Source organism: Dasypus novemcinctus, chromosome 12 (assembly GCF_030445035.2).
Source record: "Dasypus novemcinctus isolate mDasNov1 chromosome 12, mDasNov1.1.hap2, whole genome shotgun sequence".
Lineage (NCBI taxonomy): Eukaryota > Metazoa > Chordata > Mammalia > Cingulata > Dasypodidae > Dasypus > Dasypus novemcinctus.
In genome coordinates, this window is record NC_080684.1 from 53423076 (window position 1) to 53711433 (window position 288358).

Sequence of the window (288358 nt, forward strand, 5' to 3'; positions counted from 1 at the left end):
AATGAGATTGTCTATACAGAATGCTTACCAGAGGAACTGTGGCATAGACTACGTGCTCAATAAATATTATCCATTATTATCATTATTATTAATACCACTATCATCATTATCATTATTTGTTTGGTCACAGTTCTACTCTTTCAAGGCAAAAACACCAGGAAACCTGCCAAATTCAATACTTTTTCAAACACAAATGATAGATTCCTCAAACTACCCTCTCTCCTTTCATTTCTCAGAAAACTTGGACTGGCCTGTATTAGGCTGCCCGAACAAACAAAACGGGATAGCTCTCGAATAAAATCTTTTTGACCCCCATTTAGCACCAAGCATCCCTTGACTATTGAGGACTACATTAAAGGGCCTGAAACTATGTGTTTCACACCTTTGGTGTTGCTATTCTATCACTGTTTTAGCATAATATCTACCTTGATCATTTTGGCTGACTTAGGTCCATTATATGTGAGGCCACGAGGTAGAGGGAGTTTTTACAAAAATCTTTATTTCTTCAGGGAGGTGAAACTAAACCTTACCCCAAAAGCAGCAGCATCTATTTAAAGACAATCTGATTTTGTAGGAATTTAGATGGAAAACAATGAAAACAGGAACTGTCTGCTATTAAATATGTTTCCTGTAACCCAAGCTCAGTAAATTGAATCTCTTGATTTTGCTGTTGTTTCACCTCTGGGAGTCCTGTTTAAATCAACATGGGTTTGTGAGTATGGATCAATGGTAGGATTTTAGGTTTCTCAGAGAAACAAAGCTTTCCAGGAGAAAGAATCAGCCAGTGCACAGCAAGTACACAGTCTTAATTGCAAAGACACTTGAGCCCGTTAAAGAATTAAGGGAGTTCACTGAATCTGGGATTCGTTTCTCCACAATGAAAATGAAGTGCACAATTTAACATACTTGGCCTTTGCTTTTCAAGGGTGATCCAAACTTTAAAACGCCTCTTCCATTACTGGTCCAGAGAACTCGCTCAGAAAAATTTAAATTTTAGGTTATCTTTTTCACAGTGGCAGATTGGAGTTGCAGTTTATAACTTTTTATTTCCCAAGAGTCAATTTAACATATTTAGCCATTTAAAAAGTTCCAATTTCTAAACAGCCAGACAACTCTTCCAATCAACTCTCATACTGAGATTGGTCTTTGTGATTTAGAATTAAAAGGTTCCTTTTAAAGTATGAGAGAAAGAGTGAAAAACTAAAACTTGACCATATCTCTGGATTAAGACACTAGATAGTGAGTTCAACTAGAGCTGTAGGAATAATAGGACTCAACATAAACACTGGGCTGAGAATGGGAGATATGGGAAGATAACAAGGATTGAGCAGTAATAAAGGAGGAGGGTGAAACAGACAGAAAATCTTAATGTATCATCCTCATTTTTTAACATCTATGTAAGCATGAAAGCATGCCTGATCTGCATGCCTGATCTCAACCTATATTGCAAGTTATATAGTTTAAAGGACTCCTCAACAAAGAAGCAATGAACCTCAAAGCACTAGGTTATCTCCACCTACAGAGGGTCTGGCAGAACTCAAAGATGTAAGAGTAGATTTGAGACTCTTTGCAAATCTCAAGGGGCTCCTGGAAACCTCAGGTGAGACCAAGAGTTGCCCCACAGGGCTGCCTACCTGTCCATTCCAACATGGGGGAAAGGCCATCACATCTCCATTCTATTCTCTTACCTCCGCAGTACAAAATACTTAAGGTTTTCAGAAGCACAAACCCAGTGGCCTCATAGTTGACCTCAAAGATTTTTTTCCAAAGACTTATTTTGTTTATTTATTGCTCCCCATCCCCTCATTGTTTGTACTTCCTGTGTCTGCCTTCCTTGTTCCTGTTGGAGGCACCAGGAACTGAACCCAGGACTTCTGATGTGAGAGGGAGTCACTTAATCACTTGAGCCACCTCTGTTCCTTGCTTTGTTGCATATCTCATTATGTTTTTCTTCTTGCGTCTCTTGTTGCATCATCTTGTTGTGTGAGCTTGCCACAACTGCCCATTGCGCCAGCTCTCTGTCTTCTTTAGGAGGCACCAGGAACCAAGCCACAGACCTCCCATGGGGTAGGCAGGAGTTCAATTGCTTGAGCCACATCTACTTCCTGACCTCAAAGGTTCTTACATATGTGGAAACTATGGCCCTGTTCTCTGAATATCATTTTATATCTTTGTTATGTCAAGAATTTAAAATTCATGCTTTCTTCCCCTAAATTCGGTGAGTAAAGCTTTTTTTGCTTGTGCGAAAAAAAGTCATAAAGAAGCTAATGAGTTGGTCATTTTAATGGTGCAAGCACAATGATTTACATGCATTTTTTCACATTTTCTAAGAGGAATGAGAATAAATTTTTAAAGTGAAATCAAAGAATTTCAGAATGCCTGAGGGGTGTTTACATCAATGAACAATTCCTCATGTCTAATGCAGTGCTTTTAAAACTGAGCCCATGGACTCCTAGGGTCTCCAGTGCGTCAATACCTGACTATCCTAGAAGTAAACGCAAACTGTCAATGTATACACTTTTGAGGATTTTATGTAGACAGGCCCATTACTTCTATAACATTTTAAATAGGATGAATGACCTGAAAAATGATTTGGGGGGAATTAAACTAATAAGAAGTTCAAAATCTTTTTCATCTTATTTTTCAACCTTTTAGTACCATAAAAATTATGCCAGGATTGAGATGCTTTGCTTCAGAAGATAAAGATATAGATACGACATGGCATTCTTTTCACCTTCCTGCTTTCTTTTTTTTTTAAGATTTATTTCTTTATTTCTCTCCCCTTCCCCCCCCCCCCCCCCACCCCAGTTGTCGGTTCTCTGTGTCTATTTGCTGTGTCTTCTGTCTTCTTTTTCCACTTCTGTTGTTGTCAGAGGCATGGGAATCTGTGTTTCTTTTTGTTGCGTCATCTTGTTGTGTCAGCTCTTCCTGTGTGCAGAGCCATTCCTGGGCAGGCTGCACTTTCTTTCATGCTGAGCATCTCTCCTAATGGGGTGCACTCCCTGCGCATGGGGCTCCCCTACACCAGAGACACCCCTGTGTGACACGGCACTCCTTGCGTGCATCAGCACTGCGCATGGGCCAGCGCCACACGTTCAAGGAGGCCCAGGGTTTGAACTGCGGACCTCCCATGTGGTAGGTGGACGCCCTAACCACTGGGCCAAGTCCACTTCCTCCTTCCTGCTTTCTAAAGAAGCCCCTAGGAGAGCAGATGTGGCTCACATGGTTGAGCACCTGCATCCTACATGGGAGGTCCCGGGTTGGGTCCCCGGTGCCTCTATTTAAAAAAAAACAAGCAAACAAACCAAAAAAACAACTCAGGGGAGCCAATGTGGCTCAATGACTGAGCACCGGCTTCCCACATATGAGGTCCAGGGTTCAATCTCTGGCCCTGGTACACAAAAAAAGAAGCCCTAGGTAAATGAAAAACCCACCCTCATCCAGGAGCTACAACTATGGAGCTATTCACTGCCAGGTTCAGAGAGCTAAGAAAGAATGATGTGGACTCAAAATAACAGCCAGCACTTACTGAGAGATCCCTGTGTGTATCCCTGGCTCTGTGTGAAGCTTTTTGCCTCGTACAGTCCCATAACAATCCTATTAGATTACTGTTATCGTTGTTCCCATGTCGCCCACGAGACTTAAGAAATTAAGTCCTTACCCAGGATTAGGCAGTGAGGACTACCATGGATCTAAACCAGGTAGACTAAACATGCTAAACTGCCGTATGCACTTCTTCGGGAGCTCTGCAGCACTCCACTGGGGAAGCTAGCAATCAAGACAATGTTTTGGTTTTTAAATAGGGCCTAATAATTTTTAAGCAAGTGGGAGCTTGAACATCATCTCTCCATCTTTTGCAAGGAAGAAAACTAAGAAGACCTCACGGTGTTAATGGAGAAGAAGAGATAGAGTGAGACCAAAAAAAAGCAAACTGGGCCGAATAAAAGTGCATGAGTAAAATGAAAGAATAAGTGATAAAGAGCATTTATTAAATTAAGTTCTTTTTCTTAAATGCTACTTTTAAAATATGTCCAAAAGAGCATGTGTGTAAGAACACAATACACCCACTTTGGGAAACAGTTTGGCAGTTCCTCAAGATGTTAAACATAGATATGACCCAGCAATTCCACTCCTTACATATCTATGCAAGAAAATTGAAAACATGTGTCCACATAAAAACTTGTACACTAATGTTCATAAAAGCATTATTCATAATAGCTAAAAAGTGGAAACAACCCTCCCTCCATCACCTGAGGAACAGACAAACAAAATATGGTATATCCATAAAATGGAATAATATTTAGCAATAGAAAGGGATGAAGGATTGACACACACGACAACGTGGATTAAACTTCAAACACACTGTGCTAAGTGAAATAAGCCAGTCACAAAATACCACATATTGCATGATCTCGTTTATATGAAACGACCAAAGTAGATAAATCTATAAACACAGAAAGTATATTAGTGATGGCCAAGAGCTAGAAAGAAAGGGGGCAGGGAAAGAAATGGGGAGAGACAGCTAATGAATAGAAGATGTCTTTGGGGGTTGGAGAAAATGTTCTAAAATTAGATTATGTTGATGATGGCACAACACACTAAAAACCACTGAATTGCACGCCTTATGACATGAAAATGAAATTTCAGTAAGTCTATTAAAATTATTTTTGAAAGAGCATGTGTGCTTCCTACATTTAACATGGGGAATGTAGTAGAATGGTAAATACATTTCATCCTTACCGTTGAGCAATAATTGCACTCTTCACCTGTCTTTGGCTGAAAATATTACTCACCGCCAGCAGAGGGAGCTAAAATGATGATTTTTAACCAATCTCTGCTCCCTATAAAGATACCTCAGCAAAGAGAGAAAATGAATGTTTTCATATTTAGTGAAAATAAAGGATGGTTGGGTTTCCCTCTTACTTATTGCTACCAAAAAGATTGAAAAGTTGATTGGAAACTCAGCTCTTGGAAAAAAACCCAACTGATCCACTTTAAAATCTCAGCTTTTTTGATTGCATGATGTTTTCCATATCATAAGAATATCTAGATTTAAGATGATGTTTGACCCACTCCTTTGTGCTCTTTTCATCTCATTTCCTTTTAAGTTAACCAGTGAAATCCAACAGAAACACCCCTGGTTTTATCTACCACATACATGTGACTCCCTTCTTTGCTTCATCTACAGGACCATCCAATTTGAGGCCTCATCCCAGTGTTTAGCATATAAGCGCTCAGTAAATATTACCTACTGCTGTTGTTGTATTCCAGGCTGACAGAACAGCTTGTGGAGGTCATTTGTTTAACCAAGAATTTTTTTGATCTACTACTAGGCAGTGATGAAAAAAAATGCAGGTATAGAAAATGCTTCATGGAGCTTATATTCTGGTGGGGGAAAAGTGATATTAAACAGACAAATAAAATATAAGTACTTGGAAGGAAAAACACAAGGTAATTCAAGAAATAGTAATGGGGAGGGCTACTTTTAGATCTGGTGGTCAGGTAAGTAACACTTAAACTGAGAATGAAGGAGAGACTGTTCTAGGCAGAGGAAATATAATCTGAGCCTTGGGTCAGGAAAATGATTGTTGGATGGACCTGCAAGAAGGCTGGAGAATGAGGGAAAATGGTCCTAGCTGAGGTTGGAGAGCATGGAGGGCCAGGTCACATAGGGCCTTGTAGACCATGTTAAGGGATTTGTATTTTATTTTAAATGCAATGAGGAGCCACTGAAGGATTTTTTTTTAATTATCTTTTTTTAAAGTTAGTAGATCACACAAAATGTTACATTAAAAAACATAAGAGGTTCCATACACCCCAGGGAAGGATTTTAAGCTCAGGAATGAATGATTTGAGTTGCATTTTTTTGTTGCTGTGTTGTTGTTGTTGTTGTTGTTGTTGCTGTTGTTGTTTAAGGTACTGGGACCAGGAAATGAACCCAGGATCTCATATGTAGAAGGTTGATGCTCAACCACTGAGCCACATCAGCTCTCCTGACTTGTCTCCCTTGCCTGTTTGCTCTTGTTTCATCATTGTCTGTTCATTGTTTTTGCTTGTTTTGCTTCGTTTTGTTTTTGCTCATTGTTTGTTTTTTTTTAGAAGGCATTTGGAACCGAACCCAGGACCTTCTGTGTGGGAAGCCAGTGCTCAATTGCTTGAGCCACATCCTGTCCCCCAATTTTTGCATTTTTAAAGGACCATTCTGGCCATAGATTGGAAACCTGATTTAAGAGGTTCAAAAGCATATATGTAGGAAGGGCATGCTAGTTTAAGAAAACAAAAAAAAATTTGCTGTGAATAGAATGTGAGGAAAAAAGCAAAACAAAACAAAGAATGTGAGGTAATGGGAAGTTGTAGGACTCATTCTCCAGAAATAGGGACATACTCCCTGGCCCACTTCATGGCAGACTTCAGAAGTAGAGTGGTCCAAAGAGCTGTATTCACCCCAAATCTCTACCAAAACCAATCCTAGCAACATCTTCAAAAAGGATCAGCAACTGTGAAAAGCATATCCAAGCAAACCATAATGTGGCTTTTCCTTCTATGGGATTATGTAGAATCGATCCAGTTAGAAGAAGAAAAAAAATTAACCCACTTATATGCTTCCCAGAGAAAACATGTCTAATTAAAAATGTATACATGCTTCCTAAAATGGTGGGACCCTGCTGCACCAGCTGTTCGAGTTATAATGGTGCATCACTTGAAAGTAATCGATTTTACACAGATGAGCAAAAATATAATATTTCAAGCTGAGCTTTGGAATTAACTAAATTTACACGCATGTTGTACTGGGAAGAGCATGAAATGTAATTTCAGAGGATGCAGGGTCAGTCTTTACTCCACTCTTAAAAAACTGTGTGACTTTGGACTATTTACTCAGCATCTATAAGCCTCTGGTTTCTGTGTTTAAAATATAGATGATAAAAATGTCCCCTCGCAGAGAGATGAACACGAAATGAGCATGTAAAATGTTCTATGATTATTCAATATCATAATACTTAGAAAGTATGTTCAAAATGTAATCAAGGTGTTCAAAATAAACCTCTATAATACAACAGAAATAATTCTAGAAAAAGACTTCTGTTTAATAACATTTTAATATGACTGAATATATTAATCTAAGTTTTACCCAAAAAATCCAAACAACTATTAAAGGAACTGGTTATAACTTTTCAATACCGTGCCAGTATTCAATATTGGGAGGAAAAAAAACACATGAAATAAATGAAATGGACGAAATACGACCTTAGTTTCTAAAGAATGAGACTCTGAATTTCTAAAAGCAATTGATATACCTTAAACAAAGTAATTGTCCAGCTTAAGAATACTATGAAAATACTTTCAACTCCTCAGTTTTACCACATCCTAATGATGTGACTTTAGTAAACTCAAGCTTCAATTCTTTACTTATAAAAGGGGAATAATACTATGCAAGTCATAGATTTATTGTGAAGAATGAAATAAAATTGTGTATGTAAAGAATTTTAGCATAGAGCCTGGCACAGTTGCTAAAAAGGGGTGGGGGGGGGGAGTAGCTGTTATGTTGCTATGTTATCTCAATATCTGAATGTCTGTTTAAGCCTGTTGCTTAGAGACTATTTTTGGATGTTTTAATTATCACCGATATTTTCAAAAAGTTTAAATGAATCCACTCCAATTAACCTTCCTCCCATAGCTCCATTAAACTTGCTCTTGTTAACGGCATTTCCAGTGCTAAACCCTATTCATCTAAGTTCTCCCTATTCATCTTCGTCTATAAGAAGCATATTTTACTGTTGCTCTCTCCTCCTTGTTTGAATTTTTTTTTTCGGTAGCCTCCAGAATAACACTTTCTCCTGATCTTCTTCTCTCTCACTGTCCACTCCTTCAAAATCTTCATAGTGAATGCTCCAGGGCCCCAGCCTCTACAGCTGAATAAGTTTATAAGCTAAATTTCAGAGCGTTTTGTGCTCAATCCTTGGATCTCTTCTCTTTTCTAGTCACACTCACTTCCTTATGATCTCAAAAAGTGTTGTGGATAACTATCATCAAATTTAAATGTCCAACCTGGAGTTTTCCTCTGAACGCCAGACACCTATATTCAGCTGCATATTCAGTATTTCCATTTAGACATATAATGTGCTCTCAGAATGAATATGTCCAACTCCAAATTTCTTTTCTTTGCCTCCACAGCTTTTCTTCCCACAGTTCTCCCCATCTCAGCTAATGGCAACTTCACCCTTTCAGTGGCTCAGAACAAAAACCTTAAATTCTTCTCAACTCCTTCTTCTCTCTCATCATCCTCCCTGCCCCCACCACCACCATTTCATGCATCAGCAAATCCTGTCAGCTCTGTTTTCAGAACATATCCAAAAGCCAACCCCTTAAACCACCCGCTTGTCACCTCCACTGCTGCCATCCTGGCCCAAGCCATCATCTCTCACCTGGATTACAACAGCTTCATGCCATTGCCCCTACCCCTGTCCAAAAATCATCTGTTCCTCACCCACTACAGTAATCCCTTTAAACGTAAGTAGGATTAAGTCACTCCACTGCTCAGACCACTCGAACAACTGTCCATCTCACTCAGAGGCAAATCCAAAGTCCTTCCACCCTCTTCTCTCCTGCCTCCCATCCTCAGTGCATTCCAGGCACAATGGCCTCCCTGCTCTCCCTCAGCTTGTAGGGCCTGCTCCTGTCTGCCTGGGGCCTGAGCTTTTGCTGTTTCTTTGCCTGGAAAGTTCCTCCTACAGATACCTGTGTGCCTCCCTCTCCCACATCCTTTGGGTCTTCACTCGAATGTCACCTTCTCAGTATGCCCGTCCCTGACCATTCTACTTAAAATTGCAATTCACTCCTTACCCTCACTCTCCTTATCTCTCTATCCTAGCTTATTCCCACCTGAAATTCTATATATTTTAGTTATTTGATTGTTAATTATCTGCCTTTCTAGAATGTACTCTTTCTGGAAAGTAAAGAGCAGGGATTTGGTTCTGTTCTCTTTGCTTGCTGTGCCTCCAGAATCTAGAACAGTGTCTTACCATAGGAGGCATCCAATTACTATTTGTCAAATAAGTGAAAATGATAAAGGAATAGCTTACCTAGGCCAAGATAGATGTTAATTAGCCTCCTAGGTACAATTTAAGGATTCTGGTTCTTGAGTATATTGATTTTTAAAATTACCCACATCAAAGTACAATTTAAACTAAGAGTTAAACAGCAATGTACTGCTTTTTTTTCTTCTGAGGATTTCCATTCTTGCTTCTGTTTGGGGGCAACATCATAAGACATATTTTACAAAGTGGCACTTCTTTGGAATAAAAGTTAATACATATGGAAATTTAAATTAGCATGAGAACAGCTCCACCTTCCTTCATAAAAGTTTTCAATAGAATTAAAACAATCCATTTCTTCAACCTAGAATTTAGGACTTAGACTATATAGCCAATAGGGGAGAAAAATACAGGGCATGTGACTTTCACTCTTTTTCCTTTTTTTTTTTTTTTATTGTTGCTCTTTGTTTTTGTTTTGTTTCTTTTTCATCCCTTTATATTAACCATGATTTTTTTCATGGTTGCTTTTTTTTTTTTTTTACCATCCCTTACTACTTCAAGAGATTCTAATTGTTATGAAAAGTCACCCTAGTGTTCTGATCAGCAAATTAATTGGTTTAGGAACATATGTTCTACTCACCAGAGACATTAACTAAATATTATTAGACTAACTATAAGAATCTTCCTTTACAATTCTATATGTACCACCTAAGGAACTGCTCTTTTAAATACTCTTCCACCCAAGACTTTTTAAGTTATTTTCTTTGTGTTACCCAAATTATGTAAAATGAACAAAAAATTTACATTTTAAATGGTCTTTACTGAAAAAGTTACTTATGTCAGTTTCTAAAGAAAGAAAATAATTTCAGAAATTGTATTACATAAATCCTCCAATTATATACCTCAGAATAAACTAAGTTACATATTTTTTTCTTTTCAAAATAGTCTCTTCTTTCAAATTTCTCTCCATTTCCAAAACCTGTGATATCCACCTTCTCTTTTTCCATGATTAATACAAACTGTTCCTCCAAAAATGACCTTCTTGCCAAATTCTTGTCACATGTTCTATCTCGGGCTATGAGCACTGGCTCTCAATATGAAAGATGAAAAGCATTTGGAAATAAAATGAAAAGCATGTTTGTCAAACACTTTGAATTTCATGGAAAAATACCACCTCTTCTGACATTTCCTATATAAACAAACAAACATATAAACCATTAAATGCCAGCGTTAGTGTTGATTAACAATTGAATGTCCACAGTGGCTTGACACTGGAATTCTCACATTTCAAGAGATGTTAACACTCTGTAGAAAACATTGATCATGCTCTTAGAGATTTCAACTTAATAAGTATCTAAGGAAGTTCAACCTCTTAATATAGCCACTTATCCCTATGATGGAGATGACATATACATATTTTACACCACTCAAAGCAGCCTTGAAATTGAGGGTTTAAAACCCTGCTTGCCAAAAATCTCTTCTTGCTGCAAAAACTGATCCCACTTCCATTTATTAATATGATTCTTAGCTCCATTTTCTTCATCAGCCAACAAGCTCCTGTCACAGTCACACAAGCAAAGGAAAACTAAAGAGAGAAAATGAGAAATGCCTAAAGAAAAAAGGCAGATAAAGAAGAAAACTGTATCTCTCTGATTGAGGATGGATAATAATTTTATTAGTGTTTCAAATAATATTTACTACATCTATATATAAAAAGAGGGATTGCTAAACAGATTAATGGTAGAAAAAAACATTCTAAAAACAATAGCTCATTTTTTTATGCTATTTTATTTTATTTTCCCATTGGTAAATCTTGTTTCCCAAATAGATCATTCATAACACTCATTGCTGTTTTACAGTCCTAAGGCATAGCTATAATCAAGTTCCTTTCCTACTCGTTCATCTACAAGGCATCTGAACTTCAGTTCAAGCTTCTCCCAACCTTCAATTTTATACACTTATCCCTTAATTAAATTCATCACTATTTCCCAAACAGGTTTTACACTTTTCTGCCATCATTCCTTTGCTCACTGTCTCTGGTTCCAAATGCCTTCTTTCAATGTTAAATTGCTGCCCATCCTTTAAGATTCAGTTCAGATGCAACCTCCTCCTGCCTCCAAACTCTTTTAGCCCTTTGAACTTGTCCTAACTAATTCCCCATGTGCTACACTCTAGTATGGTTATTTGCCTAAATTTTAAATCTTCCTTGCTGAATCCACATCTTGTATAGGACAAATTTGCCACATACTTAGCGAAATCTTTCCACTTCTTTGACCATCAATTTCTTCATCTCCAGGATTAGGAGAATAAACTATAATGAAGACATAAAAACTGGTATTTACAAAGAAATTTAATAATGAGGGAAAATATTTTTGCTATTATAAATAGAAATTTCTCACAATAGGCAAAAATCTATGCAAAAGGACTGAAAGAAAATAGATAAAGTGTTAACAGCAATTATCTTCAAGTCGTGGGATTATGGATGATTTTAATTTTGTTCTATACATGTTTATTTTCCAATTTTTCTATAATGAGCTTGTACACTCTTTAAAATTCATTTACCAAATAAAATTTTATAGAATACCTTCTGAAACTATATTAGCAACTGATGATTCCAAAAGGATTATGAAAAAGCATTATATAAAAGGAAATGTGGGAAAAAATTATGAAGGTAGTACATAAAGTTCAGTACCATTGAGAAAAAAAAAAAAGAAACACATATATGCCTTCAAAATGAATTAAATTTCAGCCATAATGTAACTGAAAAAAGTTCAGGCAGAATAGGTACTCCTAAAAATTCATTTGCCAAAATTATTTGCCGTCATAACTGGTAAGGATACTGACAGAGCTCCTGAGTTTTGGTTTTTTAGAGCTTGCATTTGGTCTACCACAGGCAGAGAGCAACACTAACTCAAAAGTCATTGCATCAGGTCAATGATCAAGAATTTATGTCTGACTCAGTCAGAGAATCCACACCAAGGAAAATACTCAAAGCTGTGATAATATATGTTATAGTCAGCACCCTTCATGATTTTGGAAAACTTCCTCAACAGCCAACTCACCCTGTCCTTCTCTTCTCCCAGTTCTTAAAAGGATGGGTTTGGAGTCAGATTCATTGTCAATACTACCACTTACTGGCATAGTGACTTTGGAAAATTGTTTAATTTTTGTGGGCCTCATTTCCTTATTTATTAAAAGAAGATACATTCACCCAACAAGTTTGTTGAGAGACATAAATGGGGGGAAATGTATTTGTCACTTATTACAGTGCCTGGTACAAAGAAGCACCCAAAAAGGGTAAATAAAATTATGCAGTAAATAAGTCTCATCCATCCAATCTCCCTCCCAGGTTAGAAACAACAGAGACATGCAGACTCTCTGTCCCCCATCAGTGCCACAGTCACCAAGTCCTGCCAATTCTGACCCCAAAACATCTCTAGAATCTAACTCCTTCCTCCTCCCCATGTCTAAGGCTACTCACTGATTCCAACATTCCTCACCTCTCACTCAAATCAATGCATGTTCCTACAGCTCATCTCTGACTTTTCCAACAGTTTCTATGCTGACAGCAGAGTTCTCTTTCCCAGAGATGAATATGATTGTCACTCCCCTGCTTAGAGATGCCCTGACTCCTGTTGCACCATAATTGAGTCCACACTTAATGCCATGGCATACAACACCCTTTTTTCTACCATTCCTTTGCCTGTGTGAAGCTTTCCAGCTTTACCTTAGGTCAGTCTCTCAAGCCTCACACATGTTCACACATGGCTACAGCCATACTAATCATTCTTTCAAATGTACACAACATTTTGTCCTCATCCAACCTCCAGGAATGTTCTTCCCACTCCTTCTCACTTAACAAATTCTTGTGGATCCCTCAAGAATTCGTTCCAAACTTCACATTTTCTTTGAAGCCTTTCTTTGAGAAAGGGTTAGTTGCTCCCTCCTTTTTACTATTATACTGCATCTTAGTTACGTAGTTTCCATGTCTGCCTCTGAACCGTGAATTACTGAAAGCAGGTGATAATTTTATTTATCTTCCCCGTGCTTAGCAGCTACTAGATGTATAATCAATGTCTTTGGAATAAATTCATTCTGGTTAAAATTGGGAATTGAGGCTTTACTCGATTCATGCATGCTGACAGTTTCCACACTGAGCCTACTAAATGTAACCCAGTGAGACTGTTGCCCTACTAAATGCTCCCAACTGAAGTGGCCCCAAAATTCTGTGCAACACTGCTTTCATATGAAACCATGGTAAACATTCAAATTAATCATGTCATTAGCAACGAAAAGAAAGTGAAAGGTCCTTTCACCTGTTTCAATCCTCCCATGGCCGCAGAGTTGAACAAACTTTCTTAAGGACAAAACTTTTAGAAAAGAATAAAAGTTCCTCATTGCTACCATACATTAAGTGCCTACTGCATGCCAAGCCCTGTATAAATGAGCTCTCATTCTACAACAGCTCTGCAGACTTGATACAATTATCCTCATCTTGTAGATGAAGAAACTGGACCTCAGAGATGAAGTTGCTCCAGGGGCTTATAAATGACAGAGCAGAGATTTGAACCCTGGTCTGTGAAAATCCAAGACCTGTGTTTGTGCGGCTATATCCATGCTACCTTTCTAAAACATAAATGAGTCAACAATTGTTATGCCATCTCAGCTAGTCCCAGCAATCCTGGTGGGAAGTTAGGGAGAAAATGGGAACAACAACAACAAAAAAAAACAGAATGTAAACAATTGGGAGTAAAAGTCAGTGAGGAAATGAAAGGGATCGTTTCTATGAAAATATATTATATTTTTTGAAACCCCAATAAGGTTTTTTTCTGCCAATTGCCAATCTATGCAGAAGAAAAATCTATGGAATTTAAAATCAAAATTTTGTTCCTTGTTAAAGAAAAATTAAAACAGACTCATTTTATTAATCCACAAATGTAACAACACCCAACAAAAGGTTTCTGTAAATTTTAATTGCAGTAATCTGGACGATGTTATACTATGACTCATTGACTTGAGCCACAATGTTTGTGCAGTATATTTTGCCCTGCTTTATGGGATTGTAATAGTCATAAAATGCTACTATACCTACTCAATTAAAATACACCAGACTGATGAAAATAAAGCACTTGGGGAAATAACGTATTCTATATTTGTCTATTTTACTTTATAAATCTTCCATGTCCTCAGAATAAAATCCATACATTTGTTCTCCTGGGTAAAGTCTATAATTTTTTCTCCCTACTTTTTAACTATTTCTGCTTAACACCTCTGTCTCTTTCTTTTTCTGGGATATGCTTACCAATTTTATTCTCCAGTATTTGAGAGAGTTAACTTCTAATATATAGACTGGAGAAACTTCTACTAACCATTCCACAAATATGTACCCAGATCAAGAGAACAGGAGGCTCTGCCTTTTGCCATCTCCAGTGCTTCAGTAATGCACACTCATCTCATGTCCTTTTTCTTCTCTCTGGGTTTTGCTCTTGATGGTACTTTCCACCCTTTCCTCATCGAGTAAGTTTTAGTTCTTCTTTTCTCTCTTTCTTGCTTCTCTTTCATCTGAAAATTGTTTATAAGATAGATATTTCAAGGTATGCTCATGTTTACAGGTCCATTTCCCTTAGCCCAAAACCTCAGGGTCACAGATGTTTCAGAATACAGAATTTTGTGCAGAATTTTAAGAATTGAATATATTGAGAATGATAGCTAACGTATTATATAAAATCTCCAGTGTAATCTGAAGGAGCACCCTACAATCAAACAGGTTAATATTTCAGCAGCATACTGATTGACTATTAATACAAAATGAGAGAAATAAAGATTATAAATAGCCTCACATAAGTTCAGTTCAAACTGCCACCATTGTGTTTTTAAAAAACCCTTTCCCTTTTTCCCTGAATTTTCTTAGAAATTCAGAATTGCCAATGAGGGATTGTGGGTCTATATATACTCTAGCAACAGGCTTTGTGGGAAACAATTCTGCAAAGGGGAACTTGTTAGCACCTCATTGTTTTGGATTTTGGTTCAAAACTCTACCTGAGCCTTGCCATTTTAAATATGAGCATGTACACATAGCAGATAGTTAGAAATTCTAACTATAAATCTAAAGAGACCAAAGAAAGATCAGCCACTTCAAGCTTCTGTTGAAGAGTTTGTCTACGTATGAGGTGGTATTTGACAAAATTTAATGAAGCATGTGTACATGCAGGAAGATCACTTAATTTTGAGTACTTTGTTTCTCATTAGTTTTATTCTTAGTTTGAAAAGAAAAATTACCGCTGGTTTACATGTAAATTTAGACTGCAAACTGTAGGCTGCAGAACCGTGTTTGTTACCAAGCAAGAAATTAGACAAGGAGATAAAAAATGAGGTTAATAACTGATAATACTATATACCACTGTCCTTTCTTTTAGCACATTGTGAGCATGTGGCCATATTTAAAGGTCACATTCATTTTGGATAAAATCAAAGACAGATCCGATTGATATTACATAATAGGTTATTTCAAAGTAATGAATTAGCTGAGTTAATGCTTTCTCACAAAATAAATAATTCTGAAAGAAAATAGGTCTCTATTCTGAAATCCTCCTCCTCCCTTCTCAATTAATTAGACTGTTGGTGAAAGGAAGTTAAGAAATTCAGCATAAGCCTGATTATATCATGAATGTAAAATGAGCAGGGCAAATAATGGACTCTATACTCTTTCAAACAAGTTAAATAAGTCCATAATAGCCCACCAGTTGTGTAAACACTATTTCACTATACTCGTAAAAGAAATATTGACTTACTGTTAACTAAAATTATCCTGGCATGCTTCAACTAAGCTTATTAGTAATTCTTGTGGTGTACGTGAATGTTTTTAGTTGTGGACTTTTATCAAAGATTAAAGAATTAGGAAAACATCCGTTTAGCAACCCCAAAAAGTAGATACGTACCAAACTGAACTTCACCAGAATCAGTTTTAGGAACTTACCATCCAAGAGACTAAGAAGTAAAGAGTGATTTCCATTTTGGCATGAGATAGTCTAGAACACAGAAGTTCATTACACTGAGATACTTTTCAAAATCATAAATAAGAACATCTCAGCCAGACAAAATACTAAATGAATCTAACTTTAGCCTACTAAGCTACTATCACATGGAAGGGTATTTTTGTTTTTGTCTGTATCTCATCAGTATGTATTCCTGATTGTTGAAAAAAAGCAGAAAAAAAATTGTTTAAAAAGGTTGAAAATGCACATGTCCCTACTATTCACATTGAAAAATAATAAAAATATAAAACACCATTCTCTGCTTCATCTAGTTTCACTGCAGTCCTAAAAAGACTTCACTTTTCTTTACAAAAAAAATCTACATTTTTTCTCAATAAAATGATAGTAAATCCAGGGTCTTATCCAGTTTAAGTCTATTTGTGCCTAGAATTCGCAACAGTTTTGTTGAATTTGGGAAAGGGTACGAGATTTAAAGTCTGAAGGATCAGCTTAGAATTTTGGTGCCGTCACTGACTTGCTAGTCACTATTAGGAAAGCCACGTGCATTCCCCATCTCCAAATGTGGGGTAAGACTATCTACATGGGTCCAGTGAGAACACGTGAATGTAAGGGCTGTGGCAATTCTGATGGTCATTGTTATGCAATTTGACAGTCTGAACTTATAAATTAAATGGTATTTGCCATGAAGTGGAAAAACCACTGCTCAGCAGCTTTTCTGGAGATTTTTTTCTCATGTGCAAGGGCTCTAGCTTGCTGTATTTTCATGTTATTTTGGTAAGATAAAATGATTAATATTAATCCATTTGACAATAACATCTCCACTAGCATAACCTTTCTTATTTTCAATCCATTGATTGAAATATATGTATATTTCATAATAGTTATATAATCTACAAGACCCTGAGGATTCATCAGGCCATCCTCAATATTCAAGTTGCCTTTGCTTTATTGAAGATTCTTGACTGCAAGTGATCACAGCTAAATCCTTATTCATTAGCTCAAACAACAAAACAAAATGAAACTGATCAGCTCAGCCAACTGGGATGTGAAGGAATAGAAATGGCATTAGATCCAGGTGTTTAGAAGAGGACCTTAGGATTCAACTTCTCTCCCTCCTAGTGCTGATGTTCAGTTCTCAATGGGCTTCCTCTCCAAGGCAGAGCAGCTGCTCCCAAGAACTCCAGGCTTCCTTGTCCTAAGAGCTCCTGAAACCAGAGAAGAGAAGACCCTCATCCCCGGGTCTGTGACAATCCTCTCAAAGTATTCTGATTGCTCTGCTTGAGTCATGTAAATACCCACTCCAGGTGGGGCAGGAAGATGCACCACATGGCTGACAGCCCCACCAGAATCTAAGGTTTGAAAGTGCAGTTTCCCAAAGGAAAAGTGTGGAGTCTCTTAGGAAAAGGAGAGGGGAGAAATCTTGGAATATGCCCCAAAAATTTAGATTTCCATCACCTGCCCTCATCCAACATAGCTATCTTTCCTATTTAATTGAATCTGAAATTCCTCTGCTTTACATGAATTTAGCAGGCTTTAATTCCTGAAGAAAAGGAGGAGTTGATAAGGGTAGAACATCTACTCTGTTTTAGGTCAAGTTCCAAACATTTTAACATTGAAGGCAGTGTGGCTCAGTGGCTGAGCACCTGCTTCCAATATAGAAATCCCAGGTTCAATCCATAGTATCTTCTTTTTAAAAAAAGCAAATATTTTAACATTTAATCCTCAGAACAATGTGGGAGGGAAAGTTATGGAGAAGGCAACTCATCCTGAAACTGGCAGAATTTCAATTCAAATCCAGTTCTGTTTAGTTCATTCCACAACCAAAGTGCCACATTTCTTTAGCAATCCCAAAGAGGAAGAGAGTGTTGCCTGAAGTCCTTAGACAGATGGTGGACACACCATATTTGGTTACCTTTGTTGATGGATATGTCATTCCATAAATACTTGTTAAGTACTTGCGATGACTGTAAGTCCATTGTTTGTATTATACAGGTAAAGAAGAAACAAGTAGAGAGTTGGATGTGGCTCAAGCAGCTGGGTACCCACCTCCCACATGGGAGGTACCAGATTTGGTTCCTGGTACCTACCAAAGAAGACAAGCAGATGCAACAAGCAGATGCAACAGGCTGATGAACAAACAAACACAACGAGCAAAGAGTGGATGTGGCTCAAGTGGTTGGGCACCCACCTCCCACGTGGGAGGTCCCAGGTTTGGTTACCAGTACCTCCCAAAGAAGGCACGTGAACACAAGGATCAGACACAATAAGGAAACACAACAAGCAGAGACTATGAGCAGACAGGCAAGGGAGCTATTGGGTTGGGGGCGGAAAGAAGAAACAAGTGTCCTGGTCCTTGACTCCATGTGGTCACAATAAAGCTGGCAAAACAAAACAAATAAACATTCAAGAAAATGTTAGTGCGAAACTGTGTGGTGTTATAACACACTGTTCATCTTATCACCCTTGAGATTCCTGCTCAGGACCTGTCATCCCCTTTAGACTGCAATCTCCATGCAAAGAGGTTTCTGGCCTTTCTTGCTCACTGCTGCATCCTGTTTGTACTTGTTCTACAAATATTTGCTGATTGATGGCTAATGCAGACTATGATCATGGGAGGTTTCCCAGAAAGAATAACTCCAGTTGTGCTTATAAAATAGATACTTTGAAGACTGATCAAAAAGAAAAAACAAGAAAGATGGGCAATAAATAGGCATTCTATAAATGTGTGAGGACTGGCCTAGAAAAGGAAAGATAATGTGAGAATAGCAGAGGTGGGAGTGTGCATAGGGACAAGCAAGAGAATGGGCTAGAATAGGAGGCTGCACCGATATCCAGAAACCTGGGTTAGCTCACTATTCCAGTCGCCACTGTCAAGCTTTCCAAAACCTCTGGGCCACAGTTCCTTTATTTGCAAAATGAAGAGAATGGTGTCTATGACCTTAACCACTCTCTTTCCCACCATCTAATCCAGAGAATCACACACTTGCTAATGGTCAGGCTCATCCAAGGCGAGAGCTTATTAAGACAGATGTAGGTACTGGAATCTCCCTGTTGTTTAAAGTTCCACAGGTGATCTGATAGGTATGGGGATCACTGGATAAATGTAGGACAGTAAATACACCAGAGACCCAAAGAAAAATTCTTCCCAAGTGTATAAAGTTTGGAAATTTATGTGGGGAAACTAGGCTGGCCAGACTAAGTGGAAGAAGGTTAAGAGGGGCCGTGAAAGCCAGAATGGTTCCCCGCCTTCATGAAACAAGGAGGCTTTGTGGGCCCGAGTGAAAACTGTGGGTTTTTAGTTGGGGTATCAGCTCCGGCTCTCTCAGGTATGCAGAGAGAGAGAGAGACTCTCACCCACTGCGGTCTGCCCTCCGAGGACGCCCTGAGTCCCTTCCCCTTTTTATCCTGTAGGTCCACAGTAGGACCCTTTTCGAAGTAGGGGAGGCTGCATTTGCCACGGGCACTCGGCAGCGGTTCCCGGAGCTCAGGGTCTGTCTCACTTTGGGTGAGACCGCGCTTCCTTCAGAGAACCCTGAAAAGGTCCCGGAACAAAGGAAAACAGCCGTCTGTCTGTCTGACCTCGCTTTACTAAAGACAAACCGCATTTATAAAATAACTAGTCACTTCGACTTCCTCACCCTGGGCGAGTTAGGAAGGCGAGGCGGCGTAGGAGTGATCACTCCGGGGCTGTATTTATTTAGCGTTCAGTCCAGTACTTTGATTTCAGGGCAAAAGCGAGCCAGACAGGTCAGCGTGAGGTAAGGCTCCAAAACTCCACTCATCTTTCGCCGAGGGACTCCTGCTTCCTGACCCTGATAATTGGGGGACCGGATCTCAGTATTCGTGCATGTTTGTTTGCTTAACACCCCCCAGCTATCCCATCCCTTAGTCGAAACGGGCTCAGAGAAGCGTGCCGCATCCTTCGGTCGCTGCGCGTCCGTCTGAGTCCCTCGGAAGCAGGTCCCTGTCGGCCCCCGCATCTGGGTCGCCAGGGCGCGGGGGAGGTTGAGGGGTGAGGGGTCCCCTGCCCGGCGCCGAGCGCTGGATTGTGCCCGGCGAGGACTCGCGCCTGCCGCCTCCCAGCCCCCGACTCTGGGAAAGGAGGGAGGGGACGCGAGCCGGGCGAGTGGGGCCGGCCGTGGGGTGCCTGGGAAGCCGGGCTGCGCTGACGTCACTGGGCGCGCAATTCGGGCTGGAGCGCTTTAAAAACCAAGCGTGCGAGTGGCGATGCGGCTGCAGACAGCGCCGGCCGCCCGCCGCAGCAGCGAGCGCCGCCCCCGCCGCGGCTGCACCAGAGCCGTGCCCCGCGCCCGCGCGGCCGCGGCCGCCGCCTCCGCGCCCCGCCGCGCCGCTCCTCCGCGCCCCCGCCGGGGGCCAGGAGCGCTGCGCCCCGCGCCGCGGGCGCCCGCGGAGCCGCCGGAGCCCGCCGAGCGCCGCCCGGCGCGCCACTGTCCGCAGCAGCCGCGACTCTGCCCTCAGCCCGCGTCCCGCTCGCGCGCCCCGTCCGCGGGCACCATGGACACCTCCCGGGTCGGCGTGCTCCTGTCCCTGCCCGTCCTGCTGCAGCTGGTGGCCGGGGGCGGCTCGGCGAGGCCCGGCGCGCAGCCGCGGGGGTGCCCGGCGCCCTGTCAGTGCGAGCCCGACGGCAGGATGCTGCTCAGGGTGGACTGCTCCGACCTGGGGCTCTCCCAGATGCCCTCCAACCTCAGCGCCTTCACCTCCTACCTGTAAGTGCGCCCCTGCGCGCCCCGGGAGCGGGCAGGGAGGGAAAGGGGGCGCCAGCCCAAGACCGGGCTGGGGGCTCCTCGGCTCTGGGGCGCGGGAGAGTTTGCGAAGGGCATCTGGGCCAGCACTGCTGGGGCTCCAGGGAAGTGCTCGCGTCTCTGAGGGTGGTACGCCTGCACTTTTGGGGCCCCGAGAGAAACGGTTTCAAGGGCAACTGTCCGAACGCGTGGCGACTTCCCAGCCCAGATCGACGCATGTCGCAGGGTGAATTCCTCCGAGGGCAGGCATCTGTTACCGCCCCCACGCCCGGCCCCCGAGCCTGGAACCCAAGCGCGGGCTGCCCCGCTGGCCGGGGCCAACCTCCCCTCCGCGTCCAGCCGGGATCCGCTGAAGAGCGGCACGAGTTTCCCCAGAGGAGAACCTCAACCTGCCCAGCCCCAGAGGGGCTTATCCTACACGCCCTGCACCGCCGCCTGATGGAACCCCTTTCTTTTCTTCCTTCCTTTTTCTCTTTCTTTCTTTCTTTTTTTTTTTTTAGCCAAGCGATTAAAATGTAGCAGCCACAAGTCCCGATTAGAGCTGCCAGAACTGTTATCTTTACCTTTGGCTGCCCGAGCCGCCCTTTGAAGTGGCCGCGGCCGCGGTGTAATCTTTAACCATCTCCTCCTGCAGGGGAGGAAAAGGGAAGCGGGTTGAAGGCGGCTGGGCGGGTAAACACGGTGCCGACTTCCAAGCGGCGACCTGAAGCTCTGGCATCCCCGAGTGATCGCCGGCCCCTTCTTCCCCCACCACGACCCCCTAACGGCGGAGATGAGGCGGCGGCGCGTTTCAGAACGTCGTCTCGGGAAAAGCCAGGCCCAAGGGTAACAGGTGGTTGGGCGGACGTGGCCAACCGGGAGGAAACCGACTCTCCGGGACCGCGGGTTCTAGTCCTGGAGGAGAATCTGGGTCTTGGTTCCTGCGGGCCCAGACCACTGTCCCGCCAATCCTAGGAAACCGGCGCTCGCGACCACAAGGTGACAACGTTGAGATTTAAATTCGAGGCACTGCCGTGAGCCCACCCCAGGCCCACGCAATCCCAGTTTCGGCTTCTCTGGCATACCTTGGCTGGAGCGAGTTGAGATGTTTTCAGACCTGGTTTTTTTCCTCCTGTTTAGTTGTTTTCTGGAGGGAAGAAACATGAAGAGGCTTGCAGGTCTTCTTCTAGGCAGTGAACCTTTTTCTAGAGGCAGCGCGAGGAAGAAAAAAATGTTTTTTTAAACTTGCTTTAATATCGACTTTTCAAGAAAGGGGCTGTCCTGTTAGATTTTAGTCCCATCCTCATCTACCATAAAAGCTATTTTGGCTGCTCTTCTTTACCTGAAAGTTATAAAATTATCTATTCTCTCCATCGGTTTCCCTACAATCGCAGTCATTGCCTATGGTAGTGATATTTTTACAATGATGGGAATGCGCCCTCCTAAATGATTATTCTTTCAATTCCCATTTCCTCCCCCTGAATAGCTGTCTCTATTACAAACTGAAACACTCATCCCCACCCTCTCCCTTTAATTGCTAAGGTCAGTGTCCCAAGGATCATGGGTTCTCTTGCATAGAGAATTTCTAAAACTAGTTTGTCAGTTCCACATAAAAGCCTATAACTGCTCTTCTCCATCACCCTGAAGAAGTGTGACTAAATGAAAGGGAGGCGTGCAAGCTCCCAAATGTTTACCTGCTATTTTCATCATTCACTTACCTAATAAAGTGTGATTATAAATTCAGAAAATAAATTTATGGACAGTGGTGTCAGATGCCTTTTTGTCCCACTTGAAAGAATTAACATTTATTAGACTTCTATTCCTAAAAGCTGGCATAAAATGCTGCTTTAAACCGTTTCTCACATACCTTAAATGCATTTAGCTGCGTCCTCCAAATGCTCAGGAAATCTCTTGGCCACTGTTCCCTATTTCTTGTATTTATTATTATAGGTAACACCTTGGAGTTAAGATACCATTAGGAAGTTAATTGTCATATTTTTCCCTTGCAACTTGATGTCAGCCTAAATCCTGGCCTAAGAGGAAGTTAGAGTCTTAAGAAAAGTGACACAGTGAATGCTAAATGCTATTTGCTTTTAACATTAACAATTCAGTGAATATGTGTGCTGAAGGTAGAAATCAGTCCAGGGGCCATGGGGTGCCATTCCTTTGTGGTTGAGGGATGTTTGTTTTTGTTTGTTTGTGATAAGCACAGGAAGTCTGCTTACTTTAAGGGTAGATGATGCCCTCTTTTGGTTACACCTAGTATTAATCTGGCCGTTTTTGCCTTCACTTGTACAAGCATAACCCAAAGGAGGAAGTTTTATTTACCCACCTAAATGAGCATGTGTTTTTATATATTTTCTTATTTTAAGAAATACCTTCTCTTTGCCCTTGAAAGCCCTACTCCACTGGTGCCCAGTGGTAAACTTTGATGAGAAATTTAAGTTTACACACTGATGTGGGTGAAGGGCCAGGACTACTATCTTTTACTATTTGTAGTAGGTTATCACCATTTATTTGAGTCAAAATGTTATCTCCTAAACATCCCCTCCCCCCCCCCAAAAAAGAGCAAGCATTTCACTTTCTTCAAACAAATTGATGATGGCAAGTTCCAGCTGTACTTTTGCCACTGATAGCTGGCTAATGAGACTTGTAGGTAAAGAAAGCTTCCTAAATCTCTTCATTGAAAGCAAGAACTGTTTATGTGCAGTTTTATAATCTTTATTCTTCAGAAAAGTCAAATCTTAAGCCAGTTTAAACAGTAACATTAACTCTCTTCTTATTGAACTTCATTCCCTGGTAGAGCTGTAATTTGGCCATTGAACATGGTAAAAACACAGGAAGAATCTCAATTTTAATTCTCCCTCTCCATGTCCCTCTTTGTCTCTCCCCCCTTCTGTTTCTCCCAATGGTTTCGGCCTCTGATTTTACTAATAGGGGCTAATAAAGTCCACTCACCAGAAAAGGAGGATCAAACCAAGGCTGTGATATAAAAGCAAACAATAAGCTTATAATGTATTGATACATTTCAATCTATCAATAATGAGCTTTCAGAAATTAAATAGCTCTAGCATTTAATATTACAGGTAAGTTATTTTAATGCATGAAACATGGACATTTTTGCAACAGAGGCTTAAAAGTAAGCTCCCCTATGCTGTGTCTTAGTATGATATCCAGGTAGAAAATTAAATCTTAATGAACATTCTAATATAGTAAGTATACTTTTCTTTATTGGTCTAGAATAGTTATTTTATTTTTAAATGAAAACTGATTTTATCCCTGCTGTTGCTTAGAGACACGAACATTTCATCCACAAGCAAATTTATGTTGTAAAACCAAAGAAACCCAGAGAAAAGTTTATGTAGTTTGATTGCTTTCCATTTTTAACTCTGGAACAAAATTTAATTTTACATCTCATTAGTAAAACTGATATTAATAAGAACTGATCCAAATCTTCAAGTAGTTGAATTAAGCATGGCCATGGCATCACATGTAAATATGTTTTGTGTATTTAAGATGCCATTTTAGGATGAAATAACAGTTTTAGAACCATTTCTGAAAGGGGTCGAATATAGTTCTGCTTCCTTTCAAACAAAGTATTTTAAATAACAGTAAAAATTCTACTTTAGAAATGGTTCCAAAAGCCTTAACAGTTGTAACAATCAAAATTTAGATCAATTGCAAAATGTATACTTTTGTTCTATAACTTACCTTTAAAATTTTGTTTAAAACATAATGATGCCAATGACTTTTCTGGATTTCGATAAAGTTCTTTATTTTTTCCAGGATTTCAGATTTTTTCAGTAATTTTTTTAATGCGGGCAATTATCGAAATTAATTGACCAAATTAGTCCGAGTGTTTTTTTAAGGAACTTTCAAAATGCAATTTTGTGCCACAAATTTAGAATAAATGTGAAAATAGATGCATGATATATTTTACTAAATGTGTTCAACGTGTGTGGCTAAATTTGTGTGACAAGAATGAATTTTTACATATAATAAACATGATCTTAAGTCAGTTTTTTCTTCCCTCCTTATGTAATTTCTTCAAAGTAAAGGAGTTCGGAATAAAGAACAAAAGATAGCAATCACAAGTTAGTTAGAAGAATTGAATAAAAAATAACCTTTGTAAATTAATAAAATTATGTTTTGATACTGAAACCATTCATGCTTGAATATATTTAATGATGTGGGGAAACACAGAATCAGTCTATGATTTCTCATAGCTAAATTATTTATCTGAAATATTTGTTTTTAATTCCCAAAGCATAGAACTGTCAAAGGCATATAAATAATATCTGACTTAGCTGTTAACCCAAAAGAGCTATCATAAAATTAAAGACATTGTGGAATAGTCATGGTTTTATAACCAATACCTAAATTCTACCTACCTTAGTAAAGCTTTTTTATATATCTGCCATCAAATTCATAAATTCAAGTCATTTTAGCTATAAATTTAAGTGTTTCCAATTAATCCAAATCATATGCCATAACAGAAATGAAAACAGTAGTCAATTCTGCATCAAGCAATTTTGTGAAGCATTTTTTTTTGTTTCGTTCAGTTATTTATATAAATTTAGAATAATTCTAAATGGCACATTACCTTGTAAACAGCCCCCAAGTGGGTATTTCTGGTAAATTGAACTCTTCATGAGAAGGGAAATTCCTTCCTATGAGATTCAATCGCCTCGCTCCTGTGGCAATATTTTCATTTAAAAGACTCATTTTGTAGTAGAGAGATGAATTAGACTAACATTAAAGCCACAATTGGTATATTTCATACCAAACAAAATGGAATCTCTAGCCCTGTTGCTATTTTTAATGACTCTTACTAGAATTTCATTTGTTAAATCTGCCCATGAGTTCCAACCAACTACCACTCTTCTAATCCCAGAACTGGCAGCTTCAGTCCGCATTTTATTCAGCCATTACAGAAGCCAACTACATGCTCAGTTTCACCTGTGAAAATCATTACCTATGGGAAGAGGAAACATTTCATAGGCTATAAGGAGGGATTTTTCACAAACATCTCATAAATCGGAATTAATTTTATCCTCCGTAAGTTACATGGTAGGAAGCAGACCCATTCTTAAAAGCTATGGCATTTTCTTAGATCTCTTCCAGTTAATATTTCTGTTACATTGATTGAACCCGATAGCAATGCCTCATTTGAAATTGACAGGTAGAACTTCAATCGCTTGATTTCAAGAAGTGGGATAATATTATCTCGTGGTAATACTAAAAGATGGTTAACCCTGTGTTAGCATTAGTGGGGAAACAGTTTAAAAGATGTTCCAAAGCCGGAGCACTTTCTAATAAATTATATATTTCTTCTCAGTGTTCAAGTTTGGAACTAGTGATGCTGAAATTTACTTTCTGAGAGTATGCAGAAGAAATGACATAAAGCCTTTTTCCTTAAAGTTAGTTGGACAAATACTCCAGGATGGATGACGATGGGCTGTCTCTGCTTCACTAGGTTGTCTTTGCCTAGTGAAGACCCTCCGCACTAGGCTGTGAGCTTCTCCAGGGGAGGAACATTTCCACTTTATATTCCAAGTGCCCACACCAGTGCCTGGCACTTAAGGGATGTTCAGTAAATATTTTGTAATGTTGAATAGAATTACCTGACCCAGCTGCTGAAATTCCAGCAGCTAAAGAGAGTCAGAGAAAGATTGATCAGAACGTGTAGTTTTCAAGTAACAGAACAACACAAGGCTACTGGTACCCCACAATTATGGCCTGGCCCCATTTGAAGTATAGTTGAATTGTGTTCAGCTTAAATGATGGGATGAGTTCTTTATTTTAGCAAAGACAGCAGAATTTATATATCCAAATTAGTTTATTACTTCAATAATAATAGTAGCAACAGCAGACCTTTATAGTATACTTGCTGTGTACCAGGCACTATGCTAAATGTGGGACAAAAACCTTATGATGTAGGTACTATAATCATCCCTAATTAGAGAGCCTGAAAGCTTATTCAAGATTCCATTACTCAAATGATTTTGGACCTCCTAGAAGTTATCTTCTGGGCCAGTTTATCAGCAACACAAGAAAGTCAGCCTTCTCATTTAGAGTTATGCTTCATAACAGTTGTAATTGGTGCCGAAGTATTTTAGCACATTTTTTTCTTTTCAGGAACACACTTTATGAAGCTCTAATATAAGAAATATTGCTTCAGGGAATTCTGGAGCAAAACACAGTTTTTAATGTTCAATAAAATGAATATTAAAGTTTAGGGACAGTATTTTAGGGTTAGTAGATAGCTTTACGTATATCTTCTATTTTCTTACTACTGCAGAAAGAATTTTTCCTGTCTCCAAGTCAGAGAAAAAAATGTGGTAGCTGCCACAGTATTATAAAGAGTAGTCAATAGATTAGTAAGGCAAGAATAAAACTTTTTTATCCCTATGACCAGATCTACATGTCGAATAGACTAGCTGCATTCTTTTGAATTATTTCTCAGTTCAGAGAGAGAGGAACTTTCTTAACAAACTAGTTTTATTTGAGTTTGTATTTATGTTTAAAATTGATGACATGATATGAATTGGTGTCACAAAAGTTATAAAAAATGTCATTTAGTTGATTCCAAATGAAGAGTTATTTCATAGTTTTATCAAATTCTCCCTCTCCCTCTCTAGAAAGAGATGTGTGGTTTAATAAATAGGCCAGTGATACGAATTTCTGTGTAAATTAGAAATCTTGGCCCTATCTGGATAATTCAGAGAAAAGTTCCCTCCTTCAAACAAATAAGAATCATTCTTGTTTGAACCATTTAATTCTTTCAGTTCTCCAATCCATTTGCTACTGTAAACTTGACATACATTAGTCATTTTATTGTATTACAAAGTCAACATGAAAAATGAATAGGTGAGCAATGAATTACAAATCAATTCAGTAGAAAGAACCCCTCATCAAATGAGAACAGACGTTTAAAAAGTTCAGGATACATGAGTAAATCTCTAAAACCTCTTAAAACAATACACTCACACTCTTGCATTTCATTAACATTAAAAATTTTAAAGTATTAAGTAATCCTAATTTTCAAATATCACATATTTTTACCTGTGCCCAGGTTTTTTCATATTCCTTTATCCTTCTTGCCTTTAGAAGGGGTTTTGTTTCATGTTCTAGCAAGGATTGTGGTAGTCAAGGGGAAAGAAAGCAATCTGATGTGCACACTAGCACACACACACACAAACGCATCAATAAGAAACAATTCCCTTTGTGCCACCTGCTTGGTAGAAATGATACGTACATTGACAGAGCTCGGCAGTGGAGATCCAACCCTTTTAAGGGGAGAGACTGAGGAGCTGGCTGTATGAAGGCACCTTCAGTTGAGTTCAGAAGCTGAAATGCAGAAGACAATCATCCTGGCAGAGGGAGCCCAATTCCAGCTGAGAACGCGTGCACCGAGCTGACCTTCCTCATTGGCCTGCCAGCCCAGATTAAGCTTTCCTGAAGTGGTCCCTTGTTAGCCCAGGCTTTTCCACAGTGTTGCTCATCTTTCACAACTGGAAGCCAAGTGTTTCAAACTGTTACTCAATTTTGCAGCCAAATTCCTTTATTTCCTCTTTCCACCCCCTTTTCTCCCTCACATAACACCACACTCTCTGTGGTGACTAAAGCCTTTCTTGCATGCCTTTCTTTCCAAAGTCTACAGGAAGAAGAGAACCAAAAAAATTTCTATTTCACTAAAAAATAACTGGTAAATACGTTTTGTTTTGTTTTAAAAACTTCATTAATTAGAGAAAGGACCTCTACAAAAGATGTCTATTTGCAAGAATAACCTTCCTTTGATCAAAAAAGCCACAAAAGTATACTTCTCAGGAAAGTAGAAAACCACACATGATCTCAAGTGGAAAAAATATAAAGAATTTGCTGAATTTTTAACCTTATTACATAACAAAGATATTATTTTTAAGTGGGTTGGTTAATGTGGGCTGTGTCATAACTTTCATTGTGTTGTGTTTGGGTTTACCCAGTGTTGTTTTAATGAGTTTATTGGTTCAATGCACAAAACACACCGCATGGCACTTGAAGTTTGTAGGTTATAAATTTTCTTGTGAGGCCCATACTTGAAGGAACTTTGTTACATAATCAGTTTGTGTTTAAATATATCAGCACAAGAAGACAGAGGCAATACTTTATTTTCTCTTCGTACTTCCTGTCCTGAAGGTGTTCTTAGCAGACATGTCTGCATTTGGCAGTAGGCCTCTTCTATGTTTGTTAAAAGTACTGAATGCTCAAAAGAGTGAGCTCTAGGGAAAGCATAGTAAAAGAGGAGGAAAGGCTACAGAGGAACCTTGTTACCCAAGAGGCAGTGCAGGGAGAACTGAGAGTTGGTGAGAGATTGGTACCTACACTAGGCACCCTGTCCCAAGAAGGTATACTTTTCTTGTGTCTTTCTTTATCCTCTTCCATCTCTTGCTTCTAGATATATCAGAAGAGGCCTGGAAGGGTGCATTTTCCTTATCTCAGATGCTTTCCCCCCAGGGCTTCAAACTACTAGACAAAGAGAGGCATAAAAAGAAAATTCCTTGGGATGAAAGTATCCACTCTAACTATGAGAGTTGGGGTTTGAACTTGGAGAAGCTGCTTCACTATCTCCGTGGTAGGAGATCTTAGTTTACCTGCAGCCACTATTCCCCTAGCAGCTGTTGTTCTCTGGGACTCAGTGCCACAGAGTACAGGAAGAAGTGCAAGATCTTTTTTCATTGAGTCTTCAAGTTTGGGTAGTAAAAGGAAATCCTAGTTAAACCAGATTCTCCCAGGGTGTAAGCATATATCATTTGAAGATCTCAAAGGCTTTAGCAGCATGAATCACTGACAGCAAATATCCACCTTCCACCCCACAGCAGCTGGCCTTCCTGCAAAACGTCCACTTCCCCAGAGTCATACAATCATGAGAACTATTAGGTGGATGTGGCCTGGTCCTAAATGACCGTTACATGGTAATTTGAAGCCCCCTTTCCCTTCGCAGTAGAAACTTCTGAGAATGCAGTTAATTGATAGTGGGAAGGGAAGGCTGATGTTGGTAACTTTATATTAATTATAAGAAAAAATAATTCAGAGCTTGCATTAATAACTACATTTAGAGTAAGTTCTCCTGTAAAGAACATGGATAATCTTTTATCCACAAATTACCAGAATGACTCAACTGGATACCTAGAGTCATATTACACAGTAAGACTGAAATTTAATCATGAGTACAAGAGTATTACCCGAATTACCCAAATGAACAGAATTAATTAAAATCACTTAGATATGTTGCAGAGGTCTTCAAAGAGTCAAAGACTATGCCTACCCATGGAATTTAGGAAGGGAAGGATCTTAGAGGTCACTTAATCCAACACCTTCATTTCACAGATGATGAAATGCTCCTAAGAGGTAAATGGCATTCTCAAAATCACATAGCTGGCAGAAATGGAATTGGAATCCAGGTCTTTTGAAACTCCAGCCCAGAGCTTCTTCTTGTCACCTTGTTATTCCAATGCCAGATAATTAAATTAATTCTAAAACTCCTAGTTACTTTTCTAGTTGCTGCCAAATATCCTGCAGCATATGCATGTTGTGTATGTTTGTGTCTAGTGATGTGCCTAAATTTTAACCTTACCATCTTTTGTTGGCCCATTGTAGATATAAAATGTCTCTACAACAGTGAAGATCTGCAGAACAAAGATAACAATCAGATTGAGTTTAGGGAGTGAATAATTAGTTTCCCAAACTTCCATTCACAGAAGTTAAATGTGTTTATGGTAATCTCAAATTTTATTTGTGACCTTAATTTAATCAAGTGTAGGTCACCTTATATCTCTTGTATCTGTCCCCTCTCTCATCTGTCCCTGAAATTACCTGAGTTCAGTCTACCTCACTTTTTGTCTGGATAGCTGTGACATTCTCCTGTCTTTGATCTGCAGAGACACCCTCCCCCCAACACACTCCCTACCACCCCTCCACCCCAGTTTGTCCAAGATGCACCTCTGATCATGCCTCTCTTTCATTGGTTTGCTGTGACTTCCATAATGAAGTTTAAGGCCTCAGTTTAGCCCACAAAGCTAACTTCTCTTGCCTCAAGTCCCACCTGCAACCCCGGCTGTTACCTTCCCCTCCCTAACAGCCCATTGCTCTCTTTTCTCCAACCATATCAAACTACATTCTATAGTTTCCCTATTTCATGCCTCCAGGTGTTCCCATGTGTTGGTCTCTGCGTGGAATGCCTTTCTTCTTTTTCATCTTGCTAACTCATATGAGTCCTTCCACACTCAGTTCAAATATCATCTCCTCTGGGGAGCCTTCTCTGACCCATTTTAGAAACCTGTCTTTGATGGTCCCACCTCATGACGAGCCCACTCTCTCATAACATTTACCTCACTTTTTATCACCATACTTGGTTGGTCTCTTTATCTACATCCACTGCTGGACTACATACCCTTTGAATTGAAGATTTTCTTAGACTACAAAAGAAAGGAGGACAGGAGTTTGCCCAGGATTTGGATCAGAACACAGAATCCCTGTGCCCATGCTTGCCTATGCCTGGGCATCTTCAAAAGGTGATATGACCAGGACATGCTTGAAGGAGAGTCAGCACCATTCTCTCTCTCCGGAGTGCTGGCTACTTTTCCTCTAACCTCTAAAAGGTCTCAGACTTTGTCCACACCTAAGATAAAAGGTACCATTTTTCTTGCCACCAAACATATAACAGAGAATGAGACCAGCTGTTACAATCCCTGATATAATTTTATAATGTAGGTGACAGAGAGGTTCTTTCCTCTAAACTTGAATGACTGTGTTGTTTGTGAACTCCCAAAATCAAAGAAAGAAAAATTCAAAAATTGCTTTTAACACTTCTTATGCCCAGGTCCTCATCTGACTCTCATATAAACTCACACACACACACACATAAACCACAATAAAATAGTCATTATTATCCCCACTTTAAGACATGAGAACCCATCTTGCCAAAGATCACAAACCCTATTTTAAGTAACCATGGCAGGTTTCTCTATACCTCAATTTCCTCATCTGTAAAATGGCAGTAATAATAACATCATTGGGTTGTCATGAAGATCGGTAAGATAATACACAGAAAGCCTATGTATAGCACCTGATATGTGAAAAGCAGGCAATAAATGTTAGGTGTTTGGTTTTTTTTTTTTTGGTTGATAATGTTAAAGTTATCACACTAACCCCATGCTCTTTCAAATATACCATATTTTCATGCTTTACAAGTGTAAATATAATTTTCCTTAAACAACATTTTTTGAAAATATTTAAAACAATAGAGAACAGAGAGGTATCTACTAAGAGGAATAGAGGAAGCAAGAAGGAATCGCTTCAAATGAGTAGTGCATCACCTTGCACCTGTTGTAAATTAAAATATTCCACTTTCCATCTCTGATGCTTTCCATCTCAGCTAGACAAAAGATTCTGTGCTTGGGCGAATGTGTCACACTGTGTAGACACTGTATGAATTCCCAGAGGAAAAAAAAGCTTAGCGAAAGCTTAGTCACAGAGAGGAGGGTAATGGCCTAATGTTAAGAGTCTACACCTTGGACATAATTTAATGAATGATCCACCATTTGTATCCTGGGCTTGAACTGTTTTCAACTTCTCGTTCTCTTTTTCATCCAACCCACACCCACAATTTTTCCTACTTATGTAGAAAATATTCACTTGGTAATAATTTCTTGGGCTCTTAGAAGCTCGGTCTCTTCATTTACACTTGGAAGAAGTAAAAAAGAACATCAATGTTGGAAACAACTTCAAAATAAATGTATCTAGTTACTGTAGGACGATAAGGCAACTGGCACATTCTTAGGAGCTACAAAATAATTTAATCACCATGGTGCAGAAGAAATATCAGGACAGCAGTGATCTAGATAAGAAGTCTAGATCCGTGTAGTTCTCAAACTCATCTCCACATGAGCTCCACATAGGAGCAAATGCAAAACAGCCCGAAGTCCAGATCACACACCAAACCAACTAAATCAGAATCTCTGGGGAAGGCACTAGGTATCAGAATGGTTTAAAAAAAAAATTGGCTTTTTTAAAAAGCCCTTCTGGGCAATTTCAATGGACAGCCAAGTTTGAGAACCATGGATCTCAATTGAGTTATCCCACTAATCAGCCACAGAATCCCTGGCAAGATGACATCCCTGGCATCCTCCCTGTCTCGATTTTCGCCTCTGTAAAATGAGAGAGGTGAGCACTGAGGGCTCTCCTAATTCAATCGTTCTATGAATCTATCAGTTTGACATTTGCAGGTAGTGTAATAGGGCAGGTGTAGCTGTATTGTAGAAACCCACCTCCATCCCGATTTTGTGCAGCAAATCTGGGAGCGTTGTTTACTCTCCTGCAGTGAACATTACTTAAAATGACTTTATTTGTTTTGCAGTTTAGAGAACCTCTGTAGGTAGCCTCAGGAGCCCATTCATTCCATTAACATTAAATCAACAAGCAGATCTTCTTTCTGCCTCTCTCTAGCAGGATTAATGGATTTTGGCATGATTTGTGCATCTAGCAGCAAAACCTCGTGCTGAGAAAGCTAGCAGGCTTGACTAATTCCCAGCAGTGCTAACTTCATAACTTACTTTAAGCTTTTAACTTTGACTGAAGATTAAAGGTAATGACTTCATGCTGTTAAGTTTGAATGCATGATCCCAAGATGCACAGAAAACTATGCAAAAATGATAAACTGATAAATTAAGATTATATATATAAGATTTCTATATTTATATTAGCTCATGAAAATAATCCATTCTGTGTAGGTTAAAAGAATCCTTTAAAGGACTGAGAGACCTACATAAATAGAATCATTACAATAAATAGAGTATTGACCAACTCATATGTGAAATGTAAGCATGAGAACCTGGGGTTAGGGGATCGTAAATATGCTAATAGATGGCCTGGTTTTGTGTGAAGCAGTAACATGATGGAATGTTGAATATGAATAATTTTCTAAGAAGCAAAATTATCTTCTATGAGACCAGTTATCACTTATAAAGGATCCCACAAATGACTACGTTTACACTTTTTTCTTCCAGTCTTAAATTCAGAATTCAGAGAGGTCTAGATTAAGAAGGGGAGAAAAGAAAAAAAAAATTGCAATATTTCCAGCCCATCTGACAAGTCTACATAAAAAGCTTTTGATCAAAGGATCTTAAGTACACTTTACTGGTGTGACAAACAACATTTTTATCCCTTTATTAGATTTATTTTTCTTCTGAAAACTGCAGTGACCAGGGTATGGTTTGTGAAAGAAAGCTGGCAGGGTTGTGTTCTTTGATTCCTAATTAACACCTTCAGTCTCAGAAGAGAACCAACAGAAATACCATAAAATGTTGCAGCTGCATTGTGATTCCGCTTGGTTGGTTTGTTAAAAGTCGGCTGGGCATTGGCAGCTGCAATAAAGGGAAAGCTCAATGGATGTTTTGTATTGTGCCCACTGAAGTGAAAGAAGGCAACCATTTTATTTTTCAAATGGGCAGCTGCAGTGTGAGGTTTAAATGGAGCTAAATGCAAGATTTACTGTTAATCGATAGTAAATAAATGAAAAAAATAAAACCTATCTTTCAAGTCTTTACAGTCACATAACAGAAATTGTAGTGAGAAATTACTAAGAACAATGAAATCGTTTTGGAGCTTTTAAGCAACTGAGTTGGGGAATTCGGCAACAAGGAATAGCATTCATTATTAAAATCAAAATAGGCCTTTTTGAAAGAACTGAGCAAGTCAAGGCTTTAGAAATTGACATTTCCACTTTGAAAGGTAAAGGTATATCTTTCCTGGCTTTGGTAACATAACTCCCTCGCCCCACTTTATTGAAACCCTAAAATTTGTTCAGATCTGAACTGAATAAGATTCCATACACCTCCCACCTCACAGTTTTTTTAAGAGCGTGGAGTTGAGTTTTGTCTTGGGGAAAGGAATAAAGGAGGCATTTAACTCTGGTCAGATAAATCTCACTCACATTCAAAAATGCAATTAAGGAAATATGTAAATCTAGATGTTTCATCAAATGCTAGCTAAGGGGTTACTAGTTCTTTTCAAATACAATGACTGAACTAAAGAACTTTAGTGTCTGTGTAAGAACCATTGTCCCAGCCACAGTCCCTGTTGGAAACAGAGTCCGGCCTGGCCGTGGGAAATACCTACATATTTGACACTGGCCCTATTTCTGAGAGAAAAGGGGATGGAAGAGAAAGTATGGAGATTTTACTGTTGCATTCTAATCAACCATGATCTGCTTAATTTGCTTTGATCAGGAAGATAAACTAATTTTTCTATGGGCTGGATAAAAGTAATTAGCAAGCCAAAGCTTTCATGTTATTTCAAAAGAGCTAAAGTAAAGGGGATCAGAAATTGTAATGGTGGGAGCTAAATACATCTTTTCGGCTCATCTGAGAGTATTGTTAGTTCAATAGGATACTGACACAGAAGAGGAACTTCGGCTAAAGATAGTTTCAAGGACACCACAGCCGTTGTAAATCCAGGAACTGACAAAGCTACGTAACTAAACAGAATTACCAGAGGGTGATTTATAATTGGTGTCTGTGTCATATAACCCTGCTCTTTTGTGACACTTTTGCCTTCGTGCGGAAAGGTACAATTATTGCCCAGTCCTAAAGCATTGTTGTTTTTTCCTGAAGCTCAGCCTTTTACATGGAGGGTGTTGGAGCTTTTGGACGCACTTATTTGAACTATTAATCTCTGCTCCTCTTATGCGCACGGACCCAGCCAGCTTGGGACGCCACAATTCTGGATACTAGAGTTAGAGCTGAGATCAGACTGCAAAAACTAATCAGGAATCTGACTCCATAGATGCTTAAATTTCGCAGTCTGGTTCACCGTCTTCATGCCAGTTATTAACTTCAATAATGCCGCTTCCTCTTCTCTTGTTTTTTTCTAAACACCCAAACACATGTAGTTATTAGATGAGAAGGAAAGATTATGGAATATGAGATTTTGTTTCTTTAAAAACTCCACCATTTAGTGTTACTTTTCTTCTTGTTGGTATGACCTCTGCATTATTTAGGTTTGCAAACTGTTGTACTTGATATCGTATCTATAGCCCTATTGTAAACTTAATTGCTTTTTTGGCCACTAATCTCCTTTGCTAGGGTTCTGAGATACCAAAGTGTGTGTTTCATGTCAGAATCAATGTGTCTTATAAAATAAGTGGATCTTTTTAAAAAAGTTTCTCTGCAAGGTTGGTGCTCACCAAGTTGCAAAGTTACATAAAGCTATGATTACAGAATAAGTCCAAAAGAAACTAGAAAGTACTATTTTAAGAACTCTCCCTTGTTTTTAAAATTATTGAAATTATTTGATTTACTTTTTCCAGTGTTCGTCTCATCTTTTTGGAAAGCTGCAGTCAACAAACATTTTAACTCTTTTTATCTTTGTTATAAAAGTTCTTAGTAATGGCAGCTTTAAATTGCAGTTTTTACTAAAAAATGCAAGTAAGTTTGTTTCTACCTTCTTGCTAGCTTTTGTATGGCCTGGAAAAGACGGCAACTATTAAGAATAAGAACTCATTACCTATGGCCGTGGACATCCTTAATAGGGTCAACTTCACGTCCCCACGTATTCATTCATTTGTTCACTCTTACATCCACAATTTATTGACTGCCTATGCTGTGCTAGATGCTGAGGATATAGCAGAGCACAGGCAGGCACTGTCACTGACTTCATAGGGGAGACGGACATTAAGCAAATGCTTGTATAAATTTAAATTATTGAGATTGTGAAAGGCTTCTGATGGAGAAGAGCAGTACGCTAAGAGAGGACCTGCCTGATCTTGATGGTCAGGGAAGACTCCCCTTAGGAACAAACGTTCAATTTGAAATTTGAAGGAAGAATTCAAATTGGGTAGAAAAGAAGGAAAGAGTCTTCTAGAAAGACTTTCCCATTTGTGTCTTAACACTGGCCAAATTCTCCTCTGTTCTATGCATTCTTCAACTATAACATACAGCATGATGCCAACCACCAGTGAATACCTGAACCAGGGGAGGTTCTTAGAACAGTTATTGTCAGGGGTTGGGATCTCCTCTGAGACTGACCTATCGTTAGAAGGAATCCTGTTATAGGAATAGATTACTGAGATCTGTATAGCATAGGGACTTTGCAGTTGTTTTCTGACCTTATAAATATACTTTCTGCTTTACTAACTTATCGTTTTTTGGGGCATACTGCAATCGTATTTATCCCTTTTGAAACATAATTCTGAACTCATTTATTGGCACTCTGAGTAAGAACCTGAAAACAGGAGTGGTGATCATGTTGTGTGGGCCTTTGCCTGTAACCTGGATTAGATGGGGAAGCCCAGAACTGAAGGCCAGACACACCCTGAGCCTTGCTCCCCCAGGGCCGAGCATTATGACTGTAGTAGAAGGCAAGATTTTCCCTCTATCCTTCTCTCATTACAGTAAACTACACCAATTTTTGTTTACAAGGGGGAACTGGTCAGATCTAAGAGTGCACATCTATTCATTCGTTCAATCTTTCACCCAACATTTACTCAGCACCCACCACTAGGCAGATACAAGACCGGACCCAAGGAACAGCCTCTGCTCTACAGAATTCTCAATTTTGTTGAGGAAGACAGACAAGTAAATAGTAACAGTCCTATATATTGGCTAGGAGTACTCACTCTGGAGTTCTTAACAAAAGGTCTGTGAGCTTGAATTGAAATTTTTAAAAAACTTTATTCTTGTGGGGATGTGTTAATGCAGGTGTGATGTATTTATTAAATAACGCACAGTATAATGTGGACTTCATAAGGGGTCTGTAGCTTTCACCTGACTGGCAACGGTGTCCATGGCACAAAAAAGGTTAAGAACACCTGCTCTGGAGTCAAATACCCTGTGTTAAAATCTTAGCATTGCCACATATTAGCTTGGGCAAATGATTTCATTACTCTGTGGCTTTCAGATTCCTCATCAGTTAAAGAGGGTTGTTCATGAGGGTTAGTAAATGCAAGGTAAGATTAACTACTATTATTAATAGAGGGCAGTATACAGTCGTATGAGGAGCACAAAGAAAATAAACCATTCACTCCACCTGGAGTAGAAAATCCTTCACAGAGAGGGTCATGTTTGCCCTGGCCCTTGAAGGGTGGGTAGGATTTCACCATGTGGATGTGTGTTTGCTCCTCAGAAGGCAGAAACCACACAGGCAGAGGCACAGAGTAGGAAAGCATGTGGAAGGAAATCTTCAGATTTCCTTGAACATGAGGCACCAGTGACTAGAAATGAGAACTCCCTGAAGAAAGACAATACAGAAGACATCCAAATGGCTGCAAGGACTCATGGGAAGAAACTGAGAGTTTTGTGTGGAGAAAATAACTGAATTTGCAAAAGCACGGTTCTAATCATGACTGCCACTTGCCAAATAAAGGCTCAGGTCCTTGTTCAGGGTTTCCCTCAAATGACAGGAACTTCCACAGTAGAATTAGCCTCTGAAGCCCAAGATTTTAACCTTACCCTACCATTGATTAATTATATCACGAGGGGGAACCATTTACCCTTCCTGGTCTGTCTTGGCATCTGCTAAATGGGAGAGTTCGTTTTAGTGTTAACATTGTTTTGTATTAACATTAAAACACACCAAGGAAAGCAAAAATTGCAATTTAATGCTGCCAGCCACGTTTTACCCACAGGCATTGCATGTCTATAAACTACTGAAAGTAGAAGTGGAATAAGATTTCCCCATTACCCACTTCTTTTCCCAGGAGTCAGCCAGTTCCAAATCTTCCTCTCCGCTTACATAGTGGCTTCCATTCTATCTTGTCTTAACTCTGCTTCCATTTCCAATTGGAAAACAGAGTTCATTTTCTTTCTTTTCCACATTCTCCCCCAACCCAAAAAAATAAGTGAATGAATGAGTGGATTTTGGATGGCGCTCTCAACTCTGCTGTGTCTTGAATCTCAATCACATTTACTTTTTTTTATCCCCCACCCCCACCTTGCAGCTTCCTTGCTTGCTGTCTGCTCTCTGTGTCCGTTCGCTGAGGGTTCTTCTGTGTCTCTATTTTATTTTTATTTATTTATCCCCCCTCCCCCTTGCGGCTTGCTTGCTGTCTGCCCTCTGTGTCCATTTGCTTTGTGTTCTTCTGCCCTTTTTTTTTTTTTTTTTGCTTGTCTCCCTTTTTTTGTTGCATCACCTTGCTGAGTCGGCTCTCTGCAGCACTTGCAGGTCGCTGGCTCTCCGTGGTGCTTGAGGACTGGTGGCTCTCCGCAACGTGCGGGCAAGCCTTGTCTTCACAAGGAGGCCCCTGCCCGACTGATTGAGCCACAGCTGCTTCCCAATCACACTCACTTTTAAAGGCCTTTGGCTTATCATTGTCACTGCTAAGCAGCATCATGACAGATCTTCTTCAGGAATGGCTCTTTTTCATTCTCGTTGCCAGAGCATCTCCCATGTGGAGTCCTTAATGTCAGCTCTTGCACCTTTTCCAATGATAAGCCCCACAGCGGAACCCACAGTTTAGTGTTTTCTAGACTTCCAGGCTTCTGATGACCTCTGAGAGCCAACCCTTCCATCATGTCCCAGAAAAGTCATGCCCTGCCTCTTTCCAAAGCTGCCCCCTCTTGGATTTGTCATCCCATTCACTTTTATCTCCTGGGACCTATGGTTTATTCATTCAGCAAGTTTTTTTTTGAGTATGTGCTATGTAAGGTGCTATGGAAGATATAAAGGTGAAGGCAATATCAGTTCATTCTCTTCTAGAAGTTGGAACTCAAATGGTTGGTACTATTTTATAGTCTATTAAACTTGGTAAGTTGGTATGTTACCTTATAAAGGTATTTTTATTTAAAGATGTCATCACTATAGTATCCTCTCTTTGCCCCTCTTTACTCTATTTATCATCATGTTCCTTGATACTTTGCATAGTACCTGAACATGTATAAATGCTATATAAATATTTTCTCTTGGTGGAATGAAGGAGTCCTCAATTTTAAGAAACAAAATACTTTCCCTCTGCTCTGTGATTCTCTCAAACTTTTGTCCCTTCTTTCCCTGTCCTTTCACTGCCAAAATTCTTGAAAGAGTAGGCTAGATTCACTGCCACCATTTCATTACCACCCACTCACTCTTTTATCCCTTTCAAATCAGCCTGCCACCCCCACCATTCAACTGAAATCACTCTCTCTTAAACACCACCAATGACCTCCTATTGCCAAATCCAAATGGTCTTTTCTCAGCCCTCAATTTTCCTGGACCATTCTGCGGCATTGGATTCTGCCAACCATTCCCTCCTCCCGCTCTAAATAGAGTGACTGTTCCAATGTTCCAGCCTCAAAAGGCGTAAGTTTTGGAATCTGTCAGGCCTGGGTTTGACCACAGTTTAAAGCTCAGTTTCCTTATCTGTAAAACGGGACTAAGAAATCTTATCACCGTGGGCTACAGTTAGTAATCATATTTTGAGAATGCTCTTTCATAGTTTGTAACAAATGTTTCACAACAATGTAAGGTGTTGGTATGGCGGTGATATATGGGAGCCATGTATGATAACATGCATATTTGTTTTGTAGGTTCATAAGTTTTACTATATACTTAATGTTTGTGTGTGTTCATACATGAATGATATAATTCAATTAAAAACTATTTTAATTAAAAGAAAATAAATCCTATTATGTATACATCCTGACACTCTGTCTGGCATATGCATGGTCGGCCTCCTAATTGCCTTCCTTACTTCCCTCTCATCTCCCACTTGCACTGCTGACAAATTAATCTCCCTATGCTTGAGGATGCTCGTGTCACTTCCCTACTCTAAAAGCTTTAGCAATATCCAGGAACTGAAAAGTTCCATATCCGTAGCCATGCACATAAGGTCTCTACAGAAAGCTGAATTCGTACACAGCCGTGGTCCAACAACAGCAGAAACCAACAACAGCAGAGAACCTGGAGCTCTGTTGTTGGTTTGGCCTCTGACCAACTGTCATCTAATATCACTTACTCTCTAGTGCCTTAAGTAGCAAATTGAAAAATTAGATTAATTTGAAGCTAGTTTGAAATTAGCTCAAAGTTCTCAAATTCTATAATTCTACCTTTCTGGCCTTATTTTTCTATCTTTTCCCTTCAAGTTTCCTGATCTTCAAGCAAATTGATCTATGTCCCATTTCCCTAACATGCTCCTTACTCTCCTCCTTCTGTGCCAGTCTGTCTGTCTGCTCTACCTCCTCTCCCATCTGGGTGTATAAAAACTCTTCCTTCAGCCTCTTCTCAAGTGCCCTCTCCTCATCCCTGGCGAGGAGTAACTGACCTCTGAATGCCAATCATACTCTTTTATGGTGCATTTACATCAGACAAGTCTCATTTGGACCACCACAATTTTCTCCTGGCTCTTCCCCTTGCCTCAAATGATAGCCCCACTGGTTTAACCTTTGTGCTTTGGCCAGTTTTGTCTTCCTCTTGCCAGCTTTGCTATGCCACCCCTCACATAAAGATCCATCATGCCTTAACATTGTCCAGTGCCTCAAACCAACAGCTTTAACCAAGGTGTCAAAATCCTTTAAATGTCCCAGATAACTTTACTTCTCTCATCTGTCAATTATTCTTCAGGGCGAACTTAAGCCAATGTAGCTGAGGTCATATGTTGAGACCAATGGGCAATAAGGGACTTGAATTTTCAATTATACTGATTTCAATGATATTAACTCAGTCATATTTAACCATATAATAAATAAGTAAAATAACCTGGTCATTGACTAGATTAATGCATTTACAAATTACTATAAAATCAGCAAATAAGCAAAATTGTAATGTGAGAGACTTCAATCACAGTTGTATTTTATTAAAAATCTGGTTATACTTAGACATATCTTTGAAGGTCAAACTCCACCATCCAAGTGTTTTCGAGGCTTACACAGACAGGATGAAATTTATCTTCTCCAACCACATATTCCTACCACATAGAGACAAGATTGAGATACTTTTCCTGAGTCATAGGGCAGACACCTGGCTGAAGGCCTTCAGCCTGCCAGGCAAGCACTCTGTCCAGGACCGGTGCCCTCTTTCAAGTGGATTTGCCTTTTTTCATTTTTATTGAGCTATCCATCATTCAGAGATGATCCAGAATGTTTCAGAACATGCTTTGGAATATTGAGCCCTTATAATTCATGCCCCCTCAGTGCTGCCTTCTCTTTCCTTGCCATGTGGACTTCCATCAAAGCAGAAGCTCATTTAGAGCTTGGTCTACATCAGTGTGGTATCTGTGGTCCCACTGTCCTATTTCTCTTCTCTAGCTAGATTGGGCAAAAAAGCAAAATAGTGTTGCTAGGGACTAGAAAGCTTTCCTTAAGCTTCCTGCCTCCCAATTTTTCTGCCTTCTATGCTCCTGTTATACACTATCAGTAACTCTGTTCCTGAACTTTACACATAATGTAATAGTGATCATTTTAAATGTCTGGCTTCCCCACTGGACTGAGTCCTCCTCTAGGGATATTTTTGGAGTTATGAAAATGTTCTAAAACTAGATTGTGGTGATGTGTGCACAACTCTGTGTCTTTATGAAAAATCATTGAATTGTTCAGTTAAATTGTACAGGTGAATTTTATGTTATGTACATTATACTTCAATAAAGCTTTTATAAAGTCTGGTCACAATATTATGGTTCTAGCACACTTAGACACTTAAAAATAGGTTAGGCAAAATTCTGTAAATACTTGAGTGCATTTATATTCAACTTCCGTAGTTCAAAACCAGGGCAAAAATCACTCATGGAGATTTTTTAAAGATTCACATCCCCAGAATTCTGAGGATGAACCTGGGCATCCGTTTTTGAACAGGTCCCAGGTGATCAAGATCACTGGATCACATAACTCTAGGAATTGGGCAGTGCACAAGTTGCACAACTGCACAGATATGCAACAACCCACAGTAGACTCTGACTACACATTCCCTCAGTCAAGAGCTTTATACAGATTTTGGGGGGAAACATTTAGCTTAGGATCTTAGCTTTATTGCTTAACAGATGTGTGACATTGAGCAAATTACTTAATTTCTCTAAGCCTCAGTTTCCACATCTGTGAAATGGAAGAATGATAGTACCTTAGAATAGGATAGATAAAATGAGATCAGCTCGGGTCCCATCCTGATCAAGATGGTGGAGTGAGATATTTCTGGGTTCCATCCGCCCATGGAAGCTTTAAACAATCAGCAAGAACTAACAGAAACATCTTTCTCAAACCTCCAGAAAATAGTTACAGGATTGCAGTAACAGGACAAAAGCCAAATCAAGAAAAAGGCAACTTAAAAGTAGTAGGGGGGAAACGGACTTTGGCCCAGTGGTTAGGGCGTCCGTCTACCATATGGGAGGTCCGCGGTTCAAACCCTGGGCCTCCTTGACCCGTGTGGAGCTGGCCATGCGCAGCGCTGATGCGTGCAAGGAGTGCTGTGCCATGCAAGGGTGTCCCCCGCGTGGGGGAGCCCCACGCGCAAGGAGTGCGCCCGTGAGGAAAGCCACCCAGCGTGAAAAGAAAGAGCAGCCTGCCCAGGAATGGCACCGCCCACACTTCCCATGCCGCTGACGACAACAGAAGTGGACAAAGAAACAAGACGCAGCAAATAGACACCAAGAACAGACAACCAGGGGAGGAGGGGAAATTAAATAAATAAATAAATCTTTTAAAAAAAAAAAAAAAGTAGTAGGGGGAAGCGGACTTGGCCCAATGGATGGGGTGTCCACCTACCACATGGGAGGTCTGCTGTTCAAACCCCAGGCCTCCTGGACCCGTGTGGAGCTGGCCCATGCGCAGTGCTGATGCACGCAAGGAGTGCCCTGCCACGCAGGGGTGTCCCCCATATAGGGGAGCCCCACACGCAAGGAGTGTGCCCCATAAGGAGAGCTGCCCAGTGCGAAAGAAAACCCAGGCTACCCAAGAATGGCACCACACACAGAGAGAGCTGACACAACAGGATAATGCAACAAGAAGAAACACAGATTCCTGGTGCTGCTGATAAGGATAGAAGCAGTCACAGAAGAACATACAGTGAATGGACACAAAGAGCAGACAACTGGGGGGGGGGGAAAGGGGAGAGAAATAAATAAAAAATAAATCTTTTTTTTAAAAAAAGCAATAGGATTTCATGGTGCCCTGGTTGGTCCCTTCCCCACCACTCACTGGCTTTGCGCAAAGCTGGCCCACATACCAGTGAGGACCCCAGAAAAGTAAACCTTGTGTACATACTGGGAGACGGAGTGTCTCACTGAATCTATTTGGTGTTGGCCTAAAGGACTCACAGTCAAAGAATTTACCCTGTTTTTAGAAGGCTGCTCTTGGAATTCTCAGACAGAACACTGTGGGAGAGCAGTTGAGTGGCTGCCTGGGATTGCTAAATGGAAAAATTCATAGGGCCAAACATACATGCTCAAGACAAGCTGCACATGCAGAAAGAATCAGGGAGGCCCCCTGTTTTGGCCTGGAACTACTCTCTAAACTCATTGTATGGATAAGCTTACACAGCTCAATCTTCAAAGACTAGGAGGGGTGTTTTCTGTTTTCCTTTTTTTTTGTTTGTTTGTTTGTTAGCTCCTAGCATTCAAGTAAAGCTCTATCATAACACTAGCTGAATACAAGCTTAAGGAACAGATGACTCAGAGTCTAAATTCCAGGGGGGAGGGAGGGAGGGAGGGAGGAAGGAAGGAAATATTACAAAAAATGTTGGCTCAAAAGTTCCCAAATTTAACCAAAGATATGAATGTACGCATCCGAGACACTCAATGAACTCCAAGCAGGATAAACCTAAATTGATCCACACTGTGACATGTTATAATCAAACTGTCCAATGCCAGAAATAAAGGATTCTAAAAGCTATAAGAATGAAGCAATGTGTCACATACAAGGGAACTCAGAAGATTAAGTTGTCAATTTCTTATTGGAAACTCTGGAGGCAAGAAGGCAGCAGGAGTATATATTATTAAGTGCTGAAAGCAAAAAAAAAATTTTTTTAATAAAAATAAATCAAGCCAACCAAGAATTCTATTATCCAGCAAAACTCGTTTTCAAAAATGAGAGAGAATGGGAAGCGGACTTGACCCAGTGGATAGGGCATCTGTCTACCACATGGGAGGTCCATGGTTCAAACCCCAGGCCTCCTTGACCCGTATGGAGCTGGCCCATGTGCATTGCTGATGCACGCAAGGAGTGCCGTGCCACGCAGGGGTGCCCCCCGCGTAGAGGAGCCCCACACGCAGAGTGCGCCCCATTAGGAGAGCCGCCCAGTGCGAAAGAAAGTGCAGCCTGCCCAGGAGTGGCACCACACACATGGAAGCAGACAAAAACAAGAACACGCAGCAAATGGACCCAGAGAACAGACAACTGGGGCGGGGGCGTAGCAGGGAAGGGGAGAAAAATAATAAATAAAAATAAATCTTAAAAAAAAAGAATTATTAAAAAAAATGAGTGAGAGGGAAGCAGATATAGGTAAAGTGGTTGAGCACCTGCTTTCTATGTTCCTGGGTTCAATCCCTGGTACCTCCTAAAAACAAACAAACGAGAAAGCCAACTCTTATAGGAGCATGGATGTAGTTCAGTGGTTGTGTGCCTGCTTCCCATGTACAAGATCCTAGGTTCATTCCCTGGTACCTCCTAAAAGAAAAAAGAAGAAAATGAGGACGAGATTAAGACAGTCCCAGATAAACTGAGGGAGTTTGTCACCACTATACTGGGCCTACAAGATATACTAAAGAGAGTCCTGCAGATTGAAAGGAAAGGATAATAGACAATAACTGAAGCTGCATGAAGAAATAAAGGTCTCTGGTAAGGATAATGACATGAATTGTAAATGCCAGTATGATTGTATTTTTTATTTATAACTCCTCTTTTCACTTCCTATAAGATCTAAAGGCAAATGCATAAAATGTAATGATAAATCAGTGGTTTTGGCTCTTAATGTATAAACATGCAGTTGTGACAAGAACTGCATAAAGGTGGGGGGATGGAGGGGTATAGAACAGTTTGTGTATAGTTTTTAAATGAAATTGGTATCAAATTAAACAAGATTGTTATAGATTTAGGATGTAAATTTAATGTCTGAGCATATTAGAGAATATACAAGTTTATAGAGACAGAAATTAGAATACAAGTTGCCAGAGGCAACTTAATATCATAACTGATCAATATTTTGTAAAGATTATTATCTAAGCAACAAATACCTTTCTTTTAAGATTTTTCTGCAAGTTAATGGAATAAGTTTTAGTGTATACAAATTATTATAATTGTATAATAATTGTATATAATTGAATTATTATAATTGTATGTATATGAAATATACACATATTTGTGTGTGATTAAAATATACAAATGATCATATGAAAGTTCTTGACCCTATTTGGCTTTTAAACAAGAGTATTTAGGGCCTTTGTCAGCATAGGCAAAAAAAAAAAAAAAAAAGCACTCTCTGGGTAGTTGATAGCCCTTTGATGTGTCAAATTTTGGCCAAAGATAGACATCCGTGCCAGAATATATTATTATATTGTGGACTTAAAAGCTAGTTTAATGGGGAAGAGTGTAAACTACAATGTAAACCCTATCCATGTGGTGCAGCAGTGCTCCAAAATGTATTCACCAAATGCAATGAATATCCCACGATGATGGAAGAGGTTGTTGATGTGGGAGAGTGGGATGAGGGGGGTGGGGGATATATGGGTACCTCATATTTTTTTAATGTAACATTTAAAAAAAAATAAAGAGGGGGGAAGTAAAAGCTAGTTTAAAATAGATTCTTTAAACCATTTTTCTGTATCAAAATACTTTATTTTCCTTCACCACTCTTAAAATTGAAACTGAATAATTATTTGCATTGCATCAGTTTAATGTCTTTCCATGACAAATGTCTCAGTATAAGACGCTAGAAAGACAGTAATGGTGTCTGTCTTGCTCACTCTTGAATCCCCTGAAACTACCTCAGTGTCTGCCACATAATAAGAACAAAGTTTATATTTTTTGAGTGGAAAGAAGGAAGGGAGGGATGGAGGAAGGGAGAATCTCTTACCCTCCCATATTTTTCACAGAACCAGACACAGTGGTAGGAATAGAATAAATCTTTGAACTGCATGTGAAGTATACAAAATGCCTAAAACAACCTTGACCTACCCTAACTTACCATATAGCTGGGGAAGCTCTGACATATTCAGAAATATCTATCATGCAGTATATTTAATAAATATTTTAGGGTGATGATGGCTGGCCAGAGTGTTTAACATTAATAGAGGAGTGATAAGGCCCCAGACTGATCCAGAAGATGGATTGAAAGAGACAGATTGATCAACTAAGGAAATCAGAATTGTCACATAAGCTTCATTTACAGTCCTGGAGCAGGCAGAAGGAAAATGGTCTCAGGTACATGCTAAAATGATTTCAACAGGGTAGGGCTTAAGAGGATATGTACGTTGTTTGAATAAGTACATTCAATACCATAATTGTTGTGATTTATTTCCATAGTAATACTTAATTTGAAATTTCTTTGAACATTAAAGGTTGACATGAGATTTTTATGTTCAGAAAACCAGGATGTAGGTTGGAAAAGAAAAGATATCCTAGGAAGCAGACCCCGAGATAAAGGTTTGAGTACAGAAAGTTTACTGGGGCATGTCCTAAGGATCAGACTTGTGGGGAAGGGGACTGTGAAAGAGGCAGAATTGGGCAGAAATAGAAGTTAGTCTGAGATGCAGTCAAAAAAAAAAAAAAAAAGGTCCTCAGCCAGTCCTCCAGGGAGATTTGACTTCAGGGTGGCCCTTCAGAAAAAACCCTCATTGGGGCAAGGACACCCAGGAGAGTGCTTGGGCAAAAAGACTCGGATCTTTGAGTGGAGAACTTGGAGCTGTCAACACTTGCAACAGCTGTGGGTATGAGAGACTCAGTCCTGAAGGGGGAATATCTGGGTGGAACATCATAACCTCCCTTACAACTGGTCAGGAAGGATCTATTCTGGAAAGGGGAGAGAACAGGCAAGCCTGCCAAGATTCTTAGAAAAATAATCAGAGGTGACTTACTGCAATGAGTCACTGCTATTGTGAAAATGGTCAACCCTCAGTAGGTTCCTGAAAATTATTTCAGACGCTAATCCTCCTCCTCCCTCTTCTTTCTCTTTCTGTTCCATGGGAACTAGCCAATTCCTTTCTTGGTACATGATAAAATATGTTGTATATACATCTGTGCATTTCTACTGTCCCAAAGCATGCTCATGCTCCTTGGATTTCTTCCCCCTGCCTTTTAAATAAAACTCTCTTTCTCTTACAGTAAAGCCTCAGGATACTGCCATACTAGCTCAATTCCCAAGCACACTCCCAACCACATCTCCCAACCAGCTGCATAAACTAGCTCTCTTCCTTCATTTATAGTCTCCTGGTCCATTTGGGTAAGCCTCCTACCATTTAACACCTGGCAAAAGTATATTTCACAATGCTTCCATTTGAAATTTACCTCAAAACTCCCTTTGCAGGTAACATAAACTGATTATCTGGAAATGAAAAACAAGCCCTTCTGGTAATCCATAACAAAGAGATTATCAAACAGCTACTTCCTAACCACTCAAAAAATATATAAATAAAAATAATTCATTGAAACAGCAGCAAAGATGTTTTGTTGGTCTTCAACTATGAACTCTTAAAAGACAACAGTTGCACCTGTTCTGTGCTCCTTTCCATTGCACAATGTCTAGCACACTGTTAGAATTCAATAGAATAAGATTTTTTTTAATCCAGCACTGCACCTGGGAAGATTGGCAGATTGCCACCAACTATATGGCTGGCATACTTGAGTGATTCCTGGGCCTTTATGTAGAAGTAGAAAGTCATGAATTACAACATCTTTACAGGCTGCTATTAGGATTATCCTTTGACTAAAATAGTTTTTTGTTTGTATTTTTTAATGAGGACAAAATATATTGGTATGATATTTCTTTATGAATCAGAAGGGGAATTGAAGGAGCAAGGAAGATTATGAAATTATGATACTTTTGAATCATCAGCTCTGAAAGTGCTTTAAATTCCTTCATTTCATTTTAACAATGACTTTTTTTTAAGTTAAAAAGAGTTCAAAAACTTTAGGTGCTCTTACTAAACTTAAAGTAGTTCGTTCAAGACTTCTCACTTGGTAAAATATTGGATGACATGAAACTGAGAGTATTGTGCAGAGAACAATCATCTTGCCTGGATACCTTTAAATTGAATGGGAACTGATGAAGAAATGAAAAGTAAATGCAGCAGATCAAATATAAAATCATCTATTTTAGGAGGGGGATAAAAAGAAAACAATACAGAAATTTTCTGCATCTATGATTTTTCTTAATCATACTATTTTTAAGTTAGGTTCCCTGCAAAAAAAAATAGTGGATTCTACCCATGATTAATAATTTCCTGTCTGCCCTGACCTTTTATGAGCAATATCTAAGGATGATCTGGCAAATTATAAATATTTGGAAAACTAAAAGGCTTTCTTTGGTCTATAAGGATGTCATTTTCAGGTTTTCTAAATTTAAGGAAACTGAGGAGATAGGACCATAACTATAGCTCTTCCGGGTGCTATTTAGTGAAACTGGCAACATGCCCTCCTTGGAGATAAGGAGAAAACAATTGATTATAAAGTTGCAGTGAATTTTTAGTGATAATGAGAATTACCAAAATAGTTATTTGAGACAGAGTCTGAATACTTGGAGGATGAGGAAGGCAAAGAGGAAACTAAAGTGGGTCAGGCTTTTTCTTTTTTTAACAAAATAACCACCATTTATAATGTGCCAGACTTTCCACATGTTATCTTATTTACTCCTGCCATCAAACCAGTGAGGTTTATTGTCTCTATTTCATATATAAAAAAATCAGAGTAAAGAATTTTCCAAGTCCACAAATCTAATAAATAGTAGTGAGAGAGAATTTGAAAGGATGTCTGATTCCAAAACCTATGCTTTCCCCAGAATTCCAGGAAAATTCCCAAACCCAAATTTGCTGCTGTGATGATCATTTAAACTTGCTCTCAAAAGACTGAAGTTCTAATTTTTAAAAAGTTATTTTTAAAGGTCACTAATTGCCCCTTTGAGAAAGGATTTTTCATAATTTCATTGGTATGGAAGTACTTTTGGAGTGAATTTAATTGGAAAAACTGGAGGCTCAATAAGTGCCAGGAGCTCAATACTGAAGAATCTAGACACTCCCCATTTGTTGTCAGTTTTAACATCTGCATCCGGAATGGCTGGTTGTCATATCAACTGTCTCTGATTACCATGATCTTTCTTGGAGTAATAGATGCTTATTTCTTTTTTTTTTTTTTTTTGTTACCATTTAATAGTGTTCTTTGTTAAAGAGATCATTATCTGCATGTGACTTCAGTGGTAATTAGTAACATCAAAAAACATCTTAGAATGATAGTAGAGATCAAAGCTGATATTTTCAGTAGAACTAAAAGACTAGAACAATCTAACCCAGCTTGGCAGGTTTCATGTAGATGACACAGACTTACTTTAATTTCCATAACTCCCAATATTATGCCTAGAAACTAGTTCTGTTCATGTCATTTCCAAGGAATGCTCTATGTTCTGCTTATGATCTTCGGGTAAAATCCTTAAATGGGTATACTTTAAGCCCTTGAAAATCCAAAGAAGTATTTTACTGTTTAAAATTTTATAGCACTACTGCATCCAAAGATTTGCCTGAGCCCTATTTGAATTCTACGTAATTCTCACAATATTTCCTTAAGTTGAAAGACTTTTTAAAAATACTACATAGACCATTGACCAATATGTAATACTAATGTGTGACAGAGTAGTTTTCACTAAACATTGTTAAAAATGACAATAAATGATACTTTTAATGCTTTACCCTTCCTCTATTTTAATTTGCTTCTATTTTTTTATTGCCAGAAGCTGTGCTATAAATGATAAACTGGCATGCATGACAGTACCCAAGGCAGGTACATGTAGTTTGCACGAGACTGCTGGTGAACTCGGAAAAATAAAATAAAATGTCTGTTTTAAATAGTAACAATTTTAAGGTTGTCAATCGAAAGCTCCTATTTGAACTGATTACACTTGATAAAAAATAACAAGCTGTGACAAATAGAAGGGCAAGGTTTCAGTAATTCACTAAAGAATGTCTCTACTCAAGGCTTTGTGGCAAAAATGTCTTGTTTGGGGCACAATTGCAGAGTTGAAATAACAGCTCATGAATACCCTGGAGAAATGACTATGTACCCAAGGTGAATGCTAAAGCCTTCCCTCTTGAATGAGCCTTTTAATCGAGGCATTATCTAGGTTCTGAAAAAGTCTTAGTGGTCCTACCTAGAGATTAATGGGAAAAGCCGAAACTCTGAGTTGGCCTATTTGCAGAAACAATTTTAAAGATTTACTGATGGTTGACAAATGCCATTTAAGCTTTCAAAGCCAGCCATATGCTTTTGAAAAGGATTTAAAGGAAATCCTCCCCCTATAGAAGACAACTTTGAAGGATCTCTGTGGTAGCCTCTGGTTTTTAGGTGTGTGAACGTGTTATTGAGTTTTCTCTTTCCTGCCTTTTTCTCTTTTTCCACATCTTTGCTGAATTCTGTAAATGTGTGGCTTAGTCAAAGATGGTAAGGTTTTCCCCAATATATTTATATGTTCAGAAGGTATCAATATACTTTCATGTATTTCTCTCCCAGAAAATTGTGCATATAAAGAGCACCTTTCTTAATTACCTTTCCACTAATGTAGGAGCTATAAATACCCACCACCACCCCCGACTGAAAGTTTAGTATAACAATATTTTTTTTTTAGGTCCTGGGGGCTGGGCATAGAACCTGGGACCTCATACGTGGGAAGCTGACATTCAACCACTGAGCCACATCAGCTTTCCTGAGTTGGTTTTTCTGTTTGTTTTGCTTGTACTTTGTTTTTGGTTTTTAGGAGGCTCCAGGAACCTGGGACCTCCCATGTGGAAGGCAGGCACTTAACTGCTTGGGCCACATCCACTGTCTAGTGTAACATTTAAAAATAAGGAATTAATGCTTTTTAAAGATGTTTGGGGTTATTTTAAGTTTTTATGTCACTAAAAAGATTATTTTAGACTTCTGCAATGTCATAACCATTCACCTTATAAATCAGGTTTTAATGAATATAGGCATCATTTTCTGTCCACATTCATTCTCTGGTGCATTTTGCAGTTGGTTTTTAGCCCAGGTAAAATTTATACAGCCGTAAGTGTGTAACACATTTCCAAAGAGCTTAAATTAAAAATTTTTTCACAGGGTGAAAATATGAATGCAATTTAAAAATATTATCCATTCATAATGTGGATTAGAATTGCATCCACTTTATACTTTGCCATCACCTTCCCCTCCTCACTTCAGTGAAATCTCAAGTTGATTTCTTGAAGCAGGATGGCTCCTTGTATGTTCTTGAATCACCCGCAGAGAGGTGTCAGATGAGCTGCTTGTGCTGGGCCCTGCCTGGAAGGCTCCAGGCGCCCTGTTGCTGCCCTGGGCACCAGCAGGGAGCCAGTGCAGCCTGGGAGCCTTGTTGACCCATTTCTCTGGGCCGCTGACAGTGATCTGACAGAGAGAGTCAATGACACAGAAGCTGAGATAGGCAGGAGTTGGGGTGAGGTCAAAGCAGAAAAACTGAGAAAATCCAGTGAAGTGGAAGCTGAAAGGATAAGTCCGCGAAGGCTTAGAGCCAGTTTCCCCGCTTACTTCAGGAGGCCACACCTCCCCCAAGCTCAGCCTAGAAGAGGAAGAAATGCTCCCATGTCACTGCCTTGGTAACAGTTAAATGCCCAGGGCTGTGAAAAGGGAAAGAATTTTTACACATCTGCCTCAATACCCGCCCTCCAACAGCTAAAAAGCCTACTAGTCACATTCCCACAGTTTGTTTTAAAAGCTGGGTCCTAATAAAAGCTCCTGGGTGATGAGAGTACTGTCTCCCTGCTCACAGGCTGGCAAAGCCGGCTAAGCACTGTTCCTCCTTTCTCACTGGATTATTGGAATGGCCACCCTATGGGCCGGCTGCCCTCCAATTCATTCTCCAGCATGATCTGCAAATGTGATTCTACTACCGCCCACGCTTCTGCTGAAAAACCTTCTGTGTCCCCGGGGACCCATGCGACCAGCAGTAGCCAAAGTGATCTCAGGTGGTACTTGGGCATGGAGCTGAACACGTCTCATCACAGAGCAGGAGAGCACTCCCTTTCCAATTCTCTTTCAACCCCTTCTAACTTCATCAATGAGAAAGTCTCAGTGAGAGCTGGTTTGTCTTCAACATCTCTCTTACAGCTACTAAACTCCTGTTTATCAAGGGGAGACAGACCTTAGGCCCAATCCAACTTGCCAGGCAATGGAAACTAACTAGAATTTAGTAACATCATTTGACTTTTGCCATGTATGATTTAACAGTTTTCTTCTATTTAGGTCAGGTGGTTCTGGTTTTCTACTTATAGATAATGGTATTTTCTATTTTTAATAAATTTACCTAAGGCAGTGTGAGCCAATTAAAAAAACATATATATGTGTGTATATAATAGCTCAGCTACTGTCCATGTGAGATAAAATAGATAAGTAAAGTTAGGGAAACACCAAATCTATGAGATAAAGTCCTAACTCCTTACATAACCTATAAATCTCTTCATAATCTTGCTTCCATCCCTGTCTCCAGGCAGCCTGAGCTCCCCGCCCTGCCCCATGTACACACTGTGCTATAGACTTAACAGACATGCCTACTTCCCAACACAAACCGGGCTCCCTCAGAGAGCAGGTACCGACCTTGCTGCCTAGACTGGCTTCCTCCTCTTCTCCACTTAGGTAATTCCTATTCATCCCTCAAGATTCAGCCTTAGCCCCTCCTCCAGCTTTCCTACCCCATTTCTTCTCCCACCCTCCCCTTACTCCCCTGAACTGAATTAGGATGCCCTCTGCTGAGCTCCCACAGCATCCTCTTTACATCCCTATTAGAGCACTTGGCACTTCAGTAACCGTTGATCTGTTCATGTTTCCTCCTACTCCACGAACCCCAGAAGGACAGGAATTTTGTTTCTGTATCTGATATACCTATATGGTTTAAGAAGTTCTTTTCTTCTGGAAGGCAAACAATTAGAGATATTTAATAACCAGAACTTTATAAATAATGCAGTCTACCTTAATGGTTAAGAGTGAAGGCTTCACCGAAAAGTAGAGAAACACAAATATTCATCAGTTGAAGAAAGGATAAATATAAGCTGGTACAGCCCTGCAATGGAAGATTATTTGGCAATGAAAAGGAGTGAAGCAGTGATGCATGATACAAGAATGAACCTTATGTATGAGTCCATTTATAGGAAATGTTCAGCATGGCAAATCTATAGACAGAAAGAAGATGAGCAGCTGCCTAGAGTTGGGGCGGGGGGGTGAATATTGGTTAGTGACTGCTAATAGCATGGAATTTCTTTTGGGAGTGCTGAAAATGTTCTAAAATTAGATTGTGGTGATAGTTTCAGAACTCTGTGAATATACTAAGAATCATTGAATTGTATACTTTAAATGGGTGAATTGTATGGTATGGGAATTATATCTCAATAATGCTGATGAAAAAAAAAAAGTGAGAGCTCTAAGTCAGATTGCTGGTTTCAGATCCTCCACAGCTTACTAGCTAGTGATCATGGGCAAGGTGTTTAGCCTCTCTGTGACAGTTTTCCCTTCTGTAAAAATAGGGATAATATTAGCACCCATCACAAAGGGTCCTTGTGAAGACTAACTTGACTAGCACAATGCCTGTGACACAGTAACACTCAATCACTATTAGCTATTGTTATTGTTAGAAGATGATGTAGTATATCCTGAATCAGGAAGAAGTAAGATGACATATTTTATTATACCTGCAAAAATAATAATATTCTTGGTTAGTAAGCCATCCTGTATATACTATGTACAATTCATAATCAAGGGCATGTATATACACGCTTTATGATGCCATTTGATCCTCAGAACAGCCCCGTGAATCAGTATTATTATCCCCATTTTACAGTCAAAGAAACTGATGCACAGAGAGGGTAACTTGCTCAACTTTGCTTGTAAGTGGCAGAATGAAAGCCATCTGACCCCAAGGTCAGTGCCCTTCCCAGCACACGAGGCTCTCTGCATGTGTACCTAACAATTAGGGACTGCCACCCATGGCGAGAACTCCTAAAAGGTTATGACAGTTTCCACAGTGTGCTCCTTTTTAAGCACATCTCCCACATCAGCCTACTACAACAGGCCCTCCCATCTTAGATTTTACAATAAGAAATATTCTTTTGAAGTGGAAAATAGGCAGAACTTTTGTCTCAAGAATGCTGTTAAACAAACCTAGCCAAGAAAGGATAGGTCTGGGAGGTCTGTAGCACTAGGGTGTGATCCTTGTCTCTCAACACCAGCTTCTAACAATATTAAGAATACTGGCTAAGCAAGCTGTTATAACATTTGACTTCAATCATTGTAGCAATGTAGTTGGTAGCAAAAAATGGATTACACATGGCATATGCATACCACAGCAAGAGTTGATTGTAAGAAGCACATCCTATGATCAAAAAGGACAATGCAAAGCTAATCCTAAATGAAGAACACAATCCACTTGGAACATCCGGGAGTAAAGTTTATGGCTTAAGATTAAATTTTCTTTCCTCAAGAGTATTCAGTGAATTCATAGATTGATGCATCAGCCCATATACAGTATTATAAATAATTCATGATATGAACATAATCACATTTTAGTATTTCATTCTCACCAAACCTCTGCCCTCAAGAAGACTGCAATGTAGTAGGAAAGATTTTAACAAAGTCCATATTTTATTGGATTTTGTATTCCCAGCACTATCCACGGGCCTGGCACATAGAAGGTTCTCCATAAATGCTTATTGAATGACTAAATGACTGAATTAATGAGTGAGTTATGAATTGGGAGAAATGGCATTACATATTTATAAATTAACATTTGTTCCACACTTTTAAAAATGTTCATTATTAATTCACTGAATGGTGAATGAATGGACCTAAAATGAATGAACATGACAAGCTGACTTTCTGGAAACATATTGAAATAATAAATAATTTAATTTCCACTGTTCTATTTTATTTACTTAAAATTTTTTAAAAAAGATTTGTTTCAAAAAGAAAGGTAGGGAAGTGGATTTGACTCAACGGATAGGTCATCCACCTACCACATGGGAGGTCCAAGGTTCAAGCCCCGGGCCTCTTGACCCATGTGATGAGCTGGCCCATGCACAGTGCTGATGTGCGCAAGGAGTGCCATGCCACGCAGGGGTGTTCCCTGCATAGGGAAGCCCCGCACGCAAGGAGTGCACCCCGTAAGGATAGCCACTCAGCGCGATAAAAGCGCAGCCTGCCCAGGAGTGGCGCCGCACACACGGAGAGCTAACACAGCAAGATGATGTAACAGAAAGAGACAGAGATTTCTGGTGCCGCTGACACAGAAGAACACAGCGAATGGACATAGAGAGCAGACAACTAGGGTGGGAGGAAGGGGAGAGAAATAAATAAAAAATAAATCTTTAAGGAAGTGGACTTGGCCCAGTGGTTAGGGCATCCGTCTACCACATGGGAGGTCCACGGTTCAAACCCTGGGCCTTCTTGACCCGTGTGGAACTGGCCCACGAGCAGTGCTGTTGCATGCAAGGAGTGCCATGCCACACAGGGGTGTTCCCGCATAGGGGAGCCCCACACTCAAGGAGTGCACCCCCTAAGGAGAGCTGCCCAGAGCGAAAGAAAGTGCAGCCTGCCCAGGAATGGCGCCGCACACACAGAGAGCTGACACAACAAGATGACGCAACAAAAAGAAACACAGATTCCTGTGCCGCTGACAACAACAGAAGTGGACAAAGAAGCACACGCAGCAAATGAACACAGAGAACAGACAACTGGGACGGGGCGGGGGTGGGGGATGGGGAGAGAAATAAATAAAAATAAATAAAATAAAAAATAAATCTTTAAGAAAAAAAAAGAAAGGTAAATTAGGGTGAATAAACTTAAGCCATCCTTTAATTTTCAGGACATGGTTATTCAATTTACTAGATGACTGGAATGTTTCTTATTACATGTGAAATAGAAATGAAATTATAAGACAATCATCTCTGTCTTCAGACCCAGAAGTGTTGAGCTTTGTGTACATCGGCAATCATTAAAAACCTGAAGTCAGTTTACCATATCACTTCCCAGAGGTCAATCTTCTAGCAACTTCAGTTCCTTAAATCAGAGCCAGGAAATGAAATAGGATTCGGAGTGTCAAATGTAATTATACAAATACCATACACTAAAGCCTCTTCAAAAAGACCTGTTGGCTCTCTTTTACATCCTATTTGTTTTCTTTTACATATAATCCGAACAAGCTTGGTTATTTGGCTTCTGAATGCATGTTGAGTATAAACTACAATTATATAAAAGTTAAACACCAAAAATCTTTCACTTTTCATTGATAACTATAATATTTATCAAGTGGCAACCCAATCAATAGCAGAGGAGAAAGAATTCCTACATTAGACCCGAAAAATAAAATAAAGCCATCTGCCATCATTTGACTCAGGGACAAGAAATCTTACAGATATCCTTTGGTAGTTTCAAAAGACATTCCATAGAAGGTACTGATGGTTTTATGTTAAGGTTTATAAATGGGTGGTTTACTTTCAAAATGTTTTAAAATACTAGCATTTGCAAAAATATTTAAGCAACATTTATTAATTTGTTTCTGGATTATGTCCCTGCCTACAGTCTGTCTCATATTGACAATATATGGCAAAATAAATTTCCTTAACTTTAAGCTTGTAAAGTTTCTTTTAGATGATGTTAAAAACTATGAATGATGTCGCAACAAGAATGAAACTGACAAAATGTAGATTATATAATGCTTGAACTTGGAAAAGGAGGAAAAATACATCATAGCATAGAGTTACTTTAAACCTTTAATGTGGCCAAGAGAGATTAAATTTCCTTTGGGTTGTACAGATGCAGAAGATTCTGTTGGTGTGCTTTTCAAAGCTAAGACAGATGATATTAGGAAGTAAAGCATGAGAGCTTCTGCTTCAATCTATCCACATTAATGTTTTGATCTATGACAAATCAGAATTGTAAGGAGGATTCAAGAAAATTCTCAGCCAGTCTGAAGATAGCAGATATGTAAGACTCCTAAGTATATATGCACCTAAAAGGTTGCTTGAGCATGAAAGAAAATGTGACTAATTTTTCAAATTTAAGCCTGTTAATGAGTCTAATTCAAAATTAATATTGGACAGATACAGAAATGGTAAAAATATCAATGTTCACCATCAAGAAAGAGGGAAAATTAATAATTATACTTCACAATCTCTGAAATTAAAACACTACTGCTGGGAAGCAGATGTGGCTCAACCATTTGGGCACCCACCTACCACATGGGAAGTCCTGGGTTCCGGTCCCGGTGCCTCCTAATACCCACAAGCGATGCCCGCACCCCGCTTCAACAAGAGCTACACACCCAAACCCACCACAACAAGAGCTTGATGTTGCACCCCACAGCAACAAGCAGATGCCTAAACGAGAAGATGCCACAAGCCAGCAGACTCTGCAGCCCACAGGGAGCAAAGGTGGCTCAAGCCGTTGGGCATTCCAGGTTAGGTTCCCAGTGTCTCCTGGAGAGGTGAGCAAACAATGAGCAGACAGATAAGAGAACCATGGGGGCAAGGGGGATAAATTAAAATAAATAAATAAAGTAAAAATTTTTTAAATTACTGCTTTTTGAAGGCTTTATTTAAAAAAGAAAAGAAAAAGAACTACCACCCAGGAGATTTACTAAATGCAAAGATGTCATCCTTGCTTAAAACCTACATGATCTTCCAGAGCCTCCAAGATAGTTTGAACTCCTCAAATGACATTTGAGGCTATTCTTGATCTGGTCTGGCCCTTCATGCGATTCAGGCTTCATAATGGACACTGTTGACATTCAACTATGCCAATCTATTTGTAGTTTCTAGAAAACAGCCGGCTCTCTTATGCCTCAGTGCTTTTGTGTATTCTGTTCTCTTTCCAGAAATGCTCTCCCCTCTTTCAGCCCTCTCTTTATCTTAGCCAAGACTTCTCCCTTTTTTAAAGATTTGTGTTTTATTTATCTCTCCCCCCGCCCCCCCAGTTGTCTGCTCTCTGTGTCCATTCGCTGTGTGTTCTTCTGAACCTCTTCTATCCTTTATCAGCAGCACCAGGAATCTGTGCTTCCTTTTGTTGTGTCATCTTGTTGTGTCAGCTCTCTGTTTGTGTGGTGCCATTCTTGGGCAGGCTGCACTTTCTTTCACACTGGGCGGCTCTCCTTATGGGGCGCACTCCTTGCACGTGGGGCTCCCCTACACGGGGGACACCCCTGCATGGCACAGCACTCCTTGCGCGCATCAGTGCTGCACATGGGCCAGCTCCACACGGGTCAAGGAGGCCCAGGGTTTGAACCGCGGACCTCCCATGTGGTAGACTGACACCCTAACCACTGGGCCAAGTCTGCTTCCCACAATACTTCTTTTAAGACTCAGTTTAAGTGCTGGTGCCTCTTAGAATGCTAATATTAAAGAGTTTGTGATTAACTGTTTAATATAAGTAACTGTTTAATATAAGTAAAAAGAAAGTTCTTTGAGAGTTTTGTGGAGAAAGAGATTAATTCCCAACCAATTAAAATGTGTGAAGGATTTTATGGGGAGATTGGTTTTGAATTAGATCTGATAGAACTGGAAACTTTTACTATTTACTTTTCTTACAATATGAAGATTTTTATTCTGTATATCTCATTTCTTCCTCTGACATTTTACTCCCAAAAAAATGGACAGATCTTGAATTTTAGCTTGGGAATTCTAATAGAGTAGAAAAATCAATGATACGTCAATGCCTAATACACAGGGTTCCTCTATTCAGGAAGGCTGTCTTCTTGAGCAGGTCAGATGGGAATCATAGATTACTTAGGGAAGAATATGATACCGTTCAGCTCGCTATGTTAGTAGGTAGACAGTGAAGGTATCATCCCCACCTTTAGAACTCCATCTACTCATTCTAAACACCCACCTGACCATACTATTCTTCTTTGGACATTTAAAAAAAAAAAAAAAGCACATCTTAAATCCCATCTCCTTCTATAATAGAAGCCTTCCCCAAATGCTGGAAAATGTGTTGGCAGTTTTCTGGACATCCACTAAAGACATGATCTTTGGAGTCCTACACATTTGCTTCAAACCCTGGCCCTGCCATTTATGAGTAGGATTGCTCTGGGTAAATTGCTTAACTTGAACTCCAGCTGCCTCTACTCTGGGATTCTAGCATGACTGAAGAAAGGTCTTTTTATGTAGAGGCTGAGGATTCTTCTAGGAAATATCTGAAGGTAATTGTGCCAAAATCCAGAAGTTTGGGTCAAGAGCAGTCAGTGGCATTAGCAATGATGGGACATTGGTGATGGGGTTACTAATAGAACTCTAAATACCTTTTGGTCTTGGGTGGACAATACCTGTGTTGAGCATGTTAATTAGTGGGTCAATGATAGCATCTTTTTTATTTTTTTTAATTAATGATAGCATCTTACCACATCACCACAGCAAGTCAGGGCAAGAGAAAGGGTAAACAGCAGACACTGCACTATGGTCAAAACAATTAGTTCTTGGTATGCATATGAGTCATCCCAGCAGCCGCTGGATCTTCCAGAATGACTGGGAAGGAAATTTTTGGGAACGGTCTTAGTTTTCCAGGCTGTTGCGACAAATACCACAAAAAGGGTTGGCTTAAACAACAGGAATTTATTGGCTTATATCCCTGCCTCATGTCACATGGCAATGACCTCTCCTTTCTTTTCCGGGTCCCTTGACTTCCAGCTCCTGGCTCCTTCCTTTGGCTTTCTCTATGTCTGACTCTCTTCTGCTTATAAAGTACTCCAGAAATCTGGATTAAGACCCACCTTCATCTAGTATGTCCACACCATAACTAAAAACAACGTCTTCAAGAGGTCCTATTTACAAAGTGTTCACCCCCACAGGAGGGTGGATTAAGATTAAGAACATGTCTAAATTGGGGTACATAATTAAATCTACCATAGGGACTAAAGTTCCTGAGTATGACTAAGGGGAAGACATGGAATTACTATATTGTGGCTTTTTTTTTGAGGTACCAGGGCTGGGGATTAAACTCAGGACCTTGAATGTGGGAAGCCAGCGCTCAACCACTGAGCTACATTGGTTCCCCCAAGTTGATTTTTTGTTTGTTGTTTGTTTTGCTTTTAGGAGTTACCAGGGATCTAACCTGGGATCTTGTATGTGGGAAACAACATTCAACCGCTTGAGCTACATCCACTCCCTATGGCTATTTTTAAATTTGGCTGGTATGGATGGGAAAAATAAAATATTATATGTAAAAGAAATAGACAGTTGAATAACAGTTCAGGAAAAGTCTTCATTTAACATTGCATATTAAACACATTTATCTCAAGTGACAGAAAAGTAATTTTAAAAGAATAAACCTACAAAAACAGATATCGACAGAAAATTAGAATAGGCAAGACATGTTAACAAATTTTTGAAGTGAAATAACTTATCAGAGAAAATGACATGAGGCAAATCAAGAATCAAGGCAATTACTGCCCTCAAACTCTAGAAAAGGGTACTTTTGAAGGTCAGAATATTGTTAAAAATAGGAAAACCCATGTAAAATCTTCATAGCAAGAAGTTAAACATCTCCCTTAACCCATACATCCAGGCAACTGTCCTCTCATTTCTCCACCCCCACCACAAATAATAACCGGCAGACTAGAGATTTACAGCCTGAAGAAAGTAAGGCCAAGAGACTCTGAACTCTGAGTAAATGGTTGTACTCTGCACAGCTAAATGCGGGGGTGAAAATAGCACTAAAAACAAGGAAAATAATGAAAACCCGCTACTGAGTAGCAATACCTCCTACTATAGGGTTCCCAGAAAAGACTACATACAGATAGTGACATTTGGGAGACTTCCCAATTAAAAATCCTGTTTCTCACTTGTTTACCAATCCTAGGTAAAGCCCATCAGTCGACATCCAGAAGCACAGAACTTCCACTTAGCAATTTAGGGCCTCAATTTGAAATATAAACAGGATGCCAAAAATCCCATACATTTGAGCAAATCCTTAATGACATTAAAACATTAAAAATAAGACAGGGAAGCAGATTTGGCTCAATGGATAGAGCAGACAGAGTCTACCACATGGGAGGTCCAGGGTTCAAACCCAGGGCCTCCTGACCCATGTGATGAACTGGCGCATTGGCAGTACTGATGCACACGAGGAGTGCCTTGCCACGCAGTGGTGCTCCCGCATAGGGGAGCCCCATGCACAAGGAATGCGCCCCATAAGGAGAGCCGCCCAGCACAAAAAAATGTGCAGCCTGCCCAGGAGTGGTGCCACATACATGGAGAGCTGACACAGCAAGATGACACAACAAAAAGAGACATAGATTCCCAGTGCCACTGACAAGAATATAAGCAGACACAGAAGAACACACAGTGAATGGACACAGAAAGCAGACAACTTGGTGGAGGGGGAAGGGGAGAGAAATAAAATTAAAATAAATAAATCTTTTTTTAAAAAAAGAAAAGAAAAACAAAAAAGTGCTCAAGAAAGCAGAGTCAATGCAGGGAACAGAAGAGAATCCCCTACTTCCCTCAAAAAAGAAGATTATTAATATCCTCTAAGACATAAGGGAAGATTTTCCAGTCATGATATAAATAAGAGAGTATATTTTAAAGAAAAAAAAATTTCAAAGACAAAAAGGAACTTTTAGAAAATTTAAATATGATTGAGTATATTTAAAAATTCAATAAAAAGTTTGGAAGAAATCTCCCAGAATATAGCACAAAAAAAGACAAAGATGGAAATGGGAGAGAAATAACAAGAAAATTAAAGAATGTATCCAGGAGGTCCAACATCCTACCAATTTGAGTTTTTATAAAAAGGAATAGAGGCGGCGGACTTGGCCCAGGGGTTAGGGTGTCCGTCTACCACATGGGAGGTCCGCGGTTCAAACCCCAGGCCTCCTTGACCTGTGTGGAGCTGGCCCGTGCGCGGTGCTGATGCGCCCAAGGAGTGCCGTGCCACGCAGGGGCGTCCCCTGCGTAGGGGAGCCCCATGCATAGCACTGCACACATGGAGAGCTGACACAACAAGATGACGCAACAAAAAGAAACACAGATTCCCGTGCCGCTGACAACAACAGAAGCAGACAAAGAAAGAAGACACAGCAAATAGACATAGAGAACAAACAACCGGGGTGGGGGGGAAGGGGAGAGAAATAAATAAATAAATAAACTTTTTTAAAAATTTTTAAAAAGGGAATAGAGAAACCAAAGAAGAGGAAAGTGTCAAATAAATAATATAGGAGCATTTCCCAAAAATGAAAGCCATGTATTTGCAGTCTGGAGGAGCCCACTAAGTGTCCTGCTCAGTGAATGAATAAAAACCCACATCAAGGAACACTTTTGTAAGCTTTCAGAATACCGCTGAAAAAGAGAATATTCTCAAGCCACTATGGGAGAACGGGTCATGTAAAATTGAATCAGGAATCAGGATTGCATCAGTCATTTCTGCAACAAACCTGGAAGCTAGAAAGCAATAGACTGATGCTTTTAGAATTCTAAGGAAATATTGTTTTGAAAGAAATTCTATGTCAGCAAAAATATCAGTCGATTATAAAAGTAAAACTTTGCAAATATTTCCTCACATTTTCCCTTTGCTAAGAAGTTGCTGAAAATGTCAACTATGAAAGAGTATCCAATACAGTATAGAGAATAAGAAAATTCCTAGGATGATAATGAAGAGCAGCATCAGGCCTGGAGAACAATAGTGCAGATGGAGGAAGATGGAAGACTCCAGGTAGTTGATGCCAAGAGGAAAATGAGACTGACCAATTACCTGCTGTGTAACATAATTTATAGAGATTTGGAGTTCTGTCTGAGATTTAAGAGCAAATTAGCGATAGACTCAATTAAAAATAAATAGGTAATCATTTTAGGGTAAGTAAAAATTTGAACAAATAGGAATGAGCGTACAACATCCCTTGGTTGTGAATAACACATTCATGGAAAAAAAATTTTGATTTGAATAACCACCAAGTTGTGAAATAACCACATTGGGAGGACAGAGGGTGGGAGGCAAGGGCTTTTGGAAGGGACATATAAGAAAGTAAGGCCTGGTTTCCTGTGGTAGTAGGGCAATAAAATGCTATCTAAAATGAAAAATAAAACAACAGCGTAAGAATGTTATTTAAAATTATGGAAGTAAATACTGGGAGTAACGCTCAGAGGTACAAATGGTTGCTTTGGAGGAAGGGGTTTGGCAGGGACCTGGTAGCTTTGGTTTTCTTTTTTTTTTTAATTACAAAGTTTGTAATTCCTTGAACATATACATGTACATATATATGTGCATATAAATATAAATAGAATCACTGAATCAAAATAAAATTTTAATTTAAAGAAGTAAAGTAGAATAAAAATTTCATATATTATTGAAAACATATTTCAGATGGGAAAAATTACACACCATTGTATTAGTAGATAAAAATCCTTATCTTGTCACTGATAATGTATTCCACTACCTGCACTGGGGATTTTTCTTTTTAATAATGGCCTCCTTTCAAGACACTCAACTGCAAGGGACATAGTAAGGAGGGTGGACACATACAGCCACTCAACCTGCATATGCCCCAAATCGAGGGGAACTTGAGCTGGCAATGTGGTGACTAATGGTAAGTTTCCATGAGGTGTTAGCTATCCACTTCTTACTATTCAATTTGCAGTAAGATGTGTAAGCTCACTTTCTCAGGGCTGACACAATCCCTTGCCTTTGTTGCTCTTTCAGCTTATTCATCAAATTGTGCTTGTTGAGCTTCTGCACATGACTCAGTTCCTCTCATTGTAGGATACAAGCATGGGCCTCCTTTTTGAGGCTCCTGCTTTTTTTTTCTCTTCCATATTTCTCAATTAACAATTTTACATTTGGCATAACTTATGTTGACATTTTGAATCTCTGATTATTTATAGCTATAGTCAGACTTGTTCTAAAAGACTCCAAACTTTATACTTATTTTTATGTTTTGTTAAGCCTTGTAATTTATTAACCAATAACAATGAATCACTGTGCCTTTGGTTGTTTTTAAAACTGTATCAGTGACTTATTGGCTCACTAGGCACTTGTAGTATAAAAATGGATATCCTGTAACAGATGGCTTCCTTTGTGATAGCAATACTGTGGAGGGGAAATAAATAAGCCATGTTATTGGTATCGAAAATGAAGTATTACATTTTCTCACATTAATTCAGCATTTCATCTTTTCACTGAGTATCTGAGTTTTTAAATGTTTTCTTCTCTAATTGTTAACTCTGCTCCCTCTACTGGAATCCTTGTTAAACTGAATGGAAAAAACAGTTAATCTTAAATAGTGTCTCTTCAGAATTAGTCAATCAGTCCCAGCCTGAAACAAAGATAAACATTAAGCTAGAAAATTATTTTCATAGCCTAATTGAAATGTGCCACTGAAATATGGGGAGATTTTTTTTGTCCCTCATCTTTCTAATGCAAGCCAGTGTTCATAGGATTATTTTAGTTGTAAAGAAAGGAATGTTTAAATCAAACTCTAGGTAGTTGAATTCAATTCAGGGTCCATCTTGTAGCCTTTTGTTCTTTTGGAGAATTACATTTCTGTCTTTACTGCTTTGTTTTGAGTTTAAAATGTTTATAAGTATTGCAAAAATAGTAAGAGCTGATTAAGAATATTGTGGGTACTTCAAAAGATCTCAGAATATGCTTTATAAATATTGTATTCACATTACCTATAATGCTGAGACAAGAGCAATAAATATTCTTCCATTTTATGAGGGAAATTTTCAGTTTTGGGAGAAATGTTTGTGTCTATTCAGGATCATGTATTATTCAATAGCAAAACAAAGAATAGAATCTATGCCCTCTGTATTTGATTTTGAAATATAATAGTATTTCTACGTTTTCCATATTCAACTAGAAACTAACTCAAAAGTAGCCAGTGACATTTATTGGGTGCCTTGTATTTTGTTCTATCAGTTGTTCACTGCTATCTTTTTGTTAAATACATTAGCACATGCTAGAGCCCGCCCCCCCACCATGGCTCCCTTATCTCTGCTCCTTGTTTTTGCTCATTGTTTTTGCTCATTGCCTGCTTGCTGGTTTTGGCTCATTGTCTGCTTGTTGTCTGATTTTCTTTAGGAGGCACCAGGAACTGAACCTAGGACCACCCATGTGGGAGGCGGGCGCTCAACTACTTGAGCCACATCTGCTCCCTGCTCAGTTTTTGGTTTTTTTTTTTGCTCATTGTCTGCTGTTTGTTTTTTGCTTGTTGTCTGCTCATTGTTTGTTTATCTTCTTTAGGAGGCAATGGGAACCAAACCTGGGACCTCCCACATGGGAGGTAGGTGCTCAACATCTACTCCCCTATAATAGAGTTTTTTAAAAGTGTATTTCAGGGAGCAGTTGTAGTACTATAGCTCAGTGATAGTATTCTTTATCCTGCTTGCTACTATCCTTCCCATCCATAAAAACACAAGTATTAAAAATAATCTTAAAAATAAGAGAGGGGAAATGCCAGAGAATGTGGCATTCATTCAGCCAGTCATTCAATGAATATTTATTGAGGACCAACCATGTGCCAGACACTATGCCAACAGCTGATGATTTAGCAGCCCTCACCCTCAGGGCATTTAGAAAAGAAAGGCAGGTAAATAAGTACAGATGTAATCATGGACTATTCTAAATGAAAAGAATGGGAAGCAGGCAGAAAGAAGAGGAAGGAAAGGTGGGGAAAGACCTATTCTAGATTGGAGGGTCAAGAGGACCTATCATTAAACTGATAGTTAAAAATGAAGAGGAACCAGCCATTGGGAGGGAGATCGGGGTGCAGACAAGTGTGTGGGAATAGGGAGACACACAGCAAAGGCCCTGAGGAGGGAAAGGACCTGGTGTGAAGGAAGAACTGCAAGGTAGCAGGTATAACCCCAGTGCAGAGCAAGGGGACAGTGACCCACAATGCAGATGGTGAGCTCAGAAGGACCCAGATCATTCCAGCTCTTGTCTCCATGCTAGGGTATTTGGATTTTATCATAGAACAAACAGGAAACCTTTGAAGGATTTTAAGGAGTCCTGGGGAATTATCTAATTCTGTTTCTAAAAGCAAAGATTGGCTGCTGTATGGAGAATCTGTGGAGGAGGCAAGAGTGGAAGCAGAGAGTGGAAGAGCTTAAAAATGAGGGAGGAGGGAAGCAGATATAGCTCAAGTGGTTGAGTGCTGGCTTCCCATGTATGAGGTCCCAGGATTGATCTGCTTTACCTCCTAAAAAAACAAACAAACAAACAAACAAAAACATTGCTCACTGGAGAGTGGGTGTAGGTCAGTGGTTGAGCGCCTGCTTTCCATTAATAAGGTCCTGAGTTCAATCCCCAGTACCTCCTAAAATATATGTATCTGTGATTTGGCCAAAAATACAGATAGAAGTAATGGTGGTACTAGTGTTCATAGTAAAAGTAGAAGAAGCAAGCCTGTATTGAATGCTTACAATGTACTAAATGACTCAGGATTAAGAATAAAGGAAAAATGGGATTTAGACAGGCAGATGTTCCTAGAAGGAGATGGCAAGTGCCTCTTCTCGGCCAGGCCTTGTGCCAGGCTCTTGACTTGCAGTTTCTGTAGTCTACACAAGTCCACCAAAGCATGGAGGAAGGAAACCACTAGACAAGGATCTTCGCGATGAAAAGTTCACTGGAAATCTTCTGTCAGTCTGAAGGGTAAGACCTCAGGACACATTGGGAGAAAAAAAGGCATCTGGTTTGACTGGAATATTAACAATTTGAAAGACTTGGAGTGGGTAAAACTAATCCAGGGGATTAGGACTAAACCATGGAGATTTCAACTAAGGGCCAATGAGCGCCTTTTAAATACCAGACTGTGTGCTAAGGGCTTTCACAATCATTTATCTCTTTTAACCCTCCCCATGGCATGAAATGGGTTTCAGAATTACAACATTAGAAATCTAAGGTCATGAAAGCATAATAGTGAGCAAGGTCTTGTAGCTAGTAGGTGGAAGAACTGGCATTTGAGACCTTGGTCTCTTTCCCAAGTCTGTAACCCATTTCCCTTTCCTCTTACCATATATCTAGATACATGCAGGCTCCATTCTTGTGGGTGATGGGCAACCAGCAAGGGCTTTTTGAATCTATGGGATGGCATGAGATGACAGGATCAGATCTGCTTTTTAAATAAGGATAACTCAGGTCCTTTGCATGTGCCTTGGGACATCAGATGGAATGTAGCTGAGAGAGGACAACTTCATCCCATCTGCACTGAAGGATTCCATAGTTACAAACATATTAACTGCAAGATATTTCAGCTTCTTGTCCTTTGGACAAGATAGAGAAGACAATGGACATTTCTGCCTGAGTGAAATAAAATAGAGCTACTTTATAAATAAAAGTTTTTAGGAGATTTTCTTTGAAATGTTGCCTCAGGGGGTCCTTCCTGTGTGATTGTTATGGAACAATTAGGCTCAGCCATAGCCCCAAAGTTATTCAACAGAGAATTAATGATGCAATCTCAGAAATATTCCCTGGATTAAGTGTGCTCGATACCTTTCTAACCTTTTGGTCTGCTTTTTATTTTATATTATCATGGTCCAATAGTGAAAGTAATGAAATTATCTGCTAAAAGGGACTTATGGCGTGAAAGAAGAGTGGGGAAGGAAGGTTCTTCTCAAGTACCTCTTCTGAAGAAAAAATATTATTGGCAGCTTACTTTTTCTGTCATCTCAAAGCACAAAATTAATATTTTCCTGTGTGTAATTCATGGGTGCCAATTCAGCAGTTTGCAACCAGGGGTGACTGTGACCCCATGGGGACATTTATTTGGCACTATCTGGAGAAATGCTTGGTTGTCACAACTAGGAAAGTCTACTGGCCTGGAGTGGTAAAGGTCAAGGACGCTGCTGTCCCTACAATCACAGGATAGCCCCTACAACAAAGAAGGATCTAGCACCAAATGGCAATGGTGCCGAGGCTGAGACTCCTGCCCCAGTTCCAAAGCCAGTTTTTTTAAGCATAAGGAAAAACAGAATATATTAGTCAAGTGAACATTAGTATTGTGAATTACAGCACAGTTAGGACTCTGCAAATATCCATGTTCAAATATTGCACACTGAGATGATTTTTTTCACCAACTTTTAAAGCAGTTTCTTTGGAATACAGTGTAAGGTAGGTTCTGACTTTGCTGTATCTCTAAGACAAATTTAGAAAAATGTGTGGGAATGAAAGTGCTTTGTAAACTGTGATATCTAGACAATAAATGGAGTCATTATTACAGGAGGAGAGAAGCAGAATGCAAAATATTAGTTCTTTCATCCTTCAGGAAAAAATTAAGATAACTCCAGGTGGGCAAAGAAAGGGGGAAAAAGAAGGTACTGAGGACCATTAAGAAGCCATTGCAATTGCTTGAACTCATACTCCCAGACAAGTGGAAAACCCAGGAATCTTTCAGGAGTTTCAGGATCTAGGGGTAGGAGTGGACCAAGGGCTGCAGTTTATGGACCAAGGAAGACCTGAAAGGCAAAGTGGAAGCAGAATAGAAGATGGCCCAGAGAGGTGGTCTGAATGAAGAGTCACTACAAAGGGAATGGCAAGAGGTAAGAGCAACCAGAGATGCCACAGGATGTGAACAGGTTCAGAAAAGTGGAGAGGAGAGTTTACCTGGGGCATCGCCTTAGACACACAGTACTTTTTTAGAGTGAAAAATGTCAAGCATGTATGAGAACCTGAATCTAAGCAAGGCAGTAAAAAATGGAAAAGCGTGGATTCCAGTGTTCAGTGTAACAGCAAAATGGTTGATCACATAAGCTTTGAAGCCAGTCAGACTCGGTTCAGACCCTGGCATTGCCACTTCCTGCTTCTATCACCCTCCGAAATATCTCTGTGTCTCTGTTTCTTCATCTTTGAAATGGGTTGTTGACTAAAGAGTAATAATGGGTGTGTGTGTGTGCGCGCATGTGTATGAAGTGCTTGGCACAAATAAATGCTAATTATCATTATTCCAGAAACTTTTCACCCTTATACAGATATTCAGTGGAGCCAATGATTACCACCTGTGTAAGAGTAAACGGCAAGGTGATGTAGAAATTGAACCTGAGTCAGCTTGGCTGACTGAGAGGATGGTCATGTCCATGATCAAGATGAGGAAGCACAAAGGGAAAAACTGGTTTGGGAAATGAGAGGATGTGATGAGTTCCATATGAGATGTGTTGAGTTTTAGGTAATTGGCAGGTCAACCACGTGGAGAAGTTTGGGAAGCTGTTGGAAATAAAGATCTGTAGCTCAGGCTAAATTGCAAGGCTCGAGATTTTTCACAATGTTGACTCCATGTTATCCAATGAGATTCCCAGGAAGAATGTACACAGAGAAGAGAGAAAGACAGAAGAGGTAGAATGTTAAAGTATTTCTAGATACTTAGACTTTTTTTTATAATTTTGATGATTGTACAGTTCTTAAAAGAGCACACTATCTTGCGGAGAAAAATGGTTTCCCTTGACAACTTTGAGAAATCTAGAACTGTTACACTAAATGACCCAAGACCTGTACGTTTAATATTATTATTAATATTATTTTAGTACTTTATCTTCTTCCTACATCATTTACAGTCTTGCGGAATCTGCCTCACATGGGTGATTTGCTACTATCAATTTAAAAAAAAAAAAAAGCCGCCATTGTTAGACCTGCCCGAAAAAAGGAAACTTATCTTCGTGGGGCCTTTTCCTCTGAGGAAGGTGTATAAACATAAGTACATGGAACCGTGGATTTCTGATTTTGGTTGTTCAGCAGGGTTTGGTTTGCCATTATTGTCATTTGCTTTTAATTTGGTTAGTTGGTTGGTTTTGGTATGGTTTGGTTTGGTTTGGTTTGGTTTGTGGCTTGCTATTTTGGGATGTGTTTTCAGTATGTGAAGTTTCTAGGTAAGTGATATTTCACACAAATAATTACAACTATCTCTTCTCATGTTACTGACAACAAATATTTCCATAATCTGTTGAGCTGCCTTGTTCTATTATTTTATTTTTTTGAATTTGAAATAAAGTTATTTTTAAAAAGGATCCAAAAGATAAATAAATAGCAAAGCCAAAACTCGAACTAAGACAGGATGGCTCCAAACTATATACTCTTAAATATTACGCTATGATTTAAAGTGGTCAAGATTACCCACTTATATGTATATATGCTTTGATATGGGTAAGTGTATGTGTCTATTTTCCAAAGAGAGAAGTATGGAAGACTATCTTTGAACCCCAGGAGAAGTAAGATTATAAGAAGAGTGAGGAAATTATTAATCTTTTCCTTACCTATCAATGTATAGTTTCACTTGTTACAAGTATGTTGCATGCTCAGCTCCATTAGTCATGAGAGAAATGCAAATTAAAGTCACATGGTAAGAGGGAAGTAGTTGTGCCTCAAGTATAGAGCTTCCGTCTACCATATGGGAGGATCTGGGTTTGATCTCCTGGTGAAAAAGAAGAAGAAAAAGCATGCCCGCATGGCAAGCCAGTGCCCACGTGGCTAGCCAATGCCCCACAAAAGTGAGTGATGCTGTAAGACGATGACACATCAAAAAAGAGACAAGGGGAAAGTCAAGGTGAAGCACAGCAGAAACCAAGAACTGAGGTGGCACAATTGACAGGGAACCTCTCTCCACATCAGAGGACTCCAGGATTGAATCCCGGTGAATCCTAGAGAAGAGAAAATGAGAAGACAACAGACAGCAAAAACAGCAGGACAGGAGGAGGGGAAGGGGGAGAAATAAATAAATAAATCTTTTTTTAAAAAATCGCAATGAAATACCATTGTATACTCACCAAAATAACTAAAACAAAGAGAAATAATACCAACTTTAGTAAGGATATGAAACAACTGGAATTCTCAAACACTACTGGTGAAAGTAAGAAGTGATATAACCATCTTAGAAAATTATTTGTCATCATCTCTTAAAGCTGAACATATGCATACACCAAGACCCAGCAATTCTGGTCCTAGCTATACAACCAACAGGGATGCATATATGTATATGTTGAATGAAAGACATGATTAAGAATGTTTATAGCAGTACTATTCATAACAACCACAGAATGAAAGCAACCCAAATATCCACCAACAGTTTAATGGATAAATGAATTGTGGTATGAAAATAAAATGAAATATTCTGTTGCACTGAGAAGGAATAAACTATTACTACAAGCAGCAACACGGATAAATCTCATAATGAATGAAAGAAGCCAGACACATAAACACACACACACACACCAAGCTATGCATTGTATATATATTTTTTTTATTTTTATTAATATAAAATTAAAAACAAGCTAACTAATATAGTGGTAGAAGTTAGGAGTTTGGCTACTTTTGTGAAGAGTAGTGAATGGAAGGGAAGATGAGGGGACTTCTGAGGCAATGGTGATGTTCTATTTATTGATTTGTGCTGGTTATGAGAGTGAGTTTACATTATAAAAACTCGTTGGCTGAACACTTGGGATTCATGCATTTTCCTGTATGTTATCTATTTAGTTAAAATATGTTCAAAGGATAAATTGTTCTGGAGTAAAAACAATAACATGAAAAAGTACCTAGAAATAACATCATGCATACTATCATAAAGTCCCGCTCAAACCTGTACCTTTCCTTTTGAAGTCCACAGAAGGGCTTATCTCTAGAAGCATATTTGAAAAGTAATCAATTAAAAAGTGCTGGAATGGCTCCAGCCTGGATCCATTGTTCACAAAGGATATCTTGCAAAAATTTTTCTTAGAGAACTAAATGCTACTGAATATCCCAAGTCAAGTTTAAAGTGACTGTACTTAGAAGAAATAGTAATTGCACTGTGTTGCAAGGAAGAAAATATTTGTCTAACTATGGCAGATTAAAGAAAGAACTACTTTTTTTTTTTCTTGATTCGTTTATTAGTACCACTGTAAGGAAGGGCCTCCTTGTTCATTGAATCAGAATATCAAGTCTCAAATACACATAGCATGGCTGGGTTTTGAGATAATAGACTAAGTACCTTCTGCAGTTACCCCTCCCAAAACAAATTTTAGAAGTGACAGGAAAAATACTTTAGAAGGAAGAGGAGGAAAAAAGGAAAAGACGAAGAAAAGGAGAAGGGAGTGGAGGATGAGGAGGAAGATGAAGAGGAAGAAGAACAGGCATATTGGTACTTCAGGGTGAAGGTAGAAAGGGAATTCTCAATGGCAGAGAGAACGTTTGAGGAATCCCTAGGACAGGGAGTGTCTGTTTCCCTAAAGAGGAAAACCACAACCTTAATTGTGAGAACAAAAAAAACATTGTGGAAAGTAGGCACAACACAAAAGCGATTTTTGCTCCCCAAAGTACTTTATTCCAGAAGTGTTATACACCTCACTCTCTTAGGGCCAGTCTATCTATTTGATGAGAAACATGATTGCATTAAATGGATTGGGTAAGATCTTCTGTTCAAGTCACAGGAAGGCTGCAGTAGAAAAGGGTTCAGTTCAAAATTCACGGAGTATCTCTGGCATGGCAAGCACTGTGCTAGGCATTAGAAGTACTATGATGAAAAAAGAAACAACATACAAACAACAACAAAAAAAGACACACCTGACCTTGAGGAGTTTACAGCCTATTGTGGGAGACAGATGCATAACATAGCATTTCAATATGATGTCATTGCATGGGGTGATATTGGAGGGCAGAGAACAAATTACTTAGACTAACTTTAGGATTTGGAGGCAGCTTCCTGGAGGGGCTGATACTCAAAATGAGTCTTGAGGATGAATTAGAGTCACTATACCAGGGTCGTAAAGAGTTTATATACTACACTAAGGAGCTTGTATGCAATACTAAGAAATACAGATTTCTTCCAGCAGCTTGTGAAGAGTTATTGAAGGATTTTAAGTAGGGTGATGTAAGTTAGCTAGCTCTGCAATTTTGGATAGATGTCTCTAGCTGCCATTTATGGGTGGGTCTAAAGGGGTAAGGCTGGAAACAGGCAGCTGCAGTGTTAGGAGGCAATTCCAGGTGACCAGGTGAGAGATGATGAGGACTTGCAACAAGGCATTGGTTAGCAAAAAGACAGAAAAGGGGACAGATAGGGAGGATGAAAAAAAAGGAAGAGGCCTTGGCTAGTATCCAAGCTTTGGATGTTGTTGACAGGAAGATGATGGTGACATTCACTAAAAACTCCACAGAAAAAGAAAAGTTTAGAATAGAAAATAATTACTTCCTATTTGGACATGGTAAATTGCTGTAAGATTGCTAAGTAGCTCTATCCAGAATTAATGTGGCTATATGATTCTGAAATTTAGAGGAAAGGTTTGGTTAGGCATATAGATTTGAGGGTTCATAGGCATCTAAGTGCCTCCAATATGAGGGTAGAGCTTGAAGAGTGCTAAACCAAAGGCAGAACTCCAGAAAATATTAACATTTAAGGGGTGGACAGAAGAAGAAAATTGCACAAAAGTGTCCATGAAGTGGATAGTTTGGAAAAGTATGGAAAGAATCCTGAGAGAATGATGATTTGAAATCCAAGAAAATATAGAATTTCCAGAAACAGTGAATCTAATGCAGTAAAAAGGCCTAGTGATTCAAACATTCATTAGAGTTGGCAATATGGAGGTTGCTCTTTCTTTGGTATGAGTAGTTTCATTCCAGTGGGAGATGGAGCCCTATTTGAGGTAAGCTGAAGAAGGAATGGGAAGTGAGGAAGTGGAGACTGCAAATGTAGACTAGAAACAGCCACAAAGGGAATAAGAAAGCTCGGGTACCATCAAAAGGAAAACACAGGATCCAAGGAGGTTTTCTGCATGCTTTAATGGTGAAAAAGATTGGATCATGCTTAGACATTGAAAGGAAAGAGGAAGAGGTCAAAAATATAGGAAATAGTGTAAGTTATGCAGGAAGTAATACATTGTAGGCTACTACAGGGATGGGGCTAATGGGCAAAACATAGGAAAAGGAAGTATGGGTGTAATAGTAAGTAGGGGACAATGGAGAACAGAAATTGGTTTATTTCATATTTGGTGGCCCTAAGAATTACAGTTATTTTCCATAAAGTAAGAGGGAAGGTGTCCTGTGAGCATAATGGGAGTAGTTGTTGATGAAGAGTTTTAAGGCCAGTGGTTAAGGTTGGCAACACTTCCTGTGGGGGTGGGAAGGAAAGCTGAGCAATAACAAATAAAAGGATTGTGCACAAAGACCATGAATGTATGGTACTAATCTGTACATTTGTGAGTTTTTCTTTTCTAGAAGCACACAATATCCCAGGACAGTAACAGATGAATTACAGTGTTTTCCCAGAGCTGAGGTTTTCCCAGGAGAATAAACAAAAGATAGGGTGCTAGGGAGTTTGGGGGTTGATGAGACAGAGATCCAGATGATCAACACATGATCTGAGCTAAGGTTTTAGGCTAAGACAAGGCTCATCCACAGGGAGAAAAACAGAAGTGCCGAAAGAATAGAAATGAAGTACAATCAAGCTGGAAAGATAGAAGCTCAGTCAAAAACACAGGCATCAGTTAAGCTAGATCTTGAATGTGGAATGGGGATGGGAGTAGTAATTTGGAAACAGAGGGGATAATGCATTCAGGGAAAGAGAATCACACCTATGAAGACAGATGCAAAAGAGAATGGCAAGAATTTCAGTGAAAACTGGAGCACCCAACACAGAGAGGAAACTGGCATAAGATCAAGCTAGAAAATGTACATTAGGCCAGATTGAACTAAGGAGTCTGGACATCGTCTCCTCTAAGAGGCCAGGAACCAGCTGAAATTCTCAGACAGCAGAGTCAGAACTGCCCCACAGGGCTATGATTGTGCAGGTTGTGTCCTGCCAAGGGCCCCTCCCTGGGGGCCGAACTCCAGGCCAGGCAAGCTCTGCTCACCTAGCCATTCACCCTACTCTGCAGTTGCATCACCATGCAAGAGCCTTCCTGTAATTCAATTCCCCCCTCCCCAGAAGGAACGCCCTGTCATAAATCATCCGAGGGTCATCTTTCTTAGTGGCTAGCAGTGGCTCTGAATGGAGTGACATGACCAGGTCAACTTTTCAAGGTGACCTCTTTGGCCATGGAGTAGAAGGTGACCTAGCACAGGAGAAACAATAACCACAGTGAGCAGAACAGTTATCAGCATGACAAGGACCTGACCAAAGGCAGCAGCCAAGAAGAAAGAAGAGGGGCCAGATCCGGAAGGGAGCTGCCTAGTAGAATTCGCACTGGGTGACTTATAGACATAAGGGCTGTGGGAGAGGGGAAAGTTAAGAAGACAGACTGAGTCTCCACTGTGTTCCTAGACTAAGACCTGCCCACAGTCAATGCTCAGTTAGTATTTGTCAAATGGAATAATAATAATAGACCAGCCAACAACAAAACATTTTCAAAGGCAAGATATTTTCACTGTAATGAAACCCTTTACTCTCAGGAAACAGTACATCTCAAGTCTTTTAAAACATCTCAATCTCCTAAATTTTGAGATGTAGCACTCAAAGAACTCAACCAGAAATTTACAGAGTTATTCTTGTGCAGTGAGTGGTTCTCAGTCTTGGTTGAACTTTCAAATCACCTGAGACACATTTTAAAATCCCAATGTCCGGACTGGACCAAGTAACTCAGCAGGCATCAATATTCTTTAAAGCTCCTCAGGTGATTCTAATATGTAGCCAACTGCTCCCATACAACTTTGCAATGCACGTTCTAGAGTTCTAGACATGGCCACGGTCACAGTTTTGACCATGTTTAGAAAGAGTTTAAAAATAATTTAAGATGGGAAGCGGACTTGGCCCAGTGGTTAGGGCGTCCGTCTACCACATGGGAGGTCCGCGGTTCAAACCCCGGGCCTCCTTGACACGTGTGGAGCTGGCCCACATGCAGTGCTGATGTGCGCAAGGAGTGCCGTGCCACGCAGGGGTGTCCCTCACGTAGGGAAGCCCCACACGCAAGGAGTGCGCCCCGTAAGGAGAGCCGCCCAGCGCAAAAGAAAGTGCAGCCTGCCCAGGAATGGCGCTGCACACACGGAGATCTGACACAACAAGATGACGCAACAAAAGGAAACACAGATTCCCGTGCCACTGACAACAACAGAAGCAGACAAAGAACACTCAGCAAATAGACACAGAGAACAGACAACTGGGGCGGAGGGGGGGGGGGGTTGGGGAGGGGAATGGAGAAGGGGAGAGAAATAAATAAATAAATCTTTAAAATAAGAATAATAATAATTTAAAAGTGAGAATGAGGGTATTTCATGAAGAGCAAAAAGGCCGTTTAAAAAAAGAAAAGTTAAAGCAAAACCATCTAAGACAGCAGGGTCTAGGTTTTAGCCCTTGGGCTTTCCCACAAAATCCTGTGCTGTCACTCTGAGTTTATCTCCAAACTCACCATCTTCATCTATAAGGCACCCTTGGTGTTGGTGAGTGCCACTCGTCTCTCACAGTCAGATATTCTCAGGTTCTATTATTTCTAACTCCAAAATTGAGCAAACTAAAAGTAATTTAAGTCTTACCCTTCTTGACATGAAGGCAGAAGAGCACTGGTACTCAAACAGTGAAGTGAGCCTCCATCCTGGGCCATGGCTGATTTTTACCAATCCACAAACATAATATTTTAAGCCAAATAAAATACTGAGGTTTGTACTTTGTATACCTTTGCACTCTTGGTTCACTTTTCTAGTAATTAATTTTTTATTATATTTTATAAAAATGTAAGTACATACCAAATTAGAAATTCTTTTTTTGAATTGGTCTTTCACAACAATTTGGAAGACACTGAGCTGGAGGACCACTGCTACATTTGAAAAAATGCAAAAGGTACACACAGGAAGGAAACAGTCAGTGCAGGCAAATTAATTTTTACCTGAGATTCGCCTAGGAATGCATTAAACGATTTAAAAAACCATATTGAATTTACATTTTATTTTAAGTTCTGTTTTATCTTAGATTGTCATTGTTTCAAGTTATTTTCTCTCTTTCCGCCATCTTGGAGCCTTTGGAGGCCTGCTGGGAACAGGACTCCTAAAATGGCAAATAGGTCTGGAAGGCTGTGATCCAAGATCACTTTTGCTAGCCATAAGCGGGGGCTCCGGAACCAGAGGGAGCACACACCCCTTCTTAAAATTGAAGGCATTTATGCCCGAGATGAAACTGAATTCTATTTGGTCAAGAGATGTGCTTATGTGTACAAAGCAAAAAACAATGCCGTGTCTCCTGGTGGCAAACCCAACAAAGCCAGAGTCATTTGGGGAAAGGTAACTCATGCCCATGGAAAGAGTGGCATAGTTCATGCTAAATTCCGAAGCAACCTTCCAGCTGAGGCCATTGAACACTGAATCCATGTGATGCTGTACCCCTCAGATTTATTGAGAAGTAAATAAATAAAATTGTGGCTTTCTTTCTTGTTAAAAAAAAAAAAAAAACTTACTTTCTGCCATAGACTTATATATGCGTTGCTGGAAACTCTTTAAAAGAAAACAGTCCATATTGGAAAGCAGGCAGTTAAGAGTTACAAAAAGTAAAGAAGCCCATCTTCTAAGAAGAAGCATAACATAAAATGTCAGGTAGCACCAAGAAGTTATTAATTTTCGTTGGGAAAAGTAGGTACTCTCCCTTTTAAAAAGAGAATCAAAAGTTACTCCCTTGGGAGCAGGTATAGCTCAGTGATTGAGTGCTGGCTTCCCATGTACAAGGTCCCAGGCTCAATCCCCATACCACATAAAAAAAGAAAGAAAAAAAAAGGTTAAAAAAAGTAATTCCCTTCTGATTAGAAACAGCTAATTGATCACAGGGTTTCAAACTAGTAATGTAGACACACTTGTTTGAAAATTAAAGCTTGCACAGGCAGGTTCGTTTCCCAAGATCATGCAGCTAGTAGGTCAGAGTTCAGATGTGAGGCATAGTAATCTAGCAGTCCTGTTCTCGGATCTTCCACCATAAAATGTGTTCCAGTAGGATCCCTGAGAATGGATACTTACAGAAGTTTCACTTCCATTTGCCTAAAATAGGGTAACATTAAAATAATGCAAAATATTTATGAATCTTTTAATATATAAATGTACCAATTCTAGTCAGAGCTGTCTGTACATAGACAAGATCAATATTTGTCCCAAACTGATTTGTCTGTCACACAGGAAAAAATATAAGAGAGGGAAGTCAATATCATCCATACCAACTGGCTTATCTAAACCATAACATGTTCCTGAAGAATGCCATCTTGATCCTTTTGGAAAATAAGTGGGATATATAACCCTAAGAAATAATAAATCTTTGCAGATATTATGTAGTCACTGAGACGAATCCAAAAAATATATTCATCAGGATAGTACATGTCTGTTTCAGTGGACTAAACAACTTTGCTTCTTCAGAGAAATCTCAGCATGAAAAAAAATAATTTTTAGTCAATAATTTGGTTCTTGCCAGAAAATCCATTTACTTTTAATATGGATAATACAACTTTTATTGTAGTCTATATATTCAGCATTGTTTAGTTTTAGATTGAGCATATAGTATTTTACTTGACTACTGTTAATTAAAATTAACAGTAATTCTGTTACTTTTTTTTTTACCATACTGTAGCAGTTTGATATTGTTTATGAATTCCAAAAGAAGATATTGAATTATGTTTGTTAACTGGTCTGTTCCTCTGGGTATATTAGATGGTATTGGATTCAGAAGTTTCACTTTTATTTGATTAAATTATGAATAAGGCTTTGATTGAGTCATGTCAGTAAGATGTTGAGTCCCCACCCACTAAAGGCAGGGACTCACAGAGAAAACTACACAGCAGAGGAGAGAGTAGAGGGGTTTTTTTTTTCTTTATTTCTCTCCTCTTCTCTCCCCCCCGCCCCCAGTTGTCTGCTCTCTGTGTCCATTCGCTTTGTGTTCTTCTGTGACCGCTTCTATCCTTATCAGCAGCACTGAGAATCTGTGTTTCTTTTTCTTGCGTCATCTTGTTGTGTCAGCTCTCCGTGGGTTCTGCGCCATTCCTGGGCAGGCTGCACTTTCTTTTGCACTGGGCAGCTCTCCTTACAGGGTGCACTCCTTGCGTGTGGGGCTCCCCTACACGGGGGACACCCCTGCGTGGCACAGCACTCCTTGCACGCATCAGCGCTGCGCATGGGCCAGCTCCACATGGGTCAAGGAGGCCCGGGGTTTGAACCACGGGCCTTCCATGTGGTAGGTGGACCCCCTATCCATTGGGCCAAGTCTGCTTCCTGAGAGTAGAGTTTTTGATGCTGGAGCTCCAGGAAGTAAATACACAGAAGAACATAGAGGAATAGAGACAGTTCATAGACACAGCAGAGGCCCCAGGAAGAGAGAGAGCCTGATAGTCTACAGCTGACCTTGTGGAGAGAAGAGAGCAGCTGAACCCGGGGAGAAACAAGCCCCAGGAGAGAGACGAGACTTATCCCAGCCTATAGCTGATACTGGAAGAAGCTGGGACCACTGTGCCTTAAGAGGAAGGGGAAGGCTGAACCCTTGTAGATGTCCTCAGCCATCTTGTTCCAACACATGGTAACAAATTTTGGGTGAGAAAGTATCTCTTATGGTACCCTGAGTTGGACTCTTTAGGGCCTTGTGACTGTAAGCTTTTATCCCAAATAAATATTCTTTCTAAAAAGCAACCGATTGCTGGTACTTTGCATCAGCACCCCTTTGCCTGACTAATACACATACTCTAAAACATTTGACAAAATATATTTTCCTTGCATATACTGTGACTTTTTTTTAGACTTAGTTTTTAAAATTTATTTATCCCTGCCCCCCCGCCCTCATTGTTTTGCACTCACTGTCTATTCTCTGTGTCTGTTCATTGGTTGCTCTCTGTGTCTGCTCATCTTCTTTTTAGGAGGTGTTGGGAACTGAACCCAGGACCTCCCATGTTGGAAGGAGGTGACCAATTTGGGCCACCTCCACTCCTGCTTGTGCTTCTCATTGTGTTTCCTCATTGTTTCTCTTCTTCCTCATTGGGTCTGTTCATTGTGTCATCTCGTTGTGTCATCTTCTTGCAGCAGCTCACTGTCTTGCTTGTCTTCTTTAGGAAGCACTAGGAACCAAACCCTCAAGTGGGTGTCCAACTGCTCAAGCCACATCCGCGTCCCTATTCTGACTTTTTAAAGGCCAAGTGGATGATCCCTCGATTCTTAGCATCCCTGACTAAAAGTTAATATTTCGTAAAGGAACCAAGATATCAATACTGAATCAGCCAGCTGGGTGCAATGAGGGTGCCCTCTTGAATAACAGGAACAATTCAGATCAATAGGAAGCTCATTGTCTTATCTCAAGACAAATTTTAAGTGTGTAGGCCTGGTCTGAGGTTATAATGGCATTAGTTCTGAATATTTAGTTTCAGCACCAATGATTTTTTAAAAAATCATTCTTTGGTTGACAATATAAAGTCTGAATGAGTCTTGATGAGCATCTATCCAGCAGTCTGTCTTTTTGCCTCTGGGATGCAGATGGCATATAGCAGCAATGCTATGGGACTGTGTGAGAGACAGTAAAGAAACAGCAAAGTCAAAATAGAATAAAATCTAATTACATGGAGTTTCACCTAAAACAAAAATTGATTGAGTTCTGCCCAAAGTGGCTTGTTGTTTCCTGTGCCAGGAACTACTGTGCAAGCCCAGCAGGAAGTGTGCTACAGAGCAGGATCCCATTACATCCTTGTTTTATGGTTCATTTCACTTATTTAATGCAATCCGAGAACCTGCAAAAGGAACATGTTAGAAGGAGGGGATAGGTTTTTTGTCTTTTGTTTTGTTTTAAATTTCTTTGAATCAAAACATTTATTTTTACAAGGTGCTTAAAGTCTCAGAGAAACACAACATCCAGGGTTGCATGGTGAAGACATTTCCCCTTTGTCACAAAATTTAAGACACAGTTGAGTTATGTCTAGAGTTGAGTTATGTCTGCTTCCTTTGCTGTCCTACTCCCATAATTTTAAACATGAAGAATTACAACCATGTCCATGAGTGGTCTAAATCATTGTGAATTCCCCATAAGCTCCTCCTAGGGCCACTAATTTGATAGAGAACCGTGAGGTTGGGGGTGGGAGGGAGTAGGGTGGGGGCAAAGGAACACAGGTAAGACACAGAATAGAGATTCATTTGTCAAGCAAAGGAATGTGTTCATTCGACTGCATGGCTTGCAAATGTGGATTAAACCGCTGGGTTTCCCTGTGGAGGCATCCGCTGCTCCTCACACACTGTGTTTTCCTCTCCAGAGACCTCAGTATGAACAACATCAGTCAGCTGCTCCCGAATCCCCTGCACAACCTCCGCTTCCTAGAAGAGTTGTAAGTATCTGTATTCTCAATGCATCTGGTCAACACTGGACACATTCTTGTGTTTGTCTCTCATCCTGTGGGAACCAGATAAAACACAGCAGAAAAGCTGTCATCACCAACCGTTTTGGCACATGAGGAAGCACTTAGTTGGGGGGATGGGGGGAGGGGTCGTGTGCTGCTTATGATTCTGGAAATCAACTTATAAAAGAGTTTACCATGAGGCTACAACTTTCTAAGGTGAGACTGAGCCAAACAAATTAAAATTTTAAAACAAAGGTTGTTTAAAAGAGCGAGATAGTTCTTTGGAAATAGCTAAGCAGCAGGATATTAAAAGTTTGAATACTGGTTCATGTTTATTAAAATAGCAAGGAAAGCTATAATCAAAACCAAAAACTGCTGCTTGGTTCGGCTTGTGACAAGGAGAATTGAGCCCACATTTCATAGCACCAAATAGTCTTGTCCTAATCACTTTTAATTACTATTTCCCTACTTTTAAATTCTGCTTCCCTCCAGGCTTGAGCAGGAAAACATGAAATTCACGAGGAACTTAAAACTGGGCTCTCCCAAACTCACAGTAAAAATAACTAACTAACTAAATAAATAAATAACGAAAAAGGAGGATGCTAAAAATTATTTAATGATATGCAAAGAAATCTTGATGAGGTCTAGTAACCACTTTCCAGAAGATGAAAAACAACTATTATAAATGAAAAATCTGCATTTAAAACTTCATTTGCTCCTCTTATCCTTTTGGGAGATGGCATCTAAGGAAGTATGCATCATCTTAGTCCTTGTGAAGAAAGTTCGGCGCCATCAGTTGAATAAGTCCCCTGACTCTTGATTAAAGGAATTGTTTAGGCAATGATTGCTTTTGAAAATACTTGTTTTATAAATCGTAAAGTCAGGATCCAATCTTGGGAGTAATTTGAATTGTTGATGCACCACAAGATCCATCATGGGAGGTGGAAAGAAAGTTTCATCCTATTGCGTTACATTGATCGTTTTTTCAAAAAGATAATGTTCTCAAAGTTCTCTTCTCCAGAGTTTTATCTATATTTTTATGGCATTATATTTTTAAGAAATACTTTTGTTTTACCACTGAACTCAAATATGCCTAAATTGTTTTTTTTTGTTTTGTTTTTTGTGTTTTTTTTTAAGATTTATTTATTTATTTTAATCCCCACCACCACCACCACCGGTTGTCTGTTCTCTGTGTCTATTTGCTGCGTGTTCTTTGTCCGCTTCTGTTGTCGTCAGCGGCACGGGAAGTGTGGGCGGCGCCATTCCTGGGCAGGCTGCACTTTCTTTCGCTCTGGGCGGCTCTCCTTGCGTGTGGGGCTCCCCTATGCCAGGACACCCCTGCGTGGCGCAGCACTCCTTGCGCGCATCAGCACTGCACGTGGGCCACCTCCACACGGGTCAAGGAGGCCCAGGGTTTGAACCGCGGACCTCACATGTGGTAGACGGACGCCCTAACCACTGGGCCAAGTCCGTTTCCCCCTAAATTGTTTTGACAAAATCTTAAATGGCTATTTTGTCCAGTAAGTTTTCATCATTCAAGGAATAGATTTTCACTTTGGGTTGTCCAGTACCCTCATTTTCTCTGTTTTCTTTTCTCTATGGCCATTTCTATTGCTAGAACTTAAGCTTTATAAGGGCTGGGACCATGGGTCTGGCTTATTCACAGCTTATACATATTAAATAATCAGCTTTTATTTAAATGAAGTTTTGATTAATTAATTAAGGAGAAAGCAAAACATGTAAAAGGACCTTCTTATACATGTTGACAACTTTAGGGAAAAAACAAGAGTCAATATTTAAATTAATAATTAATTAATTATTAATATTAAAAATATGAGTCAATATTTTTAAAGATTATTTTCAGTAAATTTCAGACTCAGGGTTTTTCTTCTTATTTACATCCTTCTCACCTCCCTTTCTCTACGACAACTAATAAAGAATACTTAGTCCTGCTTCCCCTATATTTCTAAGCTATGCATTTCCTATTGTTTTCTCTTTAATTTCCTTATAATATCCTAAGATGAAAACTCTCCCCTCCTCCCCAACATACACCTTAACTTTAGAATTCAAATTGAATCAATAAATAATTCATTTCCCTAAGGACTTTAATACAGTTCCTCCCTCAGTACCCAACTCATTCATAGTAACCCCTCTTTCTTCATAAAGTGAATGCTAATTCTGTTCAAAGGCCAGTTTTTCAAACAATAATTAAGAAAAATCAGGAAAATTGTGGAGGGGGACTATTATTCTTAAATGCTATTTTTATATATCATCTTATTTTTATCTCTCTGGAAACCCCAGGAAGTATGTTGACCATGGAATCACAGAATTTCCGAAAGAGAGAGAACTTTAAAGGCTATTCATTTTGTTTTTTCATTCTGTTTTGGACTCCTGGCTGACTTACTGAATTTAAAAGCAAGACCTCTTCCCCATATGTAATTCTGTGTTACAAGCAATTGATATTTTGAAGACATCATTGGCCATTTAGAGACACAAAGGGATAGTATTCCTAGAACCTGGAAGACTGACCAACTCTGTTTGATTTATTCATTTTTTTTCAGGCTAACTTTTTTAAGCCCCTTTAGCATAGCATTTTGATTGTACCTTTATTATGTCACTGATTTGCTTTTTATTAAACTTACCTATGTTTAAGTTTATAGTCTCTTCTAGAGTATAAGCTCTTTGGAATATCAATGTTATTATAATTATAACAGCAACAATAGTAACTTACCCTGTGCCAAGTACTCTTCAAAGTATTTTACACCCATTAGTTCACTGAATCCTCTGAACAACCCCATAAAAGGTAGACATTATTATTATTCCCAGTTCACAGATAATAAACTAACATACATAAAAAATAAGAAACTTACCCAAGATAATCAAGTTGATAAGTGTTAGAGCTAAGATTCAAACCCAGGCCAAAATAAGATTCAAATCACATTTAAAGCCACACTTTGAATTGTGCATGGTTCTTTGGTGTTTTTTTTTTCACCACAGTACCTCAAGAAAAACAGCAGCTTGCACAGGCTGAGCACTTGAAAATGCTGTTTAAACTGATAGCTTTATAGGTATGTGTGTGTGTTTATGTGTGTGTGTACGTGTATGTGTATGTATATGTGAATAAAGAGATAGCACAAGAGAGTGAGAAAGGACTATCTACTGAAGAGGGGACATAGATTGAGTATGCAAGTTTTTATTTCCTACCTTCATATGTTCTCTGTGAAAAAATTATCCTCAGAATTCTCAGGTATAGAACTTCACCAATCTAGCATTTCTCAATAAGTACTAATCTTTGGTTGTTATTTTCACATATAAATATATATATTTAAGTACCCTGTTTTATATACTGTTTTACTTGAACTAACAAATGACCATCCATACAACTAGATATAGATGTTTAGATATCTGTCATTATATACGTTTGGATATATAATTTATAATGACAATTAGGGCACTCTTCTGGAAGTTTGGTTGTTCATTCAGTTCATTCAGATCATCTCTACACTTTATCTCTTTATTCATTAAATAGGAAACTCCTGCTGATACTGTGACTAAAACAACAACCACAAAACTCAACCCTAAAAAGTCTCTATTAATAAGGTCAAATTACCTTTTAGCTCTAGTTATCCGATTGATTGTTTTCCTAGTTTATTCCCTTTAACTGTGTTGTAAACCACATGGACAGTCATGGTTCATCCCTCATACATCCTTGGGGCTAACAAAGGTGACATAGTTCAAAATTGTGCAAGAATCAATAATACCTTAGAGATATTATTCACTGATTTAACGTTCAAAAAATTGTAACTCTGGATAAAATAACTTTCTGGAGCCCATATTTAAGAAGAAGAAAAACCATCATGATCAACGGTCTTTCTCCCTCCTGGGATTCTGGAATACTTACTACCTATGTGCCACATGCTTGGACACATTCAGGGCTCATTCATTATTCATTAGTTTTTATGGTCCTCCAAGTTCACCAGACAGGCACAGGCCAAACATCCTATGAGGAGAAGAAGAGCAATTTTCCTTCACAAAAACAAAAACCGGTCAGAGTGTCATGAGACTGTGCTATGTAAAGAGCAGAGCACAGTATCCAGAGCCAGAAGCCCTAGGCTCAAGCCCTGGCTCTACCATTGAACCAGCTGATAGTTCACTTACCCTCTGGGCCCCAGGGCATAGCAGTGAGAGTGGCTCTGCTTGTCTTTTGAGATGTTTCTGAAGAAAAATGAAATGATGGAAGAAGTGTAAATGATAATTCATATATTGGGCTATATTAGTAAACTGGACACTCCCTCCAGAATATTCCAACCCCCTTCTTGCCTATTTCCTGAGCTTGATTTTACACTAGTCCCAAGTATACAGAATTTGTGAAGAAAAAGCTGTTGCCATCTCAGCTTTAATGGATATAGGCAACCATTGCAGATAGTTCTTCACCAAATGTTAACATCCTGAGCAATCATTGCATTTGTCTCCGTTAGTACGTGGGGTCCTCCCCCCACTATTTATTTAGTTCTACTGGGGACTTCATGTAAATTCTTGTTATGTGGACAAATAAAATATCCTACATTTGGCCTGTCAGAGAGTGTGGTTCAAATGTTAGGAGCTAGTGGCAGGTGATGCCCATTGCTGACATCTACAAGACACATAAACGTAGACTGATAGCCTGATTAACCAGAGAAAAACAGACTGTTACCATTTTGAACTGTGTAAGTTAAAGGCCTTTATGTCAGAGTAGCATTTAAAAATCTTCCCAGATTCTAGCACTATTGGAATCAAATACTCAGTTTAGGAAGGAAACATGAGAAGCTCTGGGGAGGTCTGTTTTTAAGTTTCTATTGTTCCCAGGAACCATTTGCTCATATTATGGTTGGCCTTGAAAATTTTCTATATAAATAGCAGATATCTATTATTGCAGATGAAATTTGTAAAGAGTGATACCACCAAACATCCTGAAAGCAGTCTACACTTACTGCTTCTCTGCTTCTTCACCATGTTACTGAAAATGGTGAGCTCTGTCCTGCCTGTCTTTTGAGATTTTTCTGAAGATCAGATGAAATGACAATGAAAGAACTTTGATTAATGATAATTCACACCTTGGGCTGTGATAATGAAATGAGAACCCGTTATGCACTTGCATATTCTTCATGCTCGTTGCCCTCATTGTAGTGCTCAGCCTCCTGTCTCCACAGATCTGGCACTTGGTTATCTGTGCTACCCCCTTGAAACTCTTTCCATGGTGTTTTTTTTTTCATGGCAGTTATTTTGGTTCTCTTCCTACCTCTCTGCCTCCTCTTCTTTTTCTTCCTTAGCATTTCTTTATCCCCTATCCCTAACACCTATAAATACAGTTAAATACATTTCTATTCTTAACTTTATCCTCTCTTTTCTTGTTACTCTCCCACTTATTTATTCAACACATATTAATGGATGTAAATTGGGACCCAGACATCATTTTTAAAGCCGTATAGGTGGACTGGGACCCACTAGAATATGAGGAATCATCACCTCCAAGACAGACAGGCAGGAACTCATCAGTTGGTTGAATGTAGGGACTGAAGAGAGCTCTGAAGGTATGACTATGAGTAAAGTTCTAAGGTTAGGTGCCAGGAGCCTGGTATAGACAGTTAACAGAAGGGATTCAAGGGAAACAACTGATTTTGGAGGCACAAGGATGCTTGGTTCTGATTATACTGTATGTAAGGTGCCAGCAGGTCTCCACATGGAAATGTCAATAGCACAGCTGAAATTTGAGTCTAAAGCATGAGTCTGTTCTTGAGATAACTGTTTGGGAGTTGTTTACAAAGAGATTTTGGTTGAAGATGCTGGGGAGGATAAGGGTGTATGCTTCCCAGTGTGGTTCTCTGCCTACATCACAGTCACCTGGGCTGCTTACTTGAAAATGCAGATTCCCAAATCCTGCCACCAGAAATTCTGATTTAATAGGCCTAGGTTGGATCTGGGGATCTGAATTATTTATGGCTGTTAGGGTGATGGCAGTACACACTAAAGTTTGAGCACCACTTCAGAAAAGAAAGGTGTGAGGGTAGAAATTTGAGGTATATCCATGTTTGGAGGATGAGAATTAAAAGAGGGGCTAACAAGGGGAAGAAAGAGAAAACCATTCAGAACAGTAAGAGTGATAAGCTTGATCTGGAAGGCAATGGGAGAGTTTAATAAGAAGCAGTGGGCAACAGTTTTCTTACGGCCACTGACTCAAGTGATACAGCCATTTGTGTCCTTGTGCTTTTTCTATTTCAGGTTAGGTGCTCATGACCAACCTAGTTTTAACTAAAGAAATGGTTAAAAACCCAAGTTTTGGAGCCAAAATGTTATGCGTGGTTCAAAATTGCCTTATGTAAACTTTCTACTTAAGCATAAGCAAATAATCTCTTATAAGCTCATTTCCCCATCTATAAAAGAGGGATAGTAATGTCACTTGTTTAATGTGGTTTTTGTAAGAACTAAATAACACATGTATATAAAGTGCTTAACATAAAGACCCAGAATTTACAATTTGTTTGAAAAGCTGGTAGCTACTGGTTGTATGCCCAAAAGCTCAGTACGTGGCATATTGAAAGTACTCAAAGAAAGATTTTACTGAATTTAAATTCAATGTGTAATAAAGAAGGAATACTCTTCAGATGTTTCTGATCTGTTATATAATATTATAATCTGTTATATAATGACTAGCCGGTCATCTTTGAATAGTTAAGCCAGATCTGAAGCAACTGTAGTCCTATGCCCAGCAGTCTTTGGAAACAAGATCATATGATCAATCAATAAATATCAACTGAGCTCCCTGCTCTGTGCAGGCAATAGAATTTCTGCCTTTAGCAGCCTATCATCTAAACAGGAGGATTACATATGAAAGAGTAGAAAATGAACCTTTGTAGGCAACTCTGTATAAAATATATCCTCTAGGAGAGCTGACTATGGACTGAGATAACTAAGGAAAACGTCACAAAGAAGCTGAAAATTGAATGTATTAAAGAAATCATAGGGCTTCGTGCCCTTAAAGGAGGACCCCATTGACCTGAAAGCATTCATTTATTCAATCCTATGCTATCTGAATATTTTTTATCCTACCTAACGATGAAAACAAGATGCACCGCCAATGAATACACAGTTTAAGAAAGAAAGGAATGCGGCTGGATTTGACCAATTGAATGTGCATAATTTTTGGGGGAATAGATAACTATAGTTTTTTAAAAATAGCTACTACTTGAGGTATTTTAAGAAAGACCTTTTTTTTCTCCGATGGAAAGAAAAACATTTGAGAGACTGTCATGATCCCTGAATCTAAGCCTACTGACCTGGCTTTCGCAACCATTACCAAAGAGGTAGGCCATCAGGTTAAACTCTAGTTTCCCCTTCCAGCTTGTATGGGCATGTTACTCAAGTTACACGTAAATGGCCAGGCTTGAGCAAGTAAAATGATGATACATTTCTGCCAGCTGACACAAGATTGATAGATTACATCCGACCAGAAGTCTCATCCCGTATGTGTCCAACTCCTCGTATGACCCAGACACTTGACTCCTGCATCCATAAACCCAAAGCCAAACCTGTACGTTCAGAAGCCCCCAAGCAACCAGGGAAAATTAATCAGCTGACCTGAATTAGGAAGTCGATTTGAATTGACTATTATAGTAGTTTTCATCACCTCATTTGTCTTTTGAGAGTCACTAATTATAATATCATTATATTTTTGCTAACTTTAGAACAAGTTTTTTTGCAAATAAGAATATTTTGATACTTCAAGTGAGTAATTTTCAGAAAGTTTACAGTTAAGTACTAGTTTAACTAGAATTATTCAGAGGAATTTTAACTCAGAAGAGTGAACATTTTTCGGAAATAATATTAGTGAAATCACCCTTGGAAGATCACAGAGAGGAAAATAGTACCAGAAAACAGGAAGTAGTCAAGTGTCATCCAGATCTTCAGAATGAGGCTAAGGGGAAACTACTACCATTAAGCCTGATATTAGCTCTTATCAGATTTTTAGAACACATTAATTTAGCATTTATAGACTGTGGGCTCTCTAGTTGTCATGTGCTTTGTAAAAGTTGGAAAATAAAGTAATTTCTAGGAACCAGAACGAATTCACTACGAAGTCTGAAATGTCTTCCTTTAAATCACAAGGATTATTATAGCCAAGTTCACTCGGCTCTCATTATCTAAGTAACACTGTTGTTAGCCAGCTTTCTTGCCCCATAAGAAGATTACATTGAAATGAAATCAGGAAAGTGACAATGTCATTTACTTTACACAAAAACTTCCTGAGCCTCAGTGTCTTCATCTATAAAATGGAGACAATAATAATCCTTGACCTATTGCCCAGGCACAAAGCATTGGAAAGTGCTTTTAAATATTAGAGATACGTTGTAAAAAAACAAAACAAAACAAAACCTTACGATAAACAAGAGGAACTTTTGTTTTTATTTTTGTTTTTTTTAATATAGAAGAAAAAGGGAGTGGTCAGGAAATGGAAGTATAATATAAAAAACAAATTTGGGGCAAAAAAGATGTTAGTCAAAGAATTCTATCATTCAAAAAATTAAGTGAAATGAGGGCCTAGGGCAGTTAAGGAACTTGTGTTAAGTCTCATAGCTAGTTAATGGTGGGAAGCAAGAAAACCAAAATCAGGAAAAAAACTGAAAACTAGAGGACCAGGGTTCACCCAGCAAGTGACCTGGGAGATCTGATAGAACTAGCCAGGCCCCTCTCTTTTCACTGAAAATGCTAGTTTGACCTTGGGATTGGGCTGGGCCCACACATGTACTTTGGTTCCCTGACCGCAGTTTCCCCCGGGGTCCCAAACAGGGACAAGCACCCCTACCGACTCTCCGTGCTCATGCCATTTTATCCACACACCTCTCCCTCTCCAGGCCACAGCCCAAAGAGGAGAAATCAGGACCAAATCTGACCATTTTGCCCTCATCCCTCCATTTAACAAAATGAAGCTATAAAAAAAACTCCAAATAGACACCAAGAACAGACAACCAGGGGAGGGGGGGAAATTAAATAAATAAAAATAAATCTTTAAAAAAAAAAAAAACTCCAAATCAAGTAAAAGTAATGACTATATATCATATTACTTTAGAGATTCAAAGAAATACATTCCCCAAAATATTTTAGCTGGTTACTACAGAAGCAAAACATCTCTTGATCTGTTTTATTTGAAGGAGAATGTGTCTATTGTTAGTTAGCATTTTTTTCTCTTTTTATGGCAATTAAATTAGTGAAAGTAACAATGGTGGGACATTGAGAGTCATTTATGGAGCAGTGTCTTTAAGTATAAAAAAAAAAGTCACCTGTCACAGATAATAATGAAGAGGTACTTCTATGAAATAATAATTTTAGATATAGAGAAAACAAACAAACTCTAAGCCAAATGATATATGGGTCTCTAGGATTGTAAAATAGCTGCCCAGAGATCTGTTAGTTCAAACCATCACTGGAAGGATTTGTGTGCAGCTCTTACTATTTGTGTATTTATTTAAATGTCCTTTTTTCCTATCATTTTTATACATTTAATTTTTTTAAGAAATTACTAAAATCATCTCATGTGGTAAAGAAATAAGAGGAGAAATATGCAGTGATTTTCTTGATTTGATGTGTTTGTCAATAAAATAGCTTTGCCACCAGCCAAACAAACAGCAAATAGTATAGCATAAATTCTTAGGCTTGAAAAGCGGATGTGGCTCAACTGATAGAGCGTCCATCTACCATATGGAAGGTCCAAGTTTTGATACCCAGGGCCTCCTGGCCCATGTGATGAGCTGGCCCATGCGCAGTGCTGCCACGCACAAGTACCGTGCCAAGCAGGGCTGCCCCCTGCATAGGGATGCCCCACGCACAAGAAGTGCTCCCCATGAGGAAAGCCACCCCACGGGAAGAAAGCACAACCCACCCAGGAGTAGCACTGCACACACAGAGAGCTGATGCAGCAAGATGACGCAACAGAAAGAGACACAGAATCCTGGTGCTGCCTGACAAGAACACAAGCGGACACAGAAGAACACATAACGAATGGACACAGAAAGCAGACAACCGGGGGAAAGGGAGAGAAATAAATAAAATGAATCTTTAAAAATAAATAAAATTCTTAGGCTTTAAAAAACAGACCCCCCTGATAACACAAGTCAATGGTCCCACAGATTGTCTCTTGGTACAGACTCAGGGGCACTGAAAGTCCTTACCTAGAAAAGAAAAACAAGCCATGTGATGTGATCTGTTTCAGGAAATGTAACAGAAAGGTGTTTATTTTAACAACAACTTAAACTAATTAAGATAAATTAGCTTTTACTTTCTCCTTTTTGTTTCTGTCAATGACTTAGAAACAATCAGGCTTATAAATGATCCTATAGCAACAGCTATTATTTGATAAACACCTATTTTAAGGCTATGTCCTAGAGCTCAAAAACATACTTTTGAAGCCATGGCTCAGCATTTCAAAGACTGGAATGGCTTTGCAAATATGATTTCCTGAGGCCAGTGTCTGGGCAGGTGTGATACAACCTTCTGTTTTCTCCAGAAATGAAGGCTTGACTAGACATGCCAGCTAAATAATCCTTCAATCATTGACTTGTTTGCAGAGGATGGCACAGAGGTCCATATTGATTCCGTTTTTCATTCAAACCAATCTCAGGTCTACAAGGTCATCCAGGGGCTCAGGTTCCTTCTTTCTTTTCGACAATCTAGTTTGACCTTCTGTGGAGTGTTCTCCACATAAGAATCATTGGAACTGTCACACAAGCACCACTTCTGCAGGAAGAGGGAAGGAAGGAAATGGAGAACAAGCCACTTCCTTTTAAGGAGGTGACAAAGTAGTTTTACATGTCACTTTTGATCACAGTCCATTGGCCAAATTTAGTCACATGTTTAGATGTAGGGAAGACTGAAAAGTATAGTCTCTAGCTGGTGGCCATAGTCTCTGAAACTCCAGGAAGGAGGGATTATTCTAGAAGAAGAATAGATACTGGAGGATGGTTAAAAGTCTCTACTAAAATGTTTTGGACTCTGAGCAAAGCCCTATAATGCACAGGAAGGGAATCCCCAAGTTCAAGGAATTTCCCGTCTTTTACGTGTGCTAGAACAGGTAGACACTATGCAACCAGGTAGACTATAAAATCCATAAGAGAGGTACAAAGTCTGTCAAAGTGATGAAAAGTAGAAGGTTTGTCCATCACTTTGGAAGGCTCAGAAATGAGTTGATTTTGAGAGAGAAGGGAGACAGGAGTGGAAGAAGAGTTTTTTAGATGGGAAAGTGGAGCGCTTGTCTAAGAAAAGTAGGCATCGTGGTCAGGATTAGCTATAGCATAGAGTGTGGATCAGGGAATTATAGAGCTTATTTTCTTTTCAGCCTAGCATGGAAACTGATGGAGGGTTTTTTAAAAAGGCAGTGATATGATCATGGCTGGCTTTAAGAAGACCATCAGGGAAGCGGACTTGGCCCAATGGATAGGGTGTCCGTCTACCACATGGGAGATCTGCGGTTCAAACCCTGGGCCTCCTTGACCCGTGTGGAGCTGGCCCATGCGCAGTGCTGATGAGCACAAGGAGTGCCCTGCCACGCAGGGGTGTCCCCCGTGTGGGGGAGCCCCACGTTCAAGGAGTGCGCCCCGTAAGGAGAGCCTCCCAGAGCGAAAGAAAGTGCAGCCTGTCCAAGAACAGCACCGCACACTCGGAAAGCTGACACAACAAGATGACGCAATAAAAAGAGACACAGATTCCCGGTGCCGCTGATATGGATAGAAGCAGTCACAGAAGAACACACAGTGAATGGACACAGAGAGCAGACAACTGCGGGGGGGGGGGGGGGGGGGGAGGGGAAGGGGGAAGGGAGAAGGGGGAGGAGGGAAGGAGAGGGGGAGGGAGGAGAGGGGGAGGGGGAGAAATAAAAATAATAATAATAATGAAAAGAAGACCATCAGTTGTGTACAATAAACAAGTAGGAGAAGGGAAAGACTGAATGTGAGGAGGTCAGCTGGAAGGCTGATGGAATAGTCTAACAAGGATTTTCTGGTAAGAGAACTTTGTAGGAAATCTAGAGATAAAACAGCTCTGAAATCACCCTGGCCAAATATTTAGCTGGATTGCATGATATTAGCACATATTTATTGAATGCCTACTATGCTCTAGACTGGTGGCTTTCAAATTTTTCTGACCACGTACAGGAAGAAAGTTATTTTCTCCCCCAACCCAGTTCTCCCAATATATTTGGAAACAAAAGTTTCATAAAAACAGTTCTTCAGCCAATGCATTCTGCTATTTTTCTATTCTTTTTTTTTTTTCCTAATTCTATCCAGAGCCACAAAATTTATTTATAGTTTGAAAAAACTCTGCTTTAGGCACTATAAGGAAGGAGGAGTACAGTACATGAGCTTATCCTAGTCATAAAAAAGATTATATCTGTTAAGGGAAGGAAAAACAGGCACAAATACTAGACAAGGCAGGAAAATCAAGGAGTTGAGGAGTTGGAAGGGACTTAAGAATCCATCTTAACCATTTTGTGCAATAACTGAGGAAATGAAGCTCAGAAATATCAAGTAACTTACTTAACAGTACACAGCAAGCTAGTGGCAGACCTAAGCAGCAGAGCCTCTTGGAGAGTTCTGAATCTCCTCTTGGAACACTTTAAAGTAGGAAGAGCAGGATTGCAAAAATTGTGCTATATTTTAATTTTAATTAAAGTTAATTTGGATTGAGTAAATAATGCTTTTAATACACATACACACAAATGCTATTCAGAAGTTCAATTCATAAGATAAATGCAGTATCCATTTTTAAATATTCATTTACGGCATACTATAGGTGGTATGGACTGGCAGTGGGATACAGATTTGAAGTTGTATCAAAAACATCTTTCAGTCCCTGTCAGTGTATATCTGACTGAAATCTCTCTCATTTGGAGATATCAAGTATAAATTTGAAGCTGTTAGACCCTGTGTGAATAAACACTGGCCCATTGGATCAACTCCACCTTGATCCCCAAATCCCCCTCTCCATCAAGAAAACCCTGGGGTGTCTTGACGCCCAGCCCTACCCAGCATTCTTAGATATGATCAGCTCATTAAAAGGTTCTGTGCTCTTCTGAGTCACCCAGTTGTTCTTGGGTTTTCTGTTTTATGGAACCATCTAACATCCGAGGTTATGGCTTTGATATGGCTGCTGAAAAAGTACTGAACCACTTGTTTCAGGTGCCACACCTTGTTGTTGATCTTTTTCCATATGTTCTCAGCTGGACTTTTCCCACTTAGAAAAATATCATAAAGTGAACTTTGTTAATTTTACCAGGTAATGATGTCAAAATGTTCCATTTAATAACCCATGTTAATGTCTTCAATACTAAACTCTCTAATAATTGTGTTTAATTTTTTAAGGCCTTGCTCAATTAAAATGTGTTTAATTAAGCTACTCCACTCTTTTCTAGTAGAGTTTAGAAAAGATTGATTGTGCTTGTCCCCATTCTTATTTGCCAAATTTAATAAGAAAGTTGGGTATTTCATGGTATAATTGCAGAAGTATTTTTATGTTTGATTATCCAATTTATTTGTGCTTGTAAAAGATTATGATTTTGCAAATTATTATGTTTCTAGCTTTTGTTTAAAATTTTTTAAAAGGACAGTTTATGTGTGTTTATATATACTATATATATATATACCAGTATAGGCTATTAGATCATTTATTGCAAAACAGGTAATTTACTGTACTTTTCTTAGGCACGTCTTCTGCCAGCATTTTGGTTAGAAATTTATAGAAATTTTTCATAAAATTTTATAACAAAACAAAGTTCTTTACAGTTGCTTCTGGCAGTTGTGGTTTGAATATAATTGTATAGCAATTTTTAGCAGCTAAATGAATTCCACATGAAGAGAGATATGCTCACTCTTTCTCCTCTCTCTCTAACCCCACAGACGTCTTGCTGGAAATGCTTTGACATACATTCCCAAGGGAGCTTTTGCTGGCCTTTACAGTCTTAAAGTTCTGTAAGTAAACCCAAGGTTATTGGATGTATTTCTGTTTTTAGAGTCAAGTGGATGCTAATTAGCTTGTAAAGACTGAATCCCTCTAATAAACTATTTAGATCAATGGGGTAATTCTTCTAAACTCAAGTCCACCTTCCCTGGCACCATCGAACTATATTACACTTGGCTGCATTTATGTGAAAAAAACCTCATCTATACTTTTCTAATTTTAATATCTAAAATTGTTTGCCTCAAATAACTAACTTATCAACTCAAACTTTTAAAAAAGTATTTCTCTTTCCCTTTGTGTTGTGAAACGGGGGAGAGTGTCTTGAAACATTCTGGTTACTGGGTAAATCACCACGATGTTAACATAATGAGATCACAAATTCAAACCATTTTTGAAGTTTGTTTCCCTATGATAGATGCTGTGATAGTTTGAATTTTGTGACTCCCCGAAAAAGATTATGTTCTTAAACTAATCCATTCCTGTAGGTGTAGGGCCCTTTGATTGAATTAAATTCATTTAAGGGGCTTTTGATCAGATTACTTGATAAGATCACTTCAGGGCTTTTGGAGTAAGTTGGTGAGGTGTGAGCCAGCTTGGGTCTCTGCCCTGTGGCTGGGTCTGATATAAATGGAGACACAGAGAAAGATACAGAAAGAGGAAGCCACCATTTTGATCCTGCCATGGAAGAGAGGCCTGTAGGAAAACAGACGAGTCCCAAGAGGCTGAGAGGTCCCAGAGTCTGGAATCAGCAGAGCACAGAGGCATGGAAAGAATCCCCCGAGGAGCTGGGTCCACAGAGCAGCTCAAAGCTGAGGAGATGAGCCCTGCCACGTGTAGCTGAACTACAGATGATGGTGGGCCTTGAGAGGAAGGTAGGGACCTCAGCATAAATCACCTGCCATCTTGCTTCCCCATGTGACAGGACACTAGGATCACCAGCAGCTGACTTTGGTGAGAAAGCATCTCTGATGATGCCATGATTTGGACATTTCATGGTCTCAGAACTGTAACCTTTTACCCTAATAAATTTCCCATTACAAAAGCCAACATATTTTTGGTACTTTGTATCAGCAGTCCTTCTGCAAACTAAAACAGATGCACTGAATAAGGATCAGTGCATATATGTGGAGAAACCTAGTAGAGAGTAGATATTTGTGTAGTTGCTTAATAAGGAAATATTGATTCATTGAGAATTGTAGAAGTAGATTTCGTATTACTTAATGACCAACTTCCCTATTTGTTTATCAGAAAATTCATTATTTTTTAATACCTCCTTCTTCTAGTATTGATGGCTTAGTTTTCTTTGGGTTTATTCTATGTAGGAAGAAAAAAGATACCCAGATAGAGAAAACAGATAATGCAAGTTGAAAGTCATACTTTCAGTGAAAATTTTATCCCAGAGAAAATGTCTTGATATTATTTCTTTTCTTGAAGATAAAAGTAATTAACTCTAAAAAGGCATTTGATATATTTCTGCTTAATGAAAATTGCATTTCAGTGACCTTAAGGAAGTATAGGCTGTAAAAAAGCATTTAATTAAATGTAATATTTTGTTAATAGTTAAATTCAGTAGCAGAACCACTTGTCCGGTCTACTTAGGCAATTGGGTTTGGTGTGTTCTCCTTTGGGTTATTTTTGCTGTTGGTTAGACATATTTTTAAGTTGTCCTGTTGCCAAATATTCATTCACTATGTGGCACAATTCTGATTTGTAGCACCACCTCCAAAACACCTATATCTCCATGAACCCAACAAAAATATTGGAACCCCTCAGAAATACATCATGTAAATCAGCTTAGATCAGAGAATTAAGATAATGCTTTCCCTATGTTGAACTATGTACCACTAAGTATTTTGGATACTTACTAAATAAATTATACTGAAATCAATTTTTTATTTCACTTAACAAAATATATATTGGATATATACTTTGAGCTAGAATGAGTGTAAGTATGTGCATATATGCATGTATCTGTGTCTGAGTGCAAGGATATCTTAAGTTATAATTATATATGAATTATGAATATATAATATGGATACATATATGATATAGAATCTGAATACATATGATTACATATAAACTATCAATATAAACATATAAACAATAACATTGTTATTCTAATTGTTTTAAATCCTTTAATACTTATACTTGATTTACTCAAGTTTTGTATGAATTTTTCTATCATAACATTCTGAAAATGTCTCATTATACCATTATACATTTCTAATTGTATCATATTACTATTGGTTGTTTCCCACAATATACTAAATCTACATGAAATTAGAGATGTCTCTCTAGGTCACTGGTCTATCCCCAGCTCCTAGAAAAGTACATGACCCATGGTAGACATGTATCAAATATTTGTTGAATGATTGATCCAGACGGATGACACAGAGAAAACAAAGGCTTGTCAACTTTTTCCTCATTTTGTCTATTGCAGACTTACTACTGTATGTTTACTAATGAATTTTTTATTTTACGCTAAACAAAAAATTGAGCCTTCATATCTGATATGGGCTTCTCCCCATATGCAAGTTTTATTTACCCAGAATGGTTCTTCTCATACATGCTTTGCTGCTTCCCATGGTGCGTTTTGCCTGAACATTTCAGAAAGCATTGGATTAATATGACTTAAAAATGAAAATCATAGACTTCTCTGTTGCTTACCATTTCAATGTACCCTTTCTACCAGAAAAAAAAAAAAAAAAGAAATGCAGTATTTAGACAGAAGGGTTCTAAAAGCAATGTGTTTCCTATATTCTGTATAGGCTGAAGTTGAGCAAAAGTTTGATAATGGTAACGCTCAAAGGGGACTTTAAACAAATAATTGCTGGAGATACACAGACCAGTGAACATGGCCCATGCCAGTGTAGCTTATAATCTAGTAGTCGATAAACAGATCACCTCTGAATCCTGTGGGAAATGTGTCTTAGAAATGTGTGGATGGCACTGTGAAACTTTAGAGGATAGCAGTATTCATTCCAGTCTGTTGGTTCAGAATTGATTTCCAAGGAGAGATGTTTTCCCAAAGAGCTGAATCTTGAGACAACTACGAATTGGCCAGCCAAATAAAGTGGCTGAGAATGCTGCAGACCTAGGGGTAAAATGCAGAGACACAGAGGCAGGAAATACCTGGATCCAGTGCAACCCCTATCAAGTTGATACAACAGTACTCAGGAGGAGGTGGCCTGAAGAGAGGGTGTGGGTCCTGGTCTCAGGGATCATGTGCGCCATGACAAGATACTTTAGTTGTGATGTTCCAGGCACAAAAAGGTGACAAGTAAGGGATGCAAGCCAGGGAATGGCATGTTAAGATTTTCCAGTTAAGTCAGATCACTGTCAATATCTGGAGTTCAAGAGGGGCAAACCAGGAAACGGACTTTGGCCCAGTGGTTAGGGCGTCCGTCTACCACACGGGAGGTCCGCGGTTCAAGCCCCGGGCCTCCTTGACTGGCCCATGCGCAGCGCTAATGCGCGCAAGGAGTGCCTTGCCATGCAGGGGTGTCCCCGCCGTAGGGGAGCCCCACACGCAAGGAGTGCACCCATAAGGAGAGGCGCCCAGCGCGAAGGAGGGAGCAGCCTGCCGAGGAATGGCGCCGCCCACACTTCCCGTGCCACTGACAACAGAAGCGGACAGAGAAACAAGACGCAGCAAAAAGACACAGAAAACAGACAACCGGGGGAGGGGAGGGGAATTAAATAAAATAAAAAATAAATCTTTAAAAAAAAAAAAAGTACTTTAAAAAAAAAAAAAAAAAAGGAGGGGCAAACCCCTGCCAGATATCATGTTCTCTCTTTCCTTGACGACATAAATGTTAAATGTTCCCTTGACTTAAACGTTAAAGACTAGCATTCAACAAGTGGACACAATTTTCAAATATTTTGAAAGTATTTTGGTATTAGAGCAATGGTTCTCAACCACAGTGGTTCTGGCCTCTATGGAGTGTTTTGGACAACTTATGGGGACATCTCTGGTTGCAGTCACTTGTCCTCTGATGTGCTGCACAGCCCTGCAGAAGGAAAATTGTCCTGCTTCCACTTGACTTCTGACTAGCCTACCACACAAAATATATATCAATAATACTTTAACACATAATAATACTGAAAGATTTTACCAGATGTTCTATAAGGATCTAATCATTTAAACAGGAAAAATTAAATGAAATTAATATATTCTCTCAAAACAATTGAATAATTATTTCAATTTGAACACCCTGTCTAGTCGAAGTATTATAAGATTTCTAACTACCTATTTAGTTGAAAATGGTGTTAATGAAGTAGAGGAATTACTACAAAAGCCCACCAAAAAAAACTCAAGTTACATAACTGAAGATATCTGAAACTTTAAAAAAAAAATAGCTATCATTAAATTAACAGAGAAACATGAAACACAAGGAGTCCATTAAATTTCATTAATAATAATTTGTAAATATTTTGCATTATTGCCTTTTTTTATTTTTGGAGCACAAGCATATGAAATCTTTGTGGTGACAATTACATAATGATTTCTTTATTTGGGGGTGACTTGTTGCTTTTTCAATCTTACACTATCCAGCAGGGTCTTACCACCCAAATTCTCTGGAGATTTTGTGACTGTTTTTTGTTTTTGTTTTTTTCCAATCTAGCCTTCATTCCCTGTTTTCTGTGGAGGGATATGTTCTCTAGGGCCTCTCAAAGTACTATAATATGAGTAATGTTGCCTCAGCATGTGATAGAATTTTAAGATAGGAGAGATTACTTCTGTGATATTTCAACACTATACTGTTCTATATCAAACACAGGGAATTATTTTAGCACTCCTCTTAAATATAAGGAACACTCACTTGTGAGAATGTTCATTTTTGTGAATGTCACACTTCCTCATTTTTCTATCACAACATTTGGAACGTATCTTGATGCACTATTTTAATAAAGGTTATTTCCTTCTCTCCCTTATAATATTCAAAAACTACAGTCTAGTATTACATTTCTTAACTCTAGTTTTCATTCTAGTATCCATGGAAACCTCTACTCCATTTCCCTGTTCTTGAACAGGATGGCTTTGACCATATTACTTTCCTCACACCCAACTGTATTCATTATAAGTAGAGGCAAGCATCTGACTTGTTCATAAAAATATCTCCTAGCGTAGTCACGCCTCTGTATTATGTATATAATGATACCTATTTTATTGCAAATTACTTCTTCTTTTTCTCCTGTATGATACAGGTTTATTTCTTTGAAATGATGTGTGAAGATATGCTATATTTTTAAAAATTTCATTTATGTGTAAAAGGCATTAAGAATTTATTATGAAAAGGAGCACTGGGTCTAATAGGGTTGAGAACCACTGTGCCAGAGGTAAAATGCTGAACAAGACAGGCCCGTCTCAACCTTCATGGAAACTCTCTTCAACGTTTTGTAAATTCCAAGAGGTTAGGAGAAAGAAATAACAGATTATATTGTAGCATGATGAGAAAGATAATATAAAAGTAATATTCAGCTTGCCCATACCTGCATAAGAAGAGTAAGGAAGGCAGATCATCAAGGAAGATAAAAATAACAGTGGTTTAGTCCATTAAGATGAAGAATGCAGATGGCCACAGCCACCCTTGGCTAGGACTGTTTTGAACCTGAAACCTTGTTACTCTGTGCTCTGGAAGATCACTAATATTTAAGATTATTATCCATATAAATTTTGGCCTTCATTGAAAAATAGATTATTGGTTCTATGTTGCAAAAGACCTAGTCAAGTGTAATTCTGAACCTAGCTATCCTCAACGAGGGTTCATTTTCTGGTATAGGCCATTCAGTCAAGGATTGGCTCATCCCCTTGCCACCCACCAGCAAGACCAAAGCCACAGGGAGGTGATGGATAGAAAGGGAGGAAAGTCACAGGTAACCAAAATTTCCCCATTCTATGTAGAAATCAATAGTTATCTGATAATAAAAGAAGCAAGGACCATCTCTAAATCCCTGTCTTAATTTGCCACGGTTGCTGTGACAAAGTAGCACAGACTAGTTGACTTAAACAACAGTAATTTACAGTCTCACAGTTTTGGAAACTGGAAGTCCAAAATGAAGGCGTTGTGAGGGCCATGCTTTCTCTGAAGTCTGTAGTGTTCTGATGGTGGCTTGCCAGCCAGCCATAACTTGACCTCTCCTCCGCCACGTGGCCGTCTCTCCCCCGTCTGTCTCCTCCTCCTGTGTCCAAACTTCCTCTGCTTATAAAGACTTCAGCCATATTGGATTAAGCACCCCCCCAACCTGATTCAGTTTAGCTCACCTTAACGAATAATAACATCTTCAAAGATCCTCTTTACAAATGAGTTCACAGCCCTAGGACCTGGAGTTAGGACTTGAGCATATCTTTGTGGGAGGCATGATTCAATCTGGAACTGTCTCTTTCAACAAATTATTTCATCTCTTTCTGCTTCTTTACTTATTTTTATTAGTTCTGTTGGCAAAAAGATAACCCAAAATATGTATAAAATAGCATGGGGGGAGCGGATGTGGCTCAGGCGGTTGAGTGCCCGCCTCCTGCACAGGAGGTCCTGGGATTGGTTCCCAGTGCCTCCTGAAAAAAAAAAAATGGGAAAACCAACTCAGGAAGCTGTTGTGGTGCAGGGGAAGAGTGCCAGCTTCCCACATACAAGACCCCCAATACCTCAAAAAAAAAAAAAAAGAAAAACTAGCATCGAGGTGCTATATGAAAAAAGTAAATATTTTAAATCTCCTCTGGGAAAGAAATTAATAAATATGAAGTCATCTTTGTCTCTAGAGATTGTGTTTCATTTTCTTTTCTTACCCTTATGTGAAAGATAAAAATAAAGTTATAAGTGCCTGGACCCATACTCAGTTCCTGGTACTTTCTGCTTATATTCAATGCATTTGGTCCTTTAGAAAGTATGTGCAGAAAAAATCAACAACCATATTGTGAATGTTTTCTATTTTAATTGCACTCGATAGTGCTATAAACTCTTTAATTGTTTTGTCTCCCAGTTTAAACAGAAACAGAATTTTCTAATTAACTCAGTGGAGACTTATAAGGATATAATGGAGATAGCTTGTTCTTGTTTTGTCTTTTGAAAGTAATTAAACAAGTGTTCTTCATTTAAGGAGTGAACAGAACTTAAAATTTTTTAAATTTATTTTTCGTGTTTTTTGATGGAAGTGGAGGAAAAATGAAATTGCTGGGAGGTTGCTTATGGGTAGCTTTAAAAGTAATCATCGTTGGGAGTGGATGTGGCTCAAGGGGTTGAGCTCCTGCTTCCCACATGAGAGGTGCCAGGTTCGGTTCCCAGTGCCTCTGAAAACAACAAAAATGATTAGCAAACTAGAAATCCAACTCAGGGAAGCCAATATGACTCAGTGGCTGAGCACTGGCTTCCTATATACAAGGTCCTGGGTTCAAGCCCTGGCCCCTAGTACCTACAAAAAAAAAAGTTACCATACTCAAAGCTCTTTTAAGCCTTATTTTCTGAAACAAGATAGATAAAACTACTGAGGAAGATTTGCAATTATTCAATAAAGAAAAGCTATCCAAACAACTCACACAATCCCTTCCAATCTTCCAGACATTTTTGAAACACCATACTTTAAGGGTTTTACTGTTTGGTTAGCAAAGGCTAGAAGTACAATTCAACACATACTTTGTACCAGTAATATATCACCTACGAAGTTTGGACATCAGTACCTGTATCTTATCATCATTTAAACGTATTACAACTAAAGAGTGACTCAGAAAACATTTTTGTGAAGTTAAAATTAAATAATGGCATTAAACTGCTCAGGAAAGTGTAAAGTAACATAAATACGTAAACCTGTAATAGGTAATTGTGTAAATATGGAATTCAAGTTATAAATCTCCCAATTCATTGGTAAGTGGTGTGAAATCTCCCTAAAACTTGACTCTGTTCATAAGGAACCAATTCATTTTGAGATTTGATTTATGAAATTTTAGTATAATACACTTTAACATAATGAAATTGATCACTTGAGTAAAACTATAGGAATACAAATAGAATTATATTATTCCTTAGAAAACAGAATCTCAGCAATGGAGACAAAAGCATAAATTATGATCTCCAAATATTTTTCATGTTACAATAATAGTTCATATTTATACATGAGCTAATATTTGTATCTAATTAAAATATTTTCATATTTTAATACTCAAACACCTTTTCAATCAGATATTATTCCTGTTAGGTTGTTTTGTTTTGTGTTGTTTTTATTTCTCTCCACCACCCCCCTCCCCCACAGTTGTCTGCTCTCTGTATCCATTCACTGTGTGTTCTTCTGTGACCGCTTCTATCCTTATCAGCGGCACCGGGAATCTGTGTTTCTTTTTGTTGCATCATCTTGTGTCAGCTCTCCGTGTGGGTGGCGCCATTCCTGGGCAGGCTGCACTTTCTTTTGTGCTGGGCCACTTTCCTTACGAGGCGCACTCCTTGTGCGTGGCACGGCACTCCTTGTGCGCATCAGCACGGCACTCCTTGCGCGCATCAGCACTGCGCATGGGTCAGCTCCACACTGGTCAAGGAGGTCCGGGGTTTGGACTGCGGACCTCCCATGTGATAGGTGGACGCCCTATCCATTGGGCCAAGTCTGCTTCCCTCCCATTAGGTTTTTAAACTAAGATTCAGAGAAGTTAAATCGTCCCAAATTCACCAAAATTCAAACTTAGGTCTATCTCCAAGCCCATTGCAGCCTGCAGTTCAGGTAAAAATGTTCTGTTAAAAATATTCAGCAGGGAAGTAGATATGTTTCAACCAGTTGGGCACCCACCTACCATATGGGAGGTCCCAGGTTTGGGTGTTCTTTTGCCTCCTAAAAGAAGACGAGCAGATGCCACCCCAGCCTCAACAAGCTACCTGTGTGTGCCCCCAGCACCACTGCAATGAGCAGAGGCCACAAGCCATCACATGACTCTGCCCAAGGGAACAGTTGTGGCTCAGGCCATTAGTCACTAGCCTCTCATGTAGGAGGTCCTAGGTTCAATTCCCGATTTCTCCTAGAGAGGGCGAGCAAACAAGGAGCAGACAGACAAGAGAACCATCTCAGGCAGAGGGGAGTAAATAAAGAAAAATAAAGTAGGAAGCAGATTTGGCTCAACTGATAGAGCATCTGCCTACCATATGGGAGGTCCAGGGTTCAAACCCAGGGCCTCCTGACCCGTGTGGAGCTGGCCCACGCACAGTGCTAATGCACGCAAGGAGTGCCGTGCCATGCAGGGGTGTCCCCCGCATAAGGGAGTTCCATACACAAGGAGTGCACCCCCACAAGGAGTGCTGCCCCGTGTGAAAAAGCACAGCCTGCCCAGGAGTGTCACCACACACATGGAGAGCTGACACAACAAGATGACGCAACAAAAAGAAACACTGATTTCCGGTGCCACTGACGAAAATACAAGCAGACACAGAAGAACACACAGCAAATGGACACAGAGAGCAGACATGGGGGGGGGGGGCGTGAAGGGGAGAGAAATAAATAAAATAAATCTTTAAAAAGAAAAAAAGTAAAATAATTCAGCATAGAAGAGATGGGTGGTTCGCAGCAGGCGGTGCCCTGCCCAGCGGCATTGCCCTCACCTGGGAACTTGTTAGAAATGCAAATTCTCTGGCACTTCCCCATACCTACTGAACCAGAACTTTGAGGTGGGGCCCAGCAATCTGCCTTAACAAACCCTCCAGTAGATTCTGAGGAGCCCTAAAGTTTGAGAACCAGGGGCATAGATTATTTCTTTTACTTCAGCTCACTAATTACAAAGTCACATTGAGTGCAATCTTACTATATTGCTATTTTGAGGAAGGAATTTATTAATTAACACAATAATGGCCAACCTTTTTGAATGCTTACCTTGTAGCAGTTATTTTCTATGTACTTTCCCTCGCTGACTCATCACAATAAGTCCCGTGCAGTAGGTATTATTATTAGCCACTGAGGCATGGAGAGATTGAGTGATTTCCCTGAGGCCACACAAGTAGTGCAGAGAAAAGATAGTCTGATAAGCCTTAACCGTCACGTCCACCATACAACCTGTGGTTTTGTACATTCAGCAAATATTCCCTAAGAAAATCCTGCAAGGAGCTGTGGAAATTACATCAAGCTTTGGAGTTTAAACATTCGTGGTTGAATCCCAGCTAGCCAACTAATGAAAAGAAACTTCGATTGTGGAGCTGAGAGACCCAGACATTTTGTTTTTGATCTCCAAATATAAGTTTCTGATCTCATAAGTACAGATATTTCCCCAAAATTTCTGCTTTCCTGAAACAGTCTTCTGCCTTGGGCTTATGTGGACCATGAAGTACTGAAAAAATGTGCTGCAAAATTATTGCATTATAAACATTTATGAATAAGGTAGCAAAATGTAAGGAATCTAAAGGAAAATTTTTTCCATGCCATTTCCCCACTAACAGCGATATATTTTTTTTCATTGCTGCCAGGTGTTTCCATTTTGTAGTCTCCATGTTCTGAAAAATAAACTGTTCAAACTAGAAAAGCAATAGCACAAATGCTTCACAAAAGGAATTTATTTTATATCAAAATGCAGCCATGCACAAGGATGGAGAATATTTGTAATAGCCTTGTCTACAGTTGCCCTTGTTTCCATTTTCCCCAATCTATAAAGCCACCAGAGTGATCCTTTAAAAATCATAAGATCATAACATTCCCCTACTTAAACCCTCCAGCTGGAATTTCTCATCACACTTAAAGTAAAGCCTCATGGTCTTATCGTAGCCCCCATGCGATGGCCTCTAGTTCTCTCTCCCAAACTTTTGCTTTCACTTATTCCACCTCAGCCATGGTGAACCCTTGGCTGCTCCTTTAATGAGTCATGTCTTAGTTTGTCAGAGATACCAGGACCAATACCAGATGATGAGTTGACTTAAACAACAAGAATTTATTGGCTCATGGTTTTAGAGGGCAGATGTTCCAAGTCAAGGCATTGGCAAAGCCAGGCTTTCTCCTGAGTCTGTCGTGGTCTGGGGATGACTCACCCCAGTCCCCTAGGGTCCTTGACTTGCACCTCTGTCTCTGATGGCCATCCTCATTACATGGCCTTGGCCTCCTCATGTGGCTTATTCTGACTTCCAGGTTCTCTGCAAAAGGCCTCCAGGAATATGGATTAAGGCCCACCCTGATTCAGTCTAGCCACATCTAAATGGGATCTAGGGTATCCTATTCACAAATGAGTTCACCCCTTCACTGATAATTTATCTTCAAAGTGTCCTAATACCAAATGGGTTCACACTCACAGGAATGCAGACTAAGAACATGTCTTTTGTAGAGGCCATACCAAGCAAGCTCTGGCCTCAGGGTCTTTGTACTTGCTCTTCTCTCCTCCTTGGGACCTCTTCCCAGATACTCACTTCACTCACTCCCTGACTGTCATCTGGTCTCTGCTCAAGTATCATCTCCGAGAGGCCATCCTTGACTACCTTTTAAAAATAAAATGTCACTCTCTCTTACCATCTTATCTGAAATCCATATTTTCTTTTTCGTTCATAGTATTTATCACTTGTCTTGTGTGATTTTCATTTGTTTATTTTTAATTATCTGTCAATCCTAAAAGGAATTTAAGCTTCCCAAGGGCCACAGCTTTGTCTGGTAACAGGCTGTTTCCCTGACACCTAGAACAGTTCAATTAAAGGGTCAATTATTGTTAATTTTCCTTAACACTTTTCCTTCTTTGTTTGTTTTAATATGCAGTATGCTGCAGAATAATCAGCTAAGACAGGTACCCACAGAAGCCCTCCAGAATTTGAGAAGCCTTCAATCCCTGTAAGTATAGTTGAAATTGCAAAATGTATTTAGGATCATTTAGAAAGGGACATTTACGTGTCCAATTGGCCATTTTAGTTAATTCCTTTGTTTGGGGTGGAGGGGGGGTGTTGGGGTCAGATCTAAATAAACGGTGAGAATTTCCATTAGAGCCATAGTTCTTCACACCCTTATTAAACCTGTGTGGGAGGGACCAGCATTGGAGTCCAGAGTTTCAGGGCAGAGACTTAATTACAGTGCCGGCAGTCAAAAAACCTCTTATCATATATGCTGGAATCACCGGTATCTCAGGGCAAAACATCCACTTCTAGGATTTTGTCCCAGATTCCCCCACCGTATTTTAGTTCCTAAATTCAAATCAGAAACAATGTTTTTCTTTTACCTAGAAAAATGGATGTCACTCACAGTCTAGACATCATGGCATCTTCAATTTATTCTCTTTTTGGACGATCTAAGTGGCCTCGTAGTCCAGTTTTGCTGAGTCAAATAAAGGTTAAATTTTTAAGTTCTGAATATTCATCAGGAATCCTCAAATCAGTGGGGTGAGATCTACTAGTATATCTTGAAGGCTTGCTGCCCCAGTCTACAAACCAACGGTTTCCTCATCAACACAGAGACATAGAAATATACTCAAAAACTATCCCTCAGCTGCACACACATATACCAGATTCACACCAAACACATACCACACAGACACACAAACACACCCCACATGGGTATTGGTGCTCCCTTCTCTGAATCCACAACTCTTCCATCAGGACTATCCACCCCACACTGATTTAAAACCTCAATAAATAAAAATTAAAGAACATTCTTACCAGCTAGTTGTTTTGAAACTTGGCTTGTTAGCAATTGTTTACACAATTACTTGTTAAGACTATACAGTGACTACTTTCTCAGTAAATCTTCATCTTGTCTGAATGTATAATAAGTTTTTATTGGGTGTATGGTTTCTGATATACATGTGTAATATATGCTCTTATTTTGTTGACACTGGAGATTCTTATTGTCAAACAAAATACTGCCTTCTGGTCTCCAGTGATGAGGGAGATAAATGCATTAACATGGCAATTAAATATCTCCAGTTGAAAATCATTGTAAAGAATCCATTGGTTAACAATTACATATAGTTTGCTTAATGTCTTTTACTGAGGTGACACAAGAGAAGAAGAAACCTGAGATTTGGAGATTTTACTTTCTTCCTTTGATCTTTTTTTTTTTTAACGAAAGAAAATCTGCATTTGAGATCATTTTAAGCTTTTTACTCCAGTCAAACAAAGTGACTTCCTAGGTTTTCACCAGCTTATAGAAAAACAAGCTTACAAGGGCTCTTTGTGATATGGGAGGGCCCGTTGCAATTTCAGGAGCTTCTTAATGACATGACAGCATCCCTCCTTTGTTGGACATGACTTTTCCTGAAGGAAAGACACAGCAGCCGGAAGCAAAACAACCTTCAGTTGGCTTGCCTGCAGAAGGGCTTGGGGATCTAGTGGCAGAACTGAAATTGAGATAATGGCGGTGGCCAATGGGAACTTAAACAGCTGTGAGGCAGGCCGAAGATAGAATGATAAGAGTCTGTAACTCAAAGCCACTATATCTGAAAGAAGATCACAAACAGGACACAAACAGAGGTGAACTCTTTGAGAAAAAGAAACCCATGAATCTTTTGTTCACTCAAACTGAGTAGTGCCTCTCTGATAAAGGTGTTCAGATTTCGTTTCTTAAGGTCCAGATATCTACAGCTCACCAGGTGTCTTTTGCCTTTGGTTTCTGGTTCACAAAAACAATTATGTTTGGAAACCTTATAAATACGTGTTCCCCCGAGAAAAGGCCAAGAGTTAACTTTCTCGTATGACACTTACATCCAAACTGGGGCGTTTAGATGGACATTGGGCCCCAGATGCAGGCTGAATTGCATCAGCAGAGCGATATGGTGTTTGTAAGGGGCCTCTTTGCCCAGAGCCCAGATAGGCCCTCGCGAGGTCTTGAATTTTGGTAGGGTATGCCACGACACCACCTTCTCTCACTTATATCTTTCGTGCTGCTTTGAGATAAAAATTAAAACTTGACAAAAGGATTATAAACAGGCTTAGCCACCAACCATGCAGACACTGTACTGTATTCACTGAAGGAATCCCTTGCCCTAGGGTACATATCCAAGCCAGTTTGGAATGTCTGTGGCCCAGTGAGCCCCTTTAAGTTTTTACTGTTGTCCCGGGTTTCAAGCATCTCATAGTAGTTCTCCTGCTTCCTTTTAAGCAGTTCCAAAAATTAAAAATTAGTTTTGAGTGAAATGGATCATTAAAAACAGGCATTCCTTATGCATTCTCCATTCATTTTCCCTGCCATACCTTAGCCATCGTGCTACTCCCGTATCATATGAGTAATGACGAGGGCGAGGCTGTCTCATTCCTGTTGCCAACACCCAGGAGCCCTCCGCTCTGTTAACCAACTCTTATTGCCCTGGATTGTAGATCTCTAGTTTGCCCTTCTTCTATTGGTTCCTTTTTTCTTTCTTTTTTTTTTCACTCTTTTAAATTCACTCAATTTTTCTTCACTTTATGGATCTTCCTTTTTCATACGTTCACTCTCTAAGAAGCACTGTGCACTCCATAGGGGCTGCATGTGTATCGTTCCTACACATGGGACTTCTAAAGCGAGGCCTCTCAACCTTGGGTGCAAATAAGAATCACCTGGAGAGTCCTGAAACCCAGCCTGCACCCCAGGCCAATTAAAATCATAATCTCTGAGATGGGACCAAAATATCAGTATTTTCTAACTGGTTTAACTATATAGCTAAGTGTTTCTTAAAGTGATGCTTAGGAAAAAACTGGTCTCCTGCAGCATTCCTTAGATGGTCTGCGAAATGTTCTCCAGAACTCTTTTCAGATCTGAGATAACATCCATACTTTGCATTCCAGTATGAGCTAATAATATACTTAGAATATAAAATAAAAGTCAGTTATAGCCTTGTTTTTGTTTAATTGCCAGCAGCTCCCACCTGCCTATTAATTCTACAGACAACTTGGGGCAGATAAAGTTAGGAAGCCACTTGCTGAATTACTTTGCTACTCAAAATGTGGTCTGTGGACCACCAGCTTTGGCACTTCCTGAGATAATATGGAATCTCTGGCCTCATTTTGGACTTATTTAATCCGAATCTTCACTTTAACAAAAGCCTCAGGTGATTTGTATGCACATTACATTTGAGAATTTAAAACTTTTATTACTTGATTACACTGATAAAATGGTCTACAGACCAAAAATGGTTAAGAACTACTGAAGGAGAAAATTTGTACTCTTTGCTCCACCCATATAGACTTTGTTTCATTGAATAAAGTTAAAGAAGTTGGTAAGGTTGCCATGAGGAAAAAACAAATATTACTTATGTTTCAAGGAATGTAATTTTCTACCTATTCCACATAAGCAAAAGATATTTTGGTTTGGTCATAATGAAAACGTATAGCTACATTTGTGTTCTTTTAACTCTGTTCTGATGCTTGCAATTTGCTCAGCTGTAAAGAGGGCAGGTCCATGTGCCAGACCCCAGCAGTCTAGTGCCTGACCCTGCACAATACATACATTTGGCTTCTTACATGGTAATGGCTGCCCAGACACCAATTGGATTTTTGTAATGTAATCAAATATAACTTAATTTCCTTTCTGCTTTTCGGAAGGGAATAGGAAATGTAATCAAAATTTCCAGTGAGTTGTATTTCACCAAGAACCTTTTGGCATTATAGTTATTTGAAGACTAGGATCAGATTACAGTGATTTGGCAGAAATTCAAAACTTAACCTCTCCCATACCCTCACACCTTTGTATCAATAATTTAAAAAATCAATCTACAAAAAGCCGTTGCTTTGTTAGTTGGTAGGCATTAGTAGAGTTCAGGCATCTCACTGTCATTAGTTGAATTCAAGATGATCAAAGAGAATTACATATTCATCTTGTACACTTAACCAAAGAATTATTTGATACATGTTGGTTTTCACTCCAAGTCTGCACTAGCAAAGCTAATTGTGGAATATGCACAATCAAAATGATAGTTGGTTGGCAAATAGGAAATGAAAGGAAAATTAGACAAATCCTTATTATTGTCTATATTCTCTAATCTTGAATTAGTTAATAGAGATTCATCTTCAGAGTAGTACACTATATTTTAAAACCCAAGAAAAATGAATAATTCATGCCTGGAACATGATCTGCCCTTGCATCTCATTGTGACATCAACTTTGGAGCTTTAGATCCCACCCCTAGACCCTATCAAATGTCAATGACTTCACCCAGATGATGCAAAATAGGGTTTTGCTGATGATAGTCAATAGTCAAAAAGAGAGGAGGGAAGTGGATGTGGCTCAAACGATTGAGCTCCCACCTACCACATGGGAGGTCACGAGTTTGGTTCCCATAGCCTCCTGGAGAAGGCAAGCTAGCGTGATGCGCAGGTATAGCAAGCTGACGCAACAAGAGGACAACAAAGAAACACAATGAGGAAAGACAATGAGAGAGACACAGCAAATCAGGGAGCTGAGGTGTCTCAAATGATTGAGCACCTCTCTCCCACATGGGAGGTCCCAGGTTCAGTTCCTGGTGCCTCCTAAAAAGAAGATGAATAGACAGCAAGTGCAAACAATGGGGGTGGGGTGGGAATGAATAAATAAAATAAATCTTTGAAAAAACAAAGAGACTGAGCAAGAGGAATAAAGGAAGAGGAAGAGGTGGGGCTCAGAGTACTGAGCAGAAAGTAAGACAAGCCTAGAACCAGGAGCAGTTTTCTCCTATTAATATCCAGGAATAACTTAGGTTACAGACCCAGGATGTAGAACAGGAAGGAAGTAACGAAAGACAAGGGGAAGTAAACAGACAAAAAGAAAGGAAAGTAAGGTAACAAAGAGGATAAGATTAAAGGATTAAAGGAGGTTAAAAATACACTGCTTTTAGTATTGGTGACATTCTTCCTTCCACTAAAATAGTCTCCAGAGAAAAAAGGAAGACACGGGTCTACACAAAAAATAAACATGTGCCCCCCAACACACAAAAAAGTATATTGGATACATTTTGGATACATCTTGGAATGGACGTGGACCTAGAAGTTCTAGAGGACAAAAATTTTTCTATTTCACTGGTAAGACTTTGTCTTATGGAATCATATGCAAATCAGCACCCAGTGAACTTGTATAAAGAGAAGGAGTTTTGCCCTGTCCACCCTCCTCCCTAGTTTAAACATTAGGGGGAAATTGCTTTTAGAGGTAAGGCTTTTCTAAAAATACTTATGAGAAGAGAGAGCTAAAATTGGAGCATGGTCCTCAGAACCATATATGAAGGGCAAAAAATAGTAAATACTTTATGCAATATGCTATATATGAAAGGTTCTTAAAGCAGGTTATCTGCCAGGGTTATAATAAATCTCATATATGACAGTTATATCAGATAGATAAGTATCTAAAAGAGAACACTGATGTTATGAAGTGAAAAGTAAAATAAATTTTTTAATGTGATGTAAGTAAAATGAAGGCTAACTTTGGAAATAGATCAAACTCACTGGAGAAGCTAAAGAGACATCAGGGGAAGGTACATTTTGAGTGGAGCAGTATTTTTCCCTTTACAGATGGGACCTGTGATGACTTGTCATATGACACATAAAGAAAGCAATAGAGGGAAGCAGATTTGGCCCAATGGTTAGGGCATCTGTCTACCACATGGGAGGTCTGCGATTTCAAACCCTGGGCATCCCTGACCCATGTGGAGCTGGCCCATGCGCAGTGCTGATGTGCACAAGGAGTGCCCTGACACACGCAGGGGTGTCTCCACATAGGGGAGCCCCACAGGCAAGGAGTGCATCCCGTAAGGAGAGCCATTCAGTGCGAAAGAAAGTTTAGCCTGCCCAGGAATGGCGCCGCACACACAGAGAGCTGACACAGCAAGATGATGCAACAAAAAGAAACAGATTCCCGTGCCGCTGACAACAACAGAAGCGGACAAAGAAGAACACGCAGCAAATAGACACAGAGAACAGACAACGGGGGTGGGGGGGGAAGGGAAGAGAAATTTTAAAAATAAATAAATAAATCTTAAAAATAAAAAAGAAAGCAATAGAAAATAGGGATGTTGCACAGACAGAATCAAAATATGAAACTGATTAAATCCCCATGGCTATGAAAAGAGTACCTTTATCTGCATCATTCCACACAATCCTCATAGCAGCTTCATGAGGTAGGTGCTGAGATTATCCCTTCCTTAGTGACTAGGAAGCAAAACTCTCAGGAAGGTTCTTTGACTTTCCCAAGTTTACATGGCTAGTAATGAAGCCAGCTCCAGAAGAGTCTGAGATCAGACCTCTGGTCTGTCTGACACCAAAATCTGCTCATTTACCAGCACACTAACTTTCCTCCCTCAGAGAATGACCTGCAGAGAATGGACACACAACAGAGAGCACTAAAGAGGGAGAAGGGAAGGTTTAACAGAAATGTCTGTTACCTCTAGACCTATAACCTTGAAGGTTTGAAGAAGAAAAGGAAAAAGGAAGGAAAGCTGTAAGGCTGTAGAACAGAAAAAATATTTTAATTGAACAAAGAAAGGAAACAATATCTACTATAGTGTGTCCTGCCACTTTTTTTGTTGTGTTTTGCTTTTCTGGGGTTTTTGTTTTTTTTTTTTTTTTTGGTTTTGGTTTTGGTTTTTGTTTGGGTTTTTTTTTTTTTTGGTATTTCCCTATGCATTTGACCATCTGAACCTCATTATCTCTGAGGGAGAAATTGTCTCCATTTTCTTGATGAGGAAAATATGGGTGAGAGAAGTCAGGGTATCTTGTCCCTATTGCAAAGTTAAGAGTTGACTAGACAAAGAAGAGGGAAGAACATTCCAGGCAGAAGGAACTACCTGTGCATAGACCCTCAGTGGGGTGGAGTCGGGAGGAGGAACCTGTTACATCAAGGAACAAAAAGAAGGTCACTATGGCTGGAACAGGTTGAGTGTGAGAGCGTGGTGGAATGAAGTACAAGACCCCTTGAAAGTCATCTGGTATTCTATTCATGAACTATGGTGATTAGTAATCGAAGAAAATGTGGCATTGGTGTGGAGAGGGTGGCCATGGTGGCTGCTGGGGGTGGGGAGTGGGAGGGAGAGATGTGATGTGGGGGCATTTTCGGGGATTGGAGTTGTCCTGGGTGGTGCTGCAGGAACAGTTACCGGACATTGTATGTCCTCCCATGGCCCACTGGGTGGACTGTGGGAGATTGTGGGCTATGGTGTAGACCATTGGCCATGAGGTGCAGCGGTGCTCAGAGATGTATTCACCAAGGGCAGTGACTGTCTCATGATGATGGAGGAGGTTGTTGTTGTGGGGGGAGGGGGCTGGAGGGTATGTCGGGACCTCATATTTTTTTAATGTAACATTGGAAAAATGGATAGACACACACCAAAAAAAAGAAAAAAAAAGACGTTCATGAATAAATTGATAGATTTAGCAAAAAAAAGAAAGAAAGTCATCTGGGACATGTCAAAAATTTGTAACAACAGTGGGAATCCATTGAGTTTTTTTAAGCAAGAGAGGGCATAATCAGATCTGTGTTACTGATGTAGTTCAGGAGAGAAAGGAGAACTTTGTCAGAATGGCTGCAGTGAGGTGGAGAAAGGGAGATAGATTTCAGAAAGGAGACGAAGTTATCAGTAATTGTCAGTATTTGGTAATAAATTGACTGTGAAAGATGAGAGAAAGATATTGCAGATGATTCCTAAGTCTCTGGTTCATACAAATGTGCAGCTAATGAAGCCATTCACTGAGATAAGAAACGCTTGGAGAGGATTACATTTGGAGAGAGGGATAGTGAGAGATCATGACTTTTGGTCTTGAACATTTGTGTTTGGGAGCTTTGGGAATGAATAGGTAAAGATGTCACATAGACAACTACAAATCCAGATCAGGATCTTAAGGAAAAGTAACATCTATGTTACACCTCCGTACCTTGTATCTCTCTTCACGAAACTCTTCGTTATAATGATTTGTTTCATTATCTGAGTACCCCTTAGAAAACATGCTCCATAAGGGACCATGTCTGGCTGGTTTGCTGCTTTTCTCCAGCAGCAGGTGCATTACCTACTACATAGAATACACTCAAGACATACTTGAACTGAAGCCTCAAACTGTAAGTGATAATCCAAGCCACCGCTCACAACCAGCTACTCCCCCCCCCCCCCCCCCCCCCCCGTTTGACTGTGACCTGCATTTGCTCATCTCCCTGGCCCCAAACCCTTGTCTCTGTACCCTGGCTCTGCCCACACTGATCTTTCCAGGGATGAAAATTGGACCCCACCAGTTCCTGCACTGTTTTTGAATTTTATCTGCTAGGATGAGATTTCCCATTGTTTTAGCTCAAGGTGTCCTTTTTCCGGAGTAGGGTTCAGGGAAGAATCATGATATTAGATCTCAGAGGGTTAATGAGATTTGAATGGACTGAGGCTAGGGAATGTTCATGCAGACGAGGTCCAGAAGCACTGTGGGAAAGAGCAAAGAAAGCGACGGAGAAATAAGAGACAAATTTGGCCAGATGAGGTACTATCAGAATGGGAGGTTTGCATTTGAAAGAAATGGTAATGTGGAGGAAATGTAGATTCCTAACAGCAGAATGATTTAAAGCAGATTAATCTGGCAGCAGCCTACAGGATTAATTGAAGAGATAAGAGATCAAAGGCAAAAGGAACTGCTAAGAGGCTGTTACAGTAATGCAGGTGTGAAGAGATAAGAGACTTACCCAGACAGCGGTAAACAGAGAATCTTGAAGATGAAGATAAAACAGAGAGAACCTGGTGAATGATTGGCTGGAAGGCAAGGGAAGATTCAAACCTGACCCCCAGATTTCAAACCTCGGTGGTTCCTGGGAGACTAATGGTGCCCCTGAGGAAAAGAGGGTTTTTGTTTTCTAACAAGAAAAATGAAACTAAAGAAGTTAATCCTCATGTTACTTTGTCTTTAGATCATCTCCCTGCTTGAAAATTCACAACAGTGGTGACCTCTGAAAAACAAAGTAACTTAGTATAAGTTGACTTTACCGTGAATTATTCATTGGCGTGCTGTACTCCAACCAACGCCGGAGAGATACCACTGAGGATTTAGTTCCTTGAGACACGTTTTGTCCAGCTGCTAGTCCAACCAAGTGACTAGTCGCTAATTATTGCACTTCAGTTAACCCGTAGCCTTTATCTCTGCCCAACCTAGAGGGTAGAGAGGTATAATTTCTTTTCTTTTTTTTTACCTTTTCTGAGGTAAGTCAAAAGCAATGATTTTTCTTCCTGGTAGCCATATTATTTACCAATAAATAAGATGGAGAATAGAAAGACAAAAGTAGAAATTTCCCATACAACCCATCCATGTGTTTACCTGACTTCAGATGCTTAATATCTTCCTAGGATGTGAGATATTTCACTAAAGCATGGAATATTCCCGTTGTGGTCACTCCACAAATACTTTTTTAAAAAGAAAAGGACGATATTGATATTATTGTGAAGAATCCATATGAATCCTTATGGATTAAATCTGCAAGAATTCACATAGATCAAATTCAATCCTGATAGTATCATTATAATGATCTTCTTACAAGGTCAATTCCAGTGATTCATCAATTTTAGTGGAATAAAATTCCAAAGCATTAAAATTTCACCGTAACAAAGAATTTAAGTTCCTTGTCGAAATATATTACAGACATGCTTGGACCTATAAAGTTTTCCTTTCAAAGCAAAGCAAACTAATTGAGAATGCTTGTGTTTCTTAAATTTTTCTAAATGAACTAAATCTCTGTGGTCCTTCCACTATCCATGAATTGTTCAAAATGACCTCACAAAATATACAAATGTACAAGGAAGTTGGTCATTTCTTTAAAACTTTATGAAGGAAAAGTGCTCATTCAAATATAAAATAGCAATGTCAGTCATGAAAATGCCATGCCTCATAATTTTGTTTATTGAAAGAATCTCCATAAATGGTATTATACCTGCAGCTGCAACATTCTTCACACTTTGGGTTTTTTTTTTCCTTTGAGTCATTCGTGTTAATAATTGACATTATTACGGTCATCTCAGATATAGAATTAGCCAAGATCAGTGGCTTATCTTTTGACCAACTCTTTCTTCCTTGTAGTTAATGGCTCATCAAAGAGATTCTCAAACAAATATTTGAATTTATGTGATACATTGGGAAGGTATCATAAACAACATAGACATAAAGGGTCATTTGCTGGAACAACAATAGCAACAGTGATCTCATAGATAGATTCTCTAATCTCTATGATAATGCCATTTATGAATTGAAAATTTCTTTGAGAAGTATGGGACAGATTGACAAAACTTCTTTTAAAAAAGAAAATTTACACAACTCTTTATTCATTACAACATTAGGGGAAAATCTTTAAACAGAAGGTAAGAAAAGAAGGCAAAGCAGATGTGGCTCAAGCAGTTGAGTGTCCACTTTCCACATGAGAGGTCCTGGGTTTAGTTCCCTATGCCTCCTAAAGAAGACAAGCAAGACAGCGAGCTGATGCAACAGACTGTCACGGCAAGCTGACAAAACAAAATAATATAAGGAAGAGACACAACGAGGAAACACAATGAGAGACACAACAAGCAGGGAGCAGTGGTGTTCAAGCAATTGGGTGCCTTTCTCCACATGGGAGGTCCTGGGTTCAGTTCCCCATGGCTCCTAAAAAAAAGGAGAAGATGAGCACACAACCAACAGATGCAGAGAGCAGACAGCAAGCACAATCAATGAGGGAGGGGGAGGATAAATATATAAATAATATAAACCTTAAATAGAAAAGAAGCTTTTTCTTTTTTCTAACTTGCCTTAATGTAAAAATTTAATTTTCAGACATGTTACCTCTGCTCTTCTCCATGTAGAAAGAATTGTTATTATAGAACTTCATTCACAGTTCTGTTTTATTTTTCTTTTACCAATATTGGATAACATTCATCCCTGTTCTGGCATGGTCTCCAGCCACCCAGTCACCCAAGCCCAAATGCTGAGTCACCATAGCCCTCTTGCCTTCTTCTCTATCAACATCTGATGAGTCAACATATTCTCTCAAGCCCACTTCCTTAACCTCTCTTATATTTGGCTCCTCCTCTCCATTTCCCTACTTTTTTCCATGACTCAGCTTTTTCACCTGGATGACTGCATCTGCCCTGGTCGCTCACTTTCCCATCAATCCAGCCTCACACTGCTATCTGAATGACCTTTCTAAAGCACATCTATTATTAGGGTGGCCTTTTAGGATACAGTACTTCACCCCCATACCAGAGAGACATTTTTATGCTGATCCAGAACACTGCTTGAGAGGAGGTAGGACTTTTTCTTTGGTAGGTAGCCCAGAAACCCTCTTGGAGGAAAGTTCTCCAGGCTCCAATTAGTTAACTTGGATGTTCAAAGTTATTGAAGGCTGTCAGGGTAAACTGGATGGTCCTAGTCAGGTCCCAGGGGTGAGCGAAGGCAACCTAAGACCCATGAGAGATAGTCACCCTTAGCCAGCTGGGAGTGAATCCCTTTAGCAATTGTAGAGTCTTCCAACCTCAAGTGTGTCTTCAGAAAAGGAGTTATTTCAACATATGGGCCCAAAGTTGTAACAAAACCATTTTTCATCAGTCATAGCCCTCTAACAATGTGTGTTTTCTTGTATGGCGTATTGATGTTTTTATGACCCCTCACTGCTTAAATATTGCATTTTCCAAGCATATGAATAGAGAATATCCAGCTGTCTGAAAAGATTGACATAATGAACCCATTGTTTACTCACTAAATAGGTATAACTTGTGCCCTGCCAGCTGCTTTGTCCACATTCTTAACCTTGTTCTGTAAGAACCACCTGTATGTGTGACTGTATACTTAATTCCATACTCTGGATTAGCTTTGGGATCTTCTGTTAAGATTAAATCAGATAATAATGGCTTTGAGTGTGAATAATATACCATTCTCTGAATTATGTTTGGACCACTGAAGCTAGGTGGACATGGGTTCTAAAACACTGCAATTAGAAGGAGTGTAATTTAGTGGTAGTTTCTTGTATGAAGAAACTGTTTAAGCAGAGAGGCATTTTCATGCTGCACTCAGGACAGACAAAAGAAGGGCTATGCTGTTAACATAAGGCCTGTAACTACTGGTATAGTGAGTCTTAGGATTGTGAAGAACAGAAAATAGCAAATCAGATAGCAAACTGCTACAAGATAACAATATGCTGAATAGATTGCATCTTTTTTTCTGGGGAAAAAAGGTAATATATAAAAGAGGTCTGTCCAGAGAATTGGCCTTATTAACATTGGGAATTGATACCAGGTTGCCTCAAGAAATAGCTGAGACTTTGTAATTTGAAATATCAAGAAATATCAAAGAAGGCATACTGGGAAGCGGTTGTGGCTCAAGTGATAAGGCCTCAGCCTACCATATGGGAGAACCTGGATTCAATCCCGAGGGCTTCCTGGTAAAAAAAGAAGAAAAGAAAGCATGCCTGTGCGGCAAGCCAGTGCCCTCATGGCAAACCGAGTGCCTGCGCGGTGAGCCAAGTGCCCACATGGTGAGCCGAGTGCCCGCATGGCAAGCCAGTGCCCGTGTGGCAAGCCCAGTGCCCGCACAGTGAGCCAGTGCCGGCATAGCGAGCCAGTGCCCACACAAGTGAGTTAGGCCACAAGATGATGACGCAACAAAAGAAAGACAAAGGGGAGAGTCAAGGTGGAGCGCAGCAGAGACCAGGAACTGAGGTGGTGCAAGTGACAGGGAATCTTTCTCCACATCAGAGGTCCCCAGGATCCAACCCTGGTGAATCCTAGAGGAGATGAGAAGATAAAAAGAGAAATAGATACCGAAGATCACACAGGGAATGGACACAGACAGCAAAAACAGCAGGGTCAGGGAGCAGGAGGGGAAAAAAAAAAGACATACCTATGACTCAATGCTGAGAGAGCATTTTCTATAAATGCATCCCCAACATTTGCACTGAATTTTAAGGTTAGTTGTTGTATTAGTTTCCTAGGCTGCTCAAAGTAAATACCACGAAATGGGGGATTCACTCATGGTTTTAAGGCTGGGGAAATGTCCAAACTAAGGCATTTCATCAAGAGGATGCTTTCTTTTGAAGGACAGGCCAAGCCTTGGCTCCTCTGTCACATGGCAAGGCACATGGCAGTATCTGCTGGTCTCCCCTTTCTCTTCCTTTCTCTTCCGGGTTTCATTTAATTTCAGCTTCTTGGTTCAGAGGCTTTTTCCTCATCTAAATTCATTTCCATTATATAAAGGACTCCAGTAATAGGATTAAGACCCATCTTGATTAAGGTGGGACACACCGTAACTGAAGTAACTTCATCCAAAGGTCCCACTTACAATGGGTTCACACCTACAGGAATGGATTTGATTTAAAAACATGTTTTTCTGGGGTACATACAGCTGGAAACCACGACAATTATTTTCAGGACTTTTAGAAGCCACTTGTAGTTTTAATGCATAAACAACTGGCAATGATCAGGCAATAGATCAACTAAAATGTGGACACTTATATAATTTAAATAAAGTCTCCATTCTTTAATCAGTGTAATAATTATGGAGAGTTTACATATGCACTCTACTTCTAGTCAAACAAAAACAATTACCTCACATCCCTGATGAAATCGTACCTTATTTGAACATTGGCTGACCACGTTGTTGCTGGAAAAAGGGGGCAACCAATATTGAGTTTTTCCTAAACATTTCCAGCTCCATTTGTCGACAGGAGTTTGGGATATTTAGAAGCTGTATTTCTGCTGCTTGCAATGTTAGTTGTTCTACTGGAAATTTAATTGTGTGTGGGCTATGACACTGAACTCTTAAATTTGTTTCAAGTGACCTTATCTCAGTTATTATCAAAACTTGGCCCTGGACCTTTACAGCATCACTTGGTCCCATTTAGCTGGTAGAAGTAGGAGCCAAAGGACAAGTGGGGTGACAAACGTGGCGAAAAGTGAGGAAGCTACTTTCCAAAGAGATTAGCTCCCTACCATAGAACATCTTCTCTATTTCCAAATTGTTTAAATTTGGTTTCCAGAGGACTATTTTGTGATCCTGGTGTGCTTCCTGCATGTGTTTAGTCTTAAATGCTTCTGAAAGTATTTTTCAAAATCTACTTGGGGTGTTCTAATCCTTCCTAAAACGTAGACTGCTTAAAACACAGCTCCTTGTGATCCTACCTTTGAAAATGCAAACAAACGTGTGTGCCTTCAGAACAAATTGGAGAAATGAGCGAGGGCCGTGGGAAGCGGAGAGCAGCAGTGGAGGTGTTGCTGTCTGTGCACTTGGCTGGGAACGTCACTCTGCCTGAGTCACCCTGCCTGAGCTACATCACTTCAGTGGGAGAAGTGAAGGCATTTGGATTACTGGGACAGTTTATACTGGATTGGATTGGGACAAAATAAATGTATTGCACTCCCTCTGCTGGCTCTGCAGCTGCAACAGCTCATAAACGCAACCTATTTTTTAGATGTATTTCCCCGTTAAAAAAATTAAATGGTGGGTGGAAAAGGAAGCAAAGCTGGAAAAGCTGTCAATTTTATTATTCGTTTAAAATGTCAGAAAAATTTCTGCCCACCGCAAGTGTTTATGGTGAGCAAGAAAGCAAGCAGTTTTTCGACTTTTCAAAGCATACTAAATTCAGCAATATACTAAAAAGAAAAAGAAAAAGGGAGCCACCAGCTCCTCCCTCTTCCTGAGGCATTCCGCTACCAACCGTTAAAAATTACTCAGTTCCTTTCAGGTGTCAAAGTAAACCTTTCCCAGAGCTTAATGAACATGTGTCAATATGTTTAGTATGTTCAAAACAGTCCAGGAAAGCAAAGGCTTTCATCTGGCTTTGGTGTGAGAAGGAGGAAAGAAGAGGGTCTATCTCCTGGGACCAGAAAAAAAGTGCTAAAAGATCTTCATACTGAATCTTTATACCTCAGGGCAGGGTGGGGGGTCATGTTCCTGCATGAAAACAAGTCACCCACAAACCTAGACGGGAATCAAAGCACCATGGCATCTGGAAGCCAGAAGAAGCAATAGTTCCACCTTTGAGTAAGAAGGACAGCCTACCAGGAGAGGAAAAGGCCGCAGTTTGCAGGGGCCCCTGAGGGCCTCAAGCCGTTTCCCCCTTGTTAATCAACATATTGAGGGTGTTCCTACAGGGCTGATCTCCCCTGCCTGGGCTCCACTCTCTTTTCTATTCTTGCTTTCTCCCCTCCGCAGGCGTCTGGATGCCAACCACATCAGCTACGTGCCCCCCAGCTGTTTCAGGGGCCTGCATGCCCTGAGGCACCTATGGCTAGATGACAATGCTTTGACGGAAATCCCTGTCCAGGCTTTCAGAAGTTTATCAGCATTGCAGGCCATGACCTTGGCCCTGAACAAAATACACCACATACCAGACTATGCCTTTGGAAATCTCTCCAGCTTGGTAGTTCTGTAAGTTTTATCGCTCTCTCCCTTTCTTTCTTTAGTTTCTAGATTCACTATAAGGCCTTGGCCTTAAGATGCTGGCTCTTCCAATCTTAAATGGGGACATTTTAAGGGAGGAAAATTCCTTGGACCCCTTCCCAAAAAGAGTGATTCATCAGTGTTCTAACTGTGTATGTGAATTAAACAACCTTTATGGAGCACCTGTTAAGTCATGTGCTGGGAATACAAAGATAATAAAATGTGACCTCTGCCTTAGGGGGGCCCATTGTATATTGTGCAAGTAATGACCACACTGCACAATTAGAACAGTAGAGAAATTAAGAAAAAAAAATCATTCTTTCTGATAAGAATTTATAATTTAGGTGAAATTGAAATATGCCCTTTAATTAATTAGTAAGTATTTATTGAAAGCCTACCAAAAAAAGAGAAGAAAGAACTGACCTTTGATAGTGAGTTATGCATTTGTACTACTTGTTTTCCTGCTGTGTCTAGATTTCATATTTTAAGTTAAAATGATTCTATAAGCAATAGTTTGAAAAATAATCTGTCTTAAGATTGTAGCAACATATCCCACATGTATAATATAACAATCAGTCAATGCTGACATTGGAAAATAATAGCTACTTTAAAGACTGTCAGATCAGTTTGCTTAGGAACTTTGAGGAAGTCTTCTTCTGCCATGAGTATTTCTCCCTTGGCTCCATGCTCTTCAACCAACCCACTGCTGCCTTCAGCCAGTCCACTTTATTTGATGGCATGTCTGTCTCCTGTACTGTAGCATATACTTCTTTGAAGGCTGGGCAGCATCTTATGTAGAAGATCCTCAATAAATGTCCCATAAATCTTATATGAAGCAAAGCATATGTAATTAGAAGAAAATCCTTAGTCAGAAAGGATAAATCATTTCTGGTGATATTAACAAATTTCTATACTGAATTTCATATACAAAGATGATGCTACTGACTCATCAGAAGTTGGCTATGTGCTTTCATTTTTTTTCCTGCACTGAAGGAAATGGATTTACAGAGGTTCAACTCTTCTTTGTCACCCTGTCCTCCTTGAGCCTATTTTCCAAAATCCCTTTGGAAGTTGGTCCAGTTTTTGTTCACATAGCTGTTCTGCCTGGCCCTATCTGACCTATCTGACTTTCCAATTGAGCCAAAGATAATTATATACCTTAATACTGTGTATAATAAGATAATTAATCTCCTTGGGGAGCCAGAAATTCTGATCATCATTCCCTGTGGCTGAAACCCTTACTTTCTCTTGACCTGTGCCCCACCCTAGGAATGTAGGCATTATAAGCCTCAGCTTTAATCTAAAAAAAAAGAAAGAAAAAAACCTGCTCAGAAGACCTAGGACCTTCACTCTGTCCTCCACTTGTCAATTTCATTTGGTATCTCTGCTTAACATCCTACATCCCAAAGCCATACTGAACATCTTACACTGTAGCACATGTTCAACAACCATGCTGAGTCTACTTACATCAATCATGGTGCTTATATCATACACTTTCTGAATGCCTCAAACCTGAAAAGTAAAGCTAAGACTTAAATTCTGTGGTATAGAATCAGCTATTGTAAGAGTGAATGGGGTATAGAGCATATATATATATATATATATATGTATATATATATATATATCCTTTTTAAAAATTTTTAAACAATGCGTTCCTTGTATATAATTAGTGTAGTCTGCTGTATAAATTTCTTTGCGTTTAACCAATCAAAATATTGTGCCTAAATCTGCTGTGTAGTGTGCCTTCCTGACTGTGTTCCTACCGTTCTCCTGCAGGCATCTCCATAACAATAGAATCCACTCCATGGGAAAGAAAAGCTTTGATGGGCTCCACAGCCTAGAGACTTTGTGAGTTGACCTTTTATTTGTTTCCCTTTTTGCAGTGCTTTCATGAATAATCTGAAAGACTCAAAACAGACTTAAAGTCAAACTTGCTGTTTGGTTTGGTTAATTGCCTGAGCCTTAAACAGATATTTCAAGTGGCTTTAATTTACACACACACACACACACACACACACATTGCAGCACTAAACAATAAAACTGCGATTTTATTTTAATCTAATAAGACTGATAAATTAATTAGAATCATTGTAGGCTAAATGAGATGTTCTCTACCAAGTGGTGACCGTTTTCTTAGGAATGTGTATTTGCTGTCAAGGATCAGTTCTAAGTTGCCACCCAGACTCACTATTCATGGGTCTCCCTGCTGAATGACAGGATATGGACTAAGCCAATGCCTGAGCGTCCAATGTGAGACAAACAATTGGCTCATTAGAAAGCAGCAAGGGTCTATATTAAAGCAATTTGAAAGACTGAAAAGTGACAATAGCTACATTTATTGAGTATTTCTATCATCAAGTACCACACTGCATAATCTCAATTAAGCCTTATGACCATCCTAGGAGAAGAGGTACTACTATCCCATTTTAGGCTCTAGAGAGGTTAAGTTATTTGACCAATACTACACATCTGATCATAGCATAACTGGGATTTGCTTCCTTCTCTAGTCTGACTCTGATATTCATGCTTAACCACCATACATTACCTCTGAAGAATAGGCCAAAAATTCAACTCTGACTTGGTACCTGTGATAAAAATTGAGTCAACCAGCTGACCATACATAGGACCTCTCCCAGAGCCCAAATAAGAAAAGTACTTGTGGACCACACCAGAGCCGCATCCTTTTCCTAGGGGAGGAGTAACAAGGGCGAGTGACAGGCCAGGAAGGTCCTGTGTGTGCTCCGAGAGGATGATACTGGTAGCTCCAGGCCCCTTCCCCGCCCCCCCCCCAACCCATGTTTTTAATACCCAAGTGCAATGAACCACACTGAGCCACCCAATCTTCAATAGTGGCCCTGACCAGGACTACAGAAGGAGATGGCCAAAGACCACCTCTCCTGCCACCTTGGAGTCCATTATTCATTTGCAGACAGAGCTCAACTCTAAAGATAAGAAGGTCTGGGTCCACTAATTCCCAGATGGACCATCTGTTGTTGGTGGCCTTCTTGTGGCTGATAAGCCCTAATAGCTCTCCTTCCAGGGTTATTTAAATCACTTAGTGTTTCCGCTCAGGTTCCAAATGTCAGCTTAATGGCATTGCCAAGCAGTTCCCATCAGATGCTAGGAAAATTTAGAACTTCTCCCTTATCTACACAGGGCTGAAGTAGGCATCTTAGCAATGGAAAATCACCTTCCAGTCCCTTTCAACACAACAACAGCAACAAAAAACAAGGTGGGCTTTGATGAGTATTTCCATAATTAGTCCTTTTCCCCCATATTTGGGGTGAGACCCAGGACTGAATATAAATACCATGAAGTAAAATATTTCATGTGAGTTTCCTTGTCCTCCTTCCCCCCTACCTTGCCCAGGGCTACAAAGGATCAGTAAATTGGTTGTTCCCAACCTCTTCCTTCCCCCCACTAGAAATCCAAGTAATTTATAAGGACCCAATTCCCGTTTAATCAGAACAGAGCATCTGGAGAGATTTACAAACAGGAAGAATATTTATGTCCACAAAAGACACACATTTCCTGCCTGCAGTATAGCTTAAGAATGGTTTGTGCCAGACAGTAGGAATCTTGATTCATGTTTAACTCAGTCAAATTATCTCTTAAAATTAAATTGAGATTCTTCTCCACAGAGAAAGATCTAACCACATCTGATTGCCTAACCAAAAGGTTTTCCTGCATCATCTGGGAAATCTGCCATTCCCAAAGACTAGGAGGCAATTACTTTTTCGTACAAAGATGTAGGTATAAGATGGAATGAGACTATAAAGTGCTTGCGAGTCAGGGGATTGAAAAGTCATTTGTATCATAACTGATAGAGAAATAAATGATTTGAGATAGTCTGGCCCTTCTTTCTCCATGCTTGAGGGATAATATAGAGCTTTTCCCCACGGACCATGGGAAACATCATACTTCTCATTGGAATCATTATGTGTGACCCTGAGGAAATTCTCCATCTGATGTCCTTATTGAGAGTGCCCTGCATCATATAAACCTCTCTCCAGAAGCAGGCTGTCATCCTGGAACCTGGAGATGCTGGCACCTACAGGAATTAGGGATAAAGCAGCCATCAGAGTTGTCCTCCTGGGCAGGACTCTGAAAAGCAGAGAAAAAAAGTCAGAGAGTGTAGGAGGGAGCAAGAAGGGGTGTGGGATTCAGGAACCTGGAGAAGTGAAGACACAAGCTGGCAACTTAGTGAGCCAGGTACAAGTAAAGTGCTACATCAGCAACCCCTGGCTTGGAAATTAACATTGCTGCATGTCTCTTCCTTTATTTAAATGTCCCAGTGCCACTGAGTCTTGACTCTCTGAAATTTCCCATGATTATTCCAATGGTCTTTTTAATGCAGATACTTGCAGATCCTGTGGAATGATGGTGGTCAGCAAACCAAGAAAATCTCTCTCCATAAAAGGAGCAAGAATTTTCCTCAATGGCATTGGTCCATTGGAATATCATATTAACTTTTCTTGTAATCACTAAAAATAATATATATGAGTGTTTAAATGAAAAACTGAAAATACTCTTTATTTATTTTCAGAGATTTAAATTACAATCACCTTGATGAATTCCCCACTGCCATCAGGACACTCTCTAATCTTAAAGAATTGTAAGTATTTAGGGCAAATTTAATGGGGGCAATTTATTCTTTGTGAATTAATTTCTAAAATATGTGTAATTTTTATGCATTATACGACTTGCTAGAAAATTTAATAAGTTCATATAATCATTAGTTACACTTGAAATAGATTTTAATTGACCTCTATCATCAAGCACCTGATAATATTTTTTGATTAATAATGAGCTTTCTCTGATACATAGACATTTTGTTTCTTTTCCTAAGCCATACTCCCCCAACATTTATGTACTTTAGACATTTGTAGCAGAACTATAATGGAATTCAGTTACTTGCTGAGGACTTCCACAAAGAAACTTTCCTAGGTTGCATAAGTCTAGGACTAGATGAATGAGTCTGCATGTGCTTAGCATAGCCTAGATGATTTCATTCTCTAAATTCTTCATGAATCTTATTTCATAATAAAACACACACACACACAAAACAGAAAACGTTTTACTAAAATGAAGTACCTTTCAGCCATTAGGTTGCATAGAATGTCTTATATATGCTCAAATTTAATTCACTTTTCTTTGTATTTGAAAATGAGAATAACCTATGGGAGGAATGTTCTAACTCGGAAAGGAAAAATAAACATAGATCCTTATTCTCCTGGCAGAGAGAATTAAGACCCACAGTCAAAGGAGGTAGACAGTAGAGCTTGTTTTAAAGAAAAGCCTTCAAGAGGTTGTGCCTGAAGAAACCCCATGTGTGGCTTGACTTGTATATGCTCAGACAGCCCCAAACTGACACGCACATCACATAGTCACAGCCCCACAGAGGACCCAAAGATCACTGACTCTGCTCCTCTGCCATTCGGACAACGTTAGCGCCAAGAGATGAGAATCAATTTGGTATTACAGGCTCACTGAACCAGGGGGCATTCCTTCCACGCCCATTCCTCTGGGTCAGGAAATTTCTTCCTCATGACTAGATAAATCAAGTCTTTGCTTTTCTTCAGCTTAAGTCAATTCTCTCTTCTCCTAACTTTAAACAGGAGCAAAAGGAGCTGATCAAAATCCTCCCTCCAAAGATGGTCCATACTCTACACAGTGGTGCTCTGTTGGCTATTAGCACATTGGTTTTCTTTTTATAACATTAGATTGTATATTTCCACAAAGCACAGTTATTATTTTGATTCCTTATTCTTCTTTCAAGATGACAGCTTGTGACTCTTTTTCTCCTAGAGAGTAAGTGAGGACCCATAAATTTTAAGATGCCCAAAAGTATTTAACCTGGTCCTCTGGTTAGTAACGGTTACTGAGTATTGCCACAGGAGAAAAACTACTAAATAATTTTATTCCACATGTTATTTTCTATAAATTGTTTTTTCTCTCTCTCTCTTTTTAGAGGATTTCATAGCAACAATATCAAGTCCATACCTGAGAAAGCATTTGTAGGCAACCCTTCTCTTATTACAATGTAAGTGATTGTAGTACTTTTTGTTTTTTCCATCCTGAAATATTCCTTGTATGCTTTTAAATATAATACAATGAAGGTTCTATATTTGCCCGTATGTGTGTTAGGCAGTGTAAGAAACTATATGGAGAAGTGTATATGGAAGCATTTTGCCAAATTTTAACTGAATGCTGATTATTCATCATTCTGACAGCTTTTATTTTATTTTATTTTTAGAATCTACTATAATGCAGTACATTATGCTAGGTATCTTCAGATACCTTGTCTCACTTCATAATAATCCTGTGAAATACTTTTGATTATCTCCATTTCCTAAGGGATAAAACTGATTATTAGAGAATCAACGTTAAAGTCCCACAGTCAGAACATGAACCCAAGTATACTAGAATAATAAATTATTATTATATACAAACAAGGGTTCTTTAAAGTTACAGATTTCAAATATATTAGACATGAGAGTGACAACAGTGTTTTATGCAATTTCCTATATCTGTTAATTATCAAGCCCAAGGATTGAGTCACATGTATACAAACTAAGATATAATTCTAGACAGTCGCATATCTTGAAAGGTGTAAACGAGGATTTGTACACCAATAAAAGCTTAAAATAGTCTATAACTACAAGGTATAATTCTGTGTTTCACATTTAACACTGAAGATGGATCATATGTAGATATGGGAAGATGAAAATAAATAAATATTTGGCTGGCTGTTATTTAAAAGGCACTTGTCAGAGGGAGGTGTGCACCAGATACCGGCGTGGGTTATGGGTGAGGGATCTCAGATATGGAGGGGGAGAGTATGAACAACTGTTGAACATGACTCTAGGGGCCCTTCTTGGCAAATGTTCGTCCCATGCCAACTTGATTGAGAGGCTTTCTGGAATCGTGTAGCATTAGTCACAAATGAGCTGGAGCCCCTATTTGCCCTGACAACTGAAAACAAAACCATTCATCATCTCTGAAATGTTCTGGCAGTATGTTGGCAAACTAAGAGTTTATAAAGTTTATTGACCAATTCACATTAGTGCTCATTAGAGAGTATTTACATATTAAGAGGTTGGAAAATTGCATTGCCTTTGCTCCTTTTACCTTGCAGCCCCAGGCCTGGTTTTTAATCACTCTTTTGATATGCTAATATCCCCTGGCCCTAATATCTTTGGAGCTTCTATCCAGCATTAGACAAAGTTGATCCCGTTCTCCCTGAAACTCTCTCCTTGTTCCCACGTCTGTTCCATCTCTTGTCATTGCCACACCCCCCTTTCTGACTCCCCATTTCTGTGAACTTCCCATATCCCATTGGCTACCCAGTCCTCATTTCTACCTTGAAAGTCTGTATCCTAGTCACACTTCCTTTTCATCCCCACCCACTTTACTAGCCATTACCACTAAAGTTTTACCAGTTTAGACTATTAAACTAGTCTCCCTGCCACCACCCCTGACAGTCATTTCCCTTGAAGCACAGCCTCTACCTTGTCCCTCTCCTGCTGTGAAACACTCAACTCCTTACCCTGACATTCGCAGCCATCCTTAACATGGCTCAGGCCAACCCTCCTGTCCAGCTCCCCAAAGCTAAACCATAACAAGTTATATTCATAGAACAAAGCTCTTTCCTTATTTCTTTTGCTCCTACCATTTGACACCCTCATTATGCTTGAAGTTCTGTCTTCCAAGTCCCATTTCAAATGCCGTACCCATGAAGTTTTTTCTCTTTCCTTAACACACAAGCGCTTGCTCCCAGGAACTGCATAGCTGCTTGTTTGTATTTGCAACATTTCTGCCAGATAGACACAAGCATGCATCTCCTATCTGCCCAGCACACATACAGCTGCACATGTTTATGAACACATACTTACCTGTATATAGTGTAGATGGGGAACAATGTAATTTTATGAGGACAACTTCATTTTTTAAATCATAAAGCCTACATTCCAGCTCTAGCTCTTTCTCTTACTAATTATCCAATCCCAAGAGAAAACATGAGATTTGAGGGTAGGAGGACAGAAGGACACTTAGGTTTGCTGGACAACAGCTATCCCCCCAGGCACTATCCCAGATGCCACACAAGCATTAGCTCTTTGAATTCTTACAGAAACCCTGCAACTCTGCATTATAATCTCAGTTTAACAAATCTAAAAATTGAGGTTCTAGGAGGTTAATGTACTTAATCCTCAGTTTCTACCTCCAAAAATTAGGAAAATATTATCCACCCAAAGGATCTATAAAGTTGCTGTACCGATCAATTGTGCTATATATGTGAAAATGCTTTGTCACCTAGAAAGTGAAATGTTGTTGTTTTATTTCTTTGTTTTATCCCAACTAATCCCAAGCTCCTTTAGAGCGGTGATATTTTATCATTCCCCTTTATAGCCCAGCATCTAGCATAATGCAAACTTTTAGTAGACACTCAAAGACAGCTTCTTGAATGAATCAGTCTTTAAATCCCTGCAGTGCCCACACTCATACTTCGAGCGTAATAGACACTAATAAATATTTGTTGAATTAAATTGGACTAGAAGGTCATCTCAGCTAAAAACTATGTGTGGGGTTCTATTAACCAGGTAGTTTCAAATACCATTACATTAAAAACATCTGTAAGACAAAAATATTTTTGTTTTAATAGTGTCGCACCTTTTAGAGCAATAAATAATTCAAGAAAATTCTAATGTTACAAAAACCCTGAAAGAGCTCTTTTCCTCTCAAATAGTCAGAAAAGTCCCTGGGGATGTTAAGATTAGAATTCACCAGAAGGTATAACCTTTATGTAGACATATAGAACTTCATCTTTCTTTTAATTAATGGTATGATTACTGGCACCTTGAATTCGTTTTCTGCCACTCAGTGGATATTCCACAGAAGCTGGAAGCAGGGGAAGATTTTTAAGCATAACTTCAGTCAGTTCATTTGCCAAATCGGTAATATCCACCTTGCTGTCAGAAATTTTCAATTTTATATAGGGTGAGTTTCTTACTAAAAGTGTTATAATGTAAATCAAAACACATTTGAGGTTTGCCTAAAACCAAGTAATCAGAAATGTTATGTGATTTGGTAAAATCAAAATTAAATAAATACATTTAGTATATTTATCGAAGTTTTGAACAGGTATTTATTTGTCATTCAAGTTTTAAACTAAGACATTAGTGTTTGAATATTTTTCAGACATTTCTATGACAACCCCATCCAGCTTGTTGGAAGATCTGCTTTTCAGCATTTACCTGAACTAAGAACACTGTAAGTTTCTATTTCTCTTACAAATCAACTTCCCCTTGCAAATTTGTTGTGAAGACAAAGTGAATAATATAGATTGAAGTGCTTTAAAAATAGCTGTAAAAATGACCCCTTTCTAGAATCTTCTCCCAATAGAACTCATGTACATTTCCTTCTAGGACTTTGAATGGTGCCTCACAAATAACTATGTTTCCTGATCTAACTGGAACTGCAAGCTTGGAGAGTCTGTAAGTACTTGAGTGGGCTCTCGACCTTGCCCCGAGCACTGCCCCTAGAGTCTGACCAGTCTTAACGATGGTGAATCAAAACATGTCACTGTGTGATACCTGAGTAAAAGAATTATGTCTGTTTTGTGTTTCAACAGGACTTTAACAGGAGCACAGATCTCTTCTCTTCCCCAAACTGTCTGTGATCAGTTACCTAATCTCCAAGTACTGTAAGTATCAGTAAGGCAATAAGCTGCCTGAGGGATGAAATGGCAGACATGTCAACAGTCCTTTAAACTGGAGAAAGTTCTTTCCTTACAGGTCTCCAGCAGGTCCCACCTCCTTTTCTCCCTTGGGGCCAGGGGAGTGGCTCTCACACATGACCCTGGTAACGATGGCACGATGGCACAATGGCACATACTGGCACGTACACCCTTTGTTTCTAAGTCCCAAACACTCTCCAATACTATTTCCATTGGCACATATTTCCTTTCAGAAAATGGACACGAAGATACCAAAATAACTTCATTTCCTCCTCTAGAGGTTTTACAGAGCAGAACAAAATAACATAATGAATCAACAACCCAATAAGGATGCCAAAATAAAGATTTAAATTATCAACCCACACAAACCTTGATAAAGGCAACCAAACATTCTTCCTGTATAATTGTGAGTGCTGTGTTCTAATGTTTCAAGACAGCTTGCATATAGTATTTCTATTGGCTTGGACCTTTTTTTTTTCACCTTTTCCTTGGCTTGCAAAAAGTAGTTTATGAAGAGCCTTTTCCATTTTCAGCACTCTCTTTAAACTCCTACTTAATCCTATTATCCTCTCAAGCACTGTCATGACTTGGAGGTCAGGGTACAGAAATGCATCCTCTTCTTCATCCCACACTGCCTGAGGTATAGACACAGATGAGGAAACTGAGAGACAGGGAAATTAAGTACAATTGCCAAAGCCACCCTGTGAGAAAATAGTAGAGTCTGAATTCAAACACAGGCAGTTTGAATGCCTCAGGAGAAGTCTGTGTACACCAGGTGGTAGAAATATGTGGCCGTCTTAAAATTCAACCTATCACATCCAGAATATGTACTATTATTCCCATTTCTTGAGGAAAGTGGCCCACTAACATGATTAGTATTTCACATACTGTAATTAATAAGAAGGGAGCCAGTATTTATACTGTTTCTGTCTCCACCATGTCACACAATGAGCAGTAAACAACTCAGGGATAAAACTGCGTGAATGGAGGCAGCCTGGCAAACTGGCAGGAACAAAGACCCCAGACCCTCTTCCTTCCTAAAATTTAGGTTCCCTTTATATACCAGCATGGTATCTTGAGCAAGTCATATCTCCATCTATATATAGATATGTAGCTATTTTCTTCAGAGGTTTATCAGAGTACCAAATGATTTACTATGTGCCAAACATTTTAAACAGCACCTGGGACATTGTAGACTTTCAGGCACTGTTAGCTCTGCTTTCTCACTTCCTTCACCCCATTATTCTGTCCTCAAGTTATTCCTTCCTCAAGTTGGACCTTGAAAGACCTGAAAGAACACAATACATTAACAGCGTATTTTGGCACTTTCAAAGCCCTTGAACCTGTAATATTCATTTGGTCTTCACAGCAACCCTGCAGGATCAGCAAAACAGGTGTTAATATCCTCATTTATGGGAGAAATGAGAAAGACATCAATATGTGGCCAGTATATCGACCAAGTCGAATTAGGGTTCTGACCTCTACTGTAGTCTGCTTTATGGGAGTCTAAGTCTGAGTCACCCACTGAGTACCTGTTACATGAGCAAAGTGCCACTGTACGTGATTGGTGTTGCCCCATGTTTCTCCACCTGCATGGGAATTACTTGGCCCCCAACTCAGGCTGTATATGGCTTTCCCCACTTATTTGCTGTTGATCTCAGGCACATCTTTTTACTGATCTATAAAAATAATCATTGTGTCTCCCCATAAGGTGACCACAAGGACTAAATGAGACAATTCAGGTAAAGCTGTCAACATGGTGCCTATACATAGGAAGTAGTTACTCAGTGTTAGCTATGTTAATCATTAGGTGGAAGGCAACACTGTTTCCTCACATAGATTTTTTATACACCCTCTACTAAGAGGTGTATGGAAGGATTTGTCACCTCACAGCCTGTGGAGATGAGTGAATTAAATTATCTGTTTCATAATATGTTTGTCTATTTTATTATATTCACTGCTTCTCAAAAATATATGCCATATCTTTAATCAGATGTGTGTGTAGGTGTGAGGTGCTTGTTTGCTTTTATATATATATATAAACTTTACATATAAAGTTTAGTGTAAACTACAACTTTGCATCAGCAAGCAGCTTCATTTGAACATTTATTTGTAATGAATGAACTCTATTCCTATACAAATTCAATAGATCTGTAAATGTAGGAAAAAGTGATCAATTTCAAGGATAAAATAATTTAAAACTCTTAGAATACAATATGGATATTTTAGTTGCATAGTGGTGATCTGGTTTTAAGAATTAGATTCAGGCATGAAAATATGTTCGCTGATTAGCAGATAACTTTTAAAAATGAGACAAGATTTTTTTATATCTATGTTACTTTATCTACCAGCTTTCTTTTTTTAGGCTTTCTGCAAATTACCATGGCTTGTTTCAGATTAGTTATATTATACTCTAAATACATCCAGATGTTTTTGTTATTCTGTAATTTGTTGAGATTTGGCTGAAGATTTTCTTAAATTTTTTTCCTCCTTGTAGTGATTGATTTCAAAGTTACTGCTATGTTTTGAATTGCTGTTGGCTTTTTTTAGTTGATTAGAAAAGAACCAACAATGATTTCTCTTAGCTGTAGAGATTCAGCAGCTCTTAGAGACAGAGACACAATTATTTAATTTAATGTGCACTCATTTTAGTAAGATAATAACTAGAATATTGTAGATCATCACTAACAAAATATAAATAAATTCATTAAGTAAGTTAAGTCAATTAAAGAAGTATAACAGTTACATTTCAGTAAACATTTTAATCTACTCCTTAATCCAATAATGCCTTTGACTACCTGCTCTATGTCAGTGCTGTGGAAACATTTAGAGTCTGCCTTTGGGAGATATGTCATCTTGGAGGGAAAAGGAGAGTAAACTATGTTTCCTTATGACTAATATATAACAGATTTTCCGGTTTTGCACCTTCTGTTTTTCAGAGATCTGTCTTACAACCTGCTAGAAGATTTACCCAGTTTTTCAGTCTGCCAAAAACTTCAGAAAATGTAAGTTTGCAAGAGCCTCTAAGCACCTGGCAAAAAAACAAAGCACTAGCCAAAACTCATACTTCACAGGGGTTTGCTTACCTTGTGCTTCACTGAGGAGCCATTTGATTGATGCTTTTCCTTTTTACACACACAAGGAGTGACTGGATAGTGTAGATATAAAGTTGGAAAACATATATAATATTATTTTATCTTGCATTGTACTGTAATATAAGTAAAGAATGTATTACACATTCGTACTTTCTTCTGCCCTAATTGTAATAATGAACTGGGTTTGTTTGGGCTTTGAAATTTTCTTCTAAAAGTACAACCAAACTTACATATTTAATGAGTGGCATTATTTTTTAATGCAGAGTGGACTTGGATTTGTTGGTAGGATTGTTTCACAATAGTTGTCTTCAGAGGAGTTGCTATATTTATCTCTTAGATGCTACTTATGCATGAAATATTTTAGAATTCCTCTGTTAAAATTATCTGCACCACAAAACATTAACCTTATAGCTTTATACTCCTTTGGTTTTGAGCAAAACAATATTCATCCTCTATCCTTTCAGGCTTGATTTTTCAATGAATGTCTTTGGGCCATTAAGGAAAAAAAAAAGCAAATCATTCTTCAAAAAGTAAAAAAAAAAATCGACATTCCTAAACATTCTTAAAGGATATGAGAAAGGCCCGGAAGGCAGAGCCAGGAGGGGAGTTCTCAAAATGTTTTGAGAGATGATGACATATCTGGAATATGGTTTTATATCCCTCCAATGGAACTAACTGCTTCGAGAGACAATGCATTTGCAAGTGTATCAGTTGTAATGTTCTCTTTTAAACAAAATAAATATTTGAAAACAATTACTTGGTAGATAGGGTAGGTAATCCCTCTTTCAACCTTATCTGAAGACTGCACTCTTTGAAACCATTAACTTTGTAGTCTGTCTTTGAATCTCTGTCATTTCAGTGACCTGCGACATAACAGAATCCCTGACATTAGAGTTGACACTTTCCAGCAGTTGCTTAGCCTCCGATCTCTGTGAGTATGGCCTCATAGTGCCTTCCCCAACCCAGAGCAGTTTCTTTTTCTTGTTTTCTATATCTTGTTTTCACTGTAAACTCATATTGTTGAGCAAAACTTCACATGTGTTCTATATACTATTAAAAGGCAAGTATTGGAAACGGACTTTGGCCCAGTGGTTAGGGCGTCCGTCTACCACATGGGAGGTCCGTGGTTCAAGCCCCTGGCCTCCTTGACCCGTGTGGAGCTGGCCCATGCGCAGTGCTGATGCGCGCAAGGAGTGCTGTGCTACACAGGGGTGTCCCCCGCGTAGGGGAGCCCCACGCGCAAGGAGTGCACCCATAAGGAGAGGCGCCCAGCGCGAAGGAGGGAGCAGCCTGCAGAGGAATGGCGCCACCCACACTTCCCGTGCCGCTAATGACAACAGAAGCGGACAAAGAAACAAGACGCAGCAAAAAGACACAGAGAACAGACAACTGGGGGAGGGGAGGGGAATTAAATAAATAAAAATAAATCTTTAAAAAGAAAAAAGGCAAGTATTTTGCTCTTGATAATTTCCAAGAATAAATTTGCAATTATGCTCTCTACCAGTCAGCAGATGTGAAACTTTGATGAGAAAGAAGGAAGCCAAGTTATTGAACGACCTACGAAACATTTTTCTGCCTGCAGCCTAGAATTGGCAAAGATATTTTACCTACAAAAATGGGGTGCTCACACAATTCTTCCCACCCACTTTTCCTTCTTGGTTAAGCAGTTTTCCAACGTGTTTCTCAAAGTGCTTAAGAATCATCTGGTGGCAATAATGAAAAATACAGATTCCCAGTCCATACCTGCCTCAGGTAACTCTCTGGGAGGAAGGCCTAAGAATCCTCATTTTAATAAATACACTCAAGTTGGAACACACCTGCCCCCAAAACATGCTTTTGTAGCTCAGACAACTAAGATTTTTAAATATTTAATTGCATTTTTATGACGGAAAATACCATATGTTAACCGCAAATGGAAAAGAAACTTGCTAACAGATTTTTTTGAGATGTAACTGTTAAAACTTTTCAATTCTGAAACTGGATTTCAATATGATTTTGATGAATGCTCATCATATGTAATGTTTAAACTATGGTATATTTGTTTAAAATCTTTTTCTTTTGCTAACTTCTAAAGTTTTTCTTAATACTTAAGAGACTACACCCCTGGTAAAATAATACCATTCCTCAAATCATTTTAAATTTACCTTTAAGAATCACCTTCCCCTCCTGCTCCCCCAAATCACCTTGAGAACCATATTGTTCTGAATTTAGTTGTGTTACCCTTTCCCTACTTTTGGTTTAAATCTGCCTGTGTGGTTCTTTCACATATATACACACACACACACACGTAAATGTAAAAAATAAAATAAAATTTGAAAAAGTCTACTCTTATTACCTGCCTTATTCACCAGGTTTGAGTTCTCTCATTCCCAAAAGTTGGTTCTGTTTTAAAAGATATCAAAAGAAAGTGGCATAGACTCTGAAGACTAACAGTTTTAGTCCTTCTGAATTTCTCCTCCCCCTTATGCCTCATGCCCAAACCCTGCCAACTTCAATTCGTCTGCCACACTTTTCTACCAAAGGTCCATATAAATCACTTGCCTGGGTCACTGGCATCATTTTCAATCCAATTCTCCTACCATCAGTCTCAGCCCAGTTGTCCCATTCTTAAAGAAACAGGAAAACAGTCTTTTAAAAATAGGAATCTAATCTTGTTCCTCCTCTGCTCAAAATTTTTGTTATTCCCCTATTTTCTCCAAGATCAAAACCAAACTTTCCAGCACTACACTTCAAAGTCTTCAAAACCCAACTTCCTGACACAGCCTCATCTCTCACCTACACATTTCTAGTCCCTGGACACCTGGCCACATTCTCGTGTTCCCATTGCCTATAAAATTCCATCCCTCCTTGACTTGTCCCACTGTCTATCCCATAAGAACAAGATCTCCTGTCTGAACTCACTCCACTCTGAGGCACTTTGCATATTCCCTGCAATGAGACTTAACTCTCAGCACTGTCATCGACTGTGCCCTATCCCAAAATGAGGAGGACTTTTTCATTTTTCTATCATCGGGGTCTAGTGCAGTTGCCCTCTCATGATTTATTTAAGAATTCCAAACCGTTCTGCAAAAATGATCAGGGACTCTGAAGTCAGTCTGCCTGGTTTGAATTCCAGCTCCTGACATTAGTCTGTGGCTTAGACTGTCATGTGGCACACTGTGTCTTAGTTTCCTCATCAGGATAGTGGGACTAAGATAATACCTACCTTCTAGAGTTGTGTTGAGGGTTATAAAACCATACATGAAAAAAGTCATAACTGTGTGCTTGGCACATAATAAGTATGTAACATTACTCTTACATTTTTCTATAGCAATAATATCAATGTGGGGCCTGGCAGGAAATAGAATTCACCTCCAAATTATTCAAATATATAAGGGACACTTAACTTAGGTGTGGGCAGGAGGCAAGCAAGGGATGGGGTGGCAGGACATACAGAACCACCAGCAGCCCGAAGCCTGAGGCTGAAGGGAAGGGTGGAGGGAATGACATTTCCAGAGTCAGGAAGAGCTGAGACACGGTGATAGGATGCCGTGGTTGAGTAGGTGGCGCTGCCGCCAGAAACAAGGCTCCTTGTCAGGGATAGAGCAGACCACCAGTGCCTGGGCCTCTCTCTCCTCCCAGGACTTCCACAATAGAAGGCAGACCCCTCACACAATTGCCCAAAGCACAATTGCCTTTTGTGCCTTCCTCACCTCTCCCTCTCCCATACCTTCTCTTCCCCTTGTTCCCTGGAGTTTTCTTCTGTTCTGGGATGATGAAAGGGGCAAAATGAAAAGCCTTCCAGGTTCTTCCTCTAAGGGACCCATTCAAATGGGAATATGAATAATCTTTGAACACCATTTATTCACAGTAACTCAGAGTCCCAGTATCATAAATAAGTGACTTACATGCGTTGGAGAAAAACTGATTGTGATCACTTTACATTTACTTTAATGCCTACACTTCGGATACTCTTATTTATTAGGTATTTTTAAAATGCACACCTTAAATTCATAGTTTCTTATATAAAATGTTAAAGTTCTTATTGCTGCTAAATTACCTACAGAAGTTCTTGCAGAAATTTTTATTCTGGACAAATTATCTACATTTCATTATGAGAGAGAGAGAGGCAAGTGCATTTTATTTTCCATAAATTGTACTTTATTCTCAAAGAATTTTGTTTCCAACAAATGTTAGCCTGTCTTTTATTCATATCACAGTTGAGAGTTTACAAGTTGCCTTCTTTACTGGGAAATTTCTTAAAAGTGTCTCTGTTTCTTTCTCATGACCTGATACATATGGGTAATGTCAATAGATCTTTGTTGAGTAAGTTCCTTAGACATCCAGGGACATTTTGTCATTTAAAACTAACTGCTGGGGAAATATTGTGATTAGTAAGGGAAGTAATTGTAGCAGTGATGTGGAGAGGGTGGCCGCAGTGGCTGCTGATGGTCAGGAGAGGGAAGAAGAGATATGGTGTGGGGGCATTTTCAGGATTTGGAGTTGTCCTAGGTGGTGCTACAGGGATGGATGCTGGATGTTGTGTGTCCTGCTGTGGCCCACTGGGTGGACTGGGGAAGAGAGTGGACTACAATGTGGACCACTGTCCATGTGCTGCAGTGTTTCTCCAGAATGTATTCGCTGGGTGCAGTGGATGTGCCACAAGGATGGAAGAGTTTGTTGATGTGGGAGGGGTGGCGTGGGTGGAGTGGGGTGGGGATTATATGGGAACCTCATATTTTTTTAATGTAACATTTGAAAGCAAATAAAGGAAAAAAATTTAAAAATTAAAAAATATAGAAATAAATAAATAAAACTGACTTGATGACATAACTTTATAAATATTTTTAAAAGATATCGTTTTATAAATATTTAATATTCTGCTAATTTGATTTTGAATTGTAAATGTCAAGTATTCTGGTTTTGGGGTTTTTATGTTTTATTATACTTTGTTAAAAAGGAAAAATTGTTCATTTTTAGAATGTTTTTACAAGTAAATTTAATGTACTGAAAATAAAAAATTTTTTTAAACTAACTTGCTTTTCAGAAGAGCCTCAGAAGTTCCTGTCTTTTCCCACTCTCCTACCCCACTCACCTTAGAAATGTCCTAATAAAAGTTAACAACCATGTTAATATCAATTTTTAGAAAAAAAAGAGCAAACACTAAAATATCCATCTGAATGATGATTTCTCCTTGATTTTTTTTAAACAAAGTTGATTTAAAGTTCTCTCTTTAGTCATTTTATACCATCAATATCTTTATCTGAAAGACAATTTGATGAGCTAATTGTTTCTGTTTTGAATAGAAATTAAAGTTTGATAGAAGAATATATGCATATGGTAAAACTTCATATATTCTTTTTATTATTATTATTATTATTATTATTACCCTCTCATTTGCCTTTTTTTTTTTTAATAGGAATTTAGCTTGGAACAAAATTGCCACTATTCACCCCAATGCATTTTCTACTCTGGCATCTTTAATAAAGCTGTGAGTATTTCATTGCAAGTTGATGGCATGCCTTTTAATAATTGAGGACCATCTAGTTAAGAAAAATGTTAGATTTGCCCCAGAAGCCTGTAATGAATATCGCCAGGCTTCCAGTGCCCTCCACACCGTGAGCTTCGTCAGAGCCAGGAGGACTCCCCTGTCTCCTCTGAGGCCACTTGAGCCCTTCAGTGGATAATTGAAGATCCGGGAGACAGTTGGTTCTGGTTATTTGGGTGAAAGTCTCCATTTTTGCTAAGTAATCAGGTGGAATGGAATATGTCAATTCGGTTCTAGAGAGCTTTTGTTTTATTCTGTGCCATCCTGACTAACAGAAAACCCTCTTGTCCCTTTTCCTGCCTCCCTGCTCTTTCTATCTTTTGTTTCTTTCTCTCCCTCACTCCCTCACCTAGTGAGGTTAGATGGGGAGAAGTTAGGGGGAGAAAGAAGAGAATAAACCCCCTTCCCTTTTCTCCCTCTCCCCCAACCTAATCCAGTCAGCACCACTTTTCAAATTAAATGTAGCACCTCCCACTTGATTCTAGATGTCCCTACCTGGGAAAATGAAGCTGAATATAGAAATGACAATCTGGGTGCGATTCGGATCGTAAATAAAAAAGTTATCAGGAACTAAAACTAAAATGATTACTTTTACCATTAAGAGTAAGGACCCTGCTTAGAAGTTTTTATTGAGCCTAATCATCTTTAGGGTACTTTTTAAACATAAATGTTTTATGCTAACACAAACTAAAAGCCAATTGTTGTTTGATGTTTTGCAGGGACCTATCGTCCAACCGCCTGTCATCCTTTCCTGTAACCGGGTTACATGGTTTAACTCACTTAAAATTAACAGGAAATCATGCCTTGCAGAGCTTGATATCATCGGAAAACTTTCCAGATCTCAAGTGAGTTTGTCATTAAAGCTAATAAGATACATTTGTGGTCATGTGAAATAATAGATGTGTTATAGTGGTTTCTAAATTTATGAGGTCATGGGACTCTTTTGTATTGCATTTCATGCCCGCCAGCCCCCACCCCTGGGGCATTGTTGGACAAACCCTGAAGTGGGAGACTGTGTCTTCCTGACCATATTTCCTTTCCTTCTCAAAGATGCCTCTTGGAATCACAGAGTTCATAACAAGAGCTTGAAAACTATTGAACCATGGGATATAAACTAGAACATGTGATTAAGTACCATTATAAACTTATTGTATTCCTGCATACAATTTTTCATTCATCTAGCTTGTGTGTATGTATGTGCTAGTAAAATGCAGTAAATTAATATTTGTTTGAGGAAGTAATGCTCTTTAAAACCTGCTATGCTTATTATCAACAATAAAGAAGTCCCTTGAAAGGAATATTTTTTTAAAAAAACACAAAACCACAGTACTTTTTACATTTTTAAAACCATGAAAATAATATAACTCCAAAAGAGAGTTTAGAAAGTAGAAGAGAAAAAAAAAAAATCTAGAACTGTCTTCCTAAACAACTTTCTTTAGGTTTCCTTTCCAGACTTTGTTTCCAACATATTTTCAATTGTTAGAATCACCACGTATATATAAATTTACATTATGTTTTAGTCTCTTGATGTTATGTCATATGTACTTTCTATTCTGCTACATTTTCCTAGCAATCAATTTTTTTAACTTTTTTATTATGAAAATTTTCAAACATATAAAAAAGTAGAGAAAATAATATACCCATCCCTCAACTTCAACAATTATCAACATTTCCTAGAAATCATTTTTAGTAACTCCATTGTTATAGATAGCATTGTAATGAACATCTTTATGAATATACTTATTTTTGAATTGTTTATTTAGGCTAAAATCCAGTTAGGATTATTGAGTCAACGAAGATGAACTATATCTAATGACTCATTTCTTTGTGTGTGTTTCTTGTTTTGTTTTTGTTCCTTTAAAGAGTGATAGAAATGCCTTATGCTTACCAGTGCTGTGCTTTTGGAGTGTGTGAGAATGTCTATAAAATTTCTAATCAGTGGACTAAAGGTGACAACAGCAGTGCAGATGACCTTTATAAGAAAGATGCTGGAATGTTTCATGTTCATGGTAAGACCTATTATGTCATAATGATGGAATTGTGACTGGGAGGGTCTTGAAAAGTCATCCAACAGATCATCTGAACTCTAGACAAGACCCTATGTAACCACTCCAGCAAGTTGAGAATCAATCTCACTTTTTAGACTCCCAAGAGAAAGATTTTTTGTGATCTATGTATCTTCAAAAAAAAGAAACAATACAAAAAATTTAAAAAAAGAAAAAGAAAGCTCCTTCAGGATTCATTCTAAAATCTCAAACTCTTCTATAAGTGAATTCTTACTATTTAGATTTTGATTTATATCTCAGGGTGATTACCAATACTGATATCAGTGTTTCCATAAAACGTCTAAGGACGCATCCCTGTAGATACCTTTTTCAAATATACTTCTGAACCTTTTTCTCTAGACGATATAAGCCATTGCTATTCTTATGGCCTGTGGGTGTGGGTGTGGGTGCAGGAAGGATACAGGCATTTTAGATGTCTCTGTATTTCAGCAGAAGGGCTCAAGAATCCAACTTTATATCCAAGCAATTAAAAAACATTCTCCCCTCCCATCCTCCACAGGGGCGTCTGTCAGGAAGGTAAAATGAGATAATGTCTGTAAAGCACTTGGCTTTCCTTGAAGTAAGACATTACTTAACTAGATGGCAATGCACCTCAAACCACACCTGTGCTAACAAGGAGGTGCTCTAGGCAGCCCCTGATCTCCTCTCCTTGCCAGCCTTTCAAGTTCACACAGAGTCTGAGCAGACTGGATTTTCATCCTTTGAACCTTAATGATTTGTTTATTACCAAGCAAGTATGACTCAGACTGTCTGCAGATTACCTTGATACTTTGTGCTGTGCACACATCTGCTTAATGAGTTGACATTTCGGTCCTTGGCTTTTTTGTTTTAGGCCACAGTGCGTGTCTTGCCCTTGTTCTTACTTCAGTTTTGCTCCTCCTGCCTCACTCACCCAACTTTCTCCTATATTTATTCACTAAAAAAAAAAAAAAGAAAAAAAAACAGTGCCTACTCTATGTCAGACACTGTTCTAGGTGCTAGAGACACAGAAGGTCCTTCATGAAGCTTATATTCAAGGGCAGTGATTCTCAACCCTGAGCCACAATTAGAATCACAGGGAAGCTTTAATAAAATACTGATGCCCAAGCTCCACACCAATTAAATAAATCAGAGTCTTTGGGATGGTGTTAGTTCACGAAACTCCTTTTTCATGGATTGCTAAACCAAGCACCAGTTTCTTGAGCTGTTCTCTGTTATGCTGAATTTCCCAGAAAAAACTAATACATACCTGGTTCTCCCTCTTGCGCTCGGAGAACACAAGGCAGAACATCTGTGCTATAGCTGTGTCAGTAAACTGGATAAACTGCTGCCTTCACTGAGTGGAGAGGCTCACAGCTCTCTAATTTAGCTCATTGCGATTTGGGTCCACTGTGAGCTCCAGGGAGTCTCTTTCCCCCACCCCTAGTTCTGCTGCAATGTTGTGTCATAAGGAAGCTTGAGGGGAGCAGCCAAAGACAACGGTCATAAAATAGACTCGGGAGAAAGCGCAGGGAGAAGCGAGATGCCTGGCCTTCATTTCCCTTTGTGAGGGTTCGTGTCTCGAGGGCAATCCAAGCCTGTCCTCCCAGGGACTTGGCCCTCGGAAAGGAGAGAGCTAATCCCTCCAGGACTTCTCATTCCTGCAGATGAGCATGACCTTGAAGATTTCCTGTTTGACTTTGAGGAAGACCTGAAAGTCCTTCACTCGGTGCAGTGTTCGCCTTCCCCAGGTAAGAAAGGCATCCACTCTGCCTCAGCAGCGTCCCCATCACTGACTCCAGGCTCAGCAATGACATTACGGCTATACCTTTAGATAAAATCGGAGCCATGCTTGTGGCTCATCAGCATCCTTCCCCATGGGGAGCTGTAAAATACAAATGTTTCTTCCCTGGGGTTGTTCTCCATTCATAAATAGGATTTTTGTGGAAGACTTCTGTGGTTAATTATTTTATTTTATTTTTTAACAAGCCTGGTGTTGACTTTCAATAGATGACAGCGAAGAAGCCGCTCTGCTACATATGAAACCCCATGTGGGAGACTTTTGATTGGCATTATGTAGTTAGAAGCATATGTGTGTTTGTGGTTTTTTTTTTAATAGAGTAGCACAATCACTGATTTTTTAAAGTAATTTAAGTCTTCCATATAAATAGCCATTTGCTGAAAATAAATAATGGTTTGTACAGATAAACTTTTTAAAAATGATATTGGATATTCACTTAATGGTTTGTCCCTTCTCCAGAAAAAGGATGAGCCAGTTTTAAAAAAGACATCTGGGAGGAGTTGATATTAATTTCAATAATCAGTTTATTATTCCTTGCTCCCACTCATCAGATGTCAATCTTGGGAACAGATGTGGCTCAAGCAGTTGAGCTCCTGCTTCCCACGTGAGAGGTCTGGGTTTGGTCCCCGGTGCCTCCTAAAAACAAACAACAAGCAAACAGCCAACAGACCAACTGGGGGAGCAGATGTGGCTCAGTGGTTGAGCACCAGCTTCCCACATAGAAGGGTCCAATGTTCAATCCCCAGTCAATCTAAAATCAAGACGAGATTTTCATGAATGTAGCTTCACACTGCCCATACTTCTTTTTCTAATATTATGGAGCCTTTCCCTAGGATTCTCCTTCTCTGCCTGTGGGTCCTTTCTGAAGGATTCACAAAGTTGTAATGAAACATTCAAGAGACCTGGCTTTTTAAGTGGCCCCAACACTGCAGTAGTTTGGGGGCCACACCCAAACAATTCAAATCCCCATCTCCATTTCTCGGCATATCACCTGGGGCCACAGCACCTGGTCTGCTCACCCCGTCAGGGCTGCAGAAGATCCGAGTCACGAGAAAGTGGTTTAAGAGAGTGGGGAAGGCCCCCTGGGCGTGGTGTTGCAACAGCTGTTATCCGCCTCCATCTCTTCCTGTCCTAATACAAGAAACAAGAAGGTGATTTGGCAAAAGTTGCAAACCCTCACTTGATACACAGTTTTTTTCTTCCTTGGACTTCTAGGTCCCTTCAAACCGTGTGAACACCTATTCGGTAGCTGGCTGATCAGAATCGGAGTGTGGAGCATAGCAGTTCTGGCGCTTATTTGTAATGCCTTGGTGACTTCAACTGTGTTCAGATCCCCTCTGTACCTTTCCCCCATAAAACTGCTAATCGGGTTGATGGCCGCGGCGAACATGCTCACGGGCCTCTGCAGTGCTGTGCTGGCGGGCGTGGATGCCTTCACCTCCGGCCGCTTTGCGCGGCACGGGGCGAGGTGGGAGAAGGGGGTCGGTTGCCAAGTCATTGGCTTTCTGTCCATTTTTGCTTCGGAGTCATCAGTTTTCCTGCTTACACTGGCAGCCCTGGAGCGTGGTTTTTCTGTGAAATGTTCTGCAAAATTTGAAACAAAATATCCTTTTTCCAGTCTGAAAGCAATTATTTTGCTTTGCGCGGCGCTGGCGCTGACGGTCGCCGCAGTTCCCCTGCTGGGCGGCAGTGGGTACGGCGCCTCCCCGCTCTGCCTGCCCCTGCCCTTTGGGGAGCCCAGCACCACTGGCTTCGTGGTTGCTCTCGTCTTGCTTAACTCCCTTTGCTTCCTCGTGATGACGGTTGCCTACACCAAGCTCTACTGCAATTTGGAAAAGGGAGACCTGGAGAGTATTTGGGACTGTTCTATGGTGAAGCACATTGCTCTGTTGCTTTTCACCAACTGTATCCTTTACTGCCCCATGGCCTTCTTGTCCTTCTCCTCTTTACTAAACCTCGCATTTATCAGTCCGGAGGTAATTAAGTTTATCCTTCTGGTGATTGTCCCACTTCCCGCTTGTCTCAATCCCCTTCTCTACATCCTCTTCAATCCCCATTTTAAGGAGGATCTGGGGAGCCTGGGAAAGCAAAGTCACTTCTGGACTAGGTCGAAACACCCAAGTCTGATGTCCATTAACTCTGATGATATCGAGAAACAGTCCTGTGACTCAACCCAAGCCTTGGTGACCTTCACCAGTACCGGCATGGCTTACGACCTACCTTCCAATTCTGTACCAACAGCTTATCCAGGGACCGAAACCTGTCACCTTTCATCTGTGGCATTTGTCCCATGTCTCTAAGGAAAATGAGAAAAGGTTTTCAGAAATTGAAAACCCTTTAATGTGAGATTGAGCATATCAGGAGAAGTAGCTGAGAAGAGCTGAATTGAAACTTGACAAAAAAAATTTCACAGGTAGTGTGAAAATGCTGAAAACCTATTAAACCTATTGATACTTGAGAGTGAAAAATAAGTGTAAATGCTGCTCATATAACTAAGAAATCACACAATTTTGGTGAGCTGAGATCAAAAAAGCAGATTGAAAAGGTCCACAAAAAAAGATTCTCCATGATTTTAATTGAAGTTTCTTTAAACTCACCAATCTAGTGATTGGGGATGGGGGTGGGGTAGGGACTTGCTCACAAATTAGGTTTATTTAAACCTGAAAATTCCTTAGAAGATGGTTGGAGATACTTGGAAAATACAGGTTTTAAATGGCCTACGTTAATGAGTAAAGGTCGAGATCACAAAGATTTCTTTTAATGACCACATGGAGATGTTTTAGTCCGCTTTGCCCTTTCTCCACCAGGATCCTTTCAGGTCACCCATCCCTCTAGATGGATAATGTAAGGCATGATTAACTCACTCATATTCAGATCATATTTAAAGATACTGGGTTTTATGTGCCAGCACTAGGTAATTCTACCCTCAGAAGGATAAAACTGCTTACAAATATTATAAAAGGAAAACGTACTTAAAGTCTTAAATTGCCTCTAAGGCAATCATGTACAGATGAATTTTGCCTTGCCTAATTCATTTTTAACTTCTTGGTGCCCAGAGCTCAGAAGAAAGTCCATTGCTGGCAATGGACAAACCCAGAAAAGCTGGTGAGTAAGGTGGGATTTTTTTTCCTTCTGGACGAGTGCACATTTTTTGCAGGAGGTTTTATCAGTTGACTCGAACTGATGTGTATCTTAAGATAATGATCAAATGCAGAAACACCATAAGTTAAATCCACTGATATGACTTCTCACAAATATCTTTGGTAGCTCTAGCAGCACTAACACCACTTCAGACTCAGCAGAGACTCAGTAACATATTATCCTGTTTATTAAGCTTGGTTTTAGCTGTATTCTCTCTGAATCAACCCACTTGTCAGGAACATTACTTCTCTGCTTTTTCCATATTTAGATACTTTAAGAGGCAAAATTATTAAATATTAAAGTTGAAGGATTAATTTGTAGCTTATATTATCCTACATTAGCTCCAATACATCCAAACCAAAAGGCTGTTGGGTAGATTTATTTTTATATAAGCATGTTCGTTTTGATCAGATGTTTTAACTTGAAATTGAAAAAATACATTTATGAGATATTTTATAAGATTTGTAAATATAGAACTGTATTTATTACTATATAAAGATTCAATAACGTTAAGAACCATGATATTAAACCATGTACAGTGGCATATTCTTCCATATATATTGTTTCTCTGTCCATTTTCTTTAAAGTCATTAATTGTATATATGTAAATATATAGTACCTGTAAATAGATTTCAAACTTGCTTTTCTATTGGTTACAAAATAAAAGAAATTTGTAATAAAATGTGTGACTATAAAACAAAATATTTTCAAGCCTATTATTGAGCCCACAAGCAGATATATAGACTTCTAAATGTTTTTAATTTTTGATATATATGTGCATTTGCTATGGAAGTACTTGTCCTCAATATTTTAGGTATTCGTGAAATAAATTTTCAACAAAAGCAAATCAAAATATCCCCAAAACTCCTGGATTGTTTTTAATTATGATTGACAAGCCATTTTGTCCATGACATTTTTGCAGTTTAATGTCCCCAGTGAAACTTCTTGATTTTGTAGCCAGATCCTACTTTGGCCCCAAAATTCTTTGGACATGTAAGAAGGAAAATGCACAATTGAGAAGAAATGTATAAATAACAAATCAATCTTAAAAATTAATTATTCAGCATGAACCTGCATCTTCCATGAAATCTTCCTCTAAAGTAAACACATTTCATGACCATGGCTAGGCCAAAACATGAGGACTTGTGATTCCCAGGGCACTAAGGAACTTACTGTTTCTCCTTGACATCCTATCCTCCAAACCATAAGAAGTAAAATGACTTACAGACATCTGGTCTATGGTACAAGTCCAAATCTAGTTACTGAGCCAGGCAATTTTAGTGGTGACTCTTGCCCTCCCCGTGTGTGTTGCAAATGAAACCATCGAGTACTAGTAGGAGGCCCAGCATTATTTCTAAGACCAACTCATATTTACAGAGCACCTGCAGGATACATGGCACAGAGTTTCCCACCTATGCATCAGACCTGAACCACATGCATCCACCTAAACGCAGTTAATAGTGATCCATTGTGAGCTTACTGTGTAGTCTGAACTTGGTTTGTCTGAAATAAGGGCTATAACATAATCTCAATCTTCTTAGCTCAGGCAGCAGATACAAGAATTGTCTCTAGAGCAATGAATCTCAGTCTCCACCTAAACGCAGTTAATAGTGATCCATTGTGAGCTTACTGTGTAGTCTGAACTTGGTTTGTCTGAAATAAGGGCTATAACATAATCTCAATCTTCTTAGCTCAGGCAGCAGATACAAGAGTTGTCTCTAGAGCAATGAATCTCAGTCTCTCTTCTCAACATACTCAACATACCCAAAGTTTGAAGCAAGTCCTGGCAGCACATCCTTTTCTCTTTCACTCAAGAAAACACAAGTTAGTGATGAATTAAAAAGCCATACAAAAACAAAAAACAAAAAACCCAAGCCTTAAATCCATTCTAATTTGTTTCTTTAAATATAAATCCACAAGCTTTATTAGCAAAACACCAGCTATAATACATCTCATCCAAAAGAGTATTCTATTAAGTATCTGATAAATGCCCTCCACTATAATACATTAGAGTTAGGAAGCAATGGAACTACATCCCCAGGCAAATAAATCTACAGGGAGAGGGGAAAAGATGTATTAAAGGTTGACAGTCTGAACAATAGCAAAATAAAAATTGACACAGACTAAAAGAAAATAATTAGTGGGCTAGCCTAAAGTAAACAGTTAATTTTAAGTTTCCAAAAATGCATTCATTTATTCAAGAAATATTGTGTGCCTACTATATGCAGTGTTCTATGCACTGGAGATAATCAAAGCAATTCTGAAATTTGCATTCCAGTGCAGGGAAAATATAAAATAAGCAAATATAAACAAGGAAAATATCTGATAGAAATACAAATGAAGCAGAGTAGCATGATGGAGAATGATTGGTGCACTACTTTGATGTGGAGCTGAAGACCCAACTCTCATGGAAAGCACCAATTAAACTGAGACCTTACTTAGAATTGACCAATTACATCAATAAAAATTTATATCTATACATATCTGTCACCTATATCAGACTACTTTGAATGACATTTTAATTTTAAAAACATATCAGATGGCTATTATTGCACGCAATTTTTTTCTCAGAACTGTTTCCAAGAAAGAGATAATCTTTCTTGGAAAAACAAGGTATAAAAGGAAATAAAATTAGCAATGCCTGTTCATTTAGAACCAGAAAAATTCTAACCTCTGAAAAATAATGCCCTGCTTCTTTGGTTAATTTGATCATTACGGGAAGCAAACTTGGCCCAGTGGTTAGGGCGTCTGTCTACCACATAGGAGGTCCGCGGTTCAAACCCCAGTCCTCCTTGACCCGTGTGGAGCTGGCCATGCACGGTGCTGATGTGTGCAAGGAGTGCCCTGCCACGCAGGGGTGTCCCCCACATAGGGGAGCCCCACGTGCAAGGAGCGTGCCCCATAAGGAGAGCCGCCCAGCACGAAAGAAAGTGCAGCCTGCCCAGGAATGGCACCGCACACATGGAGAGCTGACACAACAAGATGATGCAACAAAAGGAAACACAGATTCCCGTGCCGCTGACAACAACAGAAGCGGACAAAGAAGAACACGCAGCAAATAGACACAGAGAACAGACAACCGGGGGGGAGGGGGGAGATAAATAAATAAATAAATCTTTTTAAAAAAATTTTAATCATTACATTGAACTGTGAGAGCATAAACTACAAGAGAATAAGACCTAGATAAACAGATGGGGCTCATTGGAGCATGCCAGCTCCTTTCATGCTCTTCAGCATTTGTAAATTTTATTTTACATTGCAACTAGGCAGATAATAGAAGCCATCTTCCAGCCCACCAAACCCTGACAATCTTCTCTGGCAGGCTGTAGAGGGCCTAAAATACAGTTAGGTTATAATAACTTTTCTTTGCAAGTGAAGTGGCCAGGGACTCTGTTATCATACCTCCATTTCAGTGTCCTCCATATGAAATGTTTAAGATGTTGAACTCTGATTCTACATTGCTTCATTAATGTCAAATACAAGTTTCAACAAATCTGACTTCTTAAGTCTATTGGGTAGGATAATAACAAACTTTGGCTTGTCTGGATTAGAAGAAACTGGTAGAAATACCCAAGAATGTGACAGGCTGGAGTGTTGAGGAATACACATTTTCCAACTCTAGCCACATTAGGACATGACTTTCTGCTCTGGTTACTATACTGTGAGGGACACTGAAAACATGCTAACCCATAAGGACAGTGACCTGAATAATATTATAGGGAAATAATATCTCCTCAAAAACTGGTTGGAGAAATTGAGATACTTCACCTGGACAAAAGAAGGCTGGGGAAAACATTTGAAATATTTGAATAACTGAAATTTACAAAGTGCTTTTTAAGTACCAGCTAAAAGCAGGCAGATCAGAAAAATGGTTAAACCCAGGGGCTTGCTGACAGTCTTGAGTTCCAATCTTAGTTCTATTTTAATAGCTGTGTAACGTTTGGACAAAATATTTAATTTTTCTCAGCTTGAACTTTATCCTCAATGAAGTGGAAATACTACCATCAGCCTCAAGAGGTTGTAAGTTTTAATAACTCAGTCTGAATAAGTTTTCGTTTTGTTTCGTTTTGCTGTTGTTGGTTTTTGTTTTCATTTTGTTTTGTTTCGAGGTACTGGAGCTGGGGATTGAACCTGGGACCTTGTATATGGGAAGCCGGCACTCAACCACTGAGCTACACTGGCTCCCCTGAGTTGTTGTGGTTTGTTTGTTTCTTTGTTTTGTTTTTAAGAGGCACTCAACCACTTGAGCTATATCCACTTCCCTGTATAAAGTTCTTAACTTATTTCCTATAAGGTAGTGAATATTTAATAAATGTTAACTGTTTTCCCCCTTCCCACCAACCCTATGGAATGAGAAAAGTGTGGACTTGCCATTTTGCAGATGAAAAAAGTGAGAGTCAGAGGGAAATGTGACTGCCCAAGGTCAAAGATGAGGATGTAGGACTAAAACATAGGTTTTTTGTTTCATTTTGTTTTGTTTTAAACAGCACATGAAAGGCAGCCATAGAGCAAAGAGAAACTCTTTTCGAGAACTAGAACCAATTTGAGAACAATTTAGGGAGACAGAGAGCTGAGCTCAACTTTTGTAAGATTCAGTCATCAGGTACCTTGGAAAGCGAAGAAAATCTATTACAGTGAGTGAGAAAATAGATCAGATAACTGCTAACTTCCCAATTCCCAATGTGTTATTCTTCTTGGGAAGAATTTCAAGACTCAGGAGATTGCTGGGAAGACAAATTGACATCCTGAAAACTGGGGCTCTGTGCCTAGGTGGGCATTCTGTCAGTCCATTTAATGATGGTGAAGGATAAAGATTTAGGATTCAACCCCCCTTTTTAAAGACTTGTTACAGCACTGCAGGCAAGTCCCTTAATTTCTCCAGCTCTTGACTGTCTCTGACATTTTCCTTCAAACTACGGATGAAACAATATCACCTCTTTAAGGTTTTAGTATTTCTGAAGGTAGTGGGAAGAGTAGGCAAAGTCAAATAAGCTAGAGAGTCACAGCACCTAGTCACAGAAAGTACCAGCACCAAGGAGCATGGGTAGCAATGTTGACACACCACACATTTTTCTCTTCAGCTATTTAAAATCCTTGTATGTTGGTCTCTCACTTCACTTTCTGCCTGTCTGTCTAAATCCCTTTCCCCATTTTACTCACAGGATGTAGATATTGAGAAGCTGAGGTGAAATATGAAAGAACTGTGGTTAATTAGGCTCTTTCAAAATCACAAGTAATGAGGGAGAGTGGAGAGTTACTGGGAGTGAAGCAGGATAGAATAGGGACCTCAGGAGAAAGGTCCAGAAAACCTAATAAGCCACACTAACACCCCTAGTAAGAGCAGCTGGAGCTATGACCTGCTGACTTACACTGGGTGAGGCAACGGCCTGCTGACTTACCTCAGCCTGCTGACGCACACACGCAGGTTAGAAAGGGGCAACTTACAGCACACACCCGGCACACACTCGACAGCTGCCTTACCAGAAAGCGGCCAGCAACACCATTACACAGTGGGAAAGAGGGAAGGGGCAGGAAAGGCACCATTATCACCATATACCACTTGCATATTTTATTTCACACCCTGTGGACGGTGACCAGAGGCCAAACACCACCGGACAGCAGCTCCCTCGCCCCTAAGCAAATCAAACTACCCAATAGATTTCCCTTGCTTAGTCTCAAATATGTCCATCAGTGCAGACCCTGGAGTCCTGTAGCCCATAAAATGGGGGAAGTCAGGGCAGGACTCACATTTCTCTCCCATGAGAATGCCTGCCCTCGTGTCTGTGGGTGTACTTTTGTTCTCTTGCTTTGCCTCCCAATAAATTCTCTGCTTGTTTGATTGATTTTTGAATTCTTTCTTGTAAGGAAGCCAAGAACCTAGGTACCAACTCCACCAATAGGAGGAAACACAAGGCAATAAGAAAACTAGCAATCTCTTGGGAATCCAGGACCATAAAAGTGGGCCTCAGGGCCTTGGCATGGTTTTGGAGAAATGGAAGACTTCAATCAGCTCTAGGGATGGAAGGTCCTTATTGCTCCCCTATGTTTGGGGATTGCTCATCATTACAATGACCCTGTTTTTCTTTGTCTTTGCTTCAATCATCTATGTTCTGTAACTTTTATCTGACTCAGAGCTTTATTTATTTATAAAATTAGTTTATTCATGTCATTGGCCCACTGTTCCTCCTCTCCCTTTTCCCCCTCAGGATTCCCTTTAGAATCTGCACTTACTACTAATTATCTCACCCTGTATCCACCACCCTATGCTAGAAGGATAAGAATCTGGTGGATCCCATTGTTCCTGTGGGCAGAGCTTTGGGGACTGGGCCATCTCAGGGGTCTTTGTCCAGACTATGGAAAGGTTGCCTCTGAGTCACATGACCTCTTCTGGTCCAATTAGTCATGGTGCTGATAGGGAGAAGTCTGAGTCACAAGACCAACAGGAATAGAAACAGCCCCTTAGACATGGCAGAAACTTGGGGAGAGACAGAGCCATTCACCTAATAGTCTACAGCTGACCTTGCAGAGAGAGGCAAAGCCTAGAGAGCCTCATAGTCTACAGCTGACCTTGTGGCGAAAACAGGACCTGAGCCCAGAGAAAAGTAAGACCTGGGAAGACAGGAACCCAGGAACCTGAACCCTGGCAGCCATCTTGTTCAAACACATGGAGATAGATTTGATGAGGGAAGTAACTTATGCATTATGGCCTGGTAACTGTAAGCTTCTACCCAAATAAATTCACTTTGTAAAAACCAACAGAGTTCTGGTATTTTGCATCAGCACCCCTTTGGTTGATGAATACAATTACCATGAAATTAATTACAGTGTCCAGTACTCAGAATGAGGTTTGTTTTAGTTCGCTAAGCTGCCGAAAGCAGATACTATAAAATGTGTTGACTTTAACTATGGGAATTTATTAGCTTACAAGCTTACAGTTTTGAAGCTGCGAAAATGTTGAAATCAGAGCATTATCAATACAATGCATTCTTCCTGAAGATCAACTGCTGACATTCTGGATTCCTCTGTCACATGGCAAGGCACACGGCAGTGCTTGCTGGCCTCTCCTTCTCTTTTGGATTTGTTGCTTTCAGCTTCTTACTTCTCTGGCTTCCCCTCACCCCCTTTTTCTCTCTGTATTTGTCTTGTTTATAAAGGACTCTAGAAAGATTAAGACCCACCCTGGGCAATGTCTTAACTGAAGTAATGTATTCAAAAGGTCCTATTTACAATCCACAGGAATGGATTCGCTTTAAGAATATGATTTTCTGAGATACATAGAATTGCAAACCACTACACTCCACCCTCTGGTCTGCAAAAAGATATGCCCTTTCCATATGCAAAATATATTCATTCCATCACAATATCCCAAAAGCCTTATATTATTTTGGAAACAATGTTTAGTACAAAGTCTCATCAAAAACCAAGGGGAGGGAAGCTGATGTGGCTCAAGTGATAAGGCCTCTGCCTACCATATGGGAGGACCTGGGTTGGATCCCCTGGAGCCTCCTGGTGAAAAAGAAGAAGAGAAAGCGTGCCTGCATGGTGATTCAGTGCCCACATGACGAGCCGAGTGCCTGTGTGGTGAGCCAGTACCCACGCAAAGAGTCATGCAGCAGGATGATGATGCAACAAAAGAGAGAGAAAAGGGAGAGTCAAGGTGAAGCACAGTAGAGACCAGGAACTGAGGTGGCACAATTGACAGGGAACCTCTCTCCACATCAGAGGTCCTGAGGATTGAATCCAGGAGAATCCTAGAGGAACAAGACAAGAAGAGAAGACAAAAGGAGAAATAGATACAGAAGATCACACAGTGAATGAACACAGACAGCAAAAACAGCAGGGCAGGGGAGGGGGAGGGGAGGAAAAAAATAAAGTATCAATCTTAATTTAAAAATTTAGGGAAGCAGACTTGGCCCTGTGGTTAGAGTGTCCATCTACCACATGGGAGATCTGCAGTTCAAACCTCGGGCCTCCTTGACCCGTGTGGAGCTGGCCCATGCTCAGTGCTGATGCACGCAAGGAGTGTGGTGTCACACAGGGGTGTCCCCCGTGTAGGGGAGCCTCACATGCAAGGAGTGCACCCTGTAAGGAGAGCTGCCCAGCATGAAAGAAAGTTCAGCCTGCCCAAGAATGGCACCGCACACATGGTGAGCTGACAGAGCAAGATGATGCAACAAAAAAAGAGACACAGATTCCCATACCGCTGACAACAACAGAAGCGGACAAAAAGAAGAATGCCCAGCAAAATGGACACAGAGAACAGACAACTGGGGCAGGGGGGAGGGAAGGGGAGAGAAACAAAATAAAAAAATAAAATAAAATAAAATAAATAAAAAATAAAAATAAAAAAAAGAGCACCTACAAGATAATAAAAACATTGTAAAAATTAAAAAAAAAAAAGACCAAGGGGAGCCAAAGTGGCTCAGTGGCTGAGTTCTGGCTTCCCACATATGAGGTCCTGGATTCAATCTCTGGTCCTGGTCCCCCCCCCCCCAAAAAAAAAGAAAGAAAGAAAAAAAGAAAAGAAAAATCAGTTGTGGGAACCAGATGTGGCTCAAGCAGTTGGGTGCCTGCCTACCACATCAGAAGTCCCCAGTTTGGTTCCTGGTGCTTCCTAAAAAGATGATCAGACACAGAGAACATACCACAGACACAGAGAGCAGACAGTAAGTGCAAACATTGGGGAGGGGGGGAGGGAGGGAATAAATGAAATAAATCTTTTTTTAAAAATCAGGTGTAAGCAGAGTGGTTATAGCTCAGTGACTGAGCCCTTGCTTCACATGTATGAGATCCTGGGTTCAATTCCTATTGAACCTCCTAAAAAGTTAAAGGTGTGGTCTATCCTGGTGGACAATTCCTCTCCATGTGTGTACTTGTGAAACCTAGAGAACAAGTTATCTGCTACCAAAATACAAAGAAGGGACAGTCATAGGATAAACATTCCCATTTCCATAGGGAGAAATTAGAAAGAAAACAGATGTCCCAGGATCCAAACAATTCTGAAACCCTGCAGGCCATACTCCATTAGATTTCAAGGTCTGGGAATCGTCTATGGAATGATGGCTTGTCATATGGGCCTAATGGGGTGGTAGTCCCACCTCTTCCAAGTGTTTGTGCAGTGACTATGCTCTCCCTAACACTGAGGTAAAGGCTCTAACCTCTTCAAGCATCTGGGTGGTGGCCATGCTTCTGCAATTCCCTAGGCATTTGAAAAAAACTGGGGTGGTAATGCTCTTTCTGAACAATAGGGTGCAAGTCCCACCCTATCCCAGTACCAGGGCATTCTCACCCTTTCTACATACATAGGTGAGTCCTCTGCTCTTGGTCAAAGATGTCTTTCCAGACTTCAGCTTCCATGGTCCTGCTTGTGAAGTGATTTTTCCTTCTATCTGTCCCTTTTAGTCCAGGCTGGCAGTAGCTCCTTTGACACAGATCTTGTAAAGAAAACTAGTGGTTTTACATGTAGTACACAGAGGCCTCTCCCATCAGACAAAAGAACATTCCACACATCCTTTCTGGACAACTGCATTTCCAGTCTTGACTTTCACTGAAATAGCTGATTGTTTCCATGTTTAATAAACCATCACAAGGAGCACTGTTCTTTGGGGATTCATTTTCTGGAAGCTCAGAATTTTCCAAACCATCAATTTCTGATTTCTTTGTGCCCAGTTCATTTCTCAGCTTATCCCTTTCCTCTTGCATTTTACTATAAGGTGGAAGGAGAAACCAGGCAGCACTTTCCACATTTAATTTTCAAATCTCCTCAGCTAAATATCTAAGCTTGTCACTTTCAAATGCTACCTTCTATCCAACATCATAACTCAATTTTGCCAAGTTCTCTGCTATTTTAAAACAGGAGTCATCTCTCTTCGAGTTTGCATTGACAATTAATCATTTCTGTCTAAGGCCTCATCAGAAGTACCTTTAGTGTCCATATTTCTACCAACAGTCTCTTCAAAGTAATTTAGGCTTTTTCTCTCATGCACCTTGCAATTCTTCCTGCCTCTACTCATTACCCAATTACAAAGCCTCTTTAATATTTTTGGTATTTGCAATGCAACACCCCACCCTCATGATACAAAAATCTGTTTTAGTTTGCTAAGCTGCCAAACACAGATACTATAAAATGTGTTGGCTTTAATTATGGAATTTATTAGCTTACAAGCTTACAGTTCTGAAGCCATGAACATGTCCAAATTATCAAGACGATGTTTTCCTCCTGAAGACTGGCTGCCAGAAATCCTGGACTCCTCTACCACATGGCAAGGTGCATAACAGCATCTGCTGGTCTCTCCCTTCTCTTCTGCTTTCAGATCCTTGCTTCTGTGGCTTTCTTTATCTCTCTGTGTGTATTCATCCCATTTAGAAAGGACTCCAGAAAGAAGATTAAGACCCATCCTGGGCCATGTCTTAACTAAAGTAACCTATTCAAGAGGTCCTACTCACAGGAATGGATTAGCTTTAAGAACATGACTTTCTGAGACACATACAGTTCAAAACAATCACAAAGTTTGAGAGAGTATGTGAGTAGTCTGGTGTTGAAAAAAGTAAACCACATTAAAAAGGTAAGAGTTTTAGAAGTATATTAGGTTTAAATATATTATCTGTTTACTCAGTCTACCCTCCATACTCTAGCTGAAATATATTAGCAACTAGTTAAGATATATAACAATAATTTGAAGGATAGTTCTATTTTGTTATTTTGAACACAAAGTAGAAAGTGGGATTAACTCTCAGTTGAGCAGTTTGGGAGATCCAAAGGGCTTTCCTCTTTTTTGCATTAGATCTTCATTAGTAATTAGAAATATTTGTCAATTACAAAGATGTTCAAAGATAACTATAAATGCAAACTGAGAAGTCCACCATAAGGTCTTTGAATGATAGCTCTGCGACTACTTCATTCATGAATTTATTCCATTTGTTAGCAATGCTCACTTTCCAAGTAACTGTAAAAAATCAATAAAGAGTAAAAGAAATTATGGAGATATATTTATTATGGGAACATTTTTATTTAAATTAGAAGGAGTTGTTCATATATTCTTGATACTTATCTTACTCCTCAAATTATAAATCTTCATGCTATAGTAAGAAAAAGATCTTAACATTTTGGCTTATTGGAACAAGCAAAAAGAAAGAGGTCCACAAAAAAGAAAAGGGAAAAAATTGTGCTTTTTATCCAAGAATTTGTCCTAACAAGAGCAGAATTGGCCCTCTGGGTGGGCCTATGATCTAAAGAAAGCTAAATGCCATTGCTTCTGATTAACATTACATTATCTCTCAATGGAAAAATGAGAATTCCTGATATGCTGTTTGGTTACAATAATTAGAAAAAGATTGTGTAGCTAATTTTGCTTATTGAAATCTCTGGTATATACTCAAACCTTTTCCTCAGAATACCTTTGTAATGAGGAGTAAAGTTTAAATAGTTTTCATGTATGACTGGAAGGATATATCCTAGCAAAAAATCAGGGAAAATGAACAGCAATAGCTCTTCTACACAATTTATCTTTGAAATTTTAATAGATCATGGACAACAGGATGTAGAGTGGGTAGGTTGGTTATGTGGCTGGTTTAGTGTGGAAGACTTCCTAGGGTAAAGACTCAAAAGATTAAGAAGCAGGCGGCGGGAAACGGACTTTGGCCCAGTGGTTAGGGCGTCCGTCTACCACATGGGAGATCCGCGGTTCAATCCCCGGGCCTCCTTGACCCGTGTGGAGCTAGCCCATGCGCAGTGCTGATGCGCGCAAGGAGTGCCGTGCCACACAGGGTGTCCCCCGTGTAGGAGAGCCCCACGTGCAAGGAGTGCACCCATAAGGAGAGCCGCCCAGCGCGGAGGGAGCAGCCTGCGAGGAATGGCGCCGCCCACACTTCTTGTGCCGCTGACAACAATAGAAGCGGACAAAGAAACAAGACGCAGCAAAAAGACACAGAAAAACAGACAACCGGGGGAGGGGAGGGGAATTAAATAAAAATAAATCTTTAAAAAAAAAAAAAAAAAGAAGCAGGTGGCAACTTGTGTGTGACCAAAATTGTGGCACAAGACAAGAAAACAAAGCTTTAAAAAGTGGTAGAAGCTCATGGCACCCTTGTTAGCCCTACCCCCACCCCATCCCTGGTGCAATGTGGGGCCAGCCTGTACTTGTGGGTCCCTGGCCCTATGTGCATATTGAGGTGTCTGTATGTTGGTGCCAAACTATTCAGTGATAGCATGAAAGACCAAATGAGGAAATTGCTTTCTGGCTCACCCTCCCAGAACTTACCCTAAAGGCAGAAGCAGATTGTGAACAAATAAAGCAGTGTAAGAAATAATTAATTAAAAGTTACCTGCTACAAGATATAAAATAGAGGACCTAGGGCAGGAGTGGGGGCATCTGTGTCATAGGGAGTAGAAGAACCATTCAAATTTCTAAAAATAGGAGAATTCCTAAGGACACAAGCCAGCACAAGCACAGGACAAGACACAGACTCAGAAAAGAAAGAGAACACCCTGTACTTCACTTTTGCCTCAGAATGATTTTTTTGATAAAAAGAATAATTCTGAAGGAGAGCAGCAGCCAGCACAGAGACAATTTGCAAAGGCCACGAAAGGTGTTTTTTGCATTGGTTTTTTTGTTTTTGTCAGCTCCTGGCACTCAAGGAAATCTCTGTCATTTCATTAGTTGCATACAAACTTAAGGAACAGACAGCTGAGGGACAAAACCCCAAAGATAACATTTTTAAAATATTAAAATGTACAGGGTGCAACAAAAGATCACAAGAAAAAAAGAAAGAGGAAATGATGGCCTATCCAAAAGAACAAGACAAAAGACTGGAAATTATCTTTAGAAAAGACCAGGCTTTGAATATACTATACTAGACAAAGACTTATAAAAAATGATCTACAATAGCTCAAGGGGATAGTGGAAAACAGAGAAATAACTAAAGAATATCAGAAAAACAAAGAATGAAAAATATGAGAATTTAAGTAAAGAGATAAAAATATTCTAAAAGGAAAAATATTCTAAAAGGAGTCAAACAGAAATGCAGGATTTGAGACTATAATAACTGAAATGAAAAATTCCTTAGAAAGTTTCAACAGCAGATTGGAGCTGGTATAATAAAGAACCAGTGAAGTCAAAGAAAAGAAATTGAAATGATTCAGCTTGGGGAGCAAAAAGAAAAAAGAATGAAAGAAGCAAACTGAGGGAAGCGGACTTGGGCCAGTGGTTAGGGCGTCCGTCTACCACATGGGAGGTCTGCGGTTCAAACCCCGGGCCTCTTTGACCCATGTGGACCTGGCCCATGTACAGTGCTGATGTGCGCAAGGAGTGCCGTGCTACGCAGGGGTGTCCCCCACGTAGGGGAGCCCCATGCACAAGGAATGCACCCCGTAAGGAGAGCTGCCCAGCGTGAAAGAATGTGCAGCCTGCCCAGGCATAGCGCCATACACACGGAGAGCTGACACAGCAAGATGATGCAACAAAAAGAAACACAGATTCCCGTGCCGCTGACAATAACAGAAGTAGACAAAGAAGAAGACACAGCAAAATGGACACAGAGAACAGACAACCGTGGGGGGTGGGAGAGAAATAAATAAATATTTAAAGCAAAAAAATTTAAAAAACCTCCCAATAAAGAAAATCCCAGGATCCCATGGCTTCTCTGGCAAATTTTATTAATACAAAACATTCCAGGAAGAAAATACCAATCCTACTGAAACTCTTTGAAAAAGATGAAGAGGAAGGGGAACACTGTCACTCATTCTATGAGTCCAACGTCAGCTGATACCAAAGCCAGATAGAGATATAACAACAAAAGAAAATCTACACAACAAATCCCTTATGAGCATAGCTGCAAAAATCCTCAAGAAAATACTAGTGAACCTAATCCAACAGCACATTTAAAGAATTACACAACATGATCAAGTGGGGTTTATCCCAGGCATGCAAGGGTGGTTCTAGGTAAGAAAACCAAGTAATGTAATGCATCACATGACTAGAACAAAGGAAAAAAACACACATGAAACAATTGATGCAGAAAAGGCATTTGACAAAATCTAACACTCCTTCTAGATAAAAGCCAGTTAGAGGGAAGCAGACTTGGCCTAATGGATAGGGTGTCCACCTACCGCATAGGAGGTCTGCGGTTCAAACCCCAGGCCTCCTTGACCCGTGTGGAGCTGGTCCATGCACAGTGCTCATGCTCATGAGGAGTGCCCTGCCATGCAGGGGTGTCCCCCGCATAGGGGAGTGCGCCCCATAAGGAGAGCCGCCCAGTGTGAAAGAAAGTACAGCCTGCCCAGGGATGGCACAGCACACAGGGAGAGCTGACACAACAAGATGATGCAACAAAAAGAAACACAGATTCCCAGTGCCGCTGATAAGGATAGAAGTGGTCACAGAAGAACACACAGTGAATGTACACAGAGAGCAGACAACTGGGGGGGTGGGGTGGAGGAAAGAGAAAGAAAATAAAAAATAAACTTAAAAAAAAAAGCCAGTTAGAAAATGGACTAGAAGGAAACATCTTCAATAAGATAAACAGCATACATGGAAAACCTAAACTAACATGATACTTAATGAGAAAAACAATAAAGCTTTCCCCCTAAAATCAGGAACTAAAATTAACCGAATCTGGGAAACGGACTTTGGCCCAGTGGTTAGGGCGTCCGTCTACCACATGGGAGGTCCGCGGTTCAAGCCCCGGGCCTCCTTGACCCGTGTGGAGCTGGCCCACGCGCAGTGCTGATGCGCGCAAGGAGTGCAGTGCCACACAGGGGTGTCCCCCGCATAGGGGAGCCCCACGCGCAAGGAGTGCACCCATAAGGAGAGCCGCCCAGCGCGAAGGAGGGAGCAGCCTGCTGAGGAATGGTGCCGCCCACACTTCCCGTGCCGCTGATGACAACAGAAGCGGACAAAGAAACAAGACGCAGCAAAAAGACACAGAAAACAGACAACCGGGGGAGGGGAGGGGAATTAAATAAATAAAAATAAATCTTTAAAAAAAAAAAAAAATTAACTGAATCTGGCTCCCCAGGGTTGGATAATCTAATGGAGAAGAGATGGGAGGTAAAAAAGCCTCACAGAAAAAAAAAAAAAGACTGTGGAAAACTGAACTGCCGTAAGACATACATGATGGGTCCCAGAATAGAAAAGTGTAATGAATACAGGGTACTGAGCAAGGAGAGAATTTAAACACATCATAGGAGCTGGGGAGAAAGTTCTGCACAAAAACAAAGAACAGATCAAGAGTCCCACAGAAGAAACAGAGGAAAGGAAACTTTCTCTTGGAGATGAAATAATCGCACAAAAAGGGAAATTTTAAAAAGTATACTGCATATCAGGACAAGAATGAAATGCAAAATAGCTGAGAAAACTCAACACTTAAACACAGGCTATTCTAAGGGTCTAAAATAAGTTGGACCAAACAACAAAGAAGTGCCTTAACACAAACCAATCAACAATAAGACCCTAGGCAAGAGGGAGAAACTGACTTTCAGAGCTAACTCAACAAAATAATCAGATCCCAGACATCAACTGTGGCAGTTTGAGATTATTTATGATCCCCAAAAGAGAAAGATTATGTTTGTAAACTAATCTATTCTGGGTGTGATACCTTTAATTATATTGGATTCAGTTGAGGAGTCCTTGATTAAATAACCTGTTAAGATTAAGGCTTTGATTTGGCCATGTCAATAAGGCATGACTGGATTGAGTTCCCTGCCCCCTTATGGGCCTATATAAATGGACACTCACTCAAGAAGACACACAGGAAAAGGGAGTGCTCTATAGATGCCAGAGGAGAGAACTTTGTCATGTGATAGAAAGGAGAAGGATCCAACAGCTAATGCCCCAGGGAGAGATGAGCCATTTGTCTGATAACCTATAGAGGAGAGACCAGGCAGAGATCAGAAACATATTGCTTCAAAACAGGGCAACTGACTGGTGAGAAAGCAACTTTGAGTTGGACTCTTTAGGGCTTTGTAATTGTAAGCTTTTACCCCAAATAAAAACCCTTTTAAAAACCAACAGATTTGTGGTACTTTGTATCAGCACCCCTTTGGCAGATTAACATATCAGCAAAAAATTATAAGCCATAATAAGAAACAAGAAGATAGGTCTCAGTCAAGGAAACAAATTAAAACTTCAGAGGAGACACAGAATTTGGAACACCTAATTGAAGAATTTCAAACAAATCTCCTAAATTAATTGAAGAAGATGAAAGAAAATATGGATATAAATAAACTGATGGTGGATATAGAGCTAAAGGATATTAAGAAGGCAATGTGTGAGCATAAAGAAAAATTCAAAAGTTTAAAAAGAAGTATAGAGATAACATCTGAGGATTATGGGAAGATGGCATTAGACTAACAGACAAGACTCAGTACTCTCACAAAAACATAGAAGAAAGAGCCAAAAAAAGTCCAAGGACCTACTTTGGGAGCCAGCAGACCACGACAGTGCTAAACAACTCCCCAGAGGGTGAGGGACAGAAAAATGAAGAACCCAAAACAACAAATGTGAGTTACCAAACTCCCATATCAGCCAGGAAGGACTCCCCTTCCCCAACCCCAAGATATTAAGCTGGGTCAAAACCCCTGGCTCACTGCAGTCAACTAAGAGGGGGACAGCTGTTTCAAGGGAAAAGGGAGGAGAAATCAGGGGGCTTTTCTTTAGTGAATTCAGCCAGCAGAGCTTGCTTTAAATCTCCACTATGCAGATTCAACACAGGAACACAGGAAAGCTCAGACTGAAACACCTCTGTGGAAAGGTGTGCTGATGAACACCATCTGTTGGCCAATCTGGAAATTACATGGGCAAAAACTGTTTTTAGTTCTCTCTGTTTCCTAATCCCAGGGTGAAAATCTGGCCCCTTAGTGAGTCCCTGGCCCAATTTTGTAACCTAAGTTGGGCAATTTTAAAGACTTAGAACAAATAAATATTGAACTAAATATCAAAAAGCTGTGAATAAAAACAGTGGGTGAGACAGAGATTGGCCATCAGAGTAAATTCGCCAACATATTCAGATGTCTAGACATCAGTAAAAAATTGCAAGCCATACTATGAAACAGGAAGAGATGGCTCAACCAAAAGAACTAACCAAATATCCTGAATAGATACAGGATTTAAGACAATTAATCAGAGATAATGACACAGCTCTCCCAAATCAATTCAGAGAATTTAAAGAAAATATGACTTAAGAAATAAAGGATATTACGAAGACACTGGGAGAGCATAAAGAACAATTTGAAATTGCTACAAAGAAAAGTAACAGACATGATGGGCGAGCTCTGATTACACACCTGAAGAAATTAGAAAAAGAACAGTAAACTAATCCCAAACCAAGCCGAAGGAAAGAAGTAGTAAAGATCAGAGCAAAAATAAATTAAATTGAGGACAAAAACAATAGAATCAACAAATTTGGTTCTTTAAGAAGATCAACAGAATCAACAAACCCTTAGTAGAGTGACAAAAAAGAAAAGACACGAATAAATAAAATCAGAAATGAGAGGGGGAACATCACCACTAACCCTGCAGAGATCATAAGAAGATACTATGAAGAAATGTATGCCAAAAAAAAGTAGAAAATGAAAATGAGATGGACAAATTCCTAGAAACATACAAACCACCTTCACTGACCCTACAAGAAATAGACTTCAAAAAACCTAACACAAGTGAAGAAATTGAAACAGTCATCACAAACCTCCCAAAGATGAGAAGTCCAGGACCAGATGGCTTCACGGGTGAATTTTACCAATCAGTCAAAGACAATCTAATACCAATTTTGCTCAAGCTCTTCCAAAAAATTGAACAGGAAGAATAATACCAAACTCATTCTATGAAAAATCATCCTAATACCAAAAGAAGGAAAAGATACTATAAAAAAAGAAAAGTACAAACTATCCCTAATGAATACAGGTGAAAAAAAGATTCAAAAAAATACTTGCAAACTGAATCCAAAAGCACATGAAAAGAATTGTATGCCACAATGAAGTGGGTTTTATCCCTGGTATGCAAGGGTGGCTCAACACAAGAAAATCAATTAGTGTAATAAACCACATTGATAAATTGAAGAAGGAAAATCATATGATCCTCTCAATTGATACAGAAAAGACATTTGACAAAATACATCATGCTCTCTTGATAAAAACACTCCAAAAGATAGGCATAGGAGGAAACTTTCTCAATATGGTAAAGTGCATATATTAAAAACCTACTATGGGAACCAGATGTGGCTTAACCGATTGGACTCCCAACTACCACATGGGAGGCCCTGGGTTCACTTCCCAGGGCCTCCTTGTGAAGGCAAGCTGGCCTATACCCGCAGAGAGCTGGCGCAGCAAGATGACACAACAAAGGGAGAGAAACAGACACAGAAGAACGCACAGTGAATGGACACAGAGAGCAGACAGCAAGCAAGTTGCAAGGGGAGGGAATAAAATAAATAAAAATAAATCTTTTTTAAAAAACACAAAAAACCTACAACTAGCATTGTACTCAATGGTGAAAGACTTAAAAGTCTTCTTGCTGATAACAGGTACAAGACAAGGATGCCCACTGTCTCCACTGTTATTTAATATTGTGCTGGAGTTTCTAGCTAGAGCAATTAGGTTACATAAAAAAAATAAAAGACACCAAAATAGGAAAGAAAGAAGTAAAATTTTCACTATTTGCTGATTATATGATCCCATTATCTAGAATCTTCTGAAAAACCCACAAGAAAGCTACTAGAACTAATAGATGAGTTCAGCAAAGGGCAGAATACAAGATTAAAGTTAAAAATCAATAGCATTTCTATATACTACTAATGTGATTTCTGAGGAAGAAATCAGAAAAAAAATTCCATTTATACTAGCAACTAAAACAACCAAATATTTAGGAATAAACTTAACCAAGGACATAAAGCACTATATTCAGAAAACTACAAAACATTGCTAAAAGAAATTGAAGAAGACTTAATTTAATAGAAGGACATTCTGTGTTCATGAATTAGAAGACTAAATATTAAGATATCAATTCTATTCAAACTGGTTTACAGATGCAATGTAATCCCAATAAAAATCCCAACAACTTTTTTTGCAGAAATGGAAAAACCACTTATCAAATTTATTTGGAAAGGTAAGGGGCCCTAAATAGCAAAAAAAGATATTTAAAAACAAGAATGAAGTTGGAGGACTTTCACTTCCAGACTCTAAAGCATATTACTTTAGCTACAGTGGTAAAAACAGCATGGTACTGGCATAAAGACAGACATATTGACCAATGGAACTGAATAGAGAACTCAGAAACAGACTCTCACATCTACAGTCAAGTGATTTTTGATATGGTGCTCAAGCCCTCCCTGCTGGGCCAGAACAGTCTATTAAACAAAAGGAACTGGGCAAACTGTATAGCTGTATCCAAAAGAAACAAAGGGGACCAATTATTCACAGATAAATAGAAGCTGAGGTATTTGTCAACAAGAGACCTGCCCTGTAAGAATTACTAAAGGGAGTTCTGCAGGTTGAAATGAAAGACAGGAGGCAACTGGAGTAGTGTGAAGAAGAAAAGATCTTCAGTAAGGTAAATAAAAGAGTAAATGCAAAACCCAATAGTGACAGGAGAGGTGGCTCAAGCAACTAGGTGTCTCCCTAACCCTGCCCTGGGTTCAGTTACTGGTACCTCCTAAAAAAGAAGACAAGCAGACAGTAAGTACAAACAATGATGGGGTGGGGTGGGGAGAGAAATAAATCTTAAAAAAAAAAAATAGTACTGTATTCTCAATATATATATCTACTCTTTAATTCCTGTTAGAGTCAGAATACAAATAAATAAGAAAAAGACATATTTCATGATAATGGACACATGAAATATATGACATAAAATAAAAAGAGTTAATGTGGGACAAAAATGGGTGGAGAGAAATGGGAGGAGAGAATATGTATGCTGTTGAAGCTAAGTTGATATCTTTTCAAATCAGTAGGTGTTTTAGTTTGCTAAACTCCTGGAAGCAAAATTCTGGAAATGGATTGGCTTTTACAAAAGGATTTTTTTTTTAAAGATTTATTATTTTATTTATTTATTTCTCCCCTCTCCCCTTATTGTTTTGTGCTTGCTGTCTTCTTTCTGTCTCTGTTTGTTGTGTGCTCATCTTCGTGTTAGGAGGCACTGGGAACTGAACCTGGGACCTCCCATGTGGGAGGGAAGCACCGAATTGCTTGAGTCACCTCCACTCCCCACCTGTAGTGTGTCTCACTGTGTTTCCTCATTGTGTCTCTTTGTTGCATCAGCTCATCACACCAGTCCATCACATCAGCTTACTGTCTTACTTGTCTTCTTTAGGAAGTACTGGGAACCGAATCTGGAAACTCCCATGCTGTAGGTGGGCACCAAACTGCTTGAGCCACATTCATTTCCCTACAAAGGGAAATTGTTAGGGTAAAAGCTTACAGTTCCAAGGCTGTGAAAATATCCAAATCCAGGCACCATCATAGAGGCCATCTCCCAAATTGCTGGACTCCTGCCATATGGCAAGGCAAAATGGTGAGTCTGCCAGTCTCTTCCTGCTTTTCTTCTCCAGGCTCATCTTTTCTTTCAGGTTTGAGTTGCTCATTGGGCCTAACTTCTTGGGATCCTCTTGCTTCAGCTTCTCCACTAATTCCAGCCTCCAGTTTCTCTCTCAACCTCTTGGGGTTTCTCTGTCTTTCTGCAGCTGTAGACAAGCCTGGAGATCTTTCTCACATGGCAGGGTAAAAATGGCAGCTGTCTTTGGGTATTTCTACTTTTAGTTCTCAGTTTATATAAGACCCCAGCAGAGGGCAGAGACCCTAGTCCTATCAAAGGCCCTTAAAACAATCTAATCAAAAGTGACCTAATAAAAATATCCCTTAACTGAATCTAATGCAATCAAAGGGTCCCACACCCATAGTAATGGACTAGTTCTAAGAGCATGACCTTTTCTGAAATTCACAAAAGACTTCAACCTGTCACAGTATGTTATAGACATAGGTTGTGTAACACAAACCCCAGGGAAACCATGAAGAAAGTATTTAAAAATTATATAGAAACAAAAATGAGGAAGGGACCAGTCAACTATACATAAAAGATGAACTATATATGAGGCTGCAATAAGGGAAAAGAGAGACAAAAAATAATATGACATATAAAAATTGAAGGACAAAATGGTTGAAGTAAGTACTGCCCTTTTAGTAGTATTACTGAATGTTAATAGATTAAACTCCCTAATAAAAGACAGAGAGTGGCAGAATGGATAAAAAGCATGGTCCAGCAATACGTTTTTTACAAGAAACTCACCTAAGAACCAAAAACAAATTAGGTTGAAAGTAAAAAATGGAAAAAGGGAACCCATGGAAATAGTAACCAAAAAAAGAACAGGGGTAGCTATACCAATATGAGACAAAATAAACTTTAAGTAAAAAACTGTTATAAGAGACAATGAAGGACATTATTTATTAATAAAAGGGACAATCCACCAAGAAGAAATAGCAATCATTGTTATTTATGAACCTAACAATGGTAACCTAAAATACATGAAGCAAACAGGAAAAACTGAAGTGACAAATAGACACCTCCACAATAATAGTTGGAGACGTCAATAAGCCATTCTCATTAATAGATATATTATCTAGATAGAAGATCAATAAGAAAACAGAGAACTTGAATAACATGATAAATGAACGAGACATATGCAGAATATTTGAACCCCAAAGCAGCAGGATTTACAGTCTTCTCAAGTGCACATGGATCATACTCCAGGATAGAACACTTGTTGGGTCACAAAACAAGTCTCAAAAATTTTTAAAAGATTGAAATTATACAAAGCATCTTCTCTAACCCAATCCCAATCAAATTTCTAACAGGCTACATTGCAGAAATGGAACAGCCAATCATCAGATTTATCTGGAAGGGTAAGGGGCTCTGAATAGCCAAAATTATCTTGAAAAAAACAAAAGTGGAGGACTCACATTTCCTGACTTTCAAACTTCTTACAAACCTATAGTGGTCAAAACAGCAATTTTGGCACAAGCAAAGATTTATAGACCAATGAATTCAAACCAAGGGTTCAGAAATAGACCCTCACATTTCTGGCTTATTGATTTTTTACAAGGCTGCCAAGTCCACTCAATTGGAAAAGAATAATATCTTCAATAAATGGTGCTGGGATAACTGGTCATCCATATGCAAAAGAATGATGGAGCACCCCTATTTCATGATATATACAAAACTTAACTCAAAATGAATCAAAGGGAAACAGACTTGGCCCAGTGGTTAGGGCGTCCGTCTACCGCATGGGAGGGCCGCGATTCAAACACGGGGCCTCCTTGACCCGTGTGGAGCTGGCCCATGCACAGTGCTGATGGGCGCAAGAAGTGCCGTGCCACGCAGGGGTGTCCCCGCGTAGGGGAGCCCCACAAGCAAGGAGTGCACCCGTAAGGAGAGCCGCCCAGCACGAAAGAAAGTGCAGCCTGCCAAGGAATGGCGCCGCCCACACTTCTCATGCAGCTGACGACAACAGAAGCGGACAAAGAAACAAGAGGCAGCAAATAGACACAGAGAACAGACAACCAGGGGAGGGGGGGAATTAAATAAATCTTTAAAAAAAAAAAAATGAGTCAAAGATCTAAATAGAAGAACCAGGACTCTAAAACTCCTTGAAGAAAACATAGGGAAGCATTTTCAGTATCTTGTGTTAGGCAATAGTTTTTTCAACTTTACACCCAAAAACACAAAGAATAAATGAAAAAATAGATAAAAGGGACTTCATCAAAATTAAAAACTTCTGCCCTTAAAAGGGCTTTATCATGAAAGTGAAAATACAACCTACTCAATGGGAGAAAATATTTGGAAACCACATATCTGATAAGGGTTTAATATCTAGAGTACATAAAGAAATCTTACCATTCAAAAATAAAAATGACAAACAACTCATTTTAAAAATTAGCAAAAGACTTGAATAGACATTTCTCCAAAGAGGTGAGAAACCCACTAGAATGGCTACTATTAAAAAGAAGAAACAAATGTTGGAGAGGATATAGAGAAATAGGAACACTTATTCAATGTAAAATAGTGCAGCCACTATGGAAGACAATTTGGCAGTTCCTCAGAAAGCTACATATAGAATTACCATATGATATGGAAGTCCGACTACAAGGTATATACCCAGAAGAATTGAAAGCAGGGATTTGCACAGAAACATGCACACATTACTTACAATTGCCAAAAGATGGGAGCAACCCAAGTGTCCACCAACTGATAAATTGATAAATAAAATGTGGTATATACACATAATGGAATACTATTCAGCCATAGAAAGGAGTGAAGTCCTGATACATGCAATAACATGGATGAACCATGAAGACATCATTTTGAGTGAAATAAGCCAGACACAAAAGGTAAATATTGTATGATCTCTCTGATATGAAATTAGAATAAGAAAATCCATAGAGTTAGAATCTAGAATATAGGTTACCAGGGACTGGATTGGAGGTAAGAACAGGAAATTAATGCTTAAATTGTAAATAATTTCTATTTGGGTTGATTGTAAAGGTTTGGTAATGGATGGTGGTGATAGTAGCACCACATTGTGAATGTAATTAACAATGAATTATAAATGTGAACATGGTTAAAAGGGGAAATTTTAGGTTATTCATATGTTACTAGAACAAAAATTAAAAGAAAAAACGTAGGACTGTATAACACAGTGACTATAATTTTAAATGATGGACTATAATTAGTAATACAATTTCTAAAAATGTTTTCTCATAAATTAAAATGAATGTACCACACTAATTGAAGGTGTTAATAATAGGGTGGCATATGGAAACCCTATATTTTATATAATTTATGCAGGATATTTCTGTAAACCAATAACTACACTAACAGAAATAAAATTATTAATTTTTTAGAAATACAGTGAAATTGACAACAGAAAAACAACAGCAGAAATCAATGAAACAAAACATGGTTCTTTAAAATATAAAAAAATGGAAAAATCTCTATCTAGCCAGACTGATCAAAAAAGAAAGAGGGAACACACAAATTGTTGTATGGTGCTGAACCAGAAGCTGGACTCACCCCAAAAGAAGAAATGGGCAAAGACCCAGCTGGAACTGCCCCAAACTGCCTTACAGTGGGTCTAGTTGCATTAAAATCCAGAGTTATCAGTCCAATGGCACTTATTTGGTAAGCTTACTTACAGGGAGCTGCAGCTACCTTGTGATGGACAGCAGGACTGGCAAGAAGTTTATGCAAGTATTCCAGCAACTATGGCAATCACTCTATCGGTTATAAATGGTTGAGGGATAAAGGTGGCTAAATTCCAGGTACTTGTATACAAGTATTGGAAAAACATCTTGATATGTGCTCTTTTCTCAAAACAAGATTCATTCAGGGTGGGCAGTGTTTCACACTTATACTGGCCAAGGGTTAGTGTGCTTCCAGGCAGTTATTGGGAGGGAAACCTAAGGAGGGGAGCAGGGATGAAGTCAATCCTAGGTCAGGTAGGAGATGCCATATGTATCACACAATCCACCCTTGACTGGCCTTTATAAAACCTCATATGCCCCCTCTACCACAAGAGCTCCTGGGTCATGGGCAGGGTAGGAGAGTTGTTTGTAAAACCATTTTTCCCTTTTAAAGAATCATTAGAGACAGAATTTGTATTAGTCAGGGTTTTCTAGGGAAACAGAATCAACCTGTCAAAAGTATGCGATTTTGTAAGAGTCTCTCATGTGACCGTGGGGATGCACAAGTCCAGGTTCCGCAGGCAGGCTGTAACCAGGGGATCCAATGAAAGTCCAATGAAGGTTCTCGACGAGTTCTGGGAGACATTGGCTGTATAAAGATGAGCTGGGAAATTCTCACAATTCCTCCAAAAAATACCCCTTACCCATTTATAAAACCATTCCAGCATTTCGTAATTGCAAAAGCACTGCCTCACTTTTCGGTACCAAATTCTGTAGTAGTCAGCCAAAGGGGTGCTGATGCAAAATACCAGAAATTGGTTGGTTTTATAAAGGGTATTTATTTGGGGTAGGTAGGAGTTTACAGATAACAGACCATAAAGCATAAGTTACTTCCCTCAATAAAGTCTATTTTCACAGGTTGGAGCAAGAAGTCTGCTCATGTCTGCAAGGGTTCAGGCTTCCTGGGTTCCTCTCTTCCAGGGCTTCCTTCTTCCTGGGCTCAGGGCTTGCTTCTTTTTCCTCTGTGTGCTTACTTCCTGGGGCTCCAGCTTAAGGTCTGAGCATCAAACTCCAACATCAAAAACCCTCAACTCTGTCCTTTGCCATGTCTTTTATCTGTGAGTCTCCATCCACCAAGGGTACAGACCAGATTACAAACATAATTCAATATCTATTTTTGGAACTAATAACCATATCAAACTGCAACAGAACTCTTTACCAACACAAAAAATCCAGTTGCTATAAAGCCAAAAGATAAAGAAATTTACATGAATGTGTAAGGGACCTTGAAAACAAAAATGGAGGACTCACACTTGCTAATTTTAAATTTCATTACAAAGTTGCAAAACAGCATGGTACTGGAATAAGGACAGACATACAGACCAATGAAATTGAATAGAGAGTGCAGAAATAGACACTCGCATATATGGCCAATTGATGTTTGACAAGGTTGCCAAGTCCACTCAATAAGGAAAGAATAGTCTCTTCAACAAATGGTGCTGGAATAACTGGATATTCATATACAAAATGGGGGAGCAGATGTGGCTCCAGTAGTTGAGCACCTGCTTCCCACCTGGGAGCTCCCAGGTTCAATTCCCAGTGCCTCCTAAAGATGGGAGCAAGCAATAACCAAACAAATGAAAGCCAATTCAGAGTAGCCAATGTGGCTCAAATTCAATCCTCAGCCTCTGGGACCTCAAAAATAAATAAATAAATAAATAAATAAATAAATAAATAACAACAGACACAACAAAGTCTTTTTTTTTTTTAAGTTAGAAAAACAAAAGAATGAAGCTGGACCCCTACCTCACACCATATACAAAAACTAACTCAAACTGGATCAAAGATCTAAATATAAGAACCATAACTATTAATATAAAACTCCTAGAAGGAAACATAGGGAAGCATCTTCAGGACTTCGTGTTTGGCAATGATTTCTTATAAATGGGACATCTTCAAAATTAAAATCTTTTGCATATTGAAAGACTTCATCATGAAAGTAAAAAAGTCAACCTACAGAATAGGAGAAAATATTGAAAGCCACATATCTGATATGGTTTAATATCCAAAATATATAAACCCTGCAACTCAACAACCAAAAGACAATAAACAACCCAATTAAAAAATGAGCCAACCCTCCCCATTGGTTAGGTAACCAATAATAGCTGGGGCCCCTCCCCTTAGCATTAGCAAGGGGAGGAAAAATTAATATCTTAAAAGGTGACCACACAAGTCAAATCTTTCTCTGCCTAGAGGAGCTCGCACAAATCTCGGTGTGTATTTCTGTCCTTCTATCCCATTTCTCAGCAAGCTCTGTTCTTTTCCCCCATTTCCCAATAAATTCTTTTTACTGTCTCTCCCCCCAAAAAAGTGGTCCAAAGACTTGAATAGACATTTCTCCAAAGAAGAATGGTTAATAAACACATGGAAAATGCTCAAGATGTTTATCCATTAGGGAAATGTATAACAAAGCCACAATGAGTTATCATTTCACACCCACTAGAATGGCTATTCTTTAAAAACAAACAAACAAACAAACAAAAAATTCCAGAAAATAACAAGTGTTAGAGAAGAGCTATTGTTGGGAACGTAAAATGGTACAGCCACTGTGGAAAACATTTTGGCAGTTCCTCAAAAAATTAAATATAGACTCACCATACGACTCAGCAATCCCACTTTTGGGTACGTACCTACAAGAATTGAAAGGAAGGACCCAAACAGATATTTGCACTCTGACGTTCATTGCGGTATTATCCACATTGCCAAAAGATAAAAACAACCAAAATGTGGTATATACATACAGTGGAATGTTATTCAACCTTGAAAAGGAATGAAATTGTGCAATGGCATCAATGAATCTTGAAGACACAATGCTTAGTGAAGTAAGCTAGACGCAAAAGGGCAAACAGTGTATGACCTCACTGACATGAAGTAACTAGAATAAGCAAATCCATAGAGTCAGAAACTAGAACACAGGTTACCAGGGGCTAGATTGTGGATGAAGAAGGGGTAGTTAATGCTTAACTGGTACAGAATTTCTGTTTGGGGTGATGTAAAAATTTGGTAATGGATGGTAGTGATGGTAGTACAATATTGGGAATGTAATCAGCGCTATTGAATTATATATTTGAATGTGATTAAAGGAGAAATTTTAGGTTGTACATATGTTACTAAAATAAAAATTTAAAAAGCAAACAGGACTGTAAAATACAGGGAACTCCAATGTAAACAATGAACTACAGCTAACAGTACAATTGTAAAAATGTTCTTTCATGAATTGTAACAAATGTACTTTAATGCAAGGTTTTGATTATAGGGTAGTATATGGGAAGTCTGTATTTTATGCATGATTTTTGGTAAACCTACAACTTTTCTAATACAAAAAAAGGCACTAGTATATACGTTACTAGAATAACATTTTTTCTAGAATAAAAATTTTTAAAAATGATAGTACAAGACAGTGAACCCTAACGTAAACAATGAATTATAGTTAATAGTATAATTGTAATAATAAGGTTTCATCAATTGAATCAAAGCTACCACACTAATGGAAAGTGTTAATAATAGAGAAAACAGTGTGTGTGAGGGGATACAGGGGGACTGCATTTTCTGCATGATTTTTCTGTAAACTTACACGTTCTCTAACAAAAAAAAGGCAGCAGCCGCAGATGGCATCATCTGAAACAAGAAGCACTCTCATTTCAAAGAGTAAAGATATCAAAGTGATGGGCGCTCTTTTCAATATTCGCAGACCTGTTGACAAGAAAAGCTGTAAAAGTTTTCCCAACACTTGGTTAGTCTCATTATGCATTGCTTTCTTGGCTCTGGATAAAAAGGTTAAGCTTTGATATGGGGAGGTCAGTCTGCCCAACAGACAGGACATATTTAGAGGAGTCTGTCTGACCATTTTCAAGTAAAATATTTCCAGCTTTTAGATACAATTATGAATTAAAGAACTGCTGGGGGGGGGGGAGGGGGCAAGGGGCAGGGAAGGGGAAGGGGAGAGAAACAAACAAAAAAATAAATCTTTAAAAAAAAAAAAGAACTGCTGAGACTGCTTCTACATCGAAATTGGAATGCAAAGGCAGTCTCCGCTGAACAGTCTCCTACATCCACTTCCTCTCCACACTTGATTGAGAGTAAAATACATTTTTCCTTGGATCAGTACCCACCAAAATAGTTTGAACATGGGTTTGAGATCTGTCAGTTTTTCATTGTATCATCTCCCTCCCCTCTAGGGAGACCAAAGAGGCTCCCAGCTGTACAAGCTGCACTGGAAGCTATTGTTGAGTTTGGTTGCTCAGAGGAAATAGTTTATAGTAAATAGTGGTAGCCTATCTCCAAGTTGGCCCCCAGTGATCTCCACCTCCTGGTAGTCATCCCCTTACATAATCCTCTCCCATAGTGCACCAGAGTTGTTCTATGTGACCAATTGCGTGTGGCAGAAGTGATGTCATAGCTGAGATTAGGTTATGAAACACTGCAGCTTCCAATTTTGGTGCAACCTTCCCACACACCCCTCACACACAACCCGCCCCCGCCCCCGGGAAAGCCTATGGAGAGGCTCTTGTGGTGAGGCACTGAGTAAGCTTGGAAGTGGCTCCTGCAGCCCCCGACGATCCTCATATGGCTGCAGCCTCAGACAACAGCTTGATGCAAACTCTTAAGAAATCCTGAGCCACTCCACCCAGCGAAACCCCTCCTGATTGCCCGACCCAAACAGATTATAAAATGATAAATGTTTGTGGTTTTAAGCTGCAACATTTTGGGGTGATTTGTTATAGAGCAGTAGATAACTAATACAACCCTCCTGCAAATAAACAAGGGACTATTTTTTGCTTAAATTTCAGGAGCGATTAAAGATTTAAATTTTAGAGAGGGGGAATTATTCCTTAGCATAAGTTTTAGATTAAAGAGCATTGATGAGGATGTATAGCAGTGGTTAGTGCTGTATCTCTAATACACATCTAGTACACGTCTCTGACAGAGTCTGAAAAAAACTGAGTCTTGTGGTCACTGTATTCCAGACACTTAAATAGATGTCCCAAAGACCTGGGACCACATTTCTTCATTTTAAGCAGTGATAATCCATGCCTTTCTATCTTGACCTCTCTGACCTACAAGCAGTGCTTCTCAAAATTTAATGTGTATAAAATCACCTGGACATCCTACTAAAATACAGATTTTGGCTCAATAGATCTGGATGGGGTCTGAAATCCTGCATTTCTAACAAGCTCCCAGGTATCCTTGCTGCTACATATCCAGAAATGCCCTGAGTAGCAAAGGCCTAGATCATTATAATCTGGTTTTTGGCATATTCCATATTGGGGAATTCCCTATCTTGAAAAAATCTAGGGGAGTGGATATAGCTCAAGTAGTTGACTGCCTGCTTCACATGTATGAGGTCTCGGGTTCATTCCCCTATATCTCCTAAAAACAAAACAAACAAAAAACCACCTTGGGGAAGCCAATGCAGCTCAGTGGCTGAGCACCAGCTTCCCACATACAAAGTCCTGGTTCAGTCCCTGGTCCCGGTACTTCATTTATAAAAAAAAAAGCACTATACTTTCTTTAATCTCTTTGCAAATGCGATACCCATCCATCAGTACAATTTTTGTTTCCAAACCTTCAGTAGACCTTTATTTTGCCAAATAAATATCTGCCCAAACTAAACCTTACTGATTATTTCACTTTCTGTCCCTACTTGCTCCCTAGGTCTTCCTTCCTCTTAGGAAGTTTTCTTCTATCAATAATTAGACTCCGCCACTACCACAAGCCTTCTCATCTTATACTGCAACACTACCCTGTCTCACATTTCCAAGCCTTCTTCCCTCAAACAGCCTCTACAGTCTCACATCTGACCTGCCTAGCTAATGCTATTGAGTATTTATAATGTTCCAGGCTCTGTTCTATGCCCTTTGCCTGTATGATCTTATTTTAGCCTCACACCCACAAGTGAGATAAATACTAATATTAATTTCATCTTACAAACCAAATGTTGACTTAGAAGAGTTAAATGAATTTGCACAAGGTTATATAACCAGGTTTGAATCCAAGGTGAACCCAAAGAGAATTTAAGCACTATTGCTATACTTTCCTCCCTGAAGTGTCTGTCTTCTCTTCACAGCACCTCCCCTCACCCACATATCTAATTATACAACCCTTGCCCATTTTTCCCTATTTCTCAGTCTCAACATAAAGTTATTATTTAAATTGCTTTATTAATGTGCCTGTAAGAATTTACTCCATTTGCTTTTCCTCAGTGTTAAATGTCCTAATTAATCAATGATGTTATCTTCCTCATGTATAGGTCCACAAATGTTTAGCTGAATTTAGTTATTAGGTTTTCAGAGGACAAGGGCCTCTACTAAATCCCATGAAAAGATCAGTTTTGAAAGGGTGGGGTGGGGGAGAGGGAAGTTAATGAGAATGAAAAAATTTTAAATACCTGAAAACACCAGAAATACGCCTCTCTTTGTTTTGTCTTGGGCCTCACTCCTAGTGGGTTCTAACAGTGCAACGGCAAGGCAGCCATTGCAGTTCCGGGCTTACATTCTACTGTCTTAATGACATCAATACAAAAGCTCCTCTTTCCTAAAAAGACCCAGAATTGCCTCAGTGGATAGACTTAATTCACCTAAGGGTGCCAATTAAGGGTGTGTGCTCAGGGGTCAACTTCCTGGGTTTGTCATTTACTACTTTTTGTTATTTGGTTGAATTGCTTAACTTCTCTTAGTTTCATCATCTGTAAAATGTGGATTTATCAGTATCTCATAGGGTTGTTGTGAAAATTTAAGTGAGTAACGTAAAGCACTTAGAACAGTGTCTGATACAGAATAAGCCCTCAGAACAGTGTTAGTTTTTATTAAATGCCCATCCCAGAGCCAGTGTTGACTAGTTATGTCTGGGAAATGTGATTCCTGTTTTCCTATTCCAAACTAAAGAATTGCAGAGTTATAGAACTAGAAGGGATTTTAATGTTTCACTGTAATTTTAAAGAGACAGAGCAATTTAGGTAGAGGAGCAAGTTTACTCTATTTGATGGTGGTGTGGCAGAGATGTTTAGTTGTACCCCAAATGTGTATTCGCTAGTTTATCCTTGAAAGTTTGCTGCCAACATACTCATCTAAACTAGACGTTTCCCAGTCCCCTTGTGGTATGGCCATGTGTCTACATTCTGAACAATATGGCAAAAGATGTGTTGTTTAGCTTCAAGGAGTGCTCTTAAAGAGGTTTGTCCTTTCCCCTTCCTGCTAAATGGAATGCAAATAAAGTAACTGGATTGGAGCAGACATCTTGAGTCATTAGGACAACAAATAGCTCATATGACGCCATTGAAAAATTTAGAAAAATGCACCCCATAGAACTTGGGGTCGAGGGTGTTCCTTTATGTGGAGCCTGCCTCCTGGTACACTCAGCCAGGGTTCTAGAGTGTATGGTTTGATGACCTGATCATAGGCTTAATCCTAGCCTCTACCAGCCCTTTAGTTCACGTGCCCTTGTGTAGGACATGACCAGTGCAATCATATGTGGCAACAATTTTGGTACAGGAAGCCACACAGGAAAAGGGAAGGAGAGACGGTGCCTCGGTTTCTGTCATCATGGAGTGCCATACTAGTCAACCCTGGTCAATCTTCTTTGACTTTCACTTAAGAGAAGATTATGTGTAAGTCACTATTTTCATTTGAGTCAGTCTTAATATGGAAGTCTGAGTCACAATAAACCAATTGCCCTCCACTCTGCATTCTGTGATTTTTGTCTCTTTTCACAACTGGGACCAGTGCTTCAGCCAGGTTTGGCATAATTAGGGTAAAAAGTAAAATAAGTTCATTTAAAAGACAAAATTTCCTTCTCTTAAAAATTTTGGAAGTTATCTTCCAGCTTGGTGAACATGCAACCTGATGCAAGTCCTCTTGCCTGATTAGGTAATTTCATTCCTTCTGCCTGCAAAGATAATTAAGCTTAAATCTGTCAACAATGCCATGCCCTTCACAGGTAACTATAATAAAAGTGTTTGGATTTTGGCTACTCTGCACTTAAACCAGCAATTAATGAACTTCCCAGATCCAAGACTAAGGGGTAATCTTTATACTCCATTATACCACAAAAGTCCAGGAAACAGGCTGAGAATCCACCAAAGTATAAGTGTGTTGATCCTTAAAAGCTTAAAAACCTGAAGTCAAAACCAACCACTGAAAATTTTACCTGTTATTTTGGGAACACCAGGAATGAGCCACTAAATTTAGATGGCAATTTTTGTTGTTTCTTAGTTATGTGACCATCAACTCATGTTTGAGCATGGCTAGACTCATATGCTCTTCATCAACTTACAGTAATGAAACTTGCCTAGGTTCTTAACAATGGCCCCATGAGCTTGAACTGAAATTCAAAAAACCATTATTCTTGTGGGGACGTGTTAGTGTGGTTGTGATAATTAAATAATACGCAGTATAGTGTGGTCTTAGTAAGGAGTCTGTAGTTTTCACCTGACTGGCAAATGAGTCTGTGGAAGGAAAAAGAAAAAAGAGGAAGCAAACATCTCCTTCACCTCAAAAATTTGGAAGTTAATCCCAAACTCATCATAAAATAGATTATTTTTAAATATAATTTTTATTTGTGACAGAGAACACAGAGAAATAGAGACAGCTCCACAGACAACAGCAGAGGCCCTGGGAAGAAAGACGAGCCGTTTGCCTGACAGTTTACAGCTGACTTGGTGTAGAGAAGTAAAGATGAGCCTGGAGAGACTAGAGCCCCGGGAGAGAGACAAAGCCTTTAGAGCCTGATAGCCTACAATTGATATTGGAAGAAGCTGGGACCACAGATCCTTAAGAGGAAGGCTGGACGTCGGCAGCCATCTTGCTCCAACACGTGGCAAATGACTGGGTTACCTCTGATCCACACTTGAAACAGAGCAGATCAGTTTTAAGCATGACGAAATACTGACACCATTGAAATAACCTTGGGAGATTAACCTTCTTTGATATACGATGAAAAAAAAACAGGGATCTGATGGCTGAAGCTTTAGGAACCACTCTGGATCATGTTTTGACCTTGTGGCTGAATGGCCCATGCCAGGGTATTGAAGCAGACACAGAGAAGGAGCCTAGATCTCCAATGATTTTGTATAGCCATCATACCAACTCTGCACTATCTCCAGACTTTTCCATGGGACAGAAAAGCCCTTGTGTGTTGTCACTGTTATTTTCAGTTTTCTGTTAAGTGCACTGAAGTAAAGCTTGTATTTCATGCAAAAAAAAAAAAAAAAAAATTCTTTTATGTAATCTCTCTCAAAACCCATGAGGTAAGTGCACATATTTCCATATTTTATAGATGCAGAGATAGAGGAACAATGGCCTGTCATGATTACATGACAGTGGAGCTAAACCCTAATTTTCTAGAGATTCCTCACTTTTACATTCGCATGCATTTCCTGAAACTATTTCTTTGCAGCTCCATTTCAACCAGCAAGAAGTGTCAAACCCATCTGCATAGTCTCATAATTTGGTTGTATTATATGCCAAACTGAGTGTTTTAGACTTGGAAGTAGATGCTGATTATCTCCATTAATTTCAACCAGTTCAGAGTTCCCTCTTTCACTCTTGGTTCAGCTCCCTTAGGCCTTTGGCTTCCATTCTCTTTACTAGGTAAGAAGATTTGCAAGATTTAATTTGCTTGAATAACCAAAAAAATATTGTAAATCCACCTATGATTTTGGTTGAGTTTATAATTAGTCCTCATTTTACAAGTTACCAAAAAAGGGGCAAATGCAGTACACTCTAAAAAATTGCTGTGCAAATGGTTTTCATGTTTGGATTTCAATTTCTACTTGTTATTGAAGATGGTCCCTGAAGAGTCATTTTGTTTATACTTTGTATAGCTTCCAAAATTTATATAAATCTTGCATAAAAGTAATTACAAGGTGTGCTATTTTATGGTAATGCAGTTGACTCACATATTAACATTTTATTCTGTGTCTTCTGGGCAATGCTTTATTTTTAAACTGGAGACAAATATTTGAATCCATCAGTACTCATCACAAAGTCACATCACTTGATACAAATTGCACTAGCTTCCTATTGTTCTGTAATTTCCACCTTCATGATGAAATCAGGAAACACATAAAATTCTTTCAAGTTTGTGCAATTTTTTTTCTTCCCCAACAAAAGGCTTTTTTTTTCCCCTGGGTTTTTTGGTTCCAAATTGATCGCAAACATTTCTGGTATTTGGGCTAAAATTTGTCATTTGGAAAGTCAGTTTAAAGCACTGAAGACTCTGGGCATCTCTTGGTAATAGTTCTATAAAGATAGAATAAACATGACTTTTTGAAGGACGTAGTGGAATATAACTTTCTAGGCTTGCCTGGACTCAAACAGTGCTCTGCTAGTAAATGCTAAGCAATTCACTTGAACCCAAGAAGTTAAAAAAAAAAGAAAAAGTACATGAAGTGGAAGTTTGAATTCCAATCAGACATTCCACATGAAGGCAGTTTAAACGTAACAGAGGCCTGATATTATTACTCCTAGCTTGTCAGGCTCTTTAGAATTTCTAAGGACAAGGTACCCCATGCCAAATCTCCTCCAGAGAGATGAGGCTGCTATGGAGTTACACATATCTTATCTGTCACCATGTTTAATGAATTGTCAGTTGTGAATTTAAAAAGTTAAAGTAGCTTTTTAGGAAGAGTTTTAAAAATTCTCATTTTTAAACATATACAAATCCTCTAACATTCAGGTAGAACTGTACATTTTTAAAAATTACTAGTCTCAATTTTTTCTCCTTCACTTCCCACCAGGAATATTTCCCAGATATCTTCTAACCCAAGGTAGGAGCTTGGAGATGTTTCCTTTGTACACATATTATTCTGTTTCTGCTTGTAAGCATCCTCAAGGACCAGTTTCTTCATCTTTTATTGACAGAGCCTAGCACAGAGCTCAAATTGATTCTGGAATGAAAATATGCCTGATTCTGTGAATGTGCAAAATGTGGAGTACCTGTTGTAACAGTCACTAAAAAGACAGTGGAGACATATTCTATATCTGTATTACCATCTGTGAAAGAGAATTTGCCATTATCTATTTCAAAGATGTGAGACCAAAAAGAAAAGAAAAAGCTTTTTCTCCTTATGACTGATATTAAGTAGTCTCCAAAAGAGTACGGCACACCTGAGGAAGGTTATGTGAGTGGTGGTGGAGGATGGGTGCAAGACAGGGTATCAGGTCCTTAGGTGGCTATTCACTACCCCAATCCCCCAAAGTGAAATGCATAACCAAAGAACACCTGCACAAAATGAGGGGAGTTTTTGGTGGCTTTAGGAATAGAGCCCTAAAAAAAAAAAAAAAGGAAGGAGGAAGGAATACTCTTTTTCAGTTTTGCTCTACCACTACATTAAGAACACAACTTGGAAAGATAAAGACCTAATTGTGAGGGACAAAAAAGAAACAATATCAGAAATGTTCCTTAGAAGTCTGCCTTTCTAAATAGCTCTTGTTCCAAAATGCTTTGTATGATAATTACTATATATCTGCTCTGAGAAGCAATGATAAATTTGCAGGCACAAGCCTCAAGCCTGAAAGGTCACCAAAATTTTATTTTCCCATTTTTCCCTTGCACTGACTCTGTGAAGAGAGATAATGAAAGCAGACTTAAGGAAATTATGACTTATCTGTGAACACATGGCAGCTTTAACCAGGGATAGTGGCTCTACTTTGTGTTCCAGCCACATGGTCCAACCTTTCAAATATCATGAAAAAACAAATATTTCAACTACAATCTTCATTAAAGTTCCGCTATATTTGCTGTCAGTCTTAAACATCTCTTTTACTTGCCTGCTTAGTGCCTTTGGCTGTTATATGTTGCACCTGGAGATTCTTGCTTGCTTTATGATGTAGGTTTTATGCCCTTTAATTGAAAGCAAACCGCCTTAGATAATTCAGTGACAACAATGATACAAGGTCCACTTTCCGTTAAAAGGCAAATAGAAATATTAGGCTATGTTCTCTAAAATGAAGTAAAAAGCATAAAAATACCCTGCAACCTGCCACTCCATTTCCTTTAAGAGATAAAACCTCACAACCTAAAATGCCTCTTTTGTTTGGTGTCCACACCCACCCACCCACCCACCAGGCAGGAATAGCTGGGGGAGGGAGATATTGCGGGGAGTGGGGGGGGTGGGGGGGGTGAGGAAGGGAGGCAGCAGTGGGAGGTTGCTAGGTAGGGAGGATGCAAGGGATTGCAGTTCTCACTGACTAGACTTTTCTTGTTGTATGACATTTCTCTGCCAAAAGGAAGAGTTTAGTCATACAGTTAAATATATATTCATGTTACTACAGTAATCATATCAACTTTATTTTTATGTGGAGGATGAAGTGAGTTTGTAAAATAATAAAGAAAAGGTGACCAAAGGGTGATTCTTTAAGGCAATGTAACTTTGGTAAGATAGCTTCATAATTTTACACAGCAGTATGACAACTGATCCAAAAGGAAACAACTGCATGACATTGCTGAGACCTCTGCCTGCATGACTATAGAAGGCATGTGAGGGAAGCGGACATGGCTCAACTGACAGAGCATCTGCCTACCATATGAAGGGTCCAGGGTTCAATCCCCAGGACCTCCTGACCCATGTGGTAAGCTGGCCCACACGCAGTGCTGCTGCGTGCAAGGAGTGCCGTGCCACACGGGGGCACCCCTGCATAGGGGTGCCCCATGTGCAAGGACTGTGTCCCACAAGGAAAGTCACCCCCTGTGAAAAAGTGCAGCCCACCCAGGAGCGGAGCCACATACACGGAGAGCTGACGCAGCAAGATGATACAACAAAAAGAGCAGCAGTTTCCCAGTGCCGCCAGATAATGCAAGCGGATGCAGAAGAACACAAAGCAATTGGACACAGAGCAGACAATGGGGTGAAGAGGAGAGAAATAAATAAATAAAATCTAAAAAAAAAAAAAAAAGAGGCGAATAGATAAACTGCTAAAAAAAAAAAAAAAAAGGAGGCATGTGAATGGTGACCCCTTAGAATTGTTAGAGTGTACAACATGGGGGAACAAATGTGGCTCAAGCAGTTTGGTGCCATCTCCCACATGGGAGGTCCTGGGTTTGGTTCCTGGTGCCTTCTAAAGGAGACAAACAAAAAACAAGCAGACATCAAGCAAAAATTGAACAATGGGCAAAAAAAACAAGCAGAGAAAAAAGGAGCAAAGACAACAAGCAGACAACAAGCAAAAAGAAATGAGCAAATGAAGATGTGATTCAAGCAACTGAGTGCCCACCTCCCACATGGGAGGTCCGGGTTCCAGTTCCTGGTGCCTCTTTGTGGCAGTTTATGTATCACTGACAATTTTCCTGCCACGTATGAACAACTTAGTATAGACTGAAATAAGGGATAGCAAAGTCTCTTTTGTATTTGGTCATACTGATACTCAACCTAAGACTGCATGCCACTAACAAGTCATTCAAACTACAGTTGGGAGACACTTTCTAAAACTAATGGTAGTATAAATCTCATTATTCACTGTCCTTGAACAGAAAAGGGTCTATATATTCATGAATTCAAGTCACTGGGGATTTTTATGGGAAATTAGATTCAATATAAGAAAGGATTGACGTAATTATGGTCAATATCCAATACCTCCTACTTCAACCCTTTCCCACCAGACTGTGAAAAGTGAATAAAGACAGCAACATTTTTAAAAAAGTTAACTTATATTCAAAATATTTTATATATAAACAATTTTAATACTAACAAAGTAGTATTTCAATACAAAGCAGTTCAAATATTAACTGTTCTTTAAATTGTTAAACTTTATTATAAATTAAAATTTCTTTACAAAAAAATTGCACATAATATTTGACCACTCTTAGGTTCTGATGCACTGGCATTTGCAATAGTTTCTTTAATCTTCAAGTTAAACAGTCTCAGCAAGGAGTCCAGAATGTAGGAAGGGCAATAAACAACCCTGTTAGAGCATTCAAGTGCAACTAGCAGACTTGTGGCCATGGCAGTTACACTTTCCTTAAGATGGACTGCTTAAGTTTTAAATCCTGAAATGAAGAATCTCAAAAGATTTAAAAAGGAAGAACCAAAAGGGACTGCCTGCTTTTTACTGTAAACACAGCCCTGGAAATTAAACCCCAAACAAGAATCTCTCAGGCATCAGAGAGTGTCAAGTGAACCAGGAATAGCACAACATAAAGGGGGAAAAGTAAAAAATAAAACAAAAACAAAACAAAATTAAAATAAACGTCAGTCACTTTGAGGAACTATACTTACGTACATGATGTTATGAGAATCTGGCAGGGCCCAGAAGCAGGCCAAACAGGAAGTTCATTTATCCAACTGAAGAGGGTCATGTTCATTGCTTCCGGTTTTGAGGACAGGATATTGTAGGGGACTTGATATGATCAATAATGCTTGTCTGCCTTACACAGACCTTAGCCAGGGATCAGCCTAATCTTGAAGGATCATTCAATAATTTTGGCAATTATTATAAGGACTTAGAACTGACTGCACCCAGTGTTCAGTGATTCTTGCTTTCTGTTTTGTTACTGTTTAAATTTAAGAGCTCATTTAGGCTGACTCCAATTTCTTGGCACTTGGAAACTAGTTTTCTCAGGTTATCAGTTTTACCTCCTTCTGATGCTTCAAACAAGAGTTGCTGTAAAAGACAGGGAAGCATGTAAGTAAGATTTAGCTAGAGTTTGAGCATCACCACATCAATGGATATGGCACATGCAGAAAATTTATAAGAAAACTTCAAGATGAAATAAAAGATGAAAAGCATTACATCTTTCCACAGTGATGCACAAAGAGGTAACTTCTGTAAGGCTCTCTGATATAAACGGTGGACCTATAAGATAGATACACACACAACTCCATCAGGAAACATGATGAAAAACACCTTCATAACTGCAGTTTAGAGAATGATACTTCATACTCTAATGTTCAAGACAAAATGATTATGTTGGATTTTGGGGTTTCCAAACATTTAGAGCCCTTACAATGTTAACTTTTTAAGCTTTAATACTTTCAAATTCAGAAGTGAACAAAAGGGGCAAAATAGCTTTTTAAAAAGGGACCCATGGATATTCAGGGATGGCTTACCTCTCTTTGCCCCTTTAGAACAATCTCAGCAGCAATGGCTCTAAGAAAAAAAAAGGGAATATAGAAAAGGGAGAAGAAAAATTTATATATCGTTGAACAAAATGAGATACCACCACTGGCAGAATACTGACTGTGGGAATCTGAGTACAAAACTTCCTGAAAGTAACAGGCTAAACTTCCAAGGAGGGTAACCTACAGTGAAAAGAAAAATTCAACAATATTTATCAACTTTACAAGAATGAAACAGACCAGTGTTTTGAACATAAATAACGTTCATGAAAAAAAAAACCTCAAATATTAGTGAAACCACCTGGCATCAAGACCTTTAAAAGAAACAAGAATCCAGAAAAATCTCAAATATCAAAAGAAATGGTCTTAAAATAACTAAAACAAATGCTTATTTGATAATGGTATTGCTATCTAAATGCTCTCCTTAAAGGAAAATTAAAAGCCTATGCAGACTCTTTCTGCCTAGAGAAGCCCGCACCAAATTTCAGTGTTTATTTCTACCCTCTCCCATTTCTCAGCAAGCTCAATTCCTTTCCCCCATTTCCCAATAAATTATTTTTACTGGCCTAATAAACAAACAAAAAAGCTTATCCTTTTTGCTTATAGAAGCAATCATTAATGAGCACTCATCACTCACTCTTGGTATAAAACCTTAGAAAATGCCAAAAACAATTTAGAGTAGAGATCTGTCCAGGAGGAAAAAAAAAAAAAAAGATGTCATTTCAGATTTACCTGTCTGGAGCAAACCTTATAAATAAAAGTAATAGCTATAAAAACATGTACATGATTGTTGCATTACATTTTCCAGGTGGCCAGGCATGTTGGGATATTATATGTAAACATCTTGGCTTGAAGTTTCAGAATCTGAACATTGCTTTCTTCCCATTCATGTTGAAGTAACCTGTAAAGTACATTCGGGAAAATGAACAAGCATTGCACGTGTAGGGATCTCAAAATGTTTCATGAGGTATAATTTTTTGGTCAGTTAAATCCCATCAAGGCTATTCGGTAAGTATATGCAAAATGACTCATAAAAATAACCCTGCAACAGGAATGTGTCAAACTAGCAAGAGGTCCAGTTAAGACCTATGCTTATCTAAAATAAGACCCATGTGTTCCTACAGGATACGAAGGCAATCATTCTAACTAATATAGCCCCCTTCGATTTTCTAAAAGAATTGATTTGATATATTATTGCAATTTCCTGGTATATTCCTTTCTTTATTAAAGTATGCTCACTTTTTTTTTTCTGAGGTACCAGGGCAGGGATTTAACCCAGGACCTCATATGTAGGAAGCTGGTGCTCAACCACCGAGCCACATCAGCTCCCCTGAGTTGAGTTTTTTTGTTCGTTTGCTTGTTGTTTTGTTAGGAAGCACTGGCAATCGAACCTGGGACCTCCCATATGTGAAGGAGGCACTCAATCACTTAAGCCATATCCACTCCCATAAGTATGCTTACTCTTAATAATACGTCTTGAACTAAAATTAAAGTACAGTGACTAGTTATTAAGTACCTTATTGCCCTGGAATAAAGGACAAAGACGATCACAAGGAAAGTATCACAATACAGACATCAGGATTTTCTGACAAAACAATTAAGCTAAGAGTATTCCAAAATGCCTATGATAATAATAAAAACTAATCATAATATGACATTTTCTATTTCACACATTTTATCAAAGGTGTTATTTCTAGTTAACTTCTGCAGATTAGCATGCTTATTCAGAATTTCCATTGTAAAACTACGGCTATTTTTGTCACAACATTAGGCCTTTGAATTTTCTTTTAATCTCTTAGGCCATTTTCTCACATACATTCCAAGTAGAATGTAAACAGTTTAAAACACACAGGATTATTTGATAAATATCTTAGGTACCTTACAATCCATAAGCAAACCTACACTCATTAAACACAATGTTGCAGTGGAAATGACTACATACAAGTGGAACCCAAAGCAGTAATGTGCAGGTAATACCTACCGTATTTCAGACTTTCAGGGTAATGCTTTGAAATAAAAAGCACAATTCTTGAGGGTGAACTCTAGCATACATAGAAACTAAAAAGGAATTCTCAGAAATCTCCTTCTAATTCAATGTATGAACTCCCTTGATTGGTGTTTCTCAAATGTGATTTGAGGACCACCAGTAACAAAATCTGAGTGCTCAAGCTAAGGACTCTGCATTTTTAGCGAGCACCCATGAGATTCTGAGTTTCTTACATACTAGTATTTGAGAGCTACTGACTTTTATAAAGTCCAGTCACAGTAACCAAAATCTACGTAACTGGCTACTGTATCTGTAATATTTAAAAATCTATTAAGCAATATTTTCTTGCCATATAATATACACTTGTTGTTGTCAGCCACAGGAGAATCTGTTTCTTTTTGTTGCGTCATCTTGTTGTGTCAGCTTCTCTGTGTGTGTGGCGCCATTTCTGGGCAGGCTGCACTTTTCTTCGTGCTGGGCAGCTCTCCTTACAGGGCACACTCCTTGCACGTGGGGCTCCCCTATACGGAGACACCCCTGCGTGGCACAACACTTCTTGCGCGCATCAGCACTGCGCATGGGCCAGCGGCACATGGGTCAAGGAGGACCAGGGTTTGAACCGCGGACCTCCCATGTGTAGGCGGACGCCCTAACCACTGGGCCAAGTCTGCCACCGCCATATAATATACACTTAAACTGTACGTGACGATGACAGGTGGTGTATGCTCAGGGAACACTAATGAATTTTACATGAATTATTTGCCCTTTACAGTTTGCACTGTTTCTGAATTTACCAGATTTTCACACTCATTTTTGCATAAATAGCTAACTACTGCTTAAAAACTCTGAAATTAATGTATCAATGAGGAAGTCAGGGAAGAGCAGACTGCTCTTAAGTTTTCAAGAATAATTTTATATGAAAAGCCTATGCTAAAAGAACTTACCTCAGTGCAAGTCCAGAATTAGTTGGCATAATTGAGCAAAACCGTTCCAAGGTTTTGGAATGCTGGGTCTTTGGAACACAGCTCAAATAAAAGAAAATAACCTGTAAAGGTTGAGGGGGTAAAAAATGAATGCAACCAAAAATGTGAAATCCAACTACCTATGTGTTTTAATGAGAAAACCAAAATGGTCTTTACAACATGAATGTATAAATTATAATAATGTATGATGCTGTGAAGTTACAGTTCCTACCATTAATTAATTAGTGGTCTTCCAAATATGAATTAGAAAATAAGGACTAGTGATGAGAACCATGGACTGAGGAAACACGGACAAGAAGCCAGGAGTCCGGGTTTTCATTCCTGAGTCTACCTTTACTTGCTGTATAGCTGGGCAAGTCATAGGGCTAATAATACCTGCCACATCTTGCTCATGGAATGCCCGTGTGTAAATGACTTAATGTCCATAAAGTGGTTTGAGAGCCTGGGATAAAGAATGGCATAGAAGTACAAACATAATAGTTGGTTATCCCATTAGCAACAAAACCACCCCACAAAAAAAATAAACAAATAAAGGGAGTTTTAGTCTGCATTATACTGAATATATAAAAAACAAAAACAAAAACAGAAAAAATCCTTTTTGCTTTATTACTTTTAAGGTAGCCTTATAAAATTATCATTAATCAGATTCTACTCAAAATCCTAAATGGCATCTGCTTTCTTGCTTTCTTACGCTGTGTACAGCTATTTGTTTGCTTAACAAAATATTTTTAAAAAGGGCAGCTATATTGTAAATGCCCATTTTTATCTACTTTGAAATTATAGCATTTTTCATTCAATAAACTGTCCAATTATTCAAGCAAACTCTTTCATCAGTGGAAATTTCCAAAAATACTGGAAATTATTCCATAGAAACCAATACATATATATTTTTCTTAAAGTGAATTCTAACTTCTTTTACTTCAGAGGGCAAAGTATATTTTCTTAAATAAAACAATCAATATGCGTATTTTTTTTATAAACCATAAAAAACAAATGCTTGCCATAAACTAGGCTCTGTTCCTAGACTTTAAAGAGATAAGTCAGAAACATGGTCAAGAAAATAGTAAATGTTAGGAAGATAGTTCTAGGGAGAAAAAGTCTCTTCATATAAGAGTTTTGCCATCATTTAAGTTCCCTTCTTTCATACAAACAGCTTTAAAAAAAAAAATTAAGTTCTTACCCTATTATGAAATTCATAGTTGGACCAGTAATCGGCACTGCTAAAAGGAATGGGGTATCGGGCAGGGACTGTAACCAAACATCTATTCACTAAATCAGTAAAAAATTTGAATTCTTGAATTTTGTTTCTGGATCCAGCAGCTCTATTATTGGCAAAGACAAGATAACTGCCAAAAGAAAAATATTATGATAATTTAGAATAATTAAGCCAGTAATTCTCTCACCAAAGAAAGGTGATCACCCCTTCCCCACCATATTTTTTACTATAATCAATTTTACTGAAATGTATTAATAAACAATACGATCCATCTAAATTGTACAATTAATGGCATCTGGTATAATCATAGAATTGTGCATTCATCACGACAATCAATATTAGAGCATTTTCATTACTCAAAGAAAATACTATATTCCTTTATTTCAACATATCATTCTATTTAGGAGGAACTAAACTTACTCCATCCAAATCTTCTCTACTATATCAGATCTCATGGCCACCCCTAAAGCTGCCTCATATGCTTCCACTGTTTCTTTAATACTTGATTGAAGAGGATGACAAAGACTGTTTTAAAAAATGAAGTATAATTCTATTAGAAAAAAGAATAACAAATATTTTAAACATTACAGATATTACTACAGTGGAATCCCTTTGATGTACTTTAATATGGACTAAACCTTAATATTCTGTAAATTTTGCTTCAATGACTTTAATATCAGGTTAATTTCAACATGGTGTAATTCAGCAATAAATTACAAACATAAGCCTAGTATGAAATATGTCTCTCCACAGTAGATAATATCTCACCAGTAAATCAACCACAAATAAGGGACTTGGTGGTTAAACATCTCATCATTAAAATTCCCTTTACATAAACGGGCTGGAATGTCAAGTGGTCCTGGAATATTTAATAGATACCTGAAACAAAAACAAATATTTGAAATTATGCCTAGATACATGTGGATTACCAATACTTTAAAAAAAAAATCCTGTTTCAACTTAAATTTCCTTGAAATATTTCTATAAAGTAATGAGACTTTACCTTCATGTGTATACCATATCCCTTATGGACACAACTCTAGGATCACAAAATTACGTGGAATAGTATTATTTTATACCCATATCAATTACCCCCCCAATGAATTTTTATTATAGCCCCCAAAATAAACAAAATCCCTCTCCAGGAAAGCTACAATACTTATTAGGATATTAAAGGTTTCTAAGAAATCAATCAGTAGAGAAGTCTATTTGACTTTGACTAACTCAACCACTCCTCCATTCCCCAATATAACTCAACCTATGGTGAATGTAAATTTTTTTTTTTTTTTTTTTTTTTTTTTTAGGGGGAGAGCACGAATGCAGTCCCCCACTACCACAAATTATGCAGTCGAGTTTCCCACATTTGCGGAAATCGCAGGGGTCACCACACACGGAGTGCAAAGCATAAGCGTCGCCCTGGGAAAACCACCTTCGTAATCATGGTATCTCCCCTGCCAGCTAAGTATGGTGAATGTAATTTAACTACATCTTGAAGAATGATGTTTTAAAATGAAATACACTGATCTCAAAAGTGACCCTCCATCTTAGTATACTTGTTTACCTTGCACTTAATAATTTAGGGAATAATTTTTAATAGATTAGAGAGGCTGTGTAAGGGAAAAACATAAGAAAAGGAATATGGGTTAGGTTGTAAATTTGACTTTGCCATAAAAATCATATGACTATGAGTTAATCACTTATTTTCTAGGGATTTCAGTTTCCTCAACGAACACCGAGATGGGTCAGAACAGATGACTTCTAATCTAATCTATGTTAAGATTCCATAATCCCTAAACTAATATCAGCAATGTGAATGAAATTTCCTAGCTAAATTTTCTGGCTATCTCCTTAATCTTAAAATCAATTATGAAACACATGAAAATTAACCTATCTAGCTCATTCTGCTTGCTATCTTTACGTTAAATATTATAAAGAAAGGGAGTTGATAGGATTCAACTTCAGGTAAATATTACAGATCTAAGTATATTTGCTCTACTATTTCTGCTCACAAAATTTATATATATATATATGTACCTATTAAGAAGACTCTGATTTTCCCTATTAACAAATTTTGGCTATATTTATAAATTTTAAAAATTTACACCAATACAGCATAAGTACGACAAAGTCAAAAATTTTCTCAACTACTGTCTTCCTTCTAGTATTTTACTAAAAAAAGACTTCTTAAATTAACAGAGATGCACACTTTTTGGTGTAGGCAAGGTCTTCAGTATTGTACAAATAAAATAAGCACAGGATACCCTTTTTTCTTCTCAGTGAATTATGACTGTTTCCACAAAGGATTCTAATAAAGCACAATGAATTAGTAAACAAAGGGAAAATTATTTGGAGGTAGTCCATTTTCAATTTTTTTACTGACATTGTTATTTAGCTTAATTAAGATGACATCATAAGATCTTTGATGAGCTACCAACACAGAAAGTGGCAGCATCTTCTTTTAAACCAACTCAATTAACTCCATGCCCAAGGGAAGACCAGAACCAGCAAGTCTATAGAGTCTGGTTCAGCCTTGAATTGGTCCTTTGAGTTTAAGAAGTAAAGCAATCTAATTTAAACAAGAGAACAAGTGGTGTGGAATAATCTCTAACTTCTCATAGAATAACTTAATTCTTCATTTTAAAATTATTCTTTTGCAATTAATTTTGAGATTAATTTGGATGTAAAAAGCAGAAAGAATTTCAGCACAGGTACTAAAATTACTCTCCATTAAAGAGGACAAATAAAGACACAAGTCTGGGAAGGAGTTGTTACCCTAAATTTTTTTTGCCTAATCTCAAAACTGCCACATTCACAGAAAATTGTGGGGTGGATGGCTCACTAACTTAAGAGAATGTGGGTTATTTTAAAATTAATTCTTAAATAATACTGCCATACTCAGAGAAGATGTAAAAGAGAAAAACATCTAAGAAAAAAAATATTTTACAAGCATTAGATTTTCAAACATGAATGAAGACTTCATCTTCATTTAGCTGTCCCCTGGAGAGAGATGAGGGAGAGGGAAAGAGAATTTTAAATGGCCCCCCCAAAATTATTCTTCACAATCTGCTACGGCCTCTTTTTCCTGTTGGAACAAGGACTTTCAGCAGAGCAAATGAAGGCAGAATTCAGGGTTCCACATAAGCTAGCAAAAAACTGATCAAAAGTAAAGAATACTCTGAAACTTTCCTCTTTCAGAACCTAGAGCAGTTAGTTCCCTTTAGAATTAAAAAAGAAAAAAAATTATATATCCACTGTAGATTACTAGTCAAATAAATTAAAATTCTTTTTTTTTTCTTCAAAAATCGCTGAGCTTGTTTTGAAATAGCCACTAAGGATATTTCACGGCTATAGTATTCAATGCTAAAGTTAACAATAATAACAAAAAAGTAAAAGGAAAACGAGTTAGCATGGTCTTAGTATATAATTCTTACCTTGTACAGTATCTTCACTCCAAAGAATGCAAAGCATTTTACATCTTGCCTCTATTTTTATTAAATTCTACTGCCCTCAAAACAGATCTATAGGGGGTATTCAACTATAAAAATCATTCTAAAATGTAATCCAGCTACAAAAAACTGTAATCTTTCCATTGATCTGTACTATCCCTCATTCCTCTACAAATCAAAAGAATTCTTCAAACTTACCGAAACAGATCCAAATTACTGTATTTCTCAAACCCAGGTTTAAAGAAGGATGCAATAAATTTCCGTAAAAATGGAAGGAGATTATCGCCTCGATTCTATTTTTAAAAAAAAAGGGAGGGGGTTTATTCATTAGGCTTAAAATGCTTAATTATAATGCTTCAAGGGAGGGAAAAAAGTCCTAAAAATCACTGATTAGATTAAGTTTCTCGGGGCTAGGGAAGAAAGTTTGGGGCACATTCAAATAACATTTTTAATTCTGACCTCCAAATTAAAGTCAATTAATCACTAAACACCTTAATATGCAAGACCAGGTCAAGCCCCATTCACCGATTAATTACCTAGTAAGCTCCTAATAGATGTTTGGCTCTGTGCTTGCTGGGTGCTGGGATCTTTTTTTTTTTAACTTTACATTTATTTATTTATTATTGGCTATATACTTATTTTAATTTTTTAATTAGTTAATAGATCATAAGGAATGTTACATTAAAAAACATTAAAAAAAAAAAAGAGGTTCCCATATAACCAACTCCCCAACCCCCACATCATTTTTGTCAATTTTATTTTTTTGAAGATATATACATCATACAAAAAATGTTACACTAAAAAATATAAGAGGTTCCTGTATACCACCCCCCACTCCTCCCACACCAACAACCTCCCTCGTCATTGTGGCACACTCATCACACTGGTGAATTCATTTTGGGGCACTGCTACACTACATAGATAATAGTTTAACCTGCAGCTTGCACTCCCCCCCAGTACATTCAGTGGGTTATGGCAGAATATATAAAGTCTAGCATCTGACCCTGCAATATCATTAAGGACAACTCAAAATCCCAAAAACGCCCTCACATCACATCTCTTCTATCCTCTCCCTGCCCTCAGCAACTACTGTGGCCACTTTCTCCACCTCGATGCTAAAATTTCTTCTATTACTCATCACAATAGTTTTACAGTAGAGTTATCAGTGAGCCCACTCTAGCCCATATTTTATTCCTCCATTCTGTGGACCCTGGGATGGCGATGTCCCCTCCTGGGTGCTGGGATCTTAATATGACTAAGATCTGGCACCTGACCTTAAGAAATTTTTAGTCTAGTAAATAAAGTGATGATAAGCAAAAATACAAAGCAATGTAATAACTGCAATCGTAGACCTGTGCACGGAGTATTATGGAAGAGAAAGAAGGAAAACCTAACCCTTTGCAAAGGGCAAAAGGATCAGGAAAAAATTCCTAGAGAGAATGATGCCTAACATGTCTTAAAGGATTAATAAGAAAGTTGAAACATTAAAAACACCTTAAAAAAAACAAACAAAAATCTTATTTAAAAATTCTGAGTCACTTTTTACCTGCAAGATGAAGAATTTGCACATATGATAAAAAACCTCTGCATTCTGAGGGTTTTTTTCAAATACATTAAGCCACACTGCCCTGGCTTTATCAGGCTGATTTGTTTGCAAATATAAAGTAACAAGGGCTTCCAACAATTGGCAGTTCACAGGGCATGATTCCAATAAACATTTACAAAGTTCCACTGCAGCCTCGTACCTTAATAAGAAAAAAAAATCTAAACATATGAAAAGATCAATTTTTAATATACGGTTAACTGCTTGTCAATTAAGTTTTACCTCTCTAGAAGCTGGTGCAGAGCAATCATGTTTGTGTAAAGTGGAAGACAGACCTCTATTCTTCCCTCAATAGTGAGGCTCTCATCTGTGCAAGCTTTCACTGCATCTATCCAAAAATATCACAACATGAATCAAAAATAACATGAATTATTTCACTGTTATTTATATTCTAAGAAACCAATCAATTACTTGACCACCATCTTTATTCATCTTTACTCATCTCCCAGCATTTACCCAAAGGAGGTGTTTCAGATATTTCTAAACTTCTGAAGCCAAATTCCTTACTCCCATTTTACTTTTAAGAATAAAATCATTCCATATGAGCTCTCCCATCAATCAATGTTTTCACTTGAATGACTGTCTCTGCATTTATCCTAAATTCCTTAAAACTTGTCGAGAAAACTGAAAAGATGAATTATTTTGACATTTTCCACTGACTTCCTAAAGATGCCTTGTTCTGCTTCTTTGTACCACTTAAATGTCTCCTCCTAAACTAGAACCTTTCCTTCCCCTTTCACAACACACGTTTCCCGTTGTAAAGATTCCTTTACCTGATCTTGTGGCTTCTTCAAGAATGGTACATTATTTTATTTTGCATAGCTGTCAACATTTCCTCTTTGCCCAGTGGTAGTGTAGGTGCCCAGATTTGTGAACTTAAGTTAATTTCATCATTCTGAAAGTGCACACTGGAAGTTCACTAAGAAGTCTTACCTATATCTACCTCTATCCTCATTTTATCTGATTGCCATTTGATAATATTCTCCCCCTTCTTTTTTTTTTTAAAGATTTATTTTTTATTTATTTCTCTCCCCTCCCCCCGCCCCCCAGCTGTCTGCTCTCTGTGTCCATTCCCTGTGTGTTCTTCTGTAACTGCTTCTATCCTTAGCGGCACTGGGAATCTGTGTTTCTTTTTGTTGCGTCATCTTGTTGTGTCAGCTCTCCGTGTGTGTAGCGCCATTCTTGGGCAGGCTGCACTTTCTCTCGCACTGGGCAGCTCTCGTTACAGGGCGCACTCCTTGCTGTGTGGCACGGCACTCCTTGTGCGCATCAGCACTACGCATGGGCCAGCTCCACATGGGTCAAGGAAGCCCGGGGTTTGAACCATGGACCTCCCATGTGGTAGGCAGATGCCCTATCCATTGGGCCAAGTCCGCTTCCCTCTCCCCTTTCTTTTTAATTTTTTGCCTGTTTCCAAGAGACTTTATTTCCTCTCTCTCATGCACTCACTTTTCTCTTTCTCTTTTACCCCGTACTACTACTGCTACACTTAAAACTCCATTTCCCCAGAGAACGTATAATATGCTCATAACTTCAACTACTGAATCATCTACTGCTAGAGCACACTAAAAACTGTAAGGCACTTTATGATACAATAACATTTATGTTAATAACTCTCAAATTCACGTCTCCATCTTTGATTTTCCTTGATTCCTTTTGCCAAAAAGCATTTCTCATTTCAACTTAGATGACCAATTACCATTCAAAATTCTACTCCCCAACTTGCCAGATCCTATCAATGATATTTTCATCTTCCCAGTCTCAAAACCCTGAAATCATCTTTGACTATTCCTTTTCCTTCTTCCTGACATTTAATTTGTCCCCACACCTTTATGTGGTAATTTCAAATGTCTCTAACAAATACTCTCCTTCCCCAGGTTACCTTCTTTTAAAGCCTCAGTTATGACCATCAGCTTTTGGTTGGTTTTCTAAAGTTTAACAGCAATTCTTTTCAGCATATTCTTAATGGACCTTTATTACCATCAGGTCTTCCAAAGTTTCAATGTTCTTGAAAATCTAGCATTATTCCACTTATCAATCTTATTCCCTACTATTCTCCAGAACAAAATTCTGTCTTTCATAGGGACTCCCCCCTTCTTCCAATACACTTCAAACCCACTGTACAATTCCTATTCAGTTTTCGTCTACTCAGCTCCCCTAATAGCAATGTTCTTTTCCTTTCTTTCTTCATTGGTTTATTCACCAAATATTTACTAAGCACTTAGTACACTGCCAGAATTTATGATGGGCCCTTGGGAGATTAAAAAAAGACAAGGCTCCCCACATTTGAAAAGGCCCACCATGTCTCATCATAGCCATGCTTCAAAGTCCAGTTCCAAGGACCAATTCTATGAAGACTTCCTTGATCATGCCAACCTACATCCATCCCTTTCCTTTGGGTTTATGCCTGTACCATTTAATTCTACAAATCACAGACCCAAGTCTCTTTTGTAGCACACAATTTATATTACATACCAACATACAGTTTTATAGCCTTGCATGCTTAATAATTTTATCTAATGTATAGATTTCAGCTTCTGACAAGGCTATATACCTCTTTTTAGGAAGGAAGAGGCTTTACGCCATATATACACATACACATATATATATATTCCACAGGACGTACATCATTTAGTATATAGTACCAATCAAACACACTGATTGATGGAGAAAACATTAATTACCTCAAAACATAAAGACACTCTTTTAAACTTTTATCTTACTGGATTGCTAAAGAAGGAATTACATGGTTCCCTCATTAAATCAAATCTTTAAAACTATATAAGCTATATTATCTATATATTTAGTTGATACCCTTTGCCATAATTAGAAAAATAAAATTGCATAATGTAGAACAGTTCCCAGTTTTCATTGATGCCAATGTCCATCTTATTGGATTCAATCCTTATTCTTTTAAGCATTTATACAATAAACTGTATAACTAAAAATTACAATATATAGACATATGTTTGTTCCATAATAATGGGTAAGCTGATGTTCTAAATAATATATAAATGTTTATACGTACCTTCAAAAACTGCTAACAACATGTCAGGATTAGTCTTTACATCTTGAACTCCTTGCCATGGCATTACAAATGGTCCTGTGTTAACAATTCTTGAAGGATTGGCATTAGATGGATCATAAAATTTCAGAGGGAGAATGTTGAATTCAATAAGATGTATGTAGGCCAGCCATGCCAAACATCGATCACTTGTTTTAAGGTATTCAGCTACTATTGCATCATTAGCTGATTTCAATGCATTCTACATAAAATGGAAAAATAATCTGAAAGTGTTTTTAACAATGACTCCTACTCAAAATAAGACTCAAACATAAAAGCAAAGAAGAATGAAAGGGTTACATTTCTTCAGAATGGTTCTTAAATACCTTAGTCAAAATTTTGATAGCCACCTTTTTTTTTAAAGGAAAAATGCTTTAGAGATATCAATACCATACTAACATCATTTTTACTATGCTAACATTTTATGACCTAACTAAAAAAAAAGATTAAATTTACTTATACATTTTAAAATATAAAATACTCAAAATCTAAGGAGATACAAAACAAAAACCTTAAAAATAATAATAATAAAATAAAAAAGAGCAATAACATAGAAGATTTTTACTATAGACTCTTTTTTTTCCTTTTGGCAGGGGTTCTTAAGAAGAGGTCTGTGACCATAAATTGAGATTCAAAAAAGCATTCTTGTGGGGACTTGTTGGTGTGGGTGTGATATATTTATTAAATAATACTCAGTATAGGGTAGACTTAATAAGAAAGAGGTCCATGGTTTTCACCTGACCGGCAAAGGGGTCCGTGGAACAAAAAAGGTTAAGAAACCCTGCCTTCATGCAAGGGTGTCCCCCGCGTGGGGGAGCCCCACGCGCAAGGAGTGCGCCCGTGAGGAAAGCCGCCCAGCATGAAAAGAAAGAGCAGCCTGCCCAGGAATGGCGCCGCCCACACTTCCCGTGCCGCTGACTACAACAGAAGCGGAAAAAGAAACAAGACGCAGCAAATAGACACCAAGAACAGACAACCAGGGGAGGGGGGGGGGAATTAAATAAATAAATAAATCTTAAAAAAAAAAAAAAAAAGAAACCCTGCTTTTGGTATGAATCTTGAAGTTTGTTCTTTTGAGTACTTATCATTTAAACCTCATAAAAGCTCTAGAGTAGGTAGGTATTATCCCCACTAAGCAGATGAGGAAACAATGTCATGAATTTGCCCAGCACCACACAACTTACTAGGTAAGTGGCAAAGCAAGGATTCGAATCAAAAGCCTGTGTTCTTAGCATTAAACAATACTAACTATACTTGTAATGTTTTGGACTTTAAAAAAATTCTCTACAGAATGTATTTAAATTCTATAATAAATGTTTACCTGTAAAATTGCAAGTGCATTTTGGCATCTTCCAGTAAATATGTTCAGCTGAACTCTAAACAAAAGAGCCTCTAAAAGCTGAAAGGACAGAATATCTGATGTTTCCCGCTTGGCTGCTCCCATCAGAAACTCCACCATTCTCTCACAAACGTAATCCTTTTCTTCAAAGGTACTTTCTAGGTGCAGAAACTGTCCAGAGTGGTTTCATATAATTAATTTACTATAAAACCATTGATTTTTCACATTTCACTAAGAAACGGTCTCATATTAAATCTTTAATTTCTGCAAAAAGGATAATTTAAAAAATGTACTACAACCTACATTTCTGCCTCTAACACAAATTGGGAAATAGAATCAGACGAAAATTAAAAGAATAGGTGTACCCTCATAGTCACCCCGGAAGTAATTTCACCTCTTCTCTCCCTGCATTAATAGGTAAATGGCAGCAAGACCATGGTGGATCACCAGAAGTCCATATGATTATGGTTACATACAGTTTGTGCTGCTTAGGTGGGTAAAAGTGTTAGAATTTTGAGAATATCATTTATATTAGAAAGGTGTGGAGAAATAATTTAAAAGGGTTAATCAAGAAATTAAGAACTTTAAAGACGCAACAACTTTAAGGAAAAACATTAGATCTATGAATATATACAAACTATACAATCTTGGGGTGATCAATAACATTAACTTTGGTAAAAGGCCTTCTGAACAAGAGGCTCCTTGATCATGCCAGGAGAAGGGATCAAATCAGCATCTTTGACTATCCAGATCTATTTGACACCTGAGTTTGGAGAGCAGGAGTTTGAGTGGCAAATCCATATGGGATACCATGTTATCCAAATTCATTTCGATCTGAGTATTAGTTAGTAAGTAAATGATAAATTTGATAGCAACAGAGTAATCAAAAAATGTATTTGAATCTAATATTTATTGAATTCAGGTATTAAAAGTTCAAATATTAATGAATATTTGTTTTATTTTACAATTGGATCGACTGTAAAACACTTTTAGTCTGGGTAGAAAATACATCTTTCTCTCAAAGAAAGAAATCTTTTTATTTTGGCAAGATTGGGTATTAGTATGAATTGCAGATTAGAATTTTTCCATAAGCAAAGAGAACAGATTAAATATAAGGACCAGAATGTTTTCTAGCATTAATAAAAATTTTATACAAGTACAAAAAAAATGAAAGAAAAAAAAGTTTTTCAAATATTTTCTAAAAAACGAAGCTAAAACTACTTAAGAATACATACATGGGAAATAAATAATTTTATATTTTTTCCTTACTAATAGAGTTAACAGAATTTGCCTCTACTAAATAAAGTATTTTCTACTTTGCTTTGTCTAAATAAATAACCCAGAAGTGCTGCTGCAGTTACTGGAAAATGAAAATAAAACATATGATCTATTATATTTCTATATTTAAAATGAATCAAAGAATTATGAACACACAAACACAAAGGACTATATTATTTTTTTTTTACTCACAGTCCAAAAACTTTGATAATCAGGGGCATATTCAACAGCTGTTTCACACATTTCTTGCACCTCCTCCTTGGTTCCTCTTTTTGAGAACAACCTTAGGTAATGGCACCAAATTTCTGGATTGTCTTTGTTGTTTTCCAATGCTCGAGCCAGAACATTTAAAGCAGAATCTAAAGATTCTGAACATTGCCTACATGTTTAAAGAAAAAGCAATTGTGTTAAATAGACAGCTTAAAAACATCTTTTTTAAAAAAGATTTATTTATTTCTCTCCCCTTCACCTCCCCCCACCCTGGTTGTCTGTTCTCTGTGTCTAATTTGCTGCATCTTCTTTATTCGCTTCTGTTGTTGTCAGCGGCACGGGAATCTGTGTTCCTTTTTGTTGTTGTTGTTGTGTCAGCTCTCTGTGTGTGCGGCACCATTCCTGGGCAGACTGCACTTTCTTTCCTGCTGGGCGGCTCTCCTTACGGGGTACACTCCTTGTGCATGGGGCTCCCCTACGCGGGGGACACTCCCATGTGGCACAGCACTCCTTGCACACATCAGCACTGCGTGTGAGCCAACTCCACACAGATCAAGGAGGCCCGGGGTTTGAACTGTGGACCTCCCATGTGGTAGACGGACACCCTAACCACTGGGCCAAGTCCACCACCCTAAAACACACTTTTAAATAGTAGTAATCTACTGAGTCGATTTTATTTTTTAAAATTCCATCTTCTATTAGAACCTGTCAAGAAGCTAGAATTTCCCATGACAAACGGTAATAGATTTGAATATTAAATTGCCTCTATCCATGAAAGGTCCTGATTTCTTAAAGACCCAAGAATTCTTTTTTAAGTGAATGTTCAGCAAGCACAGATAAAAGCACAGTATTATAAAACTACTAGATTATCAACTTCAAATGTGCTTTATGTCCATATTCATCAACACCTTTTATGATTTATACTGGTCTAGGAAAAGTCAACTCTCTCTCAAGGCTAGCTACTGCCAGAAAAAAATATCAAAGCTTTCAATATAATAGTTCTTTTCAACGGTCAAGGGCTTGCTATCTCTTGCAGAAGATAATTCTCTCTCATGATCCTATTCATAAAATAAGGTATAGTTCTTTTGGCCTTCACATAGTAAATGAGTCAGAAAAGAAAACACTGTAACCTGTAACTTATCCTATTAACATGGAAATGACACACAAGGAAAGTTAAATAAGCACCATATTCAGGCAGGTATTGTATATTAGCATTCTGCTGTGCTGCCTGATTTTAAAAGGTTTCACACTAACACTAAATTTTAAAATATACACATATCAGAGTCCCTGAAAAAAACCCCACACAACCCTAAATTATCATAACTTAAAAACCAGAATAATAAAATAGTTAATACTGGTCTACCTCTACTGTCAAAGAGTTGGAAAATACAATTATACAACAGGAGCTATAGGTTGTGAGATAAATTACTATCTACCTAACTTGAACGCATGTAACACCACAAGAGTATTTAGAAACACTCAGACAAGCTTTAAATCACCAATTGAAAAATTAACCTTTAATCTAATCTGTTCCACTGTTACTTTTTCATAATTCTTAGGCTGTAACAACTTGACTTAAAAAAAAAAACCAAACCAACAATTGATCCTTACATCACCTGTAATTTCCTTTTAACTACTACTTTGAATTAGCCTGCTGGAGTTAAATACTTCAGAACAATTTATTACTCACACATTGAGCCATGCATACAACTCAAGATCTAATCTTAAACTTTTTCTAATAGCTTTTGAACAATAAAGTGCTTTTGGCTTTGTCCAAAAAAACAAAGATTGCATTGATACTAGGAAGGAAACTTGATAACCACAGGTGAAATAAACCTCAAACATAAAAATATAAATGTTACAGTTTACACAAAGATTAGAAGCTGACCTACCCCTCATTTTGATTCAAGTACTTGTATGCAAGCTTGAGCCAAAGTTGTACATGAGAAGGATTTTCAAGCACACTTGCTTCTAAATTAGCAATATCATCAGTCTCATTTGTAAAGTATCTGACATCATCTGGAGTAACAACTGTATCCAAAGCTGGAACATTTATCCGGGTCTCTGGCTGGAAGGCTGGAAGGAAACCTATCATTAACTCCACACTTTCTCTAATACACAGACTCAGAAAATAATAATTGGTCTCATTTCTAAGACGATCTCAAAGTCTAAAGAGTCTATTAACCTGCTATAGCACATATGCTTTAAGATAGTGCAACTAGGGTGGAGTGGTGGGGTGGGGGAAGTGGGGGTGAATGGGGATCTCATATTTTCGAATGTAATGTTTTTTTAAAAAATGAATAAATAAAATAAAATTTAAAAAAAGATAGAGCAACTATATTTTTCATCATCCAAACCAAGACACTTCTGAGAATGAATGTGGTGCTATTAAAAATTAAACCAGGACAACAGTGTAAACTAAGACTGTCTTGAGCAAACTAGCAAGTATGGTCTTCCATCTTTAGGAGTTAAGTGATATCACCGACAATTCATATTCATTAAATTGTAAAAGAAAGTTATAATTAATGAAGACTCAAGGTTTATTGATGTATTCCTCTAAATCTAAACTAGAGAAAAAATGTTATCTTAATGTAAAAAGCACATGAGAGTATATATGTTGCATCTGAATACTTCCTAACCACAAACAATAAACAAATTATGTAAATCTGAGATTAAAATACAACACTGCACCCAACAAGATACTCATTCACACATTCTTTAGTTCATTCGTTTATTCTGAGAGACTACTGCATGCCAGGAAACAGTTTCAAAGATGAAAAAAAACAGAGCACCCACCTGAAGGAAGTACACAGGAAAAGCAGTGATTTGGGAATCAATACTACTACTCTCCCCCCAGCTCACATAATTGGCAATATTTAAGCAATCATATTTACTAAACAGTACTCCTTGCAATTACCAGGCAGAGGCCATGAATACAAAACACCCTCTAACGTAAAGGGCAGTTCTGGACTATGAAGAATTATATTGCCTAAACTGCCTAAATTGCCAATGGCATCCTATTGTAAAAAAACAAAAACTAGGCTAGGAGAGACACTAAAAGATTAGCAAAGTACTAGATAAAGCACAATTTAATAATTCTAGATCTTAAATTACATAGCTTCTTACCATACTTAATTGGTCCTGTAGACTGTTCCTCATCACTACTGAAGCTATTCTCTGAAATAGGTTTTCTACAAAACTTTGGCTTCCATTTCCTTTTATCTTTGTAGGTTGTAAATGGAGGTGCTAAAGAAGACAGGAGAAGGCTGTTAGCTGATATAACTAGTAAGTTATAGTTTTGAAGGATACCCAAACACTACTTGAAATGAACTATATTTAGCCAGAATAGATAAATATTGAGAACATAATGCCAAAAATTTTACTGTCATAAAGCAAGCCACAAGTTAGTTGAGGTGTATACACATATATACTTACTATGACCTTTACTTTCATTGATGTTGCTAACAAGCAGAACAGCCATCTGGTCCATTGACATTCGATCTTTGTTTACTCCAAAAAGTTTCTCAACATATTTTTCTGAAATAAGAACAATGCCATCTTCATAAAGAGTATTAAAAACAAACAAAAACAAACAGATTACAGGGACTAGGGTAATTGAAGAGAATGATGTAAAGAATAGTTTAAGAATTAAAGAGAAATATATGGTACTAAATCAATAATATCACCTTTTAGAAGGAAAGTTCTACATTATCTAAACTACTATTCCAAATCCTAATATACCATGCAACATATTGTATTTCTAAAATAAACTAATCAATAGGTTAAAATAAAAGCCCCAATTAGAAATGATTAAATCAAAAGACTCACTCTAGGTTGTGGTAACACTACATTTAGTAAATATCAATTCCCTAACTACTGAAAGATTTGTAGGTTAAGATTTATTGTTTGGAACAAAATCTGGGCATCAGCTTAACATTATTTGCCATGTGATCTGACAGTGATCAATACTTTCCACAATGTAAAAGTGTATAGTCTTTTCTATAGAAACTTGGTTAGTGTGATTAAGGAAGTGAGCTTTTAAATTAATTTAAATTTAAATAGCAACATATGACCAGTGGCTACAGTACTGGACAGGGAAGATCTAGATAAAGTGTCACAGGTATAGTGTTGAATTATTTTAACTATTAAAAAGCATGCACAATCAAACATAAAATTTTTAAATTGTCCCAATTCAAACTTTCACTTGGGGAAATATAAGAGGGCTTTAAAAAACCTGCTGCAGCAGCAATTTCTTCATCAGTGCTTGTCTCTGAACAACCAATCAAAGACAGATTATATGACAGAATGTCCTGGAATAGCTGTTTTCGGCTAAGCGTATAATCTTGTGTATGCTGCCTAAAATAAAATGACAGTACAGAAAAGATGATCATGTACACATCAAATCCAGACAACCAAGACTGCCTTTCAAATGATAAAATGTTCATAAATAAAAGTTACTCACCACTGACAATCATCATCATTACACGTTCCTGTCAAATCAAAACGGCAGAAACACTGATCCGGTTCAATCATATTACTGTATGATATTGAGCTTAGGGGAAGTTTTTCCTTGGTTCGATAGTAAGGACTAAATCTAAGGAGAAGAGAGATGATAGGCCCATGACATTCCATAAACTTACCTCAAAAATTTAAGAAAATGTTTTCTTTCGCAGTTAAAATTTCTATACCTTGAGCTTATTATTTATCTCATTTCTTAATACCTAAAATTAACTCTAGAAAATAGCCTGAATATCACATTGGAAGGAACAAGCTATTTTATACCCAGATCATAAAGGATTTGAAATAGAGAAAACAAAACAAGAACAAAAAACCACCCTGTGTTTTAAAAGTAGCATTTTTTTATCAAATGAAAAATTGCTAAGTACCTTATTTCTTGCACCATTACAAGACAACACAAAACACTAGGGGAAAGAAATCTATACTATGTGGCAGGTGCTTCACAATTTTATGATTAAATCACACCCATTTACAGTCTCACAACTTTTAGAAGTCTAAAAAGACAACCTCCCACAAAGTTAATCATCTGAACAATGTCTAACTCAGTTTTATGAAGGCTTGTTAATGTACTCCTTAGCCCAGGTAGTAGTATCATTAAAAACCCTCACAAGCCTAAGAATTTTCTTCAAATCACTATAACAGAACCATTCTAGAATTCAATACATTCCCCCAGTAGCCAGAAATGAGAATTTGTTAAGAATCAATAAACCCAAGTATAAGCTAAACCTCATTTATGTGGCTCAAATTTGACAAGTTAGACATCTTTATTTTTATTCTTCCTAAAAAGGACAAGTCCAGTTTTCAGTAACAACAATCCAATTTTTTCATAACCATCAAAATATTCATAAAGAACCAAGAGTAACACTGAAATTCAAATTCAATAAATCTTTCTTTCATACCTGTATGACTTAAAAACTAGAAGAGGACTATGGTAGGGTCTAAAAGGACATGGCTTCACTTCTGTTGTTTTACTTTGTGCTGTGACAAAATCTACATCCACAGAAATCTCCTGCAAAAAAACAAAATAAAAACAAAAATAATTTCATAAGGCAAATAAGGCTAAGGTGGATTTCTAGATTTTATAAAGAACATGAAGTGCTCAGTTACCTGACCATGCAAAACCTTTTCTGTAATGCCTGTGGTAGTTTTTAAAATAAGCTGTTTCAAGCTGTCAGCTTTCAAATATAATTTTTGCAATTCTCCAATTTTTAACCCAAGAAAAAGTTCTGGTTTTTCTACAGTATTTTTAGTAGGTTTGTTCAGGCATTCTTTGTTAGGTGTATCAGTGTGTTTAAGGTTAGGTTTAGTAAAAGAATTGGATTCTAAGAAGGATCTTCTTCGTTCTCTGTTTGAACCAGACAAAATTTCATCATCAACATCATTTTCCTCGGTATCCAGGGTTAATTTATCTTGAGTCAGATCATGAAGAGAGGGTTGAGGTAAAGAAAATTCAGGTTCCTCTTCCACAAGTGGAGCAATATTTTGCTGTTCCTTTGCTTTAAGGGCACGAGCTTCTTTTAATTTCTGAATTTTAACAGCATACTCATATTCGAGTTTTTGTAATCGTCTTTTTTCCAAAGCAATTAGTTCTGCTGAATGCTTTCTTGGACTTGATATTGGAGAATTGTCCAGTCTCATCATTTTGTTTGGCTGGAGGAGAAAAGAAATATAACTATTTTACATGACTGTGATTTTATAAACTACTTTTAGTAATATAATTGTGATACCCTCACAATAAAATGGATCAACAAAGAGAACAGAACAGAAATTAACATAGGTCTCCAACAGTTTTGCTAGTTAATCTATGATCTACCAAAAACAAAGTCGAGACAAAATAAATAAAAAGCAAACAAACAAAAAAATGACTCTGGATGTCATCTGAAAAAAAGCTATAATTTTATTCTCTTTGGATGTGAAGTTTTATTTATTTTAATACATCTCTAATCCTCAAAAGTACCATAAAAAACCTTATACTTTCCAAATTTAAGGTATTTCTATAAGGAACTTACTCCAAGGCGATCTTGTTCCAGTTTACGTTTTCCTATTTCTTTACTAGCCACTGCCTTTGCCCGAGCAAGCTCTTCTCCATACTTTAGAGTCAAAGCTTTCTTAATTGTAACACGTTGTTGAACTTTGTGAATCTGAAAATATAAACAATTCTGAAAATGTAAATGAAAATCTTAGGAGAGAAAATACGTTTTTACAGCCCGAAAACAGACATTTTAAAGGTTTTCAACTGAAAATAAAATTTTTCTAATATGTCCTAATGAAAAAGAATATACAGGTTACAAATATTTTTATGGTTTCATGTTTTATGAGTTTTCTTTATTTTATATAAAAGTGGGCCCACAAAAATGTATCATAAGCATGAGACAATATTTTAACTTTTAAGAAAGAACAATTACTTGTTCCTGAAGCTTCTTTAAAAATATTCTGTTGACACTGAGAATCTTCTCAGTTGCCTGAAGCTGTTCTGTGAGTTTTGTAATTTTTGTTTCAGCATTTCGAACAGATTCTTTCTTCTTAGCTTCTTGCTGCACTAAATTCTTTAAAACAGATTCATCTTTCATCAAGAGAATCCTAATTTGGAAATAACAGAATTTTATTAATGTTAGAAATGTAGTAGACTGATACCACCAGAATAAAAAATTTGCAAGGTACTTATTTTTTTAAAAACTTATATATGCTATACAAGTGGGAATATAATAGGATCAGGTATTTTTATATTCATTAATCACAAACATTCAAATTGACATTGTTGCATTTTATGAAAGCAACTATGGGTCTGGTCTTTAAAGAAAAAATCATTTAGGTTTGAAAAATGTGAACTATTTTTGAGACGCTCATAATATATATTCAATGTTTGCTGTGAATATATGTGAAGCTCTCTGCATACTGAAAAATGACCAGGCAAAACAAAACTGCCATGTTTGACTTCATTTATAATGTTCCTAATTCAAATGCAAATAAATGTCTGATAAACATAATCAAGCACATCTAATTAACTTACAAATCTCTAACTCATTTTATCCAAAGCAAGGCACAAAAGGGAAGAAGGAAGTCTCATTTGTAAAAAGTTTGAACTGAGAAGTAAAAGCAGGACAAAAACATAGATTATGGATATAATTTAGATTTTCATTTTTAAAGTACTGAATATAAATAATCGTTTTTTAAAAATGAAGGGTCTTTCTTAGAATGATACCATATCACAACAGTCACAACTACTGATAGTTAGAATGAATCACATAGAGGTTACCTGATAGGATGAAAGGAGGGGGTAGATGGAAAGAAACATAATTTTTTTAAAAGTTTTCATTTTGTTATGAAATTTAAAGAAATGTTATCTGAACGAATTAATTTCAATCTCTTACTTTTAAAACATACACAATACCATTTCTCATTGATAATTTTGGTAATTTATGATCACTACCATATTCACCTGTGAAGCAAATTTTTCAGAGCTCTAACATCAGGATATGTTTTAGCATATTGCATGCCATAATTTAACTTGTAGTATGTTTTCTTAGTAGTGCAAAAAATGATGGCACATCTTAGATGTAATGAAGTACGGTAATTAGTTCGAGATAAATAGTCAGGACTGAAGACATTTATAAACACTGTTTAAAATGTATTGTATTTTGCTTAAAAAACTTAATCTAATTTCTAATTCATAAATGGAAAACAGAACATACTTTTGCATACTTAATGTAAAGTCTTACAGGCACAATCTCCTGGAGAGTGTGTGCTGTCTTACAAAAACATTCCAGATTATATTCTTTGCCAGGATTTAGAAAAATAAAAAGCACCAAACTGACTGTAATGTTAGAAATGAGGCTGTAAACATCTACCTGTGTTCTTTAATAATTAACTGTGGATAGATAACTTTTGAATCTAATTTTTAAAATCATTAAAATTGTTTAAATATCGTTAATGGTTTTTCAACATTGTTAATTCATTACTGACTTTTCACTATCAAGGTTGAAGTTTAAGAATTTGGTATTAAAACAGGATAGGAAGAGTCTTACCATTTTCACACAGAACCTTCCCATTTTATTTGTCAACCTACAAAAGGACTTCTAGAATAAGGCTAAGAACTGTTGATGTTAATTAAAACCATTTGGTCTTCATGAAATAATGACTTCAGGGTATCTGAGGTGGAAGAATGTACATCCACAATATGATCTAATTGTTTCTATCAAACATGTATTAATACAGTCAAATGAACTTTATCATTCAACATGTGTCACCTTGTGAGGTTTAACACATAACCTCAAAACGAATATGTAATGAAAATGAAACATTTTAAAACCCCTCCTGAACAGCCCAGCAGTTTTACAAAACATTTAAGCTTATAATCATAGCTTAAACATTCACATATATTATAACACCATAATTTGACCATGTGTCTTATTCACCTATTTTCAACAATCAAGCCCACCTTTAACCATAAAGATATGCTTCCAGTGAGAATACTTCAAAAGCATGCCAGAAGATTTATAGAAAACTCTCAAAGAGTAATTCATAATTGCTTTTAACAATGGATAAATCATGTATAAATGTGAAAAGAAACAACTCTTCTTTGAAGGCACAATTTTTGTTGGTATTCTTATTGAAAAATTATATTACTTTATGTAAATGTTTAATCCAACAAAATGATGGAAAGTCCTACAAAGAATAACTAAGAATTTGTAACAATAAGTATGTTTATTAATGACATATACCACAAAACTGTACCTCTAATATAGGAACAATTAGATACATACAAGTAGTTACACAGATAGTGAAGCTCACCTATGTTTTTTAAGTTTTGCCTCTGCATCTGTAACCTGCTTAGTAACCAGTGCTATTCTGCCAATCCCATCAATTTCAACATCGGAGTTTGCTGGTGAGGACGAGCTTGTCTTCAGCTGATCCGATTTAATCAACCGTTGTTTTTCCCGACTAAAATAATCAATAAAGATGCTTTACACAGAAGAAAACAAATTTTCTTTAAAATGTATTTTATTTCATAAAATAAACTGAAAATATTAATCATATTAAAAATAATAAGCATGACCAATATGCATTCAAAGCTAATGGTGTAGAGTTCTTCTCTTTGAGTGCTTTCATCTTTTTCTAAGTTATTTATAGGTCAGTGTGCCTATAAATTTAGCTTCCCCTCCTGTGCAAGTAATAAAAATATTAACTCAGTATTTAGGATAAAACCATCATCACTCATTTGCCAATGCCAATAAACTTTACATATAGACTAAATGAAGTTGTAATACATAAATGCAACTTACTTGGCAATCTCTTCTTTTAACAATCTATATTCAATCTTCTTTTCTTCAGGCAAAGCTTCAGGTGTTCGCATAGGATCGTTTTCTTTTTCAGATTTTGGAGGTATTTTCGGTTTTGAAGCTTGCTAAACAATATTTGTAGAAAACAAGAAATTTGCTTTCAATAACCCATACTAAGATTTGTATTTTAGATCACAACCCAGTGCACATTTACATATTTAGAAATAACTGAGTATCTTCATAATTATTTTCTATTCCTTTTTTTAAAAACAATCCTGGTTAATAGCCACCAATATAATTCATATTCAACCAATCATTTCAATAGTAATAGGGATAAAAGTTGAACTTAAACCATATACTTTAATAAAAATTCATTTCTGGTCAAACAATACAATTCCAAAATAATGATAAATTTCCTTTGTAAGGGACACTATCATCCCCTCAATTTTAATATTTTGAAAAAGGGACTAGTCAATTAGAAACACAAATAAAGGGGGTATTTGATAGTTAAATCTATGTAAAAGTCCATAAACTTCGCTTTTTAGAACTCCTGACAACAGAAATACTTAAAATCGTCACTGCGTTAAAAAACTACCAGTAGGATCGGGGTAAGATGATGAATTAGGGAGCTCTAGAAATCAATCTTTCCACCATAACAACTATTAAACAGGTAGGAAATGATGAAAACTATCTTGAAACTCTAGAGGCCAGCAATACTATACAGGGAAGAGCAGGAGGAAGAGGCTGATCAAATATAGTACAGAACAGTAAATTGCTCTCTCAATGCCACAGCCACTGGTACCCATCCCTTACTCTTGTGGCAGGCTGTTGTGGGGTCTAGTCCCTGGCAAGCTCACAAATGAAAAAGAAAGGTATACAAAAATCCTCTTTCCAAGACCATGGTGGGCACAGATGATGACTGAACACGGTTTCTGATTAACAAATTTGGATCACAGGGGGCCCAGCTGAGGGCAGCCCCAGTTTCAACTGGGCCGGGACAAAGACTGCAGTGAAGACTTAAAGACACTATGTTCCCATAGGGCCGCAAGGAACAATTAGATGAAGCGCTGCCATTGATGCGAAGGCCAGAAAGCTCAGCTTTGAGGAGTCATCAAAAAAGCTCTTGGCACCCATCCTGACACCCTCTCCAGAGCACACTGCAGCTGGAGCGTGCTCCCTCCATGGGTATGGGGCACTGTTTCGTCTGGGAAAGACTGTCTTGGAAAAGTCCTCTTTGGCATACCCCTCCTCCAAGAATCTGCCCTCCAGGCAAAAGTACCTTTAGACAACAAAAAGCATGTAACAAACCACAGAGGCAGAAAATCTGGGGCAAAAGCTTGTCAGCTTCAAACACCTGGGAAAGGGAGGTCTGTCTCCTGGGAAACAGAGGGGTCAAGCAAACTCTTGTTAACAAGGGAACTCCAAAACAACTAACAAGCAAAAGCCCAGGACAAGACAGAGACCCAGTAAGACAGGGAAAACCCTGCAGAGTGCATTTGCCTTGGGCAGACTTTCCTGATAGGAAGGCTGGAGATCAAGAAAATCTCTTTCTTATCACCAGCTGGTACAAAATCAACAAACAGACATATCAGGAAATAAATCCCAGAGTTAACATTTTAAAATATTATAATATACAATGTCCAACAAGAGTACAAGACAAACAAATACATGATGCCCCATTCAAAGTATGATGAATAAAATCCACACAGCATCAATGAATAAGATGAGAATGTGGGCACTCTGAACAAAGCCTTCTGAATAATGATCTTTAAAATGCTCAAGAAGATGAAAGAGGGAAAGGGGCAGAAGGAATATTCAAAGAAATAATGACAGAGAACTTCCCAAACTGAACAAAGGACGTAAATATGCATACCCAAAAAGCCCAGAGAATACCAAACCAGTAATAAACATGAAGAAAAACATAAAGGGCAAGGACAGAGTTCTGAAAGCTGCAACAGGAAAGTAATGTGCTTGTATAAGGGAGCCCCAATTAGACGGCATGACAATTTCTTATCAGAAACCAAGCAGGCAAGAAGACAGTGGGTTGAAATAAAGTGCTGAAAGCAAATAACTGGGAAAGCGGATTTGGCTCAATGGAGACAGCATCCACCTACCACATGGGAGGCCCAAGATTCAAACCAGGGCCTCCTGACCCATGTGGTGAAGCTGGCCCACGCGCGGTGCTGATGCATGCAAGAAGTGCCATGCCAAAAAGGGGTGTCCCCCGCATAGGGGAGCCCCACAAGCAAGGAGTGCATCCTGTAAGGAGAGCCGCCCCACACACAAAAAACTGCAGCCTGCCCAAGGAGTGGGGCCACACACATGGAGAGCTGACGCAGCAAGATAATGCAACTAAAAGAGACACAGATTCCCGGTGCCGCTGACAAGAATGCAAGCAAACACAGAAGAACACACAGCGAGTGGACACAGAAAGCAGACAACTTGGGGGTGGCAGGGGAGAAATAAAATAAAATAAATCTTAAAAAAAAGAAAAAGAAAAGTCAACCTATTTCTGGTATATTGCCTTGGTAGCCTTTAGCTAACTGATACATGTTTCCATCAGACCATATATGACTGTTAGGTATTTAGGATGCTAAATTTTAACCCCACAATAACCACAAGGAAAACAGATGATAAATATATCCAGAAAGAAAAGAGAAGGCACTCAATATGATACAACACAAAAAATCAAATAAAGATAAAAGTAGACAATAATAGTAGTGAGGGAGAAAAAAATATATAAGACATTCAAAGGATAAAAAGCAAAATGGCAGAAATCTTGCATTATTAACAGCAACATTAAATGTAAGTGATTTAAACTCTCCAGTCAAAAAGCAGAAACTGGCAGAATGGATAAAAAAGCGTGATCCGTCTATATGTTGTATGCAAGAGACTCACCTTAAATTCAAAGATACAAGTAGGTTGAAAGTGAAATGATGGAAAAATACATAAATACCATTTTTTTACAAACAAAAACCAAAAAAGTGCTGGTGTAGCTAAACTGATATCAGATAAAAATAGACATTAACTCAAAAACAGTTACAGGGACAAAGTGTTATTACATACTTATAAAGGGGATAATTTAACAGGAAGATGTGACAATTATAAGTATATATGCATCTAAGAGCAGAGCCCCCAAATACAGGAAGCAAATACTGAAAGATTTAAAGGGAGACATTGACAGCTCTGTCAATAGAGTAAACAGGAGAAGTTTAATACACCACTTTTAAAAACGAATATCAATGAAGATCAATAAGGAAATATTAGACTTGAATGATACCCTAAACCAATTAGACTCAACCGACATATGCAACACTTCATCCAACAAAAAGAGAATATACATTCTTCTCAAGTTCAGATGGATCATTCTCCAGGACAGACTATATGTTGGGCCACAAAGTCTCAATAAATTCAAATAATTGAAATTACACAATATATATTCCACAATGGAATGAAACTAGAAATCAGTAACAGGGAGAAAAAGAAAATTGACAAATATGTACCAATTAAATAACCAATGGCTAAGTTAAAGAGGAAATCACAAGTGAAATTCTTTAGGCAAAAATTCTTGAGGCAAATGAAAACAAAAATACAACATACCAAAATTTATGAGATGTAGCAAAGGCAATGTTGAAAGGGAAATTTAAAGCTCTAAATGCTTACATTAAAAAGGAAGAAAGACTTCAAATCAGAGACCTAAACTCAAAATTGGAAGAACTAGAAAAACAAGAACTAAATGCAAAGCAAGCAGAAGAAAGGAAATAACAAAGATTACTACAGAGATAAATGAAATAGAAAACAAAATACAAAATCAAGAAAACCAAAAGTTGTTTCTTTAAAAAGATCAATGAAATTAACAAACTTTTATCTAGACTGACAAAAGAAAATAGAGGCGGCAAATCAAAAATAAGAAATAAAAAGGGAAACATTTTTACTGGCCCTACTGAAATAAAAAGGACTATAAAGGATACTAGGAACAACTGCACACGAATAAATTAGATAACAAATTCTTAGAAATACACAACTACCTATATTGACTCAAGAAGAAATAGAAGATCCCAAAAAACCAATTACTAGTAAAGAGTTTGAATCAGTAATGAAATCCCTTTCAACAAAAAAAGAACCAAGAACAGATGGCTTCACAGGGGAATTCTACCAAACATTTTCCAAGAAGACAACTCCAATTCTGCTCAAACTCTTCTAAAGTATTGAAGAGGAGGGAACCCTCTCTAATTCATTCTATGAGACCAACATCACCATTATACCAAATCCAGAGAAAGATACCACAAGAAAAGAAAACTATAAACCAATATCTCTTATGAAATACAGTTGCAAAAATCCTCAACGAAATAGTAGCAAACCAAATCCAACAACGTATTAGAAGAATTATATACCATGATGAAGTGAGATTTATTCCCTAGTATGCAAGGCTGGTTCAGTATAAGAAAATTAATTAATGTAATGCACATTAACAGAATGAAGGGGGAAAAAAGACACATGATCATCTCAGTTGATGCAGAAAAGACATTGGACAAAATTCAGTACCTCATGATAAAAAACAAAACAAAACGAAAAAAAACCACTTAGTACACTAGGAATAGAAGGAAATTTCCTCAACATAATTAAGGGCATAAATGAAAAATCCTGCGCTAACATTATATTCAGTGGTGAAAGACTGAAAGCTTTCTCTCTAAGATCTGGAATAGTCAAGGGTGAGCACTGTCATGACTGTTACTCAACACTGTACAAGAAGGGCTAAGCCAGAGCAATCAGGCAAGAAAATTTTTTTAAAAAGACATCCAAATCAGAAAGGAAGAAGTAAAAATTTTACTATTTGCAGATGATATGATCCTATATACAGAAAGTTTAAAAAATCCATAACAAAGCTACCAGAGCTAATCAACGAATTCAGCAAAATGGTGTGGTACAAGATCAACATGCAAAAATCAGTAGTGTTTCTATCCACAAGCAATGAACAATCAGAAGAAATCAGAAAAGAATTCCATTCACTATTACAACTAAAAAAACAAATACCTAGGAATAAATCTAACCAAGGATGTAAGGACTTACACACAGAAAATTACAAAATATTGCTACAAGAAAATAAAAAGACCTAAATAAATGGAAGAACATTCTGTGTTCATGAATTGGAAGACTAAAAATCAAGATATCAATACTACTATGTAACTTAATAGATTCAATGCACTCCCAAAGAAAATTCCAAAACCTTCTTTTGCAGAAATGGAAAAGTCAGTCATCAAATTTATGTGGAAGGGTAAGGGGTCCTGAATAGCTAAAGCCATCTTGATAAACAAGAATGAAGTAGAAGAACTGCACTTTCTGATCTTAAAAACTATTACAAAGCCACGGTAATCAAAACAACATGGTACTGGCATAAGGACAGACATACAGACCAAAAGAATTGAATTGAGAGCTCAGAAATTAACCCTCACATTTATGACGAACTGATTTTTGACAAGACTACTCAATGACTAAACCGTTTTTCAACAAATGCTGCTGGGAAAACTGATCTCCATATGAAAGAAAAAAAAGAAGAGAAGGACCCCTACCTTCCCCATATAGAAAAGTCAAGTCAAAATAGATCTATCAAAGATCTAACTTTAAGAGTTAGAAGTATCAAATTCCTAGGAGAAAACATAGGGAAGCATCTTTAAGACCTTGCATTACGTAAAGGTTTCTTAGACATTACACCAAAGCAAAAGCAAAAGACAAAAAAAAATAGATAAATGGGACCTCACCAAAATTAAAAACTTCTGTGCTTCAAAGAGCTTTATCATGAAAATAAAATCACCACCAACACAATGAAAGAAAATATTTGGAAACCATATATTCAATAAAGGTTTAATATCCAGAATATATACAGAAGTCTCAACAAAAAAGACAACCCAATTTAAAAATGAGCAAGACTTGAATAGACATCTCTCCAAAGAAAATATACAAATGGCCAGAAAGCACATAAGGATGTCCAACATCATTAGCCATTGGAGAAGTGCAAACCAAAACCACAATTATATACCATTTCAAACCCATTAGAATGGCTGCTGCTAAAAAAATGAAAAATGGGGAAGCAGATGTGGCTCAACAGATAGAGCATCCGCCTACCATACAGGAAGTCCAGGGTCTCCCGACTGTGTGGTAAGCTGGCCCACGTGCAGTGCTGATGCATGCAAGGACTGTCCTGCTATGCAGGGGTGTCCCTGACATAGGGGAGCCTCATGCGCAAGGAGTACGCCCCACAAGGAGAGCCACTCTGCGTGAGAAAAGCACAGCCTGCCCAGGAGTAGCGTAGCACACATAGAGCTGATGCAACAAAAAGAGACACAGATGCCCGGCTCTGACGAGAATGCAAGCGGACACAGAAGAACACACAGTGAATGGACACAGACAGCAGACAACTGTGTGGGGCGGAAGGGGACAGAAAATTTTTAAAATCTTAAAAAAAAAAAAAAAAAGGAAAATGAGAAGTGTTGGAAAGGATGCAGAAAAATAGGAACACTCATTCATTGCTGATGGCAATGTAAAATGGTATAGATGTTGTGGAAAACAGGATGGCAGTTCCTCAGAAAATTAAGTAGAGAACTACCACATGATCTAACAGTTCCACTACCAGGTATATATTCAAAAGAACTGAAAGAAGGGACCTGAATAGTTCTTTGCATATAGCGGCATTATTCACAATTGCCAAAAGATGGAAGCAACCCTAGTGTCCATCAACCAATGAATGATAAACAAAATGTGGTATATACATACAATGGAATTCAGCTATAAAAAGGAATGAAATCCTGTTACGCTGACAATATGGACAAACTCTGACAACATAATGTTGAGTGAAATAAGCCAGACACAAAATGACTAGCATGATCTCACTGATTTCAAATAATAAGAATATGCAAACTTAGGCTCAGAATCTCGAATATAGGTTACCAGGGAGCAGACTGGGAATAGGGAATGGTAAGTTAAGGCTTTAAATGTACAGGGTTCCTATGTGGAATAAGGGGCAATGTTTTGTAATAGATGATAGTGATGGTAGCATCACATAGTGAACTTACTTAACACTGAAATATATTTCTGAATCTGATTAAAGAATGAAATGTTAGATTTCAAAAATGGTAACAATAAAAATTTTTTAAAAATCCACGGAACTGCACTACACAGTGAATCCTAAGTTAAAATATGGACTTTAGTTGATAGTACAATTATAAAAATGTGCCATCAATTATAACAAATGTTCCAAATTAGTGCAAGTTGTTAGAATAGTGTGATATATAGGAATCTTGTATTTTATGTATAATTGTTTTGTAAACCCACAATTTTTCTAATAAAAGAAAAACCATACCTTTCAGGTCCTATTTTTAGGAAAAAATAAACTTGAATGACTACTGATAAATCATTTTTCTTTTGACCTTTAATTACTGCACTTACCTCAGCAGTTCGCCTTGCTTCTTTAATCATGGACTCCAATCCACCAAAAACACCACTTGTTGACTTGGAAGCCTCTCCATCAGATTCACTATCATCTGAATCATTGAGTGTTACAACCACTGATTTATGTTTTGGAAGCTGCAAAGATTAACACTTGTTAATCTCAAATACAAACATATCTCTAATCCTTTCTTAGCTCGACCACAATTAAGTTCATGGCCTTTGCTAAGTGACCTGATAATGTCTTCAAATTGCAATCCATAAAAATAATGGGCTCCAACTAGACAGTCTAGGATTCCTTCTGGTTATGTTACATAATTGATTTTGCCCCATTCTACCTATGCTGGTTATATGCCAATAATAAAATATAGTATTTCTTAAAGTATTTCTAGATATTACTATAATCATATTTGTCATTAAGTTCTATTTTCTCTAACTTTCTATAAGAACCATGATGCCATCTAAATTAACTTATTCACTTACAACAGAAGAAAAACTTTAACACAATTATTAAGGAAACATTTTTGTTTTTGTGGTTACATACAGAGGGTTAAGTGGCCAAAGTTGGTTCCTTAACAGAGGTAAGATTTCAGTTTGGCTTTCCTCCATTTACTTTTTCACTAAGACATTAAAAACCATTTAGAAACTGTCATTTCAATTTCCATAATAAACAAAAACAAACATTATAAATAAATTCTCCAATTACAGTATAGTAACTGGTTGGAAAAACATGAAATATACCATTTGCTAAAACTTACTCCACAAAAGATAGAAAACCAGATCAGATCAGTTTCTATAGAAATGAAAATAATGCTTCCGCCAAAACATTATAATCAAAATCTACCATTTTCAAATAAAGAAGTTTGTTGCTATCATTTCATCATTAATAAAACATAATAAATACTTATATTAATATATTAATACGTATGCATATAAAAATAAATTAGGTGGTGGTGAACAGGACAGCAAAACTTCACGCAAATTTCTCACAGGCTGTTTGAATAAAAATAGAATTAATTTTTCTGTTTGTTTTTACCGAGATTACAGTTCGTGGAAGACGAGGTCCTCTATGAAATTTTGGATTCTGTATCCTAGGCTGAGATACTGTGTTAATACTGACTATTGATAGATTGCTTCTTGGCACAGGCTGTGAATTGTTCATAACTGGAGGTGAAGGTGGATCACTATTACTTGATGTTTCCTAAATAAGGGATAGACAGGAAATATTTTTAAATAAAAATAAATTTCTTTAATCATGGGCTCCAATCTTAAGCAAATTACTATTAGACTTATCCCACTTTGCTGAAAAGTCCAATGAGTCCTAAATAAACAGTGAAAAACAGGACTACCTTTTTGAAATTAAGCTCAAGAGCACCACCTAGAGGCTCAGGAGCTAAATTACCTCTGGCTTAAAAGCTCTTTTATTCGCTAGAGATTTAAGCAGCTCTTCTCGAAGCAGCATTTCTTCCTCCTCTTCTTCATCTGCAAAAGGTGGTTTTGGAGGCTGTTCTGGGTCTTCAGGTGGGAGAGGTGGTAAAGGTGGTAATGGAGGTAGAGGTTCAAGAGAAACACACAAGCCTTCCACATAAGGCTGGCTCAATGATGGCATAGACTAGTTATTTTTTTTAAAAGAGAAGAAAAAATCAAGCTAGTTAGTTTTTCAAAAATAAGAAATAATCACAATGAAAATTTTATCAACTCCAAATATTTATCTATGGAGTAATATTAAATAAGAAAAAACAAACTCAGTTTATTATGTTAGCTGTAAGTATAAGTGAACTAAGTATACACTGTAAATCTCAATATTAACCCAGAACTCAATCTTCAACTATGAAAAAGTATTATTTTTGTAATTAAAATAAATCAACTGTATCTAAAACATTTATTAACTTCGAGGGAATTACACAAACTTGTCTAGTTCTGTTATCTCCATTTAGCATTCTAGAAGACAGAAATCAACTTTTATCTTTCCCTCTATATGACTACCTGAAAATAGAGATATTGAAAACTAAAGACACGTAATATTTATGTGAAAAATCAAAATTTAGTAACCAAAGGGAAAATGGGAATAGTCCAGAGTACCTTAAGAATTAAGTGTAGAGAAGAATCATCACTAATCTCTTTTTAAACTTTGTGAAATGGCTTATTAGAAATTATCAATAAAGGAAACTAAATTTATACAGGTCTGAGTTTTGACATGTTTTACTTCAAGAATGAGCATTTTGCTCATTCATTCTCCATTTCCCAGAAGAAAATACTTAGAGGAAGAAAGGAAAAAAGTTGTACTTTTTTTCTCTCTCTCTCTGTGCTCTAAGAATACCCTTACCACACTGTCATGACAAGGTTCACTCTTACCTACTCAGAGATAATCATTTTGATCCTAGGTCCTCAAACCTAGAAACACCTTCAGACTTTGTGATTTTTCCCTACTTCTTTTTCTGTTTTTCTTTTAATATGAGCGTGCCAGTTCTTTTAAGAGGAAAATGAGGAAAAAGAAATTAATTTCCATAAGTAATGCTTTTCTTTTGCTAGGACTTTCTAGTTAAAAATAGCTGCGTATTCCTCAAAAGAGAAGAAAAGAGAATAATTTTTGGAAGCAGCCTACTACACTTATCTCTCAATTTCCAAGAAAGAAATAATCAAAAACACTAGATAAATCCTATTCTACTAAATTCTCTGAATGGCTATTAAACTGAGAAACAAAGAAGGTAACATGCTAAATACTGAAAGAAAGCCAGTATTAGATTAAAAACTAGCTATGAAAGATCTACCAAATAAGTGTTTTGCCACAAATAATCAACTGCTAATTCTATAGATCTCATAGCTATTAATTTTGGCAAGCAATTCAGATTTTTTAAGCTTTCTTTAATCCTAGTGATTAATGCTATGCTAGTTTTTCCAAAACAAATTAGAAAAGACACAAGATAACAACAGAATTTTCTTCAAAATCATATCAAATACTAACTTACAGAAACCTGAGGAGGCGGAGGCAAAGAAATAGATGGTGCTGGGGAAAAATATCCCAATGAACATTCAGAGAAGAATGGTGGTTGCACTGGTGAAGGGGCTGTAAAAATAATTTTTGTTAGGGCTTAATAACAGAAATACTTCAAAAGGAATAACTGTTATGATATATTCAAATAAATAAAAATATATCTATGTAGAATATATATTAAATTTTAACAATCTCTGGTAAAACCTTCACCTTCCATGAGAACTACCTCCATCTTGCCCTTAAATCATCAAGAAGTCAACCATTTACTTAACATTGACATTTAGTTCCTCAAAACTCTCCACTTTGTTCCACTTTCCTCCTAAGGATAAAATCAGGGCATCAAGCAGGAAAGGCTACAAACATATTTTTAAAATAATAATAAAACCAGAAATTGCCCCAGTATCTTGTCAGAGTGGCCTAACTGAAATAAAAATGTGACATGGTGACTACATTCTTCCCTTCATGTGAGCAAAATGAGGAAACTGACTTAAAATAATGTAGAAAGCAAAGAAGACTTGGCGTGAAGAGAACTACCTACTCTATTAATAAGGTACACATTTTTCTCAAATTTTAAAACTCATATTCTAACTCTGAAATAGTTACAAAGAATGTTAAATTGTTAGTACTTTTCTTGCTTACCAACAGATAAAAGTAACTGTACACTTTACCTTCAATGATTTCTCAGACTCAGTAAAATATGGCCGATTCAAATTGTGCCCTTGCTACTCACTAACAATATAATCTGAGGGAAAATGTACTGCTTCTTTATTCCAGTTGTCTCACAAGTCAATGGGAATATTATCCAAATGCCTTATATGGGGTTGAGGAGGTCCAAATGAAATCATTTGAATAAAGAATATTTTCTCTTAAAAATATAAAGATTAGTAGTGTATATGGCAAAAAAGGTTCAAATGTGATAAAGCTAGAGGGGAGTACATTCTATTTTTTCTTCTTTGAAAAGCATAAATTAAAAAAAGCATAAATCATAAAGTTTTCTTATAGAAAAGCAGAGCATCAATACTGTTAGTTCTTGAAACTACAATGAACCACCTCCAAAAACCTGGGAATAAAAAAAATCAAAGATTGACCAAAGAGAATTAAATCATGAAATCAAATCACAATGGAATGGAAGATTATCAAATACCAGCCTGAAATAACCTGAAAATGAACACTTTGGTAAAACGCTACCCAAACAGTACGTCTTTTGTTTTGTCTCTAGTCTAAGACACATGAAAGCACGAATCTAGTTTTGGTGTGGTGTCAAAGTATGACCATGGAATATAGAAATACACTGATCATATGATACGGTCTTTCAAGTATTCCAGTTCTTGGAAAGCCAGCTGCATTCTGTAATCTGCCTCAGTTTTATGTTTTAATCAATCAAAGAAAACATCTTTCACAGCCTCCCACCCTTGGACATCAACAAAACCAAGTCTCTGGCCCTCAAAGACAGAAAAAGATTCTGGAATATACAATTTAAGTCAGGTACAACCTGGACCAGGCTTGACCAGCCTTCCAGATACCACTAATATCATTTTTCATCTCCAAATTCCTACAAAGTATTATTAACAGAAAGAGATAGGAAGCCTAAAAGCAAGGAAAAAATTGGAAAGATCTCTTTTTTTTTTTTAATAAAGCAGAAAGTATCTTAGATATAAAGATACTTAAAGAGATCAAAGTTTTGCTACTTTTTTAAGAGCAGTGCTTTCATCTTTTCCACAATCTTCACTTTCAGATCAAATAGTTATCACTATAAGCATCATTTTTTAAAGCATTTTTAACAAAGAAATACTTGCAAATAAAGGATATTGCACATGTGAGATTTGTTCCATAAGTATTTACAACACCAAATAATGTCTATGGTTATACAATCTACCACCAAATCTCACTTTTATTACACATTTCTTACAAGGTTTTGGACAGCTTGGTGATCATTATCTATTCAGTAACTGTGAATAGACAAATGTTTCAAGTTTTGGCTCTTACCTGGAGAATTGGTTTCACTATCTGTATCCATGGCAACTTCTTCATAGTTATCATACTGATAAATGCCTCCTCCATTATCAGTAGGCTGCTTATCTAAGGATCGCCTCATATCGGGATCTGAAGACTAAGTATACAACAAGGTTTTTAAGTTTCAAAGCATTTTCTGTCTTAGCTTATTTCAAAGCTAGAAATTACAAAACAATTGATAATTTCCCCATTTTGAAAATGTGAAAAAGACTTGAATAGACATTTCTCCAAGGAGGCTATACCAATGGCCTCTTGGTATATGAGGTACCAATGGCCAGTAAGTACATGAAAAGGTCAGTCATTAGTCAACAGAGAAATGCATATTAAAACCACAGTGAGATACCATTTCACACCCACTGGGAGGCTACTATTTAAAAAATGGAAAATAACAAGTGCTGGAGATAAATGGAGAAAATAGGAACCCTCAAACATTGTTCAAGGGCAAGCAAAATGGTGCAGCCACTGTGAAAAACAGTATGACAACTCCTTAGCAAGATAAGTATAGAATTACTCTATTACCCAGCAATAACACTTCTAGGTATATACCCAAAAAGAAATGAAAGACATTTGCACACTAATGTTCATAGTAACATTACCCACAATTGCCAAAAATGGAAGAAACCCAAATGTCCATCAACAGATGGATAAACAAAATGTGGTATATTCACACAATGAAATATTATTTGGCCATAAAAATAAGTTTCGATACATCCCACAACACAGATGAACCCAGAAGACATCATATTGCCTGAAATAAACCAGACACAAAGGGACAAATAAATACTGTATGATCTCATCTGTATGAAACAAGCAGAGTAAGCATATTAATGAAGCCAGAAACTAGAACACAGGTTAACAGTGGCCATGAAGGGAAGGGAACGGGAAGTTAATGTTTAGTTGGTATGGAGACTAAACTTTGTATGTGTAATTAGTACCACTGAATTGTATATCTGAAAAGGGAAAAAAAGGTAAAACTGAGGTTGCATATCATACACATGCCAAAAAAATCCACAGAACTACGCAACACAATGTAAACAGTGCACTAAAATTAATAGTATAATTATAGTATTTTTTCACAAATTGTAACAAAGTACCACATTAATGCAAAATGTTAACATAACAGAAAAACTACACAGAGTGGTTAAGAGGACTGTACTTTCTGTGTATTTCTGTAAACCTACAACTACTCTAATATAAAAGCAAAAAAGAAAATAACTGCAGGCAGATGGAGATAAAAGTCATGTGCAAATAACATAATATTGTCTCCAGAAATAGATTCTATCAACACACTTTTTAAAAGTTCCAAGTATGGAGAACTGATGGGTGCCGGGACACGGAAGACTGTTGGCTCCACAGAGGCGCCCACTTCTGAAGTGTAGGAGGCTGAAGAGGTAGCAGCCCCCACCCCCAAGCCTCTGTGCCTTAGCCCCAGTCCCCAGCTGGAGTCCCCAGCAGCTCAGTCCTGCAGAGAGTCTTGGGAGTCCATAGCTAAGCACCAGGAGCTGATCACTGTCTGCTGTGCCTGCCTGCAAGGCCCCGACATGGCTCAGGAGAAAATGGAGCTGGACTTTGAGCCTGACACATCTGATGGGGGCACCCTGAGGAAATCCAGCAGTGCTCCCCTGATCCATGGGCTCAGGGCTGTCCATGGACTCTACACATTTGTTTTTGATACTGTAAAGAACAAACTGGTCTTTCTTTTAAAAAAAAAAAGTTCCAAGTATGAATATTTATGCTATTCCTTTTTCAAAAATACCTAATTCCTGACCCCTTCCAACTAAAGAGCTTCTTACTCTTTAATATTTCTCTATTCTCTATTAGTTCATTCACAAGTATATTCCTGAAGCTTGAAATTCTGAAAACTACTACAAATAACAGCACTAGATCCATAGTAAACTTCTCATTTATTTTGTGACACCATCCATAAGAAAATACACTGACTTACAAAGCTAACATCAATGACTATTATATATAGTAAATGCTCAACAAAAAGTTGATAGCTAAATATAAAGTAGTCATGCACACACACACACTAAGGTTACTACTATACAATGATTTATCATTCTCTACAGTAGTCCATACCAATTAATTGTGACATTTCTGGTTCTACTTTACTAAATGACAAAAACTAATGAAATTCTGCCCCAGTACTTTGGGAAGAGCCATCTTTGGAATAAGTCCTCACTTTAATTTAGTAATTCTACTTTGTTCTAAATAAAAAATGATGAAAACGCTACACACAGCAGCACTATTCACAATTGCCAAAAAACAAAAGTAACTCAAATGTCTATCAACTGATGTATGGATAAACATCCTTGCAAGGAAATATTATTCAACTCTAAAAGCAATAAACTTCTTATACATGCAACATGGATGAACCTTGACATTACGTTGAATGAAATAAGCCAGACGCAAAAGGAAAAAATATTATATGATCTCACTGATAGGAAATAACTAAAATAAGTGAACTCACAGTCAGAATCTAGAGTACAGGTTACAAGGGGTTGTGGTGAGGGTAAGGAATGGGGAGTTAAGGCTTAAAATGTACACAGTTCCTATTTGAGTTTTGGTAATGGACAGTGGTGATGGTAGCACATTTTGACTGTAATCAACAGCAGTGAATTATATATTTGAGTGTGGTGAAAAGTGGAAATTTTAGGTAACATATGTCACTAGAATAAAAAAAAATTTAAATCCATGGAACAGCACCACACACATGATAAACCGTAAGTTAAACCATGGACTATTAGTTAATAGTACAATTATAAAAATGTGCTTTCATCAATTGCACCAAATGTATGATATCAACACAAGGAGTTAGTAATAGGGCAGTATATGGGAACCCTGTTTTTTATTCATAATTTTTCTGCAAACCCACTACTTTTTAAATTAACAACAAAAAAGAATGTCATCATTACAAAGGGCTCATATTTCCACCTCCCCTCCTAACCAAAAGTTATATAATAAGCTCTATCAAACACAACATATTTATAATTTTTCATAGTTGGCTATATCTATGAATTAAGACTAAAAGGACACTTAAATTTGATAGCTCTTTTAATTTTATAATTAACATATGCTGATTTTGATAAACCTATTTTGTATTCCTTACTTTACTTCTTGATCTCCTCTTGCCACCAACCAATTTCATGAATCGATTGTATTGCTCTTCCTGATTTGAGAGATCACGAATTTTTCTGATTTCTTCTTCTCTTTTCCTTCTCTCTTCTTCTTCAACCTGTTTTCTCTGATCCTCTTCTTTCTGTCTTTCCAATTCTTTTTGTTGTTGTAGTTTCTTCCATGCCTTTGTCTGCTGCTTCCTTAATGCCTGTTTAGCTTTAAAGGAAAGATATAGAAATGTGAGTATCTGTTACAGTTAGAATATTCTAGGGAATAAAAGAAAATAAGAACATTAAAGATTAGTCTCGTTATCATTACTTATTTACACATTTAAGTCTATGCTGTTTATACAGGATTGTCCTCCATTTCAGGGCCCGAATTCCCTGAATTCAAAACTTTCTGAATTAAGATTCAGAGTTTATACTGATATGACTCCAATGAAATTAATTTAACAGAAATGATCACCTGTAGTGCTAACTTTTTTGGCCGAATGTGTTTTTGTACTGGTTTTAACTTTTTGTTGTATAGTTTTCGTCTTAGTCAACTTTTCTTTGCTCTCCTTCATCACCTGCTGTTCTTTTTGTTGCCATTTTTTACTGGCTGACTGAAGGGCCAAAAGACGAAGTTGTAATTCAGATAGCTCCTCTTCATCTTCACCAAGTTTCTTAAAAAAAAAAGTTGCAATTTAAAGATTCCATTATTTGACCTTAAATATTTTACCAAGTCATGAACTTTTTTTAATAAGATCTGAGTTTAAAGTGTTAGTTTTAAATATTTAAAAGACTAATAGAGATAAAATAAGGAAACTAACTTACCTACCTGGTCTAACACACCAAATTCAGTCCCTATAATACACACAGATGACCAATCTGTGTAGAGTTGAGTATGTGTATATGTAGGGTTGGAAGCAGAGAGAGTTCAAATGATGAAATAGGATGATGCAGAAAAGTAAGATTAAGAGTTAAGAGATTAGCATTTAACTCCTTTCCCAATCTAAAATGAAGAAAAATCTGATGGTGGTGAAAGTGAACAGAAATCAAGAGCCCAGAAGAAGTAAGGAATGAAGAATTAAGTAAAAGAATTAAGACTACTTGTATCCCACTTATATACCATCATCACTGTTGCTAGTCTACAGCCAAAATTCTTGCTGATGGTGAGAGCTGGCAATTGTGATTTGTTGGGAAGGCTAGATGGAAGGGATGAATAGATTCCTACTACATATTTCTCTATGACTGATGTCACATCTTTTGATGGCAATTTATAATGACACAACTGGCAGTATTATCAGAAACATGTACAATTACAACTGAAAACTATAGCAGATAGATAGAGGAAAGGTATAAATAAACTCACAAAATTATTTTCCTTAATGAAATGATTAGATTCCATAATCATGCAATTTACTACTAGCCTCACAAGTAAAACAGAGATCAGGTACGATGAATGTCAAGATTCACACTGGCAAAATGTCTTTTTCTATTTATTTTCAATTCTTTACATTATTGTTGAATGAAAAGAATTTGTAGAGACTAGTTTATGTTAAACATTGTTTTCAGAGGTACAGATAATTATTTATCTGAATATTTAAAATACTTTGAATGCCTAAAAGACTTCAGGGGAGCTAAAACAGGAAAATAAGTTAAAAGCATATGTTTGGAAACTATTTTCAGACTAAATAAACCTATTAATTTTTTCATTGTTTTTGAGATAATTTTTAAAAATTAATCTATTCTCCATTTTTCTTTTTTAGCTAAAGTATAACAGTGAAATGTCAGGCTACCTAAGCAGAAATGCTTAACTGGAGCCCACGGAATTGGGGGGCTGGGGGGGGGGGGAGGCAGGAGAAAGGGAGAGCCAAGGAGGAGAGAAAAATATTCCTTGGTCTCCCTATCCTTAAAGTAAATGCAAAATTGTGTGTTACTCTTATGTGGGTGGGTGGGTGTGTATGGCGGGAGAGGGAGAGAAACAGTCAAGAGAGTCTAAGATTCCAAAAGGGGCCCACTTACCTATTTTTTCTTATAGGTGAATTGTAATTAAATTCTTTCTAAAATCTAATTAAATTATTTGCATGCTTAGGGACAAAATACTGCATCCTACCTACGGTTTTCATCTTAATATGAACTAGTATAAATCCCTAATTGAACTACTAACACATACCTCACTACTTCAGTTTACCAAAACCAGAATATAGTTACCCTTTCCGCTGTTGGGAAATATATATAAACAATGAGTTTTAAAGTTCTCATGATTCTTTTTAATCTAAATCACTTGAACATACCAAATCCTAATGCTTGGCACTGTAGTTCTAGTGCTGTGCTATTCAATATAGCAGCAGCAAGTCATATGTGGTAATTTAAATCTAACCAAAATTTTAAAAAACTAAAATTTTAGTTCCTCAGTTACACTAGCCACATTTCCCATGCTTGATAGCCACTTGTGGCTAATAACTACCATACTGGAGAGGACAGAAATAAAACATTTCCACCATCATAGAAAATCATATTAGACCGTGTTGATATGGAGTTTAAAATAAAACTATCATTATTGTTCCACTGAGAATTAAAATTCTATTATGTTCTACAAGATCAAAATAAGCAATTGCTTATTTTTAGATCAAAATAAGCAATTGCTTCTGTCCCACAACTATATGCTACTTGAACAAAGAGAGTAAACTAAGTCAAAGAACCTCATTCAGCAACTTGCTCTGACATGTTTAATTCCTGTGTGACTTTAGGTAAGTCACTTAATCTACTAAATGAATCTTACTTCATAAGCAAAACATAAATATCAATTTACTTGTATCAAGGGCTTATTGTTAAAAAAAGGGGGGGGGTTATTCTAAAGATTTTTTTAAAATTATAAAGACAGATAAAGATATATGTCTGATACATCATCACTCCTAAATTCCAGATCGTCTTTTTCCTAAAGCTCTTTGAAATATTTCCATTGTAAAAACTAACAAATTTCAATAGAAGAAACTGCAGATATTCCAGATCTCTTATTCAAGAAAGAGAAGGCTTCGTTACTGAGTGCCTATCACATGTCAGATGCAGTACTTGATGCTTCTGTACTTCATCCTATAGAAACCTCACAATAACCCAGAGAACAGATGCTATTAGACTCACTTTATAGAAGAGAAAAAAAGCAAGCAAAAGCTAACTATCTTACATAAGGTCACTCAGTTAATTGAGAAGAAGAACTAGAATTGGATACCAGGTCAAGGTCTACCTAAAGCCAAGTTTGCCCTTATAGAATAATCACCAAAAAATTTAAAAAGAAGACAGCCTCTGAAACAAAATAAAAAGTTACACACACACACAAAACCAATAAACAAAAAGATCATTTATGGATATATATAAAACTTCATTAAACATAATTTACAGAACCCAGCAGAAAGCCTCCAAGACATCTCTCTAGAGTTTCTTATTTTTAAAGCTTAAGCCCATATGATTGGGTGGCAATGATGAAAGAAAATGAGTGGAAAACATGACAGAATTTCCCTTTCAAAAGATAAAGCAAAGCAGCACAAAAAGAGTCTTACAGAGAGATCCAATCCCACAAAGCAACAGCTTACCTTTTCAGATAGAATATCTGAGGTACTAATTCTTCTTGTTAAATTTTGTTCTTTATCTTCTAATCCTTTAAAATAAAATAGCATCTTTTGAATACTCTAAAAGATAGCCACAATCTTAAATATAATAATGCTATATGATATTTAATAGTAATTATTTTAAAGGGTCTCATTAAAGTGTCGCATTTCCTCAATCACTCAACCAAAAGGGAAAAAGGTTGGAGGAAATGAAAATCTGACCAAATTTCTCCTCATTCATCTTTATTACTGAAAGTTAATGAGGCAAAATGATTCAAAATATTAAATAATAAAAAGAAACTACACTTTGATAAAATGACTTCTGAACTAAAAATAATTATTTCAAAAAAAGGACAGAAATTATAGAGTGGACAGACAAGAAAAAAAGTTTCATTACCAAATAGATAATCCACAATACTAGAATAAAATCCTGATTAAATCAGACTTCTCTAAAGTTGAAATGAATTCAAAGTTTGGAGAATGTATTAGAAATTTATGCTTTAAAAAAAAGTCCTCTATCTACAAAAGCATCAGCAAAGGTAGTTCAAATATCAACAAAATTAAGACTATTCATACATCACCACATTTTACCAGAATTCTATCACACTTGGCCCAGATTTCTGATTAAGTAGTGTATAAAACCTTTATATTTAAATATTAACTAATCTACAAGAGCTGTACAAACCACACGATAAAGTTATAATACATTTACAACAGTATTGGATAGTTACTTTTGTAATTGAGACAGATAAAGTTAAAAACTCAGAGAACTGTATCTCAAGATGACACAAATGAAGCTGCAAAATTAGGATTCAAATCAGTTATATACTACAAGTCTAGAGTTATTTCCACAATACCACATCTGCCAGTGTTCCAAACACCCAAATCTGATTGTTCAAGTAGTCCTATTGGTGAAATAATAGGTGACTTATTCAAAGAATAGAAAAATTACTAATCAAGCACCCTAGACAAAGTAAAAAGGCAACCACTGAATTTTGAGGTGGGTCAGTTCTGCTACAAGGCCTGTTTTCAAAACATAAATTTACTGCAATGTGATTGATATACTAAATAAATTGAACATAGCACAAATCTCATGTTTGCTCATGTGCTATTTCATACTTGAGAAATGCTAAAAGAATGCAAAATCTGCACACAGGTGAACTGGGCCATGAAGGAATACACAAAACGCACATACATCAAACATTTACCCATTACTTTAAATGTGTATTATGAGTGATACCCATCCACATCTGTTGTCATAACTTACTAGCTGATTTCAGATAACCCTCTTCCACCACTTTGTAATAACTCCTAAGCTGCAACCCTTCCAGGTCCACAAGCACATTTTAGGTCTTTTTCAAGGTGAAAAATTACACATTAAAGTATTTCATGTATTTTTAAAAAATACACTTACCATGTATAAAACTGCACTACCATTTTTATTAGGTTCCTGTCTTTTTTTTAATATGCCACTGACAAGGTTTCTTTTTTTTCCATTGTATAAGTTTTGTTTTTGGTTCTTTTTAAATCTTTATTGGAGTAGTTGTGAGCTTACAAAACAATCATGCATAGCAGGCAGAATTCCCATGTCACCCCACCACCAACACTTGGTATTGTGGTGGAACATTTGTTAAAATTATGGAAGAACATCATCAAAATATTACTGTTACCAAGGGCCAAAGCTTATATTTGTTTTTTGTTTTTTTCCATAAACCAACCTATTATTACCACCATGTATCAGTATTGTACACACTTGTCATAGTTCATGAGAGAATGCTGTCATATTTGTACTGTAAACCAGTCCATCATCCACCCCATGGTTCACTGTATTATACATTTCCATGCCTTGTATATTCCATCCAAAGTGTATACTCAGTGGCTCTCTGTTTCATCAGAGTTGTGCTGTCATCACCTCAGTCAATTTTAGAACATCTTCCTTACTCCAATAGAAATAAATCCCATAATGACCCTTTACTGACCCTTAGCACTGACATAGTGCCACTGATGCAAGAATACTATATCAATGTAAGAATATTGCTGGTAACTATTGTCTGTACATTACATTAATTGTATTTTCCCATGTATCACCATATTCTTAACACCCTGTAATAGTAACACACATTTATTCTAATTAATAGAATAATATTCTTGTGTTTGTACTATTAACTACAATCCTCATCCATCACTCAGTTCACTATGTTATACTGACAAGGTTTTTGAGGATTCTGCCCGTACCTCTATTTTCCCTATAAGCCCTGTGGTTTTTATTATGCATTTTGCAAAGTGTGATTTTTAGGAATACCTATGTCACATTACAGAAGAAGTGACTGAACTTAAAGAATCACCAGAACAGTAGTAACTATTAAAAGATTTAAGGGGTGGGGCAGAATTAGACATAAACAGCCATCCAATAATAAACATAGAAAGCATTAAACTTATCCCCTACGTGAGAAACTTATGAGCTTCATTAGGTCACAAGAAAACTATTAGTTGACTAGGATCTCTCTTGTCTATAAAAGATGTCAGCACCTCCCTTTAAGGCAGAATAGAGGCAAGTATCCAGGTCCATTATGAGCACAAGGCTACCAAAAAAAACAAGCATTAAGTCATAAATTTAAGACAATAAATCTGGCTTTATGCAAAGATTATAAATGCAGATTATTGTTTCACTGACCACACATATAGTTGGGTATTGCCCTACCATTGTCATAGCTCTCTAAAATAAAATTACTTCAATTCTTAAGTCAAAATCTCCAAAATAAAATTGGTCTCGTGTAGTCAAGTAGTGTTTAAAAAATTAACTGAAATTTTAAACTGATTTTAGAATTATCAGTATATACACAGTAGTTAAAACCATAATAATAAACTAGAACACCTCAGAGAATGGAACACCTTGGATATTAACATTTAAGAAGTTACAAAAGGGGAAGCAGATGTGGCTCAAGCAAGCAGTCTCCTGCCTTCCACATGGTAGGTCCCAAGTGCCTCCTAAAGAAGACAGCAAGCTGGTGCAAGGGGCAGGTGCAGCAAGCTGATGCAACAAGAGACACAAGAAGAAAAGCATAATGAGAGACACAATAAGGCAGGCAACGGAGGTTCCCAGTGCCTCCTGAAGAGGATGAGCAAAACAGCAACCTGACATGAAAGGCAAGTGTAGCAAGCTAACACAACAAGATGACACAACAAGAAACGGGGGAAGAAAAACATAATGAAAGTACAACAAAGCAGGGAGCAGAGGTGGCTCAAGTGACTGGGTGCCACCCTCCCACATCAGAGGTCCCAGATTCAGTTCCTGGTGCCTCCAAAAGAAACAAGGAAGATGAAGAGACAGAGCAAGGGCAAACAACAAGGGGTGGGGAGAAATAAATAAAATAAACCTTAATAAAAAGGTACAAAAGTAGTTAATTTTTGAAAAAGAAAAGGGAAAATCAGTAAGGTGAAAAAGTCCAGATCTGTATGGTATCACAGAAACCAAAAACTTTCAAAGGATAAAAGCAACACTGAATGCAGTGGGGATATCTATCACATGTAGATTATCCTCACTGCTACAGCTAGAGCAATTTTTTAAAATTATAAAACAGAGTACGTCAGTCCTTTACTCAAAACCCTTCATTAGCATCCCATTTCACTCAGGAAAAAAACCAAAGTTCTAATAAGGCTCTATGTGATATGTCCCTTCCAACTTAATTTCTCCCACTACTCATCCCCCTCACTCTCTCTTCTTCAGAATAGTCCTTGTTATTCCTCAATTATGTCTGACAACCTTCTGATTCAGGATCGTAAGTCTAGTTCAGTGATTCTCAAACTTCAGCATGCATCACAATCAGCAGGAAGGATCTGGGGTAGGAACTGGGGTAGGGTAGAACTTGTATTTCTACCAAGTTTCCAGATATGGTCCAGGAACCAAACTTTGAAAATCACTGTCTTGGCTATCCTTTTGCCTAGTAATCCCATGTCCCAGATATCCATTTGGCTATACCCTCACTGCCTTCCAAGTCTTTGTTTAAATTTCACCATCAAACTGACGTCTCTATTCTGACCATCCTATCCTTTCTCTCTTTCCATAATAGTATTTTTTTTTCTAACACAACAGATAATTTACTTATGCTTACTATTTCCTTCTACAATTTAATCCCATCAAGGCATAAATTTTATTGCCTATTTTGTTCATTTCATATATTCCCAAGAGCCTATAATAAAGTGCTCGATTAATTTTTATTGAATGAATGAATGAAATGAAAAAATGTCCATTGATTTTGCGATTAGGTCATAAGTAACAATACTATGAGTAGTTTTAGTATAGTACTGGGGGTATAAAATCAGACTTTACTGGGTTAATGAAGGAATGAGAGACAAAGTAAAGAGTCAGTAGATACTAACCTTTCCAGAAGTCTATTTGAAGAGGAGAAATACTTCATAAAAGTAAAGGGAGAATGAAGGATTGGGGGGGAGCGTAAATTTTCAGATGGAAAACTCAAATATACCTAAAAGAAGCTCCTAAAGAGGAAGTGGTTAAAAAAATAAAGGGGGACAGATATGGCTCAAGAATATGTAGGAACTTTAATTAACTTGACTATAAAAGTGTGAAAGTGCATAGAGTTGATGGTAACACATTATAGTGAGTAGCAACTGGTTTATAAATGGGACTGTAGCTGAAAATGGTGGTCTGGGGAAGTAAATGTCAATAGAAAGAAAGCTGAAAAATAATCTAGGGACTGAATAACACAGTGAACCCAGAAGGACTGTGGTTGAGGGTACAAATGCAAGAGAGTCCTTCTGTGAGCTAGAGCAGATGTACATCACTATTGTAAGATGATGAGAATATGGAGGATGGGAAAAGTCTAACTGGTGTGACTTATATACTGTGGTTAACAGCAATACTATAATATTCTTGCCTCACTGCCAAAGATGTACTATGTTGATAACAGAGGTGTACGGAAAAAGTATGCCAAACGTACGCTATGGATCATGGCTGGTGGTAATGGTTTGATGATGATGTCTCATAATCTGTAACAAATGTTCCACCATAGTGAATGGGTGGTGTATGAGAAATTTACACATCTGTATGATTGTTTTGCAAGTTCACCACTTCTGTAACAAAAATATATTTAAAAAAAAAATAATGTGAGTTGAGGGAAAAAATACAACAAATGTAAGATAAGGACTCTAGTTGCCCCCTAAAGAAGACAAAACAAACAAGCAGACAACAAGGAAACATCAAGCTAAAACAATAAGTATACACTGGGCAAAAACAATGAGCAGTCAACAAGCAAAAAAACCCAAAAAGCAAGATGAGTACACAACAAGCAGACAACAAGCAAAAACAAATAAGCAGGGAAGCGGACTTGGCCCAGTGGTTAGGGCATCCATCTACCACATAGGAGGTCCGTGGTTCAAACGTCAGGCTTCCTTGACCCGTGTGGAGCTGGCCTACGCGCAGTGCTGATGCGCACAAGGAGTGCCATGCCACGCAGGGGTGTCCCCCGCGTAGGGGAGCCCCACGCACAAGGAGTGTGCCCTGTAAGGAGAACTGCCCAGTGTGAAAGAAAGTGCAGCCTGCCCAGGAATGGTGCCACACACAGGGAGAGCTGACACAACAAGATGACACAACAAAAGAAACACAGATTCCCAGGCTGCTGACAACAGAAGCGGACAAAGAAGACGACGCAGCAAATAGACACAGAAACAGACAACCAGGTGGGGCAAAGGGGAGAGAAATAAATAAATAAATAAATCTTTTTAAAAAAAAAACAAATAAGCAGGGAGCAGATGTGGCTCAAGCAGCTGAGTGCCCACCTCCCATATGGGAGGTCCCGGGTTTGGTTCCCAGTGCCTCCTAAAGAAAAAACAGACAGACAACAAGCAGACAATGAGCAAAAACCAATGAGCAGAAACAACAAGCAAACAGACCAGGGAGCCATCTCAGTGGGGGGAAAAAAAAGTAAAGCAGAATAAACGACAGACAGAACAAAGTCCCAGAGAAGTCATGGACCAGAAACACAGGTCCAAAGAAGTGCCCACAAACAAAAGAGGATCACCACATCCTCAGAGTAGAAGAATGGAAGTGAAAACTAAATGGATATAAGTTTGTGGCCAGAAGTAAAAAGTTGAAAGTGAGATCACTTAAAGTGGGAGGTAAGCTAAGCTCATACACTGACAATAAAGGATAAGGGTTAAATAAAAGGCTTGAAAAAACTTTAAGCTTGACAGCAGAGCTCAGAGTATTGCTGAGGTTTTGGTGGGGAAGGGGTAGAGAGAGATAAGGAAGAGGGCGGGAGAGACAATATTTTATAGAATTTGAATCAGATGAAATTGTTAGCTTTCCTCCAATCCCTCTTCTAAGCTGTTGCCAGCTATTTTTCTAAAACACACATCTGATCACTCCATTTTCTTATTTAAAAATATTTTATGGCAGTCCAATGTTTAAAGAACATAATCCAAATTCCTTAGCATGACATTCAAGGCTCTTCCCAATCCAACCCCAACCTATCCTTTTATAAATTCATATCCAATTATCCCCAGAAACATTCTATACATCCCACATTGCACCCTCACTCTCAATAGTCCTAAAAAGCACTCTGTGATTCTGTGTTTACTTGATTCCATGACTTCCCAAGTAGAAAAGATTCATTTTTCAAGACAAATCAAACATTCTCATCTCTATGAAAACTCTCTAAATTTACGTGAGAATATTTGATCCTTACTCTGTTTTTTTGCAGACTGTACAAGCAGAAACAACAACAAATAAGAAAAATCAGACTCACAAGACTTGATATTGGAAATTCGCAGAGGAGAAACAAACAAAAAAATCTTTTTAATGTGCCTAAATAAATAAAAAGAAGTCTGAAAGCAGGGAATAGAAAAAACTGAAAAGAAAACCATGGTGATCTGAAAAATAAAATAAAAATGAAATGCTAAAATAAAAACTAATTGAAATTTAAAACTCAAATGGTGGCTCTAAGGCAGATCAGATCCTACTGAAGTGAAATGAAACAAACCTCAGGGAAAATTATCTAGAATGCAGGACAGAGATTCGAAGAGATAGAGAATTAGGGAAATTAAGAGACATGGAAGAAAAAGTGAGATATCCTAACATATATCTAGAGAGAGTTCCGGGGGGGGGGGGGGGGGGGGGTTGAATACAGCAATATTTGAAGAGATGATAGAATTTTTTAAAACCAATGAAAGACACCAATCTAGATTCAAGAAGCACAATAAATTCCAAACTGGACAAGTGAAAAGAAATTTAGTAACAACACATCATAGCTAAAATACTAAATATCAAAAGCAAAAACCAAAGAAAAAAAGACAGATTACCTTTAAGTTAGAGACTAACTTTATAAGAGGGAGAACTGGGAAACAGATGTGGATCAACCAATTGGGCTCTTGTCTACCATATAGGAGGCCCAGGGTTCGATGCCCAGGGCCTCCTGGTGAGGGTAAGCTGGCCCACACTGAGTGCTGGCCCACGCTGGAATGCCACCCCGTGCAGGAATGTCCCCTGCGTGGGAATGCCGCCCAGCATGAGAAAGCCACCTCACGCAGGAGTGCCAGCCGACAGAGAACTGGCGCAGCAAGATGACGCAACAAGAGACACAGAGGAGAGAATATAAGAAGATGTAGCAGAACAGGGAGTTGAGGTGGCGTAAGAGAGTAATTGCCTCTCTCCCACTCCAGAAGGTCCCAGGATCAGTTCCCGGAGCCACCTAATGAGAATACAAGCAGACACAGAAGAACACACAGCAAATGGACACAGAGAGCAGACAACTGGAGGAATTGGGGAGGAATAAAATAAATCTTTAAAAAAAAAAAAGGAGGGAGAACTGATACAGTTTTCCAACCAACAGACTCTCACTAAAGGAAACTGTAAAGAATGGATTTTAACCATAAGAAATTTAAAACATAAGGAAGAATGAATAGAGACAATGCTAAATATATGAGCAATGCTAAGTAAACATTTTTCCTAGTAGTTCAGGGAAAGATGTGCTGATTAACTTTAAACATTGATAAGAATTCACATTACAATTTCTAGTTACCAAGATAATAAAAAACTTAAGTGTCTAAATTCCAAACTTGAAGAAAAACTGATATGAAGAAAAATAATCAAGAGGCAAGAAAGAAAAAACGGCAAAAGGAAATAAATCCAAATATCACTAATAATGTGAATAGACTTTATGTCCTAGTTAAAAGGCAAAGATTGTCAGACAAGATTAAAAATGAAATACAGCTCTGTTCTATGTATAAGTGATACAAGACATAAGGATATAGAAAGATTTAAAGGATGGAAAAATTATATACAAGACATATATATTTATCAAGAAAAAGATGGTGTGACTACACTAATATTATGATAAGATAGTCTTTTGGGCAAAAACATTATCAGAGATAAATATCACTACATAATAATAAGTTGGTTCCTCAGGCTCAAAGTATTAAAAGCAAAAACTGAAAAACACAATCCACCTTCTTGGCAGACTTTAACAAAACACTTTCAGTAACTGACAGATCAAAAAATAAAGAAGGAAGATACAAAGAACATAAAAAGCATTATGTATACAATCTATACATTCCTTTTAAGTACAAACAGAACATTTATAAAAATCAATCACATACTAGACAATGTCTAAATAATTTCAAAGGACTGGTATACAGATTTCATTTTTCTCACAATAACAAGTTAGCTATCATTAACAAAAAAAAATAAATAGCTAGAAGAGCTATAGATATTTGGAAGTTAAGAAACATACCTCCAGTGCAGTTAATGTTGGGGTTTAAGATATATTTAGGGGATTTGAATCTCTGGACTGACAATGTGATAGCCAGATCCTGAGCCTCAACAGACTCCAGCACCTACAATCTGATTTATTGGACTTACCACACTCAGCTAAGATGGAGTTGAAGAAGGACAACCACCACACCATGGAGCCTAGAGTGATTACAACTGAAAATGGGAGGATTGCATCCAGCATCCAGGTGGAATCTGACCCTCCTCTTGACATAGAGGTGCAATGGACACAACCAATCCAATGTCCACATAGAAGAGGTGGTATTGGATTGAGAAAAGTGGACATGATGGACGATGGGTATGGGGAAAGGCAGGAAGAGATGAGAGGTGGAGGCGTCTTTGGGACATGGAGCTGCCCTGGATGGTGCTTCAGAGGTAATCACCGGACATTGTAAATCCTCACAGGGCCCACTTGATGGAATAGAGGAGAGTATGGGCCATGATGTGAACCAATGTATATGAGGTGCAGAGGTGCCCAAAGATGTACTTACCAAATCCAATGGATGTGTCATGATGATGGGAACGAGTGTTGTTGGGGGGGGGGGGGGGAGAGGGGGGGTGGGGGGGTGGGGTTGAATGGGACCTCACATATATATTTTTAATGTAATATTATTACAAAGTCAATAAAAAAATAAAAAAAATTAAAAAAAAAAAAAAAAAAAGAAACATACCTCCAAATAAGCTTCACTTCAAAGAAAAAATGGAAATTTACTATACTCAGAACAGAATGAAAAAATAGTATGTTAAAAAAACTTAAAGAGATACAGCTAAAGTGGAAATATAGTAGTCTTAGATGTTCTTAATAGTAGAGAAGATAAAAACTAAGAGTTTCTAAAGCTATGGTGTTATTTCTAAAAAAAAATCACAACTTATAAATGCTATATAGGTAATAAAGAGGAAAGATACTCTCGGGAATAACTTGTTATAAATTTTATAACTTCCTAACTGGACAAATTACTAGAAAAATACAGTTAACATGAACTGTTTTAACCAGAAATAGACCACATGAATAGTAATTTAAAATCTTCCCAAGCGGCGGACTTGGCCCAGTGGTTAGGGCATCCAGTCTACCACATGGGAGGTCCGTGGTTCAAACCACAGGCCTCTTTGACCCGTGTGCACTGGCCCATGCGCAGTGCTGATGCGGGCAAGGAGTGCCCTGCCACTCAGGGGGTGTCCCCCGCGTAGGGGAGCCGCACGCGCAAGGAGTGCGCCCCATAAGGAGAGCCGCCCAGCACAAAAGACAGTGCAGCCTGCCCAGGAATGGTGCTGCACACACGGAGAGCTGACACAATAAGATGACGCAACAAAAAGAAACACAGATTCCTGTGCCGATGACAACAACAGAAGCAGACAAAAGAAGACGCAGAGAATAGACACAGAGAACAGACAACTGGGGTGGGGGGTGGAGGGGAAAGGGGAGAGTAATGAATAAATAAATAAATCTTTAAAAAAATAAAATAAAATCTTCCCAGAAAAAAACTTTGTTCAGGCCCTGATACTTTAACAAGCAAGATTCACCAAATATTCCAAGAATGACTACAGTCATACACAAACTATTTCAAAGAATAAAGGGGGAACCCTTCCCCAAACTCATTTTAAGAGAATTATAACCTTATACTAAAATTTGACAAGGAAAATGGGATGGAGTGGTGGTGGAACAGGCCATCAACACGGATGAAAAATTATAAAGCAAGCTAATCTTTATTGATAATTGCCCCAAAGTGGAAAAATCCAACGTCCTTGACCTGGGATACAGATAAACTATAGTACAGCTATAAAATGGAGTGCTACTGAGCCATAAAAAGAATGTACTGAAATACAGAAGAACATTGACGAATCCAAAACGTACTATGCTAAGTAGTAGACTCAAAAGGTATCCAAAGATATCCTACTGTATGATTCCATTTATATGACATTCTAGAAAAAGCAAATCTAGAGGGACAGAAAACAGATCAGTGGTTGCTAAGTGGGTTGAGGGTCACAGGAAGGATTGACTCCAAAGAGACACTGGGCAATTGCTAGGGAGGTGGGGACAGAAACGTCCTGTATCTTAATTACAGTGATGCTGGTGATGATTTCAAAGCATTTGTTAAAATTTGCAGAACTGTAAACTAAAAAGGGTAACTTTTACTATATATAAATTACACCTTAATAAAAAGAACAAAAAACCCAAATTCATAATGTATAAAAACGATATATCTTGTTGGCAAGATGATGATGTGAGCCTATGCCACAAGATGATGCCAAAACAAAAAGAAAGATAAATCATGTACTAGTTGTATTTATCCCAGGCATAAAAGGGTGGTTTAACACTAGAATATCAATTAAACTCATTATGTTAATAAATTAAAGGAGAAAAATCAGATGCTCATCTGAAACAGGATTTAACAACAACCATTCATGCTGAAAATCCAAACTAGAAATAGAAAAATAACTTCCTAACCTGTAAAGAGTAGCTACAGGAATCTTAAACATCATGGTTAACAGAAAAAGATGTGGCTCAAGCAACTGGGCTCCCATCTACCATATGGGAGGTCCAGGGTTCAATCCCTGGGGCCTCCTGGTGAAGGCAAGATGGCCTGAGCAGAGAGCTGGCCCATGCAGGAGTGCTGACCCGCATGGTAAGCTGGCGCAGCAAGATGACACAACAAAAAGAAACACAGGAGAGAGACAGTAAGAGACACAGCAGATGAGTGAGCTGAGATGATGCAAGAGATTGAGCACCTCTCTCCCACTCTGGAAGGTGCCAGGATTGGTTCCCAGTGCCACCTAAAGAGAAGACAAGCAGACACAGAACAACGCACAGCGAATGGACACAGAATGCAGATAACAAGGAGGGGTGTGTAGGGGGGATAAATCTTTAAAAAAAAACAGTAAATGTCAAAAGCATTTCTTTTAAGTTAGAGAACAAAGGTGCCCACTAAAATCACTGTTCAACTCTATTTTAGAAGTCTTGATGAGCATGTAAGCCCAGAAAAGAAACAAACAAGGATCAGAAAGAAATAAAACTCATCATTATTCAATGATATGACTGTGTAGAAAATGCAAAAGAATCTACAGGTAAATTATTACAATAATTTTAAAAAATATATATACCAAAAAATTAATTATCTCTTTAGAGGACAAAGAGCCTTATTACTAATTGGAATACTTAACTCCATTACCTTGACTAGATTCAGTAGTGTCAGATTTCAGGGAAAGCTGTTTTGTTCCATCTTTAACTTTTTTCAACCGGTTCTTATCTCCTGGTAAAGTCAATTTTTGCCTGAGTGGTTTCAGTTCAAATGCCTGAAAAGTTTTTACCTGTGTTTTCTCTTCAGGAGCTACCTCTTTATTTGAGTCCTTTGTAATACTGACATTATCAGTGCTTGTTTGGTCCTCAGAGTTCAATGTTTTATGATCTTCCTGCACATTCTCTTCTTTGCTACTCAAAGCTAGCTTTTCATCCTTATTGATGCATTCAAGTTCCAACTGTATTTGCTTATATTTCAAAAGTAAATCTTCAAAAGTTTCTTCCCCACAGTTTTCACTTTTTGATGAATAATTCTGTTTTCTTGATGGAGATCTTCCAAAACTTTTGGCTGAACAGCATATTAAGGAAACCAGTTTCCAAAAATTTTCCACAGTTAAATTCAACAGAAAATTATGTTATAGATGTATTTTCTAACCTTTTAATTTATGACTTTCAAAAAAGATGGACTAATATTTTTAAATCACTGAATTCCATTTAATATATGTGCTAATGTGCCTATATTTCAAATTAAACAAGTATCCATATAAATCATTCACTCACAGAATCAGTATGTCAGCAATTACCCATAGTATTCACAGATAATCCAACTAGTTAGGTTATAGCATCTTCCTTCTGTAGGTGCCAGGAAAGATCAAAACTAATTGGAAGTTGAAAGACTCTTTTCTGAAGGAAGAGGGCAGACACTGAATGGTTTGTGACAGGAGTGGATAATATACACTTCAGTTAAGCAGGAGGAAATCTATCTTCTTTTTAATTAATTTCTTTTCAAGTCTCAAAGAAGAATAGGGATACTAAAAAATGAACATTATTAACAGACTCATTTATGAGTAAAAAACATTTTTGTAGAATGCATAACAAGCTAGAGCTCATCAAGTATACTAAGCATCCAACATATTTAAGATAAAAATATTTAAGATAGCTATATAAGAAAAACTAAAAACTTTAAATAGTATTCAAATGTATATTCTAAACCAATTTTCACCAAAGTTTTGCATTACAAATTTGTTTCCTCATGCTATACAAAAGTGACTGGAAACGTTTTCTTTTTCTCAAAGTCTTATAAAGACCACCACCTCAAAGATGGATTAGTGATACTCCACCAGACAAAGCAAGTATTTTTTTAAATTTTCTTCTCTAAAATGATATGTAGACTAAAACTTCTTCCTTGGAAACGGCTTAGTTCCAAACTACAAAAAAATTTTTTAAGGCGGTACCAGAGATTGAACCCAGGCCCTCGTACATGGGAAGCTGGCACTCAACCACTGAGCTACATCTACTTTCCAATGAGAGAACTGCCTTTCAACCTTTTCAATCACAGTTGAGAAATGGAATGACTTTTCACTGATAAGAAATGCTGGCCTAATTGTGAAGTTTGCATGACTTAAAAGTTTGAAACAAGTCATCCAAAGGAGACATATGCTAAGATAGACTAACAAAGGATCTTATCATTAAGAAAAATTAAAAATTAATGAGAATGAAACTAAGAAGTGCAATAGAATCTGGTTAATACTATTTCTTTAAAGAGTATCTAGCAAACCTTAATTATTACAGAGAAAGTTATGAGGGAGTTGTTCTTAGGCTACATCACTTCTAGATTATAGAAATGAGTCACAGAATAACCATCACTGTTTCTATTCTGCAATATTTGTAAAATAAAAGTGCCATTTTTATAATCAAACAATGAAAACATAAAGTAAACTGTCTGACCTTGATATTAAAAGAATTTGAAGCAGTAAGTTTGTATTACAAATTTTTGTTGCTTATGCTATAGGAAAGTGGTTGGAAACTTTTTATCTTCCTCAAAGTCTTATAAAGACCACCTCAAGGATGGATTAGTGATACTCCACCAGGTAAACAATGAACAGGGGATGAAAATAAACATCCTTTTCTTTCTTAAGTGCAGCACCTGTGAAAAGAAAAACAGCAAGATAGCTCACTTCTGACAAGTTACTGCAAAAAATTCAATCTTTTTAACATTAATATAATCCTTTTGAATTTTTAAAATGTTTTCACTGAGTTTAGTTCACCTAATTTTCTCAATATTCTTATGTTATCCCAAATATTGAAATTTAAGGTTTAAAAATTGAAGCCTAACAAAGTTAAATGACTAGCCCAAAGTCACATGAGCAGACTAGGGGTTTTCCCATATTTTTTCCATAATATTGTGTGCCTGTTAATAAAAATACATGAGCTTAACAATTAATAAAGATATATGGCAAAAGCCCAAATTGTTACTGAATAACTAAACATAACTGCATACAGGAAGAGGGACAAAGAGCACCTGCAGGCAGGAGGCAGGCAAGTCCACTCATCACCTTCTCTAATACAAAAGAAAATATATTTTTAAAAAGTTTTGCACACCTATAGTGTTTTTTACATAAATTAGTTTTTTACACTAAACTGCAATTATTTGTCTCCCTAACACAAACTTCATCTTTGTATCCTTACAACACACACACATACATGCTTATAATAACCCTTTTGCTTTCAGATCCAGAATTTACAACTGGCAAAGCCATGGATAAAAAAATTTCTTGGGTGAAGGTTTCCCACCTTATTGAATAAAGAATGTCCTCTGTCTTTTAAAAAGTTAAATACCAAAATGGTTTTCTCCGAAACAATCCTAGAATGCTCCTAACCAAACTTTTGGTGACAGAAGTTTTTTCAAGGCACTAGAACCTGAAGCTGCTGTTTCTAACCTGAATGTATGTTCCTTGCTCCCGTTTACATCATAACAGCTGGAAGACCAGTCTGGCCCTATGTATTCTACAAAAATAATTTTGAGTATCTTCAAATAAATGTCATAATTTCACATATAACAAATGTATAAAAAATCATTACACCAAGGAAATTACTTCCAGTAATGAAAGTGCTTAGTAAACTACTTTTATGCAGTCATCACAGAAAAAATCAAGATATAGTTAAAAAGTCAAGATATAGTTCTCTGAGTGCATCATAGAACAGCACACCTTCAGATGATTTCTTCCTCAGTACAAGTAATGTTAAAGATAACTGAGGATATGGTTAGAGAGAGCAAACATCAGATATTTTGTTAATTTCATTCTCAACCTCTCCATAATCTCTATTTTCCTAACCCTCCACCCCCACATGGCTTCTACTATATTAAAATTTTAAATACTGATCTTTCTCTCACTGGCCCACATTCGGTCAGCACTAAGAGTTATAAAATGTCTAAAAAGTGAACACAGAAAATAGAGATGTTAAGGAGTTCAAGCTTTCTAAAAAGACTGATGTAGTTCAGCTCTAAATTAAACGAGCTGATGAAGATACCAGTGTGTGGCTTTTAAAAAAAAATACCATAAAGGCAGCAACGGTGAAAAATAAATCAAGAAACGTTTTAAAAAATCACAAATAAGAAGGGGATGATTATGTGGAATGAAACTTCACATTTTTAATGTCGAGGTGCAATCTGACTTAATCATCAGTATTCCCCGAACTGTTTATGACTATATTCTTTCTCTAACAATCTACACGTACTTCACTTAAAACACAAAGTTCTTTTACTAGCAAAAGCAAAAGAAACTTGGGCTTACGTATTGTCATAAAAATGATGTTCGTAGACTGTCTTCCGTTTCACTAGTTTGGCCCCAACCCGTAACACGCTAACGTTAGTCAAGCTATACACCCAATAAAACAATCTAAAGAAACAACACTATAGTGCGGCACGTGGGAATTACTAGAGAACAGTTCAACTATATTGACATAGTGACAAATAAACGGTTCTGATGGTTCAGTAAAGTTACACTCATCTCAAAGGCCTAGTAATGCGCTAAAGGGAACTTTCATAAGTGACACACCCAGGGCGGACTGCCACATTAAGGATACAACTCTTGCGAGGTGGAGAGGGCTCTCGCCAGCCCTGACTGCTGCTGAATCCGGATCCCACTCCTCCTAGAGGAAGTCGGCCCCCCGGCTTGCCTCCTCGCTCACCCACTCCTCGTCCCCGACTCCAGCGACTCCCACCCCGGTAAGGCCTGCCTCGAAAACGGAAACGGTCCAAGGCGATGTGGCTCCGCTCCCAGAATGACGGCCGGGGGCTGCTTTCGGACAGTGAGCTCGAAGGCAGCCGCACCGAGGGCGGGTGAGACCGGAACGGCTCTTTGGGTCGGTAGCTGCTGTGTCCCCTGAGGTGGCCCCGCTCCGACGCGTGCCGCGGGCGTGAGAAATTCCTCAGCTGCTGCTGAGAAGACGACGACGACGAGGAAGAGCCACCTCCTCCGCCGGATCCACCGCCCCTGGTAGGGTGAGGAGGCCTTCGCCGCGGATACTGTAACAGCCCGCCGCCGCTGCTGCTGCTGCTACTCCGACTCCGGATCTGGCTGTTATTATCGTCATCGCTGATCTCCCCATCTTCTAGCTCCCCTTCTTCCTTGGGCGAGAGGCCGCTAGAGGCCGGGGCCGAAGTATCTGCGGTCGCCATCCGAGGAGCGGCGCCTTCCACACACCCTAGCCCTCCGTCAGGAGGGCCGCCCGACAACTGCCTTACTTCACGCCTTCCTTCTTTCCTAACGGACCCGGTCGGTGCGGTCTTACCCTACTTGGACACCTATCAGGCTGTGCTCCCCAACTTCCCCGCACCCCAGCTCTTTCTCGCCGGACCGTCGCAACCCAGTTTCTTTTCCTAGCGCCCCCTTGCTCCTCCGCGATCCGGGCTCTTCCGCCTCGCGAGAAAGGGGCTGTAGAAGTGGCTGTGCCCGCAACATCACTTCCTGCAGGACGCAGGAAATTAGGCTTCCAGTTCACGCGATAATAACCAGGACAACACGATGCTTAATGGTACTTGTAGTCTTTCTTTTCTCTCGCATCCGGTTCGTCTTTCTATTCTGAGGCTCACACCCACCAGAGACGGGATTGGGACAGTTGGGGTGCGTGCCGAAGTGGGTGGGCCTGCTCCTACTTGCGGCCTCGAGGGAGTTTCGTAGTAATCGAAAGGGAAAACACCCCTTTTCATTGCTCCGAGGATCGCTGCCAAAGGGATGCGGTAGTCCTACTCATTTTTAGCCTGGGGCGGAGAGGGGGAGGGTTGTGGCCGCCATGTTGGTGAAGGCAAACGTAGGCGACGGTAGCCCCGGTACAGTCGGCAGTGCTGGCTCAAGCCCGCCATCTTAATAAAGGAAAGGGACGATTGAGCTTTTCTTCCCCTCCCCACCACTCCACACACACCCCCTTTTCCCCATTCAGCTCCCACGACTCAGCAGGGGAAAGACCCACTGCCTCGTTTGCCTAGCCTCTGCCAGCAAGAAACACAGCAGCCAGCGCCTCGGAACGGTCTTAAAACAGCGCCGAATGAGGGGGAAAGGGAAATGCCGACCAATTGCGCCGCGGCGGGCTGTGCTGCCACCTACAACAAGCACATTAACATCAGCTTCCACAGGTAACCTGGGCAGGGAGTGGGGGTGACGGAGACCGGAGCTACTAGACTGGATGGATATATCGCTGTGTACAAGGAACAGGATTCCCCGTTTTGACAACTTCACTACCCAACTGTCCGGAGGGAGCATTCCCATTTCCCCTTTGTGTGTTTCTCAAATCTGTCAAATATTTTTTTTCCCCTTCTGGAAAGGTTTACTGCCTTCTAAAAGAAATACAGGTGCTGTACGGTGATTACCTCTTAGAGAAAACCTGACAGGAGGATACTTAAATTTTTCTACTCTTGCTCTTCAATATTAGGCCGAAAGTCAACATGATTGATGCTGTGCAGGGAGAAAGTTGCCTTCCCAAGTCAGCCAACGCTGTAAAAGCCTGTTGTGTTACCGTTAAAATAAGGAAATTCTTGTTAGCTAATTAACATTGGAAGCGTTTAGATTTCTAATAGTCACACGCAGTAACTCTGGAGGAATTGGGTCATCACTGATAGTGATGGAATTAATCGATGTTAATGAAAGTGCAGAAAATAAGCTTTCTGTTTTTACTAGAACAGAAAAATAACGGGTTTTCTTTTTCCTTCGTTTGCTGAAAGAGCCAGCAAATTTCATAGTTCTGTGAAACAAGAACTCTTGAAAGCTCTTTGAACACAGCCTGGAACATAATAGGTACATCTTAAATATTTTTCTGTTTGAGAATCTGCCATGTGCCTGAAGAAAAGAAACATTAAAAAGCTCAGTGAAAACAATTCTGATTTTATATACCTCACAACATACATGATTTTTAGACTGTAGAAAATTATATCCTCCATCTTTTCCCTACCTGATTATAATGTACCCCCTTATTAAAAGCTACCGTTTAAAAATAAATCATTGTGATGTTTGTTTTTAAACTACTTCATGCAAATGTAGTGCTTTATCCATTCATCAAATATGTACCAAGTTCCTAATTGCCTGACATTGTGCTAGCAGCTAGCAGTCCTAAAAGTCCTTACTCGCCTGTAGATTTAGAGCATAGTTGGGGAGAAAGATGTAAACAAGTAATGACAATCAAGTGCCAAAGAAGAGACTTCAGGGAAACCCAGCTTAGACTTGGAAAGTCAAAGAACAATTCTCAAAGGACATGAAATTTCAAATGAGACGAGAATGACATAGATTTGATCCTGTATGCCAATTTAAGGATTTTCTATTTTATCTTTTTTAGCACTTGAGAAGCCATACCAGGTTTTAAAAGGATAGCTTGATTAGGTTTGCATATTAAAAGGTTGCATTTTGGAGAATTAAAGTGTGACTTTTAAAGTGCTGGTCAAGCATCAGCAGGAGATGAATCTGATGAAAAAAGGAGCTTATTACAGAATGTTAATTTCGCTACTCCTTCCTTTACAGGGAAACCCTGTTACAACGTCAACTGACAGTGTGTCCTTAGTAACTGGCACTTCCAGCACTGGATTAGAGTTAAGAAGTTGTACTAAAACTAAGGAGTGGCCACCCAGCGGCGTAAAGTGGTATTGAAAATAGGGAGGAAGAGTGGTGGATAGATATGAGAAATGTTTGAAGAGAAACAGGGACTTGGTAATTTGATTTGTGAGATGAGGGAGAGGGAGGAGCCCAGGCACCAATAACATTGAATGTTTGAAACTCAAGGAGGTATATTTGTATGCATATCTCCTTTAAGTATTTGAACATTTGCCTGCTGTGGTATTAACATTTTCATGTGTAATTCCAGAAATGTTGGTCTTAAAATAACTTTTATAATAAAAATATATTTCTGTTTCATGAATAAAAAGTGTTTAACTAACTCTGTCCTCCTAGAATTAGAATTCTTTATCCCAATGTACAAGTTATGTTGCCTAAACGTACTCTCCGTTTTTCTTACCTCTTACTTAGCCCACTCCAACTGATCTCTGTCTACTGAAACTCATGTTGCTAACTGCCACTAATTTTGTGCTTTTCTCCCTACTTCTTTTGCCTGTCTTCAATTTCCTTTGCTATCTGTACCCCAGCCACCACTCTGACCTAGGTCATTTCACTCTGTCAAAATGATTTCAAGCGTTACTGTGGTCTGTCACCATCTATGCGTTGATGTATCCCAAATATCTCCATTCTAGATCTCTGAGTTCCACTTATAGACTAAGTGGCTACTCTGTATTTTCTTGATCTCATCAGTGCCTCATAGTCAACATATGGAAACTACACTAATTAACTTGCCCTTCCTCACATGTATCCCACTTCCAGTATTCCCTTTCTCAGTAAATGGAAATTGCCATCCGCCTAGAAAGGTCATCCTTTCTGTTTTTCTGCAAGTTCTAAATACTACCTCCAAAAAACATCTCTTGACTGATCTGCTTTTTTCTGATAATCATCTAAGCCATCTTCTATTGTATACGACATAAATCCATATTACGATTCCCTCTCAATTGGATTATTATAGTAGCCTCTTAAATGATTCACTGCTTCCATTCATGTACCCTAACCTTCTATAATTAGTGGTGTGTTGGTAATTGTTGTAACAACTGGTTTTCCAAGGAAGGAGGAAAATTGTGATTTGTGGTATCTGCCCAATTTTCGTGGTATCAATACTACCATGGCTGGTTTCAAGCTACCAACATGACATCATGGACTGTGGAATTAGGAAGAAATGTGCAGTACCACACTATTATTTAATTGTAACTTTATATAATTTAATTTTTTTTAAAGATTTATTTTGTTTATTTCTCTCCCCTTTCCCCCCTACCAGTTGTCTGTTCTCTGTGTCCATTTGCTGCATGTTCTTCTTTGTCCGCTTCTGTTGTTGTCAGCAGCACAGGAAACGGTTTCTTTTTGTTGCGTTATCTCGTTGTGTCAGCTCTCCATGTGTAGGGCACCATTCCTGGGCAGGCTGCACTTTCTTTCGCGCTGGACAGCTCTCCTTACGGGGCGCACTCCTTGGACGTGCAGCTCCCCTACACGGCCCTCTTTGCGCGCATCAGCACTGCATGTTGGCCAGCTGCACACGGGTCAAGGAGGCCCGGGATTTGAACCGCGGACCTCCCATGTGGTAGACGGAGGCCCTAACCACTGGGCCAAGTCCGCTTCCCTATATAATTTAATTTTAAATAACTAGTTTAACAACCAGTTTGAAAATTTTCTGAAAATTTATTAATTGGCTCTTGTAACTCATGCCCTTAAAAGGCTTACCAATGTCATTTTGGATAAAGTTCAAAATCATTTGACTTAGAAGGCCCTCCAGCATCGTTTCATGTCCTAATATTATGACTCTTCCTTGTGCCCAAGAGACTTTTTTTTTTTTAAAGATTTATTTATTTATTGCTCCCCACATCCCTGGCCCCTGTTGTTTGCACTTGCTTTGTCTGGTCATTGTGCACTGTCTGTGTCTGCTAGTCTTCTTTTAAGGGCACCAGAAACTGAACCTGGGACCTACCATTTGGGAGGGAGACACCCAATTGCTTGAGCACATCCGCTCCCTGCTTGTTGTATCTCTCATTGTGTCTCCTCATTATGTCTCCATGTTGTGACATCTTGTTGCACCAGCCCTTCACATCAGCTCGCTGTCTTTTTCTTTTAAGATTTATTTATTTCTCACCCCTCCCCCGCCCCAGTTGTCTGTTCTCTGTGTCTATTTGCTGCGTGTTCTTTGTCCACATCTGTTGTCGGCGGCACGGGAATCTGTGTTTCTTTTTGTTGCGTCATCTTGTTGTGTCAGCTCTCCGTGTGTGTGGCGCCATTCTTGGGCAGGCTGCATTTTCTCTCGCACTGGGTGGCTCTCCTTCCGGGGCGCACTCCTTGCACATGGGGCTCCCCTACGCGGGGGACACCCCTGCATGGCAGGGCACTCCTTGCGCACATCAGCACTGCAGATGGACCAGCTCCACACGGGTCAAGGAGGAGGTCAGGGTTTGAAACGCGGACCTCCCGTGTGGTAGGCGGACGCCCTAACCACTGGGCCAAGTCCGCTTCCCAGCTCACTGTCTTGTTCATCTTCTTTCAGAGGCACCAGGAACTAAACCTGGGACCTTCCATGTGGGAGGCGGGTTCCCAACTGTTTGAGCCACATACAGTTCCCCACAAAATACTTTCAATACTATCGACTGCTCTCTCCATATCTTCCCTAGCTGATTCCTACTCTCTTAAGGCCCCTGACTAGATTAGCTCTTCTTGTCTTCTGGTTCCATCCACCTCTATACTTAGCCTTTCATAACAATCATGACTCTTATAATTACTTTAAAATAGTAGTAGATGGTATTTAGTGTACTGTACAGTGTGCACTGGGCTACACATTTATTCACCTTGTCTCATTTAATCTTCACAGTCAAACTACTTTAAAGATGATAAAATTGAGACCTTAAATAATTTCCCTAAAATCACCTAACTATAATGTGGAGGGCCAGGATTGGAGCCCTACCTTTGTTTGATTCCAAAGACAATGTTCTCAGCCACTCTTCTGCAGCATGAAACTATTCCATTTTCTACCTTCCCCACTAAAGTATAATCTTAAAGAGGATAGGTATCAGGTCTCTTGTTTACCACTATGTCTCAGTGCCAAGGACAGTGCTTGGAATGTATGAGGCATTCTGCTATTAAAGACCCAGACAAAATAGCATTGTTTAAAATTCTGAGTGATTTTCAAAAACATCTGATATTTATAAAGGCATGATATTATTGTATAGATAAGAATATATTCATCTATTAACATGTTAAATTTTTTTAATTTACAGAATGATTTGTTATTACTTAAATTCAGCTTCTGGGCTATATTTCCCACCCTTTCAGTGTGCTGATAAAATTCAAACAACACATGCAAAATATGATTAAAGTTAATGCTGTATAAAAATATCATACCAAAATCACATATAGGGAAGGGGATTTGGCTCAACTGATAGAGCGTCCGCCTACCATATAGGCACACACACAGAGGTGATACAGCAAGATGACACAACCAAAAGGGACACACATTCCCGGTGCCGCTGACAAGAATGCAAGCGGACACAGAAAAACACAGAGCGAATAGACACAGAGCAGACAACGGGGAGGGGGAAAGGGAAAGAAATAAAAAAAATAATATAATATTGTAAATCTATTTCAGCACAGATAATGTAAAGATTATTTAGTAGTGCCATAGTAACCCTGTTTAATTTGTTAATTCATCCATTGATTCATTCAGGAAAGTTCATTGAGTGCTTATGTAACAAGTACTGTACTAGAACTGTAAAGAAGTAAAAGCATAGCCCCTACAATGAAGAAACTTCATCTAGTGGGGGACGTAGAAAAGTAAACAATTAGAATGGTGATATCAGTGCTACATGACACAGAATCACTGACAGTAATGCAAGTGGACAAAGAAGAATACACAGCAAATGGACACAGAGAGCAGACAATGGGGGTGGAAGGGGAGAGAAATAAAAAATCTTTTAAAAAAGTTTATAATCTTATTTCACTGAAAATTTATTAAAATTGAAAAATTACAAAACTGTGATAAAAGCCAAATGAAGGAATGTAGAGGAAGGTTTTGGTAAAATTTAATCCTTAAGGTACCTGATTCATCCTGTGTAGATCAAAGCATACTGAAATTAGTCCTGCTTATAATGGTTCTACATAAACTTGAACTACATCACTCTAGTCTTGTTTTTGTTTGTTTGTGTTTTTTTTTACTGTTCATGTTAAAGACAGATTAGAAAGAAATGTCTCTTAAGGGCCTTGGAAAATTAAATCACTCAAGCCAGTTTTTTACTAATTTTTTTTATAACTTACAAAAATTAGCATGAATTGGTTTCTCTTCCAGCACCTGATTATTGGAAGTTTAAAATGTTTTATGTAAACACAAGATACTTTAAATTGCCATCTTTTAAATTTCCTTCAACCATTTATAGAAGTGTAATAGCTGGAATTTTGAGTTTTGTTTTTTTGTTTTTTTATCTTAAAGGTTTCCTTTGGATCCTAAAAGAAGAAAAGAATGGGTTCGTCTGGTTAGACGCAAAAATTTTGTGCCAGGAAAACACACTTTTCTTTGTTCAAAACACTTTGAAGCCTCCTGTTTTGACCTAACAGGACAAACTCGGCGACTTAAAATGGATGCTGTTCCAACCATTTTTGACTTTTGTACCCATATAAAATCTATGGTAAGTAATGTTGCTTTCCTTTTTACTCCATTTTTAGAGCCAGTTCTTTTTTGTTTATACAGTGGAACAATTCAGAATATACTGAATTCCATGTATGGTGATATGTTTCAAGAAAGTTGCACACTCTCTCATGCAGTAAAGGTGCAGGTTAAAATTAAGAGCTCAAGTCTGCTGACTCCAATATTCTTCACCCCAATCTAAATTGTTTAATATATTAGAATTGTACATTACTGCCAATTCTTATCAATAAAAGCCTTTGAGGGAAGCGGATGTGGCTCAAGTGATAGAGCTTCTGCCTACCATATGGGAGGACCTGGGTTTGATTCCTGGGGCCTCCTGGGGAAAAAAGAAGAGAACGCATGCCAGTGCCCATGCAAGTGTCCATGTGGTGAGCAAGTGCCTGTGCAAGTGCCCACATGGTAAGCCAGTGCCCTGTACAACTGAGTCACAGTAGCAAGATGATGGTGCAACAAAAGAGAGACAAGGGGAGAGTCAAGGTGAAGCACAGCTAAAACCAGGAACTGAGGTGGCACAATTGACAGGGAACATCTCTCCCCATCAGAGGTCTCCAGGATCAAATCCTGGTGAATCCTAGAGGAGAGAAAATGAGACGAGAAGACAACACAGACAGCAAAAACAGTAGGATGGGGTGGGGGGGGCGAATAAAATAAATAAATCTTAAAAAAATAAAAATAAAAGCCATTGATAACACTGAGAAATCTTATGAGTAATGAAACCTCCATCATCACTCTGATCTAATTTTAAGATGACGTACAAATGACATGTACTAAGTTCTTGAAGAGAAGCACACTCAGAGTCACACCAAAGTATGTAAATTCAGAGGAGGGCATAACCTGAGTCTTCAGACATTTTAAGCTGGGATTGAAGAGTTGCAGTTTTGGAACTTAAGAGCGGATTCTTGACTTTGCACCGAACAACTTCAAGAACAGTGAGAAAAAAAGTCAGTAGGTTGAGAGGTGAGTGGGAAATAATCCAGATGTTAGCAAGTTATATTGAAAAGGAAGGAGAGAATTAAGATACAGGATGAATGAATTAGAACAATATTTTGTCTAGTTAAGAAAGATCTGATTAGAGAGAAAAGCTGGCTGACAAAGACATATCGCTGAAATAAGAGAAGGGGTAGAATAAAGAGCACAAATAGAGTTTAGCTTTGAAAAGGAGAACAGACATGTTTTCGTCTGAGCAAGCAGAAACCACTGATTTTCTTGAGTTATTTGTGACTGTTAAGTTTGTAAATGTATATCTGTTAACATCTCAATGGGAGAGGAGATTGTGGTTAACTGTTATCACAAACAAATACTAGAAAAGCTCTAAGAGGACAAGAAATTTGTCTTGTTTACTTCTGAATCCTCAGCACCTCAGATAGTTCCCGGTATGTAGTACACACTCAAGGTATTTATTGAATTTGAAGTGTACCTTATTTTTGCCATTTTAGTTGATTTAATTAATTCAGCAAATACTTACTAAACTTTGCATTTTGCCAGAATCAAAGTTAGATGCTTGGGATATAAAAATTGAAAAATACTAGATGTTTCAATAAATTTTTGCCGCGGACTTGGCCCAGTGGTTAGGGCGTCCGTCTACCACATGGGAGGTCCGTGGTTCAAACCCCGGGCCTCCTTGACCCATGTGGAGCTGGCCCATGCGCAGTGCTGATACGCGCAAGGAGTGCCCTGCCACACAGGGGTGTCCCCCGCATAGGGGAGCCCCCCGCGCAAGGAGTGTACCCCGTAAGGAGAGCCACCCAGCGCGAAAGAAAGTGCAGCCTGCCCGGGAATGGCGCCGCCCACACTTCCCATGCCACTGACGACAACAGAAGCGAACAAAGAAACAAGACGCAGCAAATGGACACAGAGAACAGACAACCGGGGGAGGGGGGGAATTAAATAAATAAATCTTTTAAAAAATAAATAAATAAATGTTTGCTGAATGAATGAAAATCACAAAGTTAAGAGGATATAATATATTCTGGGAATTATAAGTGGTCTAGTAGTCTGGAGTATAAATCAAAATGATAAATGGCAGAATGTGATCATATCCTAAATGTAAAGATTTTTTTTTCCTTTAGAGAATTTGGAGGCAAAGAGGAATTTAGAGCAGTACAGAAATGTCAGATGTCTTGGAGAAAGTATTCTGGCAGAAGTTGGATTGAAGAGGATCAAACCTAGAGGCAGAAAGATCAATGAGGAAGTTTTTAAAATATTCAAGCCAGATATGTTAGGACCTGATGTGGCATTAAGAATGATGGAAAGGAGAGATTAATGATAGAATGATATTCAGGAGGTAGAATTACTAAGACTTAATGACTAATTGAATGAGAGAGAGAAGAAAAAGAGGGATCCCCAGGTTTCTATTTCAGACAAAAAATTCTTAGCCAGACTTTAAATCCTTGAAGCTGTAACTATGAGCAATTAATAGATAAATCTTTTTAGGAGTTTGACACTGATATTTGAAAATATGTTTCTATGGATACTCAGTTTGTTATTAAGTAGGACCCCAAATTGGAAATATTAATCAAATTGAGAGAAAAGTATTTACCTAAAAAGGGATTGCAGATCAGTATCACAGATAAACAGAATGTCTAAACACATTCTAAGTTAGCTTTAGTAAGAAACTTAAAAAGGATTTTTAAAATCTCCTTAGAATCATTTTTAATAAGTCTATTGTCCATTTCCAAACCAATGTTTGAAAGAAATAGGTGGATGGAATTGATTCAAACAACTGAGAAACTTAATCCATGATTACATGATATTTGAAACATATTTCAGACTTTTAAAATATGTTCTTAAAAGAGCAGTTTAAAGACTTTATTGTCCAAAATTGGATAAAATTTACTTATTTGTGATATTCCATAATGTATATTCAATACTCTAATTTTATTTGGTTCAGAAACTCAAGTCAAGGAGTCTTTTGAAGAAAAAGAACAATTGTACTCCAGGAGGACCATCTAATTTAAAATCAAACATTAGTAGTCAGCAAGTATTACTTGAACACAGTTATGCCTTCAGGAATCCTATGGAGGCAAAACACAGTTATGCCTTCAGGAATCCTATGGAGGCAAAAAAGAGGATAGTTAAACTGGAAAAAGAAATAGCAAGCTTAAGAAGAAAAATGAAAACTTGCCTACAAAAAGAACGCAGAGCAACTCGATGATGGATCAAAGCCACATGCTTGGTGAAGAATTTAGAAGCAAATAACATTTTACCGAGAGGCACATCAGAACACATTTTACCAACTGCCTTAAGCAGTCTTCCATTGGAAGATATTAAGATTCTTGAACATGATCAACAAAATAAAAAATTACCAATTCTCTAAAATCTAAAACAGACCAAGAGTACCTTCAGTTAAGGTGAGCTTGTACAGAACTTGAAATCTTATCTTTCACTCTTTTCAGAGGTAAAGATATTTAAGGTAATTATGCCAAAATTGGGTATTTTATAGTTTTACTTGAAGTAACAGTGTTGCTGTATACTTTATGAAGACCAGTAAAAAAAAAAAAAAAAGGAGAACTTAATGAAACTTTTTTGAAAACAAATGAAAGTGCCTTATATGAAAATTACTTAAAAATTCTGCTAGAAAATTGTATGTTTGCAAGGTATTTTGTGTTTTTGTCTTAAGTATTTAATTTATATTAGAATTTTTTTTTCCTTTACCAAAGTTGGAATATTACATTCTAAATAAGATGCCAAGTAGTAGTTAACCAACATTAAATATGACCTTAGTTTTGTATTAACTAAATTATTATGGGCACTGTGATTTGGAGAATTTATAAGGAAAAAATGAGGTACGGGGCAAGTTCTTTTTTTAAACTTTGTGTCATTTTACCAGTAAAATTGAGGTAATCATGACTTCCTTCATAAGACTATTAGATTTTAAAATAGATTGTAAAATATTTTGAAAATAATAATTTTCAATGTTAAGTACCGTTGAGTCATCCAAACTAGGTAAGGCCTCAAGTACCTCAGGATTAGTAAAAACTGGTAGCTAATTATAGGCATCTTCTTAAGGAAATATGTAATGAAATAATACAAAGTTCAGGATCTAGCTTTTATCTTAATTAAACTAGTAAATGTACACTTCTCTATTGCATTTCCAGTTTCAAAATTGTATACTAATAACCAAATATGCTTCAAAGTTCCATGTTAGCATACTCCATCTACCCCTTTCTAAAACATTCTGCACCTCAGAAATAGCATACCAATATAGTGGGCATTTTTTTCTTTCCATAACTCAAAGTATAATTTAATCACAGAAAAGTTCCATATTATATCTTTGTAATTTATAACTAAGAATCAATTTACCTTACACATTGGGTTACTTTTTCCTTATTTTAAAAGTAAAAGTCAAATATAGCAACTGGGTACATAAGGGAAATAAAACATAGTTCTCTTTCAGAATACATGTGTTTATAATAAAGCTATGCAAGTGTTAACTAATTATTTCACAAAATAGAAGTATCAGAACTATTCTTAGGATTGCCACTGGAACAATTAAAGGGTTGCCTTATTTAACCAAATGTTTAATTAGAACCCTTTCCTTCAAACAGCTTTGATCAAATCATGTAAAAACTTATCAATATACAATCAAGTTATTTAATCCTAATTCAAGCTTCTGACACTACCATATGAAGGTAGCATATATGTAATCATAAACTACTGTAAATATTTCCTATAAGGTAATGTCTACATTATGTTAAAAAAAAGAACTTTTTTTACCAACTGTTTGGATTGCTTTTGTTTTTTGCCTTTTATTATAGACATTTACTTGGACTCTAGGAAGTCTTTTTATAGTATTAGCACCCTTTTTAAAAAATACAGAATGCCTCTCAACTAGATTTCATAAGTCCAAAGGCAGGAAAAGTTTGTTTTAGTTCTCATTGGGCACTTAGAACAAGTATTTATGAAAATTCTATTGTATATGTTGTAAGTCATTTATCTTTATTTTAAATATTGGATGCAGCTCCTTGAAATAATTATTATGTGCTTTCTTTTCATGTAGTTGCAAATATTTTTTCACCAATTTATAATCATCAGCAAACACTTACCACATCTTCTTCTTACCTCAAAATAAGTTGGACAAAATCAAACAAACCAAAAAAAGTTGGACAAATTATCATTTGAATGTAAAACAATGTATTCCAAGTATAGATTCTCATGTGGTATACCCCTCCAAATACAAAACAAAATACTAATTAATGCAGGCCAGTTTCCATCTACAATAATATCTTGCTATCTTAACATTTTAAGAATCACAAAAATAAAATATTATAACTTACAATACTTTTGACAAAGTTAGTTTTCATTCATTATTATTTGACACCATTGAATAAATGACTACTTAATAATTTAAAACTAAATTTCTTTTGTTTTCCCTGTCATTTTCATTTTACTGATCTAACATGCTTCAGACCCTGCCTGCATCAAATTGTTTTATTAACATACATCTGCCTCCCTTAAAAACTAGCTTCATTCATAGAGAAAACCTAAAAGGAATCTTTTAAAATTCTGTTTTCAGTTTGTTTATATATTTTCTATCACTTTGATCATGTACTACAAAACTAATTAAAATTATAATAGCCCATTGTCCACTGCTGGACACAACACAGAACCTGTATTCACTCATTCTGCATCTACTGGACACTTAACTGGGTACTAACCTCTACAAAGAACCAGCCAAAGGCTAGGAACTTAAGATAAAGATGAATATGATGAGATTTTCTGTCCTCACATTGCCCAAAGTCTCCTGAGAGAAACAGAAAAATGATTTATAACACAATGTTAAGTACTATAAAAGAAATATGTGTAAGGTGCTTTGCTAAATGCTATAGAATTAAAATTTAATAAGAACATATACATTTTAGACCTTGTATTAGCAGGTACTTTTGAAACAAAACATTTCTTTCTTGCAGTGACTTATAAAAGACATAGAACACTGGTGTCAACCTAAACTACAGTGCTATTTTTAATGAGTTAGAAGACATTTTTACCCTTTAAAGCAAACATCAAAGAAATTTGTCGTTAGGGAGATCTTTGTTAAGAGGAAACCAAAACTATAAATAAAATTACCACATCAAAGAAAAGTACTTGGAGTTTATTTGAAATTTGATATTTTGTGCAAAAGAACAAACCCAATTGATACTATTAACACAGATTTTTAAAATAATTTAATGCAGGGTCTTAAAGTTAAGCACTTTGGTATCCTTTCATTCTCTTACTGATTCCTTACAAACATTCTGTGCAGTGGGTGGTATCTGATTTACAGATGAAGAAATCTTTGCTAATTTATTTATTCATGTAGACATTACTATGTGCCAAATTGTGTAAGGGATAGAAAAACCAGAAATCTAGCACTATAACCCTCTGTTTAACATATGAATCAGTTATCAAAACAGGACAAATCATGTTTCTCAAAAACTACAAAATATATATATAAAGAAAGTCTGTGAGGTAAATCTTATGTTGACATTTTCTAGGTAGACTTTATAATGTTGGTATTTTTTCTCAATTTTAGAATACGGGTAAATTTTAATTTTGGCATAATATAGAAAATGGTTCATCTTTATGCCAGAATGTGGAATTCTTTTGATATTTAGACAGTTGCAAATTTTCTAAAATTAATACTTTTGTAATATATTAAACAATTGTATATTGTGCTTATAAAATATGTATTGAGTATGTTGATATTAAAACTTTTTTCCAAGGAAATTAACGTAGTGCCTGTTATTTCCAAAATTGTACATAAACACTTCTGTGGAAGACCTCCCTAAATTGAAGCAAACTGTAAACCAAAAATAAAGATATTTAAAATCTTGAAAAGGAATTATTTTTATTTATTGCTCAAGTTATATCTAAGCATATAGTTTATTTGCACTGTTTTAAATGCTGATTATGCAGTCTAGACCAGATATATAGGCTGTAAAAATTACCTTTCTAGGAGTCCACCCTGACATTAATTTGAGGATTACACAAAGATTTATTTGCAGATATGATTATCAAAGCATTTTTAATAACAAAAAAATGGAAATAATCTAGATTTCTAATTGTAGGGGTTTGGGTAAATTATAGTATATTCATTCTCTATACATTATGCAGCTATGTAAAATTACTGATTATGCAGAACACATAACCTGGAGGAAATATTTAGTATACTGTTAACTAGAAAAGCATCTAAAATCTCACAGAGTATGATTCCAATTTGGGTTTGTAGTTGAAAAAAAAAAAAAGGTAAAGGAAACAAGATTATATGGTTCTGTTTCCTTATTTTTTCATTAAAATATTTTTTTGTACTTTAATTTTAAAAATACTATCTTAACATTTACTAGGAGACATTGAAGAAATTAGCATGAGCCATACAGACATGACCACTGCCTTTAAAGCTATTGGGAAAAAAATTCCATTTTGTTTATTCTCACTTTCACTGCTCCCTCCCCTCCCCCATGGCTCTTTTAGAATGAGTTCAGTCTAGTACTACAAACTGTCTTCAAATTGCTGCATTGCCTTTTAAATTTGTGCTATAAAAGTAAAAAACAAATCAACAGAAAAACTGGGTTTAATGCCAGGAAAGCAGATGTATTCATATCCTCTAGAATGGATTTTCAGTTTAATAAATTATTTAGCAAATATTACTAACCTTTTTTTTAAATATTTATTTGTTTATCCCCCCCCCCCAGTTGTCTGTTCTCTGTGTCTGTTTGCCGCATGTTCTTCTTTGTCCGCTTCTGTTGTTGTCAGCAGCACAGGAATCTGTTTCTTTTTGTTGCATCATCTTATGTGTCAGCTCTCCGTGTGTGCGGCACCATTCCTGGTCAGGCTGCACTTTCGTGCTGGGCGGCTCTCCTTACGGGGTGCACTCCTTGCACATGGGGCTCCCCTACGCTGGGACACCCCTGCATGGCACAGCACTCCTTGCACGCATCAGCACTGCGCATGGACCAGCTGCACACAGGTCAAAGGAGGCCCGGTGTTTGAATCACAGCCCTCCCATGTGGTAGACAGACGCCCTAACCACTGGGCCAAGTCCACTTCCCCCTAACCTTTTTATTACTACATTTTCCCCATCCTCTTGGACTTCCTATTTTCATGCTCTTCCTAAGCACCAATTCTTTACAGATGCCCTTCTCTGGTTGGTCCACTTGGCTAACTCCTTGTCATCTAAGTCTTAACTCCCTCTATCCTTTGTGACACCTTCCCTGAATATTACAGAGTGACATAAGTGCATTTCTCTTATGTCTTACATAGCTTTCTTTATACATACCTTGGATAAAGTCATTGTATTAGTCAGAATTCTCTAGGGAAACAACTGATGGGAGAAATTCTAAATAGTATGAGATTTTATAAAATTGTCTCATGACCGTGCAGAAGCACAAGTCCAAATTCCATAGGCAGTCTGCAAGCCAGGGACACTGATGAAGGCCCTCCATGAGTTCCCCAGGAGACGCTGCCTGAAGTAGAGATGGGAATTCTCTCTCAATTCTGAAATCACTTTTCCTTTTAAGGCCTTCAACTGATGGATGAGATGGCACTCATTGCTGAAGGCAATATTGTCGGTTGATTGTAGACGTAATTAACCATCTATGCAATCAACTCACTGATGATAAAAGTACATGAAATGCCCTTGTATTACAATTAGCTCAGGCTTGCTTGAACAATTAACTGGGCACCATTACCTGGCCAAGTTGACACATTAACCTAACCGTCACAGTCATCTTACAATGTAATTGTCTACATAATCTGTTTTCATCGTCTATGTTCCTTCAAGACAGAGTCTGTGGTTTGTTTTTTTCCTTCTTGAGTCTACAGAGCAAATGTTACGTAGTAGCCAATCAAATTATTTTTTGCAGAAATGGTTTTCATCTCTTGGAGTATAGAAAATCTACAAGACTACTGACAAACTTTTGAGCTCTCTGGGTGAAAGGAATACGTGGTAAGAGAGTTAACTCTGTTGGAGAGTTAGCCCGTGTTCAAGTTTCTTACTACAGCACTTTTCAGAGCTTTTTTGGTTTGTTTTATTCCACACATACACACCCGCCCTGTTGTTTGCACTCGCTGTGTGTTCTCTGTGTCTGTTCCTTGTGTGCTCATCTTTTTTTTTAGAAGGCATCAGAAACTGAACCCAGGATCTCCCATGTGGGAGGGAGGCACCTAATGGCTTGAGCCACCTCTGCTCCCTGCTTGTTGTATCACTTATTGTGTGTTTTCCTTGTTGTGTCTCTACATTCTGTCATATCATTGCATCATCTTGTTGCATCAATTCACCACGGCAGTATGTCGCATTAGCTCGCTGTCTTGCTTATCTTACTCAGGAGGCATCAGGAACAGAACCCACAACCTCCCATGTGGTAGGCAGGTGCCCAACTGCTTGAGCCACACCCACTTCCCTCAGAGCTTTTAATAATACATTTTCACTGCCCTATGAAGATATAAAATATAAAATATCTCAACTTCAATTTGACCAAGAATAATTTTTTTTTACCATTTTTTTTAATATCCTGAGGAATTTACTTTAGAAATGCTTAACCAGAATTCTCCCCTGCTGGGAAATGACTTTTTTTAAGGTCTTTTTTTTTCTTAAAAATTTTTCCCCCCTCCACATCCCCCACCCCCACCCCCCCCGTTGGTTTTTTCTTTTGTTGCTGTGTCCATTTGCTGTGTGATCTTCTGTATCTATTTCTCTTTTTGTCACCTTTCTTCTCTAGCATTCACCAGGATTCAAACCTGGGGACCTCTGATGTGGAGAGAGGTTCTCTGTCAATTGCGTCACTTCAGCTCCTGGTCTCTGGTGCACTTTGCTTTGACTCTCCCCTTCATCTCTCTTTAATGTGTCATCATCTTGCTGCATGACTCACTTGCATGGGCACTGGATCGCCACACAGGCACGCTTTCTCTTCTTTTTAACCAGGAGGTCCCAGGGATTGAACGTGGGTCCTCCCATATGGTAGGTGGAGGTCTTATCACTTGAGCCACGTCTGCTTCCCAGAAAATGACTTTTAAAGTAAATAGAGTTTGGGGGTACCCGGAATCCCCATCCTGCACACACAAAGCCCAAGGATTGCTCCGGGTGTTAAAATCCCCACACCCGGATTGACTTCTCAAGACTGACCTTGCCTGAGAAAGAAGCCTGGAGAGCTTCCCTGAGAAAGAAGTGTCAGCAATATCTCTTTTCCAAGGACTATTGACATTCCTGAATGTGGCTGTAGAATTCTCTCAGGAGGAATGGGATTGCCTGGACCCTGAGCAGAGGGCTTTGTACAGGGATGTGATGATGGAGAAATATCGGAGGACCTGGTCTCCCTGGGCGAGGATAACGTCCTTCCAGAAATATCTCTCCTAAGTGTGCAATCAAGGAGTTATTGCCAAAAGAGGATATTAATAAAGGAGAATTATACCAAAAAAATAAATAAATAATAAAGTAAGTAGAAAACAACAACTGCTGAATTTTTTAAGATTTACTGGCAAGTCCAAAAGTTACTGGACTTAAAATCGTGAGTTGTTTAGTGCTTAAGAATATTTTAACTACATTAATCCCCCCCAAATTATTTCAGCCTTAAACTAGAATAACTTATTTTACAGAGAACAACAGCAAGAATTGGATGTTGAAAAAGCAATGAAGAGAAATACTCATTTGAGGACATTTAATTGGCATTCTTATTTAATATGAAATTTTAACCAGATCTATCATGAGAAAGAAAATCATCTCTGGCATCCAAAAACTGGCCTGACACAGCTAGGCCTCTGTGATTTAGGAGATGGCCTGAAACTCACAGCCAGATCCTATTTTTTCTGTTGGGCAGAAAAATCTCAAGAAAACATCAGGGAAGGAAACTCTGTGACTCTGATGCAGTGAAGGAGTTAAAAAAAAAAAAAGTGCTGCCTAATTATATGTAAGGACAAACAAAAACAGTATCATATGCAAACTACAAAAATATTAGCTTTAATTATTAAAAATAACTTCACCCAAGAGTCTGGTATCATTGGTGTTTTCCAGTCAGCTTCTGTAGATAATCCAAATATTTACCTGTGTACACAGAGACAGAAGTGGGCAATTAATGAATTTCTGTGGTAAAGACCATGTAGGTAAGGGCTAGTAAGAGAAAGCCACTACTGTTTAGTCCTCCTTCACAGATCTGGTTCTTAACTAGTTAATTAGATGCTATATCAACGGAAATGGCAATTAAGTAGTCTTGGCATGTATTTTGAAACAAAATAATGTTGTTTTTTTAAGTAATTACTGGATTTCCAGGAAGGTGGAGGATTAGAGAGACACAGGACTCACTTCTCTCCCAGAAAAATAACTAGAGGACAGGCAGACAAGATCTCGATAAAAATGTTCTAGGGTTTAGGACACCAGGGGAAGGCTGGACACCATCCAGAAGAGAGAAGAGCAAAGGAAAAAGACTGATATGGCAAAGTGGTGAGTTAAATGAAGGTCTTAACCCAAGACTTGGCAGTACTGCTGCAGCCTGCTGGGCCAGCGTCCCCGGAAACTGCTCTTCTACCCTTTTCATCCAAGCTGCCAGTGTGAGAAGGTAGATCGCACCGGTCACGGGCAGGCTCCTCTGTACCTGTTGAACTTGTTTTGTGATACAGGACTTTTTCCTTTAACTGGATATAACCTTTGCCGTGCCTTCCTCCTAACTGAATGTGCTTTACTAGTTCCAGCTTCAGGGCACACAGTGATGCCATGATCCACAAAGGGCTACGCTGGGCAAGGGGCATGCAACCACCTCCCTGCGCTCCCCTCCTCACCCCAGGCATGAGCAGGCCACTTTGCCCAGCTGTCCGCTCCTTTTTCCTCCTTCACATTCGCACAACCTGGAGTTTGGGATTCTGTAGTATGGACTGGCTTCCCAATGGGGTGACTTTGCCCCAGAGTTCCTTGGAAGCAACCTGCCCTGGCCCTGAGGCTGGTGTGGGGCAGGTGAATGAAGGGAACACTGGGCCTTGGCTCCATCCTTCACTGTGTCACTTCTCCCTGATGTTCCACAAATGTGGTTGTTCTTTGGGAAACAGAATAGCCTATATGTGAAATGTGGAGGCATGGAGAGGATATAGCTGTGAAATCCATATATATTAAATGCCCTTTGGGAATAAATTCTTGGATTTTTTTCTTCTTTTTTTTTACTCTGAACATTTATTTGGACTGTTTTTGTGTGTATGAGTGCATAATTTCTGCTACTACAGAAACTATATTGTATAAAAAATTTAAAAACTGATCCCCTCCAAAAAAAATGTGCGTTAAAGCTGCAGCTGCCAGCACCCATTCCCCACCCTCAAAGCAGATATCTGTGAATTCTCTGGCCTCTAGCCTATGGCTTCAGACAAGGGTGGGCCTCAGGGGTGGACCTCCTCAGGAAACAGGAGAGAGAGGGACAGAGACTAAGGCTGATTCAGCTTTTAGCCAACACATTTGATCTGCTGTGTCCAAGGAGGCCTTCCAGGCTAGGCTGAGACATGCTATTGTTGTCCTGGGATCCAAAGGGGACTAAAGTGATCCAGCTCTCACAAACACCCTCCCTCTTGACCTGGACTGGTTGTTGAGGACACAGAAGAGAGTGGAATTATTTCCTATCTGGGAAAAAAAGGGAGGGGCTGCCTGTAAAGGTTGCAAAACAGCCTCTGAGAAAGTTTGATTTATGAGGCTCTGAATAGCCCTGAGGCAGGATCCTCTGTCACACTGTTGCAGTCAGTCTTGCAGCAAACACACTCCATCCAGAGTTTGACCTGAAAGGAATGCCTTTCAGGTCAAAAGAGCATCATCTGCTGGCAGACCAAGGAAGTTCATAAGAGAAAATTAAAAGTAAATAAAGGGGGAAAATATGGCTCAACCAATTGGGCTCCCATCTACCATATGAGGTCCAGGGTTCAATGCCCAGGGCCTCCTGGTGAGGGCAAGCTGGCCCACATGGCAAGCTGGCCCATGCGGAGTACCAGCACATGCAGAAATACCATCCTGTGCATGAGGACCACCCTGCGTGGGAATGCTGCCCAGCACAGGAAAACTGCCCTGTGCAGGAGTGCCAGCTGACACAGAGAGCTGGCGTAGCAAGATGACACAATAAGAGACACAGAGGAGAGAAAACAAAAAGACATAGCAGAACAGGGAGTTGAGTGGCACAAGAGAGTAATCGCCTCTCTCCTACCCCAGAAGGTCCCAGGATCAGTTCCCAGAGCCACCTAATGAGAATACAAGCAGACACAGAAGAACACACAGTGAATGGACACAGAGCAGATGATGGGAAGAACAGGGTAGGGGGCAGAAATAAATAAAATAAATCTTCACAAAAAAAGTAAACACAGACTTTTTCCAACCTTTATACTTTCCAGCCCAAAGGCCCTTGTAAGTGGATCTATAACCCATTACTGGGTCCAAGGCCTGATTTTGAGCAAATAAACAGAGACAATCCTAAAGACTTAGAACGGGTTGAACAAATAGTCAAAGAACACGCAGCCTCCCACCACTAAATCCCTATGAAAGAGAGAAATTAAGCATCAGAGTAAACTCACCAACATAATCAGATGCCTAGATACCAGCAGAAACTTACAATTCATACTAAGAAAATGGAATCAATGGCCCAAGAAGAGTAATATATCAAAGCCCCAGATAAGACAAAGGGTTTGAGACAACTGATCAATAAGGTTCATACAAATCTTCAATTATCAAATCAACAAGTTAAAAGATAACATGTTTAAAGAAACAAAAGAAATCAAGAAGAACTGGGTGAGCACAAAGAATTTGAAAACATGGATAGCAAACTAAGAAAGAATAGATGAAAGACACAATACATGAGATCAAAAACACTTTAGAGGCATACAACAGCAGACTCAAAATAAGAGAAGAATAAATGATGCAGAAGACAGAACAGCTGAAATTCAAGAGAGAAGAACAAAGAAAAAAATGGAAAAAAATGAGCAGGGGTTCAGGAGTTGAATGATAACATGAAGGAAAGCAACATTCATATTGTATTAGTCAAGGTTCTCTAGGGAAACAGAATCAATAATATCTGTCAATAGTATGCAATTTTATAAGAGTTTCTCATGCAGTTGTGGGGATTCACAAGTTCAGATTCCACAGGCAGGCTGCAACCAGGGACTCCAGTGAAAGTCCAATGAAGGTTTTTTTTTTTTTTTTTTTTTAACACATTTTTAAAATTAAAGTTAATAGATCACAAAGAACATTACATTTAAAAAGCATTGGAGGTTCCCATATACCCCCACATTCCCACCCCACTCCTCCCACACCAACAACCTCCCCCATCATTGTGGCATACTCATCGCACTCAGTGAACATATTTGGAGCACTGCTGCACAACAAGGATAATAGTTTACCCTGTAGTTCACACTCTCCCCCAGTACATTCAGGGGGTTATGGCAGGATATATAAAGATCTGACCCTGCAATATCATTTAGGACAACTCAAAGTCCCAAAAATGCCCCATGCCCCCACCTCACATCTCTTCTTCCCTCTCCCTGCCCTCAGCAAATACTGTGGCCACTTTCTCCACTTTAATGCTACAATTTCTTCTATTACTAGTCACAATAGTTTTCTAGTAAAATATTAGTAAGTCCACTCTAATCCATATTTTATTCCTCCATCCTGTGGACCCTGGGACAGCGATGTCCACATCACCTCTATATCGAGAAGGGGGCTCAGATTCCACATGGATGATGGATGCAATTCTCCTGCTTGGAGTTGTAGACACTCTTGATTCCCTGGTGTGGTGGTTGACCATCTTCACCTCCCTGTTAGCTGACCTGAGTAATTCCAACGAACCAGAGAGTAGGAGTTACAACTCTGCTGAGGCTCAGGGCCCAGCTGGCACATGGGCAGTCCAGAGATTCAAGACCCCTGAGTATACATCATCCAACCACAGGTTCAGTAAAAGTGACAGAAGAGGCATGTGTAGAAAGGTCACATCTGAATCTAGCTCCATCACACTCAGGAGCACAAATTCCAAATCCCTCTGACATGGCACAGAAATCCAAATCCATCTGCCATGACCATATACCCTTGGGTCTCGGTAGCCTTCAGGAGAACCAGTACCTTGGCTTGTATCTACTTTGACTTTTTCTGGGGTCCTGCTGAGACATGCATAAGCACAACCCCTCTGCTGTGTCGTCTTCTTTGTCTGCTTCTGTTGTCCGCAGCACGGGAATCTGTTTCTTTTTGTTGCGTCATCTTGTTGTGTCAGTTCTCCGTGTGGGCAGTGCCATTCTTAGGCAGGCTGCACTTTCTTTAGCCCTGGGCGGCTCTCCTTACGGAGCACACTCCTTGTGCATGGGGCTTCTCAAGGCGGGGGATGCCCCTGCATGGCATGGCACTCCTTGCGCACATCAGCACTGCGCATGGGCCAGCTCCACAAGGGTCAAGGAGGCCCAGGGTTTGAACCGCGGACTTCCCATGTGGTAGACGGACGCCCTAACCCTGGGCCAAGTCTGCTTCCCGCCAAGCTGTATTAGTCAGGGTTCTCTAGGGAAACAGAATCAACAAGAGATAACTGTCAATAGTATTCAATTTTATAAGAGTCTCTCACACAGTCGTGGGGATGCACACATCCAGGTTCCACAGGCAGGCCACAACCAGGGGCTCCAATGAAAGTCCAATGAAGGTTCATGATGAGTTCTGGGAGACAATGGCTGTCCAAAGACGAGTTGGGAAATTCTCACTCAGTGCTGGAATCACTTCTCCTTTTAAGGCATTCAACTGATTGGATAAAGTGTCACACCTTGCTGATGGCAATCTCCCCAATTGATATCATTATAACCAGCTATCTATGATTTACCACTGCAGTAAAGTCAATGTTGACTAAAGTTCATAAATGCCCTTGTATTACAGTTAACTCAGTGCTTGCTTGACCAAACAATCAGGCACAATTACCTGGCCAAGTTAACACAATAACTAATCATCACACATATCATGAGAGTTCCAGAAGTAGAAGAGAAGGGAAAAGGGATAGAAAGAATATTTGAAGAAATAATGGCTGAATATTTCCCAACACTCATGAAAGAAATGAATTTACATGTCCCAGAAGCACAGCATATCCCAGTGAGAATAAATCTGAATCGACCTATCCCAAGATACATACTACTCAGAATGTCAAACATTAAAGATAAAGAGAAATTTCTGAGAGAAGCAAAACATCATATACAAGTGACACCCAGTAAGACTTAGTGCGGATTTCTCATCAGAAATTATGAAGGTTAGAAGACAGTGGTATGATATAATTATAATACTGAAAGAGAAAAATTGCCAGCTGAGAATTCTATATCCACCAAAATTGTCCTTCAAATATTTTAAAATAGGTAAGTTTAAAATATTTACAAATAAACAGAAACTAAGAGAGTTCATAAGGAATCTGCTGCGGTCACCCCTCGGGCTGAAGTGTGGTTTGCTGGCCTGGCGGGGGAGCAGCCGCGGCAGGCCAAGCCGCTGCCCCCATAATAGGGTGGCTGGTCGGACTCACCGCCACCCCTGAAGGAAACTCGGCATGGGCACAGAGTGCCCTCGGGTCTCCCCTTCTCGGCAGCCATGCTTCTGCGGCCGCCCCTCCTCCCAGATGGAGCCACCCGATGCCTTGTGGGGCGGCACCCTTCTTCTTCCTTCTCCCTGCGCAGGCGCAGGGCAGAAAATTCCAGTCTGCCCTTTTCCCCTCCCCCGACAGCAGCAACAGCCAGGCGTGGGCGGAGAAATCCAGTCTATCCTTTTCCCCTCCCCCGACAGCAGCAACAGCCAGGTGTGGGCGGAAAAATCCAGTCTGCCCTTTTCCCTCCCCCGACAGCAGCAACAGCCAGGCGTGGGCGGGAAACTCCAGCCTGCCCTCCACCCCAGCAACAGCAGCCACCAATCCCTAAACCCTGCCCCTTCCCCCAGCAACAGCGACAGCCAATCCCTAACCACCACCCCTCCCCCGTCCAGTACCGCCCACTGACCTTTTGCCGGCAACCAATCAGAACAGGGCGTGGCTTCGACCAATCAGCCTTCCCCAGCCCCTATAAAACTGTTGCCTCTCCCTCAATAAAGTGGACTTGCATGTTTACCTTGTCTCCGCGGTAGTTCTTCTGCCGTGCGCCCTCCAGTCCTGAGAGCCCCCGAAAAGGGCCTGGCCTCCCTTGTCCCCAGTTCGTCACCTGCTTCTCTGGGCGACCCCTTCGTCGCCGGCTTCGCCGGGCGACCCCGTCAGCCGAACCGTGCAACCCCTTGTGAGACCGATCCCTCGTCTGCTGCCAGACCGACCCCTCGTCCCAAGCGGGACCAACCCTTCGTCCCAAGCGGGACCGACCCCTCGTCCGCAGCCAGACCCCACCTCTACCGACCGAGCAAACCGTCACAATCTGCCTTTGCAATAAACATTCAAGGGAGCCTTACAACCCAAAAGTAAGACAGGACAGAGAATTGGAGGACAGTATAAAAGAGGAGTAATAGAAAGGAAAACCAAAAGAGTAAAAAGACAGACAAAAATAAGGTATGACATATGAAAGTCAAAGAGTAAAATGGTGGAAGTAGCTGATGCATTTATAGTAATATCATTGATTGTGAATGGATTAAACTCCCCAATCAAAAGATATTGGCTGACAGAATGGATAAAAAACATGACCAATTGATATGCTGCCTACAAGAGACTCATCTTATACCCAGGGATACAAACCAGATGATGAGATGAATGTTGGAAAAAGATACTCCACGCAAACAGTAACCAGAAAAGAGCAGGGGTAGCTATATTAATACCAGACAAAACAGAATTTAAACGCAAAAAAGTTATAAGAGATACAGAAGGAAATTATGTATTAATAAAAGGGACCATCCACCAGGAAGAAATAATAGTCATAAACATCTATGCACCTAAACAGGGTACCCCAAAATACATGAGGAAAACTTTGGCAAAACTGAAAGGAGAAATAGACATCTCTACAATAATAGTTGGACTCTTAAACACACTACTCACATAATTAAAACAACAAGACAGAAGATCAACAAGGAAACAGAGAACTTGAACAACATTGTAAACGATCTAGACCCAACAGACCTATATGTAACGGTGCATCCCAATTGGCAGGTTATACATTCTTCTCATGGATCTTTCTCCAGATTAGACAATGCAAAAAGCAGGTCTCAATAAATATGAAAAGATTGAAATTATTCAAAGTACCTTCTCAGATCATAGTGGAATAAAGCTGGAAATCAATAATAGATGGGAAAAGGGAAAGTTTGCAGATGTGTGGTGGCTGAACAACACACTCCTAAATAATCAGAAGGTCAAAGAATAAATTGTAAGAGAAATTAGTAAACATATTGAGATTAACAAAAATAAGAATGCAACATTTCAAAACTTAATTGGACAAAGCAAAGGCAGTGCAGAGAAGGAAATTTGTAGCCCTAAATGCCTATATTACAAAATAAGAAAGAGCTAAAATCAAAGACCTAAATGAACAACTGGAAGAGCTAGAAAAAGAACAGCAAGCCAATCCCAAAGCAAGCAGAAGGAAAGAAATAATAAAAATTAGAGCAGAAATAAATATAATTGAAAACAGAAAAAACAGAGAAAATCAACAAAACCAAAAGCTGGATCTTTGAAAAGGCCAATAAAATTGACAAACCTTTAGCTAGATTAACAAAGAAAAAAAGAGAAAAGATACAAATAAATTAAGTAAAAATGAAAGTGGGAGGAAGCAGACATGGCTTGAGCTATTGGGCACCTCCCTCCTACATGGGAGGTCCCAGGTTCAGTTTCCAGTGCCTCCTAAAAAGAAAGAAGACAAGCAAGCAACAAACAGACACAGAGAACAGGTAGCAAGCACAATCAACAAAGGGGAGGAGAGATAAATAAATAAAACAAATCATTTTTAAAAAGAAAGAAATGTACAGGGGAAGTTATGACTGACCCCACAGAAATAAAAAGGATCATAAGAGGTTATTAGAAATTGTGTGCCAACAAAGTAGACAACCTAGATGAAATGGACAAATTCCTAGAAATGCACAACAACCTACACTGACTATACAAGAAATACAAGAACTCAAACCAATCACATTTAAAGAGATTGGATCAGTCATCAAAAATTTCCCAAGAAAGAAAAGACCTGGACCATTGTCGGTGGGGAGTTGCGCCTCCGGCACAGATGTTGGTTTCGCTTTCTCTGTCGCCGCCCCGGTGGCTGCTGGAAGCCTTCCTCGCACCGCCTTCGCGAGCTGCGGGCTGTCGACACACCTCACCAGCCGTGTGCCAGGGACTGCTGGCCCGGGCTGCTAGTCAGCGAAAGGGGACTGTGCTACAAACTCACGCAAGCCACTGGCCAGGAGAAGTAGACAGCTTTATTGGCAGAAGCGGGGGAGCCAGGGCCCGCGGGCTTATGCGCGATCTGAGAGCAAGTCCAGGGAAAGGGTAGTGGACGGGAGTTATATAGGGTGAACACGGAAACATTATCTGATTGGTTGGGACAGCAATATGTCTATATATGGTAACTATAGATTTACTAGACAAAATGGCGGAAGGAGATGAAATGGCAGTGCGGCGCAGCGCATGCGCACTGTCCTCGCCCCATGACTCAGCGCTTATGAAGACCATTCCTGAATTTACTCAAGGGCATGTGTGGGCGAGAGTTTACTCATAGTCCCATGTCTTGTAGCACAAGTCTCATGGCTTGGACAGTTGCACTGTCAGACCTTCCGTCAGACCATATGGCTTCATAGGTGAATTCTATCAAGCATTTTGAGAAGAATTAACACCAATCCTGTTTAAACTCTTCCAAAAAATTTAAGAGGGAAATTACACAACACATTTTATGAAACCAACATCAACCTAATAGCAAAGCCAGATAAAGACACTACAAAAAAAGAAAAATTACAGACCGATCTGTCTAATGAACATAGATGCAAAAATTCTCAACAAAATAGTAACAAATTGAATCAAACAGCATATCAAAAGACTTACATATCATGACCAAGTAGGGTTTATTCCTGGCATGCAAGGGTGGTTCACAACAAGAAAATCAATTAACACCATATTAACAAATTGAAGGGAAAAAAACCCCACACACAATCATCTTGATTGATGCAGAAAAGCCGTTCAACAAAATCCAGTGTATTAGTCAGGGTTCTCTACAGAAACAGAATCAACAAGGGCTATCTGTCAATAGTATGCAATTCTATAAGAATCTCTCACACAGCCGTGGGGATGCATAAGTCTAGGTCCTGCAGGCAGGCAGCAACCAGGGACTGCAATAAAAGTACAATGAAAGTTCCACTTTGGACTATAGAGTTAAAGGAACTTTCCTTAATATGATAAAGTGCATATATAAAAGAACCCACAGCGACATCCTACTCAAGGGGAAAAGTTGAAGGCTTCTACTATAAGATCCGGAACAAGACAAGATGCCCACTGTGACCACTGTTATTCAACATTGTGCTAGACATTCTAGCTAGAGCAATTAGACAAGAGGAAAAAAAGTAAATAAAAAGCACCTAAATAGGAAAAGGGGAAGTAAAAGTCTCACTATTCACAGATCACATGATCGTAATTAAAATGAAAATACAATATACACAAACTTATGGGATGCAGTGAAGGCAGTGCTGAGAGGGAAATTTATAACTCTAAATGCTTACATTAAAAAAGAAAAAGAACTTCAAATCAGAGAACTAACCTCCAAACTGGAAGAACAAGAAAAAGAAGAGCACACTAAACCCAAAGCAAGCAGAAGGAAGGGAACAGCAAAGATTAGAGATAAATGAAATGAAAACAAAACAACAACAAAAATGATACAGAGAATCAACAAAAGGGTTGGGCTGGGGACCAACGTGTTGCCGAGCGGGAGCCTCACAGGGCAAGCAGGGGCAGGCACGGCGCCTCAGGCAGCCTCCACTTCCAACCATGCCAGTTTCGCCACGGTTTGGCGTGGGAGCCAGCTCTTGGGGCGCAGAACCTATTCCCGACTTCATGAGTACCTGTCTTCGAAGGAGCTGCTGGAGATCTGGGACAGAAGCAACGTGATGAGCGTCAACTTCACCAGCATCCCCAGGAACCAGCACCTCCCCATTTCTGCGGCTCCTGCTGGGCCCCGGCAGCACCAGCGCCTTGGAGGATGCATCACAGCAAGAGGAAGGGAGCGTGGCCCTCCACCCTGGTGTCCCTGCAGAACCTCAGCTGAGAGGAGGCCTGCGCCTGCGAGGTGCGCACTGATCTGCTGCTGTGGGAGTACGTCCACAACCACGGCATCCGCGGTGAGACCTGCAGCAACTACCACACCAAGGACCAAGAGTGTAACAAGTTCAACTGGTGTGGGACTTGCACAGAATTCAGAGTGTGCCATGTCATCCAGAACTACTCCCGCTGGAGAGTGAGTGACTATGGCTCCCTCTGAACGAGACCAGATGAGAGCAGAAATCTACAAAATGGCCCCATCAGCTGTGGAATAATAGCAGGAAAAGGGATGGATGAATACACTGGCTGGCATCTATACTAAATATAATTAGATACCCTTTATAAACTATATCATTTCTGTGAAAGGGTGGGATGTCAGCAAGGGGACCCAGTATTGGATTGTCAGGAATTCATGCTGTGAACCATGCTGTGAAAGAGGCTGGATGAGGATCGTCACCAGCAACTATAAGGATGGGAAGGGTGCATATTACAACCTCCCAATCCAGACGTCCTGTACATTTGGGGAGCCCATTGTTTAAGGTGGATGTCTCACTGAAGAAGAGTTTTTGAAAAAACATTATCAGGAGCTCTAACCAGAGGGCTCCTACCAATCCAGGCACTAGGCTTGTACGGAGAGGTTTGAAGAAACTAGGATGATATTATATAGCACCTAAAGAGGCACCTGCCAATGTGAGGAACAGTGTGGTACTGACTGGCAGAGCTTCCTTGAGAGGACTCTAAACTGGAACAACCTAAACACCTGCACAGGAAGGCTCCCCTTTTACAAGGGCTGCACTGAAACCACCTGTCAAGTGTAGGTTTGCAAGAGACATTACATTGTGTGACCTCAATTTTCTTCAATAGATAGATATTTTTATATTTTCTATTTGATAATCATGGTCTATAATGTGGCATTTGAGAGGTAAAAGAGTTCAGATTTATCACCAATTCTATATCACCTTAGAATCAATGGTAGGGATGGCAATTTTGAATTGCCTAAGTTAAGACTGAAATATAAGACTTTACACATAAAAAAAAGATTTTACTTTGAAAACATCAACAAAATTGACAAACCTTTAGCTAGACTGACAAAAAAAAATCAGAACTGAATAGAGGGCATTACTACTACTATAAATGAATATTATGAACAACTGTATGCAATAAATTAGATAAACCTAGATGAAGTGGACAAATTCTTAGAAACACACAAACTACCTACATTAACTCAAGAAGAAATAGGAGATCTCAACAAACCAATTACTAGTAAAAAGATTGATTCAGGAATCAAAAACCTCCCAACAAGGAAAGGCCAGCCTGACAACCTTCATGTTACTCAAATGTGGCCAGTCTCGAAGCCAAACTCAGTATGTAAAGACAATGCCTTCCCCCCAGCGTGGGACATGATACCCGGGGATGAGCCTCCCTAGCACCGAGGGATCACTACCAAGTACCAACTGATGATGCAATCGAAAAGGACCTTGAATTGAAGGTTCAATGCGGATCAGCAGAATATCCCTGTCTACATATAATAACATGACTTTAAAATGCTGTTTGACCTAATGTAAGGAGGAAATGGAAAGGAGAAATGAGTTTATAGGGCTACGAGTCTCTAAAAAAGAGTCTGGAGGCTGTCAGAAGGATTGCCCTTGAGCACAGCTGAGCAGAGTCTGAGAGACAGATAGAGTGGATACAACCCCAGGTATTCGTTCCTTTGAGGGCTAAAGAGACCCACGGGTTCTATGGTCATGGCAGATGGGGTTCACTGCCATATCAGATGGCCCTTCTTTGGAGCTGGTGTTTCTGCGTGATGGAGCTGGACTCAGATGGGATCTCTTTGCATAAGACTTTCATGCTACTTTACTGGAACTGTAGTTGGTGTTGGGGTTTAAGATATATTTAGGGGATTTGAATCTCTGGACTGACAATATGATAGCCAGGCCCTGAGCCCCAACAGACTTCAGCTCCTACAATCTGATTTATAGGACTCACTTCTGTGGTCACCCCTCGGGCTGAAGTGTGGTTTGCTGGCCTGGCGGGGGAGCGGCCGCGGGAGGCCTAATTCCAAGCCGCTGCCCCCATAATAGGGTGGCTGGTCGGACTCACCGCCACCCCCGAAGGGAGCTCGGCACGGGCGCAGAGTGCCCTCGGGTCTCCCCTTCTCGGCAGCCATGCTTCCGCGGCCGCCCCTCCTCCCGGATAGCGCCACAGGATGCCTTATGAGGCAACACCCTTCTTCTTCTTTCTCCCTGCACAGGCGCAGGGCGGAAAATTCCAGTCTGCCCTTCCCCCCCCCCCCCCACAGCAGCAACAGCCAGGCACAAGGCGGGAAACTCAAGTCTGCCCTCTACCCCAACAGCAGCAGCCAATCCCTAATCACCACCCCTCCCCCTTCCAGTACCTCCCACTGACCTTTCTCCCCAGTAACTGCTTGCGGCAACCAATCAGAACATGGCATAAGCTTCGACCAATCAGCCTTCCCCAGCCCCTATAAAACTGTAGCCACTTCCTCAATAAAATTGGACCTGCGTGTTTACCTCGTCTCCGCGGTAGTTCTTCTGCCATGCGCCCTCCAGTCCTGAGAGCCCCCGACAAGGGCCTGGCCTCCCTTGTCCCCAGTTCGTCGCCTGCTTCTCTGGGCGACCCTTTCGTCGCCGGCTTCGCCAGGCGACCCCGTCAGCCGAACCGCGCAACCCCTGTGAGACCGACCCCTCGTCTGCTGCCGGACCGACCCCTCGTCCCAAGCCGGACCGACCCCTCGTCCAAAGCTGGACCGACCCCTCGTCCACAGCCAGACCCCACCGCCACCGACCAAGCAAGCCGCCGCAACTTCACTCAGCTAAGATGGAGTTGAAGAAGGACAACCACCACACCATGGAGTCTAGAGGGCCTACAACTGAAAGCAAGAGGTTTGCATCCAGTATCCATGTGGAATCTGAGCCTCCTCTTGACATAGAGGTGCAACGGACACAACCAATCCAAGGTCCACAGAGAAAAGATGGCATTGGAGTGGGAAGGGTGGACATGGTAGCTGATGGGTGTGGGGGATGGCAGGAGGAGATGAGAGGTGGAGGCGCCTTTGGGACTTGGAGTTGCCCTGGATGGTGCTTCAGGGGCAATCACCAGACATTGTAGATCCTCCCGGGGCCCACTGGATGGAATGTGGGAGAGTGTGGGCCATGATGTGGACCATTGACCGTGAGGTGCAGAGATACCCAGCGATATGCTTGCCAGGTGCAATGGATGTGTCATGATTATGGGAGTGAGGGTTGCTGGGGTGGGGGTGGTGGGGTTGAGTGGGACCTCATGTTTTTTTAATGTAATATTTTTACAAAAATCAATAAAAAAAAAAGGAAAGGCCAGGACCAGATGACTTCACAGTGGAATTCTACCAAACATTCCAAGAAGACTTAACTCCAAGACTTCCAGAAAGATGGCAGACTTCAAAGACATGATACTCCCTTCTCTCCCAGAAAAATAGCTAAAGGACAGGCAGATGGCCTGGAAAAAAATCTTCAAGGGTTTTGGACACCAGGGGAAGGTTGAATACTGCCAGAAGAGAGAGGGGCAAAGGAAAAGAATCCTAACGGCAACTGTGAGTTGAAAGTGGCAGGTGCAACTGTCTGCATCCTCCTCCACTCTATAGACACTCAAGAATTCTCAGGCCTCAAGAGACAAAGGAGGCCCCAGGAAAGGGGAGAGAGAAGGACACAGCCTAAGGCTGACTCAACTTTTGATCCACAAATTTGGTCTGCTGTGTCTCACAAGCCCTTCCAGGCCAGGTGGGACTGCACCATTTTTGCTTGGAGAGCCAGCAATGGAATAGAGAGATCCAACCGTCTCAATTTTCCTCTCTACTCACCAGGACTGGTTGTTGAGGAGGAAGAGGGGAGTGGAATTATTACCTACCTGGGAAAAGGGAGGAGACTACCAGCAAAGGTTAGAGAACTGCCTCTGAAAAAGTTTGAATTCTGAGGCTTTTAGCCTCCAGACAGCATCCTCTATCACACTGATATGGTCCTTTTTAAAAAAGATTTATTTATTTATTTCACCCTCCCCCCTCCATTTTCTGCTTTCTGTGTCCATTCGCTGTGAATTCTTCTGTGTCTGCTTGTATTCTCATTAGGCAGCTCCAAGAACTGATTCTGGGACCTTCTGGAGTAGGAGAGAGGTACTCATTCTCTTGTGCCACCTCAGCTCCCTGGTCTGCTATGTCTCTTGTTATCTTTCCTCTATGTCTCTTTTTGTTGCATCATCTTGCTGTGCCAGCTGTCTGCGTGGGCCAGCACTCCTGTGTAAGGCAGCACTCCTGAGCGAGCAGCATTCCTGCATGGGCAGTACTCTGAGCAGGCCAGCACTCCATGTGGGCCAGCTCACCATACGGTCCAGGTTGCCTTCCCCAGGAGGCCCTGGGCATCAAAACCTGGACCTCCTATATGGTAGACAGGAGCCCAATTGCTTGAGCCACACCCACTTCCCGATTTGGTCCCTGTTGCAGCAAATACTCTAACCAGTCTTTGAACAGAGAGTGCTGCTTTGAACAGAGTGCTGATGGCAGACCAAGGAAGTGCATTTGAGGAAATTTAAGAGAGACATTTTCCAGCCTGTACAGTCTCCCTCCCCAAGATCCTTGGAAGCAGGTCTGCAGCCCATTACTAGGTCCACAGTCCAGATTTGAGGAATTGACAGGGACAATCCTAAAGATCTAGATCAGGTTAAACCAAGAATCAAAGAACAGCAGTAACACACAGCGTCCTGCCACTAAATCCATATGAAAGAGAGGGAAATAGAGCATCTGAGTAAATTCATCCCCCTAATCAGATGCATAGACATCAGCAAAAAATTACAAGCCATACTAAGAAAATGGAAGCAATGGCCCAAGGCAAGGAATATATCAAAACCCCAGGATTTGAGACAGCTAATCAACAAGATACACACATTTCCAAAATCAAATTAATGACTTGAACAACAATATGGTTAAAGAGATAAAGAACATCAGAAGATACTGAGCAAGGACAAAGAAGAATTTGAAAAACTGAATAGAAAAGTAACAGAGTTCATGGGAATGAAAGACATAATAGGTGAGATCAAAAACACATTAGAGGCATATAAAAGCACGCTCAAAATGATAGAAGAATAAGTGATACAGAAGACTAAACAGCTGAAATTGAAGAGGGAAAAGAACAGAGTGAGAAAAGACTGGGAAAAAATTAAGCAGGGGCTCAAGGAGTTTAATGAAAACATGAAACGCAGCAACATATGTGTCATTGGAATTCCAGAAGGAGAAGAGAAGGGAAAAGGGGCAGAAAGAGTATATGAGAAATAATGGCTGAAAATTTCCCAACACTCATGAAAGAAATAAACTTATGTGTCCCAGAAGCACAGCATACCCCAATTAAAATAAACCTGAATAGACCTATTCCAAGACACATGCTACTCAGAATGTCAAATGTAAAGATAAAAAGAAAGTTCTGAGAGCAGAAAGGGAGATGCAGACCAGCATATACAAGGGAAGCACAGTAAGATTTAATGTGGATTTCTTATCAGAGACCATGGAGGTGAAAGGACCGTGGTATGATAAAATTAGGATACAGAAAGAGAAAAACTGCCAGCCAAGAATTCTTTATCCAGTAAAATTGTCCTTCAAATATGGAAGTGAGTTTAAAGTATTCACAAATGAACAGAAACTAAAAGTTTAGAAAATAATCCATTTGCAGGAAATATTAAAGGGATACTTACAGCCTGAAAAAAAAAGAGGAGACAGAGACTTGAAGGAGAGTATAGAAGACAAGAATAGTTGAAAGGATAACCAAAAGAGTAAAAAGACAGACAAAAATAAGAATAAAATTGTGAAAGTAAACAATGCATTTACAGTAATATCATTGAAAATGAATTGATTAAACTACTCAATCAAAAGATATTGGCTGACAGAATGAATGAAAAAACATGAGCCATCTAATATGCTGCCTACAAGAGACTTACCTTAGACCCAGGAATACAAACTGGCTGAAAATGAAAGGTTGGAAAAAGATACTCCATACAAACAGTAACCGAAAAAGAGAAGGGGTAGCTATTCTAATATCAGACAAAACATACTTTAAATGCAAAAAAATTATAAGAGATACAGAAAGTCATTACATATTAATAAAAGGTACACTTAATGAGGGTGCCCTAGAATACATGAGGCAAACACTGACAAAACTGAAGAGAGAAATGGGTATCTATGCAATAATAGTTGGAGACTTCAACACACCACTCTCATCATTAAAACAAGACAGATCAACAAGGGAACTGAGAATTTGAACAATATGATAACCAGCTAGACTTAACAGAAATATACTTAATATTGCACAAAACTCAGTGGATTATATATTCTTCTCAAGTACTCTAAGATCTTTCTCCAGGACAGACCACATGTTGGGTCACAAAGAAAGTCTCAATAAATATAAAAAGATTGAAATTATACAAAACACTTTCTCAGATCATAATGAAACGAAACTGGGAAACAATAATAGATGGGAAAGAGGTCAATTCACAGATGTGTGGTGGCTGAACAACACACTCCAAAATAATCAATGGATCAAAGAAGAAATTGTAAGTGAAATTAGTAAATACATTGAGATGAACGAAAATGAGAAAACAACGGACCAAAACTTATGAGATATGGTGAATGCAGCCCTGAAGGGCTGAAGCCCTGAAGGGGAAATTTATAACCCTACACACTCAATTTTAAAAAATGAGAAAGAGCTAAAATCAAAGATCTAACTGAACAACCAGAGAAACTTGAAAAAGAAATGCAAACCTTTCCCAAAGCAAGCAGAAAGTAAGAAATAATGAAGATTAGAGAAGAAATAAATGAAACTGAGAAAAAACAGAGAAAATCAACAAATCCAGAGAAGATGAATAAAATTGACAAACCCTTAGCTAGATTAACAAAGAAAAAAAGAGAGAAGACGCAAATAAGTAAAATCATACATGAAGTGGGGGAAATTATGGTTGACCCCACAGAAATAAAAAGGATCATAAGAGGATGTTAAAAGAAACTGTATGCCAACAATCTAGGCAACCTAGATGAAATGTACAAATTCCTAGAAAAGCACAAACAACCTACACTGATGTGACAAGAAATACAAGAACTTAACAAATCACATTTAAAGAGATTGAATCAGTCATCAAAAATCTCCCAAGGGGTGGCGGACTTGGCCCAGTGGATAGGGCGTCGGTATACCACATGGGAGGTCCGCGGTTCAAACCCCGGGCCTCCTTGACCCGTGCATAGCTGGCCCATGCGCAGTGCTGATGCGCACAAGGAGTGCTGTGTCACGCAGGGGTGTCCCCGAGTAGGGGAACCCCACGCACAAGGAGAGCGCCCTGTAAGGAGAGCCGCCTGGCACGAAAGAAAGCGCAGCCTGCCTAGGAATGGTGCTGCACACACAGAGAGCTGACACAAGATGACGCAACAAAAAGAAACAGATTCCCGTGCCGCTGACAACAACAGAAGCAGACAAAGAAGACGCAGCAAATAGACACAAAGAACAGACAACTGGGGTTGGGGTGGGGGGGGGAGGGGAGAGAAATAAATAAATAAATCTTGAAAAAAAAAATCTCCCAAGAAAGAAAAGTCCAGGACCAGATGGCTTTATAAATTAATTCTAGCCCAGCATTTTGAGAAGAATTAACACCAATCCTGTCTAAACCCTTCCAAAAATTTAAGAGGAGGAAAAATTATCCAACACATTTTATGAAGCCAACATCACCCTAATAGCAAAGCCGGACAAAGACACTACCAAAAAAAAAAAAAAAAAAGGAAAATTACAGACCAATCTGTCTAATGAACATAAACACAAAAATTCTCAACAAAATACTAGCAAATAGAATCCAACACCATATCAAAAGGATTATACATCACAACCAAGTGGGATCAATTCCTGGTATACAAGGCTGGTTCAACATAGAGAAAATCAATCAAGGTAATACTCCACATTAACAAATTGAAGGATAAAAACCACATGATTATCTCAATCGATGCATAAAAGGCTTTTAACAAAATCCAGCATAGTTTCCTGATAAAAACACTTTGAAAGATAGGAACAGACCTCAATATGGTAAAGGGCATATATGAAAAACCCACAGCCAAAATCATACTCAATGGGGAGAGATTGAAAGTTTTCCCTCTAATATCAGGAGCAAGATAATGATGCCCACTGTCACCATTATTATTCAACATTGTGCTACAATTAGATAAGGAAAAAAATAAAATAAAAGCCTTCCAAATAGGAATCAAGGAAGTAAAACTCACCATTTGCAGATGACATGATCCGATATTTGGAAAATTCTGAAATGTCTACAACAAGTTACTTGAGCTAATAAATGATTTCAGCAAAGTGGCAGGATTCAAGATAAAAAACACAAAAATCAGTAATGTTTCTCTACACTAGTATAGAGCACTCCTTGGAGGAGATAAGGGGGAAAATTCCATTTGTAATAGCAACAAAAAGACTCAACTATCTAGGAATCAATTTAACCAAAATAGTGCAGAAAACTACAAAACAGTGCTAAAAGAAATCATTAAAGACCTAAACAAAGGGAAAGACATTCCTTGTTTGTGGATTGGTAGACTAAATATCATGAAGATGTCAATCCTACCCAAACTGATTTATAGATTCAATGCAATACTAATAAAAATTCCAATTTTACAGATATAGGAAACGCAATTATCAAATTCATTTGGAAGGGAAATTGCACCCAAATAGCCAAAAGCATTCTACAAAAGAAGAGCAACATGAGAGGAATTTTACTGCCTAATTTTGAAATGTATTACAAAGCTACAGCAGTCAAAACAGCATGGTATTGGCATAGATAGACACATCAGTCAGTGGAAATGAATTGAGAGTCCAGAAATAAACCCTCACCTCTATGGCCAACTGGTTTTGACAAAGCTACTCAGTCCATGTTAATGGGATAAAACATTCTCTTCAACAATTGGGCTGTCAGAACTGGATATCCATAACCCAAAGAATGAAAAGCAATCCCTAACTCACTCCCTATACAAGAATCAACTCAATATGGATCAAAGACCTAAATATAAAACCCAGGACCATAAAACTGCTAGAAGCAAATATAAGAAAACATTTTCAGGATCTTGTGGTAGGTGGTGGTTTCTTGAATCTTATACCCAAAGCACAAGCAACAAGAGAAAAATCAGATAAATGGGACCTTCTCAAAATTAAACACATTTGACGTACACGGGATCTTGTCAAAAGAGTGAAAAGGCAGCCAACTTGGGAGAAAAATATTTGGAAATCACATATACCATGAGGGTTTAATATCCACGATATATAAAGAGATAACTACAACTCAACAATAAAAAGACAAACTATCCGATTAAAAAATGGGCAAAAGACTTCAATAGACATTTGTCCAAAGAAGAAATACAAATGGTGAAAAAATACATGAAAATAATGTTCAGCATCACTGTTGATGTTAGGGAACTGCAAATCAAAGCTATAATTATATAGTATTTCATATCTACCAGACTGGCCACAATTAGCAAAACAGAAAACTACAAGTATTGGAGAGAATGTGGAACCATCAGAACGCTTTCACTATTGGTAAGAATGTAGAATGGCACAGTCACTGTGGAGGACTGTTAGGCAATTCCTAGGAAGTTGAATATAGACTTGCCATGTGACCCGGCAATACCACTATTAGTTATATACCCAGAAGAACTGAGAGCAGCGACATGAACAGATATCTGCATACTGATGTTCATAGCGGTGTTATTCACAGTTGCCAAAAGATGGAAACAGCCTAAGTGTTCATTAACTGATGAATGGACAAAGAGTGGTCTGCATACACAATGTAATATTATGCAGCTGTAAGAAGAAATTAAATTGTAAAGCTTATGACAACATGGATGACCCTGAGGACATTATGTTGAGCAAAGTAAGTTGGACACAAAAGGACAAATACTGTATGATTGTGCTATTATGAAATAAATATATTGTGTAGACTTATGGAATTAATAACTAGAATTTAAGTCACTGGAAAATAGAAGGAGGGTAAAGAACAGAAAGCTAATGGTTAACCTGTGCAGAACTGGATAAAAGGTTGCTTGTAAATCTTTGGCAATGAATAGAAATGGTGAAAGCACATCATAGTGTTTGTAACCAGCAGTGCCAAAATGTGGGTATGAGTGGCTGAAAGGGAGAGTCTAAGAACATGCATGTTACTAGAAGGAAAGCTAAAAAAATGTAACTTGGGGCTGTATAAGAGTGAAACCTCATGTGAAATATGAATATGGTAATATTCATATATAAAATGTTTTTTTAATAAAATATAAATACAAATAAACCAGAGAGATGGAAACAATAGCAGCTATATACAGCAGTGGGAGAATAGTGTTAGAGAGGTGATGAGGAATTTTGTCTTGTTTTTATTTTTATTATTATTGGAATAATGAAAATGCTCTAATGATTGAGGTGATAAATACACAGCTATGTGATTACACCAAATACCACTGATTGTACACTTTGGATGGATTCTATGCTTTCTTAATATATATCAATAAAATTGATTTTTTTTTATTTTAAAGAAAAGAAACAGTTTTTAAAAAGTACTCTTGGTGGGCTAAAATACATTTGGATACTATGTCTAAAACTGGTTGTCTCCTCTTTCACTGTGAGCAATTAACTGGAAAAGGTGAGGAAATATAATTTAATTTCAAATAAAGGCTCAGATTTTTAATGCTAACCAGACGTTCTCTTTCTAAATGAATTGGCTAAATGCACACTTTAAATATGAGGAGTGTGAGACAGGTTTTTCCACAATGTAAGTGGTGTTGTGACAATAATTGTTTGAGAGCTGAATAGCAGGATCTATGTCTAGCTTTATTATCTCCAGCAGTCAGCACAACCTAGCATATTATAGGTACTAAACGGTGTTGTTTTAAAGAAATTATTTTCTAAATAATATTTAAAGAAATTATTTTCTAAATAATAAAATTCCGTTTCTGCAATTGGGCCTTCCCCTCGCAAATCCATAATTTCATAGGGCATGATCTCTTCATAGATCAAATGAATTTACTGGATCTAAATAAACTTGGATTTCTTTGTTCCATTAAGACCCCTGTAGCGGTTTCCTTTTTCGGCGTTTGGACAGATACCAAAACATAGACCTAAGCTTCCAGACGCCTATATTCCGAGGAATACTAGAAAACCACCACGGCCGGTTTATTGCAGCACCTCGGCTGAGTCACTACGGTGAATAGGCCGGTTCCGCCTGCCTCTGGAGACGCCCTTTAAATGCTCACGTGAGCGAGGCGACGTCCCTGGGCCTCTGAGTGACCAGCTGCGGCGCATGCGCGCAGTCGGCGAGCCCGACAGCGCGCCGGGGCACGGACTTGGCGGCGCTTTGCGGCTTCTTGTGAGCTCCAGGGATCTCGTTCCTGACAGGCTGGACTTGAACTTGGGGCGACGCTGCCTGCATTTGGGCCCAGACCGCGCTCTACCCTGAGGAGCGCGCCGTCTAGACTTGTCTCGGTTCGGGCCCCACACCCTGCGTTTGCTGCTGTGGACCCACCCCGCTAGTGTGTGGGAAGACTCGGGAGGCGTGATTCGGGGCCAGGCGCTGGCTGGCGGCTGGGGGCGGAGCTGTGCGGCCCTGGCCCGGCGGATTGGCTCC

At 38.7% G+C, this 288358-nt stretch overlaps 4 protein-coding genes, 1 non-coding gene and 1 pseudogene across 7 annotated transcripts in view; 4 read left to right on the top strand and 2 right to left on the bottom strand.

Annotated features, from left to right (window-relative positions):
* The first annotated feature begins 20281 nt into the window (after nt 1-20281).
* On the top strand, nt 20282-149334 carry LGR5 (leucine rich repeat containing G protein-coupled receptor 5). Its single transcript, XM_058308427.2, has 18 exons — nt 20282-20754; nt 82019-82090; nt 96022-96093; nt 107777-107848; nt 123081-123296; nt 125085-125156; nt 127855-127923; nt 129280-129351; nt 132507-132578; nt 132734-132802; nt 132940-133011; nt 135984-136049; nt 136999-137070; nt 141538-141609; nt 142386-142511; nt 143530-143675; nt 145358-145441; nt 146707-149334. The coding sequence occupies exons 1-18, from the start codon at nt 20543-20545 to the stop codon at nt 147789-147791; spliced, it is 2721 nt and encodes a 906-aa protein (XP_058164410.1). The 5' UTR covers nt 20282-20542; the 3' UTR covers nt 147792-149334.
* Nucleotides 149335-186573: 37239 nt separating this feature from the next.
* Nucleotides 186574-248753, bottom strand: ZFC3H1 (zinc finger C3H1-type containing). The gene is made up of 35 exons (XM_004462014.4): nt 247878-248753; nt 243943-244359; nt 231976-232040; nt 228867-229065; nt 228394-228617; nt 225255-225378; nt 223243-223340; nt 221676-221885; nt 221310-221474; nt 220274-220411; nt 212834-212955; nt 212343-212492; nt 209957-210131; nt 209561-209692; nt 208659-209201; nt 208451-208560; nt 207496-207627; nt 207268-207389; nt 206469-206570; nt 206160-206279; nt 204926-205109; nt 203016-203202; nt 201528-201716; nt 200171-200408; nt 197365-197470; nt 197086-197284; nt 195738-195832; nt 192862-192972; nt 192514-192618; nt 192058-192223; nt 190839-190939; nt 188707-188808; nt 187899-187938; nt 187582-187644; nt 186574-187452 (listed from the first exon to the last, which is right to left on the bottom strand). Exons 1-35 carry the CDS (start codon nt 248470-248472, stop codon nt 187315-187317), a joined length of 5967 nt encoding a protein of 1988 aa, XP_004462071.1. The 5' UTR covers nt 248473-248753; the 3' UTR covers nt 186574-187314.
* Nucleotides 193396-193559, bottom strand: LOC111765005 (U1 spliceosomal RNA). The gene has a single exon (XR_002797470.1). It is a non-coding gene; the product is annotated as a U1 spliceosomal RNA (small nuclear RNA).
* Nucleotides 248754-248884: 131 nt separating the features above from the next.
* Nucleotides 248885-262367, top strand: THAP2 (THAP domain containing 2). The gene is made up of 3 exons (XM_058308428.2): nt 248885-249426; nt 255336-255531; nt 258442-262367. Exons 1-3 carry the CDS (start codon nt 249356-249358, stop codon nt 258703-258705), a joined length of 531 nt encoding a protein of 176 aa, XP_058164411.2. The 5' UTR covers nt 248885-249355; the 3' UTR covers nt 258706-262367.
* Nucleotides 262368-275797: 13430 nt separating this feature from the next.
* Nucleotides 275798-277218, top strand: LOC101413216 (cathepsin Z pseudogene; annotated as a pseudogene).
* Nucleotides 277219-288032: 10814 nt separating this feature from the next.
* The window catches only part of TMEM19 (transmembrane protein 19), a 24841-nt gene continuing 24515 nt past the window's right edge, over nt 288033-288358 (top strand). Inside the window, exon 1 of one of the 3 annotated variants that reach the window (XM_004462018.5) lies at nt 288033-288358. This exon is cut by the window's right edge and continues 38 nt beyond it. The gene's annotated coding sequence lies outside the window, so the exon portion shown is untranslated. The other 2 variants (XM_004462017.5, XM_071218954.1) reach the window with 2 other exon arrangements.

Bases quoted from the DNA above. Each gene is read 5' to 3' on its own strand.
- LGR5 (XM_058308427.2), top strand. From the start codon at position 20,543: ATGGACACCTCCCGGGTCGGCGTGCTCCTGTCCCTGCCCGTCCTGCTG. The intron at 141,610-142,385 runs GTGAGTATTTCA...GATGTTTTGCAG, and splicing joins CTGGCATCTTTAATAAAGCT to GGACCTATCGTCCAACCGCC. The intron at 145,442-146,706 runs GTAAGAAAGGCA...TTGGACTTCTAG, and splicing joins GCAGTGTTCGCCTTCCCCAG to GTCCCTTCAAACCGTGTGAA.
- ZFC3H1 (XM_004462014.4), bottom strand. From the start codon at position 248,472: ATGGCGACCGCAGATACTTCGGCCCCGGCCTCTAGCGGCCTCTCGCCC. The intron at 229,066-231,975 runs GTAAGCTGTTGC...TTTTTTTTTAAG, and splicing joins CAGATATTCTATCTGAAAAG to AAACTTGGTGAAGATGAAGA. The intron at 228,618-228,866 runs GTGATCATTTCT...TTTCCTTTAAAG, and splicing joins CAAAAAAGTTAGCACTACAG to CTAAACAGGCATTAAGGAAG.
- THAP2 (XM_058308428.2), top strand. From the start codon at position 249,356: ATGCCGACCAATTGCGCCGCGGCGGGCTGTGCTGCCACCTACAACAAG. The intron at 249,427-255,335 runs GTAACCTGGGCA...TTTATCTTAAAG, and splicing joins ATTAACATCAGCTTCCACAG to GTTTCCTTTGGATCCTAAAA. The intron at 255,532-258,441 runs GTAAGTAATGTT...TATTTGGTTCAG, and splicing joins GTACCCATATAAAATCTATG to AAACTCAAGTCAAGGAGTCT.